At 39.3% G+C, this 240,104-nt stretch overlaps 7 protein-coding genes across 17 annotated transcripts; 3 read left to right on the top strand and 4 right to left on the bottom strand.

The window, feature by feature from the left end:
- Window positions 1-5,558: 5,558 nt before the first annotated feature.
- Window positions 5,559-40,540, bottom strand: TBC1D2B (TBC1 domain family member 2B). 2 transcript variants are annotated; one of them, XM_063346571.1, is made up of 13 exons: window positions 40,143-40,540; window positions 33,052-33,205; window positions 27,796-27,961; window positions 22,642-22,799; window positions 21,488-21,714; window positions 18,976-19,368; window positions 17,487-17,597; window positions 15,468-15,661; window positions 14,448-14,942; window positions 12,456-12,573; window positions 11,542-11,727; window positions 10,676-10,797; window positions 5,559-7,725 (listed from the first exon to the last, which is right to left on the bottom strand). In XM_063346571.1, the coding sequence occupies exons 1-13, from the start codon at window positions 40,503-40,505 to the stop codon at window positions 7,530-7,532; spliced, it is 2,883 nt and encodes a 960-aa protein (XP_063202641.1). In that variant the 5' UTR covers window positions 40,506-40,540; the 3' UTR covers window positions 5,559-7,529. The 2 variants fall into 2 exon arrangements, with proteins under 2 accessions (XP_063202641.1, XP_063202642.1); XM_063346572.1 differs by lacking the exons at window positions 5,559-7,725; window positions 10,676-10,797; window positions 11,542-11,727 and adding an exon at window positions 11,932-12,045.
- Window positions 40,541-63,293: 22,753 nt separating this feature from the next.
- On the bottom strand, window positions 63,294-113,202 carry CIB2 (calcium and integrin binding family member 2). 3 transcript variants are annotated; one of them, XM_063346184.1, is made up of 6 exons: window positions 112,828-113,202; window positions 94,831-94,865; window positions 78,809-78,920; window positions 71,055-71,202; window positions 70,762-70,957; window positions 63,294-65,083 (listed from the first exon to the last, which is right to left on the bottom strand). In XM_063346184.1, the coding sequence occupies exons 3-6, from the start codon at window positions 78,896-78,898 to the stop codon at window positions 65,062-65,064; spliced, it is 456 nt and encodes a 151-aa protein (XP_063202254.1). In that variant the 5' UTR covers window positions 78,899-78,920; window positions 94,831-94,865; window positions 112,828-113,202; the 3' UTR covers window positions 63,294-65,061. The 3 variants fall into 3 exon arrangements, with proteins under 3 accessions (XP_063202254.1, XP_063202252.1, XP_063202253.1); XM_063346182.1 differs by lacking the exon at window positions 112,828-113,202 and adding an exon at window positions 104,824-105,275; XM_063346183.1 differs by lacking the exons at window positions 78,809-78,920; window positions 94,831-94,865; window positions 112,828-113,202 and adding an exon at window positions 76,588-76,824.
- A 35-nt stretch (window positions 113,203-113,237) lies between these two features.
- IDH3A (isocitrate dehydrogenase (NAD(+)) 3 catalytic subunit alpha) lies at window positions 113,238-126,690 on the top strand. Its single transcript, XM_063346179.1, has 11 exons — window positions 113,238-113,392; window positions 115,598-115,660; window positions 117,375-117,458; window positions 118,874-118,988; window positions 119,560-119,747; window positions 119,990-120,123; window positions 120,706-120,808; window positions 120,887-120,951; window positions 122,331-122,415; window positions 122,908-123,060; window positions 125,030-126,690. The coding sequence occupies exons 1-11, from the start codon at window positions 113,366-113,368 to the stop codon at window positions 125,111-125,113; spliced, it is 1,101 nt and encodes a 366-aa protein (XP_063202249.1). The 5' UTR covers window positions 113,238-113,365; the 3' UTR covers window positions 125,114-126,690.
- Window positions 126,691-127,796: 1,106 nt separating this feature from the next.
- ACSBG1 (acyl-CoA synthetase bubblegum family member 1) lies at window positions 127,797-167,756 on the bottom strand. 5 transcript variants are annotated; one of them, XM_063346174.1, is made up of 14 exons: window positions 167,624-167,756; window positions 151,444-151,526; window positions 143,800-144,017; window positions 143,046-143,134; window positions 142,130-142,250; window positions 140,377-140,457; window positions 137,425-137,574; window positions 135,377-135,553; window positions 134,703-134,884; window positions 133,386-133,619; window positions 132,591-132,808; window positions 129,909-130,048; window positions 128,617-128,863; window positions 127,797-127,934 (listed from the first exon to the last, which is right to left on the bottom strand). In XM_063346174.1, exons 3-14 carry the CDS (start codon window positions 143,929-143,931, stop codon window positions 127,858-127,860), a joined length of 1,848 nt encoding a protein of 615 aa, XP_063202244.1. In that variant the 5' UTR covers window positions 143,932-144,017; window positions 151,444-151,526; window positions 167,624-167,756; the 3' UTR covers window positions 127,797-127,857. The 5 variants fall into 5 exon arrangements, with proteins under 5 accessions (XP_063202244.1, XP_063202241.1, XP_063202242.1 ...); XM_063346171.1 differs by lacking the exon at window positions 167,624-167,756 and adding an exon at window positions 167,171-167,395; XM_063346172.1 differs by lacking the exon at window positions 167,624-167,756 and adding an exon at window positions 160,409-160,557 and having other exon boundaries at window positions 133,386-133,616.
- On the top strand, window positions 167,645-173,418 carry DNAJA4 (DnaJ heat shock protein family (Hsp40) member A4). Of its 3 annotated transcripts, XM_063346176.1 has the most exons (8): window positions 167,645-167,782; window positions 167,885-168,022; window positions 169,593-169,773; window positions 170,717-170,821; window positions 171,552-171,779; window positions 171,859-172,089; window positions 172,622-172,722; window positions 172,808-173,418. In XM_063346176.1, the coding sequence occupies exons 2-8, from the start codon at window positions 167,891-167,893 to the stop codon at window positions 173,024-173,026; spliced, it is 1,197 nt and encodes a 398-aa protein (XP_063202246.1). In that variant the 5' UTR covers window positions 167,645-167,782; window positions 167,885-167,890; the 3' UTR covers window positions 173,027-173,418. The 3 variants fall into 3 exon arrangements, with proteins under 3 accessions (XP_063202246.1, XP_063202248.1, XP_063202247.1); XM_063346177.1 differs by lacking the exons at window positions 167,645-167,782; window positions 167,885-168,022 and adding an exon at window positions 168,054-168,592; XM_063346178.1 differs by lacking the exons at window positions 167,645-167,782; window positions 169,593-169,773 and having other exon boundaries at window positions 167,884-168,022.
- Window positions 173,419-174,343: 925 nt separating this feature from the next.
- On the bottom strand, window positions 174,344-181,819 carry SKIC8 (SKI8 subunit of superkiller complex). 2 transcript variants are annotated; one of them, XM_063346180.1, is made up of 11 exons: window positions 181,717-181,819; window positions 181,450-181,491; window positions 181,329-181,356; window positions 180,868-180,973; window positions 179,793-179,965; window positions 178,696-178,844; window positions 178,250-178,343; window positions 177,356-177,449; window positions 176,592-176,684; window positions 176,040-176,118; window positions 174,344-174,637 (listed from the first exon to the last, which is right to left on the bottom strand). In XM_063346180.1, exons 2-11 carry the CDS (start codon window positions 181,459-181,461, stop codon window positions 174,548-174,550), a joined length of 918 nt encoding a protein of 305 aa, XP_063202250.1. In that variant the 5' UTR covers window positions 181,462-181,491; window positions 181,717-181,819; the 3' UTR covers window positions 174,344-174,547. The 2 variants fall into 2 exon arrangements, with proteins under 2 accessions (XP_063202250.1, XP_063202251.1); XM_063346181.1 differs by having other exon boundaries at window positions 181,450-181,493; window positions 181,745-181,810.
- Window positions 181,820-206,400: 24,581 nt separating this feature from the next.
- On the top strand, window positions 206,401-220,306 carry CRABP1 (cellular retinoic acid binding protein 1). Its single transcript, XM_063346459.1, has 4 exons — window positions 206,401-206,530; window positions 207,027-207,205; window positions 209,872-209,985; window positions 219,978-220,306. The coding sequence occupies exons 1-4, from the start codon at window positions 206,461-206,463 to the stop codon at window positions 220,026-220,028; spliced, it is 414 nt and encodes a 137-aa protein (XP_063202529.1). The 5' UTR covers window positions 206,401-206,460; the 3' UTR covers window positions 220,029-220,306.
- The last annotated feature ends 19,798 nt before the right edge of the window (window positions 220,307-240,104 follow it).

The raw sequence follows: 240,104 nt of genomic DNA, 5'->3' as shown, positions 1-240,104 counted from the left end.
TTTATTCAGTTGTGCTCCATTTCATTGGTGGTCAAGCTGAGTTACTCTGCAACGAGAACAGAAAGTTTAATCCAGTCAAAGGTAATGGCTGCCTGATGTGGCATCAAATTTTGATATGAACATGCTGCCCCTGGGCAGCCCGGAGGGCAAGCAACCCTAAGAGAAGGGACAGCCCCACATGAACACATCTGAGATGTTCCAAAGCCTTCTGGACCATCGCAGCTCTCTGAGGCTGATTAGATAATACCTCAGACGTAGGACCCAATTTCTTCTGCTTTAGGAGGTTCAGGATATACGAAAACAATACCAAGGAAACAAGGCTGGGGAGGTGAATTAATTAGAAAGACACTTAATTTGCATAAGCCTTGTTCTATATCCTATACAAGCCTTAAATACAAGCCTGTATTGTTTATTCTGTGGTCTGAAACTCAAACATTACCCATTGAAATTCCCCGCTGTTTCGAGAAACCACTGTGACAGAATGAACAGCACATGTTTCCAGTCCTCACTGTGGATCTCAAAATGCATTAACATGCACTACTATAACAAACATTTGCCATACTGATTTCCAAGTTGCCCTAGACCAAACGTTGGCTACCAACAACGACATCCTTCATCTGTTTACTCTCCTATCCTGAAGACATTCCCAAAACCTGTAAAACTAGACTTTCTCCCTCTTAATTTGGCAGACTGTAATTGCAATAAATACTGTTTGGTCTCCTTAAATTTCTTCTGGGCAAGTTAATATCCAACATTTGTTAATGAGGAATGATGTGGGATCATCCACACCTTCAAAATCAAATATAAAAGCCAGGCTGCCTTCACTTTCAGTTCTGTATGTGGTTAAGATAACGCAAAGCTATGGCAAATTATCATACATAAATAGGCAGGCAGTTTCCATTGCAATAAGCTGCAAAGACAGATGAACTCAAAAGTAATTTTATACTAGGCAAGTGCCTAAAGGCAGTGTTTTTTATTATCATAGTTAAAAAGAAACTTGGCTTCAGCCCTGTTCCAAGGGAAGAGGACTGAACTGTGACCCTGCTCACCCACCCCGGGTGCGGTGTCCACAGCCCAGGAGTTCCACCCTGCCCTCCCAATTCCGAAAGGAAAGTGGCTGCATCTGATATTACACAGGGTGGAGGACAGGGAATGCGAGCAATAGTAAAGGTTTCAAAGGGCAGTGGAAGAACTCAGAACCATTTGAAAGGAAAATAAAGATGTTTCATTCCTCGCCTTTAGTTCTACAGCATGACATGATCACACGAAAGTCACAGCAATCCTCTTAGAGGAAAGGGCACACAAGGAAGGCCACCTCCTTCGTTTGCTCCTAGCTGCAAGGAAGGGGAAAAAACAGCATGGTTTGCCCTGAGAGGCCACAACCGCTTTTCAAATCAGGACAAGCTTTCCCTAGGCCCTGAATAACCCCAATTTGAATTTAGTATCTGCTGGCCAGCCCTGCAAGGTCCCCAAGAAGAGCAAGTGTAGATTGAATCTCATCCCTGATGCCACATCCATAGGGCTTGCAAGCCAAAATACAGGTTCTGCATGGTTCTTTAGTTGTTCTCCCTTAAAACACTAACTCAAATTTCTTTGTAACATCTTTGGCAATCAGGGCAAAAGCCTTTAGGTGCAGCACAGGACAAAGCTTGAGTAGCATTTGAAGCAGGCAGCACAAGCAAACACCGCAGCGTCTGCTAGCCATGCATTTACCAGTCTGCTTTAGGAAGTGGTAAAGAAGGAAGCCCATACTATGTGTTCTGAAGGGGGAGTCCCAGGCTTAAATACCAGAAAAATACCACCTGCATTAATAAAAACAGGTAAATAGTTTATTTCATAGTTTAATCGCCAATCACAATGCCTGAAGACACAACTGAGTCAGTTCACCAGCTCAAAGCCGAAGACTTAGAGGCAGCTTACTGCAAAAATGTAACTGTTTTGTACACACAAAAGGTACACCTCTTTTGAAACACATAGGCAGGATGCAGTCACTCAAGGCCAGGAGTATATTAATTAAGGCAAAAGTCATCATAATTAAGGCCAAAAGTCATCTTAATTTCCCAGGTATATTCTAGTGTTGAATGTTTTAATTATTTAATTTACAACACCCCAGACTAATTTAGGGTAGAGAATAGATAGTTTTCTTATTAAATAACTATTTAGTTTTTTAATATCACATTCAGTATATAGTCCTGAGTTTTGCTTTCTATCTAATCATCTGAAAAGCTAGCATTGAAGCTGGCTATAACTGTAAAGCATGGCTTCTACAGCATAGTATCATGATGAAAACACCACTCTGCTAACTTCCTTGTGGTTGAACCTTTTACCTTCTTTTCCAGGGGGAAACTTCCAAAGCAGAGCACACCCTTCCTTTGCATTATCTGAGTGAATGTACTTCATGTGTGGGAATTCTTAAAGCTTCTGCACTACATGGATTCCGCTTCCAGCAAGGTCAAGGAGCTGCAGATAAGGAAGCTATGTTTAGCACTTCTGAAAATCCCACGGAATGAACACCTGATATACTGGAATACCAGCAGACTGCAGCATGTTCTCTGCATCTCTGAGGCAGCAGAACAGAGTGAGACTCTGCAGGTATTTGGTCTCAGTTCAGAGTAGGCCAGCTGCTTTTATCACAGAATCACACACACACACCTTCCTCAGTTAATGCGTTTCTTAGGAATAAGGTATTTAACAACGTAATCCAGCCATATGCATCAGCCACACTCGCATCCGTGTTGCAATTCCACCAAGAACAGATGTCTCAGGCTCAGTCCCAAGGAGAAAACGGGACCCTCAGCTGTTCTTTAACAGGCCCCAGCAGCTGCTGGGGCAACACAACCTACTCAAGCTAAATATGCCAAGTGTCCAAGTGAGGACATTGCTCCCTATGTACTCTCTTCCCAGAATTTTCTGTTTATTCCTTTGAATTGAATTTTCAGTGTACAGCACAGGAGGTCCTTAGGCCACAGTCATGTTCTGCCTCAATTGCTGCTCTCTATCCCATTTTGCAACCCCTTTGAGCATATTTCCAACCATGCCAATATCTACTCTCAAGAGCTTGCCATCCTGTGGCAGAGCCAGAGGACAAGAACTGCGCACTACTCACCTCTACTATGAAAGATCTGCTTGGACACGCAATTAAAGTGATTTTTTCCCAACTCTTATTTTTCCTCCCTTTACAAACATGTAGCTGTTAAGTTTTCTATCTGAAGTAGCTGAGGTACTTGATAGCCGCTTTAAGGGAATCAAGGTAAAATCAAAATGCAAAAATTGTATCTGACAGACATTGAGATTTCCAAATTCATTCAGTACTGTCTTAAATTTTCACAGCATCTGCAATTATGCACTTGGCTACCAAAGGCTTTAGCAGAACATGAGTGCCCAAGCCTACTAAAGAGGCATTTGGTGTCAGGAGATACCATACAAACACATAGGTTTCTTAGGAAGCCCATTCCCTGTGAACGCTCATGCAAATTTAATCTCCCCTCCCCTTCCCTCCTCTCCCAGGAAACCAAGGACACCAATCGTGAATTTACCCAGTCAGCATCACCTGCAACATCTCTAAAAGTTCACATCTTCATGCTTCAAAGCCAAATTTGCATATATGTTCCTCTATAGAGGCTCTCAAATCACATTATCAGATGAACACACCAGCTTTACTACTGTTTGGTTCTGATGACACCTGCAGTTATTTCCATCTGTTATCACAAAAAAAAAAAGAACCAGAGCATGCTGTAAAGTAATAAACAATTTATATTTTATTTACATCCATCTTTATGAAAATAACATCATTTATGTTTTGTGATTCAAATTTCTTGTACCGCATATTGCTGATTCCTGTCATGGCACTTAGGGGAACATTCACTTAAACAGCTACACAATTTCATGAAATTGATTAATTTTCCATTTCCCAGTTAAGCATGACTGAACATACAACTCTGTCAAATTTAAGACCATTCACTCATTCCTGATGTCTTATGGAAGAAAAAAAAAATCTTTCCCTTTCTGCTGAAATATCTTACCATGTTTACAAAGACTGAGAGGAAAGAGAGAATCTCACAGAAGACATCTAAAGGGCAACAAAAAAAAAATCCTTTTTATTGATTACATAGTTGGTTAAAAAAAAAAACAAAAAACAAACCACCACCAAACAGTCTGATAACACTGGATGATAACACTACCTGTACACACGTACAGGTAAAGCTGAAATACTGTGCAGTTTTAAAATAGCTAGAGGTGTAGTGCACCAATTTTTTGCCTATTTAATAGAAGATAATAGAACATTTTAAACAAGTAACCAGAAGTTTCAATGGAAAGCCACGCATACATGTATGAAGATGGAGGGATATATTATGCAAGATGCAACTTAGTGGTTTGTTTTACATCACATATACTGGGAACCATACATAAGGAATTCTTTGCACATACGTGCATGACCTTGAAGTTAAAAAATAGTCTTAGTGGTCTTTATTTGGATTAGCAAGTTAATTTCCTACTAAGTGTCTGGCAGGAATATTAAATCCTCATGCACTGTTTCAGAAGTTTACCCCTAAATACAAACACTTGGTATCTATGCAGTTCAGCTTTTGCAGGCCACTGAGGCACACTGTATTTTGGCTTGATTTCATCGGGTTTAATACTGCCTGTGTATCTTGCATGTCCCCAACTAGTTACTGCTCTTCAAAGTTACCAGATTAAGTACCACTAGAAAACTAACAGTCGCCCAAAGACATTTACAGCAGCAAGGCAAGCTTCCCCTGATGTTGCTTCCTGCTATATGCATCTCATTTTTGTTCTATGTAGACTTCTAGTGGCCAGAGGTGAGATGCCTCTGCAATTTTTTTGACCTTTTCACTAAGGCATCAGTAACAATGCTTAATAAAACAAAGCCAACAGCTTGCTGGGAACTTAAGTATAACAGCATCAACTCATTTCATATTTGCAAGCTAACAAAATACCCAGAGACAAATGATTTCCATAAGCTTCCTAACATTAATGTATTAGATTCACGCAGTGGCATAAGAAACAGGGCTACATAGTTTTACCATACAATTAGGTAACAACTTACATAATGAAACACAACAACACACACACACACACACACACACAAATTGAACCATCAGCACAACTGTAAAAAAGAAATGGTCCTGTAACATTGCAGGTCATGTTTTGGCCGCTAGAGAACTTCCTGAACAGTTGCCCTAAAGTTAGTTTTATCTTCACAATCAGAAGACTTCAATGAAATCAGTTTGAAAACATCTCCTAAAGTCCTAGGACTAGTTCAGAGTGAAGACTCAAAACCCAGGAATAACAGACTTGTGGGAATAGAGTAGGTACATACTTCTAAATTCTTCACCTTAACATTTCAACTGTTGCCACTGGAAGGAAGATCTTCGGCTTAGAAAGATTTCATTTTACACTTGAAAACAAGATTACAACAAAAGAAGAAGCGGACATTACAGATTGATTTAGAGACCAGCTCTTTCTAAATCAAGACAGCATAACCAGAAAATTAGAAAACCTGGTCCCGTTTTTAGACTCTAACACTGATGTGTAAGTAAAAAAAAAAATACAGTACATGCAATAATATGAAAAACCTGCCTAATAAACTCAAGTACATGACCAAGAGTAACTAGGGAATAAAAAAACCCCCAAACTGCTGCTTACAACAGACAAGGTAGGGGACATTTAAGAAGACACTAACAGAACAAACCAAGATGATCATACCATGTGTCCCTCATGGGCAAGGATTTGTTGTCTAATTAAAAATTATATGTCATATACGAAGAAGCACACATTTTCTATCAAAAGTAGTCCTGTAAGTTACAATGTTCACCACTGATTAAATATTTCCCTTCCAGATAAATTGACTGATAATACACTTATTCAGAGAAGGCTACAAATACATTTTAAAAAAAAAAAAAAAAAAGTGCTGTGAAACAGAAGTAGGATTTCTCCCTGTACATGCTTAAGTTTTCTAAAACAATTACATGAGTATACCTGATAAAGAAGTCCTACTTTTTCTCAGAAAAAAAAAAAAACAGAAAGAAAATACACAAAGTAGAAGCTCAATGCACATGACAACTCCCGACCAAGTTTTTTGCCAATTAACCACTTCTCCAGAGCTGAGTGATTTGCTGCCTAGTATCTGAATGCTGGTTTTATCGTGACACATCCAGACACAACATTTAAGTCAATCCAACATTCTGAAGATCCGACAGCTCAAGAAAGAACACTGCAAAAGTCCAGAGAATAGCCTTCCTCATCCTCAGAACCGTTTGAGTATTCCTAGTAATCAAATGAGAAAGAACGGGCTCCAGTCACACTTCCATAGTCAGAAACACCACAGCCAAACACCCCACGTTTCCTTACAGCCATCTTGTAGGATGTGCATGCAACACTCGGAGCAAAGCTGAGCACATCAAGAGAATCTTGCATTTTTCTGCTGGAAAAGGATCTTGAATTCTGGCGTGCACACTGTGATCTTTAGGCCCCTTTGATTGATTGATAAATATCCGGTTTAGGAATCCTATCACTACTGCTATTGTACAATAGTTATACATTCATGCAAAAAGAATGCTATGTTTCTTCTTAAAGATCAAGACTTCATCTTATTGTAAGCCCTAAATAGGAACAAGCATTAAAATAATAATAATTAAAAAATGCCTTCAAAAGATACACAACTAATTACATACTAAAACATGGTACTCCTGTGGCATTCTTCTTCCATAATAGCTGGTTTTTGGTTGTGGCTTTTTAGAGACATTGCAATCAAAAAAGTGAACAGAAATAAAAGTGACTAAACAGAATTTGACCTATAAACCCCTTTGCATTAACAAAACTCTTTATCAACACAGCTGCCCAGAAAAGCATAAGTGATGTTTGATATTACTGTTTCAGTATACACTGAACATTTAGTGACAAATAGGTACTTATTTTACCTTTATTTTAAGTACATATATTCAAGTGTTCTGTCTGATGATTCCTTTCATGTCACTTCAGAAAAAGACAAAGGAATGTAAAAGTTCTTCCCGTGCTTCATCCCATACTTTCTAGTTTGTGACCTGGAGAATGGCTAGTTTATTCAAGAACAACATGATGAAAGCTATTTATTGGAACCAAAAAATGTGATGTCCTCCCACACTGAACCTGCACTACAAAAAAACATGATTACATCAAAAAATGCGGAATGGCAATGAATGTGGTAAACAGAGTATGGACTTTTCTTACTCCTGTTTCACATACAGGCACTAACAGCGCACTGCAGGAAACCAACTGGCAATTCAGCTGTTTGACTAAACTGAGACAGAAAGTAAGTGCTCTACATACAATTCCACAAACATAAATGTAAACAGAAGTGTTTGGCCTCCATACAAAGCAGTATTTCTGAAAGTGCTGGGGTTTGGAAATCTGTCCTGCATATTTCCAAAAGCAACTCATTTACATTCTGTTTGACAGGATTAATAAAGTGTTTTGGAGGTTAACTCACTTTGGTCACAATCCCAAAGAAAAGTTTATGTTGAGTAGTTTCAACTATCCTCCTCATCATCACTAATAAGGTCTCTTTTTTCTACACACGTGTCTCGTTCACGCAGGAAATCCTCACGAATGGCTTCTAGTTCAGTTAGTTCAAGACGCACTTTCTCCAGGTGATAGGTCCTCCGGTTCCTGATCTGACGTAATGGAAAAGGATTCAGGTCCCCGAAAGCAATACCAGTCAGTTTCCTGTAAGATTACACAACATTAGAAGACAAGCATTCACATCTGGTGGTTTTTTAAATCAGTTTTGAACTTCATCCATATCAATATTTAGTATAGGGCTGCTATCTCTGGTCTCCTTCACATACCTGACAGGTCTCAGATGTCATCAGTATTGCAAGAAAGGCCTATAAAGCACTCAGTTCCAAAGTTATTTCAAGTAATAAAGTGTTACCAAATGCTCAACAGTTCACAAAGCCACCTGCAAACTCTAAATAACACTATAGCAATTACAGCCTTGACAACACGGAACAGAAGATGCAAGCTTGGCTAATCAGAGCTTCATTGGCTAGACTGAATGCTTGGTACATCCAGTTCTCTGATTATAGATTGGAGAACTTCCTTCACGTAACTCACTGAAGCTGGTTATCCAAGATAATGAAGTGGTGTAAGAGACCACATAAAGCCTAGGATAATACAAATACAAACAAGGATAATACAAAACATGTATCATCCAAACTTTATAATACAGTGAGAAAGCTCAGGGATTCTGCTGGCTGAAGCACAGAGATCTCTGAGCCGGTGTCAACTCAAGCTTGTCAGATCACACAGCAGAGCACCACAAAAGTATCCATCACCATCATACTATCATTCAGTCACAGCAAAACTAGTAACTGATCTGTCTAATCAGTCCAAAGACAGAGTTAACTACACTGTTACTGTTGATCTATACCTTAAAAACATCTAATTATTTACTAAGTGAAAAAGGGGAACTGAAATTTAACTTATTCTAGTTTAATTATCAGATAAAACCAAATATTAAGAAAATTTATTTGGACAGTTTATTTAAGGCTAAGGTCTCCCTAGGTCTGTATTTTTGAGTGAACAAGAACAATTTTCTACTACTTATAAGCAGAATGTATTCCAACAGCTTCTCTACCTGTGTACAACATGCTATGGAACACAACTTCCAACTGTAGAAAAAAACAACTAACTATGACATCCTCTAACCTGGAGTATAATTACACATATGTCTGTAGAGACTTTTCTCCACTAGAGAGCTTACACTTCGAAAATCTGTGGACAATAATTTTCTAACCCATTCAGGATGTGCATGTATTCTACAAAAATAATCTTTCTGCGTTTTTCCTCTACAACAAGATGATTTTTTTCGTCCATATCAGGAAAGACATCATTCTACATCCTTTTGTATTGTTTTAAATTTTTATGCTGTAAAACTAGTACAAAAAACATAAAATAAGACACCAGGTGGTTTGAGTGATACCCTATCAGTTCTCACATGCGAAATTTATATCCCCTAGGTGGCACTACACCACTACTTTGACTGTGACTGAAAATCCTAAAAAACCCAGATATTTACAGACCACCACAGGATATATTTGTATTGTAAATATCTTTGACACACTGAATTCTGTCCTCACCCAAACTGACCTCACCGTCTCCCAAAGACAGCCGACTAGCTCATTTTGTTAATATCAAAATGAGATCTCTTCCAGCAATATTAGAATTCTCTAAAATAGGTTATTTCAGCACCAGAAAGTTTAGGCAGGAGAGCCAAGACATCATTTCTGTTACATAATTGGAAGAGGAAGGGAAAGACAAATCTGCAGCTCTGATTAAATATCAAAAAGATTTCATTTTTAAGTTGTTTTGGTTGTTTTTTTTTTTTTTTTTTCTTCCTCCCACCCCCCTTCTCTTTTGCAGTCTTTAGTTTCTGGCAATACTGCTGTGGTGCTACCTGTACTACACATTACACATTTGGTGATAAGCTATAAAATAGCCTATTTATCAATTATAAAATATCCATTCGTTTTATTCATTGTTTTCTGTTCAAAATATGTGCATCCTCTTCCCAAAATCAAGTACATACTTCTCATCAGCTCCAGATTTGGAATCAGAGTCAGCATTTATTTTGGTCACAAACAGCTGAGTACAACAACTGTCCAGCATTTTTCAAATCAAAGGAGGGAATGCTAAAATACAAAGCACCACGCAACTCCCCCTCAAGAGTTTTTGGAGAGATTTCAGCAGAGGAAGCAACGTTTGTTATCAAGACTTTTACCATTTAAATCTGTTGCAGAACATTCTCTCTGTATCAGTCCCAGCAATCCTTTTTAAGCACAGAGTAATATTATTCAGTTTTAACTTCTCTCCAGTCAAAACTGAAACACAGGAAGTAAAAATAACGAATAGCTCTTGCAGTAGGAGCCGAAGTACAAGCCTAAATTCATGCAGAATTTATTACGGTAAAACCAAACACCTCCAATTGCATTATATGATTTTGTACTAAATTCAAAATCAGCGAGTTATAATATCTGCGCAAAACATTTTCAGATGTTCAACCAATCCCAATATGGCTTTTCTTTAAGATTAATCTGCTGCTCTACAGTCTTGGAACTAGGAACCTAAAAACATTAGACCCTGATTTACAAACTGTAATTCCTATGTAAGGACTGAAAACAGATGAGTATCTAATTTGTATTTATTCTCTGCTTCAAAGTATGTGTTAATATCAGCTGGAGTTACGTGGCATTAGCCTATGCATTAATGATGCATAAGAGATCTAAACCTAGTGGGTCATAGCTCACGCTTTTAATATTTGTGCCAGGATATGTTTGTATTTATCATTAAACATTTTACAACATAAGTTGTATCCGCAATGCGGGGTGAGACTTCACCTATGATCCAAATTTTTAAGTGTCACTACCACAATACAACTGCTAAACAAACACAACCAACCTGGCAAAGTAATCTCACACATACCTAAAATTTTAAAATTATGCATTTATCACTTGTGCTTTTGTCTCTGCTAGATAAACTACTCATCAGAAATCTCAGTAGTTAGTTTCATCTCTAGTTGCTTTGCATCTAAATTAAGATCTAGATAAAACCACAACAGCTTTCTTTCATGCTCTGCTAAAAGCCTTGCAATTACACACAAGTTTGAGATACCCACCTGGCATCAAGTATAGTGCGTGTGAAATATCGAAGGTACTTGAAAATGGACATCGAATCTTGCAGTTTTAAGATTTCCTCTTCTTTGTATTTAAAAAGTGCCAGGGCAAATCGGAATATTACCTGATGAAAATACATACAGTGTTTGGTTCTTTATAAGAACAGAATACACTGATTCTCATTATCTATTATAAACTCAAAGTGTTACTCTTCCTGCAGGCTGCATTTCAGCTCCCTCACCACACCTCCCTCTATCTCCCTTCCCTGCCTTGTCCCCCATTTCCAAAAGCTGCCAAAACCAGCATGAAACACATGAAACTCCCACCCCTTAATTTATGAGGTAGGAGCCCAGATAGTCATTGTTTTGTCAGTTGCACTTTAAATGTTTGCAGGAATAAAACAAACAGTTACTGCAGAGACAAGCATTAGCGCTCGGTTACAGCTTATTTTTACACCTTTCCAATACTTCTTACTTCTGCCTCCTTCACTTAAGCTTTCTTCTTTATAAAAGTAGCTTTCATTTGGACATGATTACTTACATGATTGACAGTTGCATTTAGGAGTGAACAGTAGTGTCTATAGCTTTATTTTTCAAAGGTAAAAAAAAATAAATGGTGGCTGGTGAAAGTAAAATACTTGGCGTTTAGAACTCTTCCATATTAACTCAAGCTTTTAACTTGCAGAACACAGACAAAATGGAAAATGTTTTGACTGGTAATTTATACACATTCCCTCCCCTTTTTCCTACCAGCGATTTTAATTGACAGGGTTCTTGTGAAACAACCTTCCTCCACCCTGCACTCAATAACACCACAGTATTTTGTTACCAGGTTACAATTAAAAAAAAACTCAGCTCATTCAGTTCACCTTTGGTCCCTCATATAGGAAGGAGTCCCAGATTTTAAAAAGGATGTCGCTAACCACACTGTCCACAAATACCACGAGAAACCAGTTGAAAGTTATAAGAGTGTAGTCAACTTTGTATTGCTCAAAATGAGCATGCAGTCGTGGAAGCTTCTCACTCATTAAATCCTTGAATACTCGCTGATCAACCTAGAGAGATGACAAATAGGACATTATTGCTCCAATGCTTTCCAACATACGTATGGTACAAAGCAGGGCTATTGCCAATCCGTAAGTGCGAGTTTTTCAAGAGTTAACCAGGAAATCCAGGACTGCCTAGTTAACACTTTAAGATAGATCCACCCAAAACATCCGTGGCCACCCCAATGCACACCACCCTTGCTGACACCACCTTTTGCTTCTCAGTCCACCTCCAGTCTCAGAGGGCTCCTCACATGCAGATGTTGTGTTCCTACTACAGGTCATTCATGCTGCACTGGTGCAGCGGGGAACAAGCTGGGGAAAGACCTGGAGAGGAGGCAGCATGTACCAGAGCATCACTTGGAAGCAGGAGTGCTACAGCGTATACTGCCTGCAGTAGTGCAAAATGCATTCTCACCCCCACTCTCCCAGAGAGCCCATAAACCACACACCGCCCAACCCATAATTTTGAAGAAATAAATGATAAATCAGTTTGATCCATGTTGTAAAGCTAATAACCAGAAGAGGGGTTAAGGACTGGAGCTCCAAGCAGGTCACTGGACAGTTATTTCAGTCTTATACTCAAGAGTCCTTGTCCAATCAAGGGCCCCGGTGCCTGGAACTCACCTCTGGCTATCCACCACATCCCACGAAAAGGCCTATCAGACAGTTTTAGAGGAAAATTTTTGACTGGCTGTAATTTACAGGACCAGGATTTATTTTGGCAGAGCACATACCTGAGATCCTAACAGCGTCTTAGTATAATAGTCACGAGGCATGAAAACTTCCACTATTGTTACTAGACACCAAAAGGCATCTTCCTGTTCCAAGTACAGAAGTGCAATTGCTACCAATCTGAAAATTTGGAGAAAAATATTATTATAGTATCACAAAATATATTAATAACAATTTACAATAAAGCCTTTGTTACTGTCCAGCAGAGATAAATGTATTAACAGGAGAGCACTGAACAGCAAAGCTGTTAATGAAGTTTAAGATGGGGCAATGAGATGCCTTCTCAGCCACGCCAAGTATTTTCATGCAGTTAAATAAGAAAACAGTGATTTGCTAGAAGCCATTTTTCCAGGAACTAAGGCAAAATAATTAGAAGCTTCCAAGTCTTAATTTACTACTCTGATTCCCAGACTTTTGTCTTTCTTTATTGAAGAGGAGAAAGAACAGATGGTTCTTACATTTCATGCAGAACTGTTCTAAATTTAGAAAAATCCTTTTCTAGGAAGTTTACTTTATATCCATTAAGATAAATGGAAGTTAACACTTTTGTCTTTATCTACTATTGCCTTTTAAGGAAAAGAAAAAGCCCTAAAATTTTTGAAAGACTAAACTTGTTCTAAGAATTTCTTAAAGTAGAGAAGGAAAAAAAAAGAAAAAGATTAAATGGCAGCATTCCTGCTTTTCCTGTCCCCAATGAGTATTATGAAGAAAAAAAAAAAAAAAAAATCAGAGAACAACTTCATGTTGCTGATAGTTGTTTGAATATGAATGGTTATCTCCAATATTATATCTCCAATATCTCAAATATATTTCTCCACGTAAACTTGCTTTATTTCTGTACACAAAAGGAGCTGTAACAACACGAGCTGCTTCTGATGTTAATGGCTTAATGAGATGACCACAATTTAAAAGCTTAGGAGGACTAAAGCAAGGAATAAATATTTTATTTGCTTTTAACTTCGGCAAGTATACCCAAATGCAGAATTCTTCACAGTAAAAATAAAAAATAAAATGCCCAGGAGAAAAAAAGGTTGCACAGAAAGCTGACATTTAGCAAAAGCATTTCTAACACCTTCTGGTCACTGGAGACATGTTGCTGCAACAGCTCTGTTCTTCAGACATGTCTTGTGACATGCCAGTGACAATACTAATACTAAAAATGTATGATTTATCTACAGAACGTAACCACTACTAATGAATACTCCCAAAAAGAATACTTATTACTACATTAATCATTAACTCTACTACTGCTACCACCACCACCTCACTGCCCCTACTATATTATTCACTGCCTCTATTCTGTTGCTTCTTCAGTGCAGTTTCAAATGACGAAACTGCTCTTGTTCAAAAGTCTTCTACCCCATTCTAGTACATAAATTAGTGCACAAATGGACATCTATAGTATTATATCATGGGGTGTTCGACTAACATACCTACTTCCAATAACACCTTCTTGTACTACAGATGTACCAAAACTATTTTGACAAAGACCAATTGCAATGACTTAAAATTTTTCTTAGCCTTGTAACTTGAGAATCATCCTTAAATAGATTACTGCAATTCTGACTGAAGACATCCTGAGGGAAATGCTGAAATTTGTGGCCTTAGCAGTACAAAAAGCTTTCAAGCTCTTATTTCTGCTTGTTTGAAAAAAAAAAAAAAACCCTACCAAATTCTTGCACACAAAAGCAAGAAGATCCCCTACAACTGACACAAATAAAGACAATGTAAAGCTACATTTAAGTAGGCCACTTATGCGAGTTAATTCCACTTCTTTTGCCAAGCTGATTTTACAAGTCTCATGATCCAAGTCTTCTGAGTTTTTTTATTATTTTAAGAAGTGATAGTAATTTGTTTATTAAAACATTATAAATAACGAACATACAAGCCACAAGGCAAATTGCTGTCCAAAAGCATGTTGCTATAAGTGTGATTTGAAAGGCTCATTAAGTGTTTTGCTCCATAGTTATAACTCAAGATTTGCAAAATCTTACCTGTTGAGCCCTTGGCAATATCCTATGTCAGGATTTCTCCACGAAAATGCCAGCAGCACATTTCGCAGCTTCTGGATCCCTTCGGATGTTGGAGAGGAATAATGTTTGTTGTTTGGCAAAGTTCTCAAAAGATCCAACTCAATTTGTTTGGATGCAGGATTTTGTTTTTCCAGAGCATTCTGAAGCAAGGTTTGGAAGTACCCAGGAACAGTGCTGTCCTTGAATTTTTTAACATGGAGATTGACACACCATTTCCACATCTTGGAACGATGTTCATGTGGAATTCCCGATCGAATAAGATTCTTTAGTTCTACACAGCGCATCATCTCTCTATTCATTGTGCTTGCAAGATAGTTTTCCCATTTTACGCCTGTGGAGATCTCTCGATTTTCACTGAGAGAAAGCGATCTCAGGTCCAAAGCTCGTGATTTTGCTACTAGTTTCTCCTCATCATCATCCTCTGGGACTGTCTGAAAGCCATATATATCATATTCACTGAAATGGAGAGGAAACCAGAAAAAAGGCTTTTAAAAATGTTTTCAGTAGCCCTGAAACTCTCAAGTTCCCACCCTAAAGTTACTTCAAATATCCCACAAGCTACTCCCCATAGCTTCCAAGTTTTAACAATTATTATTTAAACATTTTCCTAAATTATATCCTTTATTTAATAATTAGTTTTACAATCCCATATACAAAAGATTTTGTTCCCATATTCCAATATATATTACTACACAGATTAAGCAATGTATTTAAGAACATGGTCAAGTTCAAATGCACCTCTCTCTCCTGTGGCTCACCTTCAGCAGCTAGATGGCAACATTCGAGTTTAAGGATCTCAAATAAAACAATAAGTGTATTTACATAGCCAAAAGGATTTCATGATGATACTGTTATTCATGAAGGGAAATACATTAAAATCCCCACATCCACCAAAGATGTCCTTACTGTCTGCTTTCCGGTGTTAGAATCGGGCCCGCTGACCAAGATCCACACACATTTATTTTAATAGGACTAAATTACCTCACCAGGTGCGGTTTGAAAAATGCTTGTTCTGGTTGTTCACTAGTTTCTGCTTTCAAGGCATCTTCCAGTAACTGTGTGATGACCTCACGAGCAGGACTCTGCTCCTCAGAACAAACAGGAGTTTTCATTTCTTGAAGCAAGATCAAGTATTTACTTTCTATCTGACAGAGTTTGGCTTCCAAGCTAATATACTACAGAAAACAATATATAATATCATAAGTCTCCAGAAAATTACTTTGTACTACACTTCTTTTAAAAATCTGGTTCAATATTATTCTATTAGTTTATGTTGCTTAGAAACCTGTAAGTCAAGAACAGTCAGCTTTACTTTCCCATTTTTATAGCACCAGAAAACATAAAGCAACACTTATGTTATATGCATTTTATTGCATTACTGTAAAATTCTGTATATAAAATACTTGGGGAAAAAAAGATACTTGTGGCTTTTTACAGAAAGTCTTTTCAGGAAGAATAGCAGACCAGAGACTTTCTACCACATATATTTTCACATGCGGGAAATCTGAGAAAGCTTTAATTATCATTACATTGTATGAAGGACAACTCAACCGTTTTGTGCTTTTGAAGTAGCAGATTTAGTCTGTGCACGTTTGAACAAAAAGAACTTAAATGGAATTTTAAAGACATGAGTTGGGTAATAACATGTAGGAACTGTAAACATGCACCTCTGTGCCAAAAATACAACATTTAGGCTTGGCCCCTGTGTGCATCGTTTCCAAAAACACAAAAGCAAACCCTACCAAACCACAGCTACCTGTATCTTGCCTTAGCTACAGATATGAGGAAAGGCTGAAAGAGCTGGGACTCTTTAGCCTGGAGAAGAGAAGGTTGAGGGGGGACCTGATTAATGTTTACAAGTATCTAAAGGGTGGGTTTAAGGAGGACGGAGCCAGGCTCTTTTCAATGGTTCCCAGTGACAGGACAAGGGGCAATGGGCACAAGTTGGAACATAGGAAGTTCCGTTCAAATACACGGAAAAACTTCTTTACAGTGAGGGTGACAGAGCACTGGAACAGGCTGCCCAGGGAGGTTGTGGAGTCCCCTTCTCTGGAGATTTTCAAGACTTGCCTGGATGCAGCCCTGAGGTATGTGCTTTAGGCAATCCTGCTCTAGCAGGGGAGTTGAACTAGATGATCTCTAGAGGTCCCTTCCAACTCTGAAGATTCCGTGATTCCGTGATATGTGCATGTTTTCCTAGCCCCAAGCAATGGAAATCTTCCTTATTTACCCACAACTTAGAATCACAGAATAGCTTGGGTTGGAAGGGACCTTTAAAGGTCATCTAGTGCACACACACACCCACCATGAGCAGGGACATCTTCAACTTGATCAGGCTGCTCAGAGCCCCATCCAACCTGACCTGGAATGTTTCCAGGGATGGGGCATCCACGACCTCTCTGGGCAACCTGGGCCAGTGTCTCACCACTCTCATAAAAAAATTCTTCCTTATATCTAGTCTAAATCTACCCTCTTTTTAGTTTAAAACCATTACGCCTTGTCCTATCACACTTCTCTATGCTCAAATTCATCTATACAGAAACGCATTGCCACAGTTACATTCACCACAGTTCCTTTGTGTAGTCATCCTTTGTGCTCAGAAGGTGAAAGCTCTACTCAGTAATATACCAAACGTTTATGTATCTTGTCTTTTGCGTACTTCAAGAAAATCATTACACCCTTGATTTTGAGGAAACAATGTTTTCAAAAAAAATATACATGCCTGTGTTCATAAGTTATGAAAAAGTTCCACTGGTTAACATGATTTTTAAAGTCAATTACTTCTTTCCAAAATCCTTTCAGAAAGATTAGTTTGTAAGAACTGGCTTTGGGGGGGATTTTTTAGTTTTGTTTTTTTTTCTTTTTTAAGATACCACATTTAATACATTTAAGTCATTCCATTTCCGTTCCACGGCTACATTCCCCGAGTAGATTTACAACTGAAATTTTGAAAACTACTTTGGACACTGCAAAAATGAGAACATGCTGTGTTATTCTGACCTTTGCCTGCCATTCTCTCTCTCTTGCTTCTGCATTTCTTCGTAGAGCAGAAAGTTCCAAAATCTCCTTATTTAAAAATTTATTCTGGGTCTTATAACCCTGAAGATTGTCCTGTTGATAAAAAAAAGCAAACTGGATTTTTAATAAATATATCTTACAACAGCAAACACCTACCAGAGAAAGTATACTTATCATTAAAAATATCAGTATCAAATCAAATATTATTTTTAGTCGTCACGTCCGTCAAACACACACACCAGGTACGAGCGGGGTGGTGTCACAGGGAGGTGCTGTGCCTCACTTGCATCCCTTCCAGTGCTGCACGCCCAGCAGAAAGCAGCTGGTGGCCGGGTGCTGTCATGAGGCAGGCCCAGCCCTGCCAGGCTGCACACCGGGGAGAGGGACAGAAACGCCGCACGCTGAACACACCAGAGAGACCATGGCGCTGTGCATCAGCCAGAAGTACTTGCCATGCAATGCAAGAAGTGGAGGCAAATGCACCTTGGGTTTTGGTTACCCTCACCAGTCCTTGTTTAAAGTACAAGTTTGATGTCTCCCTCCATACAAAAATATAAATCCTTAGTGATAAGCTTCCTTGCCTAATCCACTCGGCTCCAGGCTACAAATATCACCTCTGCAACCTGAGGTGTGGGATGAGGGCATGTTGGCACCCTCCCAACAATTACAATACTCCCACACTCCACAGCATCTACAAGCTTTGGTCTGCTTTCTGCCAAGACTTCTAGTTTCAGTTTTATTTTCTAACACTTCCCAGGCTCACATTTAGGAAAGAAAATTATGAACATTTATACATATTTTAAATTACTGACTTGTACTCCAAATCCCTTGGAATGTTAATCAGTTTGGAATACAACATTTACATGATCTGGAATACAATCAATTTGGAATACAACAAGAAAGCATGTTTAGAGCAAAGTGGATAACTTCAGCAACTCCATTAAGAGCTTGCAACACATTGACTGAGGTGGGTTAGAGGAAAAAAAAAAAAAGCATTGATAAGATCTGGAGCAGCATTAGAAAGACAGGTTCTTGCACTCCTCCTTTTTTCTCCTCCAACCACTCCCTTGCCATTCCACATGCTCTTTGTCACCTCACTTTAGATATTCAAAAAAATTAAAAAAAAAAAAGCAAGCTTTCTGGCTGTTTTCTTCCACGCTTATGTCTTCCTCTTACCCTTACTTTTTCCTGTTCCTTTGATTACTTCTCACATCACTCCACACCAATGATTAAATTACTGAAAGTATGGGACACTGTACTATGGATGTACAGACAAGCTCAAGGTATAAAGTCCTGTTTAGATTGCCATATACCAGTTCAAAGTGTAGATTCCAAGCAGAGAAAGCCTCAGTTGATGAGTATCTTGGAGAACTGCTGTAGTGATCTGCTCACAGAGTACAGCAGACTAGAAAGTAGTTTTTATAGGGAGCAGAGATTCCCCCATCCACCAAGACAGAGACATTACTCTTACTTTTAGTCTGTCCAGTTCCTGTAGTTCCTTATTCGTACAGGTGACCACGGAAGAATTTACTCCTCCACTTTGAGAGGATGTATTGCCCTCACATTCACTGAGTTGACGAGAGAGTTTCATGATCACTTCATCTTTAGCTTGAATAGTTTCCATCAACATACCCAGCTGCTCATTGAGTTCTCCAACTTTACATTTCAGATTCTTTACTTCCTGCTGGAGACTATCTTTTTCCAGATTTAACTTTTCAAGCTGGTTGTTGAGACCCAAAATCTGGTCATCTTTTTGGTGCAACAGCTCTAATTTGTCTTTGGGAACCCCCTCACAAAGACGGCTTGCAAAATATTTATCATATTGGGAAGATCGGACTGTTTGCTGCAGAAGTCGCACAAGTTCCTGAGAATTAAAAAAAAAAAAAAAAATTATTGTAGTGAAGTTTTAAGTTTCAAAGTTTTATAACTTAGAAATCTAACATCAAGCAAAAGAAAGCTTTGGAATGGGTTGGCATCATCAGCTTATAAAAGACTTCACAGTGGTGTTTTAAGGAAAAAAGGAAACACTTTGACATTTCTAGCGGGCTAACACCTTACAATGACTGGCCTATATGGATGGCTAAGTATCTTTCCCTGAGCTTAGGATCCTGTCTAGAAAGGCTACAATGGTTTTGGGAAGAGTAGTTGACAGCTGCAGCCCAGCAGTTACTTGGAAGCTAAAAAAGGCTTGCTTGTACGAAGCCCTGCGGTAAACAGCTAAATAGGAAGAGAGCTTAAGCCAAAAAAACTGAGGTGAACATTACAGAATGGAAAAGGGAAAGATAACTAATTGCTCTCTTTCCTAAATGATGCAGAGAAAATAAAAGAAGGAAAAAAAAAATACATGCTGCTTTGTTGAAATGGAAGCCTTTGGAGGGCTGTTTAGAAAATCTTGCCACAGAATCAGCCAAGTAATTACCTGACTCACCACAGGGCACAAACAGAGTTCTGTGGTCTTTGCAAAAAAAGCAGCATCGAAGGCGCTGAACTGGAACATTTTTGTTGTTTTGAAAACACATCTATCTAACAATTCTACCATTTTCATCTTCTATTCCCTCACACTAAAAAATGGACAAGTGTCTTTGCTCACAGGATTGCACAGATCCTGGACAATTACAGCATTTATCCACTTCCATGAAAGACAGATGGGTTTTGCTTGGGGAATCACGGGTACGCGTGCATTAAGAGAAGCTGATGTTTAAGGCAGTTACACTGAAAGTAAGACCCTACTTGATTCCTTGCTGGAATGAGATCCTACTATGGCCTCCACGAAGCGAAGGCTGTTACATGCAAATAAGTCAAAGTGAAATTTTTAAGAAAAGAAATACTGTAAAAGGAGTTTGCCCTAGCTACTAACAGAAGCTCTCCGAAAGCTGAACTATAAAAAAAAAAAAAAACCAAACAAACAAAAAAACAACAGAAACCAACTAACTAAACAAGCCAAAACACAAAAGCAAAAAACACACAAACACACACAGGAACATATTCCAGATGAACAATAAACACTAGGAAAACAAGAACAGACTGCTCACTTACAAATCTCACTAATCCGGATTATTACCTTTGCTGTTTCCCATGTTTAGTTAATAGTTTAACACTGGGGAACTGTGGGAAGGTAAATTTAACCCTAGAAGCATTTGCAATACTTACCAATGAAACTGGGATTTTTAGGTTTGTTTTTTTTATATTTTTTTGAAATAGTTCTCTGACACTAACTAAGAGTACAAGGACAGAAATAGGAATTTGTTTTATGGAATTCCTGAGAACTTGAGTGTTCAAGAATATATCTGGAAATTTACAAAGACTTGCAAAACCATAAAGATACACCTAGAATAAGCCACTGATTTTGAGAAATTCTTTTAGACAAAACCAATGTACTTAATAAATCTGAGCTATAAGGACATACAAGCAAGAACACTGTATAAGGGCAATACTACATACATAGATCTATGGTCAGGCCTACCATTTACAAAACTCTTTGTGATGATGCAGTTAATAAAAAAGAAAAAAAAAAAAAGAGAGGGAGGGAAGGGGTGGCAGAAGAGAAAGAAATAGAGAGATCAGTCCCCATTCCCCCACTATCTCCTCCAGAATTAAAAGAAGGAAACACCAAACTAAATAAAAAATTACTTGAAAGGAGAAGTTCCTCAGGATTACATGTACTAATGGTGACAGAAGCTGTGATAATCTGCCAGGATCCTGGCAGAAACTGAGAGAGCTAGCCTCAGATAATAAGATAGATATACACACCAAGTTAATGAACACTGTGCAAATGGAAGTTTCGTTCAGGGATCTAATCTTCACCCCATGTAAAATTCTGTCCTCCTTGTTTCAAGACTTCTTGTAAACAAAGGTTCATTTAGCAGCATTATTTTATGGCAAACAGCCAGCTTTTAATGCAGATAGATCGCCATGAAGGGTAAACTCACAATCACCTGCCAGATCTGTTTGCTTTTGCGCACTTTGCCTGAAGGCTTCATTACCTTTTGGCTCAAAAGATCTTTCTTTAGCTTTTCCAACTCTTCTTGCTGGCTTTGATACTTCAGTTGCAGTTCAGAGACTAGTTTGTTGCCATTACCAGAATACCACTCGGTTGGAGAAGATTCACTGCTGTTCCGGTTTTTGCTTGATCCAATCATGTCTTTTAACGGGCGCCTTGTTTTGTGTGGAATGCGGCCAAAATCGAATGGAAAAGCTGAACTAGTCAGTCCTGCATAAAACAATTTCTTCTAGTTCAGTTCACTTAGTAAAAAGGTGTTTCAAAGCATTCAGATTTCCTTTTAAAAATATGGTCATTAAAATTAGACTCTACGCAGCATTTAAACAGCCCTATACAATAGCGTTAACAGGCTTTATTTTCCAAGTGGCTTGCTTTGGTGGGAAAAGTATATAGCTCAAAGTCTTCTCCCCTCCCAGATAAAAGATCTAGCTCATAAATTAACACTTGTGAAATAAGACATGAAGAGAACTTTATAATTCATTACAGAAAATAAAAGGTACCCTAACCATGGCAAAGCAAACTTTGCTTCAAATAATGAATAGCTCATAACTGATCATAGTAAAACCATCACTGATGTCACAGCACACTCTTCTTTTAAGAGGCATTTAGTGTAAGGTTTCACCTCCATTTATGTAACTGCAGGAGTATTCTTAGAGAGAAGGATGTTTTCTAACAGATTAAATCACTTAAACGTCTGCAAAAGTGCTTTTAAGGAGTTGTAAAAGTGTCTTCACAAGGTTATTCCAGACACTGGTCAAATATGAGACCTGGTTACAATGCATAGATGAGCTGTCACTGCATAAGTATCCCTACTTTTTTCCCCCCATTTCAGAAGCAAGCCCATATAACATCTATATACATACTTCAGAGTCTAAAGGCAACTCTGCTTCAATGGGTGACGCTCAACTGAGTCATCATAAGCCTCAACATTTCCCTTCATCCTGTAACTTTGCAGCTCAAGTGACAAAACTAGACGGGGGACCTAAACCAGTGGATAAGAAGGGTTCATACTTATTCTATTTTATCTGAATGGGAGGCGGCTCCCAATTTATAAGGAAGTAATTTTTTTTAAATAATTTAGAGAGATATACTAAAGAAGGTAAGGCAGATGGTCCTCTTCCTTCCTCCCACTTCTACCTTTACTTCCTTCTCCCAGGTGTTTCCTCTTTTCTTCCAGAGCCATTGAGTCCTCCAAGTCTTTTGGGGTTGGATCCAGCAATTCCCACTCTTCGGTGGTATAAAATATGCTCTTGCGGTTTTCGTTATTTCCTTTTCTTAAAGAGGACATTGAATTTCTGTGAAAAAGACAGAAGGAAAAGTGACAAAGATTTCTCCATTTTGCATTCTTTTCAGAAAGGGGTTTTCAAGACAACCACTGCAGTTGAAACATTGAAAATTAAAAATAAGCTAAAACACAGACCAAACCAATACCAAATAAAAGCTCAAAGAAAACAAAGCATATCCTAGTAAATAGCATGTGCTATTAACAGTGCTATGTCTCAAGAACAGAAGAATTATTTCGCTCTGAAAGCGAGTTTCATCCTCTGCTTGTCCTTGTTTTGGCAGTGAGGAAAAACCAAACAAAACAAAATAAAGATTTAGAAGCAGCATCTCTTTATTGATCAGTTATTGTAGCTTAGACTTTTAGGATAACTGCCAAGCATGAAACAGAAGAGCATGCAGTCAAAACACATGTATGTTATAGTTTCATATTCTGGATTAATGTCAAACTTGGGATCATCCAAGAGACCTGCTGTAGCTGAATCGGTGATGAGAGACTCCTTAGCAGTTTTCCTCTCCTAAGGTAGAATGTTGCCAATTATCTGCAAGAACATTCCAGAGGCAACCTCTAAATTCCAGCCAGATAATTCTATTGAAGAACAATACATTTTACCAGCAGAACGAGATGACCCTACCCAGCTTCCCCCACAAGCATCACGCAATCAGAAATGTTTAACACCACACTTACGCCCATGAGTATTAATGTAGCTCAGTATTGTAAAGGCTTTGTTTAACTAGAGAAGGAGATTGTACATCAATCCATATGAATCAGTTTAATATTTTAGGTATAAAGTTGGAAACGCATTTAGTATCTCAGTATTTTCTACACGGTCCGTGTAACATGGAGGCCCACAAAGATGCTTTCACTCAGTCAGCCACATTCTCTCTTCTTACTCTTCAATCTTTAGGCAGAAAGTAACCCACATTACACCTTAAAGATCATTTGATGAGGGAAACCAGTCTTTCAGCTTCACAAGAGATTTAACATCTGATCAAAGTGAACTCTAGGCTAATCATCACATAGTGCAGAATTCCTACAGTCTGCTGAACTGATTAATAATCAAGTACAATTCAAAAATAATCTTCAAGGTTATTAATAAAACTATTTAAACAATCAATTTGCAAACTTGACAAAGACTGAATTATATTATACATTTAATCTTCTTCCAGAAAGAATCACTACTCCTGCTGGGGACAAGAAGCCTCATTTCGTTGTTCAGATCTTCCGTCCAAATTAAATAAATAGATCAAATTGGGTGATGATTGACATATTTCCTAGAGCGCTCAAAATTAGTAAGCATCACCTGGCATCTACAGCCATTCTCTGAATAGTGGCTGATCTCTTACCATGCAACTCCACAATCAACTGTTCTGCTCTTGATTAACTTCAGTATTTAAAGCCTGTCTGAACACCACCTTTTAAAGCCTGAAAATTCCCAAGGAACAAGAAGTTAAATGACTTCTGGAAAAGCTTCTTAAAAAACTGCTGTTAGGCCCATGAACAATCATGCTGAATTTTGTAAAGCTTTTGTGCAGGATTTTTAAGAGCACTGAAGCAGCATTGCTTCACTGCTTTCTATTAGACTAAAAGTAGGTAGTTGAATTTTAAAAAACAATATTTTTCCTAAGCACTGTATGGTAAGTACAATCAGACACACAATGCAAGACCTGATCATATGATCTAATGATTCTGTATTTTAAAATGTTTTGGGTTTAAGTTTTATTTTATGATTCTATAACTTGAGGTTACTATAATTCAGTATGTTTCCAGCTCTGTATTCCACAGAAGTAAGAGATACAAGAAAAAAAATTCAGGCCTAAATGTCTATATATGCCAATTAGTACTTGAAAATAGATTTTAAAAAGTGGAAAAGCATGCTTTGACTTTAGTTACTGTAAATATACATGTAGCTTAACTCCAAGACATATTCCTCACTTTTTCCCAACTATTATTTCACCACTGCTACCTCAGATGCAAATGTAGTTATTATAGCAATAGCTTTTCTGTCAAACGCGTCATACACATGTTCAGGAGGAAGGATAAGTATTTGATTAAGACATCTATTAGGTTCTTCAAGATACACGCTCCCAGCAATGTAGAGAAAACTCTCTGAAGTTTTAGAAACACCTTGATCCACCCTCTAATATAGGGGTTAAAACTAATCCCAATCCAAGAGCATATTGGATAGTGCACACATATTCTAAAGGTGATCAGATCCCACCCCTGCCCCAAATTGCACAGAATTGCAGAGAAGGGAGGAAAACAATCAGCCACGACAGTACTGCTGTTTGCACACGTTTAGTAGGATAGAGTTTCTAACACTTTAGCAGGGCGTTTTTTGCCACCAGCTTTTATAGTCACACTACTATGTCATTTTAATTTTCCAAGGTTGATAATTAGCTTTCACTGTTATGAAAATATTAACAATATTGTCCTGATTCCACAGAGGTCCGATACAACTAACTAGACCTTCTTGTGATACACACTCAAAGAATGCTGTTCAGCCCTGTAAAAGAAGATCACTCGTCTATCAAGAAGTGACAAATGAAACCGCACATGTTAAAATACAAGACTTACATGACCATTTCATGCTTTTTCACAGGGCTTCCATTCAAAGTGGTCTGAGCATAACAAAAGCTGTGTAATGAGAAAGGCTGTCATCTGAAGGACCCTCACACCATTACTGAATAGCTTTGTTTATAAATTGGGCATCGTTCATTGCAGGACTGAATGAACAAAAGATCATCTTTAATACTTACGCAAAATACATTCAAGTTAAGATCACAGATGCTGTACCGCTCTCTGGAGCAGCTGAGGATAGCCGTTAGAAGGAAAATCCACTTGTCCCTAACCAAACCTATGCCAAAGAAAATTCACCTTCCTTGTGAAAACTGCTCCAGACTCAAGCCTAGGAGCAAATTTATCTTACTAAATACAGGAACTTAAGCGCTCATGACCTGCTAGCACCGGTAATGGTAGTCCATAGCTTTTAAGACACGTCACTGGAAGGCCTATGCTAACGTAAATAAATTTGTCAGAGGTTCTAGCATATTACCACACAGCTAAATAGCTTGACAAGGTTGTCAGACTCTTATCCCAATGATAGAATACATGGACAGAGGTAGTGCACTACTGTCCACATCACACACACTTCAGATTTTAGCTGCTGGCTCAGTAAATCCTCTGCAAAATGATTTTTCGAAAGCACAGAAGAGGATGTTTGAGCATAACAAGCAATCCTGACAAAGACACCATTTCCCACTGGTATCAGCTCACAGGGGGGAATGTCTGCTTTAAAATCCAGAGCACACGGGGGCACTAGAGCGCTCTATATAAAAAAAACCAACCCACAGAATTAAAAAAATAAACTGTTAGTAGATACAATAAATGTTATTTTCCCAGGAACATTTTCAGACAGATGAACCTCTGCAGCTTAATATTTCCAGGAAGAGTGGAATGAGGGAGGTCAGCATTCAACCTCAAAGAGCTTCACAGTGTGACATTTTCTTACAGAGACCTGCAAGGACTCCGAGCCATTAGGATCACAGCTATACCGAGAAAGGCCAGCTCTTGAATACCATGCAACAATATCTGCCACTGCCACCAGAAACATTTCCCTCCAACCAAAGGGGTTTCCCAGCCACTACTCCACTGTTGCCTCTCTGCTCAGTTACAGAGAAACATCAACACACACCAACCAGTCCACGTTGAGCCACTTACCCTGACACTGAGCTTCTAGCTACACTTCCCCAAAGCATGTCACCCACAATTCAGAAAAAAAAAAAAACAACCCGAAAATCAACAAAAAAAGTTTTAAAAAGCCAGAAACATACATTTCAAGTATACAGGAATTCAGCTAACAGAAATCATTCATGTTATTTTCCTTCTATTATGACCAGATTTAAGTTCTGGTCACAAGTTTTGGTTCACCAAAGTAAAGTGGCTACACAAGCCCGAGAAACCATACAACACTACCAGTTTAAACAGGACATGTAGTAAGAGGATTAACATATTTCTTGATCCAGCAATAAGAAATCTTTCCTAAAACTTAAATGATGACCTACACAGTAGTCTTAAAAAAGTAATCTTTAAAAAAAGAGAAAAAACAACCAAAAAATGAACACGCTACCAAAAATAACCCCAAGCCAACAACACTTTGTAACCTCTCAGATCTCTGTGCCTAACAGGAAAGCTTTAAAAGGAATCTGTTTAACTCAGCACTGCTGATAAAACCAAGCAACAACATTTTACTTGCAGCTCAAGAGGGATGTGGTCTAGTTAACCAGTGCTACAGCTCTGCTTTGTGAACTGCTCTGTAATAAATAGCATTGTAATATCCTTTGAGTAGATGCGGAAGATCCATCTATGTGGGCAAAGTGTAAAAACATTTAGAAAGAAACCTTAACAGGAGAGCTGAAAACCAGTAGGACTGCTTTCCTGAAGGCAATTAATGCTAAAAAGTAAACTTACTGAGGGGATAAAATGTGGTTTTGCTGCTGTTCAGAAGGTGTCTGACATATTTCAAATGTGTGTCGTGCTTTTATTTTTTTTTAAAGAAGAAAATGAAGAATGATTTATATTGTTTTGATTTTCATCACAAGAAATATTTCATAAGCACTAAATACTATCACTACTACAATGCTAGCAATTAGCAGCTCCATTACACAATGAAGGATAAAAAGCAGTACTAGCTGAGAATACAACTCCTGGCTCCCTGCTTGGGTTCAGAGAGCAAAGCCATGTCTAGCAAGTGCTTTACAGGACTCGATCTTGATTCTTCCTTTCAGGTATCAGCAACGCTACACAATGATGTTCAGTACGCCCTTCAAACAAGTAAGTATAATAAAGAAACAGTTTACTTGAAGAGATATAGACTCTGATCCACCCCATCACCCCCGGTTCTTCTAAAAAGCTCTGCCTACCACGTACACACGTCTTTCAGTAGAGAATAGTCTCTGCCAGCAACTATCAATCTCATGGTAACTCACTCTCCCACATCCCCAACTTACTTGATTTCGGTACTCCATTGTTTAAGTGAGAAATTGATGGCACTTGGTTGGACCGGTGCAGGTTGGGAAGCTGCTTGTTCCCCCACCAGGTCTGTAGGAGAAGTCTCCACAGCTAGAATATTTCTAGCTCTCTCTGCTGAAGCATTTTGACTTAGGATACTCAAATCTATTAAAAAAAAAAAAAAGAGAGAGAAAAAGAAAAATAGGCAAAACTTCAGGTAAGTAAAATAATAGTGGCTATATAAAGTCATATACTACTAAGCCTGCTAGTACTGTAGTTAGGGTTTTAATTTAAATTGCAACATAACTTTATAAAACGCTCTGTTCAAATGAACTTTAAAAACAGCAAAGTTTTCCTGAGCGAGCTCTCACTGCAGCCATATACTTCTGATAACAGGACTTGTGTGATGCTCACAAAGCATTGTGCCACGAGTGACTGACAATCTCAATTAGTCAATATTGATTCATCTAGCTTAAACAGCTATAAAACCATAAAACGTAAGGTGAATTAGTTATATGAATCCACAAAACCACCTTGTAAAACAAGCTCAGGTCTATCAGAACTCTGAAGTCAGGAACAGTATCCCAAAAATACTGAGATGGTTTCAGGGTGTGCTTCATCCTATAAGTTATTCATCATAGAAGTGACACTGCTGCTGCAAGCCAGTGAGCTTTACAGACTTGAACCAGCTCCGTGCAAATCCAGCCTGGGCATGCCCAGAACCAAGAACATTAGCATGGGCACTGCAGACACATCACAGACCCGAAAGGATTTATTAGTTCTGGTTAAACTGAATGCAGCTATAGCTAATTCATCCAGCCAAACTCTCTTTGCACTTCGGCACATGTACGGATCGGGCGCAGGGCCACGCAGCTCAGTCCCTGCACTGCACACATGCCAGCAAACTCACGCGGGCTCTCAATGGCTCCAGAGGAACCAGCCAGGAACTAGTGCTAGCCCTGAGCCACAGCTAATCAAAGTCCAGAGGATCCAAGCTGATCCAACAGAGCTAGACAGGTCTCCACTGCCCAATACGTCCTGGAGAATCCATGGTATATATGTTACCTCAGTGCTTCCATTATCCTGGATAGCTTGCTTTCTCCTTCACCCCTCCTCCAGCAGGCAGAGGGAAAAGGAAACACATGGTGTGGAATATACTACGCAAAGCAAAAGCATTATAGAGAAACATAAAGTGGTTTATGGGCCTCTACAAACACTCTGAACAGGCGAGTTAAAAACAAGCTCAAATGTAATTTTCAGACGCTTTCAATATCACTCACAAAGTACTGAAGGGGATTAAAAAATTTGGAGAACACTCTCAGACTTGACTCAGCAGTTATATTAGAAAGCAACGCAGTGGACAGGCTTCTGATGTAAATGATTCTCTGCAGGAAGGGAAAAACCCTGGGAAATCACAAAACCCTGTTTTATCACTGCTGAGCCTTTCAGTCTTTGTTCTGACAATTACTTGGCACTAGCAGCAAGACCATCTTTAAGCAAGCTGTACCCTTCGATTACTCAGCAGATGGTTACTTTTATGTAGCCCATATTGAAGATTAGAAGTAGAAAGACGGAACATTTTGTGATAAAGAATATCGAATATAAGAGATCACTGAGACCACAAATCTCTCAAACCCTTGAAAAACGATATCTGAAATGGAAGTATACCGTGTCCCGTTTCAAATATAGGTACAAATTACACTGCCTTCACTTAATTTTATGAACAGTGCTGACCAAAACTTCTTCAGTGCTTTACCAGCCAAACTAAATTCTACATTCTTTTGGACACCTTGTCTGTTTGAGATGAACAAAATTCAGCAAGATAAGCTAGATAAAACTAACTTTTGATCATATTCACTGTCTGATAATATAATAGGGTTCAATTAAAAAAAAAAAAAACAAAAAACCAAACAAACGAAAAAAAAAACCAAAAAAAACACAGAACAACCAACCTAGCCCCCCCACCCCCCAAACAAAAAACATAACACTACACCAAAAATTTACAGGCACCCAAAACCAGGCGGGAATACTAACATTCTGCTTTCATACTTGCAGCTTGTTTCATCCTCTACCTGTATTACTTGATAGGAGTATAAAAACTCTTTATAGCATGGCCCAGGTACATGAATTGCTCAAGAGCTGAATTTCTAATAAATCCATCTCCTCTAACACACACGCTAATGAGCCTGGCTGAATCTTCTCTGACTTCCTGAGGTTGCTCATCGTACATGATCCCCCGCTTACACCAGCCAGCTGATTGCTTACAGATACGGACTACACAGCAGGTACAGCACAAAAACGTAATGAGGCTGCTAATGCAATCACCATGAAAAAGAATCATCTTGTTTTTAAACTTACTTCAAAACACAACAATCTTATAAATAGATAACATACCATTTTTTATTAATGTAAATTAAGAGTTAAGGAATAGCATAACTAAGAACTGAAATTATAAAAACTACGTTAACATTCAATCAACTCCAAGAAGAAAAGAATCCCATATCCTATGAAGAATCCCATATCCAAATCATTTATTTGACTTCCATGGTCTCCATGACAAATCCTACAGAATCATTTTTGTAACATTAGTTTTCCCATAGCCCACTTTGAAAAATATTTTCAGGTATTTTTCACTACCTTCAAAATTCTTAAAAATTTGTCAAGCCTGCTCCACAAAGCAGTACCTTAGCTTTACCTATATTCCAGTTAGTGCTGATTTCTAAACTGGGGGGGAGAAGGACAACAGGACAAAACAGGCCAGGCTACAGTGAGCAAATTTGTTTCTGGACTGATAGCATGTGTACTCAAGCACTAGCAAAACAAAACAATTTCTATGCTCCAGCATAAAGCATATCATCAAATGAACATTTGACTTTTTTTAAAAACAAACACACAAGACCCATATCTTAGTCATCAACATGGAATCAGAGCCTAAAGGAATCCCCCAATTCTATACGAAACCTTTGGAATTTGAGTTTAAACTTCTTTAAAAAGAAGAAACAATCATCAATCATTCAGGCTCTTTGCCCTTTCTGCAGAATAAATCCCTACTTAAACTCTCCAGTTGATGATAAAGTCATCATTGTGATTTGTCCTCAAAAATTACATATTCTAGATGCAGTTTCAAATTATACATAATGCAGTTTCACTGCAGGCTGTCCCTGAAAGCAATGGCTCTACATGGCCCATGCATTTCATCTTGACAATCCTTGCACTGGATTTAATAATAATAATTTAAAAAAATAAATAAAAAAAACACACAAATTGGTTCAGCTTGCTGATCCAGAAAAGCACCAACAAGTTACAAGAAAGGTGATCAGTGATCTGAAGTGACTGAATGATGATGACTGCTAGATCTGATGCAAAACAAGAGTGAGGAAACAGCACATCCACAGACTGCAGTGACAGCAGGTTATTTCACATTGTACCTAAGCTTTGAGGGAAGGAGCATAAACAAGAAAGAACAGAGATTTGGGGCCAAGTTACATATTACAGTTGATCTGATACAACAGTCTGCTGCCAAAAGAAGGCAGTCCTGCCTACTCCTGTACTCTGCCTTCCCGTATCTAGCCTTTTGTCCCCTCCCTTCCATCAGCTCTGGAAGTCACCTGATTGCATAGTAAATATAGTCCACTCATTAATCTAGCAGGGGAAAAAAAAAAATCTTCCTTTTTGGCTAACTTTTGAACTCAACCAACTCCGCACAGGGTCAGACAAACACCACAGAGGGCAAAAAGGGAGACTACAGAGCAGAGAACGAGAGGCTGACGGTAGAAAGGCAAAGGTTACAAAAAGTAAAAGCCTCTTACCCTTTCTAACACCTGCAAGCTGTTAGATCTTTGCACACCAATAGATGCGTCCTTGCAGCATATGATTTGACAAGCTGCTATCCAGACTGTCTGCTGCCAGAAAGGTGGTCTCAAGCCATCCCACTCTGCATTCCCAACAATTCCCTTGGCCTAATCCTGGCACTCATCTGTCCCTACAGTAAACCACTTCAGGAAACTACACTGGCCAAAAACTAACCCGGAGAAAAAGACGTTTCCTGCTAGTTGCACTCCCTGTGCTAGCATAAGGAAGCACGAGACGAGCACCAGTGCTGGATGAAGGCAGAGAGCCGGGCATTCCTTTAAACAGTGACTAGCTGTGGGATTGGTGTAGCTGGAACATCAAGCTGAGCCCCTACAAAAAACACATGCTCTCAAGCCAGCTGTGGTTGAGCAAGCAGCCGCAAGCAGACTGCTCTCAAATGAAACCAGTAAACTGGGTTAGAGGACAATACTGCAGCATGGGATCTGAACTGGGGGAGGGGAGAGACGGGCGGGGAAGAAGACAGCTCAACATTTCAGTTTTACAGGATGAGCAAATTGGAAATCAACAAAATACAAAATCTGTTGATGAAACACGTCTGACCTCGAGACTGTTTAAACCCACAAGAGCTTTACTAACATGTCTAACTTGGCATAGAACACGATTTTATTCTGTCTTATTTATGAATAACAGAAATCAGCAAGGAATCCATTTATGTAATGATTCAGGAATAAAACAATTCAGAAGTGCCTGAGCAATGTAGCCAAAAATGCAGAATAACTTTGCACAATACACTGATACATTTTTATAACTCTGACACTAATCTAGAATTACATTTTGCTTGGCTAAAGGTATTACAGCGACTGAATCTCACTTATGTAGCATCAGTGCAAACTGTCTTGTAGTTTTAAAAGGCAGAAAATTTTTTATCACAGTCAGATAGTTCCACGACACCATACTTTTTCAGGAACAAAGTATGGTTATTCAGAATGCAAAATATACCTGTTCCCATTAAAAAATGGAGTTTACCTCTTGGGATACTTAACACATTAAGCTTTTAAGATATTACAACCACTAAAAGACAACTTATCTAACTTAAACTGTACTTTGACACTTAATGAAACCTAGTCATAGGACTACTCCATTTTACTTCCAGTTCTAAAAATCTATTTTTGAAGAAATCAACAAGTTTCATAAGAGATATGAAGCCACACATAAAATTATGTGTTAAATAATTAATTTTTAATTTTAATAAATTATTATTAAAATTATTTATGTTAAATAATTTTAGGGTCATCAACATATTAGAAGTTTACATAGAGTTACTTGATAACAAGTTGTGTCAAAAAATTTCGTAACTGTTCTCTACGCCAGTCTATGCCTTGTACTGATTAACTGAGCCTGAATAGTAACGTGTTCTCTTTTCACTCAAATTTTCAACGTACCAGGGTTGTCTTTGGCAACAAGACCTTTGGAAAAGTCACTCGGTGTAGGGGAAGTTCGGCTGTCCCTTTTTGCTGCATCAAGGTTGTTACAATATTCCCACCTCTTCTGCTGAAGCTCCTGAAGCCAGTACGTCATATCCTGACGAGTTGCAGCCTACGACACAAAAAACCAGAGTGCTGGTGAGATCACTGCATGACTTTGGTATCTCAATACAGTAGTTCCAAGTGCAATAATAAACCTAACACAGATAATGAGCAGACCAGCAAGGTATCATCACCTAAACTCAACATGATTTAAAAGAAACAATGACTAATGTACTAGGTGCACCTTGTGCACGCATACGCATCCCTGACTTTCATGACAAATCCATCTTCTGCTAGAAGTAGTCACATGCCATTTTTTTCTTCACTTTTACACTCAAACGTTAGAAAACACAGCAGCAGCATTTTATATTTTACACACAAAGCATTATTTATAGAACTACAAATCTGTATTATGAAAAAAAAAGTCCCATACACACTCAGGAAGATTCCCATTTTCTTTTTTTAACTTGCTTTATTACCAGGAGAAACCTACAAATTAATAATGCATTGTAATGCCTCCTACTTTAATGACTAAATCTACATGCTGTATTACTTGACGATCCCATGAGCTAACTAACTTCTACCAAAACGTCATACTTAAATCAGAAAAAAACCCACAACGTGAATATTTAATCTACAAACCTACAGTCATTAACGTGAATAGGTAATAAGTGAGCAAGAATTCAAATGCATCTTCAAGCTTCAGTAAAATCAGAGCTGTAAGAGTCATCTCAAAGCATGTCAAATGACAACCTACAAATATCAACAAGAGACTAAGTGATGGTAACTGGCGCTGCAGGTGCTCACTTGGAAAACTCATTTTTATTCCAACATCCCTTGTCCGCAGGCAGTCTGGAACCAGCACCTGACACTAGTAGCAGGGTATGGTCAGGAACAACAAGTGAACACTTGTGAAGAGACACTCACCCAAGTCCTTCAGCTTGTAAGCACACAGAGTTAGCCAGTCTTACTCCTACCTTCTCCCAAAGCGTGCTTGGTGGCATTATCAATGAAAAACCCTCATTACTTGCGCAAATGACTGTGTTTACTCTTTAAACAACTAAATTTCAAATAGCTTCCTGTTTATCACAACTGCAGAGGGTACCTGTGCAGGGCACAGCTGCAAAAGAATGACAGATGACAAACAACATAGATTTCCCTGCAAAGGAAGCACACTAAGTGCTGCATATAGCACATAAATGGCACAGCTTTGTCTTCATTTTTGGTATGAGAACGCTTTTGGTCTAGTGAAACTGAAGATCCATTTACCATCATATTATGACCCTGAAAGCAGGTAATTACAAGGCAGAGCATAAGCACTCCAGCAAACAAGAATGATGCTTCCCCAGGGTGCTCTCTCTGTCTCAGCAATCTGCCATCTTAGTGTTTAGCAACTGTAGAGATAGATTTTTGTTTTACGATTTGGCTTTTTGTACCCGTATGAGCTTTAAAATCCACAACACCCTACAGCAAATGGCTCTGAAGCACCGTGCAAGGAAGTTCATCAGAAAACAGACACTCCTGGAGCTGCTGCTCCGGTTCCTCTCAGTACATCACACACATGAGAAGATATAAGATACATAAATCAAGTAAGCATTCGTAAATCAAATCAAGTAGCAAAATAAACCAAATAGCGATACAAGAGGACACTGCAGGTTCACTCTTCTCAGTTGGCAAGAAAGATATCTAAGCAAGATATTTCTTATCTGAAATGGAAATTAGTTTCATATATTTATTGTTGCTTGCTCACAGGAAACTGGAGGAAAACATTTCCCTCATAAAAAAAGGACATGGGAAAATAATAGTTTAGAAGTGTCTATGACAAAGCATCAAAGAACTGGATGCTGGGAAACACCAATCCACATAGCCATCGCTGCCAGTCTTGGGATGACACAGCAGCAGGCTTTAAGTCTACAGATTCCAGTCACTTTTTGCAAAGACTAAATATCTCCCCTTCCATTTCGAGCACAAAAGTATTTCCTTTGGAGTTTTATCCAGTGGCAAGTCTTCATTTCTGATAAATTTGAGGAGCCTATATTCCCTTTAGTCAGACTTGCAGACGGGCCTCGTAAAGCAATATTTTACTGTGCTCCAGCAGAAAACCACCAAGAATTTACAGCTTCCACAACCACAGGATGCAGTACTTGCGTGTTTCTCTCTGCTACCACAACATAGCTAATGAGGCAATTCACCTGGAGTCAATTTAAGTTGTACCTACAATTAACTTCTGCCCATACCAGAGTTGCCCACTCAACTTAATGAGCCTTTTTCACCATTTGTCCCATTAACCTCTACCCAACAGTCTTTAGAAAAACATTAATTGGTTTTATTCAAGATGCTCCTTGTTATTGCTTTTTAATTCCCTATTGCACGTGTTCTCTGCTGAGCAGCACATACGCATCCTCAGTTCAGAAGTGACATCATTGTTACACATTGGGTCTGTTTGCAGTTATGCTCCTTCACAGTGTAAAGCAGGACGGCAAAGCAGCAAAAGTTTCTCACTCCCCTTTTTAAATAGTTTTCCCAAGAAAAACTCAGTAACCCTGCTGCTGCACCCTGCCTGTTACTTTGCCTTCTTTCCTTCCCATACATGATTTTCCTTCTCTTATGGAGTTTTCCACACCCTTTGAGCAGTTTTTGCTGAGTTTATATAGGCATCTTAATTATCTACTTTACAAGTAAAAGAGTATCCTGAGAATCTCTCTTAAAATGAGTTTTGTTTAAACAAAATTAATCTTTGAAGCTTGTTGTTTGATATGGACTTTTTTAAAAAAAAAACAAAAACAAACCACACATAGAATATTTTAAGTCTCCCTCTTCCCCTACTCCTAAATTACAAATTTGCAAATTTTTTTTAATTCACTTTACCTGTCAGAGAAAGGAACACTTCCATGCTCGCCCCACTTCTCATGGCTTCTCTGCATATTCAGCTACTGCCCACCATGAGAGAGAACATTTAGCTATGCGTAGCATCGATCACAACTGACAAAAAATCCTTATTTGTACTAAACTATTGTGTGGCACTGCAGTAATAAAGAACCTTAGCTAGTCACATTTTAATGGAGGCATTTCTGTGAGAAGAAAAACCACCATAAATGTCGCCTGAACTGGTGCGAGGCACGGAATTACTATTGTAAACTTACAGGCAACAGTAGCAACAAAAGACACAGCGAAGAGACATAGTCCCATGTATTTTTCAACAGAAATGATGGAAAATTATTATTATTTGCTTAAAACCATTCCCCTATATTCTGCCACTGAGGATGCTGCAGGAACTGCCTTCTTCCGACACACACAAGACACAAACAGAACAATTTTGGGGAACGCAACTACCCAGCAGCATTCTCTACCTGGACCCACTGGTGGAACACATACTCCAATATTAAACCCTTTCAGGAAGAATCCAAAGAAATGCAACGAGCAGACCTGCCATTTTAAGGAAACTCATGAAAATTCTTTCCACAATCCTTTTCTGAACACAAACTCTCCCTCAAGCATTTTTGTAAAAGGGAACATCACCAGAAAGTTTGCATTTCTTAAGATTCACTAATCCTGCTATGCTCAAACAGCAAATTTATGAGTCAGAGGGCTTTTTCTGGAGGACAGCCCAATTTTTACTTAAAGCATTGTAACCACTAACCAGCAAAGTTAAAAAAAAAAAAAAAAAAAAAAAAAAAAAAAAAGATTATCTCCGAAAACAAATCACCTTCCCTGCTGAGGGAAGGTGATTTGTTAGATTACCTTCTAAGATGAGTTAGGCCCTAATGGTGTTAGGTTCTAAAACAACACTATTTAAGCTCGAGCACCCCATTATTAATCACTGCCACATCCTTAAAGATTACGGACAAATTTAAGTAAAAGCTCCTAAATAATTCCGATTTCAGCAAGTTTGGTATCCGATACTTTCGAGGATCTGGGCTTCAAAATCTGCAGTGTCTGGAATGCTGACTACTTGGCCAATAACCCAGGTAAGTTTTTTTTCCTTTAAGAAGCCTGCGCCATTTCTGTTCCCCTCCCCTCCCATTTCCCCACTGTTCACAAAGAAGTTATCTGCACATAATGAGTAGACACACAGTCTATCATCACTGGCCAGTGTCCCTTTGTTCCAAAAGCAAGTGAACTGTGTCACTACAAGACACTGCTTCAAAAACAAATCAGAAATGACCCTTTGTTCATTTATATATATTCACAATGCTAATTCTTTTCTCCCTTAACGACAGACCTCACTGTGCAAACACAGGCAAATACTCACTTGACTGTATTAGCAGCATTCTGTGTTACAGCAAGTATTCGCGCGATCAGGTCCTTTCCATGAAAATATTCTCAAATGTAATCTACCCGTAATTCATAAAGTACACAATTTTCTCTGTTTCTTTACCTAAAGTGATGGTAGCTGTTACGTATTTTAAATGGAAAAGTGTTTTACATGCACTCAGCTTCTTCTAATGTACTTTAACTGTTGAAAATATATGGAAAAGCTACAATCACGCAAGTGTCAGGTTGGTTATCTACATTTCTAAATTATGAACAATTTACTTTATTTGCTGCAAAGGCTACAGTATATTTTTTCCTGAAATTGTGAGAACCAAACCCCAATTATATCATACCGTCCTCAGCTCCCATTAAATGACAAAGACTGAGCAATCCAGATGATGAAATCATTACATTAACAAAAAACTGAGGCATTATGAAGAAATAATGCATTCCTCAGCAGCACGATCATTTCAATCTGGAATTCCAGTTGCTTATTTCTTATTGCTCTTCTCAGCTTATAATACTGAATGGGAAAAACCAGGTCACGAGATCTGGAAATTCTGAACAAGCAGCAAATTGAGGAAAATAAGGCATGTGAGTTAGACAGTGAAGACTACGTTTGACTTGACTTTATTCCTCGTGCTCTGTGTGTAATATTTTCTTGATAGACTAAATCACAGGGGCTGGATAAGTCAGTGTGGGGGTTTTTTAGTGGGTTGCTTTATTGCCTTTTTTTTTTTGTAATTTAACATCTTGAATGCATTCTTATTTGTATTTCTACCTAATTTATCTGAAAGATGTTTTCAAACGTCTTAAAGACCTATCATGTTGGGTAGAACATTAATTCCAGCTGCGAGAGCCTCATCCCTTGGTGAATCACACAGCCACAAAAGGCTAGTTGGTCCTTGCAATATCCCTCAAGATTTTCATCAATTCCTTATTTAATATATCAACACCTATAACATAACAGCATTTTTATGGACAATCACTTGGCCGCTTTAAGGCAAGCATCATAACAATACAAGAGGTAGAAGATACAAAATTATTTTTTCTGCTAAGTATAGAAATGACCTCGTCTTCCTTAACTGGCACCTTTTCTCAACCCCCATAAGGGAAACATGAAGAGAGCTCCAGTCCATGGAGGTTCTTTCCTAGAGAGTACAGGGGAAAAAATGAACACAAGAAGTATGGGCAGAGCAGTAACACCACAGACCAAAAGATACCAAGAAAAACATGAAAAAGAAAACCCTGTTCTTTATGCTTGTGCATTGGTGTCGAGTATGATTTGTATCTTCTTGACTGCAGAAGACATCGGAGACTGTTGCTCGAGTGCTGTTTGACAGACTAGTTACCTATTACACAGGTGGCATATACTATTTCCCACTATAATCCTAAGCATAAATGACATGTTTCTCAACAAAGGCCCTCCTGTTCAAAAAGAATCATCAAAACAAAATGTGCATTATGTATTTTCCTGGAGATTTTCACACAAAAATCACTAGATACTAATTAAAAAGAAACAAACTAAAACCTTCAAACTATCAAAAAAAAAAAAAAAAAAAATCAAAGCTCACACCAAGTCTGCAGTCTTAACTTTCATAACATAAACACCCAGGCTATAAAGGCAGATTCATGGAAAGCAATAAAAACTTTGGTTACGTCTGTGCAAAGAAAAAGGTAGTTTTTACACATGACTACGTGCAAAACTGCTGATTACACTGCTTTTCCTCAACCAAATATAGTTAAAATCATTATCGTGTTAGTTTTCCCATTAAATAACTTGCTTATTCTTTAGCAAAGTATGTTAATGATTAATTATTTTCAGAAACATTTGCATTTATCAAAACAGAATATTGAAGAGCTTTGTACAATCATGTTCTACAATCTCAGAATTTATTATCATTGCTCAAATCTCCACTGTTAAGGGTACAGATCTTCTCCAATATTCAATAGGAAGTTTTGCTGTTTAATAACTTTATGGATGATTTATACTCTAATATTAAGGATCTTGCTATAAGAGAACGCCGTTCACGTGAAAACTCACACTCAGAGCACATGAACATTCCTTGCGGGAAGTGTATGCCTTAATAGCAATTAAAAATAACGGATACTCAGGAAAATGTATTTCTTCTTTATTGAGTGGAAGTGGTTTCCTTGGTTGGTTGGTTTTTTTTTTCCTTTCCCCAGGCATGGCAATAAAGGAAAGACACGTAAAACAATCCTAACATTTACCTCTTGTCCTAGGAAAGCCTGAGTTCGTGCAAAGACAAAGCGATAAGAGCCTCTCCTACTATCAGGAAACTATTCTCCCTCCTCCTCTTCCTTCCTCCCAAAGCAGCCCAGATGAAGACTTCTGCCCTGCATCATCTTTTCAAAATAAACACCCCCAAAGCGATAACCAACCACTCCCTCGCGGCTCCCAAACCCACAACCCACCAGATTTCCTTGGAAGTTTTTTTTCCACCCAGACGTTTCCCCGGAACCCGCCGGGCCGCGCCAGCCAGCCCACCCTGCCCCGACAGCACCGGAGGCGTCGTCTTCCCCTTCAGAAAAGCACTTCAAAAACAAAATCATAAAGGAAGAAAAAAAAGAAACTAAGGCCAGGGAAAGCCTGTACTGCTGACCAACTCCGCCTTTGCGAAATGTTACTTTTCTTCCTCAGAACAGCCCCGCCGCGCCTGGCACGGCCGCACCCCGGCGCTGAGGGGACGGGACGGGGGAGAGTGGCCGGGCGCGGCCGCCCCCGGGCCTACCTTCAGCACGGCGACGGCGCCGTTGGGACTGTGCACTTCGAAGGCGGCCGCCTCGTCCCCCGCGGCGGCGGCGGCCTCGGGCTGGTGGTAGCTGAAGCAGGCGGAGGCGATGTCGAGGTGCCCGAGGGGCAGCGCCTCCTGCGGCCCCTTGAAGTAGTAGAGGTAGCAGCGGCGGGGGTCGAAGACGAACCAGCGGCTGCGGAACCCGCGCAGTGGCCCCTTGCCCGACAGCTTCTGCAGGTACCCGCAGAGCTTGGGGGTGCCGGGGCCGGCCTGCTCCCCCGCCGGGCCGCAGCCGGGCCCCGCGCCCTCCCCGCCGGCCGCCGCCGGGCCCTCCTCCCCCTCCGAGCCCGCCGCCGGCATCGCCGCGCCTGGCCCCGCCGCGGACGCGACAGCGCCCCGCCTCGCCTCGCCTCGCCGCGCCCGGCACCGCCGCGTAGGGAGCGGGCCCGACCCGTGCCGCGCCGCCTCACGGGACTTGTAGTGCGGCCGCCGCGGCGCGGCCCGGCCCGGCCCGCCCCGCCGCTCCCCCCAGGCGGAGGCCCAGGGCAGCCCCGCCCTGGCTGCCGGGCACGGCCCCGCCGGGACGGGACCCTGAGCGGGGCCTCGGCCTCCGCAGGGGCCCGCTCCGGGAAGCCGGCACGGCAGCGGCCGCTGCTGGGCTGGGAAACAGGGCTCTCCGGGCTCTTCCAGCCCACCGGCCAGAGACCCGCCGAGGGCACGGGTCGCACGACGCCTTCGCAACATCCCACCGCACCAGACCCTCGCTGCTCTGCCTGTGGGCAGGGGTTTAAAAATCACTCCCAAATCGTATTATTTATGGGGAAAAAATAGAGAACGTGCAGGCAGCAATGGGTAAAAAGCTGTAGCTTGCAGGATTTGGACTTGCAAACGGCTACAGGCCAAACTATCTGTGTTTCACTGAAATGTCTAGCACGTTTTGAACTTCTAGTGTCAATAATATTCTGTCAGTGAAGAGAACTTCACTGTGAAGAGGTCAAGCTGCCACAGGGAAGTACACACAATTCCACATAATTTCTCCTTGTTTTTGGAACACAGTATGTGCCCATATCCATGAAACACAGCTAACGCTCTGGGTACAAATAGGGAAAACAATGTGATGTGGCATAATCATCCAAAAATGGGAGGAGACAATTTCACTTCAATGACATTCAGCTTTTCATTCTCAAATACAGCACAAAAGGTTTGCTGTCAAAATAGTTGTTGCAATGGCTGGAGCTGCTGTTTGCAATTATTTTTTCATTAAGATTATGCTAGTTATGAACTACGTTTGTCTGACTGAATTCTGGCAATTTGGAAGTTCAAGTTATCCAGAAATCCTAAATTCCCCAGATCTTCTTACTCTGTACTCATTTTTAAATGCCTTGATTGATTTCTCAGTAAAAAGTAACTGTCTCACCTGCCAGACAACATTTCCATTCTATGCTAAAGGGTGTAAAGGATATAAAGCACCTGAACTTTCAGTGTGGTTGTCTGCTGCGGTTCCACTTTGATGTTGACATAAGGGATTGCGGAATTCTTTGAGTCCTCCCCTCCGAATGTCACCTACTGATAAGAAATGTGTCAAGTGAGGAAATAGCCAGTATTCTGTTAGCAGACAAACTTGAGCAATTTGTTATAGAAACTGAGGCCCACGTGGAAGTTATCTGCCCAGTCAACTCACATGACGTGAAGTGTGATCCACTGAAAGATTAAATGCTGCAAACCCAGGCTAGGGGGTTGTTTTTTCTGTCTTTTTTTTCTTTTTCCAGACTAGAATAAGTGATTCTGACATGTCAAAAGTTGAGGCTTTGTTAGTAAATGTGGAAATTAAGAAGGATTGATCCTGCTTAAACAACAGGCCAATAGTGTTTCTTCCATATATACTGCTTAGTATCTTCTTCCCCAAATCCAACGTATTCTTGGTCTTCTGGTAGCATCCGTACCCTTTCCTGGCAAGTGTCATGTTGCCAGAACATGAGTTACACAGGGAAAACACCAATTCTCTTTAGCAGCTGCCAGTTCCTTATCTCAGTCATGTAGACAAGTTAAAGTGCCCCAGCACTTATCTCCGATCTGTTACACTATCTATCTCATCAATTTAGTGAAGCATGGCCTTGTTCTTTGCGTGCTCAGCACCCGTGACTCCTCCTGGCTATCAATAATTACATCTCACAGCAAATCACAGATTCAATTCCTAAATCCTCAAAACTTTTGCTGTCAGTACTTCTCTTTTTTAATTTTCTGTTCAGCTTCCTTACAACACTCAAAGCAGGAGAATCCCCTAATTTCACAGCTGATGCGTGTAAACAGAAAGTTCCCCTTCTTGGGAAATAAGTTCCTTATTTCACGTATGCCCCTTTTTTCACAAACAGATCCAGATGTGGACTAGTAAATAACAACTTATTATTTCTAAGTTGCTGTGGTGAATATAAATGAAAACAATGCTCTTCCCTTTACCTGCTTCTTCCTTTCACGTTTTCATGTCCAGAATGCACAGATAATGTAGGCGACATTCTGTTGCTAACAAATGCCTAGAAAACAAATACAAATAGCCTCTCAAGATGAGATTTCCCTCCTGCCCAGAGGCGAGGGCCAATGAAGCTTTTGGTGTGCGTGTAACTCCTAACCTCATGGTGCAACAGTCAAGTACATTTTATATAGAGCGAAACAGCGGTTATACTCCCAAAAGAACCACAAAGCTTGTCAAACATGAAAATATTTGAAATTCCCTTTTTTTCTGGCGTGTTTTTCTCTCCTAAAAATTAACAAATAATTTAGTAATAGCACTTTGGGCTGAACAAGGCCTGCTACTACGCATAAAAAATAAAACTGTATTTACTCTGAAAAAGGAGAGTGTGGTCTAACTCACTACAATTGTAATGGTTTTATCTTATAATGAATATAAGCATTTGCAGTGCTTGAATAAGCTCACATCTTACTCTAAAAAAAAGGTAATTATGCAAGAAAAGGAGAGTCTATAATTAGATGTGGAGGCAGAGGGAGTACAGTTGGTGTATATGCCAGGCTCAGACTGTCATGTTTACAGAATTGCAGGAAACACCAATAAATTCCAAGCAGCACATCTGTACCGTGCTTTTGGTTCAAGTGAGATCCGAGCTCTAAAATTAGATTGGCTGAGTGCGTACCCTACTGCTTCCTTTCACAAAACAGAAAGCAAAAATGACTCCATCTCTTGTCTGGTATCTTCAGAGATACAGGGATTCAGTTAGAGACGAAATCCAGAATTTTTCAGAGCTCACACTAAACATCTACTGGGTTTTGTTTCCCAGAACAATGGAACTACAGACAGCTGTCTCCCTCAAGCCCCCTCCCACACAGCGTCAGTCCAAACCTGCATGCTGAGATATACTAAACAGTTACTTTTATTCCATTTTAACAAATATTTTGCAGGTTCTTGCAGAATGTTATCTGTGACTGTCGCTGCCAGGATAAATATTGTCACTCTGCTAGAGCCTGATTATGTATCGTACTTGCATACAGTATTGCACTACATTATTGTGAATGAGGATGAGTGAATGGTTTTGGCCTACTATTATTTAAATTCTTTGGAGGTCAGGAACCAAAAGCTAAGCTTTTTTTTTCCCCCAACGGAGACAAACAGGCAAAAAATTTTCTCCAAATTACTGTTTCTGATGCAGTCTGACATGTCATTCTACATTCCCCTGCCTCTCAGTCGCCTCAGCATCCACAAAGAACATCGTATCATTACATTCCCAGAAGAAATTCTTTCCTTATATGTAAACAAGTCAGCCAAAGAATTACATGGTCTATACATTTTAACTGATGGGCAATGTTTCATGTACCTTTCATTCTCCAGTATTATTCTTTAAACACTAGATGGTGCTCCTTTCCCGTTTCACATTTGCCATTTGTGTTACCCTCTTAAAATGGAAAAAAGATACAAACCGTGAATAAGTGGGGAAGCAGTTTCTGATTCAGTAGGAAAGACCTAATTTAACCTCAGTTAACTGCCTCATATAAAACCAGTTGAATATACAACAACATTAAATGCATTGTTTTTATTTTTTGTTGCACTGCATCAAGAACTCTTCACTATGAAAAAGCGACAATTATACAACCGAGTGAATGGCAGCATTGATTTCTAGTTACACATCTGTGATCTGACTTGTAAAGATATCCAGGCAAGTTGGTAGCTATGTAGAGGAGAAAGAGTCAAATTAGACCCCTTATGAATAGAAAAGCAGGAACTACTTAACTGTAGAAACAAACTGGGCAATCCATGTGCACATAATCGTTGGCTTGTCAGCATTCGTGTAGATCCAGACTGGCTAGAGAACTGCTATGGAGCTTGCTTGGAATGCTGAAGAGGGTAAGCAGAAGAATTTGGAGTACTGTTGTAGAGACAAAAAGATTAATGGGAAAGACATATAAACACAGATAATGACACAATTAATAAAACGCAATTATTTCAGCTGCTTACAGTGGAACTTATTTCCATGTGTATACTTGATTCCCAGTGGAGAACCTAAGAATACGAAGAGATAATGGGGACTTACAGAATTGTCCAGTAAAAAGAAAGATCAGAGGAAATCATAGAAAAGACTTTTAACAAAGATCTTCACATAATCATTTTTTGTGCAATTTTTTACATTACATGGAAGCATTAAATATAATAAGAATCAGGAAAGATACAGTGGGATAGAATGGATCATGAAAGTTTTATATCCAATATCTCACAGAGTGATAAATAACTTCGTGAAGGGATGCTTAGGGTTACCTTTATTGCCTGTACAGCAACTTAAGTGATGCTGTGCTGAAGAGCTTAAAGATGAACCCAGAACATTCACTGGAGGGATGCTCAAAATCACTTTTAATAATCAGGCAGATATTCTTAGAGCAGGAAAAAAGATGTTGAAGAGTCAGCCTGCAAAGTAAGAGCCAAGAGAGAAAGCAAAACAGCTCAGTACAATTAATTTTTGAGTCGATAATTCATAAATGTTCCTGTGGTCAGAAGTTTACCATTGAACTACCAGAATGGAGGAAGGGGATTTCTTTGGGATTAGGTGGCCAAATCAGAGAGCTGGATTAGTAAACAGGAAGACAAATTATCCTTGAGCTGCAGGGATTCCTTGCCTTGCTTTATGTAAATTGTAATATTCTCCCCAGGGTACAACTTCATAACAGAATTGCAAAGTGCCCAAGGCAGGTCCTCAGCCTACATACTTGGGTCATCAGATTAGCAAAATCTGTAGTACACAAGACCAGCCACCTCACATAAAACTAAAAAGAGGAAGAGATGTGACAGGAAAAAGTAGATCACTGCTGTACAAATATGCGGATGTTTGTGCTGGCATTTATCTGCAGCTTCTAGTGAGATAGTTTTCATGTTGTGTTTTTACCATTACTTGCTCTTATTTAGTTTAGAAGACCAGTTCTAAGGCGTAGAAACATACTACAAATCTACTGGGTTATATATTTGTCTGTCAGTCTCACCTTGCTGATAAGGCTTTTCTGAAAATCTAAAAATATATGGTATTATTTACATAGCAGTTCATCAGTGTTTTAAGACATCATATTTCATTAAGAGTTTTAATTTTTTCCTGTTAAGAGTGTACAAGCCCATTTTCCCAAAAGCAGTGGCTGATATGAACATTTGTGTGACCTGCCTCCACTAGCAGAGATAGCACAGAACTATTCTAACTCATGGTAACACTGTCAGGACCTCAAAGCTTTTAACTCTTCTCTAATCCAGGCCGTGCCAAAACGTTGTTCTTGCTTTCTGCACATTTCAGAGGCCCAGCCAGCTTTCTCACTGTCAATCACACTGTGGCCCTTTCCTTGACTTTCTAACTCATTTCTTAGTACATCACATCCTGGCTGACACCTCTTCATTGTATTAACTGCAGCCACGAAACTGCCTTTCTTCAGTAGCACCAGAACTTCCTTCATCCCGTGTATAGAAGCTGTGAATCACTTCCCTCCCTCCATTTAAATCCTAACAGAAACCTCTCCAGAGACAGACCAGTTCGTAGCCAAGGCTTGGTGCTGATGTGAGATAACAGCAGTCACGACTATAGCGAGAAACCTTCACTCTCTCGTTCCAGTGGACTTTCCTGGCCTCTGAGAAGCCTCTCATCTGTGTGCCCCAGTGGATGATTCAATATTACCTTGTAGCTACAACTTACACACAAACTCACGCGCCAACAGTACCCACTTTTGTAATTCTTACCCAGACATGCTTTTCTTATTTCTTACCATTTTATCTTCACTTCGATTGTCCATCTCATAGCAGTTCAGTATAACCCACACATGGAATGTATGTTGCAAGTGAAAGGTCTGTTCGCTCCGGCTTCCAGCCAGCATCAGTGGCAAAACAGCGGATATTGATGGAGAGCAAATCATTTCGGCATTTAGACTTCAGAGGGATGAATTCCAGCCTAAATGCTTTGGACAGGAACTTTTCTTTTGATGTGGACAATGAAGTGTTTAACATACTTATTAGTTAAAAGTTACAACAAACAGTCGCACCAGCTCTTTGCAAATATCTTTCTTCAAATCCTTTTAATTCCTAACTTTATCACAGGTCCATTCAGCCCTTTTCAAGAAATAAATCAAATATTCTAGTAAAGGGTAAATGTCTTTGTCAAAGATGAATGGGATTGAAAAAGCTACAGATGGCAAACTGAAAGGCACTTACATGTCTTTTAAATAAGAATCTGTAACTGGTACAATCTTATCTAAAAAGAGGCAGATTTAGGCAGACTATTTGGTCTAGAATCCAGGCTACGTTCGTCACAAGCAAATGATTTTGCAGGAAATCTCTCTTGCTATTTGTTTCTGCTCAAGACAAACATTACCCGAGCAGCTTTTCCTGTGGTTCTGTTTTAGAACTTCTGGCTTTGGCTTTGGCTTTGGATAAAGACAGGAAGCACATGGAAAACTGAGGAAATACAGATTCGAGAGTAAGTCACAGCATTCGAGTCTGGAGCCAAACTAACCCCAAGTCCTTTCTAACTAAGACAGACATCAAATAATTGTAATTATCTAGGAAAATGTGAGGGTAAAATTATTCCATCCCATCCAGACAGCTGCTCTCCTGTACCCAATTTTGCTAGCAATATATGCCAAATTTGCAATTACGTTAAACCACTGGCTTACCTGGCAGTAATAAGCACTTGTTTTGCCCCTGTTACATTAGAATGAATGGAAATTTTGCGTAAGTCTAGAGAAGGAGATCTGTGTCCTAGAAAAAGATATGAAGTATAGATGATTGAGCAGGGGGAAATGTTATTCCTTAAAGACTAAGTTATGTTTTCATGGCATGTGTTCAGAATTACTCCAAAACCACTTCAGTTTATTGAAGGCAAATGTTTTCCATTCTCCCCACCTCAAATCCTAACTGCCTCTTGCAGCATCACTTTTTATGAGTACCAACACTAGCAAATGTAAACAGTAAGTGCTTGTGCTTCATGGAATATACCGTAAATTGCATCTGTAGTTAGTCTAGGAACAGCCAGCTTACGCTAGTAATAATGCGTTCTTACTGCCCTTTGAGATACTTGTGAACTCCACAAAGGAATATATACCTTACTCAAAGCAGTTAATGGCTATAGCAATCATTTTTATTTGGAATCTTCTGAATGCTTCACTGAGTCAATCTTAAGCATTTACCAGATAGCTACCCCGTCACAGGACTGCTGTGTACTGACAGCTCAGTTATTTCCTACATGTGAGACCTACACATAGAAGCAACTCCCCCAAATGTTCTTTCATCAGTTTTCATTTAGAATTAATTTCTCCTGAGAAGTGACAGAATTTGGGGAAGTATATGCCAACATGAGATTTATTAAAACAAAGAACTTAGACTCTCTTTCCTGAAATTTCTGTCTTCAGAACCTATAATTAAAAAGGAATATCTCACGTAACGTATTCTGCAAATGCAGCAGAAAGATGAGAGGGCTAACAGATGGCTGTTGGGAGAAGGTTGATGAAAGAACTGAGAGTAAGTAAGGAGTAATGAGGACAACTAAGATGCCTTATTTACTGTAAGTGCACTAAGTGTTGATTCAGACTCTTCAGTCCCAAATGAGACACAATTATTGAAGAAATAAGTGACAACTTTACCCGAGGAAAGAGTAAAGGGGCAAGATATAGGGCAATAATTGTGGTGAGTTCTAGTATATTCAGATCATGAGACAAGAAACATCAGTTAAGAACAAAATTAAGGGATACACTGAATAATACAGGATGACACAGAACCAGAGCCAGCACTGGCCGTGTTGATACAGTGCTTTGGCCCGGTACTTGTATACTTAAATACAGTGTTGTGCTGATGACTATACTACTCCTGGGACTGAAGATACCCTCAGCACCCAAAACCACACTCTGCTCTCTGAGTGTTCATGACAATTCTGTGACAATGGAAATTGGATCCAATTAATGCTAACATGAATCTCAAGTTCTACCACTTATTATAAGAAATTCATGTCTTGTTTGCCAAATGTATTGGTATCTTCTTTGTAGGAAGAGTGTTTAAGTTACATGAGTTAAATTAGCACAGGAAAAAGCACTTACTGGAAACAAAAAGCATACTCAGACTGATGTTTATTAGCGTCATAGATAGTAATGTACAACAATGAGCTGGCAGCCACCTTAGAGCTGTGAATTACAGAAAACAATTACTACTTTTCAGTCTGAGCTCATTACCCTCGCTCTAGAATCCACCTTAGCAACAATTTTACATAAGCAAAAGGAAATAAAGCTTCATTTAATTACATCATGCGGGCATTTCCATTAATTTTGATACCCAGTACAGAAAAAAAGCAACTTGGCAAGGCCAAGCTGGTGCTTGTCTTTATCAATTCCATTTTTTCCTCAGTTTAACAACACTTAAGAGGTAAAAACAATAGATGATATCCTGTGATCTTTACTCTGGTCAAGGTTCTCTTAGAGGAAAAGGTTTAAACTGTAAAAATACTGTAAGTGATCTGCAAAGAAAATATTTTTTTAATCTCCCGTATTTCTTTATGACATACATCTACAGTGACCTCTGCTTTTGTTTACTTTCTCATTCTCTTCAGTTTTATGTTAGCTAAAATACTGTTTGTGGGGTTTTTCTGCAATATTGCTAGAAGATGCCTTGAATTAAGTAATTTTAGTTGCGATTGCAAGGATGTTAAATGTTTCAGAAGAGAACTCTTCTCTGATGGATTTGTTAGGAAACTTGAATTACAAAAAGGCAATGAAGGATAGGGAGCAGCTAGGTGCTTTGCACATGTACAGCAATGCCTACATAAAATAATGCATATGGACAGACAGGGTGTCCCAGTGATCTGAATGAAAGAAAATTTCTTCCCTTGCAGTCATCCAGGTTTCAGTCTTGAGGGATGACACAATTCAACTACCAATAGTTCTCTAAGCTTCTAAACAGTTGTCTAGTAAAATAAAAATTCAAGTTTCAATACCCTTCAGACCTGCAAAATAGTAAGGGAAAGTGGAAATTCACTTCTGATACTCAATAGCAAACTTTATTGACTATTAAAAATTCTCTAGTGGCGCTAACTTCATTATAACTTCCTCAAATAAGATCGCTCCTGTCTCAGTGTTTAGTTCCATATATGTCAAGAAGAATTTTAAAAACCATGTACATGCAGCAGAGTTGGTGGGGTTTTTTTCCCTAGAAGTCGATATGGGTTTATATTTGAAACCAACAAGATTTAATTCATACTGGATTTCAACCACAAAAGATGTAACTGTAAGAACATACATCTGCTAGACTTTACCTTTACAAACCTGGGGCTATGAAACGGGCTGTGGGTTTTTTATTAATTTCAGTGACAGCAAAAAGCAGACCACAGATCAGCAAATTATCATCTGAGGCTGGACTACGTCTTCTTGTAAATAATAGACATTGCCAGGGTATCTTAGTGGAACAGAATAACCCTGTGCCAAGGAAATATCTACATTAAAAAGTTTCACAAGAAACAAAACAAACAGGATTCGTATGTTTCAGTTTAGACTCCTGGGTTTGTGGTTTCAGAATGCAGAACACATGAGAAAAACTCAGCTTGATTTTGACTGCCATGAAGAACATGAAAAGCTGTACGTCACCATCTCAGCGTTAGCCTTGATTTAGACTTAATCTGTAATTCCAGATCTTGACACCTGAGAGCCTGAGACATAGAAGCTTTAATTACATAGAAAAACTGCCAGGGCTGGGTCCTTCTAAGCATGTAACTGCCAGGGATTAGATTTTTCCTCTAGAAATACTCTGCAGGACAGGAGCTAGAACTTTGATTTGTGACACAATGCAGAGCAGATGACATAGTGCACAGTCTGAAGGGATTAAACTAATCACTTTTCTATCTTCTCATATGTGAAACTCTCAGCCACAGCTCAAGCGGACTTAGGGATAACTTTCTTCTAGTGACAGGCAGCTTTGCTTGATTCATATCCTCCTCGGCTTCATTAGCAGCAAGAATGAACTGCATTAATCTTTTGCTAGACTGACTGGCAATTATAGTCCTGGCTCATGACCTACTCTTGCAGTGCTCAATAGTTGTACAAAATGGGTGTAAAATGCTCCTCATTCAGAAAGGTGTTTTTCGCACCTGGTTTGATGGTTTATAATGAGAAAACAAGATGTGTAACCAGAGAAAGTTCAACATGATGAGAGCATTTGTACAGAACATTCCTCCAGACTTGTTGGAGGGCTCACGTACACATCTCTGTAAAACCATCTCATTCCCAGCGGCACCGGATGAAGCACAGGCCAGATCTGGATTCCGCAGCTGCCTCCCTGTTCCCGCACATGGGCCAGGATTCAAGTGGGCAGAAACAAACTGTCTATCCCTGGCGCCCTCAAGTAAAATGTTATTTCAGAGTTGGATGTTGACAAAAAGATAGTATAAACACCGCATGGTTTTGCAAAGGACACAGAGTTTGGACCGAACAGGTGGGGAAGTCTCTGACCTAAGCTAGCCACTATGGGTCTTGTTTTCATAGAACACCATAAACCTCAAACTACTAGGCTAGTTGTGGATGCTTAAAATCTTTGAATAACCAAAAGGTAGAATAGGCATTTAGGAATTCAGTGACCACTTCTGATTACTTTGGCCAGGCCTTTTTTTTTTGCCTTTTTTTTTTTAAACCCCAATAAATCATTCAGTGATAAAAGATCTCACAAAAGTATCTCCGAAAGAGGAACCTGAATCATTTAAATTTTTTGTGAAATGGACACCACCACATATTTGTCATTCCTATTTATTTTAAATGATTTGCAAATGGAAGAACAAAAGCATTTGTCCTCTTATGAAAAAGTACTCATCTATGTGTCTATAAATAAGAGATCTATTCATCTATAAATAAGAGATTTGTTTTAAAGCAGCGTGCACCAAACAACCCTCCCATTACTTTCCCATGAGAATGGAAGGCTGCAGGACTAGAATGTTCAGTTTCTATGAGACCACAAGAACTTTGACTACAGCAGAGAGACACAGATACTTTAACCCCCTTCTCTGCTGACCTTTTGAAGGTATTCAATATTTTATGAAGAGTGTGATCAAAACGGCCTTCTGTGGTTAAGTGCAAAGGTGCTTTATGCTTCCTCTCGTGTTTTATGGAGGAGAAATTCCACTCCTTTTTTTTTATGCTGTAGTGTCATACTTGTGAATACAGATGATGGATATGTCATCTACTTATTTTGTAATAAAAGGAATTGTGGAAACAGATCATAGAAACTGATGTGTAACTTTCCTATAGGGAGGATGAAAAAGTACTGTCGGATGAATAAGAAAGAAAGAAGCTGTAGTCTCTTTACATAAAAGTTGTATCAAAAGTGGCATAGTTTGTAATCTCAGCATAGAGAAGATGACACAGACTTTTGGTTTTCATGCCTGGCAATATGCAGAAGTGGTGAAAAGTCTGCAGTAGCCAGTGGTTCACAGAGACTACAAAGACAATGTCAGAACAGCCACAGCCAGTGCGTGATATCTACAGCAATTCTGATCACAGTGAGAAACTCCTTAATTTCTTTTCAGAATCAAAGAAAACACTTGAAGATCATCAACAGAACAGGTAGATTTATGCAAAATGGAAATTTATTGAACTGAGGATCTACCTGAGAGACAGGCAGAAAGTAGTCTTCAGTGTCAGTAGCAGGATGATGTTTTAGTGCCACCACTATAACAAACTTGTGACGTTATAGAGTTGCAGAAAAGTGTTTCTGACTGCACAATACTGTCCTTCAAATTATTTTCTGCCAAAGGTGATTTTGAAGTCTCAAACAAAATCTTTTCCTGCAACATGCTGAAGTAACAATGCACCTTGTGCTGACTTCCACATTAGCTTTGGCAAAACTTGGCTTAACCAGCTGTCTCAAACCCCTCCACCTGTAGAGTGGGAATATCAACACTCCTAGTGGCCCTAATTGCCAGGGCTCCTGTGAGGGCAAGCTAATGTCTCTGAAGTGCTCTGTGAACTCAGCTTGCTGTCAGATATCCAGAGGTACATGGACTCTGCTGAGGAAGAAATTAAAACTTTGGGGACTGAAAAAGGACTAGCAATGATTGTGAACACAATGCCAATTGGTTTGCAACATGATATGTCACTGAAAAACTGTCCTTTGAAATCTTGTGCTGCTTAGATTTAGTCTTTCCAGAGGGTCTGGTGATTCCTAATCAGGGCTAGAATATTTTTTTTCTATAGTTGTATATAATGTATGTTTTTACTGGTTATATCCAAAATCCACTACAAATCTGCTGATAAAGCTCAGCACAAACCTAACTGTTTTCAAAGCATTTGTTCCATTTCAGATGTGGAGAACTGACTCTTTGCCATCAATCTTGTTATAGGCATTTTAAAAATAGAGCCAACAACTTCCCCAGCCATATTCTCTAATATGAATGAACTACCTAGCCTGAATTGTTTTGATAATCTCAGGTGCCCCCTTATCAATCAAACCACAAGCCCCAGAGACTTCAAGTGCATTTAAACTGAGAGGATGTAGCAAGCGTTGCAAGATTTAGAAGTTGATAACACTTTCATATTACAAGACTTACGAATGATACAACAGATCTTATGCTAATGAAAAATTTCAGCTAATGGAATATGTGAATTTGTATTCCTCCAAAAGTCTGACTGACCTTTTGTTGTTCTTCATATTCTTAGGATGTAAACTCCTTTGAGGTAGGAATTGGGATTTTGTTCTGTCTTCGTACAGGACATAACAAAATGAAATCCTGATGGGTGGCTTAGAATACCATCAGCATTTCTGTAATAACTTGTATACTTAGGTACTTATTTACATTAATTAAAGTAATTAGTACAGGTAAATTAGTATTTATATGTAGTGTGCAACACTGCTAGTTGATTATCATCAAGATATCAAATACCATATTTTTCACTGTAAGCAAAACATTTAGTTTGATTCCAATCTTTCTTAAAATGTGCATGGATAAACTCAACTAACTGGTTTTAATTCTCAAATAACTTTGTGAGCAATGAAGAAGAATCAGGCTCTTTGAACTTAACTTTTATTTAGATATTTATTTTAATCTTCATTTGAATGTCTGGAGAACAATGGTTCATAGTTTTGATCAGCTTAGTAACAAATGTATCATTTATATGAGAAATACATTCTAATACTATTTTTAATTGTTTTATGTATTCTCTTTCTTGTATAGATTCACAGATTGTTTTCTGCAAAAGATACAAATAGTAATATCCAGGATATTGTATGACTATTCCTACAGAATTTGTTCTTAGGTATTAAAATTGAACATGTTCCTTGTCTTTTATTTCACATACATGCCAATCACAATGAGTTTTTTTAAAAATGTTGTTTAGCTTTTATTTATTATATTGGTTAGAATTCATAAACTCCAAGCCCTCCCAACTGGTATTACTGGGGAAAGCGCAAGAATCAATGTTTTCTGAGAAGGTGTAATTGGCTTTGAATTGAAGCAGCAGGAATTTTTGCCAGCAGTGTTTTTTGGTTTTAATACATTCAGCCTTCCAAAGAGTTTTTCCAGCTGCGTATACTGCAGCATAAATTCTAACTCTTCACTGAGATTTTAAACTTTCCTGTTTAACATGACATTCATTCTTTCTCTAAGCTTATTGTCAAGCTTATTACATCAAGAAAAGTTTTATCAAGATCACTTGCAGAACTGTTTGTGGAAAACAAAGAGTAACCTCTACCTGTTCAATCTTAGCATTACAGAAACCAGAACAGGTGATCACAGAAAGATTTTTCCCAGTTAGAGACCTCAAATGGCAGAATTCCAGAGCAAGCACTGGTACTCAGCAACTCCACGTAGCCACTACCAGGCATGACCTGTAGAAAAAAGGTGTAGGTAGGTGTTAGTAAGTCTCACTGGTCTTCAGCGATAACATACAGATACTGGAAGTACAGGTTAAAGTAATTCTATGAGGTTGCTAATTTTTGCCAGAAGACCAGCTGACCTAACTTCATAAAGCTATAATATATTATAAAGACAGCTAAAAGTATCACGTCACGCATTCCTGCCTCTCTTCCAATTACATTATATGGAAATCCTAATGCACGCTATACAAGATAATCTCAACTTGCAAAATAAATCCAGAGCAATAAGGATTTATCTTCAGCATTTTCCGCTCTCGTATTTCCTGTGGTTTGAGTTTTGTTGGTAGGATTTCAATTCAAAACAGCAAGTCATGCATCTCCTTCAACACTTCAACTGGCCTTCTAGCTGTACCACAGCATACATTCGTGCATCTGTTTGATGGCAAATGTGAAATTTCGCACATGAAAACAGGCTGAGAACTTAGCTTATAAATTTAGTTTATAAGAAATGTAAACAGTCTCATTAAGTCTGCTTACCAGACTTATTTACCACCTGCCAGGTTCAGCAAGCAGATTCATTGGTCTTCTGAGAACATTATTCTAAAATTTAATCTTTACTTGTACTGGGTATTACTAATCTTGGAGTAAGTAACTGGTTAGGAGCAGCAGAACTGCTGATGTTCCTCAGCCTCCGGCCTTTCAAAAAGAGAGCCACAAATGAGAAAGGTGTACCTGGATTGCAGAGATGAATGTCCTGAGTGCAGTGACAGAACTCGGCTCAGCTGATTCTTCCTCTCTGTATGTGAGAAGCGGGCATGGCGCAGAGGTCATTTAAATGTGAGGTCCCAAGTGGGACCATGGGAATGTAAAACCACTAACCCATACCCCCTAGGTATATGTGTTTTTCTCGGTATGAAAGAGGATAGAAATTCTTAGAAGAGAAAGCAGAACTGAGAAACTCGCTGAGGCTTTTTGGTAGTATTTTACTCCAAGGTATGACTTGTTAATTGTTACTCCTCTGTTCAGACATCCTCAAGGTATTGTTAAAGATATTTGCAGTCAAAAGTGAATAAACAAGTTCAAGTAAAAGAATAAAGGCCTCAGGAACCTCATGCAGATTAAAAAAAAGTTGGTGACATAGGAGTTTGGGCTCATCTTCCGTAAGAATCTATCCAAAATTTTGACCAAAATATCTTCTATCTTCTTCTGAATCCTGGAAAAGCTGTATTAAAAAAATCAAATAGTGCTCTGTGCTTTTGCAGTGCAACTAGATTGAAGACAGAAATACAATGAAGAGGCATTTCTATTCTCCAGATCCCAAAGCAGTGGGAGTATTCCAAAAGTGCTTCTAGCTATTTCCATTCTGTTCAGTTTGCTTTCACTGACCATGTGCATTCAGAGAAGCATCAGGCCAAAATCCCATTCTCAGTGGTTATTAACATTTGACTACAACTTCTTCCATTTTTAAAAAAATTCTTTTTATCAGCTCATTATGCTTATAGATGAAAGATGCAAAACAGTCAAATCATAAATCCCTGCCATACATCACAGACGATTATAAATCACACAACAACAACAGCCAAAACTTCTATTGTGAGCCAACAAAAATCATTAAACTAAACCAAAAAAGGGATCTAAGTGATTTCATGAATTCAAGAATAAAAAGAAGAAACATGCAGCCAGCAACACTACCACAGTGTCACAATTGGGAGACCTATTAAAAAGGATGATAATAGATAGAAAGCAAATACCATTCACAAAAAAGAAATGAATCTTGATTAAAAATTATCGCCACAATTGTCTTTTCCTCCTGTCCCTATAATGGATTTCTAAGCTAAAAAAGAGTTTAGAAATTGGCTGCCTCAGCAGTCGTAGTGGTGATTGAAGGTCCTACTTAGGGGGAGAATAGATCAGGAGATGACCAGGGAAGTGTCCTTGACTCCCCTTCCTTCTGCATACATTTCTTCATTTTTCCCCTTTTTAGTGAGACATAATAAGGAGATTAATTAGGATGAAAGGCCATGAAGAATCACATTTATTTGTAAATTATTAGACTCAATAGCAGTATATTAGCTATCAATTCAAAAATTCTACCTGCTTTATATCTTAAGGTAAATAAGATAGGGAAAGGTAGGAGGGTTTTGTAGGTTTCAAACCCAGGTCACTGAATCAAGCTTCTTGGGTTTCATCACAGGATTCATAACCCCCCCAGTTTCATTTTACTAAGTCAATATTTTTTAAGGCTTAATTTTCCCTGCTCACCTTACCTTTTCTCTACACTATTCCTCAAAGTTAATACAAGAGATAAGCTGCAGAAATACTAAGTGTTCTCGCAGTTCTCTGCTGAAAATAAGCAAAAATTAATAATGAGAATATACCACAAATAGGTCACTAACTGGTATGCCTCTTTAACAAAGGTATACTTTTCCATGCAGTGAATGCAGTGAACTTTATTTCTGCAGCTGTGGGATCAGAATAAGCCCCAAACTTCGTGGCAAGCCTGAGAGACCTGAAGCCAAACTAGCACATAATACACCAGAGAGATTCCAGAGTGTACCTTCAGATGATACATGGACCTTTTCAAAGGTCAATGATACAAGAAATCTCCAGTTTCTTCCCAGGAGGATTTTGGTCAAAATATGAAGGTACTGCTGAAAATATTTACTCTGGCATTACCAGAATTTGTTTTATCAAATGCTTACTGATAATGCCAAGGGCAGCGGTATTTAGGGGTAAGCCTTGCAGCCTCTTCGTGTACAAAATGTACTCATTTCAAGCAAGCAAATGAGAGGGAATGTTATCTGAGTTCACTGCGCAGTTTCACAGGAAATAACAATACAGTGCAAACTCCAATGGCGGTGTTCTTTATAGGACCTCAAATATTCTCTTTTTAGATCAGAAAAGCGAGAATATTCAAACAAAATGTGTAAGGCACAGGTGAAATGGCTAAGGAAGATTTTATTTTTTTTGCATTTTTCAGTAGTCTCAGATTAACCGCTCATGTTTTAATAAACTCAACAAAATCAAAGGGACATACTAGAGATAATGGTGCTGTTGAGAAAGACAATGATTCAAAAATTCCCTTCACAACCTATTAAAATGATATGCTTGAATTCATACTTACACAAAGAATCAGAGGAGAATTTCGTAACAAAAGATAAATTTCTGCTCCAGAAGGGAGCACAATTAAGGCTGAACTGGTCAAAAATAAGACACTCGCATTAAATTTGAAATACCCACTACAGGGGTCCTGTAGAACACGGCGAGAGTGAAGCTTGGTTTCACAAGCTTCTCAGAAACTCTTCTCTTCCCACTTTTTATTTTACATCCTCACAAGATTTGCTTTGACTTTTTTCTTCCCCACCAAGGTGCCTTGTGTCAAAGCGAACTTGATTAGAAATTGCTGAGTACCATTTCAGCTGAACCTGAAAATCCCCGTCTGCAGGGGGGGAATCTGAGGCACAGAGGATTCAGCTTTGGCATTACCCAGACATGGCCTGACTTGGGAACTTTAACAGATTTTTTGAAACCATTAAAAATTTTGACAACTTGGAGAATGTTTGCTGATTATATGGTTTGTTACGTAGGTTTACTTTAGGTCTCCTGGCCGCTATTAGCAAACATTCCCCTTAACTTATCTGACATGAGACGCTACAATATTTTCTCTCATTTTACATATTGTCTCATAAAGAATGAGAGACTAAAAATACTTGCAGTAAATCTGTTTTCTATCTCTGACAGTGCCTGCTTATTAGTATTTCTTCAGAAATAAAATAATTTCTTATCTGTGGTCTTTGATTTGTTGTTTATGCATTCCATGTTTGAAGAAAGCAAAATACTATTTAAGGACCTGATCTGGATCTGCCTACTGAAGTGAGTAGGAGTCTTCCTGTTGTTGAGATCAGGCCCTCAAGGACATCTGGCTGCTACAGAATTATCACACTGAGAAAAAGAAACTCCTCTAAGCAAATCAGGCTGGACTTACTGCGTTAATCACCCAGTATTTAATTTTGTTAATTTCCTGGAAGGAAAAGACCTCAAAATACACAAACTTCTCTGGGTGCCAATTATTCCTTCTGCTTTTTCAGCCACAGGAGATAACTGGAATCAGAAAAATATTGAGAACGAGTCATGCGGGATTAAGTCATTCCGTCAGGAACATTTGGCAGCAAATTCTGCAGCAAGCCAAAGTTTAAAGATGTGTAGTAAGAGTGACTTGCGAAACTGAAAATTCTAGTGCTACTGTCATTATTAGGATGTGTGCAAATACAATAGAGAATTTATCTGTATTTCCTTATCAAATTTGGTTATATTATTATAAGAACAATAGTCACTAAATTCATCATAAAAGAGATGAAAAACTTTTAAACATATGAAAAGCCTCACTGAATTTCCCGGAATTTAATTTATTCCTGCAAATACACACCTTCATTAACCTATTTGTTCAGGCAGAATAAATGCACTTTTAAATTACTCCTAGGGGGAATTCCCTCTGAATCTACAATGTTTTTCACATGCAGAATCTTATATCTGCACCAAAAAAAAAAAAGTTGCGTGGCCATTTTCTGAAACCAAAAAGACCATTTTGGTTAAAATCCCAATATTCTTTTTCCTCTCCGGGTCTACCAGGCCATAATGACTTCCTAAACAGAAGACCATTTCCTCTTAACAGGGGGAAAAAATCTGGTGGGTATCAATTTATTTCTAAGTGCCATTGAAGTAACCCTGAATATTATATTGCTAAAAAAGCTATTAAAAAGCGGGGTCTGACTTCCCTGGCAGGAACTGGACAGAGGGATACTTTCTCAGAGCGAACTGGGAATCATTTCCATCAAGTAAACAGAGACACCTTGAGCCTGCTTTCTCACAGAGCTTTATAGGAGGGAAAGAGCAAAGTCTTCAGTTATCACCCTACCAACAACGAGCCGCCATCGCCTGCAGCTGCTCAGCACATGGAGCAGAGAGCAAGCTTCAGCCGGGGGGAATGGCCCAAGCTGCGATCAAGCCCACAGCCTGGCTCCTGGCCGGCTGCCACGTCCACTGATTTCACTTGAGAAAAGTTACAGTAAAAAATGAGGCTGGACTGGTGCCCATAACCCTCTTTGGCAGAGTTAAACCACTCTCGCCTACGTTTTCAGGCTCCTACAGCCTCAACCTGTATGTGCACAGAGAAGAGTGTACAAATCAGGGTTTGTACCGCAGGGCTCGTGAGCACGCATGCATGCCAGATTAATCATGTGTGTACAAAATAGATATAACAAGAGTCACGGGTTTATGTACAAAAATATTTGGATCTGAGCAAATCTTAACTGAGAAAGAACAGAAGGAACAAGTAATCTGCATTGCAACAGCAAGTACACAGCGCTGACGCACTGCACTTGAGAGACAGTCGAAAGAATAGGGCAGTAGGGAATTTCATTTGGAGTTCAGATTCTAAAAGGTCTTTTACAGACAAGAATAGCAGAACTTCCAGTTAAAGGCATTTTCATCTGTAATGCCAATGCCCTTTTAATTCTACCAAGAACAGTCTCTTCCTTTTCCCCACCAAAGAGAATTTGATAGTCACTCGGTCTCATTAACATCTCTACAAGACACCCATAACTGCAAAATGATACAGAGAAAAAAACAGAACATCTGTTCACTGCGTCCTTCACTTCTGTCTCAGACACCCATCTTTCTAAGGACACGAACAATTATAATTTTATTATCTGCAATGTCTTCCTCATCAAATTTCATTCCACTGTCTGTCCCAGCTGAGGTGTATTGGGCAGTAACATTATAAACTCTTTTTAATCCTGATGTTATTTCAGCTCAAATTGATTTATTATGAATTCTGAGCAGACAAGTATAATATTTCCCATTCCACAAATGTATTGTTACCAAAAACTCTGTCTCTAGCTTACTTTATTTTCTGTTATTTCAGAATATAATCTGAATCTATTCGGGTCTTTAGAACACGTATAGAAACTTTATAGTTTCTGCAACAAAATCCCTATTTGTTTTATTTTTAATGTACATTTCAATTTTCATGGATTTTAATAAGAAATATTTTATTAATATGCTGTTTTCATAAAAAACAACAAACACTGGAGCAGATTCCATCTGTGTAAGAAGAGAGGTAACGTCATATATGGTGCCTTACCTCAGTTTGACCTTAATTCAAAGAAACACTTCTACTCAGAACAGTACATTTGCCACGTGTTGAACATTAGGCATATACCTAAGTCCCATGGAAAATGAAGTACCTGGGTCATCTGAGATGGAGATTTTTCACAGCAATCAAATATAAAACTTGTTAACAGAAAACATTATGGGAGATAAACTTCAACGCATCAGATAACACACATCTAAAATAATAAAAGTTGAACTAATCCATTCTTGTGTTTTCTCATACCAAGCAAAAGATATAGATACCACAGAGCACCTATAAAGACTTCAAATTAGTGTTCATCACTGTTCTAAGGCAAAGAAGCTAGCGTAACTTAGACAGAAAATACATAAAAGTTCCTCTAAATCTACAGTTTGCTATTACCCATAACAACCGTGGCTGCCCTATTTCCAGAGAACAGGACAGATGATACGAAATAATGATTTTTACAAACAAAAAACCATGAGGTGCTCCTATTTCATAAAGGAGAAAAGAAAAAGACTATCCAATGATACTGGAAGACAGCAAAACTGAACAGAGGGAATTAAAAGCACATTAACTTATGAAAGGGAAAAAAATTAACCCATTATTCTGATCAGTATCAGAGACCAACATCAGAAAAAGGAAATGAATAATTGTATAGAAAATTACAATATCTACATTTGAGACAGAGCTGAAAATACTGTAAAGGAGCATTGTCATTATACTGGGTCAAAACCCAACTAGTACGTGTATAAAGAAAAAAAATTCTTATGTACACAAGTTATTCTATAAAATCATTAAGTTTTCATGTACCTGTTTCAAAAGTATTTAGTTTTGCCCCTTGTAAGATTCAACGTCATGAATTTGACCAAATATGAAACTTTCTGTGTTATTATCTACAGTTTTAAAATCAGTAATTAACCACAGTTTTCATCTTTTTGTTTCTGGCATCATAGATGCTACGTAGTATCCTATATTTCAGGGAAATTTAAACAGTTAAATGAAGTTAAATGGATAACCTGATATGATGTTATGGTGCCACCTTGTGATGTTGCCTCAGAAGTGCCTCTAACATGTACGAGGAGGCAAAAATTAGCCTTGGGTGGAAAAAGGAAGGAGACGGTTTCTATGGATTTGCGAGAAATTGCAAGAGATTCCAACACTGAGTCTGCTGAGAAAGAGGAGCATGTGGTTATCGACTAACAAAAGAACATTCAGCATTTTAAGATTACATTAAAAGGGCATGAGAGAGGACAAAGAACTGCTGAAAAAAACCCCGACTGCCTTCCTCAACGCTGATCCAATTACAGACATCTGAGTTAATTCCACTGAAGTCAGCAGAGTTACTGAAGATTAATATGGAAGTAATGAAGATCAGATTTTGGCCTGCAGGCTGTTATAAATCTCAGCTTACGGTATTCCCTTAAAACAATGATAAACTGAAGTGTGTTAATAAGTAACCTGGTTATTACTTGCTTTTTGACACTATTTTATTCACTTTCACTAGCTCCTTTTTGTCCCTAAGACACTTTGAGTGTGTATAAACTGGAGCAAACACACACACTTAGCTATTTTCATAGAGGCTTTAGGTAATAGTTTTCCTTTTTCTTTGTCCAATTTTGAAGGCAAATATAGAAATGTCCATTCATATCTAAGACCATTTTTGCAATACGAAATGTATGTCCTCTTGCTTTTAAGGCAGAATCCAAAATTGTTTTAAATCTAAATCTATTTTACTGCTTCAGCTTCTTTTAAAATTGCCTGGTAGTTCCTTTTAAATAAGTGAGCCTGGTTGAAGAAACACTTGCTAGTGAATTCGCAAGATTCTGCCAATAATGCTATTGCAGAAATACAGCTGGTTTTTTTACCTCATAGCATTAGTTAAGTCTGCAAGGCATCATGCTGCATTCCTGCTCGCTCAACACTCTTGCCAGAACAAAAGCTTCAGCGGCAAGACGTCCAGCTACAGACAACTAAGAACCTGCAAATCAAAGCTTCTTTAGAACTCTGCCCCTTACCTTTGCCATTAGGTGGTATAACAACTTACCCACTACCAGGTAGGATTATTTTGCTCCAGAAGCATTTAGAGGACACATCTCTCTCAAACTCCAGGAACATACTATGTTGCTCGGGTTTTTGTTACAAGAGATGAACATAAGTCAAAGAAATAAAGGGAGTTAGGCCAAGTGCATACTTCTGTATCTGCAGTACTCTCAGTTAACTGTGGACAGGAGTATTCCTTCACAGGGTGCTCCTGATTTCTTTTTCTCTCTGTTGCTCGGCTCATGTAGATGACTCCAGGGTTAAACATCTGGCTGTGGCTCTTCAACTGCTTTGTGACATTCAGGTCAGGGAGGAGGTAGGGAAACAACACACTGAGCACATTCCAAGGCAACTGAGGTCTTCCTTTAAGTGGGCAGGCTGATCTAATCATGGAATGGCACACAGTGTCAGGAAGGAAAGAATTTTAGCTAATAGAAATTTTGAAACATAGAAAAAGAACACTGATGTCAAAGGGAACTGACCTATGTCATCAGCACCAGATCCTTTTTGTCTGAATAATGTGACCCAGAACCATGCAACCTGGTATTTTACAATACGTACTAATCATGACAGAAAGACACATCACACAAGGGTTTCAAGATTAAATATGTATCTTGAAATAAATAAAAAACTGTAAGGCTGACATTTCAATGAATAGGACGTAATTTTAATATCTCTTAATACCAATGTCTTGCAAATTGTTTGAATCAACCAATATATCTAACAATCTGCTCAAAATGAAAAAGAATGAGGCTTGCATCTCTTCTTACTCAATCAGAACTGAGTATCAGGATTGATTTATGCTCATTTTAACTTAGGTAAATAAATCAAAGGGGATTCAGGCTCTAATTCCTTTATCTAAACAGAAACCAGTAGGAGGGAGTAATAAAATGCTATAAACGTCACTGAATGTGATCACTAAAATATATTTTAAAAATAAATGTTATTACTATCCTACAAGTTTTGTTTTCACTGTGCTGTCTTAGGCAAGTCTGTCCTGTATACCCTGAATATCCAAAATATCCATTGACATTTTTAATGTACAACCATAATGCTAAAGAAATATTTCTTCTTGATGCATACTGTGTAAATGTGAACAACAAGCTACATTGTGAGCTCACCATACATAAGAGGTTCCGGGGTAGATAAGCATCATCCCTACAGAAATGGTAAAAAGATTCATGACTTTACTTCAACAAACTTTTTCAATAAGAATAACACATTTAATCTTTTGAAAGATTTCACTTTACAGTAACTGGAATAATGACCAGAAAGGAAATTAGTATGTGCTTAGCCCAAAAATTCTCAAAGCATGACAGAATGCATCAAAAGTTTTAATTGTGATGACTTTGATACAGAAGCCATGTAAGTGACAGAGCCCTTCTATTGACTGTTAGAACAGTAATACACATATGATTGTCTTCAGGCCCCAGTACCTAAACAATACTGGAATTGGGGGAAAAAAAAAGATCTAGCTGAATTCCAGCTGGAGAGGAAAGAGAAATATAGAGCTGCATTCATGCATTTTATGGGAAAGATTGCATAGCTGGTTTAGAAAGAAAACGTCTTTTCATGTCCTTAGTAGTAGTTCTGTGCTTCTTTAACTTCTTCACGAGTTATAGATGATTATATTCTTCCATTCCATATTATCAGCCCATAGAATGAGTAAAATGCAAGACCCCCTTTGAGAATAAGGACACAGTTTTAACATTTGTCTTGGGAAGAAATGAATCATGTATGCAGTTACCATACATAAAAGGCAAATATTTCAAGTTTCATAAGGACATGACGATCCATAAAATATTGGTTGAAGGTAAGCACCAAACCCAGCAACTGCCATTTCGGTGACTGAAAGGCAAACCTGGGATGTGGTTGTCTTCAACACTGGGAGCTTGATCTTGACTGCAGTTCTTTCACCTAAGATCATTTCCATGCAAGATCCCCAGCTGCACAACACAGTGATAGAGGCATCTCATTATTTAAGGCCCATGCTTTCTTTCAAATACTCTTGGAAAAGTCACCAAAGCTAATCTCTCTGTCAATCTCTGGTTTGGTTTTTTTTTTTTTGCACTTTTAAGAGCAGTATTAAATATTCATAAATATAAAAACTATGTGGAAATACCTTTAATAATATTCTGATTCTGACTGTTTAAAAAAAGAGAAATAAAAGAAGAAAAAAAAAAAAGAAAACGCACAACCCACTAACCAACCCTCTTTGCCAGAATGCTTGGCCAGCAGTGAAGATAAAAATGCGACTGTTCCAAATATCTTGTAGATCACATGATGCTTCTGTCTCTTTGTGGACAAGAATTATTTCAGTACCTTCTGCTGAATTCTAAGAAGCCATAAGTAGAGGACGAAAGCCCCCAAAGTGCCTGAGATTCAGAAAGGCTGGACTGGCAAGTCATTTCTGATAACACTGGCTCACGGAAACATCTTCAGATTCTTATGTGGAAAGTACTGCAAAGGAAAGAAAAAAATTAAGAGATGTAAACACATCTGCCATTGTGCACAACATTTTCCTTAAAATACAAAAAGGAGGGTGCTGTGTAATCAGTCTGAATCTCTTCTCCCGTACTCTCAGGAAGATTTAAACATTCTGGGAAAAATTTCCATCTTCTAAAAACGTTAGCTCCGGGGGGGCAAGGTCAGCACTGGATTAAATCAAGTATAAATTGACCTACTTGGATATACAGCACAGTCAAATGTTTCCCAATTGCACTTTTTGCTGTGGCTCAGCATTTGGGTTCCTAAACAAGTCAAATTAGGCAGATAAATTTGTTGTTTCTCTTGCTACGACCAAGAGATTGTTATCTCCTTTCTATTTGTACTGTGATACAGCCAAGCAGCGTGCCTTACTACTGCTATCAGTTTTAAGAAAAACTCCTGGGCATCTTGGCAGGACAGTAAAAGATAATTTAGAGAGGGTGTGCTGAAAGCTCACTTTCACTAGGTAGTAATCTCTGTTCAATGTCATGACAGAATAAACCATATGTTTCGTTCTTTCTTGACTGAAAGCAGGAGAGAATTTTATGTATTTGTGTATGTAAATACTCTTAATTTTGATGCCTACACCAAAACAAAACTTTAAAGATTTGGAGTATTTGAAAGGCTGAAGAGTTCTGGATGTACAGGGTTTTCATTTTTGTTTTACAAAAACAATGCTCTAACTTAATTGCAGCTATTTGATTTGAATCAGGAATTCACCAAAGGATGCTCTGTGGTATGCATTTGGAGGAGATAAAATTTTATGTCCACAGTGGTCCCTAGGAACTTTATATCTAGGAATTTAGTCAATCTGAGTGACACTGAAAGATATGATGTATAGAAGTCTGGCATACTAGCCTAAGTATTGCGAAAGCAAGTGTACAGTGACGCAAAGAGCTTACCGGCACCATGTTTTTAGAAAAAAAGAATTATAAACACCTTGTTCACAACTCAAGAAATGTCTAGAGCCCCATATTAATCCAAGCTCTTGAAAATTTAAGTCCCACATAGGCAATCTCTAGGAACTAAAACATCCATCACATTGTACGTGAAAACATTTTAGGCGTGACTCCTTAAAACAATCCATCCAAATCCACTTCACTGGAAATCTGTTTATTGGAATTTTTTTGTATTTCCATCAGAGTGACATTTTAGTCTTTGGAGACTAAGCTTTTTACTAAGAAGCAGATGAAATATTCTGTGAAAAATACTAACAAAAATTATTCCCTTCTACTGTTTTCTTGCTAAGCATCTCCTGCCAACTTGTCACTAGCTCTAATTTTAGTCTTTAAAAACTAGATAATCTGCATGGCGGGACAAGTTTTATGAGATGTACATTTCCTATAAGAGAGCTTCTGTTAACTTCAGCTTTAGGTAGGACTGGAGTCAGGACGTCAACTATTATATGGGTAAAGGCCCACAAAGGTTTCAGAAATACTGCATTTCCAATGACATCTTTTTGTTTAATCTGTTGTTTCTCTGTCTAGTTCTGGCAGCTCCCAGGTGGTACTAATGCCATATTCTTCTCAAACTCCATTTCAAATTGTTATAGTATGTTTCACCCTCAGGCATTCAAATAAGCTTAAACTTCCAGGATGATTTATAAAACAATTTCCTGTGGAAAACGTAACCAGTCTTGTAGAACAGAACACTTAGCTAGTGCCAGTTCAGAGTGCTAATACTTCTATTAAACTACAAGCAGCTTCTTAATGATAGCAATTTTGAGTGAAATAAACCTACTGGGATCAAATTTTCTGAACTAGCAACTGTCATTATCATTTACAGCTTACTCAAACTTCCGGGATAACAGCCAAATATCCACATATCTTCTTCCTTGGCCAAAGATTAACAGTGTTTTCCTCTAGTCTTAAAAAAATTCCTCAACCACAGCAGTGCAAATCAAGCAACAGACTTTACTGCATCTTCATTTGCGTGACAGCAGTACAAAGCTTGCAAAGGCCGTCTGTAGGAGATTAAACCTACACAGGGTCATTAAGTAAAGGTTTGAGAAACGAGTGATGAGAAAAGGAAAATCAGTCAATGTACGGTGGATGAATTTTAGCTCATATCAGGTCATAAGCCTGGATCATGGTGCCAAAATTAATGCCTGCTGTACGTATTAAGTATGCACGATAATATGACAGCTTAAAAAAACCCAACAAATTGAGCTGTGTGAAAAAAAGTGCTTCAAAAACAGAGTGTACATTGTTACAGGAATCTGGCCTTCCAAGGTTTTCTACAAACAGGGTAAAGAAGGTATTCCCCCTCAGTAATTTCATACTTCATTTTAATGATGATGAGATTTTACAGTTGGATAGTTCCCATTATAATAGTTCTCAATGTTTGTCAGAAGTCAGGTAAGCACTGGTCCCATGCAACAGAGCAGAGAGAACAAAAATGTTCTATGGTTTGGCAGAGATCACCTGCTGAAGCAGTGTCAGAGCCAGGGATAAAACCTAACTGCCTTGCATCCTAGATTTCCTACTCCTACGATGTGAAGGAGTGGCTTTTGGTGGGGAGAAAAGGCAAAGAACAGAATAAGAAATCCTTTACTACAAATAAACATCATCTGGAGTCTGGTAAGTGAATGAACGTTTTCAAAAGGATCGCATACCAAGTGCCGGTATGGTATTCTAGGATCAGCTATTCAGAAATGCTGATTGCCCAAAGCTCTACAGCAAAGTCTCTGAAAGCTGCAGTTATCCAGCATGTCCAAGTGCTCGCTGGCAATCATTTTCAAAAGTGGCTATTGCTTTGTTTCCCACGTGTTTGATTTTCATAGCTGCTAAGCAGCTGAAAGCATAAATCAATAGGAATTCCTTGAATTTAAAGTCTGAAATGCATTCAATTGGGCACAAAAAGCAGAGATATGCAAAACCAAATTAAATTATGACTGTCTCTGGGCATTGATGGGTTGGTATTTCTTCCATGCACCTGCTGAGGATTTCAAAAGGGACAATTTTGTTTAGATGAAAACATGTTTTCATATTTTTTTACAATATTAAGAAGATAGTTCAGGCATAGGTTTACCACTGCCATACAGGGTTGTTGATCCACTATTAAGACACTTTCTGTGCTTTGCATGTCCTGTATTATATTACATGGAGAAACTGCACAACCCTGTCTTCAGTTTGGCTGCACACAATCTATGGTTATCACTTAGAAGGACCATTACAGCTGAGACACAGAAAAGAGGAAAATGAGAAGCCATGAATCGAGAGGGAGATAAATTCAGAAAGATAAAAGAAAGCATTGTTTCATTAAATGAGTAGGTAATGTGTCCAAAGCTGTTATGGTATAATTGAACTCAATGAATAGGAACTGGGTTTTATGTGGTGAGAGATCAGCTACAGGAATTGCGCTCTTGCCCCATGTCACACGTGCTGTCACACACTAGCATGCATGGGGTACTCTCGGAGAGCACTGGTTTAGTTTCAGTCCCCAGTCAGGCCTTGGTGTACCTGTGGTGGCACTAAAGTTCAGTGGATCCCATTCCAAAAGTCAAATCACTGTCTCCCTTTAGAAAGCAACAGTCGCACAGTATTTAAAAAATGACAGTCAGTGGCTCAGAACAGGAATTTCAATAACAACAAATATGTCAGTCTATGATGCACTGCATACAGCAAAAATATGACTAAGAATGTCGTCAAAAAATAAAACACCTTTACAGGCAAAAGGAACAGTAAAGGGCAATAAGGGAGAGGCATCAAGTCTTCCATACAGATTGGTTTGGATAAAAACAGTCTCATGACCTTGTCACTTTCTTTTCCTGCAGCTGCTAACTCTGGCTGAAACAGAAACCAAATCAGAGAAAATACACAATGTCTTCTCGGCTCTGAGAGGTTTTCCATTAACACCCTCATTTTGCAATATAATGACCCAGCTAATCTCCTGGACCCAAAAGGAGAGGGAAGTTACCATTTCCCTTGAAGCCAGGGATGGAAAAAATCTGCCTAAAACATACACATTGCTGCCTTGAATATCAAGGGGACATCTTGACAACACGCGTTCACCATGTCACAGACATGGATCAAAGTATGTGTGTTTAAACTAAGCAACTGGATGATCAGCCTTCCAATATTTGGTAGCCTGGTCCTTTGAGATTATCAAAGTTTTCAGTGATCCCTCCCTATTTGCTCTTTACCTAATCTATAACAAGCTCTGTACTTTTCACTTCATCCCTCTTTTTACTCATCCTTCTGTTGAGTACCCAGCACTCAGGTCTTTCCCCTCATTTCCTCAGCTTCCCAAAACATCACAAAATTGGAAAAGAAAAATAATTATGACAGTCATTCCAATAGCTACAGTGACAAATGTTCCCCTCTGCTACTTTCTCAGGAAATGACTGGATTGCACAGCATCCTCAGCTTGGAATTCCCAGTCAGCAGTTTGCAAGCCTCTACAACGCAGCAGTAAAGTCAGTCATGGCACAGGAAACTCCTGAAACTACAGCGTCTGCTGAGTCTTCAGATCTGCCTTCAATCCTTCACATTTGATCTCTGCTCTCTACCAGATCTGTAGGTACAGTACAGTCTTTTCATTGATTAAGGGAAACTCTACCTGACCCCAGCAGCTTCTATATGGATAATAGCGTAAAGAAAACATTTTCTTAGCTGGAAATATATGTAAATAAAATATTAGAATACCTACTCAGCTGAGCCTCACTATAATGATGATACGTATCACATTCTAAAAGAGTTTCTGCTGATACACTTGATTAGTCAAGGAATGCCTGATACGTCTCTAATGTATAAAAGACACCCACACTGACTTTGTAGCACATCCTCTCGAGATGCTGATGTTTCTCAGGGTTCATAGGAATCATGTCCTCACGCTTTATGGTAGAATCATTTTGTTATAACGTCTTTCCTTAGAAATTCCATTTATGAAAGAAATAACCTGTTCTGTGTTCTGTAGGACACCTAAGTTCTTAAACACCATTAGCATTATCAGTCCAAATTTTGATCCATCTTAATTCTATCCTAATGTTCATCCTTATTTCCTATGAAAATACAGTTTATTCAATCAGTCTGACTGTGAGCTTTGTTAATCCCCCCCCCGTAACTTCTGAATCCTTTGGCAATTCAACAGCATGTGACTGAATGATGATTAAGTTTCTGCCAATTTCCTGCAAACAGGCAGCTGTGTAACAAAGAGTCTGTAAGTGCTGCACCTCATAGAAAGATGCAAAATAATTCCGCACCTTTCCAGACATCAGAAAATCTACATAGGTGAACGAGTCTTTGCACATTAACTGCAGAAAAAAAATTGAAATTGTGCAGTATATTTGTAACAAGTACACAATATTTACACACATCCCTATTCAGAGAGGTTGGATCCTTGCTATAAGGCTTGAGAACAATATGAATTTGAGCTTATAATAGATCAAAATATTTTCCTCAAGAAACCAAAACAAACCGGAAAAAAAAAAAAAAAGGTTAATTAAAAGTCCTTGAGCTCTTACTCTTCAAGTTAAGAGAGACCTGGAATATGCCCTAGAAAAGTAAACTGAGTTAGGGCAAGAAGTCATTCTCTAGCCAGCTCTCTGGTAAAGTACTTATGTCTGACATTTCTTGTGTTACACTACACGGTGACAGCCTTAAAATATACCTGAAAATATGCATGAAACTATCTTTTTCTTAAAACAATACCTGAGAAAGTCTGGTGCTTTGGAAATCATATTTTCAAAATCTGCAAATCCTAGTTTCCCATCGCCATCCATGTCAGCTTCTTCTATCACTTTCTCGCAAACCAGAGTGATTTCTTCTGCTGTTAGCTCTTCTCGGGTCAGCTTATTGAGGGTTTTTTCCAAGTCTGATTTACAAATGAAGTTATCTGTGTTAAAATCTAAACAATAAAAGAACCAAAGATAAGATCACCAACAACTCTCATAGCTATTTACTCCAAACAAAAAAAGGGGTAGAGAAGCATCCCAATACAGTACCATAGATCTTAAAGGCATAGATTGCTTTAAGCTCTCTGGGAGCCATTTCACTGAGCACAGAGAACATATCCACAAAGTCATTGAAGCTGAGGCTCCCCTCTCCATCTTCTGAGAAAGATTCCACAATCCTTTCCCTGAAGGGATTCTCCTGTGCAAAACAACAGATAGATAGATAGATAGATAGATTTAATATTTGGAAGATCAAAAAACCTGCAGACGCCCTGTTAATAATTATCAGAATTTAATTCCACGGTTGGCTCTTCCAAAACACTTCTAAAAATTTACCTTTGCATGCTTCAGCAGAAAGTGTCAGCAGAACACGCTGCTGCATAGTACTGCTTCTCACCCAGATGTTCTCAGCTCCATTGCTATTCACTCTCTCTAAACTGGTGCTCACTTTGTTTCTCCTCTGTGGAACACGTGCTTTATAAATGTTACGGTAAAGGTACTAAGAGTGTGAGTTTTGCCCGTAAGAGGTTGCTGACAGGGTGCCAGACTGACAGGGTGAGGAGGGTTATGGCTCCTACGTTAAGAAGCTAGTACATAGGAACAGGGGATGGCAGGAGGGGAAGGGAACACAGAGACCAGCCTGGAAAGCCAATGAAACAACTAGGGACTTTATGCCTTCTGGTGGCACCTGACTGAAGGCTGGAAGAACAAATATTATTTATGAAACCACCTTAAAAAGTAAATATCTGCATTCCACACCTGATTGATGTGGAACCATCAATCAGCCATCAACCAAACTATGTCTGTTCACTAAGGATGCAATAGAAAAGTCTTTCATTTTCACTGTGATAGATGTCAGTGTCCAACCTGTGGTTGAACTGACTAGAAACTCCACAGTCTTAAATGAAATTTCGTCTCCACAGGAGATGATTCTAAGATCTGTTTCCAGCAGCCTACCAACCCAGCTCGTGACAAAGCTACTCCAAATAAGACAGTATTCTAAAACCACAAACACACAAGCAAGCATAAGAAAAGCTGCTTTAGTACTCTGAAGTCCAAAACAAATGCCTTTATAGTAACAAAACATCATCTTTCTCACAGCTATGTAAAAACTCAAGGTGAATTTGTAGCTATGTCTATAAAACCAGGAAAATCAATTCAATTGAATACGAATAAAACGCACAAACATCATTTGGGCTGTGAGCAGCATCTCATCAAAGCTGCTCTACAGATCTTATCTGAAGCCAAGACACTGATTAACATGTTGATCTCCTATAAATGTAAACAGCTTTGGTGGTGGCATATCATGTTCATTATTGTTAATATGCGTGCAGCGTTTTATTTGGCTTTAAAAGAAGGAGTATTATGAAAGCTCAGAGCTTAAACATATATCCATTTAATTTCTTTTTTTCTGCAAGTTCAATTAGCTAACAGGTATTCATAAACCATCCAATTATTTTAAATGAAGTTTCATAAAACAGCTATATTTGAGAGGTAAATTACAAGAAAATGTTATTTTTCAGTTTAATTCTTTTTTGATAATTCACCCAGAATATATGTATCTATAGAACACATTTTCTGCATGCCTGTGGAGACTAAAAAAATACAAGCAGCATGTACAAAGCAGAGTTACGTGAACAGATTGATATTTTATATTTATGTAGTATTCTTCATCTTAAAGGAACATAAAGTACCTTACAGGAATTGGGCTATGTACCACTAATACGCAGCTGCCTTTGAAGTGAAATTCAACAAGTGTTAAATGGTGTGCAGCAGCTTACAACAAGAGCTGAAGATAAAGGTGTTCAACTGAAATCACAGGGGGAACTTGGAAGCATAATGAAATTTGTCACCCACACAGAGATAACAATTAAGATACATTTAAAATAATGGAAAAGTTTTAAGGATTCCTGTTAAAAGACAAGCATAATATACAAAAGTTTCATTCCTCTAAGAGGAATGTGAGGTGTGACTGTGAACAGGGACATTTCAAGGCGTGAACTGATCTATACCACACCTACATACATTTGGCAAGTCATGTCACCTGGGAAATTTAAGAACAGATTTCAGTGGCCATGCCAGCTGGAACTTTAAGATACTTCTTCACAGAAGCTATACTGGCCATTCACATCCTCAGAGAGCATACCTGACTATCAGGAGGTTTCTATTTAATGATAACAAAGCACTCAGGATACATTAACCATCTAATGAGATGTCTTTGGGTCTTGCAGTGTGTTCTCCAGGACTTCTTCCATAGGAGAAATTAGTTGGAGTATGCCAAAAGGCAAATATCCATGTAATGACAAACCATATAAGCATGTGTGTCAATCTTCTGACGATGGGTGAGATCTGAGACACTGGAAGCATAATTCCCTGAGACAATCAAGATTCAAAATTCGAGAAGTAACCTTGACCAGAGATTTTAGCACCACTAAATGCCAAGATGTTTCCAGTCTTTCTGGCTGAGATAATGACCACGGCCACGGATAGGTGAAAGAGGGACCACAGAGCCATAGGCTCAAATAACAGCCCATTAAGGTAGTCAATACTAAATTCAAATTCTCCTGCAGGGTTTGATGATTGAAGTAATTCCACAATAGGCAGCACCCCTACAGATTTCAAAGGGTGGGAGATTAATGGGCTCACTGTGCTCTAAACTGAATATGTAAGGCTAAGCTCACTCCTCAGAAAAAGACAAAACCAGGCCAAATAAATAGAGTAGAAAAGAGGGATTCTTGAAAATAAAAAGACAACAGGCTCAAAAAAGCAGCAGGGTCACATCTCTCAAGAGTCTCAGGACGAAAAACAACACCACAGAATTAGCCAGATGGCTGAGAGAAAGTAATTGTAAAAGGATACGTAATGATCACTCGCATCGTGTGCACGGTGTGTAGAGGAGGTATAGCAGATGTGCATCTGTGGGTACTGCTAAGGCTAAAGTATCTGACCTGAGTGCTTGGAAATGTGCCTGTTTGTGGCACGAACATATGTACAGACACTCAGTGGAAAACAATTGATTCTATTATTTCAAATTCTCGGTTTGTTAATAAGCCAAAGTAACGTTCAGTTGGGCTGAAATATATGAAAAAGGCACACTTTCTTCCTAAAAAGCACATAACAAAATTAGTGTATCTGTTAAACGTTTAATATTAGAGAATGCTAAATATCAGAGCAGACGAGAAAACTTATTAGAAAAATTAACTTCTTTATTTCTAAAATACGATATTCCTTTCTTTGCAACAAGCCTCATCAGAACTAAGTGTCATGGTAACAGTTGTAAACTGACATCTTAGAGGCAGCATTGGGTAACAAAGAGGGAGTACACAGATGCAAATATCCCTATCAGCAGTGAATATCAAACCCGGGACTTTCTGCATTAGAAATGCTAGGCGTGATCTCTGTGACTAAGTATATCGCAGTTGCATAAAATGAATTATCTATTTGGCATATCAGAGCTCTTGAAAATACAGATGAATTAACAATGAATTAAATGGACCGAAGCATACTTCTTAAGTAACTCTTTGCCAAATGGAACTCTAAAACCTAAATGAAAAATAAAATCTTTCCTCATATTGATTTCTTTCCTTTAACTTTCTCATATTATGTGTCTTCAGGCAGTATATCTCTGGTTTACACAATGGAAAGTATTAGCTTACCTTCGCAGATACTTTTCACATCCTTTCTGTAATTTCATTACCTCTACTCTAAAGAGCACAGATTAGGACTCCATCATATTTAAAGGAAAAGCCATGGGGGAAGGGAGTAAAGGGGAAAATGATACTGTTCCTTCCTAGATTGTTTTCCCCTAAACACTAATTGTTTAAAGAAGAATCCTTTTAAAACTAGAGACTTACACTTGTCTTGTTAAAAAGCTTTTTCTGTCCTCTCACAACAAAAATGAGAGGGGAGACAGAAACAATAAAGAACTGTTACAGCTAAAACTCTGCTGCTTTGCAGATTGATGCTGCTGTAGTGTCTTGAGATAATCCACCTAAATGTGCCATCCATCTTTTTTAACGATCACTTTTGCTACTCAGATAATTGTGTTTCTACTCATTTTTGAATGTCATGTGGCATCTATTCCAACACACAGACCTAGAACACCATACAGTAAAACACAACCATTACTTTTCTAAGAAAATATTATAGGGTTTATTCCTGAGATTGCAGCTAAATCTTACCAAGTCACTTGTTATTTTCCCGTCCTCGACTTTCCAACACAGGCTCCAGGAAAGCACTGCATTGTCCTTTTGCCCTGTCTGTTTTGCAGCTTGATGAATTAATTTAAAGCACTGTATCCTATTTTCACAAGCTAATGGCATTTTGGAAATAAGAGGCTGCAAGTAAAGCTGTAAAATAGGTCAAGCTAACTAAGCTGGAGAGGATGGACAGTCATTACAAAATGCTCCTCAGTTTTATATACACAGAAGCTTGATGATAGTTTTCTCTTTCATATTTGGACATAAGTCACTGACATTAGGGAAGGTATTTAAATGCACAAAGCAGTCTGCTTTGCAGACTACTAAAAGCCAGAATCCCTTTGGATGATTTAATCAGGACTTGTTCAGAACTGATCAGAAGCAAGCCTTTCTCAAATTTCAGGAGTTAATCCTAAAAAAGTAGAAACGAACTTTTATCAGACAAACATTAATATAAAAATGGCTAAGTTGTTCATTACCAGATCTCCACAGGAGAGGCTGGTGCTTTGGAAGGGAAGCATAATAAGTGCAACAGCAAATTGTTCCTGGAGCAGATAAAAGCACATAACTTTGTTGGGTTTTTTTTTCCCTTTTCTTCTTCCTCAAAATCAATAACTTTTTTTTCATGTGTAGATGATCATGTTCATGTAATCAATGTTCTCTGCAGTGCCTACAGGGTACTGATTAATAAAACCCTGCACAAACCAAGGCTAAGATACAGCTAAGCTGATATGTTTACGTTTTAAGAAAATGATGGTGTCATTCTGTCAGAAAGCAGAAATGTCAGTCAGTTCAGCAACGGGCTCACCTCTTTACTGAAGGCTGTGTTGGTCACAACAGCCAGATAACCAAAGATTCTGGTTGCATATGGAGTTGATTAAATATTACAGAACACAACAGTATATCATGGGAATATAAGGCCTTTTAACAAAAACTGATTCACTAACTATAGTAGGAAACCGCTGGCAACACTGGTAAAGACCATCAGGCAGGTACAGATTTGGGGTTCAATGCAGAGAAAATGGCCCTCACTTACTCCACTTGGAGGGCATACAGTTCATTGAGACACACAGTTAAAAAGGGGTTTCAGAGAAGCAAGAAGAGTGGCCTGAAAGGGGTAAAACATTCCCTCATAACTAGAAAAAACTAACAGAATGCAGAGACAAGGAAGGTGGGATGAGCTGCAGGCGAAGATTGGCCAGAGCACGGCTGGAGGCTTGGGAAGAGTTTCAGCCTGCTTGCGGGTGTCATTGCCCATTACACGGGAAACTTTGAAACTAAGGACTCATGGAAATTAATTCTAAAATTCCATCTGCTTAAAATTGTAGGAAGTGTCTTCATTTTATTTTGAAGCAACTCGCATGCATTCACATGTTTAAACTTACCAAAAAAAAGGGTGCTAACACTGGTTCTGACAGGTGTGATGGATTCACTGTTCCCTGCGTGTCCTTTCTTTCTCCTGACTGATCCGTGTGCCTGCTGGTCATTCTGTTTCAGCAGTGTGCAGATTTATGAACTACCTTACTCACCACTGCAGCTAATGTCAAGGCCTGCGAGGATCAATGAAGTTACTGCGTGGGCCAAAAAAAGAAAGCAACAGACTGTAAAGTGAATGAAACAAAAATGGTTCCCCTCCAGGAAGTCCTTTTATGACCAACTCCTGACGGAAGGATCGCACTACGCTACAATAACCAGAGACAGGCCATGCACCAATTTGAAGATTCTGACAATTAGGGACGTATGTGTCACAAAGGTGGCCTCCCACGCACTTCTACACATCACACATGATCTCAGCCACCAGGTTACATTCCCACAGCTAGCGCTCTGGAGACGACAGGGATAATGTGAGTGAAATCAGTTTTGTTTTGAAACAAAATCACTTTCGCTTTCTACATGGTCTTATATCGAACAGCCCATGTCATTGCTACAATTAATCGCTGCAATCTCACAGGTGCCCATACACCCTAAAGTTAATTTATTAGACTGCTGCCTGTGTAACCAAGATTGTCAAAATTAGAGAGCAGAGACGCAATGAAACAGACGGAGCAAACTAGCTCTGTTAACTTTGGTGTAATGGTAGACCTAATCAACTTAAAGTATCTGCCCCTTCTTTATTTATTTATTTCTTGTCCTCACTTTCAACTTTTAGGAATCACAAGTTAGTGAATAATTCAGTACCAATTACAGTGAGTGACCATGAGCATTTTTTTTCCTTTGAAACACAAAAATCCTGACTCAAAACATTAATGCGGGAGGTAAAGATCTTTCTTTACAATAGCAGAATCTAATTGAGAAAAGTGCATTATTGATTGTGTCCATTTGTCAGAATCTGCAGTGGTATTGAGCTCAACATTGCCAGTAACTAGAAATGTAATGTGTATATGAAAAAAGCCAGGTACGTTGAAATTATCACTAATTTTATTAAAATTCAATAGAAATTTAGTTCATTTATTTCTATTTTAAGATTTAAATGCTGGCTTTGTCTTCACCTTGATGAAAATTTACTGAAGAAAGAAAACACCATAACGATTTATTTAGCTGTCTGGTCAAGTTGCAAAGGTTAAAGATATTTTTTTGTTAGTGTATGAGCTGGAGTTACCACCTAAATTGCTTGGAAAATGAACTCCAGGGGAAAGACCCTCCTCCCCTCCCCACCATCTGCACAGGAAATCGCAAAAGGCTCCATAACCAAGACTGACCCTAGTTTACAACTGAGATCCTAGGTAGTATTTTAATATCTTCTAGTGTCAATGTTTTGAAAGAGTTGTGGAGGAAAACCTAGCTCCCTCTAACTGATATTTGACTGGAAACAAGCTCACTAACTACTGAAAGCACTTTATCTATGAACTACTAGAATTCCTGAAATAAAATGAGTGGTTTGACAGCAGTATTTCTAAGGTTATTCCACAGTCTTATGAAACTTTGGAGAGAATTATTATAAAATTTTACATTCAATTTTACACTGCTAATTTCATAAAATCAAGTTCCATTACCCGGGAGACATCTTCTAAAGCAGGGTCAGAAAGCCTCACAGACTTGATGTGGTGCAAGAAGATAGATTATCATCCACTTTACTTACGTAAGTCTATTAGGAAGTCTATTATCATTACCACCTAAGTTTGCTAAGGTAGCAGGATGTGTTCCTGTATCTCAAAATCTAATCATGGCCCAATATAAAATTTCTGGTTTATATCTCAGCTTAAGTACCAGGCTGTCTTGTAAATATAGCTGTCTCCCATCCCTAAGATTTTCATAGAATGAGCTGCTCCTTAAGTGGTCAATCCTGTATCATTGAAGCTGAAAAGAATGTGGATGATTATCATTTCTCACTTGCTTTTCTGTACTTAGCCTTGATTTTTCACAAAGCAACTATCAGCCATCTGGCGGTTAAACTCTTCAGTCACATAACTGAGCCAGCAAAAAAGACATCATCTACCTAAATATTTTCCAGTTTCTGGAGCTGTTTTTGCCATTGAACAGTAACAGGAAGGGGAGGACCTCAGCATGCCACATTGCTTCAGGATATCAAACTCACTTGGCAAAACCTCTGGCAGATGAGCTACATAACTTCAGAAGATACAGTTTGTAAGCAGTCAGAAGCGATACCTTTAGCTCAGGCATGTTTATTATAAGCTGCATAGGTAGTTTAACATCTGGGTCCTTTGTATAGTCCATGGGCACAACGTTTGGTGCCATTTCATGGTATCGGCCATGCAACCTGTAAACAAGCAGAAAAAAACAGCCAATAACCAATTTTAAATAACCAATTCCATTCATACAGTAATCAGACACAAATTTGTTTTGCAGCTGTAATTATTATTTTTAGCGTACAAGTCTGAGCCCACCAAATTCCCATCTTTTTGAAAAAAAAAAAAAAAAAAAAAAAAAAAGAGGGCTTTGATGCAGTATCCAGCATAACTGCTACTAACAGCCACGAGTAACCTGAGGTGTGTAACTAAGTAGTGTTTCACACTACCTGTATATAGTATTTAAGCACTCTATAGGTACATGCACAGAAGAAGTGGGCCTGGACCAATGTACTAACACTGTGAGTATAACCCAGGGATCACATCTCAGCACAGATTATTGGTTGATCTGCACTACGCAAGAAAAAGTTGTTGTTTAACAGCTCAAAGAATTCAGAAGCCAAACAATATGCAACTATGATGCTACAGACAAGAGTATCCTTGGGAGAACTTCTGAATTCAAAAAGCCCTTTTCCTACCTGTGCCTCTGTAACACTGCAGATTTAATCTTATACAATTCTAGCACTGGCTGATACAAGCACACAGACCATTTCCACTTCATTCCATTTCACATAGTTTTGTTTCATTCTTGGCTCAGCTTAGTCATCAAACCAGTATATTTTAAAAGCAATAAACAAGCGTTTTTCCTGAGAGATGCAAGTCAAACATTCATAAACCTAGTTTCACTCTCTAAAGGCTTGCTTATTGTGCTAACAGCATTATGTTACAGTTTTAGTAAGGGAGATGGGAAAGAAGAGTCAAAGGCCATGAAACACATTGATGTTTCTAAAGGTTTAGAAGCTGAATACCAGTAAATTATAAAAACTTTCTCAGTCATCTCACACACAACCTGGGAAAAGACCGCACAAGAGTTTCTACAATGTTACTTCCAATTGTTACTTGAATTAATTTAACAAGTGTTAATCCCACCCTTTATTTGCTGTCTCCAAATATTCCAATGAATGAGTTCAAAAACATAGCCCAAAAGCCAAGCAAAACCAGCCATGTGTAAAGAAAACATCAAATTAAGCAGGATGCAAGTTTTAAAACTATCTTAGCACGTTTATTCTCACTGGGATGCTCACTCGAACTAGGAATAGAAGCATTTCAAGTAAAACGGGTATCCAATTCAAACTCACCAGTGGATCTCAAATGTTGAGCTCTCAAGTCACAGACAGAGATTGCCTGGCAAGTAAAATACTACCTGTCTAGAAGCAATTCATATATTAGAGAGATTAATTCTACTGATTTTCTGATTTTACTGATTCTAGTGATATTTCATGGTAGCAGACAAGTATCTAGAATCCAAGACTGTCAAATAACAGCACAAAAAGGCTGAAGAGGAAACACTTGTATCCTAGTGCTCAAACGTTAGTCAGAGATCAATATATTTAATATGAATGTGTGAACTGCCAGTTCTCTATGAAATACCACGTGTAAAAAGAATAGGAAGGAAGATCAGGTAGTTGTTGCTCACAGAAAACTCAGAAAATGTACTATAAAATGTAATTTTTATCATATGTGAAAATTTTGCTTAGACCTAATTCATAAACTGCTTAGGGCAGAAAGTGGTCATTTTGCCATGTCTTCTGTACTAACACAAGGTATTTTGGCCTCTGATTAGGTCACATGTACTATTTATTGAAAAGCTATATTTATTATACTGTGATTTATTTTCATTTTAACAAAAAAAATCCTGCCTGCTCACTAGGTATACTAACAATTACAAATAGAAATTAGTATTTTTTTTAAACAGCAGAACAGAAACAAACGAGTAAAACTGGAATTAATGCTTCGCCAACCCCTTCATCTTTCCAGCTTTAGCTGCAGCAACCCCTCAGTCAGTTCCACAAGCATCTGAGCTATTTCAGATTAATGCAGGTAATGGATTTCAAAAACTAGGAGAAAATAAGGTACAGGCATCTTTTTTCTCAGTACCTCTTTGGGCATGATTATGATATGTCACAAAGAACACATGAAATGGAACACAGAAACTTGTTTTGTCTGGATCTTAGGAAATTAATGTGTTTACACTGTGCAGCAACATATTGTGCCATACAGGAAATTAAATATCCACTGATCTAAGCATATTTCAGCTTCTTACCACAGTTCACCCTGTCATTTCATAAATACCATGTAATTCAAGATGCAATAGCCATTTCCCACTCCAGCAACTGATTTCTCTATTGTAAACAGCAGCTACAAAGATGTCCCTAAATACAACAGGAAAAACAGCTTAACAGCACTTAAAGGAAAGCAAACCTTTCAAATCAAATATCCATCAAAGGATTTTTATGTTTTTTAAAGCTAGACTACTGAAATAATGCTCTAGTCTTCACGAAAATAAAGTACTCATCACTGGAATGGCTTGACCATTGCAGGCAACATTTCAAAACACACTAGCTGGCAATGCCTGCTCATTTTCACTGCCAAGATTTTATTCTCTATTTTCTCTAGTATTAAGACTTTTCTGTCCCCTCCAACAGGACCATGAATGCAGACACTGCGTTGGGCATCTTAAAGGAGTTCTCCATAATGTCTTTCAGAAAACACAGAAGGGATTGGAACAAAAAGTGATTTGTGTTTCATAGTTTACTAAGCTTGTTATATTTATCTGAAATGCAAGGTACGGAATTTCTCTTAGCTTTCAATAAAAAACTCTGAACAAGCCTCTTGGTTGTAAAAAAATACAAAAAAAACCAACAACAAAACACCAAAAAAACCCAAGCACCCCAAAAAGCTGTGTCTATTTCTACTGGGAACAGTAGAATACAACAGAATCCTAAAAATGTTGTGGGTAAGTATCTATTACCAAAATACAATCATATCACAAGAATAAATAAACACCCGTTCATGGTAACAAAAAAAGCAGACACAACAGTGTGAATGTGAAGTTACTTTCGTACTGGGAATAATACAGTGCTACAACAGAGACTGAATACTCAGGTGCCAAATAAAAAGTACTTGTTACAGGTACATAAAGAAGCCCTTCATTGTCACCACTGTGACACACAGTGATCTGGTACTCTGTGCTATCTTGGTAGAAATTCTAAAGCTTCTTATGATGCTCACCAAATTAAATAACAAATTTTGAAACGATACCTACAGAGAAAGCAATGTTATTCTAACACGAGAAATACCCTTGTAAGGCACATGACAGGTTGCAATGTGGTGTCCCTGTTGCCATTTGCTGTGAAACAACAATTTTATTTCAATGATGGAGGCTTAGAGGGAGAGAGATCAAAGAGAGGGCACAGCCACAACTCCTACCAGCTGCTTACTGATACTCCTTTTCTCAGGACAAAGGTTTAGTCTCTTTATAACATGCAATATCAGTGAAAAGTAAACCCATCATTTCTGGCTGACAGAATCAACCATCTTGTCCACAGAAACTAACACAACCTATTTATACTGAAATTAATCCAAACTCTCCACTAGCTGAAAGAAGAATCCAATTTTTCAACTGGAAGATATTGTGTTGTTAATTGCAAAGCACTTAGCAGAGCAGTTCGGTTTTGTATTAGATCTTAGAACTGCCTTTCTGGTCCCGTGGGTATCAACTCATTTGTGTCTTCCAGTACACAGCCAACAAAAGCATTCCTATCTTACGGTGGACAAGGCACCTATATTAACTGTAAATAACAGAATGCGTCCACCTGATTGCTCCATGGTAAATACAATTACCCAAGACTGATGCATTCTCTCTGTTGTGCTTTTCCTACTACTTCAGACATTGAGTTTTTCCAGTTCCTTCAAGAAAAATTAAATTATCCTAGCACATTTATACCTACATAGAACGTAAATACACTAAATTCAGAAAGCACTTCTAAGAAAATATTCAAAGGATCCTTCTGAAGGGATTAGGTTTTAGCTAAAAACAACGTCAAAGGACACAGAATAAAACCACATTCCTTTAGTTTGCTGCCACCAATTATAATGAAACTCATTCCTCTTTCCACAACGACTTATGGCAGAAGCATGGAGTTGAACAACACATCTGCCAACAGAACTCAATTTTTAGAATCAGAAAGGGAAAGGCATGCCCAGGGATGAGACGTGGGGAAAAACAACCAAAGCAAGAAAAAACTCCCCCTGCCAAACAACTTCACTGTAACATATATATGTCCCTACCTAGACATGTTAACTCGTGCTGTTTCTACATCTGTGTTTTATTCAGAAATATCCACAACGCAGACAATATTTACTTTTACAGATATCTATTGAGATAGTATGTTCCCAGTTCGTCCATTTGAAGTTAAGTCTTTCTTTTATCTTCGAAGATGAGCAGAAAGGAGCTGCCAGGCACCACTCCGTAGACAACCTCCCAGCACGCTGCCTGGGGCTCAGCTGGACTCTGCTAGAATTAGCTGGAAGGCAGATGACGGACACAGAAATGTGCAAGTAATTAACAGTAGATTTGAGGGCGGCTCTGATATCCTGTTCTCCTCCCACTAACTCTTCCATTAATTCACCAAATGCCTCAAAGCTCTGTAGGTATAAGAGCTTTCCACCTGAGTGGATTTCACACTAAAGCATCCAAATGAGTCTGTAGGAAGTGGCTGTGATCCAACTCCTGCAAACTAAATTACAGCAATAAAATAGTCTTTCACATGCTTTTATCTGCAAGGATCCTACAACTCTATTTGTGACAGCCTTATTACACGGCATGAATAGCTAACATCACAATGAAAAAGCCCGTAAGATTTCTCTAGCTGTGGTTCCAAAACCAACATACAGAATGTTGCATGAGCTCCATTATCCTTTTTAATAAAACATACAAATGAAAAACCCAACCAACAACAAAAAAATCAGTCACATCTTTTCCCACTGAAAGTTCTTTATGCTGGGAAGTTCTTCAGGGACACCACGCACTCTTTTATGACAAACCAAGCACTGGATTGCCAGTCTCTCAAATGACCAGATTTTGTAGAAAACAAATGCAATACATCACTACCTGAATTTGTCATACCACTGCCATGCTTGGACTAAGTACTATGACCGATACTGTGAGTCAGACTCAGTAATCATCCCCCAAATGCTGCACCAATTGGCACTGTACAGTTTACTGACTGTTCTGACACATCTCCCAATAACATTAATTACTAACCATAAATAGAAAATAAAACCTCTGCGGTAAGGGCTCTAATATTTCTCATGTTCTTACAGGAGCAGAAGGCTTCTATAAGATGACTTGAACATCAGAAGCAGTTGTGACCTAGAGAGGAAAGGCTTTTTGTCCTTTTACTCAGCATGCCCCTCAACACGAAATATATCTGAAAATAACCTAAAGCTTCTTCAGCTACCTGTCCTAGTCACAGAAACATTTGTCTTGTCAGCCAAGACACAAGTCTACTTTTTGTTTATGCTAACTTTCGTTCTACCACTTGGGAGCATTTTACATGGTTAAAAAGGTGAGTCAGAGTCTGTCCCCACTTCTCAAGGGTGCAACAACCTGCGGGCACCAAGGGTGACACTTTGTGGGTATTTGCTGGACACAGCTTCACTGGGATGTCTCCAAACTCATAGCAGAGCCTCCAGCTATACCTGCGTAGCCATGGAAAAAAGATTTCCAAGCTTACACCCTGCAGCGATTGTTTTAATTTGTTATTGAGATTTGAGGGAAAGTCAGATTGTACCCAAGGTCACCAGCAGGTGTGTTAAAACACAGAGAATCTCTTCCTTGGCTTGACATACACAAATCACCACCACTAAATGTAGTGACAACACATTACAGCTGGCTGGGCTGCCTTTGTAATAAGAACTCTACACTAAAGGAGTACTGAAAACAAAGGAAAAAAGCTTGTAATGACTCACTGATTGGAAATAAGTAGAGGTGTTAAAGGGGCCTTTAGAACCTAATAAACATCTCACCAACTCTGGTCCTGCCTTCATAGTACCAGTCACCTGTTTTATGTTGCAAAGGGAAAACATTTTTATTCAGCAATATATATCCTATTTGTTCCTAAATAACAGGAATGCATCCAAATACTTTAACATTACAATCAGGACCATCCCAAAGAGTAAATTCTAGATTGCTCTACATATTCTCAGAAAATAAATAGCAAAATGGCTTAACTGGAAGAATGAATCAAAGCAGGAAGTGCTGATGGACCGTCCCACAAGGACTTCCTAGGAATTGTGGCATGATCTGACCAGAGACTGACTGTACCGAACGGAATAAACTATGTCAGCAGCATGTCCAGAGAAGCACTCGGTTGCTGTGCTGTTGCACTTTCAGTTATTCACCACAATCAGAGCTATAGGCTCTTGCCCAGATGCCAGAGTTGAACACGACAGCTGGAGAAGGACTTCTTGTAATATGCAGAGAAGAATTCACTGCTCCAGAGACCAGGAGGAGCACTGACTAGGCTATCCATATCTGGAAACAGACAGAGCTGAGCAATCGGCCCTTCTGAGCCCCCGGAGACATAGCTGACTGGAAGCAAAAGAAGCAACAGCATTCAAGATGGGATTGCACAGACCACAGGAAAGAATGCATCGTGCTGATGCAAAGCCACTGATGGGAACTGATTTACAGCTGATGCCACAGAGGCTGTAGCCCCCTAACAATGCAAATTTTTGAGGTGCACATACTCTCTTGTCATAGCGCTATTATTGCAAAGGACAAATATGTGATTGGAGAGCTGGGGAACAGGTTCAGACAGACCTATATCCATAAGTCTGCCACATGCAGAGAAATATTTGCTATAGCTCAAAGAGAAGGAAGTTCATTAATCTCGGGCTGCGAAACCGAGGAAGGAGGGGCCCCTCAGGGATGTCTGCAACTGGTAAGGAAAGTACTTTCAGGGTCTCAGATTTATGCCATACATCCACAAACTGCTTTTGCAATGACAGTTAAATGTTGCACATGGTAACTGAGGCATAAATCTCTGTGCTGCAGCAGCTCCTCAGTGAATTACTGCCTCCCAGGATTGCAAGAGTTTACAACGGTCTATTAGAGAAAGAGGTCTACTATATGAAGCTGGTACCAAAATGACAGGAAACTTGGTGCCACATCTGAAGGCACCAATCAGGAATGTCAGATAGAAACCAGAACCACAAGTCACTAAATTGCCACACTTTGACAAAAGAATAAAGAACAAAGAATAGTGAGAAACACAAGCAGGAAGGGTTGAAAGGTGAAGGAATATTGTTACATTTCTGTTACTGATATGTCTTGTCCATTCTATGCTTTCCAGTTGAAGTTATTTTCATTATATCAATAAAATACAATAACTGGACACAGAAATCAGATTTATAAAAAGGCAGCGTAAGAGGAAGACAAAAGGTGGATAGATGAGCCTTTTAGTTAACATGTCAAGTGTTCTTTCATCTCTGCAATGCAAAATGAAGCAATACAAATTAATTCAAGACAATACTAAATAAATATCCTCATAAACCATCTGCAGTAAAATTAAAAAGAAATTCTGCATGAGCAATGTTTTTGGCAGATAATTTACATTAATAAATTTGTTCTAAAAGATCTAGTCATCTTCAGGCTTTACATGTAACTCTGCTGTTCACAGAAATTCATGAGGTGTAATAACTATAGATAAAAGGAGTTTATAGTATTTTTCCTTCCTTGAAGCACCACTGAAAAAACTGCTCACAGGCCTCTTCCGCTGGTGACTCAAAGAATTGCAGAATGACTGAGGTTCCAAGGGACCTCCAGAGATCATCTGGTCTAGCCACCTGCCAAGCAGGGGCAGGTACCTAGAGCAGGTTGCCCAGGACCATGTCCAGATGGCTTTGGAATATTTCCAGTGATGGAGACTCCACAACCTCTGGGCATCCAGTTCCAGTGCTCTGTCACCCTCACAGGAAAAAAGAAATTTAAAAAAAAAAAAAGTGCTTCCTTATGTTCAGACAGAACCTCCTGCATTTCAGTTTGTACCCACTGCCCTTGCCCTGTCACTGGGCTCCGTCTTCTTCGCACCCTCCAGATCCCAGCTCTCTTGGCCTTTCCTCATATGACAGATTCTCCAGTCCCTTAACCATCTTAGTGGCCCTTTGCCAGACTGTTTCCAGTAGCTCCATATCTCTCCTGTACTGGGGAGCCCACAACTGGACACAGAACACCAGCACTCCAGATTCCATACAGATCAACACTGAGAATGGTTTTGTCTTCACCTGAGCCTAGCAAAACAGGCGCAGCCTGACTAAAATATAATAAAGGAAAGCTTTATGGTACAGGAGATGCAAGAATTGTCTAGAAGCCCTTTTTTTTACATTCATAGAGGATACAGAAACTTTATTACCAACAAGAACAGAAACATAATTAACAAGAAGATCAATAGCAGCTTCAGGATATACATTCTTCCTGTATGTAGTTTCTTGCACGAAATTCAGGAAGATTCCCAAGCATACAGAGTTCCCCTCAACTTTATTCTCTTGGCAGATACTTTTTTGCTCCAAAGCTGACAATATGGGAATTTCCCCCTTCTGCATACGAACCCCAAGCTTTTTGAAAGATGGGATGTGTTAGAAAAACAGGAGCTGTATTCTAACCGCTGCCTCCACCTGCATAGCAACTTGCTCCACAGGGAGATGCATCTCCAGCAGTTTGCTGCATTTGCTCCCTTATAAGGAAGGTTCTCCAGACACTTGGAGGACACCACTGCTTATCTCCCAACTTAAATCTCAGGCTGGTTTCAGATTTAAAACCCAGCATATAGCTGGATTGGCTAGGCGGCCTCCTCTGCACCTCACCTTTCACCCGTCAAAAACATGCCAAGAAACAGGCAGAGAAGAGAATGCAACAGAACTACTAATTTTCTTCTACAAAACGGTTCAAAGGTTTGTTGACTGTCCAGATGGTGGCCAGCTTGGTAATTTAGTGCCATATTCCCCCAGCAATTGTCTAGCTAGGTTAAGTCAGTCTCAAGCCATACAACTTTAATTTACAGATTTTGTGCTTTTTGGCTAGGACAGACAATGCAGGAACACCTGTGGTTGAATGCTTGGGTATTTGCCAAACTGCACTAGTCTACAGGGAGAAACAGAAACAGATGGGCTGGCTAGCAGATAAACATTATTACTGGAGTAAAAGCTTGTCCGCTAGAAAATCAGATTTACAAAACTGAGTATGAGAAATACTGCCTTATAAGAGACAACTCAGCCGTTTGTTCCCATTTACAATCAGAAGAGAGGCACGTTATATAAACACATTCATGCTATGAATAAAGTGTTTTTCCAACCTTTCTTCATGTGACATTTTTTCTCTTATTCTTGTTTCTCTCTACTGGATGTTTTCCAGTACAACAAATCTTCTTTGAATGGTGATGCCCAAAACTGGATAGTCTATTCCTACTGAGGTCCCAACAATGGTGACTGGAATGGAATTCTCCTATTTTATATACAATGCTGACGTTAATGCATCCTAGAACTACAGCTCCCTTTTCTGCAAGAGCATCAGGGGGTTTCGCAGGTTTTGTTTATTTGTTAAAATTATGCTCCCTTTACTTAGATCAACTAACCCCCTGCTCAATTTATTTTTGTTACATTGCATTCTGTGCTTGAAAATTTTTCTCAGTTCTTAGTATGTGCTTGTGAATTTCCTTTTGCTGATTTTGGATCCAATAATTTCTCTAATAGATTGAGCACTGTTGAAAAAACTAAATCTTAATGGTTCCTGCAACCCTCTTCACCTCAGTTTTTCTTACCATTCTCAGAAATTTTCTAAGTACATTCAATAGTACCTTAGCCAAGAGGTTAGTGCATTTACACAGGTAGACAAGGACTAACACATACAGGAATATATAAAAGGCTTTACCAAAATAAAGATATGTTGCATCTGTTTCTTTTCTCTTAGCCACAAGAGCAGCCACTCAAAGAAGGAGATTTGCTTTTAACAACTCCACAGGGGCTGCTTCCGAGCACATATTATGTTCTAGGCACTTACGAACTGATGGCCTACCAGGGTGTTCTGGCATCTTTCTGTACACCAAAGTCGTGTCCTGAACCTATACACACCTGTTTAATTTCCACATTCTCCTTTAGAAAAGTGGGGCAAGTTTTCAAAGCTCTAACACATACCTACTAATGAAATCAATAACAACTCTAAAAAAATTGTCAGCTGTCCTGTAAGTACTTTAGATGAGGTTTTGAGTCAGTGATAATATAAATATGCCTGTATTACCCAACATTCTTTAACACGTTCTTGCCCCGGGCCCATAAATGAATCCTCTTAGTTGTGTTAAGCACTTCTCAAAATTAACCATCTTCAACAAAGACTTAAGAGTGTATTTAGGTTTTCTGGTGATAAATAGCTATCAAACACAGATAATGAGCTGTGGTTTCTATTTTTCTCTTTCACTAGGCACGCTTGCCTCTGCTGCAGTCTAACTTTATTTTTTTTCCTAGACCCATTTTTATTATTCTGTGTTCTTTTCTTCTTCACCTTAAATTCGTCAATTCTACTATTTCCTGATAATTTGCAAACATAATGCCTTCCACACCCAGATTATCAATCAAGAGAATGTGTCCTCAACCCCTTTGGCCACAGCCTGTGTTTATGTTGAATTAAGTTGATGCTGGCACCAAAACTAAAGTTAGACTAAGCCAATCTAACACCTTACTGGTACTGAAATGCTAAGTCTTGCTCTCCTCTCCTTTCCTCATTTTCAGTTGCATTTGCTCGCTCTGGCTCTTGCACCAGCTTTAGCACTCATCCGATCCCTCGGAGAGCTGATTCAGCTCATTAAACCAGCAGAAAATAGATTTGTTGTTGTTTGGACTTTTTGATGGGCTACTTTTCCTGTAGGGACAGATAAAAGCACTTAGCCCATTTCACCTAATTGCAATCTCATGCTGGTTTACATCAGTTTAAATCGATCTCAATTGGAGCAGCCATATTCATCCCTTCATCCCCATGTACACAACTGCGCCCCTTCCCTTCTGTCCTTGCTAACACGCTGGATGGTGAGCCAGCCAGGGGGGCTGTCTTCAGCCGAAAAACTATTAACTTTTTCTTTTGGTAAGGTTACACCTTGCTGGGTTGTCTCACTGAACTTTGCAGATGCACAAGAAATTCCGTTCAGGCTAAACAGAACTGGACCTGCACTTCCTTCACATCACACCTGAGAGCATGCTGCAGTGCATAAAGACACGCACAATGGTACTTAATTCCCTCCTAACTGAGGTGGGGACATGCTAAATCAGTAAATGCTAATTAATGAGGGGATCATAACCCACTTTATTCCCACCCAGTGAAACTTCGCTTCAGATAGGCAGAAATACCTCTTGATTCTACTCTATTCCTTTGACAGCAATTTGTATTCGACAATTTATACGCAGTAAAAAAATGCTATTGATTGTATTTCTATGTGCCATATCACAAACTAGATTGTGTATAAAGGTTCCCAATAAGCAGAAACATCACACTGTGAGGATAAGGCAGAAGAGGAAATACAATTATTCCAAGTGACTATTTCCTTCTCCCATGATTTTAGGCCTTTACGGAACTACTCTCATGATTTTATTCTTCTAAGCATTTTACATCAAACATTAGTATTCAGCTTTGCATACTGTACTTTTCAAACAGAGCATCTACATTTCACCATCCATTAACCTAACCTCTTACCCCACAAATATCTATTTTTCACAATCATATTCTAATGTTGCACTGTTCCTCCTAAATATTATTGGGTTTGCTCTTTTTGATACAGGTAGCGTGCAAAGTCATGCAATGGCTCCCTTATCTCCCATACACAGTCCACAAGCATAAATAAAGTAATTAAGTCTAAGTGTATGCTTAGTTCTCTTCTCAGGAAATTGACTGTTTCCTTACAACTTCAGTTACAAAATACAAAATGTATTATTAGGTTTTCACAGTACTCAAGCTGAGGTCCATTAAATGTTATTGGAAGGAGCTACACTTCTATTTCACAAGAAATTATTACAAATTTGGGTGTTATCATTACCTTTATTCACGCTCTTTTATGCTACTGAAGAGAGAAAAGCAAATTATGACAAAATTCTTTGTTTACATTTCTATGCTTTTTAGAGAAACAGTCTTATTAAAAATCCATCAGGGTTGTTTTAACTTAAATACTATTTGCCACATTCAATGCTTCACTGTTCATTAGTCGTTCTATTTAAATGACCAGGTCTACCAAGTGACAATAACACCTCTCAGAGATACCATAAGCCTCAAAAAAATATTCAGAACAGCTTTTTCATGCCATAAAATGTAAAATCTACAACTAAGATCAATTTTAGCCCACTGCATGTAAAAATAGTTCAAATTACCCTTACCAGGCAGAGCTTGCAATCTAAACAGACAAGATGAAGGAAATATCCTCAACTTAAGAGGCACAAAAATATTAAGTGTAAGTAACACAGACAAATTACAGCGGCAATTTGTCAAAGGTGCTCAGTTACTTACATAGAATAGTGCCAGAGTAAGAAAATAAACAGGAGCTTCCAATTCCTCAGTCCCAATCCCACCCACAGTCCCCATGTCAAACTTTCTTAGATAGAAAAGCATCCTCTTGTTCTTGGACCCTTTTGTGTTCTTCTCCACAATTCGTTTCCTTTATCATAAAGTCCTATGAATTACAGTGACCTCCTCTACTCTATGTCACACTTGCCATGCAAGGGGAAAAAAAAAAATTACAAATCATCTCTCTGCAAATCTGGTTTCAAATGACACAGTTTTGAGAGAGATACATGTAGTGTTCTGTCCAGCAGCGTGGGATTTGTAGTACTGTGCAATCTACCTAAATCAAATGAGGAATAAAGATCCATTTCTACTCAGATATTCCTTTATGCTGCCAACGGTCCTGCAGGACAATGGAGTGCTCTTACTCGCTGAAATAAATTGTGACCTGTTTTTACCATTACCAAAGGTCCTGTGTGCAATACAGTCTCCTGTTTTGGATATGGCATACACCAAAAATCAACCCCAGAATACTGTTATATAAAAAATACTTGCAAATCCAGATCATTCATTATTGTGATTTTTAGAATTTTTTGAAACTTTGCCTTCAATGCCCTGATTATCAAGCTTCATCCTAAATTTTACCTGTCTCACATACCAAGAAAAATTGAAGAATGCATGTGAAAGTTTTATGATGATTCTGTACAGAAATATCTCTTTAATTCAGCTAGTTTTTGTTTGTCAAAGCTGTACATTGCAAACTCATTCTCTACAAGTATTTTTTTTATCCACTGCAACCGAAAAAAAGAGAACAGAACTTGCTGACTCCTCATTTCATAGGCAGATGTTGCAACACCGTAAATTCCTGTTTGCCTACCATTCAATGACATTTTTTAATTTGATTGCTTTATAATATCTTCTTGAAACGTGCAGTGTATTTTTCAAAGTACACTTTCTGTATTTTCTCAGCTGCACATGACGGTTCAAATTTACAGTTTGGAACCGTTGTTTTCTAGATTAAAAAAAAAGTCGGCCTGTTCAGATTAAGCACTTTCCTAATTACAACCTCTGTGGAGATGTTTGATTCCTTATTTCCTTACTTTCATCCACATTTTATAGTTCTGAGTCCATTCTCCCTCCACCAATGTTACAGTCTTGCTATAAAATTGGTCACATTTTATGTCATAATCTTCAAATTGGGCCTGTATTGTACATGTTTTAAGCTTCCTATTTGTCCACAAATTTTTCTCTAGATGTATTTTAGGTGTACAAGTACCAAAATCAGTCACTTTTCTTCTTGCCGTGGAAATCAATAATTCTTTCAGGCTAATTCCAATATTTCCTTAGAGATTATCCCAAAGGAGAAAAAGAAATTATTCCTAAGAGCAAGATGACACAGTATCACAGTTTACAAATCACTTCCCCTGAAAGGGTCCCAATTCTCTGATTGGACTGAGCATTCAGACGACAAAGAGAACCTTATGTATGTATGTAAAACAAAATCCTTAATTCATAATTATTTCCCTCATAGGAACACAGTACAAATACAAGTAATTCACTGTTTATAAAGCTTTTAACAATTTTGACTTCAAAGGGAATTTTAGAAATGTAAAGCAATTTTTTCAGTTTATCCAATCCAAACAAGTTTATTTCAGAAGTCATGTACCAAGGTAGCCCTGTGAAACAGAAGAACAGTATTTGTTGCTTTTTAAAAGATTTAGAACATGGCTAAAGATCTGTTTTATACAGGAAATTACACTAAGCCACTAGGGATTTTTATTTTTTTTTCCTGGATATATAATGTATGTACCTGAGATTTGGTGACTATACAGGGAGATCTTTTATTTTGTATCCAACTGCTGGGACTAATGACAGTACAGAAATACCACCGCATCAATTCTGATGTCTAAACCATAAAGTCTGTTATTTTGGACTCACGGCTGCTTTTCTGAACGAATTGTGATGACAAATTCTGTTATTGCCAAAGTCAGTGTTCTCAGGCAGAACTAACAACATTGCAGCCCTGACAGAACATACAATGACCATTTGTTTTTATTTACGCTGCACGACTTTTTGTAGCGTACCACAAACACAGAATGATACCTCTTTATAGCTAATGATTATGCGTCATTCCTAGAGGTTTGCAGCTAAGGAATGCTTTGCTAAAGAAGTTACATCCATGCCATGGTAATTCACTTTTGTGAAGCCCTGACTCGTTTTGAGGATACCAGTATTTCTGTTGGAGCCAGCCTGCATAAAGGTTAGTTTATCTTTGTGCCAGCTATCACCCACTCACTGCACACATGTTCTGACTTATTCCGTCACACCATCATGTATCATGAGAACGTACTTCAATAATCTGACTAAATTTTAAACCATAACACTTACATAAGAGGGACCTGGACCAAATTAAATCCTGGGTTAGGTGGTGGTATTGCAATGTTCTTTACTGCACAGCGGTCTCAGAGATGTTGTGCGCTGCTGAGGAGCGAGTGCCTCATTTCTCCGCGAGTAATGAGAACGAGGTATGCAAGAAATTAGCTGAAATACCACCTTTATGTTTCCAGCAAAAAATAAAGCACACCACTCAAAGCCATGCCATTAGGTTTTGCCTTGACAGAGTCACTGAACATCAGTCTGAGGTTTACAGCAACAGAGCAAAGGCATTTCTCTCAGAGACCATGTCTATTTTTGATCCCAGAGCACTTCCCAATGTTTATGAAAACAAAGGCTTCTTATGTCTGACAAGCCATTCACATTTGAGAATCCTGAAGCACTATGAGCTCCTAGGTCTAGATACCTACCACAGATTTATTCTCACTCCCTAATGGGGCAAAAATCCTCAGGAAAAACAACAACAGGTGTACTGACAGGACAGGATCTTCATCATGCTTTTACGGATCCTTAGTCTGAATGGTTAGAAGATCAAGAATCCATGGCAGGATTCAGGGCAAGAAGTCAGCATAGACACAGGCAGACATTAGTTCAGTTTGGCTCAATCTGTCACTACCAATAAAAACCAAGGCCCTTTTACTGCAAACAGCGAGACCTTCTATTATTGCTTAGTAGTGATCCTAATCTTCATGACTTTCTGTAGGGAAAGTTCGTACGGAAAAAAAAACCCAAAACAAAACCCCAAAACATGTTTAGCAGTCTGCAGTTTAAGTTCCAACAGTTTTCCCCACACTTAAGTCGGTATCAAAACCCGTACTGAATGATGTGCCCTCCTTGGGGCACAAAAGCAGCAAATTCCCTTCATAAAAAGTCACTGGCTCGCAACTGTTCAATGGCTTATCCCCAGAAAAGCCTATGATATTGACATCAAGCTATTTGCCATCTGTTTCCTTACACACATCTACATATAAGTGTATCTTGAGTCCAATCCTACACTCATTCATTCATGCAAAATAACTGGCTATCTTTGGTTCCCTCACAAGTCAGAAAAAAAGATTTAATCCTTTCCATTGGAATCATGAAGGAAAAATGTAATACAATTTACTTACCGAAGGATTTCTTTCCGAGTGAAGAATGTGCAATCCTGTTAAAAAACAAAATGTGTTACTGTACTATAAAAATATTGAAAACAACAGCAAAGAAGCTTTTTTCAACCTTTTGGAAGGAAACCCAGATCTGGCAGAAAAACATTAAAGATGCCATTTGTGTACCATCTGCTTTAGACTCGGAAAGTAATATAAGCTATAAAATAACTGAAATTTCCTAAGGACAGGACTATCAGGAAAAAAATATATTGTTAATGTGAAAGTTTAGGAGGAAAAAACCCAGCTTGCTGAAATACTTCTCCACTGTGGAATGACCAGACCAGAAACAAAATTAAGTCAAAAAAGTAAGGTATAGGCCAAAAACATTCAATAAATGGATCTAGAAAGCTGTAAATAACAAATAGATGAAGAAAACTATATTCTACCTTGGAGTATTCCTCTAATAAAGGCAAGCGATTTAATAATAAAAGTTATGTACTTATTTATTAGTTATTAACTCTTTACTAACAATTACTTTGCACTGCGGTCACTTTGGCGAAGGCTGCAAACTCCCATATGTTAGGAACACGGACAAGACAACAGCCCCTGCCCCAAACAGCACGCAAACCATTCTGCTTTCCCTGTGGTACCGCAGAATTTGAAATAACTTACTAGAATGCAAAGTGGAGCTGGCTGAACATGAAAGAGCAGCTTACAAGCATTCGCTTGCATTCTGAATGGCTCTGTGGTGGGACTGCATTTACACGGGTTTAATTCACTCTTTATGAACATCTGCATTTTGCCAGAAGAATTCACACACTTCACAAAAGAACCATAACATGAGCAGCGAAACACTTTGCACTTGATGTCATTCTATGTCAGTCAAAAATAAGTTATATTTTCAGGTCCTGTGAGGAACCATAATAATCAGTCCCATCCCATTAACAGAAATACCCACTAATCCCCACTATCTTATTTAATACATATTTAGGGCAACTTCTGCCCTCCATCCAAAACTAGGAACACTGGTGGCAATGAAAAATTGGATGATCAGTTCAGAACATTGTTCAGGTGATGAATGCAGAGAAGAGGCACCTTCTTGTGTTAGAGCTAGTGGCTGATGAGGGTGTATACATAAAGAAACAACCACTAAACCACAAAATTCTTCCCAGTTACCCACCTCTCCCACAGGCCCGTGTGATGTGGCAAGGCATTTGCCTAAGAATTCTGCTCTTAGTTGTTTTCCTCCTTTAATGTAAACATATTTAAAATAGATCATATTATTAAATCAGCTAGTGACAAGATAACACCATTGGACTTGGTAAGTCATACTTAAGAGTATACACAACTAGTATGACTCCCCCGGTCCTGCTCTTCAGTCAACTACTGAAAAAGCATTTCTCTCCTAAGCTGAGAACCATTCTGGCTAAATGCCTGCTTCTTCCAAGTAGGGGAAAAGCAAATGATCACAGCCTGCTGAAGCAGTCAAACAGCTCATCTTGGGTATCCAGGTATGCTCTCAGTCCTGCGTACTATCAATTATTGAGTTTGCTTGCTCTCCTCCGTATAAAGTGGCTGGAGAAGCAGCTCCTTCTTTAGTGTATTGTGTTACAAGGCACAACAGGAAGCACCTTGTGAGCTGCTGACACTGATGTCACATTGTCTGGAACTGCACAAAGTGAAATAGGAGCCAGCTGGTTAAGTCTTCATTAATTCCAGCACATTCGACGCTTACGGTCAAACTGTCACTTAAGGATGCTTCATTTACTAATGAAAGGCAGGTGCAATCTCACCAATAATTGTAATGCCCTCAGCAGCAATCATCCTGTAATTATACAGGCTTGAGAAAACAGCAGACACTGTTACTTAACTAGAAAGCTGACAGGGAATTGATATGCAAATGGTGATAAAGATGAAAAAGAAAAGGTACCCTTTACCTTCCAGAACTCATGCAAAAATGCCACTGGAAGACACGTTAAGAGGTCAGATGATAAACCCTTTTCACTGGAGGTCCACATAATTTATTTTTTTTTATTCTGAGTAACCTCACGTCTTTGACAACAAACCCTATTGTCTGGCCTTTTCTTTTTTAATAAAAAAAGATTTTTACTAATATAATCTAAAATTACTGATTTTGAAAAGCTTTATACCAAAAGTAGTTGCAAGTACCTGTCTGACCACTGTTACTGACTGCAGTATTCCAATTATGCCTGCCAATTACATGGAATTGTGCGTCAGGGATGAGGGGTGTCAAAAAAAATTACAGTGGTTTCACATACCACTTGCAGAGACCTTAAAGCTACTCAGGGTCAGAGCACCACAAATTAGTTATGACCTGGCCTACACTTCGATCCACAGCAAGATCATACACACCACTTAAGAAATGCTTTACCATTAAGAAGCCTGTCTGGTCTCAGATGACAAATGTAAAAGCCACGGCTCCAAGCTATCCCTGAAAGGGAAGACCAGCCATCCCTTGCTGCCCTCAGCTTCTTATTTCTGCCTCTTCCTTTACGTGGACTTCACGCCAATGAGTAGTGTAACTGCACCAGAGAACTCTGAAAGAAGGAAACTAACCTAGCAAAAAATGGATTAACTTCCAGCTTGGATCACTTCCTTTTAGTGGCTTAGAATATAGCGTCAGTAGTGCTCATACAAGAGATAAAGCTAAAACAAGTATCTATTGATGGCAGGAAAGAGGTGCATGATTGCCTTTTTTTTTTTTTTTTTTCCTTCTTTTTTGAAAGCACAGCCCTAAGTTGGATTAAAGTCACAATGGAACAAGGGTCTAAATAACATAATTACATTTTATAGTTGCTGGAAATCCAGCAATTTAATTCCAATTTAATTAAAGCCTTTTGGCTAAAGAAACGCGGAGGTGAATCATCCAATTTTCTTCTGGCTACTTCATTCATATAGACAATACACAATGATGGACGATAAATAGTAAACTAAAATGTTAAATGAACTCCCTCAATAAGGAAAGGTGAAGTGGGTCCTAGAAAACATTTGTCATTTATGCATATGATGACATTCATCTTCCTTCAAGTCCGAGATATCATGGAACACATTTGCTATTATATGGACTGTATTTGAGTTTATTATAAACTTAAAAAGCAACCTGCCTATTCTGTCTGGACACTAAAGCCACTGGGAGTCCAGCTAGAAAAGCACAAACTAAATACCGAACAAATACACGTCACCAGAGTTCTCAGAATTCTTATAAATTTAAAATTTCTGGCAGGAATTTATCCTGAGAATCGTTGCTTTTATTTCTAATGCTATACAACGCCCTGAAAAAGTTCTGCTAACAGGAGGCCCCTTGTGGGTTTTAGGTTATTTGGAATAGAGGCTTTGCCTCGAAAGGTCACCTACGCCAGCCCCTGAGAAAATACATGCTCCTTTTCCAAGATCAACTGTCCCACTCAGTCTGTCCTTGTGCCCTTAATAATCAAGCTAATTAGAAGTCTGACATAAAGGACCACTGCTGGTTTTTTGGAGGCAAGATATCACTGAAACAAATCTGCAATTATCCACTTAACTTCCCTATGTCTAGCAAAGTGAATAAAATAAAGCAAACAGAAAATTTCCCATTGATTTTAATGAGATCATTAGCTTGTATAATGGGACTTGGTTCTCAAATTTGGCATTTAGGTGGCTTAACTGGTTCTTAAAATATTTTGCAGATAATAGAGTCAGATAGCTGGTGTATCTATGGGTGGCCTTGCTCTTGGCTGGTAGCATGACTTTCTGCAAGTCACTTAACATTGCTTGTAAAGTAGAGTTAATAATGGTCTCTGCTCTTAACATTTACTTTATAAAAGAGCAAAATCTAGAGGCTGATAGAGCTTTATTTTTTGATTTCCTGTGTCTCAGGTGAATGTAAGTTTAGGACAAAACAGGAACAGACTGAAATATGGTAGTTTGCCTTTTCCACTAGTCTGTAAGACTTCACTGCAAACTCCTGGATCAGTTCTGCTTTATGTTTAGTTCTACAGTGATTTGAACCAAAAATAGGAATAGAGAGAACTGTGCTAAAAATGCTGATACTTAACTTTATGTAAAGTGTGCATACACAGCATAGCACGAGGTATGGCTCCAGAATCCAACCACATGTTATTCTGCTGGATCTATTGCCAATACCAGACTGCAGCGTGCAGTTTATGAATGGCAGCAGAGTCCACTGAATGAAAGATTGTCACTCACCACTTTTAGAGCATGAAGCACAGTTTTCAAATAAAACTAATTTCACATAGATAAGCAAAACACTGCAGAAAAGAAGGAAAGCTGGAGAATGGAACAACAGAATGAAAGAATAGCAATGCCCAAGTATGCAAAGTTACTGTGAAATAATATTTCTTAAACCCATTAGATGCATATTTCTCTCCTCTAAGACAATACATCTATAATTCTGCCTTTTATATGAATAGTTTCATAAGGGCAGGTTTAGTCTGATCATGCAACAGCTCCATTGGAAAGTTTTATAAATAAGGAAATAATATAAAACAGTCTTAGCAATATGAAATCACTCTGAATTAGAAAAACAGTCGCAAACAAAAGCCAGCAAGCCCCAGATAACGTAAACCAATGACTAACAGGAATGTTGACAATATCCTCAAGGCAAGACAGATTAGATCCAGACTTAGATCTTACTGAGCAGCTTTTAAGAAATGAGAAGTACTGAACCCTGCACTATTGTAAATGTTAATATTTCAAACAAATTCTTTCAGAGGCTTCATTTTTAAAACCACAAATGATGTTTTGTACTGTGCCAAAAGCACACAATGTGTAAGAACATTTAATCAAAACACCAGAAAAACAGCATCCTATGAAGTAATCAAAAAGGCGCTGAATAGAAGCAAATGAACTTTCATAGAGAATCTATTATTAACTCTATTCTGGTAACAATTTACAAATGCAATGCTTTTATTCTAGTTGCCATACAACTAAGATTGGTATAGAGTTGTGCATACTTAGTCAGCAGGATATTTATGTATTTTCATCACTGTAAACATACAAAGAGAATTCTTTGTATGGAATTCTGGAGACTGGAACTCAATGAGACTAGCACCGGTCTTCGTTGTGTACCTGTGCAAGTACTTTAGTGAATCGAGATTTAAACACTACAAAAATCCTGTCAGAGTTAGTTTCTGCATTAATAATAGTATTGGTATATGGACTTTTATCTTAAAAAATACTGGTTGAATCAGAATGTCAATGGAGGTTTTAACATCCAGCCTATCTTTATTTGTAATCATATATATTTTAGAACTACAGCCTGTGTAAGTAAAACACACACAGAGTTGATGTATTTATACTGCAACATGGGAGTAAAACCAGTCAGACATTAGCAAAAACTGAGGAAGAACCTGTCAACAAATGTCATTTTGCTCAATCTATATATGCACCAAATGGTAACACGAAACCAGAATCTGCCTAAAGCATAATTTCACAAAAACCCTGTTTCATTATTATGCTATCTAAAATTTGCACATCAACAGCAATACTCTATCAAACCGAAAAGTACTTTTTACGGAAGCTTGTGGAGAACCTGTGATGAATACACTTTTTGTATTCTTGCAAAGGGTTCATTTTCATCAGAGATCCTGATTAAGTCAGGCATAGCTTTTTAAATCAAAAGATAGCTTGATGACCTAGTTTCATTTTATAAATGGCATTTCCCAACAGATCATAACGTAACTTGTTTCTGCTGGTTTTGCATAATTCTCATGAAATATAGTTGAATCCCACTTTGACTAGAATTTTAATAAAAGGAAAAAAGTTAGCTCTGTAATAGACAAATGTTGTTGTAAAAGCAGCAAGTTATTATTTCATATTACAATCTTTTATTGCAATATTGCCTAGAAGACAGCCAGGATAAGCATCAGTCTGTTTTGAGGCAGCATTAAATAATAGAATAAATAATCCCATTAATGAACAAATACTAAAAGAAATGGCTTGCAATAAAACCTGTAATATCTGATATAAAATTTTTGTGCCCTATATTGTCTACATTCTGTCTACTAAGAAAAAAAACAGAATCAAATTAATATAAAATTCAGACCACTTATTTGAGTAACGCCAGAAAAGGGAATGAGATTGACTGAACAGTGCAGTAGTTTGTGCATACCCCAAGCACAGCTTCTATGCATTTCCTGCTCAATATAATTGTTTCTCAGTGAGAAACGCAGGGCACTGAGGCCAATATACAGCTCTGATGTCGCTTCATTGTATACCTTTATTTTCTATTTGCTCTGAGCATCTTCATACAGCATCACTCAACAAAACCCTAAAATTCTCGTTCATTTTCTTTTCTCATAATGAGACTTGACCTCTAGAACCTGTGGACAACTTTTGAAAGCTTAATTTTAAAACGTTCTTTGATTGCAATGAAATACGTGTTTCTTGCTGATTAATATTTACCTTTTCCCTAACCAGATCTTGGTTAGATTTTGCATTTTATGTAAAAAAACCAAAAACCCAACAAACAACCTAACAAGAAAACCCCACCTATCAAAACAAAACACACAAAAAAACCCCAAACAGCCAAGTACCCTAAGGGCAGAAGAAGCAGAAATCTCCAGTAGAATTCATTTTCTTACAAGGCTAACTTTTTAAATGAGGTGAATCTCAATGAGGAAACCAATGTTTGCAAACGCCTAATTTCCAAAACATTTCATGAAGCTTATGAAAATTTAAAGAGTTGCCAATTAGAACATTATCTTAATAACAGGTGATATGACAAGGTGTTAGATTTGCAGCTTTCCAGTACTTCTTTAGATAAACTGCCTTTACCTATTCCAAATAAATAAAAGCTATGAGAGATTTAATATTATCAAGTCCTATCACGCATCTCTTTTACAAACAGTTTCATCTGGCCACCCATCACCAGTCTTAAGGAAGATTATTTAAAACACTCATCTATTAAAAACATTGAGGTCATCTTGTGGGCGACCTGATTTACAATTATGTCATTTAAATGTAAAGGTTCTGCTAAGAAGCGATTCTTCAATATGACAGTTTATATGCAAAACCAAGGTTATATATGAGCATTTCAGAAAGTTTTAGACAAATCAAATGAGGTTATTTCATTTAATTAGTATCATGTTAATGATCTGAGATTTATGTATGCTAGCTCTTCAAGCATGTGATTTTTCTGCAGCTTAATCTTTATTTCAGAAAGCTAAAGCCACTTACATATGGTTTTACTATACTTTAAGCACATTAACGTCTCACTTTTCCATCTCCCTTTTACCTATCAGAAGTGCCTCCTATGCAACAAGCACTTAGGGAAAAAAAAATGCATTAAGAAAAAGATTTCACTCCTAAAGTAGCATTCAGGTACTAGAAGCTCAGAGCAATTTGTGTTCTTTCCAGCACTCAATGCCACAAAAATGGTGGAAGTTACAACCAGATAATACAATGGCCAGAAATATATTCAAATAGAGAAATTATAAGTCTAACCATGAGGGGAGTGAGGTTTTGAACAGTCTTCCAATAGGAACTGTGAGGAATTTAAAAAAATATGTCTATTTTACAAAAAGGATTAAGTTGATGCTTTTGTTTCTGCTATACTGATACTATGGACTCTATAAGTATTACTGTAAGGAGTACAGTACCAACTGTACTGACATACAAATTCACAAGAAGCTGCCTAGTTCTTATTTGGAAAAAAAAAAAAAAAAAAGAGAAAGAAGGAAAGGATTAATCAATGATCCATTTTCAAAGCCATTTATATGCAGATGCCTGGCTGTACACTGGGTTACAGATATGCACAAGAGATTCTTGCAAAGTGGACCCAGGTAAACAGTGGTTTACTTTGGTCCAGCGTACAGAGGACCTGGCAACCCAACTGCTGTTTCAAGAAATCAAAAACCTGCCTTTTAAAAATTTTGGAACCATTACCCCATTCTCCCCTTTTCTGTTCCGAAGAAATTCCACATATGAGAACAAGGCAGATAAGATGGCAAACTCCAAGTCAAACAGCTCCGTTTGTATTACAGCAAGTGCACGCTCCCCCAGAACGCAGCAGAGAGACAAGAGCTCTCTGTGTGGGTGGTACAGCAGTACGCCCAGGATTTCTATGTTTAAAAGATCCGAGAGGTATGCAGTAATTAATGGATCAGAGGGAAATAATCAGCAAAATAATGACTTTGCCTGATCGTTCACAGCATGAGGCTAATATTCCTTCCTGACAAATTCTGGACATTAGTTACTGTCCTGAAACTTGTTATTTTATTGTACTTACCTTTGTGTCAAGTACTATTACTACTCAAACAGCACTTATCAGGTGCTATTGCTAGTCAAAAATTATCTAGCACTATACTAATGAACTACAAGTCTGCCTGTAACAGAGAAATCCCATAGGTTGACTGAATCCACTGGCCTAACTGCTGCCAGGCTTGGAGAGCAATTACCCAGCATTATGCAAGGCAGGGGCTGCAAAAGCCATTAGAGAAAGGCAATTTCTACATGAAGAGTAGTGAATTAGGGATGACGTTTCAGCTCTTGCATTTGCCAGTTTATGTCAAGAAGATAACATTAATTACATTTGGATTTTGTTTTGTTTCACTGCAGTTGGGCTCTGTTCTGTGTTCACTTTTATTGTTAGTAGGAACACAGACATCAATGTTTTACAGATCTTTGTTCCCTCTTTCACTTTCAGCAGGGATGTAGAAAAGCCTTTTTGGATCTTACACTGCTAAAACTAAGGCCATTAACTTAGACTATTAGATTACAGTGACAGGCGGCTGGTGAGAGTGAGACGTGTGACAAAGTGGAAATTAAAGACGTTCCATTTTCACATTTATAGAATCATAGAATTGTTTAGATTGGAAAAGACCTTTAAGATCATCAAGTCTACAATGACAAGAAAAAGGCTAGGAATTTAATAAGAGCATTTAATTTATGCCTTATTTTCAGCATGGGATAACATTTTAAAGAATTTTAGCATATATCCCTAGCCTGACTGTGGCTAAATGAAAAGTCCACGTTAGCAGTAACTCCAAAGAAAATCAGTATTTAAAATCATGATTTCTACTTCAAGAGCTTGAGTCAAAGATTCTGAAGGTAAAAAGAAAGTTATTGGATCTGTCTCTTGGTTATCCTGAGATAAGGTAAATGCTGATTTCCTGCACTGTGAGTTCTGTATTTATCGTTTCATATAAGAGAACAGAGCAATGGAGCCAGCCCTATCTACACCTCATAATAAGTAGTCCGCTGCCTCCTTCTTCAGCACACTTCTATGCGATAGATTGCCTTGCTGTATTTTCAGAAACTTGTTCAAGATGCTCACTGTGCAGATAGATTCCTGCTATCCATTTCAGTAAGATTTGCGGTGTGATGAAACATGAGTGAAAACTGAGAATTATTATTTTTTTACCCTATTAAAAATTCAGCTGATGCAATGCGAAGTAAATAAAGAAAACCAATAAGCTATCCCCGGACATAGAATGCACACTACTTCTGTTAAGGTAAGAAACTGCAATCCAGGAGTGGATGCAAGCATAAGGTTACCGATTCTGGAATTACATTAAGCCTATTTCTATGACTTATCCTTAGGAGAAGAGAAATTAGAAAAGATCTAAAAAAAAAGAGAGAGGTTTTTTCCCTCTCACCTCTATTGACAGCAAAGGCATGAGGGAGAGAAAAAGAGGTTATTGCTACACTTTCTTCTTTACAAAACACTCAATAGGAAGATTCTACTAAGAACTCCCATTGTCAAACTAGTCACAGTCTTTATCCTGCTTCCTAGTCCAGTCATTGAGGATCTGACTCCTTTGCCTGTATACAGAGAAAGGAATTAAACTGAGTATATTCAGGATCCCATTCTTACAATACTATTACAACTGCTGGGAAGGAACAGTAGAATGTATGCATGCAGGCTACAAATGAAGTTTTTGTTTATATTTGTCAAAAACACTCCCCAAAACAACAAACATCACTCCTACCCCCCCACCCCCCAAACATATTAAGATTACGCCTTTCCTTCCCTTAATGCAAACTAAGATATCTTACCTGGTAGGCATCTAGCTGTTCATCAGTAAATATCGTTTGCTTATTACCCATCTTAAATGAGGAATTCTTCCTCTATGCAAATGCATCCCATTAGAAGTAGCTGGATTCCTCTGTGTTGTAGGCATTTAGAGCACGTATACTCCTTGAATGTGCTGAAAAAATCCCAAAGCCTGCATTGAACTGGTTTCGACTGTACCTGTCCAACGAGGAAGGACGCAGTACTGGGAAATCTTTGCTTGACTTGAGTGTGCCAGGAAGGAAAGCGTTAAAATCACAGGCAGGTGTTGCCCAGAAACAGTGATGCCATTCTCCCCCTTTCTCAGATGCTTTTCTAAGAGGCATACAGAGCTTTTACAACGTAAAACCCCAGTAGCCAGTGCTAGAAGAAATCAGCTCTCTGTTGCCTCAGTGCCTCACTCGCTTGTTCACTCTGCGACCTCAGGGCGCTCCTGCTCGGCACCTTCATGGTTATGAGCAGCTTTGCGTCACCCGATGGCGCTCGGTAGCGCAGTCGTATTACACACAGCAAATCTGGGAGCTAGAAAAATGGATTAGCAGAGTAAATGTTTCCGCAGCTGGTCTTGCCACAGATAAAAGTACATCCTAGTCGGTGCTGAGATCTGACCCGTGGCATGCTGCCAATGTTAGATACAGCTGGATGGAGGCTCAAAGTGTGCAGAGCACCCCCACAACATCACCAGGTGCCGCAGGGGCTCCCCAGTAAATGATTATGTCCACACTGTGGCTATAACCAGCCCTGGCTAGCAAGGATGTGAGTTCACTACTTGAGGTGCCAAATTCCCAGGTATGTTGGTGAATGCAAGTATTCCTTCTCACTTTCAATTAATAAAATAATTATTCAAAAAATCAGATTAAAGTAGTTTAAACAGACGTTAATCTGACTCCTTCAGCTCAAGCAGGCACAGCTGGAAAGAAAAAAATGTTACCACAGCCTAAAGCAAAGGTAGAAAGTACCACTAGAGGGCTCACAGTGTATTTTAAAGTAATACAACCCTATTTCCATGAAAATTAAGAAGGAAAAAAAAAAAAAAAAGGAAATAAAAGAGCATGTAAGAGACGCAGGCAGACAAAACGAATAAACTAAAACAAAATTGTATTATCTAACATCTGCAGAAGGTTAAGCTCTTATAACAACAGTACAAAGACAGCTGAGTGAGAAAGGATGGGAAAAGGGAGGACAGACTTGCCATGAGTAAGTTTCTTTGGACTGCTCACTTCCCATTCGTGCACACAGGAACAGGAAAAGGTTTATAAACATTTAATAAAATTCCTACCTTCTTTACCGACAGCTCTGCCAATGGTCATTATTTCCTCAGCAAGTTAGCATGTTTAATAAAAACACTGGGAGGATTATCTTCTGCTTTTTCCTACAGCTTCTAATGATCCTGATAACAGCATTGGTGTTGGATATGTAGTAAAAACATTCTATGATGTGCTGAACCACAGACTGTTGTAAGAGACAGCTTATTTAGGTTCTAATGTTTAGAAATGCAGATTTGATTAACTGCAAACCAGCACTACCTTGTGCTACAAAACCACAAGGTATTACCATATATACAAAACAAATAGCTTGTGATGCATTCAACAAGGCTTATTAGTGATAAGCAAACATCAGAATTTTAACAGTGAAATGAATGGATTCTACCAAAAGAACGTACTGCAGCACAGTTTCAAAATAAGAAGGAAGAAGCTACAGTAGTAAGGACAATACGAACTCTGAATGTCCTACCATCTGATCAAGAGTGCAGCAAGCATCTATTCAGATATCAGACAGTTGAATCGACTGTTTGTTACACAACCAAACTGGCCTCTGTTCTTCTAGCCACTGGTGCTGTGGGCTTTTCTCTTTTCCCCAGGGCACAGTGGCATTGGATTCTTGTCATGTGCAAAAAGATTCTTCACAAGCAAGTCAGAATGTAAAGAAAAAAAATCCAAACCTGCAAAAGACAGTATTTCTACTTACTAAAAGTGCTCTTTTAACACACTTTTTTGAATCAGAAAACAACAATCCATAAGAACCCCTTGAGATTAAGAACTTTCACAGTTCTGAAAGTTCTTACACCTCCTCAACTCTGAATGAGCTTCATTGTTGGCTTTACTGGTTATGCATATAATTAAGCATGTTTCATGTTATGATCCAGTGCTACTGAAATGCAAGAGCTAACAGCTCTTCTCACTCAGACCACACCAATACATAGCCAAGTGATTTGCATGAAATAACGGTCCTTTCACAGCCACCTAATGCCTGTTGCCTGCCTATGCAAATCAGATTAAATATAAATGGCCAAATTATCTTTAACATCATTATACAGAAGTGAATTGACACCAGAGGTGGAATGGGCTCCGTATCTTTTAGTCTTGTGATTCTGTATACTTAACAGTATTCTTACCATGAAAAGACTGACACCTCATTTCTTCATTTTTTACCTGCTTTTATATTCCTGGATGTCTGGTCCCACTGTACCCTAGATGACACACATATCACGTCTCTATCTTTAGAATCAAAATAATAATAATAAGCAAAAGGGCTAAAAGAAACGCACCAACAAGATAAGACTTACTTGTGGTTACAAAGGAGGCCAGAGGTAGAGTTCTTGAGGTTCACAGACATATTCCTGTTTATGCCTTTGAGCCCAGCTTTCCACTCTGCCCCCTCCACTTTTCTCTTGCATATTAGAAATGCTTTGGTTTCATGCTAACATAGAGAAATTCTGCAGGAAAATGGCATCCACTGAGTATGCGGACAGAAAATAAACTGTTTCTTCAATTCTTCTTTCCATACTCTGAAGAGTGTTTTCGATTAGTAAATAAAACTAAAATGCACAGACTTCTAAAAAGAGGGTTCAAACACTGAATGTTGAGGGTTCCACTATACAAGCTAGTTCTTCTCAAGCATGCTATAGTATTACCTATATTTCACTGCATAATTATCTTGCCATACTAACAGGGTGAAATTGGAAGATGGTATAACACCCAAACTCTTTTCCACTCTTCCTATTTGTTTGTATGTATCAAAGATCAGATAATTTTCCAGTTTGCTCTTTTTCAGTTTTGTTTGTATTTACGAAAGATTAGTTTAATTTGCCAGTTGAGTGTTAAGCAATACTTACTCCCAGCACAAGTTACTGCAACAAATCAATACTTTTCTATGTACACAGCAAGATCTGACCATAATGTTATCAGTACCAGCCTTTCATCACACTTTACTGTATTTCAATTTCTCTAAACTGCTTGCCAAAGTAAGTGATTTTAAGCTATCTAGCAACACATAGCATACATCTTGCAATCAGTTGAAAATAAAGTTTACTAAGTAGTGTATAGAGTGCACCCTCAGCAAATATGCTGTTGACACAAAGCTGGGGGGGGTGGCTGACACACCAGAAGGCTGCACTGCCTTCAGAGAGACCTGGACAGGTTGGAGAGTTGGGCAGAGAGGAACCTTATGAAATTCAATAAGGGCAAGCGTAGGGTGCTGCACCTGGGGAGGAATAACCCCATGCACCAGCACAGGTTGGGGGCTGACCTGCTGGAGAGCAGCTCTGTGGAAAGAGACCTGGGAGTCCTGGTGGACAACAGGATGACCATGGGCCAGCAATGTGCCCTTGTGGCCAAGAAGGCCAATGGCATCCTGGGGTGCATCAAGAAGAGTGTGGCCAGCAGGTCAAGAGAGGTCATCCTCCCCCTCTACTCTGCCCTGGGGAGGCCACACCTGGAGTACTGTGTCCAGTTCTGGGCTCCCCAGTTCAAGAAGGACAGGGAACTGCTGGAGAGGGTGCAGCAAAGGGCTACAAAGATGATGAGGGGACTGGAACACCTCTCTTGTGAAGAAAAGCTGAGGGATTTGGGTCTCTTCAGTCTGGAAAAAAGATGACTGAGGGGGGATCTTTTCAACACTTACAAATACTTAAAGGGTAGGTGTCAGGAGGATGGGGCCAGGCTCTTTTCAGTGGTGCCAGGCAACAGGACAAGAGGTAACGGGCACAAACTTGAGCATAGGAAGTTCCACCTAAACATGAGGAGGAACTTCTTTACTTTGAGGGTGGCAGAGTCCTGGCACAGGCTGCCCAGAGAGGTGGTGGAGTCTCTGTCTCTGGAGACATTCAAAACCCGCCTAGATGCATTCCTGTGCAGCCTGCTCTGGGTGACCCTGCTCTGGCAGGGGGTTGGACTAGATGATCTTCAGAGGTCCCTTCCAACCCCTGCCATTCAGTGATTTTCTATGTATATATCCAGTAGTCTTGCCATTCCACTGGCCATTATACCAGAGAACATGGTTAAATAGCCACTGTTCATCTGCTTTAAAAGTTTAATTCATAGAGCAGAAAATATACGATCAAGCATGTACAGCAGATTTAGTGTTTTAGAGCAAGATGGCTGTCAGCTGCAATAGCTTAATACCCAGCTAAGGCTGCCGGCTGCCATCTGACCCCAGCTGCAGGGACGGGTTGCCACAGCCGGAGCTCAGGGAGTGGGACAAATCATGCTAGCGCTCCTGATGGCCCTCAGTGCAAAGCCTCCTGCTTTGAACTGTCACTAGCCATGCCGGCCACACCAGATGACTTTGCTCTGACTTATTAGTAGAGGTGTAAGTGTAATAACCTCTAACAGAGAGGTCATACTACTTTAAATTGCCTCTGTAAATTATGCAGTGAGAATCTGACTGTGGTTTAAGTATGAAAGCTCTTATTCCTCAAAGGAAGATCACAATACTACGAACAGAGATCACTTTACCTGTTAACGAGAGGATCCACACAGAGTTTTAACAGTCGCATATCTATTGCCTTTTAAGTCATGTATATATTGCCTTCACTGCTCAAGTTGGTTTGCTACAACGTTTTTGAGTTTTCCTATATAGACATAATCAAAAGTTATCCTTTCAGTTGCGGAAAAAAGAACCTGCAAGATTTCATGCCCATTACACCAAATATTCCAACAATTTCTGTCCCACACAGATGTTTCCTCACAGATTAGCTCTTCATAAAGGTGCACTCTGTTAGCAAAAAGAACAGTTTTGATCTAGAAGGGCTGCCTTTACCTTTATTCTGTTGCTACTTTCTAGGCACTTACACTACTTGCAATCATTACAAGGGAAAAGTTCTATCTCCACTGATGCTGTTGAAATTCACGCCAAGTCTTTGGGGCTTGTGTTATTTACTTGAACCCTATTCAAAATTCTGTTTGCTAACAGGTAAATGAGGAATAATAACATTCACCTACAAAAGGTTCTATGGAGATAAAATAGTTAAAAAGCTTGTGAGTCCGTTAAATGAAAAATGCTACAGAGCTACAAACCATTACCATTGCAATATGCTTCACTAACTGTCACTTGCCTCTTATTTAATAGTTATTGCAAACTATAAATAAAAAATGAGCTGTAAATACACAGTTATAAAATACAAATCCTAAAATAAGTTAAAATGATGGTTTGACACTACTGCAGTAGATAGAAAAGTAGCTTTTCCAACACATGACCGATAGGATGCTCAGATTTCCCCCCCTTCCCCCCGCCAAATTTGTCTGGAAGTGCTAGCCTCATTCATGGGACTGAGCCCTGACTTATAAATGAATAAACAGAACTTGAGAAAGACACAAAACTCACAGCCCTCAAACTGATTAAAAGTGTTGACTATATGACTAAACACACTTGTTATGATGAGTGAGAACTTTCTGTAGAGAGCTTTTAATGCTAAAGAAAACAAACAGAAAGGAAAACCTTGTGCCAAATTTGTTGGGTTTATGATCTTATCTATCTAGCTTAATAAAATACACTATGTTGAAAGGTGGAGGTTTCTGACTGCATTTCATTAATCACAGAATGGTTTGGGTTGGAAGGGACCTTAAAGATCATCCATTCCAACCCCCCTGCCCTGGGCAGGGACACCTCCCACTAGACCAGGCTGCTCAAAGCCCCATCCAGCCTGGTTATGATAAATTAAGCGTAATTTATTCATAATAAATCAAGTAAAAATGATATTTTTTTATTAAATGTGTTTTACACAAGACAATGCTTTGCCTCAGGGACAAAATAATGATAAGAAAACTAATGGTTTCTTAAGCAGACTACATTTAATATCATAAATTTCCCCATAGGGAGTCTCAATACAGTGATTACCAGGCAAAAGAAACTACTGCTCTCTCTACATAGGCATCTTTTTTCTAGGCAAAATAACTACTGATGGTTTTATTACTGTGTTGTTTAGCCCTTCTCAGAACAGATCCAAACCAGTCACTATTAATGGCTTATTATTGTAGTCTTATTATGGTAGCACCTACAAGACACGGACCAAAAACCTGTTCCAATAGTTGTTGAAAATATATGTAAAAAATTATTTCTCCCCTCAATTTACAATCAAAGTGTAAACCCAGAAAGTACTTGCAGATACAGTCAGAAAACACAAGAAAACAACATCAATATACGATCAGCACATCATCAACATTTATGGAGTCCTTTGGTAAGCATAATGGCAAAAGAAACACCAAGTATAAAGGAAGGAGTAGAACAGATGTACACATCTCACGGGAAGCAGTACAGTAAAAACACTTAAAATTCAGCTAGTACATTCTAGAAACATCATAGGTCAATCTCAGATGGGAGTTACCCTCAACTTACAAAAGGGGAGGAAAAAGCAGTGAATAGGACACATGAGCTGTGGAAAGTAAAGATAGTAGAACAAAAGAGCCACTATGTGCAAAGTATGATCAAGCTTGGAACCCAAAAAAATTATGTTACAGAAACATTTAGAACAGGTATCGGCAGGGCCAGTTTGGATGTTAAAGACTGAAATGAAAAGCCAGCAGTAGTTACCAGGAGAACATCAGCATCAAGAGAATTCCTCATGCTTGTCATTACAGTGTCATTACAGACAACATCTGAGAGATTATTTTCAGTTCAAAGCATTATCAAAAATAAAATAAAACATACACACAGTCAGCTGTTTCAAAAATTGTGAGTACACTCTGGTGCCCTGTCATGGGGGTAGGGAGGGGAGAAGAGCAAACGACCCCCAGAAAATAGGGTCTGTCAGTGCTGTGCAACTCTGAGGATTTCTACTCACACTTTCAAGACAAGAGCAAACTGAACACAGCGTCTTAGTCATGGGTTTTCTGGCACATACAGGACAGAAGTAAATGGAAAGGCTGCAAGTATTTTGGTAACTCCATCACCAAAAAACCGGCACCAAATTATAGTGGGATAGAACCCAAACCTTTATGTTGCCAAAAAAGTAGAAGAAAACAAAGGCAGTTTTAGTTTTCCTTTAAATTGTCTTTTGAGTTTAAATTTTCGGGACATATTAGAGTCATATTTTGTATCAGTCTTTGCAACCACTGAGTTTAAAAATTTGGTCTTGATTTTAAATCAAAGCTGAGAGTCCTGTTTATTCCTATAACTAATTTTTTGAATTGACAACAAAAGAGTTGATGTAAACGGTGTGAACAAAATTGCAAGCCATGGCAACGCTGTTATTTAAGCAGCAGAGCCAACCACATCATAAGAGAAAGTCTCCGCACCGTTTGTCTGAGCAGATCAAGCAGAAGGTGGAAGAACCACCACCGCTTCACCAGTAGGAAAATCTTTTAAAAGTCAGATGTAGCATTTATTCCCAGAGGTCTGAGCTCAAACTGCCTTAGTTCTAGCTTGGTGCTTTACCTTCAAGAACATGCCAAGGCACCTTGTCACGCTCAAGCACAGAGGAGAATAAGCACTTCCTAGCCGCTTTAGGTGGGGCTTTAAGGCAGCTGTCTCAATTCTTATTTATTGTAACTGCAGCGTGCTGTCTCCCCTGCTGGGCAAGGGACACCCCACAGCTGGGGGCTCCCACACCGCAGCCCAAGCCACTCCTGCGACTGACACACGGCACCATCAGCGTTTTAAAAAATAATGGGACAAATGAAAAAAAAAAAATAATTAAGGCAAATACACATTTTAAATTGGCCCTATTTCAACAGCTTCGGGTTCTGACCATTTAAAGCGCATGTTTTTACCTCTGCTGCAACACACACCCGCCACTCTTCAACTGGTTTTGTCCTGTAAACGACCCAGTTACGGCAGCTGAGATTTTAGAAGAGCAACGAACGCTTCAAAACCGGAGGCCGCTCGGAAAACCGCTTTGGCCCGTGCGGCAACGTGCCACAGCGGCACCTCACGGGAGACCGCGCCCGGGGTCCCCCGCCGGTACCGAGCTGAGCCCACCCCGGCTCCTCACGCACGGCCGGGCCGGTACCTCAGCGCGGCGCAGCGAAGAGGGGGAACGCTCCCCGCCACACAGAGCCGGGCGGCGGGGGCGGGGGCATCCCCGCTGCCGGGGCGGGCTGAGGGAGGCAGCCCAGCCCAGGGTGGTGGCGGCAGGCGGCAGCCCAGGGCGCCCGCGGCCGCCGTCCCCTCAGCGCTGCCGCAGCGGCGGCGGCGGGGGCGGGGCCTGCGGGGGCAGGGCGGGGCGCGCTGCTCGCCGCGCGCCGGTTCCGGTCTGGAGGCGGGCGCGGGCGCTCTCGGGCCTGGGCGAGCAGCGGTGCCTGCGGTATCATGGCTGCGGCCGCGTGGATGCCGGCGGTAAGGCGGGGGGGACGAGCTCGGGGCGCGCCTCTCACTTTGGCCGCGGCGGCGGAGGCGGCCTCGCCGCGGAGGGTCGCCCGCCCGCGCTCAAGGTCGCGGTGCCGGCGGGCCCTGGCAGCGCCGCGGAGGGCCGCAGGGCTGGCGGCGAGGGGTGGCCCCGCGGCGGCGAGCTCTTTCCCCTGCCCTCGCCGGGCCCGGTCCCCGGGAACGGTACCGCGGCGGGCCGTTACTCAAGCGAGGAGGGCCGGGCCGGCGCCGGGCAGTGCCGCGCCATCCCATGCCGTTCCATCCCTCTGGGCGCGGCCGGGCGCGGAGGTCGCGCCGTAGAGGTCACCGCGTCGGCGGGCAGGCCGCGGAGGGGATCGGCCGCCGGGCGGCAACGGGGTGCGCCCACCGCGGTCCCCCCCGTGCGGGGCTCACCCTGCGCTGCTTGCAAACGGTAGAGGCTAAAAACGCCGCTGCTGACGGCAGCCTGCGGTACCGGTCATGACGGAGCCTTCTGGGGAAAAGAGAGCATTTCTGGGTTCTGGCCGGCGGCTTTCTGCCCGCGGCCCGGCCTCTGGGCCCGCCCTGAAGCGATCTGAGGCGGCCGGGGCCGTCACGGAGGCGCCGCTGCTTTTTGCCCTGGGTCAATGAAATGTCTGTGCCGCCGGTAAGTTACAGCCCGTTGGAGGGCAAGTCGCTGAGGAAGCCCCACTTCACGTATCTGCTGAAATACGGAAGAACTGTCAAGAGCCAATCACGACATGTGGCTTTAAGGTCAGAATGGACCAGTTTTGTTCAGCCCGATTCTCTGCTAGTGTTACGGATGTTGGACTCGAGTATAACGTGCCAGGCCCATGATTTCTAGCAAGACAGAATGTTCCTTTCCAGGGCTACTCTGGAATGTGAGTCCTGACACTACAGGCAAGCACTGCACCAGAACAGCACTTACACTTGTCTCGTTAGATTAACCTTTTCATTTAATTGCTCCAGCTGCTGCCTCAGATATATGGCTTGCCATGGTACACATTGCTTGCCTGTTGCAATGACTTTGTACCTCTCTTGAGTTGCAACAAAAAATAAATTCTAGCTTAAATTGCTTCTCCCACAGCATTCATTACAATATACATGAGAATTGTATTGTTTCTAGTTGTAGTGCCAACATAGTTTGTCCGTTTGCCATACAGCTCCGTTTAAGCATACATGTCAGTAAAGATTTGAGATAACAAATACGAATTGGACAGGAGAGGAATACCAATTGTCAAATATGTTCCTGCCTAGCCTGCTAGCTGCAGCCAGACTGCATATGTGAGTGTGGCGGAACTGAAGTGCTCTGAGTCCGTTTATACTTCGATGTCATCTGACACTTAAGTCACAGAGGCATGAAAAATCCTAGAGAGGAGGATAAGATCAGGAGGCTGTGATTTTTCTGCAGTGAAGTTAGCGGTACTGGTACAATAGGGGATTTTGTCCGTGGTGCTCAGCCAGGCAAGAGCTCAAGCTGAGATAGTATCCCAGCTTTAAAGCTTTATGCCAGTGCGGAATATTCAGATGTTAGAAAGTGTAATTCTTTCTGTGCTGTGTGGGCTTGTCGCTATGGTGAATTTTGTCTTTAATATGCATTTTGATTATGCTTTTTAAAAACTGTCAGGCATGGAGAAGACGACAGTACAAAACCTATGGATGTAAAAGGTGGAAGAACAAAATTCACCACAGTTTGAATGGAACAAGTGACACTAATGCAAAGTAGTTTTGGAAACATTACCTAAAATGTGTAAAGCTACCGTCCACCCAACTGTCAGTGACAGTGTTTGATTTCGCATTTTGCTTTCCATGAATTTTAATCCTTAGCATATCATCTATGTATTTAGAGTTACTGCAACCTTATTTTGAATGTGTAGTATGTAAGGACTCTGGTTATTGTGCAGTAACTTCCCTTCACCCCCAGGCAAGACAGGAGAGTACGGCGCGCTGCAAAGCCCGGCTGTCCTGGCTTCACCTCGTGGTAAGAATACCCACAGGAGGCATTACTGCACAGAATGTTAGAGAGCAACTTGGCAAAGGGTTAGGTGCTCTTGTTTCAGTTGGATTTTATCCTAGTTCGAGATAGGAAGTTTAAAGCAATATGATTTTAAAATGCAGATCTGCTGAAATATTGTTAACTTTTTCAAATCCCATTTGTGTAGTAAAACAGCATCTTTCTGTTTTATATTCTTGCAGGTTTCTCGATTGCTAGGTGCTTTGAAAAACCAAAAACAGGTGACCAGAAGTTTTAGTAGTGCTGTGAGTATAATAGTACCATTTTTTTCTTTAAAGAAGCTTCTCAAGAAAGGGGTTCAGAAACTTACTTTTAAAAGATTGCAGTTGTTATTTTTACTTTCTCAAAAAGTAAGGCCTAAGTAAGTGAACATACGGTCTTAATGCCATGCGGGATTTATACTGGTTAATTACTGGTTTTGGCAATTGTATATTAAAGCCTAAGTGATAATACAAAAAGCAAAATATGGAAGTGGCATGAAAACTTTTTGCAAAATGTGGACATAAGCCATTGTTTCATCTGGAAATGGGCAAATACTGGGCAAAGTAGAAAGACTGAGAAGCTTCTCATTTTCTTTATTTTGCAGGCTTTCCTCTAAGCACTAGATGTACTTTACTGCTGCTTCTAGAATACCTTGCATCTAAAGTTATGTCTTTTCAAGGCCCTCTTTACAGTGTTTTAGATGCTGATTGTGTATTTTCTTGTAGGATGTTTTACCTTCTTTATGTACATGTGTTTGAAGTGCCCATGGGCCTTTTTTTCAGTGAAGGTGGCCTTGAAAACTGCTCAGGCAGAAGCAGGTCTCAGCACCACTGCATGCACCCTTAAGCAGGACGATTTTAAAGAGGAACTGTGGCTTTTAATTATACGTATTGTAGAACAGCAGGTAGAACAGCTAGAAAAGAAAGTGAAGGGTTGCTCATATCTTATACATTATAAAAAGATTTAGAAGGTGAGACAGCACAAAACTAATTTTGAGGCATTCCGTCAGTTAACGTGCTTGCTCAACAGCAGTGTTCCTTTATCTGAAGCTTTGCTACTCTTGTTGTGCACAGTCAATTTCTTTAGCTCAAATTAGTTAAAAAACCACAGTCAATATTTATTGAAATTCTGACTATTTTGTGTGGAGAATGATGGAAACATCTTGTGAGCTGATTCTAATTGGGTTTTTGCAAATAATGCAGTATCTGAGCTGCCTTTTTTGTAGGTAATAATGAGCACTTACAGAACTGTTGGAAATCTTTAAATAAAAAGAGCTGGGACATGTACTATTAGAATAGTGATCATATTTTTTTTTTCTTTTTTATCAAAGCAGAGTACTTTCTTCCCCTGTTATTCAGTGAGCCTGGGCTGTGCAATTTATTTCATCTGTTTGATGATGATAAAAGAAACAAGACTGAGAACTTTATGGAAAGAGAATAACTTGGTATTGTTAAAAATGGGTCTGAGATTTTTAGGAAGTCACTTAAGAAGTTTAGATATGCATGAAACTTTTTTTTTGCCCCTAAGGTGAATGTAGGTTTTCATAAATTGAACCTTTTCTAGCATGTGTCAGTACTATGCAGCGTGTTCATAATATTGGAGACCTATTATGGGTAACAGAGCCATAACTAGGTAGTATCATCTCCTCAACAAATTTCAAGAAGAAAGTATGCTGAGATCATTCATTTCAAGGAGTGAGCAGGAACCTGCCTTTCAGCTTAAACCTCTGTGTTTTGAAATAGAAATAGATAGTAGGCAGATTTTTAAACCATTCTCCCAAAATGTTTGCACGCTCCTTTGGAAAGCAAGCTAGTCGTTCTCGCTTCTGTCCAACACTGCTATTCTTCATAGTGAGTACTTAGCAGCTGAAACTTTCTTTTCTTTTCTAGTAGTTATTGGTTCCTACAACACATGAAAATGTTTTCTATGTAGAAAACAAGCATTCATTTGTTGTACTACTGGTATTTCTTTACCTAGGTACAAACAGTAACTTTAATCCCAGGAGATGGCATAGGACCTGAGATCTCTGCTGCCGTCATGAAGATCTTTGATGCTGCCAAAGTAAGTCATATTTGTCTTGCTGTAAGCATTGTAAGTTTAACTACGACAACAGGTGTTAACTAGGCGTATTAAAAATGTTTTTTCTTTAACTTCCAAAAGATCAAGTCACGTTTAAGCTATTAAAACTTCTTCACAATAGAAAGAGCCTGAAGCTTCAGCTAATAAAAGACAGGATTGCAATATGAAGGCCAGGCTTGAAACCTTTAGCTGGCAGAGGAGTAGAGAGTGGAGAGCAAATGCTGCGTTCAATTTTTGGAAATACGAACTCAATATATCACGTGAAATCATCTTGTTGATGAAGCAATCCTGGGCAACTGATAGAGGATGTTCTTTCATTTGTTGGGACTTCCAGTGCTGACAAAAGGCTGTGTGAAAGGACTGGCTTATTCTTAGAAATCAAACTGCTCTGAAGCTTTTCTGCTTAGAAATCAAGTTACACTGCTGCACTGCCAAACACGTTCACTTAAGTGATACGAAAACTAAGTGTATGCAAGCATTGTTTTACCACCTATCTGAGGAACATCACCATAATTTGTCCAGTTTCTTTGAAAGGAAATACAGCTCTTCAGGAAAGATGCCAATTAAATTGTTCCACGTTAGTAATGACACCAAGGCATATTCCCGTTCTATCACAACTATCCGACTTCCATTTGGCAAAGGTCAAATTCTCTTCAATTATACATTAAAACCTTGTAATAGTTTTGGTTGTTTCTGGGGAGTCAAGCAGGAGGTGTGCAGCAGTGAAACCTAAATTTGTGTGTGAGTGCATATTTGCAATACTTAATCAGATGTCCTTGTTTTAAAGGGGATTTTCTGGTATATTATGTTTAGATTGGTTCTATTTGCTTATGAAAGCTCTTGTATCTCTTCCTTTACGGTCCTTCCTGATGAAATGAATGGGTGGCAGCCTGTCTCCACTTAGAAGATTCCCATGATGAATGCAAATTCAGAAAGCATTGTGGAACATTTGCAGATTTTCAGCTAGATAACAGATGCATATCTATGTTATGTACTGTCTTCCAGGCAGCATGGATGATGAGTTCTCAGTGAATTCAGTTTTCCAATGTCTTGTCTCTTGCATACAAGGAACTCAACAGCTCTAAGAGCCTAAAAGAAGTAGCATGTATATTGCAATTCTAATGATTTCTGTGTATGTGGCGCCTAGGAAGGCATCTTGTATTCAAGTTTATGATGATAATGTTGCTCATACTATTTCATTTTCACTTGCCTTATTACCTTTTTTTAAAAATTGTTTATTTTTGAGTTCAAACGTCTCACGCTTACTTTCACTCACCAGAGAAAAACTGTTTGGGAAGGCCTGGACAAACTTCCTTATGCGTCTTTTTGCGAAAGGGGAGTTAAAGCTTGAAGCAAAAGTCATGATATTTAAGTTAACATAGAGTAAATGTGTTTAGGCTCCTATTCAGTGGGAAGAGAGGAATGTTACAGCTATCCAAGGACCAGGAGGAAAGTGGATGATACCTCCAGATGCCAAAGAATCCATGGATAAAAACAAAATGGGATTAAAAGGTACTTAAGGAGTTAATTCAAAGATATTAAATACTGTTGTTTTTATCATGAGTCTGATTTGAAGCCAAAGACCTTCATCCGTAGCACAATAAAATGTCTAATTGTAGGCAACAGCCTGTCAGGTAGTCTTCTGTAGTCTTAGAACAGTCCTTCATTTCAAAGTCATAACTTCCATCGATCTTCTAGGAAATAAAGTCAGGTATTATTACATACCGACCTTTGGACTCTATGCAGAATGCATTTCTAATGCAGTTGATATACAATAGTATGTGATAACTATATTCCTAACGAATAGTATCTTTTTACGTGTACATGTTTTTCAGTAAAAACCTTTTGTAAAAACTCCTATTCCATTTAAGGGTTGCAATTTGGCCTTTAACCAGCTGATTAATATCACTGTGCAGTACTCTTGATAGCACAGAGAATTCCCATGGCATTTCAGCATAAGGGTTAAATAAGAATTTAGTGATGCTTTGTAATAGTACCGCTTCACTTAGAGGAGGGGTTTATCTTTATCGTGGAGGGGTTTATCTTCTCATTCATCCTTGTATTTTTTTCTTTTTTAATTCAGGGCCTTTAAAGACCCCAATTGCTGCAGGGCACCCGTCAATGAATCTGCTTCTGCGTAAAACCTTTGACCTTTATGCAAATGTTCGTCCCTGTGTCTCAATTGAAGGGTACAAAACCCCATATACAGATGTGAACATTGTCACGATTCGAGAGAACACAGAAGGCGAATACAGCGGCATTGAGCACGTGGTATGTTGCTGGAAGGGGTGTGTTTCTGATGGGTTTTCTGTGTTTCATAAATGATAACATTTGCCCATCACAGTGGCCTGTATTAAGAGGCTGGGTTGTGGTTTTTAAGTTTCCTACCCCAAAAAAAGTTGTTTTATTGTGGAATGCATTGTTGAGACTGCCTACTTTGTTGCAAACAGTCATACTAATGACTTGAAAAAATAGCTTACACTTTTACTATCAATGCAACTACTGTCTTTCAGATTGTTGAAGGTGTTGTGCAAAGTATCAAGCTGATCACGGAAGAAGCTAGCAAGCGCATTGCAGAATTTGCTTTTGAGTACGCCAGAAATAATCAGAGAAGCCATGTCACTGCTGTGCACAAGGCAAATATTATGTATGTTGACACTTCTTTCTGAGAACAACAAATAATAATATGCTTTTAATTATAAATAAGTATTTAAATCTTCCTTAACTTCTGTTGATGCTAGTGGGAGTAAGTAAAACGGGCGGTAATAATTACGTACTGTTTTTATTAGTAAGTTTGCAGTAATCCTGCGACTTTCCTTGAAAAGCTCTTATTTTAAAAATAGTCTTAAACTAGGAAAATTAATTTAAAAACTGAGAATGACAATGGCTAGTGTCTTTTACAGTTTCCAAGCCACTTTGTACTGAACTGAGTCATAACACGTGTGATATTACGTGACACCACCTTTACAAACTCAGTAAGCCTGTAGTAAATGAATGTAAGTCACTGTGAGAATTAATTTGTGCCTGTTAAACTACTGATACAAAAATATTTCAGGAGGAAGTTTAAATGTAATATATTTAAAATATTATTTAAACATGATAATTAGTCACAAATTAAGTTTCTGCACTCTAATATTTTTCTTTAATCCTCTGTTGCATGCAGTTCTCTTCATGGTCAGTATTGCTTGCTTACAATAACTGCAGTATTCTCTTGCTTATTTAATTGCAGGAGAATGTCCGATGGGCTTTTCTTGAGAAAATGCAGGGAGGCAGCAGAAAACTGTAAAGATATTAAATTTAATGAAATGTATCTGGATACTGTGTGTCTGAATGTGAGTATTTATATGTTTTAATTGTGGCTATTTTTTAGTGTAAATTCTTAACCTTAATGAAAATATACTTCTTTCCAGATGGTTCAGGATCCATCACAATTTGATGTGCTTGTTATGCCAAACTTGTATGGTGACATCCTCAGGTATGGAGATTTTAATTTAAACTAACCAACATGTACAGTACTGCTACTTTCCAGACAGTTGTGCAGATTGCACGTTATCCAGTTGGTTGATGATTTTATGCGTCCAGAGTTTAAAACTTTATAAATCAGACTGTAAATGGGAAGAAAGGATGGTATTATTATTACACTTCAAGTATTAATATATTGTTAGGAGGGGCTACATGATGAGAATGTGCTTCTTATTTAAAAAAAAGGTTCTGCTTGTTCAGATGGGGCAGAAGAGAAATTTCTCCACATGTGTGAAGAATTTAATGGCTTAAATTGTAATAAAGAAGGCTTAGTTAGATATTGTGGAAAAACTTCCTAATTTTAAGCACTAAAATAGATTGTGTAAGATGACTGTGGGACCACGATGTTTACAGCAAGATAGCCATACAGTTAAATGATTCTGCGTAATCATTGAAGAATGAAATGTGTGGCCTCTTAATATCCTACCAGCTCATTTTATATATTCTATTTTTTCTTTATCTTCAAATTAAATTTCATATTTGAATAACATTAATACGAGACGCACCTGATGTCTTGAAAGCAAAATCCATCAGCACACATTTTCCATTATGTAAATTTTTAGCTAGAACATAAATTCAATTAAATACTACATGTAAAATAAAGTCTCTTAATCTGAACTTTTAAGCAAAATTCTTCCCTATTATATAGAGGGACTTTACAAATGAAAAGTAGTTCTGTGGCCTCTTCAGAGGAAATAAGACTTCTGGATAAAGCTTTAAACTGAAAGAGAGTAAATTTAGATTAGGTATTAGGAAGAAATTCTTCACTGTGAGGGTGGTGTACCCCTGGCCCAGGTTGCCCAGAGAAGCTGTGGCTGCCCCATCCCTGGAGGTGTTCAAGGCCAGGCTGGATGGGGCTTTGAGCAGCCTGGTCTGGTGGGAGGTGTCCCTGCCCAGGGCAGGGGGTTGGAAGTAGATGATCTTTACGGTCCCTTCCGATCTAAACCATTCTATGATTCTATAATAGTTACAGGGAACTGTATGTTACAATTTTTGCTACTTTTTGAGACTTCTACAGGTATTCTATGCTTTGAGTACCTTTTGTTGTGCCTATTTCTTAATCAATCAGCTTTATTCTAGTATTTGAAATTTCCTTTTAAATTTCCTTTATGAAATTGTCTCCTGCTCATAGTTCTACAAATTTTCAAATGGTCCAATGGAGTACAAGTGGCTAACAGCATCTATTCTTTCCCGATATTATTCTCAGACTGTGTGGGTATATGAAAGAAGTTACTGTTGCAATAAAATGAGAAACAAAAATATTGTAATATGTTGCAGAGAGGCACATGGAAAAACATGTGGGTTTTCCTGTTTGTTTGTGGTTTTTTTCAGTGACTTGTGTGCTGGACTGATTGGGGGTCTTGGAGTCACACCAAGTGGAAATATTGGTGCTAATGGAGTTGCGATTTTTGAATCGGTAAGTCTTCTTATGCAAGGTAGAGTAGTAATAACTACTTTGTCTCAACTTGAGAATCTAAAACTTTTCCGTGACATACAATGTGACTGTCATTTAACTAAGTTCTCCGTAAAACTATTTTTTACTGTGAAGATGCTGAAACTTTACCCAGAGAGAGTTTAAGTACATATTACACAGTTTTTTGAATATCCTTTTACTGACACCTTTCTTTCCCTCTTTTTTGTAAGATAAATACACTCTGTGAAACAGAACTGGAAGGGCACAATTGGGAGGTATTAGGTGACCTAGTTTCCCCTTTCCGATGCCTTTGAACTGAATTGTCTGGTCTTTCCAATCTCCTTTCCACTAACTGTATCACAGTGAAGTAAGTCCTATTTTAACATGCTTGTTCACGAGGACTATGTTTCAGGTGGCTTGCATACGCTTGGATTGCCTAGGGTATTTTAATCAGCGTATCGACATCATAACAGATAGGTTCGTTTTTATTTCTAGGTTCATGGAACAGCACCAGACATTGCAGGAAAAGACTTGGCAAATCCGACTGCCCTTCTTCTGAGTGCTGTAATGATGTTGCGTCACATGGGACTACACCAGCATGCCACAAAAATTGAGACAGCTTGCTTTGATACAATTAAAGATGGAAAGGTAACATGAGAATGTGCAAATAAATGCAGTGAATTAAAATAATATTCTATCACAGCAAAAATTAACTTAGAACATTAACACCAGAACAGTGGATGACCTGCTGTGCTAGCCTGACGCAAAAGCAGTGCCGCTGTCCTTCTCCAATAGTAATTATATTATCTTTGGTGGTATTAAATCTGCCCAGCTCAGTAATAAGGACAGGCTGTAGCATTCCTTGTGTCTCAGTAACGCTCATCTTACATTTCCACGGCTTTGTGAACTCTAGAAGCTAGAACGGGATGTGTGTTTTTCATGAAGGGGATTAGAGGTTTAAGTAACTCGTCGTATTTCACTTGTGAAGTTTATAATGTGTACAAAGCATATATATTTAAATCTGGATCCTGAAGTGAAGGAGACTCATTTGCCTTTCACAGGTTTAATTATCTACTTTGTTTAAAGCATTTCAGTCCTGACTGTAATTGACCTGAAAAAATAGGAGCAGAAGTGTTATTTCTTCTTTTCCTATTACTGCTTTCACTCCTTTTTGGACTACAAAAGATCAGGTTTTATTTAGTATTTACATTTGCCATTAAGATTGTATGTAACTTCCTTGTAGCAATTAGTGTCTCCAGGTTTGAGACTCAAATGGGATATTCTGGTGGGGGCTTATGCTCTGAAACCTGACTTGAATTTGTGCTCTTAACGCTATTGGTGCACTCATCTACTTTGATGTCCACCTTTCCAAAACCAGGCTGGAAAGTTCCTGAAGATTGCAGTTAAAGAGGATTAGCAGTTAGCCATGCTGCTTCAATTATCATGGGCAGGAGCATAAGAAGCTGCTTTGTAATTAAAAATAATAAGTATGCTTAAACAAAAAGTCATCATCATTTCATAAGTGGTCTGTTTGCAGCTATCTTATTGTGTGTAGGAGCCAGTTAAAAAAAATAAAATCTAAACTTACAAGTGAATAAAGAGGTGCTCCTGTAAAGTTCCCATTTACTGCTCTGGAAATGAAATCCTCCATCTGCAGGTCAGTAATTCTACGGAAGATAACTTAGTGCAAGCTTTGTGACATGGCTACTTGTTTACTAGTTACTTACAATGTTATAGTTACATGCTCACAACGGAGAGAATCTTTTTCAATTGAAAAAAGCATAATGCAGTTAAAAAGACAAGATCCTAAAATAGTAACCTTTATTGCCTCTTGTGCTTGCTATTTCTCCCTTTCCTCCCTTCCACCCAGCCATTTAATTAAGATCTGTGTGTGTGTCCTGTAAGGGGAAAACTAATGATTTTAAATTATCTCCTGGACTGCTTTAATCTAGCTAGGTTGGACAAGCAACTTTGCCCCTTTTTTTTAATTTTTATTTTACTATCCTCATGCTGCCAGACAGGACTTGTACTTGATGAAAAAGTTTCTTTTAACTCTGCATTTTTCCATCTCTTAACTAAACTAAGCAAACTTAAAGAGCTGTTAACATGCAGCATTAAGAGCTATGTGTGCTTTTTTCTGTGTGGGTTTCCTTCAAAAAAAAACCAAAACAACCACAACCCAAACACCAAAACCTTACTCAATGACTCTCCATTAGCTGCCTTTGAGCTGAGCCTCCATATGTGAATTTTACTTCCAAAGGACAAACTTATTATTGAAAACTTAAATACTTAACAATTAATTACATTGTTATGTGGCCAAGGGACTTTGGAGAGCTTTGGCCAAACACACTTTCTTCCTGTAATTAAGATAAAATCATGTGGAAATCTGATAACATAATGCTTGATGTTCATACCCAAGTTTTCTCTGCCCACTTCAGTCTGCGTAGTCCTTATTGAGGAAGGCTGTACAGGATGCAGCAAAACTCAAACTCGATGTATTCCTTCTCACCCCTACTTAGTATCCATCCACAACATATAAGAACAACATATAGAACTGCTCAGAGAAAACCCTATCCCCATAAAACATTTTAGTAATACTATTTTTTCTTTCTTTCAGGTCTTGACAAAAGACTTGGGAGGTAGCGCCAAGTGTTCGGAATTCACAGAGGAGATCTGCCGCAGAGTGCGGGATACAGGCTAAACTTTTCTCATACTACTTATAATAACTCCGAAAGGACACATCACACAAAGTACATTATATGTAACCTGATATTCATATGCATATAGTTTGCTTGTCTCTTAAGAGAGCAAACTTTTTAGTTAGGGCCTCTCCATTAATAAACTTAGTCCAAATGGCTACAAATGACGCTTGTGCCTGCTTTCAGTGGACTTTTCCAAGTGCTTTGTCTTATTTATTTTTTTTTCTACCTGGTGAACATTTTTATGGAAGTGAATTCTTTTACTGCCACTGTAACTGTCTACCATTTTCCATGTCAACTGGATGTTTTTACTTTCCACAAAGAAAAGTTATGCAAATAAACCAGTAACAGAATTAGTGAAATGTAAAAGCACCTTAATGGTTAAAACCTACTTTATTGATCTTACTGAAAGTTAAAAGATAGGTTTTCAGCCTAACAATAGCACAAGATGACCTTCATAAACAGAAACGGGTATAAAATAACTTAAAATAGCAATCTCATGTTAAAAGCAATTTAAAAAAAACACTTTAGATACTCTGGTGATTCATGAAATACAGCTTTGCTCTCCAAGGGCATGAATAAAGAAATAGAAAATTCTAGAGATTTAATCTATTTGTGTATTTTAAAAAAGCCCACAACCATTAACCAGCAAGGGGTGAGAATTAATGTTGAAGTAAAATTATTTTTCAAATCTATATACCAAAATAATTCTTACAGGTTTTCCTCTCTGAAACACACTTTATTCTAATTAGAGTAAATTATAAAAAATTACTTCTTCCATATATTGTGAGGGGAAAGTATCAACTTTGCAAATTTATACTAAATATTTCATGACTTCTGCTAGAATGCTTTCTGTGTTGTACTTTTACGCATAGTCTGTTCAGTGTGTCTTACTGTATTGACTAGTAACGTTATTCTAGAAACTCTGAATGTAAGGGACTAGTGCTAAATGGATTAAGACAGATCAAAGGTTTGGCTCTGGTGCCTATGTTCCAGAAATACATTTCATCCCTATTCAAGGGGATCTGAGCCTATTTTTTTTCCCTGCTTTCTAAGCTTAATGGGTGTGCAAAAGCAACTCTTCACTCCCTTCTTCATTGCATACAGATCATCATGAGAGTCATTCTGATCTGTATATGTCTTGAGGTATGTTTTCATTAGTATACCCTACAAGAAAATGTGTATTTTAAAACTCATGACGATAGCACAGGATTACCCCTACTGCCAGAACCAGGCTTCTTAAAGCTTAATTCTATTAATAGATATTACTCCACAAAGTTACTTTCTATTTGGACTGTTGAAGCTGGTTGTTTCAGAAGTAAAATCAACATTAAGTAACAACATCTAGTGTCCTCTATAAAGTAAGCATCCCAGCTTGTTTTATACAGTCTGACATCATGTTGGAGGAGGGACAGTGAGCTTTATGCCTCATGCACTCTGCTTGTGGTAAATAGGGCAACGTTTCTTTCGGTGTTCTACAAGCTGCTGCTTCCTTGTTTCCTTTAGCTTAATATTGTTAAAGAACTTGTGAAATACCATTACGCACAAAATGGGGAAAAATAAACTTTTCAAAGTCCTATTGCTTGTTTTGTTTTTATAATCCTAGGCTGCTATCTTGTCTTACGTGTTGAGCTGATTATTGGTACTTGCAACAAATCTTAAGTCTGTAAGATGCATGACTGGTAATGAAACATGGAAACAATATCCCATTCTGCATGATTTTTTTGATCAAGAACAGTGGCTGTAGCCTGCCTGTGTTAGCCATTATAACCCTGCCAAAGATCACTTACTAACAGCAAACCCATTAGGCAGCTTTCTGTCAAGTATGTCCTTCACAGAATACTTCTTTTACAAGGGGAAGAAGAAATGCAGCTCACATTTGTCAGAATTAGTACAATGTGAATATTGAAACATGCAGGTACACGCTTACAAACATTGCTTCTAAACTCTTGCTTACAATAAAAAAAAAAAGTGCTGTAAACAATTTTAAAGAAGTTACTGTTCTAAATAGCACTTTAATGTGAGAGCAGCTGTATTTGCTATTTATGTCTTTCAGTCTTCGGGAGCTATTCCCTGAACTTTTTTGATTATTTGTTTTTAGGATAAATAGTAATGCTTATTTTAACATGGATTTAAGAAATTACGAGTTGCTGTTTTCACAAAAGTCTGAATTCTAGCCACTATAAAAATGGAAGAGGAGTGTCTTTAGGTTCTGAAATGTTGTGTTAGTGAACAAAAATAAACTCTTCTCTGGGAGGGAAAAAACCAGCCCTTTGGATTATTTTCTTTTTTAAAATAATCATCTTTATCACTGGAGTGGTACAACAGTTTCACTAAGCAGTACTACTAACTACTGATCTACCAAATTATATCATGAGTCACAGGCAACATCCTGTAGGGGGAAAAAAAAAAAAAAAAGGAAGATCACTGTATTAAAAAAAAATTGTGTTTCAGTCTAGGGGAATTATACCCACTTTATACAACACAAGAGGATGTTTTTAATCTTCAACATTTAGGGCATAAAGTAAAAACAGTATTAGAAAAAGGACACACTGTGTAGATGCTTTTGTAAAAAGAGGACAAATGATTAGGTATCAGGAACAACTAAATTAACACAGCAGTTTTCTTGTGGTTCAGTTCAATAGACTACAAAACCAAAACAAGCATAAATCTTCGTTAATGCCTTTGATTAGGAAATATTTTCTTAAGCTCACAGATCTTTCTCAATACTTGGATGAAAGACTTCTTATTCTTCATAGAAGGAGTCTACTTCATTTCTGTATTTCTCAAGCACGGTGAGCCGTTTTAACTTCATTGTTGGACCTTAAAAGAGGGAGTTAGTCACAATAGCAGAAATAGGAACAGAAATTCCTACTCAGTTTGAGCTTTGGTTCCTCAGATTTTCTATTGAAGATCCTGTTTGGAAGAACACCTCCCACTCTGTAAGTGTAAATAACTGCTAAAAGTGAGAAGCAAGCGTGGTGGTATGTAAGGTTGCCTCCACATAAGCATAAGGACTTCACAGGGAACTGCAGGTAAGAGGGTGATGACTGACCACTACTACTTTTTTCATTAAAAATAAATAAAAGGCTTTTAAACAGTAATTTGGAAGGCTTTTAAACAATTCCCAGTTTATTCTAAGAGCCTGTCAGGCTTTCACTGTCTTGCTTCTCTCTTTTCTTTAATGAGAAATTTTCAGTATTATTACTGGAAGCTATTAATACTGTAATGCACAAGGAATTAACCAGAATTTATTGTTTAATTGCCCAAAGCAATCTGAAATTTATCTATGGAGCTGTACTTGTAAATGAGCACAGACTGATATATATGTACACCGCAAAAACTCTGATTTTTGTATTCTTTAGCACATGCTGCATAATGGCTTTTTTTCTTTTCCCTCTAGTGGCTGTACCCAGAATTTGGCACAGAAAACTGTATTTGAATAATCCTAGATCAGCAGCCTCTTTACTGTGTGTATACCTCAATATAAATCAGTAAATCTTACCTAGTTCTCCCCCAGAAATGGAAAAATCTCTTGGCAGGACTATCCATTTTTGAATACAATGAACCCTATTAGTAGCGTTCATGTTAACTTTGTTGATTCCCTCCTGAATGGCCTGGTAGATCGCCTGGTCTCTTGTAGCTACAATCTCTGATACTTTAGTGGCTTTACTACCAATCTTCTGGCAGAAGTCTCTAGCTTGCTCAGTGAGAATGTCAGTGGGATCAGATGTATCTGGGTCCAGCACACTCTAAAATATCAAATGAAGTGAATCATCAAATGATCGCTCTTACAAGGCATTAAATGTTTCTCTAGCCAAGTCCTCCCTGACTAGTAAGAATCAAGAAGGCTCAGCATCAACACCTAAACATTCTGTAGGCCTTAGAAAGCAGAAACGCCTACAGATGATAGTGCTTTTCTTTCCACTTGGCTACCAAATGCAAATATTTTTGGCTTATATGCAGATGACATGAACAGACTTAAAATGTCTCAATGAATCGGGCAATAAAGTCCACCTACAGACCTTGAATTTCTACCATATTTTCAAAATTACTTGATTCTACAGGGGAAAATTTAGCTCATCATTAAATTTAATTACTATGGTGTAATATAAACAGCGTGAGATAGAAAAACATTCTTTGAAATAACACTTCTTAAATTAGTATTTCTATTGTAGATAGGGAGTATCAGTTGCAGAGAGGTAAACAACTTTAGAAAACTGAAGTCATTCACTATTGATGTACACAGAACGTGAAGGGCAAATATTTTAGAAAAAAGTGATTTCTCAATTGAAGAATATATCACAGCAAAGCTAGTAATTATTTTGTTCTACAGCCATCCTTCTTGTGTTATATGAGCAGAACAAATTGCAGAGAAATGTTTCTGTTGGAAAGTCTGCTTCTGTAGGGAAGTTTCTGTTAAAACTGGTTTTGCCCATAACAAACATTTGTTGTCTTTGCTCATCTGCAAGAATAAAAGCTATTATTGTGCTCTGTTACAGAGACTTCTCACTCTTTCAATATTTCTTAATTAAAAATTTGCATTTAAGTAAAAAAAAAAAAATAGGTCTTACATGTATAGGAGAAACAGCAGTAAACATGTAGCTGTTTAGCAGATCATCTAATCATAAGAAGTTTAGACCATCAGGATTTGGTTTGGAGTTACTATATATTTTTTTCCCCCACTAACATCCCCTATCTAATTTTGGGACTTTTTTACAAACAGTTCGAAATTATTCTTGTTTTCTTTGGTGCAGGTATGTAATTTCACTGAAATCAATATTAAAACTGGGGTACCTTTAAGGTCAGCAACATTGACAGAAACTTCTTTTTATCTCCAATCACCATAGCGTTACTAATAATCGGGAGTTCTTTTTTAACAGCATCTTCAATTGGAATCGGAGGCACGTTTTCACCTCCAGCTGTAATAATCAAATCTAGGCAAAAAAGAAAGGCTATTAGTTGAATTGAAATAAATTCCAAAAATCAGGTTAATCTCTGGATCGACACACTTTCCTTATTCTGACATAAAGAATAAGAGAAATTTTTTTCAAAGGTAATGTTTTCAAAGAGAACAAAGCCTATTAATTAATTATCTTCAAAATAGAAATGCTAGCATTTTTCAAATATACGCTCAAGTTCTCCGTTCTCCCTCAGTACAACATATTTGCTCCAGAAAATTTTGACATAATCCAGAAACAGGTCAGTTATTCTCAAGGCACTGTTGCATAATCTGGAATTTTTCTGTGAGCAATCATCTCTTCCAAATTAGCATAGGATTCACTCTCTATTTTACTGTTGCTATCTCAACAAAAAGCAAGTTCATTGTTATCATGATTAAAACTAATTCTTAAAGCCACCAAGAGGGGTCAGACAAAAACAAGTTACTACTGCAGGAAGGCTCCATAAAAGCAACACGGAAAGAAGGAAAAGGAGCGTGAGGAGGAAGTAAAGATCCAAGAGAGGAAGTCTGTAGTGGAAGTCGTGATTCCTGCCCTACTTCTGACAAGAGGGGAGTATAATGACAGACTGGAATTGTAATATTTTTAAGGATTTGTAAACAATGGCAGTGATACCTTATTCTGTTGATAAAGAAACGTGCACTATCATTTGAATGCATTTGTTCTGAAGTATAATACATATATTCATTGGAATTTGAGTAATATCTAAGTAAATTCCAACTCTTTGCTTTCATTACAGTGGTCACTTCTCACTGTCCTCAAATAATAGTCTTTGCGGCATTTCAGAACATGCTTCAACAAACAATGCAGACAAATGGAATATCACTCCTTTGCGTAATAATGCAGTTGATTGTGTGCACTAAGGATTGGGTTGGTACCTGATCCCTGTCAGCGATAAACTTGAAGAATTTAGATGCAGTCAAGGGAATATAGCATCCTTTTAGCAGTCACAGGTTTGGGTCCTACTGTCTCTACTGCTCCATGAGAACTATGATGAGAAATAACTTCCAGTCTATACCCAACATTCTGGTATGGAATAGGCATCGATCTCCTACCTATAAAAATTATTTCTCTTGCTAATCAACACACTGCACACATTTGAGGAAGCACAAGTAGGATTTACAGAACGAGAGACTTTTGTCAAACCACAGATACATACCAAAGTTAGCTGTGTATCCAAACTTGTCTAGGTCTATTTTTTCCTTTCATTCCACCATCCTTTTGCCTTAGTCCTGTCTTTGTCTTAGATCAATCTCCCCGGAACTTCGTTTTTCACTGTCTGAGATGTCAGCTTTTTCCCAGCTGATCCAGACAACTGTAATAATTGTAACAACTTTTTCCACACCTCTACCAATACTGCCCCTGTACAGACTTCCCTAGCTACATCTTTGTGCTTTGCAGCTAAGGAGTCCTAAAACTCACAAGACCCACAGAACCAAAGGAAGTCCTGTTTCAGTCAGTAGAATAAAAGCTTCTTTACTACCTTCTATTAGGTTTTACCTTATTTGGACTCGGTTTTAAAACTTCATTGAAACTAGACAGACAGTTATTTTATCCCAGATGGTGTACCTGTCTTGTAATTTATAGTAATTGCTATCAGTTCAGCAATCAAGGAAGATGTAAGCGAAACACAAGTGTTATGACAGAATGAGAGACTAGGAGTTGCTAACTGCTATGCTAAAGGAAAATGAATCAGGTAAGAAAGCAAGTTAAAAATCAAGATAGCTGCATTTGGTGGGGGCTATTAATAGTATTTACTTAAGTCCTGATTCCTAACAGGACACTATGTCATCCTATGACATAGTCACTCATCTGTGTTATCTCCCTAGTGATTCATCATATGTTCTAAGATGATAGTTACTCAACTATTAAATATTCCTCAGTTACATCTCAACTGTGACCAAGCCGCTCTGAATATGTATCATGAAAAAAAGCTTCTAAGTAAGCAAGTAACCAGTCTTACTCACATGAGACTTCAAGCTATGTCCTGTCGTAATACCTGCTTTAACTTTCCCTTCTGCTCTAAAGCTTCAACACTAGTCTCTGCAAACACGTCACCTAAGGCACCAGAGGAACCTAGCTCTGACCAACAGCAACAACTTTTATATAACAGAGGACTGTCTCTTGTCACTGTCTAAGCATTCTAATGTGCAATTAAGACAATTTAGTAAGATTCAAAGGGAGACCAGACAGCTTAATGAACCATCAGAATCAAAGACGACACATTAAACCTGCATTATTAGTTCATATTATTAACTGTAATACTGAATAAAGGTCTGAGAGATAAAAAGCCACACTGTAGGAACTGAATCAAGTCCACCTATTGCAGACCAGAGGGAAACCTTTCCCAAATAGGACACACCATGGTTTCCTCATAGGAAAGTTTATTTTACCTTCCTACTAGGCCAATGCTGCTGGCATTAGAGGAAAGACACTTAATTAGATGGGCCACATCTGACATGTGACTGAACAGTGCTGAACAGTTACCACAAACATGAAGCAAGATTTTGCTTATTACCTTTAATCCTTCCAGTGACATAGAGAAAGCCATCCTTGTCTAGTTTTCCTAAATCTCCAGAATGCAGCCACCCATCCTCATCAAAGGCTTCTTTTGTTTTGTCTTCCATATTTAAATACCCCATGAAAACAGTCCTTCCCCAGAAACAGATTTCTCCGTTGCCTTCTGTATCTTCGTCCACCAATTTCACTTTGCAGCCAGGTACTGGTTTACCACAGCTATTGGAAAACAGCAGGAAAAAAAACACCAGGAGCACGGAAATAGTAAACATAATACTGATAAGACATCTAACATGCTAAATCCCTGAACTATCAAAATATTAGTGACTGTAAACAACACCCTGCTGTAACTGTTCGAAAGCTATGGAATACAAATTCACCGAGGCAGATATGTTAGAGTATCTAAGCACTTTCCAGCTGTCTATCTTGCCCCGCACTTCCTGGTTTTTTCCCCCCTCTGTATCTTCAGGCATAAAACCACTTTTGTATTTGAGGTTTTGCATTTGGAATCTATCCCACCCTGGGCCAGGGCTAGGATATACATCAGATTTAGTAACCGTGTTCTACATATAATGCTGTAGATCACTTTCAGTGCTCTTGGCGTGGCATGCTATGGAGGCATGTGTTCAGCTTCTGATCTGGAAGTTATTTTGCCTCCCAAAGTCACAATAGATTGGCAAAGCATTGAGAGAAAATAAAATAAGCGATAAGATCTTTGCTGAACTTAGTAAAAACTATTCTCATAGATATAATGAAATATACCATTTAAAAAAAAAAAAAAAAGTAGTAAAGTTACCTGTGCTGCCTGTAAATATAGGGCCCAGATAGGCAATGTGGGCCTGTGGTCTCACTCATCCCATAGGCCTCATACAGGGTGATGTTCAGACCCAAGAAGAAATACAGTGTTTCTGTATTGAGAGGAGCAGCACCAGAAAAGTGCTTCTGACAGGAAGAAAAACCCAGTGCATTGCGTATTTTTGCAAGCACTAAGTAGTCTGCTAACCTTGTCCAGAATTGCTTTAAATCACTGCTGAGTACAAAAGACAGAAGAGAGGGAGACAGTAAGCCAGAGCAACCTATGAAACTTCCAAAACAAAAATCAGACACAAATTTTGTTCAGAGATGTATTTGCCATTTGGTTTTAGGTGTTGACAAAAGTTACATCAGTAAGAACAGGTTACATATTTGTCCTTTTTTCATTTATTCAGTGTCTTTCATTGCTAGTGAACTCCCAATTCCTGAGGCATGTGAATACTGACAATACATAAAGAATCTATAAAAACATGTTGTATAAAACAAAGCTCATGTATTCCTGATTCTGTAGGAGTTAAATGTGTCTCTGAGAACGTATACCACTAAAATCTGAAATTTGGAGGACCTATCTAAGAAGCTGAACGATCCGACGAGCAAAGCAGTATCACTGAACGATCTTTTGGAATACCATTTTCTATAAGCAATTTCACCCTTCATTGTGCCACGCTTTCAAGAACTTTGGAGCAGGAAAGAATTGTGAATTAGTTAATATTTGAATTTATACGACGTTCTTTATATGGGTAATCTTATGGAGGAAAACACCAATGTTATTCAGAACAGAGAGAATGTACTTAAAGCTCAGAGAACTCATGGGGGGTGTTGCTGAGCTTCTGTGTGCAGATGAGCTGTTATTACTCACATGGTGCATACCCCAAACTGTCATGAGCCAGCCTGTCTGGGCTGCCCCCTAAAATTCCCCTGCTCTCATACACCTCCTCTGAATTCATGCCCTTTCCTCACACCAGCAACTAGCGCTTGCACAGTCACATGGTGCACTGCATCAGGAACTCTCCCAGCTGCAAATTAACCAGTTCAATTCACGGAAGGCACAGAGCTGGAGGACGTGTTAGGGGGAGTATGTTCTCAGGGAGGATGGAGGGACACTTTTTTAACAGCCACCTGTGTTTAAAATCAGCCACTGTAATTGATAACTACACCCTCCCTCTTGCATTACATTTGTTGTAATGCCAGGCCAAATTTTACCCATTTATATTGAAGAGTCTCACTGATGCTTAATAGTTTATTACAAGCAGATACCTACTTTCAGGGTGATGGAAATCTCACTCATTATAATACATACCTGCTTGAGCAGTTTAGGTTTCTCTCTAAACTAAGTGACATAGCCCACGACAGGATTTTCTTCTTCATAAATCCTGACTGAGCAGAAGCATCCTTTAATTTCTCCATAATTTTCTCCCATACTCTGGGAACTCCCATGTGAGATGTTGGCTGCACTTCTTTTAGCGTGTCAATCAAGCTGCCCTGTTAAAATCATTACATCATTTCAAAACATTGCAAAGGGTCCAGAGCAGTGATAAAGAGGTTTGTTGATGAAGCCTGCATCTTGCAACGCTAACATGTAGAACATCACTAAACATGTAGGATATAAAGAAGGACTCCTGAACCTACTTCAGTCAGACACATGCACTAACACGTGCCAGCTCTGACACATCGGGGAAGGTATGTATACAAGAAGGAAAACACACCAGTGGTTTAGTTCCTTCTGCCTCCCTTTCCTCCAAAAATTGCTTATACTTCTTTTGCTTTGGATACATATTCTTCTGCTTTATTAGAATCTTATGGATCTGGATTATATATTTTAATTTAATTCTTACAATAATGGGGTCTCAATCTTCATCTTCTGCACCTCTTCAAAGAGGTGATATTCTCTCCTTCAGAGAGATATTCTCTCCTTAGGATGTGTTCTAAAAGGAAGAAGTGCAAGCTTAATTAGGTGCAATACAAGGCAGATACCTTCAGAGCATCTGGCTCAGCAAAGTAAACTTGCTCTCCCCATTTGATTCCAGTCCACAGGTCATATATCTGTGCAGCTATGTGGCTGAGTGGGAGATAACTGACTATAGACTCCTGCTGGACCTCCGCAGGTTGCATATCTCCTGCTCTGCTGCAATGTGCTGATGTCCAAGTTATCTGTTCAAATAAAAAATAAAACACATTAGGCATGGTGAGTTTTTAAGGATCCTCATGCTGTGCTAGTGTAACTATGAAAAATCTGTGCTCACAGAAATTGCTGAAGACATTGCAATCTTTGACAACATAGCAGACTGATCTCAGAAGATGCAGTTCAAGGATGCTAAATATGCATATCTTCATTATCAGAACACAGCATATGGAAGACTCACAAATATATGTGATGGTATGGGAGGGCAGAAGATATACGTGCACAGCAAAAAAAACCACCACCACAAAACAAAACATACAAAAAAGAAACAGCTCTTTCTCAGAGGAGTCTGTAATCTAAAATGGGTAGGGCTGGACACAGAAATGAGATTATTCAAGATGGTAGGGAAGAGATACAAATTACATACAATACTTCTTATCACAGTATGTTCCTGACAGCTCCTTTTCTTTTTAATAAACTAGAAGGTACGAGGACACATTTGGTCTAAGGAAATACAAATTCTCAAGAGAGGTTTTTAAGGAGCAGCATGCTGTCAAGGCTGGCCACTCTAAGTTTAGATGGCAGCATTAGATAAGCGGCTATGGGAGACTGTATTACACAGCAGGCAGAATGGGATGTCTTTGAGATGTGGCTACATTGATTGCTTATCCTCCTTATCCAAGCCTCACAGCACGCAGGCACACACAGCAGATCTGTGTGGGTGCATATATGACTGACTCAGCATTGGTTTTGCACATGGACAGTGGCAAACATCTTTTGACTAAAGAAGGTAGCAGCACGGTTACAGGCAAGGCATGTTTTCCACTGTTAGTCAACATAAAAATAGCCTGTTTGTGATCAGCAGCCAGGAATAGTTTGGCAGCTAACATGGAAATGACACCAGACTCCTTTGAGATGGAAGAGCATAGGATTTGCAATGTCAGATCCGTCTTTTTGTCTAACAAGTCCACTATGTTCTGCTTCCAGAGACTACTGTACCGATTCCCTGCATTTGGGTGAATTGCTCCTCACAACGTGCATGTCTGCAATAGCTTCTGCATTATTTTAAGAGGAGAGGCCACAACTTAGACCAGCCTTTTCACAAGTTGCCTATGTGTTCAGAAAGGCTCCTCACCACTTTCCACTCCCGCTCAGCCACCTTAAAAAAAAAATTAAATTTATAAACCCCCAAAACAACTACAGTCCAGATCTTTGCTAGCAGACCTCTGAGGAAAGTCCTTTTTTGCAAATGACTTTGCTTTTCTCTATCACTGGAAAAATTTCTGTTCTAAACAATGCAGGTAAGGCTATTTTAAGTACCAGGACTATGCACTAGAGTTGTATTATCCTCCAGTGACAGATGTAGGAACACAAGTCTAGGAATATAACAATGCCAAAGTAAAAAAAAAAAAAAAAAAAAAAAAAAACAAAAAAACAAAAACCAAAAAATACACACACGCACACACATCCACCCCTATTTTAATAAAATTTGCAAAAGTAGTCTATCAGGCAGTTTTGATAGTGGTTGGCTGATACATACGATTAATTTTTTTAAAATGACCTGTGACATCACCTGAGAGACTTTATGGCAATCTGTGAATTATTTTTATGAAAATATGCATTATATCTCACAAGAAAACCAGTGAATAAAAAAAAGAAATACTCATGAACTGTTCAACCTGGTGAAGTGCCTGTCTGAATGGAGTTTCATTCTCTACCGTGCTTATACTTACCAGAAACAACCGACTACATTTTGGATATTGCTTTCTAGTACACTACCCATGTTTCAAAAGCAAAAGGATTTCAAGGCTCCCGTACGTACCAGCCATTTCAAAACACAGGCATAAACATCCTCATACTTTGCTATTTCTATGCTAAAGGAGGAGCCTAAAGTACATACATTGTCATGACTCAGCATGGCTCCTTTTGGCTTCCCAGTTGTTCCGGATGTGTATATCAGTACACAGCACTGATTCGGCTTTTGGGAGTTAATAATGTAATCCAAAGTAGCATCAGGTATGTCATCTCCCAACTCCAGGAACTCTTCCATCTAGAACATGTAACAGAAAACACGGGACATCAAATGGCTTCTTACAAGTGGGAAAGATGCACTACAAAAACAGCAGAAGAATTCAGTGCCTTGCTCTGAACATGTTGCCAAGGCAAGTTTTGCCAGGTCTTGCCTGTGTAAGAAATAGGATAGGACTAGCTTAGAACTTTAAGTGTTAATTGCAAATAGGCTATCTAAAATTGTGCTGCCATGTGTCTTTTCAGGATCTAAGAAGGAAATGGTAACACTATTCCTCCTCCAAGACGGATACTACAGACAAGTCATAGAGGCTAAAATTCCGTTACTATGTCACGCTGTTAGAATGATTCTGAGTCTTATTTAAAGGAATCTGGATGTACTGTTTTTAAGTAAGAGTATACTTGTGCATTCTATCTATAATTCCGTCTCCTCTATACAAATATAAAGCAATTGGATGAAAGCTGCTTTGCAAAAGCATCATCATCTAGATGTGTGAATGTTTGCCCAAATTATCTGCTATTTTATAGCAAACAGAGCCTATGAGGCTGGTCACAACTTCCATTCAAATTTGGCTCAATCTAGAATGAGCTAAACCTTTGATGATGCTGGACTTTTGTGCCGCACAAATTGGCCCAGAAGAATGCTGAACCTGATCCTCTGTTATACTGGCTGCTCCCAGACACTTCTATTGCATGCACCTGATGTGCTGCTATGTGTACCATTGACTTTAATGCTAACTGAAGACTCAAGTATAACATTTTTTTTTTTTAAGAAAGTCAATAACCAAACTGTCAGTTTCCCATTGGAATCAGATGATTGATACTGTGCTACAGAATTGTGTTATTCAAATGCAAGATGCACCACCTCCATTCTTCAATGATTTCTTGGGGATATATCCAGGACCACATAGCAGTAAATGGGAGGATGCGAAGGACAGCAGAGGTAAAAAAGGAGAGTCTGTGCTTGAGGGGGAATTCAGTGTTTCCTTCAGACCAGTGTGCTACTAAGGTTACAGTAGTTATCCTCTGAGGCACCTAGATTTCCTCTTTTTTGGGTGGCAAGGCTGTTCTAAGGATTCTTCTAATTACCAATCACCAGTTTTATATTTTCTTCAAACAAACCACATCTCTGAAAAGAGAGGCAGTGCAATGCACAGCTCTGTAGCAAGCAGAGGATTTCTCACATCCCTTCCCACAGCATGTGGCTGCATCAGTTTCCCTAGCTCCTGGAAAGTCTGGAGGTGTCAAGGATGTAATTGTTTCTACGTGACTTAGCAGTTGTTCCTGTTTTCCTGACCTTAATGAATTCTCATACTAGAATGTGTTAACCACTGTGAATCTGTTGCCTAGGCTTTGTTTACTGAACAGTACCTGCAACAGACAGTGTTCCCGTTCCACAGAGTGTGAAAGGTACAAACAAACAGACACACACACTACTGACTTCACATTTGCCTTCTGGAAACAGGCACTGACCAACAAACTAGGGCTCTGCCCTTTCTGCAGCAACTGCTCATTACGTATTAGCTGTCAACTTGCAACACAATTCCCTTTTATCAAATGCCATGTGGTTTGGGCGGTTTGCTTTACATCAAACCTAATAAACAATCATTTCTGCCTTTGGTGGTTTGATCTCTGGTTTTTCCTTTAGACAACAAACTATGGCAGCTGTCAGACACTCTCGCAGCTACACTCCTCCATTGAGAAAACGTGTCCAACATGACACCTGAAAAGGGGTGTTTTCAAATATATCAATTCTCAGGCATTTAGGTTTCAGCAACTGAACGTTGTTCCAGAATTAATTGCCAGCACTTATTCCTTTTACTAAGAAATATAAATACGAAGACCATCTTTGTAATAATCTTTTTATTGTACTGAGATCCAAGGCATATGCTATATCAGTACATACAGTATTGTAACCGTAACTGCTTATTATTAACAGTAATGTTATTCAACACAGCAAAAGAAGCTATAATTAAAACAAGCACAGAAGATTTTCTCTTGTGTACCTAGTAACCCCTCAGATTATCAAAACTGCAAATATTTTAAAATATTTCTACACTGTTCACTCTTCATTAATATCTTTTTTTTTCCCCCCAAGTGGAAATTTTTCAGCCCAGAATCTGATAATCTGTAGCCCACTTAAAACTCTGCTTTTTGTATTCTTGTATTCTTCCAATTATATTTTTTAAATATATTGGAGTAACACATTTACAAAAATCTGTTCTGCTTACAGTCCTCATATTTCTTAAATTAAAGGCTGTACTTCTACCACTCAGAAATTTCTGATCCTGGCTTTGTCCCATTTTTACCATGCGATACAAAGATTCTACATATACTAAGCAAATGTGCTCCTCTGTGTAGTGCATAGTTATTTTTCTTCACCTGTTGCCTGTCACGAGAAGTATCTGGTGCAAACCAAACACAACTATAATCTGTAAAAGTACAGGCATTTTCATGTTCTTGGATCCAATGTAACTAACCACAACTGAAGTTTTCACTATCACCAGTGAAAGACTTTTATTTTTAACGGTTTGAGAGTACACATTCCCACCTGAAGCCTATAAGCATTTTGTTAATCCAGTCAAGTAAAAATCCAGGAAGACACAAGACAGGCAGTTCAGCAAGGCAGGTCTAATTTTAAATGTCAAGTATCAAACATCAAGTTATAGGTAAATTAAACAGAAAAGCTGATGAAGCTTTTGAACGTGTTTGCTGGAACACAGCAATGCATTCTAAATGGTAGACACTTCACAGATTAAACACAGTAGAAATTCATCAAATAAATAATACCTCGTGAATTATAACTGTTGTAGCATTCACATACCATATACAAATTCGGGTGTCTCTCTGGAATGGAGTCCTTATATAGCACAACAGCTTTCAAGTACGGCAAGCGATTCCAGATCTGTCGGATTTAAAAAAAAAAAATAAATCTATTATTCATATCTTGGGGGCGGGAGGGTGTTCCACTAAAATACTGCCAACACTGTAATGGCTTGACAGTCACAAGAAACCTCCTGTTTCCCTCCACCCTCAAATATTCTCCCCTAAACTCACAACGAACTGGCTCAAAAAAAGAAGAGGTGTGAAGGAGACACTACACCATGTGCTCTAGAAAATCCAGTTTCAGTCAAAAGATTAAAAAAAAAATACATATATACGTGTGCATATATATATATGTATATCAGAAATGGCTCCTCTGCATCCTTACTCATAATGCACCAAAGGGCCCATCAAGGAACAGTCCAAGTCAAGCTAGAAGCTGACCCTAGCCGCAGTGGTTACCAATAAAGACAGCAGAAGTCCCACAACAACAGCAAAAGCTGTTGTTAAACTGCTAAAAAAACGTTCTACCTCCTTAAAGAAAAAAAGGAAAGGAAGCTAATACACACATTTTTAAAGATAAATAAAAATACAAAGCTGCAGGCTTACAGGCAGACAGCAATGGCTGCTGCTTTCAGTAGTTCTTTCTCTGCTTTTCACGGCCTGCAGAGAGCATTCATGTCGCTGAACTTGGTGGGACCCAGTGTCTCATAGGTGCCTTTGAATTAATCACATTCTGAACTGACCTGATCAACCTGTGCTAACACAAAGGCAGCGGCTTGATGGTAGCCATTATGTATATACCATTAGAAGTAACTGAAATATTATTTCAGTTTAGGGTTCTTCCAGAAAAAAAGTTTCAAAAACCCCTCAGTTGGATAAAGCAGTTATGGCTAAAAAATTTGAAAAACATCCACGGATGTGTTCTCTCTGGCAGGTACATGTTTTTGGCAGAAAACTCCATATGGAGAGCCCCCCTGCATCAGCAAACAGTGCAGTCTGGTGCAAGTTTGATGACTCAGCTCCAGCCACAGGCCTCCCTCAACGTCTTACTGACAGACAAGCCCTTCTCAGGGAGCTCCCCTCTGCTCCTGTGCTCCTCCTCCCAGTCATGCAACAGGGATCTTTCCCTCAAGTTGGTTTTTCAATCTGTCACCCTTGCAGAAACCCACTCAAACCTGCCAAAGAGTTTTGTCAAAATTGTGGCTGTTCACTTAAAGAGCCTCCTCCTTTCTCACTGAAGTTTCTCATGTCAACCACCATGCTATCAAAGTGCAGTTAAACCAGTGACCTTAATCGTTAATGATAGAAGCAGGAAAAGATGACATTTTGAAAGAGGAAATTCTGAACACTACCATCCTTATTATTTATATGGAAGGCCTTTATAAACTTGCATCATCCTGATCTCTTCTATTCAATTGTTACGTGTTTTTCCAAACAGAATCATGCGGTGATGTTATAAATATGGGATTAAAATGTGGGGGTTTGATCCCATATAGGCAAGTCTGCAGTGAATCTGCCAGTGAACTCTGAGCTGGAGAGAATCAGAACTGCTTAGACACAAGCCACCGAGACTATAGAGAACAGAGTTGCAAGTTACCCAATAGCTTAAACACCAGATACCAAATTTCTGAATAAGAACACTCCTGTGAAAGGTTTCACAATACAGATAGTGCATATGGTATTTGGGACCAATTCAGCATTGAGAACTGGGAAAATTATGGTTTTTAAGTAACCATTCAGCCACCTGGTACCTGCATTATCTTCTCCAATTGTTTCTGATTTTCCACAACCATGATATTGGTTTTGCTGTCATGAGCAATGTAGTGGCAAGCCTCTGGAGAATTGGTTGTATATATTCCTGTGACAATTCCTCTGTATCAAAAATGTATATATATAAAAGAACATATATTTATATACATAGACACATTATATGCACTTAGTATCAAAAGAAAGAGAATAATAGAGATCAGATGAAAGCTGAAAGAGTATGAAGATGTGGAAGTAAACAGCAGCGCAGCTGTCACGTTTGTTCCAAGTATTCCGATATACATGAATATCTCTGATATATGCATATTGCAAAAACTAATCTCTGAACTCTATTCAGTAGAGGATGCCGCAGGCTAGGATTCAGCATTTTAACCCACTTGAGGCTACATGAGAGTTAGCTCAGGAAGTGGTAAAAAAACCCACTTATGTCCTTTTTCTGTTCAAGCTGCACACAGATACCAATTTGAATTTCACTGGCACAGAAACAGCTTAAGAGGCAAAATCTAAATTGTATAAACAGGTATCAGGACATAAGGAATCAGGCTAGTTAGTATTGATCTGTCATTTCGTCTACTTGAACATATCTCGCTGTAGACAAATATTATTAATATAAAACTGTGAGTCTCAGCTGTTTCCTACATCTTCCAGGGATAAGATACTGTACAACAGCTTCTACGTGACTGTCACAGTTAAGCCCACAGCAAACAGGGTCAATTTATGACTGTCTGGACTATTTCAGATGTACCGAAAGCTGTGAGACTCTAGTATGTTGCTGAACATGCTAATCAGCTGCAGCACAATTTTCAAGATAGGACACCAAATACTGATTTGCTACATTTCCAGACCTAGCAGAACAGAAATCCCCAAATCCCCCTTGAAACCAAACCAAAAAAATCTTACCCAGCAAAAACAGCTCCAACAGCTGAGATGAACCATTCTGGAGAATTAAATCCAAGGATTGCTACGCTGTGGAATCGTTCAAGACCAAGCTTAAAAATAATAAGCATAAGAATATTTAATATAGGCACAACGGAGGGCAACATATAGCATGAGACATACATACAAATATAAACCAGGGTTTGATTTACTTATTATTTCTGTATTGACAAGACATGCCCACACACATCTCTGTGTTGATATCTAGAGCAAAACCAGTATTTATCAACAATTAACATGATCTAAACTTTCCACTACCTTCTCCTGTCTGGCTGAGCTCTGCTGTCCAGAAAGGCCCAAAACCCAGAACTTTTCAGCGTGAACAAGTGCATAATGAGTACTAACCTTATGCTAAGTTTAGAACATTTTAAAATTTGTCTTTATCTCACCAAATTCATGACAGTGCTGCTTTCACCTATTTTTTTTTCCTAAATCTTAAGGCCTTATGCTGACCTTTGTACTCATGTCCCAGTGAGACACTGTAACACAGCCACTCTTCACTTGCAATCAAGTTCCCTTGAAAGCAATGTTATCTCTTTGACCAAAACCAATTTTCATCATTATTATTTCAATAAAAAATATGAGTGCTCACCTTCAATTAATGGGAGAGGCCTCTTATGTTGTGTTTTGGATTGGGTCTTTTTGTTTTGTTTGTTTTTCTTGTTGTTGAGGGTTTTTTTAAGGAGAAAAAGGAATTCGTATTGTTTCCTGTACCTACCTTCAAGAAGCTCTTAGCCGCTTTCCTGGAGAGGCAATAATACTCTGAAAAAGTTATCTTCTCCCACTTTCCATTCTTTTTGCTGGCCAAAGCATTAAGGGATCCATATTTTTCTAGGCTCTCCTTGAACATCTGATGAACTGTTATGGGAGTCTGTGGACATGAGTTATCTATTCTCAGTCTGACTCTGCCATCAGCAACGGAAGTCCACAGAGACTCTGGAAAGTAAAGCATTCTCATCAAGGTACTCTATCATTGAGAAATACCGTCTGACTGTGTACCAAAAGACAAGAGGATTGAGCAAAGACTGCAGGACTAAGCACAACTCTGGCACTTCCCACCTTTTCAGAGACAGGCATTCCAATTTTATAACTATCAAATATGTCATGTAGAAAGAGAAATCTTTATTTCCTAGACTTTGTTCTGCATCTTGAATATAAGTACCACCATACAGAATTATGCTGATCTTCTGTGTGTTACAGTCACACCACCAATTCCAGAAGAATCTGTTTGCCCATGCTCAGCCCTGCACAACCCACTGTCCCTTCAGCTAACGGAGTAGCTGGTGAAGGCTACAGAGATCTGAAAGATCAGAAACCTCTGTCCCTGTTCAGCATCCAAACTCCTTTTGCTTGTCATAGTTCTTTCCTCCCTCCTTCCCCTCCAGCTATTCTCCTTCATCCTGCCCCTGTTACCCACTACTTCCCACAATTTTTTTTTTCCTTGGTCATCCGCCCTGTGTTCTAGCATGTATATCCACTCCACTTACTCCTGTTTTGCTCTATTTCCACATCATCTTTCACCTTCTGCTCTTGCCTTCCTCACCCTGTCTTTCTATCATCCACTTTTCTTCCCCTGTATTTTTCCTCCCTTTCCCTGACAGGACACAAACACAGAGCACCAACTAATGTCCCCTGGCTCTCACCACTGGTGCCAAGGACTGGGGCAGTCCCTGGCATTCACAAGAAGTTACTGTCTCAAAAGATTCTACTTGGCTCTTGCAAACCCAGCAAGAAGCAGGCTGTGTACAAATACACTCCTGAGAGAATCTAGGGTTAGTAAGTTGGCAAAACTTTGGTGAATTCTCACAAGGAAGTAAAAAAAACAAAAAACACTTGTATCTCCCCTACCAAACAGTGAGTTCCCATATTTCTGAAGAAAATAGTACAAGAACATTTTAATAACGTTTTTTCCTTGGATTTACTTTCATAAATTAAGAAATATTTTTAGCATAAACATTACATATGTATATATATGTGTGTATATATATATATATATATTCCACAGAAAGGTGGTGGAAAATTTCAGACCAAAGGGCTTAGGTTTGTCAGAATTAAGAGTAACAGAAAATAGGACTTTTTGAAGTTTCTGAAACAAGTTAATAAGCACTTTTATTACACTTCTGGAAAATCAAACTGTAAAGAAAGCTCAGTTGGAATCTATACTGTTTCCTGGTACCTCAGTGGCTGAAAAAAGCAGTTCTAGAATGTTAAAAAGTACAATATGCTTCACATCCATCTCAAATGCTATTCCTCGAGTTGCTTCCCAGAGGGCCTGGAAACTATCTCTGAGCATTTCTGGCAATATATGAACACATCAACCATAGCTGGATCCACATGAGCGCTTTAGAATACATCTGCAGCCTCCCTCAAGTCAGGCTGGCAATCTGCACAGATAACCAGAGGTACAACAAGCTATTGGAAGCTCACAAATATATATAAAAAAAAAGCCAAAACCAACTTTCCTCTTGTGGCAAAAAAGTTTTATTACTTAGCTGTTTAGAAAAGCTCATTCATAATCAGCTGATAAAGTACAACTACTAAACTGAAAAGTATCAAAACCAGTCTAGTTGGCTGCCACTATTCTGTGAAACTATTTCTGAAGATGTTCCTGACTCACAGTCTTGCATCTGTTCTCTTGACAAACAGAAAGTAATAATGACAGCAATAAATACAAATAAAGCTGCTTAATCTCCATGTGCCTTCATTTTCTCAGGTGTAAACTGCATATAATGATTTTCAAAACATAGGTGTGGAGCTTTGCTTAGGTCAGTGGAGGAAGGGCGTCATAAATCCAGACAGTTTAGAAAACAGGTAGCTGTGAAGGTAGCTAGGTAATAGACAGACAGACTTTATCAAAGTGTAAATAGTGGCACCCAACAAATATTTTATGAGTAGCAAAGGTAAAACAGGTGTTTCTGCACTTAACCCCAATCCTGGAGTGACAAGGATGAGACATAAGACCTGTCAGAGACAGAAACTAGTGTTAATCCAAATGCTTATTTTCTGCAGTGACACACCAAAGTCCTGACAAAAAACTTCATATGATGTTCTGGTTTCTAAACAAAGACGGCATGGATTGCAGGTGTGACTGGGCACAGGTTGAAAACAAAATCATACCATACAGAGCTAAAATACAAAATTCTATTCCCTGTATTATAAAAAACACTCCTGAACACAGAGTATCTCTCCTCAAGGGAACTGGAAATATTAGCAACATTGCTACAATAACATTACAAAAGTTGCATAATGACTATATTTTCACTGCAAACATACAGAAGATAACAGAATAGTTTCCACAGAGAAGAGTGAAACGTCAATCAATCATTGCAATATCTACACACAGAAACAAAAAAATGTACTTTGAAACTGGGTCTCCTTTTGCTTTTCCTTATACAGTTTATTCTGGTGTCAAAAAGGCAACTTTGATTCATACCAAAGACTAAGAACAGAATCAGTTTCACAGGGACTCAGTGAATCACCTTAATAATACACAATATATATTGCAAAGGAATATAAACTTGAATGCCCATTCTGATGGACCTCTGGGATGTATGAAGGAGATTGCGTACTAGCTGAAAGGAAAAAAAAAAAAAAAAAGAAATACACTAATCCTACAGTTTAAAGCTAATGCATAAATACAACTTTCTCTCTATTCACTACCTGACCTGCAAGTATCCTGTGGCTGCCTGAATGGATTTGGGAATGTAAATGAATTCTGATGTTTATGGAATAACACGTCAGAGCCATATAAAATGCAAAAGAACCAAGGTCACCCTTCAGACACGTAAACAAACAGATAGGCTGATTGTGGAATGGCCCTGCTGCATGACCTGAGGAACTCCGAGTGATATTCTGTAGATGTGCCCTGAGAAGCAAGCACTAAGACAATTATTTAACTTCTGCTTGAAACTGATTCAAATTTAACTCACAAAACAGTATCTTGATTATATGCCAGTTCCTGCAAAACATCACTCTGCTCTAATGACGACAGAAGGTATTCAGCTCTTTGCTGGAGGCATTTCTGACGGACAGTAAACATCCCAAATTCCACAGCTATGATGCCATCCCATTCTGCTGACAACACAAATACATCATTCCTCCTCTCACCCATTATTTTTTAATTTTCTTCAAGATGTCTGTGGCCCTGAAAGCTTAACTTCTTTTTAGTAAGAGCTGGAGCTGAGTCCATACAGGTTGGGGTCTGAGAGCTTGGCATCTGTCTCAAACTTCCCCTTGTGCCGATGAACAGATTAAACAGAAGGACAGAACTACTGAATTTCAAATGAACCTGAATGTATCAGCCAGACTATATAAATAGTGATTCTTTTTAAAAAAATACACAAACCAACTTGCCACAGCTGGGGGAGGAGGAGTGTTTTCTGCTCTATTATCAGTTTTCCACGATAAACATGAAACTTTAAACTCTTAAACAGAAAAGACCAAATAAACAGCAGAAATCTTTTTAAATTGCCCAAAACACACACAAATATTTCAGTTCATGGAAATTCGTACCTTTTTCATTGGAGGAAAAGGGAACATTTATGAATTGCAACAAAATATACTGCTCTTCACATCAGTAAACTACTACCAATGTGGATCAGAGAAATAAGATAGCCTCCAAAGAATGCCTCTACAAACTGACATAGAGGGAGTGGTTCATCAGGACAAGTACAAAATAAGCTTCATAACAATACTGACGCTTCTAAAACTGATTACGATGCACCAAAATGGAAGCGTGTGGAGTGCGTAATCAGGAGGAAACATCACTACAGAAACATTGCCCAGGCATGCAGGAATGGAAAGTCTGAACTCAGTTGGAATTGAAATTAGTGAGTGATGTGAAGAGCCACAAGAAGGGCTTCCTCAGGTACGCTGGCAGCCAAATGGAGAACCAAGGATATCATGGGCAACTTACTGACATTGGACATGAGAAGGGCTGATGTACTCAGTGCCCTCTTCACCTTGGTCTTTACTGACAAGATCAGGCTTCCTAGTGGCAAGTGAGAAGTTTTACCTATAACAGCAGAGGAAGATCAAAGTAAGGACCACCACTCATGCAAACTAGACACATAGAAAAATGTTGATAGGCCCAGATGGAATGCTTCAGAATGTACACTGAGAGACCAGGCCAAAGTCATCGCAAGGCTGCTCTCCATCATCTTTGAAAAAGCATGGTTATCTAGTAAGGTCCTCATGACAGCAAAAAGGCAAATGTCGCACCTGTCTTCAAAGAGGGGAAGAAAGAGGATTCAATTACCTAAAGGCTGATCAGACACACCTCAGTCCATAGGAAGGCTATAGAACAAACTCTCCTAGAAATCATTTTGAGCTATAAAATGGTGACTGAGACGAGCCAGAATGGACAGACTCGATTCGGCCTTGGTAAATCCAACCCAACTGCCTTGCATGATGAGATGACTGGCTCTGAGATGGGGAGAGCAGTGATATGTTGTTTACTTTACCTTTAACAAGATTTTTAACAAGGTCTCCCCGAGCATCCTTGGAAGGTTTGGACCAGATGGAGTTGGATTAGCAAGTAGACAAAAAATTGGCAAGAATAGTCGCTGAGAACAGTGGTCAACATTTCTAAGTCTAGCCAGCAGTCAATTACAAGTGACATTCTTTGGGGGTTAGTCCTGAGAACGATACTGTTTAATAACTGCATTATTGTCTTGGACAATAGAATGCACCCTCACCAGCTTCAAAGATGACACGGAACTTGAGGAACTGGCCAACATGCCAAAAGGCAGGGTTGTCATTCAGACGGACCTCAGCAAACTGGAAGAATGGGCTGACATAAACCTCAAAGCTTGAAAAGGATGAACATAAGTCTTGCACTTGGGGTAGGGTAACCCCGTGGAACAGCACAGACTGGGTGCCAGCTGGCTCAGAAGAAAAAACCCTGCGGTTCCTGGTGGACAAGCTGACTGCAAGTCAGTAGTATGTCTCGGTGGAGATAAAGGCTGGCTAACTACATCCTGGGCTACATTAGCAAGATTATAGCCAGCAGATCAAAGTGATTATTTCCCCCTACTTGGTACTCATAAGGGTGCAGGGTGCAGCTTTGGAAGCCCCAGTGCAAGAGAGAGATCCCGACAAACTGAAGCAAGCCCAGAAGAGGGACTCCCAGACGGTCAGGGGCCTGGAGTGTCCCATATATGAGAAGACCCTAAAGGAGCCGGGTTTCTTCAATCTGGAGAAGATAAAAAATGAATATAACTGCAGTCTGCCACAGACTGAAATGCGGTGCTATAAAGAAGACAGATTCTTCTTGGAGGCACACAGCAGAAGAACAAGAGGCAATGGACATGAATTACAGCAAGGAAAATTCTTGCTGGATACAGAAAGATAATTTCACAATGCGGGTGACTCAGCCCAAGAAGAGGGACTGAGAAGCTGTGGAATCGCCATCCTTGAAGGTTTTCAAAACTCAGCTGAACAAAGTCATGAGCCCTCCTATGCGCAGAAACCTGGACTAGTTGCCCTCCAGTGGTCTTTTCCAACATATATTGTTATTCCATCAGTATAAAACCAGCATGAACAAGTTCTCTTTTAACTTTACGCTGGTTTTAAGCCAATGTAATGCTTGCTGCCAACAGTAAGGTTACTCTGGATTTACGTATACATTAGAAAAAAACCAAAATCTGGCCTGGTTCCACAGAAATGAGCTTCTATACATTGGTGGAAAAGAATGGGGGAAATTATTCCAGAACAACCTCTGGTCCTCATTAGATAAATTTACTCCTGAGGTTGCAGAACATATCAATTATAAAATGAGAAATACAGTTCTGCACAACTAGAAAACAGCAGAATCTCATTCTTTTCTCTTGATATACAAAGTAGACCCACCTCAACCAGACACTGAGCTTCCTTCTGAAAGATTTTTTTAGAAGCTTTTGACATTCAGTCCTCACTTTACCACTCAGCTTCTGCATAGCTGCATGATGTTTCCAAGTCAAACACTGCTTCTCATTTAAATGGATACCAAGTAGTGCCACAGATTCCCAAAGTCAAATGAAAGTCAAAAGCTAACTTAAATGGTAAGCTCCTGATTCATCAACTTAGAAACATATCTAAACACAAATAAGGGAAGTGCTTAATTAAAATGGATGGGGTGTGACATGTTTGCAGGAAAATTATGATGGAACAGCTGGAATGGCTTCTACCCTCAGTTGTTCACCTCACCTTTCTTCCAGAGGCTGTGGTCACCTCTGCAGGAGTGGCTGAATGGCATGTGCATTCCTTCCCGAGCACTGTGGTTTCCAGCCCAGCATATTACTCTAAACTGCAGCCAGCAGCAACCTCTGGGGGAGAAGCAGGGCTGATAGCTAACAGCATTAACCAGCGTCCCAGATGATAAATTCTTAGAAAAATAGGTCAGAGCCTTCAAGAGCACACAAGCAGGTATGCTGCAGAATCACAGCGTCAGGAATAATCTACGTATATAACGTGTGTCACAAATAGTTCAATAAAATACCATGAAAACTTGAAAACAGAAGTTAATTACCACCTTTATCAATCCAAATTTATTTCCTGTGTACTGAAAAACAAAAAGCAAATGGCTAGCAGTTAAATTCTTGGAAATAAACCTATTGTGTATCAAAGAATTGCCTTTTTAAAAATAAATTTATATGCATACAGGTATATATTTACACATATGTATAAAGTGTGCATGTGAGATTCCTACACAGATTTGTTATTTCTTCAAAATCCACTTGCAGTCATTGCTCTAATTGCCTCATAGAACAAATATTCCCCGTTTTAATGAGCAAATTTAGAGCTGAGCAGCAGCCTCACCAAGGCAACAGGGAGCTCCCTCAGGGCTGCAAACCTTCCAAAGAACCTCGGAAAGTTTTGCCAATAAACCTCTTTTAAGCCACATGGTAGCACAACTAGGTTAATTTACCCCTGAAATTGGTTTAAAATTACAGTAGTATGCATATGCTACAATGCAACACAGAACTGACCAAAGTATAGGTATTCCTTTACAGCCTCCAGTTATTACAGTATGCCAAATCCTCAACAGTTCACAGCTGGTAAGTAGGCTGTGATGCCAAAGGTAACCCAAGAATTGCTATGATTTTCCATGGGATCAGGCTATTTTTCACTTTTATCTAGTAATCATCTCAAATACAGACAAAACTGAGAGAAACTATTGAAATCATGCAAGTTTATAGAAAGCTCATGAAAATTTTTCAGTTGCCCCAATTCACTTCAGTTTAATTTTATTTTTGGATGCCTCTCCTTATTGTAGCCCTGAAAAAATGATCAGTCATAGCTTGCTAGAATAGACACACAAATTACATTAAAAAAAATTATAAAAAGAGCTCAAATCTCCAAGGATCATCTTTCACATGCTTACCTGCTGCCTCTATGCCTTCATCTTGGGTCTCCTCCAAATGAGGCAGCAAATCTCTGCAGACAGTCTGTGCATCTGTAAAGGTTCTAAAGGAAAATATACCTGTTAAAAACTTATGCAAGAGTAGGACCCACTATAATATATCTAATATATCCAATATATCCAAAACCACAGTTTGCAAACACTTAGAAATACAAACAGGAGAAAACAGAAAACTCAGAGGAACAAAGAACATTTTGCCTCTTTGTTGCAAACTCCACTACAATCAGGTTCAACAGGGAAATGCCTTCACTCTAAGGATGACATTCTTATTTCATACAGTGGACTTTTGGCTTCAAAATCATGGAATATACCAGATGGAGGCGCTAATTTTGCTTATCGACAGAGAGGCCGTGAACAGTGCAAGTATAAAGAATGAGTTACCAATCTTAATCTTGATCATACTGCCACTGTACTAATATCACAATACCTTGTAAATTATCACTGTTGATACCTGTCGAAGTCCTAAGGATAGGATTTTTTGTTGTTGGTTGTTTCAGTTTTTTTAAGGCTAGGAAAAGAACGAGATTCAGTTCCTAATAATAATAATAAAAGTTTCTCAAAAACTTCACCAAAGCAACAAATTATCATTACCACATGGACAAAATTAAGCTTTCTTGGCTTATATTAACCAGACGAAGTTTAAAGCACAGATAATACAAACTCAAAACCAAAGTCTGTAAGATAATAGACTATGAAGGATTATATGAGAAAAAAAATCTAAACAATAACTAAGCATTTAGAAATGACTGACTGCATAAAGCAATGCACTGCAGATTTTTTAATTTAGCTCACTTCATTTAATAGAACAAAGGGTGGGAATTGGCAGCGTTCAGAGGCCAAGAACAAGTCCGGATTACCTTCATTCCCTCTCAACAGGTACAACAGAAGAGTCCTCAGTGAAGCTCAGTAAGTCCTTCCCCTCCACAGTGTAATAAATTAACTCAAAATGTAGAAAAAGAAAGTCCAAACAATGCCCTTCCCAGCTTTCAAATAAATAACAAACAACTTAAAAGCAATTTTTTACCCAGCAGTGTCAGGTAGCAAACAGCAGGACCAAACACTACGTCAGACTTTATTTCCTGTCTCAAAACTATGTTTTGTAGAATACCGATGGGTGGGACACTCCTAAAATTTATTATTTTTATTCACAATGAAATCATACTTTAGGAATGCCTTAACCAAGCTGGATCCCTTTTACAAGAATTTAGCAGATTTTGTAATTCTTCCCCCATCAGAAGTGACAATCGCAGTTCATTTCCTCCCTTGCTACTACTGTGTTGCAGATCTTCGTGTCTTGGAGCAGAGGTGCAGGCTGCAAAAACAGCTGAAGGAAAATGAGGAGTCATCGCTTGCCTGCAAGGGTATTTCCTCTCTTGTTAATGGCATAATGGGACAAAACATGAAAGGGCTTGTCTGATAAGCAGAGAGTTAGGCTCTGAAAATAGCCACTGGCTTGGTGAAGGCGGATGTTGATGAGAAACTGAGTAATTTCAATATAGAGAGGGATTACACTGCATTTTGAGTGGTAAGCCTGTGTTCGATATATGGGAAAATGATGACCTTATTAAGTAAGATTGAAAGGACAGAATGACGGGACCAGGAAGATATATTTGGGAATAAAACCAAAACATCTGAAATACTTTAAAAACATGCGTTTATTTGCCATCTCAAAACACTTAATAGTTCCTGAAATTTTTCCTATTTTAAACTACATTTGATGTTTAGAAATCTGCATCTTTTTGCAATCTTTTCCTTTAAATATCTTTTGAATAGTAAAGCTTTTTATATTTTTATTATTTTACAAAACAAATAAAGTCTTAGTCAAAAGATAACTGAACATTACTCTTGCTGGAAATGAATAGCAGAAGAAAAATTTCAGAAGAAAACAGAACTGATTGGTAATATATCAGAAGAGCCTCCTGTGAGGCTACTCAAAACTTTTAATAATCATCATTAATGACGTTTCCCAGATGAAAATCTCTTTAGTTTGCTTTATTCTCATCTGACTGTTACAGGATACTGGTTCAGTTTATATTATATTCCCTTAATAGAAAAATAATCAACCAACAAGTCTGAACTTCTGGACTTGCTCTGGTAGTGTTTCAACATGCAAATGTCGTTTGAGGAGCTCTATGCATCTAGTATCTTCAGGAGTGTTGCAGTTAGTAATGCTGCGTGTAAGTAGTTATTACCTGTCTCTATGGACTAAGCAGTCAATTTGAGAGTTGGTGGTTTTTTGCCCTGAAAGTACAATTAAGAAATTTCCTCTTCCATCAACAATTTATGTGTATATTCAGAACCACCCCTCCTGAGTGAAAGAATATGTTTTTAATGTTGTTAGTTTTAGCTTTTGTTAGGAGTTATTCCTTCAAAAATCAAGTAAAGATCAAAGAACGGTTAATTGTTTGGAATTGTTCAAGTAAGACTGAACCGAGCAGGATTTGGTGGGACTGTTTCATGAAGAGCTTACTGAGCATACTGCAGCAAGCAGAAAACACACTGCAGAATTATGGTTGCGTGGTGAGATGTCCCAGCAAAACCAAAATGCTTTGGAAATCTGGACTTTGTCTGCTACATCTGTTATTAAGGCTGAGGTTCTGCATAAATTATTTGATGTTGTTAGTGCAGGGACAGCATGTTCCAAAATCCAGCTACCAGTTTAAAAGGGGGATTTTCTATACCCGACTTTTGCTTTAAAAAAAAAAGAAGTTTATGATTCTGAAGGTAAAACGCAAAGACTTCTACAAAACACACCTAGAGGATTTAACAGTACAGGTCACTTTAGCAAGCCAATTAGAACAATCTGAGTTCATGTTACACAACGTTGACCAACTAGAACTAAAGAAAGCATATTTCTGTATAACTCTATTAGCAGGAGTGGGTTTTGAATGACAACTTCCTGACATAATTTGGGATTTAATTTCAAGGTACCATTCTATCAAACATGATCTCATCTGCTGCCTCAATTCAACGCACACACACACACACCCTTCATCAGAGACGGAGGCACAGCATGCTCAGACTGACTTATCCACAGCTTTGGGGCAAATCCTAACGCAGCACAACTCGCTTGCAGCTACCACCACTACTCTGGGCCAGTTACACATGACATCAGACTGAAGCCGTTCTCACGCATCAGGCCAACCTAAGGAGCAAGAATTTGAACATTCTCTATATTGGATTAACAAAGGGGAAATTTCCTTTCCTTCTTTGTTTGCAAGATTGTAACAGCTCTAGGAGATTTATCTTTGCAAACCAGTGGAAGTAATGCATGTGCAACCGATACGATAATGGTAAAATAACTGATACAACTGACAGTCCTTACTGCTGGTGACAATTCACCAGAAGCAAAGCATCCAATCTGAATTTGCTGGCCTAGCAATAACTTTTTTAAACTAAGTGTATTTGATGGAAACAAATGAATACAGTACCATTTCTTGTCGTACTACAGAAATTAAATGTAACAGCTAAATCTCTCCACTTTTATCATTAGGAAATGGCAGCGTTCTTTTGCTGAAGTTACACATTAGAAAAACTGTTTTGTCTGTTACCATAATGATATCAAGTGCCTGATTAATGGCACTACTTATTGTGATACTAATGTCTGTAATTTTTTGTTTTGTTTTGTTTCAAGGGACTTTGGAATTGGCCTTTCCTTTCCACAGTCTCTATGTTTCCTTCTCTGGTAATTGGAATTTCTGTTTACATCTCATATTCTAGGTCAAATACAGTGAGATATTTGCTGTCCTCTAAACTCTCTCCTCACAGTAAAATCTTGTGAAAATACTAAGAATAAAATCAAAAGGAATCTATAAAGTCAGTCATTAATATGAAAATGAACCAATGATTTCTATCGGGAAAATGTTTTACAGAAATTCTTGCTTTAATAAGCCTCACAGAATACACTGATTGTCCCTTGTAACTAGGTGAGAATCTTTTCTCTCAAATTTAAAAACTATGAACTTTATGTTGTAGGGTTCAATATACTTTGGCCTTAATTCTGCAGAGTGATTTCTAAGATCACAAATTGTGACAATGGAATATGAACACTGTTCTGCAGCAGTCATACTATCATGAGATTTAAGGCAAAGCTATTTGTTAAACAGATTATGTATAGTGGCAAATAAAAAGACATCTCACATTCTATTCATATCCCTATTCCTTATCACTGTTATTCAACTCCTGTAGCTCTGTCAATGTTGAATTTTTACCAGATGGCTCTCTACAGGGGTTATTAGAATTTGAAAAAATAATCCATCTTTCTATAAACTTGCAAAAATAAGCACTTTATCAAATAACTACATGGGTATATTGCTAATACTTTATTCAGTACAAGGTATTCCTTTAGACTTCAGGATATTTACTCATAATCTTTTATATATATATATATATAGTGAGTTGAAGTACTTAAAGTCTGGAAATCACATTCACAACTGCTCACAAAAGAGACATTATTATATACTATCGCATGACTTTTGTTCTTTTATTCCCTCAAAATAAATTATCCTGCAGATTGTCTACAACAAAGAACACAGCCAATAATGAGGGAATGCTCGGGTACAGCGTCTGCTGAGTGCATGCTATTTCTCTGTCACTTACATGCTTTTTCTAAAAAGCAATCCGTTTAGCTTCTCCTGGAAGTACTGCCTCCAGACTCAATGGCTCTCAGGAAGGCTCACTCGTGTTTTGCCCACACTGTGATGATCCAAAGCAGTGCAGCTCCTTCATCTGCTTTGCTGTTCCTCTGAGCATATCATTTACAAGCTCACCCACTAGGCTACTTTCAAGTGGTAGTAAGCATGTTACTACATATTTCTTACAACATAGTCTCCACCTTATAATTAAACTCCTTTCTCTGCTCGCCTTGCCCACAGAAAGGTTTTGTAATATGCAAGTGTTAAATCTTAGGTAGCAAGGTGTGCAAATCCCCATTTGCACAAGTACTTTTTTCCTCAAACACTGTTGTTGAATTGGCTTTCCTAACTATTAAATATTAATCTTATATATTACATAAAAAATTGGCTGAATGGAAAATATGCATGTTTTCCAAGGCAGAACTTCTTCATAAATTTTATTTTAATCTTCCCCTGCTTGCTTCTCCTGAGGATGACTTGGTTAATTTCATCTCTAAACTCATACAGCTTGGTGGTTTGATTATTTAAGTAATCCACAATAAAGTAGATGAAAAAAAAATCCTCCTTCCAATTATAGTGTCCATCTTTTGCTGCTTCGTTCTTTGTGACAAGTGTCCTAAATATTTATCTCCGGTCTAACAATGGGAAATTATTTTTTTCCCACTTAAGCTTTTGTTACATGTTCTCTAGGACAACCCAGCTATACACATTCCACCAGCCCTAAGCGACATTAGAGCTGCTTTTGGTAGTATGTTTTTGGTCTACATCTGCACATTCCGAAGTACTTTTCATTGGGTGTCAGGCATTTTCAACAGCTCATTGGGGCATTCGAATTCAAGATGGAATCATTAAGTAATCATCTGACAATTCTTCTGGCAGCAAAAAGCGATGGCTTAAATTACCTACGAGTACCTCTGAAAACTTTAATGATTCTGGCACTTTGCCTAGAAACTTCAGCAACTAAATATCTTCATCTGGATCCCATTAGTGAGTAATCCTTTCCCGATTCCCCATGCATCCTGCAAGTGCTGAATCCAATATTTTAAGACAGAGCTCTGGGGAGAGGTTGTAGGAGGGAGTGCAAGACAATAAATTTAGAATCACGGATCTGTTCTACAGTTCTAGACAAAGACAATAAAGTCACTCTGACTTAAATCAACATAGAAACATAGTACCAAAGCTTTGATAGCTCAGCAGTTAAACGGAAATCTGTGACCAGCACATAAATAGCCAAGTAGCAAATACTACATTCTCCAGACTTTGAGGAGCTGTGAATTGTTACCCAAGACATTTTGAAGTTGTTTTCCCATTTTCTACAACATAAGGAAAAAAACCCACAGTAATGACACACAACATTAGTTCTTTAAACCCTAACTTTGCACTACATGTAAAATTCTTCCTATATTAAAGGGCAAACTAAAGAGTCACAGGAGGTCCTCATGGTCCTATACAGGGACACTGCTATCTATTATGACTGGTCGTCTTATTTACTAATTAATCCTCTATTCAAATTAGGGCAATATTATAATACATTCCTTTTTCATTCTATTTAAAAATTCCCTTTGTCCTCGAAGAACAGGTTAGATTTAGTTTTTAATTGGTTTTCATGCTCTCATGAGAGATTTAAAATGGGGCCACAAATCTGCCCAGATATGTTCCTACTCTTGCAAAAAGGGTCAGCTGATTCAACCATCAGTTTGCTTTTCATAGTGCACAAGAAACCAGTCTTTCTCAAATTACTCATATAACCTCTTCCCACACGAAGGTATATTTAAAAGCAACACAAATGCTTAATAAAGAACAAAGTACTAAAGATAAAGTTAACAGTTGAGACCTATTTCACCATATAACACAGTTGGCACAGATGATCTAGTAAAACCAACCTCTTTGCATGCAAAAGATAAAACGAAAGTATTTTTTTCCTTCATTAGGACTAAATATCCTCAAAAATCAGGCCATTTATTTTGGTGAGCAGACCAATTTTACAGATAGCTGAGAACTATGTGGGTGAATAGGAAGGAACAAACAATGTACCCAGCCTTTTTTTCATTCCCCCCCAAAAAGGCTCTATTCAGCAGCTGGGAGCGTACTACAACCCTTCACTGACCTTGGTACAGATTTTCTGCCTCTGTTCTCTCCTGCACTGCAAAAACCCAGACCTGAAGCTGAAATCTTCCAGTAGCTGGCTCTGTACGGCTCTGTATGCAGGGAGCGTAGCAAAGTTCAGTTACACAGAACTCATTATTTCATCTCTTCCTTATTTTTAGGTCACACTGATTCAATTTCAGCCTTACAAAAGGTCTTTTCTTCCTCTTTCCATTTTGCTAGAATTTTATTTTCTTTGTCTAGTACTTTCTACCTGGAATCCTACTTCCAGCATACAAAAAAGGTACATAAAGTTTGCTACCTAACTTCAAAACAGGTAAACACGCAGGACGACATGCACTGACTTCTTCAAAAAACTAAAAAAGAAGTATTTATGCAAAGGGCTTTGAATGCATTCAAAGTATTTGTAGTTCCAGTGTCTGTCTCATTCTTTTGCTAGAAATTCAGAAACAAACCAAACGCTAAGCATCTTTCTAATACAAGAAGCTTAAAATTCCTGTTTGCAGGTCTCATTGGCCAGTCCAGCCCAAACCACGACACGGTGGACACACTATATATTTTTAAATTCTCTTTCAGCTTTTTATTTTTTTAATAAAAAAAAAAAACATGGAAACTTTTTTTGCTTAAGCATGTCACAAATAAAAGCATGCATGGACTACAATAGAGGCATGCATTACTAATTTAGCAAAATCCTAACTTTCATGAGTCAGTGTGTACGTATACTGATCACAAGTCAAATACCATTTTATGTTCTTTGTACAGATTAAACAAAAAAATGACAATTCTAACATTGGGACTCCAGAAGCAACGACAACAATAACAAAACATTCAAAAGCTTTCAAAAAGTTCTTAAACTTTTTGCTTTTCCAAAAATGTTAAGTCTACAGGTTGCTCCTAATGATGCTTTTCCAGGATTACAAAGCCCAGAACAGAAGAAACCATTATGATAAAAATTATCCCAACCGTTTACCTGAAAGGGTCAAGCAAATCTTCCAAGTGACGTAACATACAAATTGTTACCTAAACAAATGTGAAGTTAGATTTAATTTAACAGAAAGTAAGTATCTACCTGATACAATAGTTCAGTCTCTGAGAACGGATAATTAGTATGCAGTAATAGTGACAAACTTATAATAATCAGAAGATAAAATACTTCCTGTGAGATGTGTTGTTCTATTTTTACATTAGGTATTCCCACAAACTCTAGAGATGGGGAGCTTTCTCTAACAGAAGCTACCAATCCAGTGACAGAGTAACAGGAAAAAGAAAGTATTTTCCCTTTTGTGCTGCCTAGGACAGAAAGAAGACAGCAGTCAGTGGCCAATTTTACCTGTAAAAAGGGAACATAGACCCTAAACCAAACTCTTCCAAAATGAAGCTTCCCAGCCCGTGCTCTAAGTTCTGTTGCCTTTGATGGGAAGAAGATGCTCAACGACATCTTATTATCAAATTATCACCTGAGGATTATTCCCTCAAATTCAGGAGGGAATAGAGACCTACTTCCATAGCTGCAGCTAGGGTATTTTTGAAAGTCCATTCAAAGTAGATTATATGCATTGTAATATGTGCAGAGCAACTAGTACTGAACTTCTAGAGCCTTCGGTGCCCCTTTTACCATCAGAAACACATGATGAAATGGTACAGAAGCATGAACTGTTTTTTTTTTTCTGAGCTATCTGAACTTTGCTATTTTCTGGTATTTAAGAATGCCTATGATCACACTACATGGTTGAAAAGCCATTAATCATTTCATTTACTGAAGCATAGGAGTCTAGTAGTTTACTAGTATTTTTGCAAGTATTCCATGGTTTTGCAAAGCTGTGAGCAGCTGAGCCACTGGAGCTAAGCACACCTTTTGTCAGAACTGCTGAGCCCACTTCTGGGGCTATAAAATGAACGCAATACAACTAGATATATGCATACAGGATACAAGCAACATAGTCCATACTGAACGATGCTATTAACGCTAAACTAGAAGTTAGCATAGGAGAATAAATCTATTTAGAATCTTCATTACAATTTTCTCTCATTCTAGCCTCAAAAGATACACCTTATTCTGCATTAGACAGTAAAGACACCATTAGGCAGACAAGGTTCTTGTGGATCTGCATGGTAGTAGAAGACAAACTTAAGCTGTGAAAAACTGGTAGATCAGTTTGTGAAAATAAATACTCAAGCTACTTTACCCATTTTCATAGCTTTCTGAAATATTCACTGCATTTTCATCTTGTAATTTTTTCGTAAGAGCCTCTCCACTGGTAGGCATGCTGACAAACCCTCTAAAGCTGGTCACAAATATGCTAAAGAACTGTGCGGGTCAGGGATAAATAAGCTACTTAGACAAGTGAAGAAACCAACAGTAACTGGTTATTTGTTAAAAAAAAAAACAACACGTAATACAAGAGGAGGAGACTACAGCTACAAAAGCTATTTCTTTCTGATTTTAACATGCTTGAAATGTCGCAGTCCCTGTGAGCCGCTTACTGTTAAAACTTTCCTTTTAATTCAGTTTTCTTTAAGTATCCGTGAGAAGAATTTTAATGAGTCTACAATGCTTTAAGATGCAAATCTTTTCTTTTGCCAAGATTTCCAACTAATTCGTTCACAGAAGTTGAAGCAATTCTAATTTTATTAACTCTAGTTTCAAAAAAAAGAACATTCAGTGAAGTTATTTTCTTAAAGAAAACGCAGATTAATTACATTAGGAAATGGCTTCAAGTCAATTACACCCAGTACGGCAACGACCGAGCACCTCCTCCAGCATCACAACTACACCAGCACTTCAGTGTAGAAGTTTCTCCACATGACTAAACAAATTACTTCCCAGGATGTAAGAAAGTCTAGTTTAGCTACTTAGGCTACTTCTATACTAGTAAACAAAAAAGATCCAGGGAATGACTCAAGCCATCCACAGTGAGCACCTTTTCTGGGGTGGTTTTGGTCTGTGCAAACTGAACTGCCATCTCCCTAAGCCAGGGGCTAACCCACACCAGGGGCTGTTACTGGGAGATGATGTTAATGACTGCCCTGTCTGAAGGAGGAAGAGAGGGACGCAAGCTGGGCCATGACATTTGCCTTCAGAGACAGAGAACATGATCTAGAATGGTTTATTTAGTGGTACAAAGACAGCCATAGCGATTAGGAAAATGTAAGGCTAGTAAACATCTACCTTTATAGAAAGATGTGAATTTTATTCCAGGGTATCTTGTGCCACATTCGAATGCCTAAGTGTAGATAATGCAATTTGAAATGAAAGGAAGACAAAGAAAACTCTGCAGTGGGATTCTGGGATTCCAAGGTGTCTATTCTCACACCAGAAACTTGCTTTGAAAATATCTGAACACAGAACAGGGGGTTATTTCAATGGTAAAAATGTGTCATCTTATGCAGCTAAAATTAATTTTTGTCAGGATTGATTTAGTTCCTTCATTTTGCAATAATTCTCCAAATTCCCACTTTATTCTAATGATTCTTTTCAGAAAGCCGACAGGTATCTTCCATGGGCTTGCAAGTAACTTTCCAGAAATATAATAAAGAAAAAACAGGATTAAACTCTGTTCTGAGAAATCTGGTTGTTTTTTCCTTCTTCTGGTCATTTAAAATGTTTTACATGCTACGTTATATGAAGAAATCCAATTAGACAATCACTAATTACCTCGCGTGGGTTGCATCTTGGATGTTGAGTGGCTAGGTAACAGGCTGGCCTCATGGAAGGAAAATGGCTGTTACTTCTCTAAAACTTGCACTTTCAGTGAATAAACAGAAAACTTCAAATTTACATCTCTTCTATACATACCGTGTTTAGAAAGGATTAATTTTGTTTGTTTTTCATATAATCTTCCTTAAACTAACTGATGGCTAGAAAATTGTTTTGACGCAATCAAGGATTTTCCTCTGCTAAATCACTCCCCCAGTAAGAAAAGCGGCTGCAGGGCAGCCAGGCTGTGAAGCAAGGGCAATTTATTGGGAGGGACTGGTGGAGAAGAGCTGCTTTTGGACTGTGTACTGTTGGACTGTAATAGCAAACTCACATGATTGTGCTAGACTAAGTTTCCTGCAATTGTCAGCTACAAACAGGCCTGTCATTTTAACAATAGACTTACGAACATCATGCTGTAAGAAATAGTTCTACATGGAATTTGCCTTTGTAGTTCTGGTACAAAATTTCTAGGTACTCCTCAAGTTTCAAGTAATAAATCCTAACAAATGAGGCGAGCTGTAGAGTTCAGTAAGGAATGATCGTCACCTTCAAATGATTTTTACATGCTGCAGTTTACATGATGCTATGGTCCTTTTCTTTTATGCCTATATCTACCTGCATTGCAACTTGCACAAGGCTGCACTAGACTCAGACTGAATTTTTGCAGTGGGATGGGCTGCTTTTACCAGCTACAGGTTAAGACGTTGGCAGGCTAACAAAGCTATGAGGGAAATTAAGAGGCAAATAAAGCTCACGTACTGTTCACATCCTTTGCTCTACAATTATGATTGGTATCTTTCGGGAATTAGTGACTGAAACTTAAGAGTTGAAGACACTGTCACTACAAACTTGCACTGTCACAAGATCCCAAACAGTAACATCACAGAGGCCAAAACAAAGCGATGTTGTTACTAAGGTCAGTAACCAACAGCACCGCAATGTGCAGATCAGCCTTAGCACGGGTGGAGCGTGTGGCACCCGTTCACGTTTGGGACAGGATGTTTCAGGTTTAATTCACAACGCCTCTATGGCAACATGAAACCGCCCATAGTTGTGTACCCCCTCCTTGCTTTACTTGTAAGGCAAAAGTGCTTGTTTTGCCATAAAACTTGTATTTATTTAAAATGAATAGAGGAGTGTACTAATTCTGGATGCTCCTTGCTGTTCATCCCAGTTAGTATAAGCAGGTTGTTGATTCGTGTAACAAAACAACTCTGTGTGATTAGCACTTTTTTTTTAAAAATCATGTAACTGGTAACAAACATGTAAAACAATGATTTTTGGTACAAGCATGATGTTAAGCTGATACTCCTATTGTTATTCTGCACCTCTAGCACTGAGTCTAAAATCAGTAAAAACCCACCCCACAACAACCACCAGCAAAACATCTAGTACTTTTACAGTTTCTATTTCAAAGGCTTTGTTGCATTTGTTTGCAAAAATGGCACTACTTCTACTCTTTTTTCATTACTTCAAATCAGTCTTCTAGCAGCCTGGCAGTTTTACAGCTTGCTACTAATTGCAGCCCTCTGTCTGCTCTGCTCGCGAATGGCTGTTAACTGCATTTACTGTGATTATGAACAGCTTCCACACAAGATACATTCATATAGCTTTTTTTTTTTTCCCCTCATAGAATTAAAGATGAATTCTGGCCTCTAAAAACTTTTGCTAAACTAAAAACAAAGCTAACTCCACAGTTACTCTTAAACAAGAGCAGGTTTCAGGGTTTAAGCAAAATTCTAAATCCAAACATGTCTTCAGACATTACTGTGGCTATGCCCCCATTAAGTCTTAGTAAACAAATGAGTCTCAAAGCATACCTTAAAGATCAACAAATTTATACTAGCTTGGGCCACAGAGAAGATGCTGAGGGCTGATTCCATAATGAAAAACCCCAGGCAGGCAACATCTTTTTAAACTGTCACACACTTTATACTAATTCATTTCCAATGAAGGAGTTCAGATGAGAAACAGGACAACATTTACGCCTAGCTGTGCCTCCCCATACTTGCAGAAATGAAGAGAATTTACCCATATTCAAATCAGCATTTCTAGGCAAAACCACCAAGACTGCCTCATGTACATGGGTCAGGTGAAGCAGAGTCTACCCCACAAAACACTTTGCTATCCATGAGCATAACCAGCTGCATGTATTAATATTTCGTTAAATTTCCAGTAGCAATCTCTCTGTAAAATTGTTTTCTCTCATTGACCATGCCGTAGCAACAGGAATTTCAGTCACATTTGGAGAAAGAGGCAGCTGTTTCCAAGCAACTGGAGAGAGGGAGAACATCCTGTCAGGTCAAAACAACAGTTGGTCTGAGGACCAGCACAGCTAGAAACAATTTTGCTGCTTCTTTCTGAGGAAAAGACTGTTTTAAACTCAAAGTAAGTAGCTTGCATTTTCACATTTACATACAGGTCTTCATTTATCCAGTCACATTTACAGTCAAATTTTCTACAGGCCCAAACCACTTAGAGATGCCCAGCCTTTAACCAATGAAAACTGTACTATGAAAATAGGTCTTAGTCTTTCTGTATTACTATATCATAAAATGAATTACTACAGATTGTTACACATTTTAATTAAAACTTGCCTCAGAAAAATCCTCTAAAGATGCTAGTCACTCACCATATGCTGCGCTAAATTAGCTCAAAACAAATGCCATCATTTACATTTTCTTGGAGATACAGATCTTTCACTTTCCATCACAGGCAAAAAGATTTTTTCCTAAGAGCTTGCTTCTGTACAAAACATCCTTTTCAGATATTAATTAGGGGGGAAAAGTTGCAGCACCATTAAAGGTCCATTACATGAAACTACTATACTTTAAATAGGCTTTTGAAAGTACATTTTAAATAAGACTAAAAATCATAGGTTAAAAATATTATTCAAAGGGTGTTTTCCTAAGTTTTGAAGAAATCACGATACTTGTTCAGGTTTAGATGCTGAAAGAATCCAGGTCAACACCAAGGAAAGCCTGTTGTGATTCTGATTTCACCTTCTGGAGGGGCTACTGAAGTTCTTTATGCAAATTTAATGTGATTGAAAACAGACACAAGTTTCAAGCCCTCCGATTCCTGACTTACTTTTTTATTTCAGGTGTTTGTAATGAAAGTTATTTTTGGAACTTTTTTTACAAAAATAAAGGGTGCTGCGAGAAACTACAGCTCCAATTCAGCAGATTGTGCTCTCACCTGTGTCTCTGGGATGCTGCTTCCAACAACAGCTTCACAGTTTAGAAGGCACAATTAATAAGAAACGGTAATATGGCCAGATAAAAGATGGAAATGCAAACAAGGAGATTCTATGAGTATTTCATATAGCAGAGATTAAAGGATAAATGCGTAGTTCTTGTGGCATATAAAGATGCTGTATGCTCCCAAGGCCAGGTGGGAAGGCAGTGTTTTGACTCTTGTTTTGTGCCAACAGTGGGAACGCCTATTTCAGAACCGAAGGCAGAGTCCTCTGGTGGTTAAATGAAACAGTAGGAGCTAATTATTCCCCACTCCCAGTCCAGTCCCTGCCTTCTTGCAGAGAATGGAAATTCTCTGCTTGTTTTCCTCTTTACACCTACAAGCAAATTTGATACTGTGCAAGTAAAAAGTGACAAGGCAATTCATAATATTACATACAGCAAGAGGGAAAGGAAGCGAAAGAATGGTAAGAGAGATCAGCTGTTCATCTGAGAAATGGGTGAGGAACTGCTGGTTAGGAACAGACTTAAGGAGGCAAGGCGTGTAGCAAAAGAAAAAGAATTGAGCGTATACACACTTGATCACCAGGTTGTTTAAGGAACCACTACTGTAATGGTTGAGAAATATGAAAATATTTTTCTAATCCAAAACACCAGCCCTTACTACTTTTCCCACTAATTCTTTGAATAAACAAGGAGTTTGGTTGTACCAACTGGAACGAAAGATGGAGAAAATAAATACTGCATATTAAAGATAAAGTAAATATAACCTGACAGCTCCCTCCAATAAAGTGAAAGGAAAGTAAACAAAGCAGGAGGCGCAATCCTCTTAAGCAAAGATCCATACCAGCAAAGTTTTTGGCTGTTACTGCTAGTAACAATTGTTACTAGTAAGAAACCACCCACGAGTCTGAGTTCGTAGTTTATTTACCTGTATCTACATATACCTACATGAGGGTTTCTACTCACCGAAGTTATATACTGTCTCTTTACAACATACCATAAATTGATCTTTGAAGTTCAATTCTCAGTGAAATTCATTATGTGCTTTGAAAGTCTCTCATCTGCTAAAGCATTCAGCTACTGCAAAGCTATTACCAGATTCGTCATTTCCTCTTAAACAGGAATATTATCTTCAGGACTATAGAACTGTAGCTAAGTTATCTTTAAGGTGAAGACCATTACTAGAATAACGAGGTTTTTTCCCCTCAAAAAAGGGACATATAGTTCTCAGCCTACAAGTTTACAGAGTAACTTACTATAGTTATCTTAGAAAATAATTTCTGTGTTTACTTGTCAATATCATTTCAGAATTGCAAAACACAGATTTACATGTTCAGCTGCTAGTAATTATGCTTAGAGAAAATAATAGTTACCAACACTGATTTCTTTGTTGTGGTTTTGAACACTTCCTTTCTTTGATATTTTGGGTTATTTTCTTGTCGATTAGCTCCCCCTCCTTTAGTAAGTCTACATGCGTGATATAAATAGGAGTACACAAAGAAGAGATCACATTAATTCAGTCTTCTAATAGTATTTACCTGAAATACACTATAAAGTTCCTTATAATGGTACTAGAGCTTTAAACCATGAAGATTTTTCATTCAGAACCCGCATTGCCTTTTTTTTCCTCCCCCTTTTATTTTTTCCATTTTCCACTGTTAGACAACGCAACAGGGTTCTTTTCTTCACGGTCATCTTAACTTTTTACCTGTACTGTGGTTGACAGAGTGCTGCAGCCTTTGGGTTACCATAACCACAGAACATGTTCTGGCTTTAGAAAACTGTTTCCAGGAATAAATAACTGCTTCCTGGAATAAAAACCAGCTTGTAAGCATTTCTACTCATTTTGAGTTTAAACAGAAACTGTTCTTATTTCATACAGCTTTTTTTTGTATTTTTTCGCTTGTGTTCTTCAGCCTTCATTTGCATTCTTCTATGACAATATGCCTTTCCTCAGCTCCCACACCAGTACTAGTTATCTCCTTTCACCTGAGCAGTAAATAATTAATTGGAGACCTCCGGCTGCCTGGAGAAAGATGGAAACGAACCTGTTTTTCCAGCCCACTCTCAGCAGGTCGGCTTGAGGAGAGAGCAAGTAGCAAATGTGTACAGAGTGGGGGCACACCATCACCTCAATTAATTCTAAAACGCCCAAAATACTGAGGAGGAAGGCACCAGAAATCCAATCTATTACGTAACAAGAGCAGCAGCCAGTACCCCAGAAGCGGGAAAATTTGTACGAGGGTGTTAATCACACTCCCAGAAGGTGAATTAACGAATTTTACAGAACAGGGAGGGAAAACTACCACCAATTACCACGGCTGCCGTAAAATTACGCTTTAGTGACCAAAAACCCGCGATACCTGACGGAAAGAAGCCGCCCGCTGAGAGCGCCTCTCCCCTCAGGAAGGGGCAAGGGGCAGCCGCCTGCACCCCGCTCAGGCGCCGCCGGGCTAGGCCGCCCCCCTCCGACGGAAGGCGGCTCCTCCCCCGGCACGTACCGGCGGTGACGCCACGCGCGGGAATTCTAGACCGTTCCAGGGCCGTGACGTAGGGCGGCGTCATTCCAGAAGATTCGGCCGGTGCCCGTATAAAGCCCGCGGAAGAGGCGGGGCGACGGCTCTCAGCGAGTGTGCGGCAGTGGCGGGGAGGCTGCGGCGGTGAGCGTGGCCCGGCTGGGCCTCTGTGGGGTGCTGGGGCGGCGGTGCAAGGTGGGGGGCGTGATGGTGTAGTGCGGCCTAACGCGGCGCGTCCTCCCGCAGGGCACCATGGTGAAGGAGACGGAGTACTACGACATCCTGCAGGTGAAGCCTAATGCCTCCTCCGAGGAGATCAAGCGCGCCTACCGCAAGCTGGCGCTGAAGTACCACCCCGACAAGAACCCCAGCGAGGGCGAGCGGGTACGCGGGGGGCCGGGGCCGGGGCCGGGGAGGCGGCTGCGCTCCCGGCGGCGGGCTGGGGCCGGGGCCCGCGCCGGGCGGGCCTCAAGATGGGTGACTGCGGCCTGGGCTGGCGTGGGGCACGTACCGGTGGCCGCTGCTATGCAAAGGCGGAAAAGCCCGGTTTTTGTTGTGTTTTAAAACTCTGTTTTGTCTGGAGGAGAGAGATAATGTCCTTTTTGCAGCCATTAAATAAAGGCTCCCGTTTGAAAGATGTGGGGGTGGTAGCGGGCCTGATGGCCTAGCTGTGGCAGGAGGGGGTGCCCTGGTTCCTCTTTTTGGAGGCCGTTCTTATCCGTCTCACCATAGTTCCCAACGAGAGCTCCTCCTTGTAGAGATGCTGGCTAAAACAGGCAAAGCTGAAGGGATTTCTGGTGTCCTGGTGGCCATCGTGCTGTGTCAGATGTTGTAAATGACAGTGGTGGATCCAGCTGCCAGCACGGCTGGGCGTGCTGGGGTTGCTGTGGATCCAGTTGTGCTCCTGAACAGGATGAGTTTTCTTCAGAGAAATTGCTAATGCAGATACATAAGGTAACTATCTGGAGGAAATCATTGGGCTGCACAGGGGTGGACTGTTGACAACAAAGCCATCTTACCTGCTGTTAGCAGAGCCCCACTCAACTCCCCATGTTGCCTAGGAACATAAATGAGCACCATAGTTGGAGAACTGCTGAAAACTTGATTGATAGGATTGTCTATCTAAAAGCTGCTCAGATAATACCTTAACATAAGAATAGAATATTTGTGTATGTAGTATGCTGATTTACGAAATTCAAGCTTGCTAAATAATAACAGAATCAAAGGTAACCTTTTCTGCCTTTATTTTTGGCCTGTTCTTTTACTTACACCACTTTACCTGGTCACAAATAAATCATGTTTAATTTGGAAGCAGTCATTTGAGTAACAGAAAATTGTGTTTTAAAATTTACTTAGTCATCTTAGTAACAGGGAATCCTTGATAGCTATTTTAAAATGCTTAATTTTTTGATAAAGTGGATGTTTTGATTTGTATCTTAAGTTCTTTTATTTGTGATGAGTAAGCAACACCAGTGTCTGGTCACTTAAATCTCCTTAGTTCTAGCTGGGTGTAGCAGCTCAGCAGGCATGAAGGATCCCTCCGTACCTCTAGAATGACTGGCGCTGCTGTGGCCATTGAATGTCTTGGGACCTCAAGGCCGTGGGGATAGTATCATATCCCTTTCTAAATGGATTTTTTAGAGGTGTATAATGGTTGCAACTACCACAGTCATCAAAGTGTAGTTTGCATATGCTTGTAACTTGGATGTGACTCTGAATTGAGCCCACTTGTAACGTGGGAGGAGGGGGGAGAGGGAGAAAAGGGGTGGCTTTCCTGGACGAAAGTGTACTATTATAGTCTATTACACATTTGCTTAGGGAGTTTACTCCTTTAGGAAAAACATAAATGCTACAAGAGAGTGTTACAGTGGCTAAATCTGAAGATGGAGTTGCATATGAGAGGGTTACTTTTCCTCTTGGTCATAGTTGTTCAGAGCTTCTTTTTTCTTTTTAGTTTAAGCTCATATCCCAGGCATATGAAGTTCTGTCGGACCCAAAGAAAAGGGACCTCTATGACCAGGGTGGGGAGCAGGCTATTAAAGAAGGAGGCCTGAGTGGCGGCAGCTTCTCTTCACCCATGGACATCTTTGACATGTTCTTTGGTGGTGGAGGCCGAATGAATAGAGAGAGAAGAGGTACACAGTTCTAAACAAGTTCTAGAAACTCTAACCATGCACTTAAGCATAAAACACCTGTGCTATGGTACTGCTGTTCTGCTAAGTGCACATAGTGTGGATATTACTCATTGCAACAATAGATCACGTAAACTATGATTATTTTTTTTTAGTTACTCTAGCATTAAGTTTCTAATAAAGTAGATGGCATGACATAATCATAGCAATCTTTCTGATGAGTTGTGTTTATTTTTTCTTAAAGTGGGTGTGGGTAATCTGTAGGGGAGGGGGAACCGTTGGTAGGTTAGAGAGAGCAGTTGAATTTAGACCTGGTTTAAGTTACCTTCTTTCCCAGATCTGTGCCTCACTTGCTCATATGCTTTGGGCAACTTGCTTCAAAGGACACCATCAACTTAAACTTAAGTAATGTTAAATATCACAAAAATATTTGGGAGGAATCATGTGAAACTGAGTACAGAGTGCTGCCAAAAGCACAGTCTGATTTTTGTCTTTTTCTGTGCCCAATGTCTTTTAAAGGAGCAAGTAGTAACTTGCTGTAAAATGTTTGAAATTATGCTATGAAGTGGCATGGAGCTTTATAGGTAGACATAATAGCAACCTCTAAATTGACTAGATCTGAAGCTGGTAGTGTCCTTGCATCTTGCTGTTTTAGTTAAACTTATAAAATTAGGGGTAGGAGCAGGGGTAGGGTGGCTTTAATGATGCTTTGCTTAATTACAGCTAAACCTTATGTTCTGACATAAGTGGGTGCAGCTCAGTGGAAGCTGATGGAACTGCACATGTTTTTAAGGGGGGTGAGCTGTGTTCAAAGTCTGGAATGAACTTTATATTTCTTCAGTGAGACTGCATGTATGAACAAGTTTAGAAGCTTCTAAATAAACATTTGTCCTTATAATAGCTGAATCGGAATCGGAATTAATCTTTCTCCCTTTTTTTTTTGAAGGTAAAAATGTTGTGCACCAGTTAGGTGTATCTCTAGAAGACTTATATAATGGTATTACAAGGAAACTGGCACTGCAAAAAAATGTTATTTGTGCAAAGTGTGAAGGTAAAAAAAGTAGTGGTTTCAAACCCCTTTTACTCCGAGCTTTTTCTTTTTCTCTTTTTCTTTTTTTAAAAGAACATTGGGAGGGGGCTGGGAATAAAGTGTAGGGAATTTTTAATTTTATTATTTATGCTTATCCAAGAATAAGACTCTATTAAACATAGTGGTATAAAGTTATTCTTCTAATGGCAGATTTAAACTCGCTGCGAATTGTAGTTAAGGGTACCTAAAGTAAAACTATCTTAATCTGGAACTCTAATAAGTGGCTGTTTTGTTAAACTTTTTTTTAATTGCCCTGGGTGGAAGTCTAGCTTGTATTACGTAACTCATTTTGCAGCTATTAAGTATCCATAATGACTGGTCTTCTTTGAGGTAGATCTTAAAGTACTAAGATACAAGACCTCATTATTAAATATTTAGCAAGCAGATTCTTTCCAAAGTATTAATGGAATGTCTAGGTATTGAAGTTGGTGTGCTGATAGTTCCTTGAAAACCAAGATGTATTGGGAGGTGAAGCAGAGGCTAATAAAATAAGCTGTGCATAGAAAACTTCACTTTCTTTTGCTTACAGAAACTTCTAACTTTTGGGGCATGTTTTGGGATGGAAAGTAAATTCCAGTTACATTGGAAATACATTACTGCCTGACTGATGTAGAGTAGCTTTTTTTTTTTCCTGTGTCTGAGATTAGATTTAATTCTTTTTTTTTTTTTCCTTTCTTTTTTTTTGTCAAAGGTTATGGCGGAAAGAAAGGGGCAATAGAAAAGTGCCCTGTGTGTAAAGGAAGAGGAATGCAAGTTATAGTTCAGCAGATTGGACCTGGCATGGTACAACAAATCCAAACTGTGTGTCCAGAATGCAAAGGCCAAGGTGAAAGGATAAATCCGAAGGACAGGTGTGACAACTGCAATGGCTGTAAGGTTGTGAGAGAGAAAAAGATCATAGAAGTTCATGTTGATAAAGGTAAGAACTGGATATTGGTTCTGTGTCCCTAATCATGGTCTATAGCTCTGCAGAGAATAAATGGGTTTCTTGTCTCCAGGTATGAAAGACGGTCAGAAGATAGTATTTCATGGAGAAGGTGACCAGGAACCTGATCTGGAACCTGGTGATGTTATAATTGTGCTTGATCAAAAGGATCACAGTGTCTTCCAGAGGCGAGGGCATGACTTAATCACAAAAATGAGAATTCAACTCTCGGAGGCTTTATGTGGTTTCAGAAAGACCATTGAAACTCTGGATAACAGAGTTCTTGTCATATCATCTAGGCCAGGTAGGTCTTAAGAGCTCTAATAGTGTATGTTAACTGCTTGCCTGTTTCATTGTGCTTGGACTGGGGGTCTTCTGGGGGTTTGGTTTGGGGTTTTTTTTAACCAGTTGATGCAACAGATTCGAACTACACTTGCAGTCATTTAATTTAGTTCGTTCTTTGTTGTTCCTGTAACCCCTTCTAAAACATTACATGCAGAATTATAGCTAAAGCTGCCAAATGTTTCTTAATAAATTTCAGCCTCGGGTGGATAGCCAGGAGAACATTCAGGAGGGCAGAAACTTCAGCTGTACTGGATTATGTGCTAGTTTCTGCCTGAAGGCTGTGCTAAGAGAAGCTGGTTGTCTTACAGTGGAGGAAATAACGGCCTTACTTCTGCATAGCTTTATTTTGGTACTTCTCAGTCTGCAGCATTTTCTATGAGCTGCTTAGTGCTCTCCCTCAGGTGCTGTGGGAACACTGTGTATAACCCTGATTTTCATGGTTATGAAATGTCTGTCCTGTAAGCTTACTTACAGCTCTTCTCTCTGTGTAGGTGAAGTGATAAAACACGGTGACCTGAAGTGTATCTACAATGAAGGGATGCCAATCTACAAATCTCCAATGGACAAAGGCAGCTTAATTATACAATTTTTGGTAAGTTGACTGCTTTTTTGTAGCAAAGAGATTCATGTTGGCATCAGGAGTAACTAATCATGAAAATAAAAATATAAAATTGCAGGTCCAGTTCCCAGAGCACTACTGGCTCCCAAGGGAGAAACTGTGTCTGCTGGAGGCTTTGCTTCCTCCACGAGAAGACGTTATGGTTACAGATGAGATGGATCAGGTAGACCTTGAAGAATTTGATCCAAATGAGCAAGCCTACCGTAACAGTGGTGGAGAAGCATATGAAGAAGATGATGAGGGTCCAAGAACAGGAGTACAATGTCAGACATCTTAAAGCAAGGTGGAATGGATGCCATCTAAAAATGTAAATTTTCACAATGAAAACTGCATGGCTGTAAGAGCCACTGCTTGTGGGTTTTGTGTTCAGCAAATTGAGTTGCTGCGCTGTCAGTATCACCTTTTTGTAACTAATTTATATTGTGTTCTTGTAGTCTTTATATATAAAGCAAATGTCACACAGCTGAGAACCAACTGAGTTGGTATACATTTTCCTTTGCTGTGAAGGTTCTCAATTTATTTCACCTATGCTATTTATATAAGACTTTGGCAATATTGATAGAGGTTAAGTGGAGTGTCTTATGTAAATACTTTCATACTGGAAAATTAATTTCATAGAATAAAACATAGCAGAAATAACTTCTAATAAATAGAACTCTTCACACTTTATCATGCTTCTCTTGTACTTTCTAAGCCACTCTAAAACTCCCTTTATTTTAAGTAAGTTTCTACTGTCTCATAGTCAAGGCTGTTCTCTACGTTTAACTTTGTGTTAGCTGCAACACTAGTACCTGTCCCACTTTGTATTTCAAAAGCATTTTGTGCATGCCCCCTTTCTTGCATAATAACACTCTTCCCCCTGCTCTTTTGTTGTATTAGAGTAGCATTCCTCCAGCTGCTTAGCTGTATTCTTCTGCTGGGTATAGAGGTATTCTTCTGCTGGGTATAGAGGTATTCTTCTGCTGGGTATAGAGGTATTCTTCTGCTGGGTATAGAGTGTAGCCTACCTCCTTCCAACTTACATATGGGTGAGTCCTTCCAAATAAAATTTAATCTTTCAGAAGCTCAAGCTCTGTATTTCAGCCTTCCCTGTAAAGGGCTTTTACTTTGTCCTAGATGTTGTGTACTTGAGCTTTAACTAAGATGAATAAACCAAAGCCACATGCATTAGGGCTACTGCTGCTGTTTTATACAGTGACAAGATACCAGAGCAAAGTGATCACATTAAAGCTTTTTTTCCTTTCACCTGTTTGTATTAAGTCAGGGTTGGAAACAGCTAGCACCCTTCAGTGAAATTAAACCATGATGAATGAGCTACATGTCACCCTACAATTGCCAGAACAGGTGTTCAACTTAAGTGACCCTATTGCATTCACTGGGACAATGCCAAGATGAGCACAGGCTCTCATTTCCCGTGCATACAACACCCAGCCTCAGTTGCTCTTCCTTTTCCCAAAATAAGCTGCTGTTAACCTTGGTCAACGCTTCCCAGCTCGTCTATTTCTGTATAAAGGCAGGGGCGATTAACTGAGCGGTTACTTCACCCATGACTCCATATTTCCAAAAATACATTCTTCCAAGGATTAGACACAAGTTACTTACATCTGTAGCTTTTATTTTAAAAAAAGTAAAGCTTTCTCTCATGCTAAACAAAATCAAAATTACATATAAACATATCTGATTTTGCAGATCAGCAATACTAAAATGCTTTTATCATATTAAAAAAAATTACATAGAAGGACAGTAATATTCCTCAAAACTGCCCCAAGAGTTAACCAAAGGATCTGAGTCAAGATGTTTAAACTGGACAGTCATAAATATGAATTTCTTGGTCATCTCCAACAGATACAATTTTGGACCCACTTCCATTGTATTTCACTCCCCAGACCTGCAATTAGAACATAGAAACGGTTATTATCAGCAGGAGACTAAGAAAAAATGCCTTCATAGCTGTTGTATTTATTGACTACAACAAGCAGAAGAGGGAGGATTACTTAAGATCACCTTATTAGAACTGGTCCAATTATGGCTCCTGCTTTAACAGCAGATGAGGCTGATGAACCAGAGAGACACTGCCATCTAGTAGCCCGACAAGTTCTTAATTCTTCTACTGACAATGAATTACACAATCTAAAGATACTTGAAAAAGGCTGGAAAGTACTTGCCCCAGTTTGGATAAATCAAATCTAATGTTTTCACTCTCATCCCTCCTGTCTTCCTTTCTGAGAAGACTATTTTACAGTGCTTTCAGGAAAGTAAGAGAAGTATTTCTCATGCAGATGGACACATCATGACAAACTGAAGAATGATCCAGTTTATCCTTGGGCTAGTCTAAGGCTCGGAGCCATTTACTTAGCAGTGCAAACCTTGAAAGAATGCAGGTCAGTCCTCTGACTTAAGCCTAGGACAGTTCTAAAAACTCTTCAGCAACCCCCATTTCCATCATTGGGATGACACCAGGAAAAGTGAAGGCTACCCAGTGCATTAGCATGGGATTGCAAAATGGCTAGATTGACAACAGCACCTTTTGGGGCATCCTATACATTGTTTTGCATTAATACCTAAAAACCAGCCTTCCAAAGAACTGATACATCTTCACCTTCCACAAACTTAGAAGATCATAGATGACAGCTAAAACAACACTGGAAATCCAATTCTGCTCAGTATTTCAATCCTAAAACCCCCATAGCTCTAGATAATTGAAAAGAAGGTTACCAGAAAAAATGTACTGTGTGAGAAAGAGCCCAAGTAAAATCTGAAAGAATTTCCTCTGTTAATTCTTCCTCTGTGATCCATTAAAAAATAGCATTGTTCTATTTAATACCTAACATGTGGAAAAAGAGTAACTTGGTAGACTTCCTCTTCCCTCAAGGGTAGCCATCATTCAGAAAAAAATAAAATTAAAAAATAGGGTTTCAAGGCTGCTTTCAAGCATCTTTTTAGATAATACCATCCTTTTAAAAAAGTATTTTCACTGCTTAACGCAGGCACATGCTGTGTAAGATACAGAAATAACTAACACCATAGACAAAGATAGAATATACAGCCTGGAAAGAATCCTTTTGGCCACTCAGGATTGCCCTTATTTGGACCTGAAAAAATTAATTACTTGGAAGAGATCAACTTACACGCTTGGAATATTAATTCAATATTAAGTGCCAAATAATTACGAACAACAGCAAGTCCAACCCCAAAGCTATAGCACCAACTTGAAGCACGAATGTGCACAACTACACAACTACAGTTCTCCTGTGAATGCAATGACCCAGGTAAAGCAATAATAGACATACCTGATCTTGGTGGTCAATGAAAGTATGAACACAGGTTCTCGTCCCAGCATCCCAGACTTTTACACTTTTATCAGATGAACTGAAAGAAAAATAGTATTCATCAATGTTTAAATTAACTATTTCAGCATCTGCAACATGAAAATTAGGACTCCTGTTTTAGCTAGAAAATTCTTTAAAGTTCCTTCGATTAAGAAACTCCTGTTACATATACTGGGTCCCCAACTGCCTGAGCTGCTTTAAGAGTGAACACTGAAGTTCAACTATATTAATGTACTATTACGCTAGGTTGTACTTCTTAATTCAACAGCAATTTTTCAGCTTTTTAGAATCAAATTGCCCTTCTCTTACATGTCCTTTACTTGTAGGGAACTACACTGCAGTGAGATGACTTACATTATAAAATACTATTCACTGCAACTGTCTGTAATTGCAATGTATGTTATTCCATTATAGATTCCATTGTAATTTGTACACATTTACCTTTTATGATTAATTTCCCTTTATAAATATGTATTTTTCAGTAAGCATAAACAAGTTAAAAATCCTCAATACCTGGAAACAAAATGGGTATCATCAGGACAAAATGCTACGTTTAATACCCAGGATCCATGACCACTTAATGTACCAGCCAAGTTTGCATGTTGCCTGTGGAAAGAACAAATTTTAGAAAACATAGAACTTCAACATTTCATTTGTGAATTCCATGGAAAAAGCAACAGGAATATTCTCTAGCTAGTGCAGTCAGGAATGCAAGGTGATGGAAGGTGACTGCTGGACATTTGTTCATCCAGGCTGAACTGCTGTTACAACAGATTCTGGTTTTCCATTTCAAATGGGTAACATACAAAAAAGTCACCAAGAAAATACATTGGTGGACAAAACAAGTTTCACCACAAAGAAGGCAAAGTAATGCAGGTTTAGGGGAGTGAAGATTAGTGAAGCCGAGCTTTTTCCTCCCCAGGGTCTTCCAGGTTTTTGCACAATGCAACAGAAATAGGTTATAAACATAATTTCTTGGGTACAGAACAGATGTTTAAGATGGGTAAACACGCAGGCCAGATATACAAAACAATTAGCCTGTTGCCTACAAGGCCAGATATGAGGAAAGTAATTTGTTTTCAAGCTAAAGCTGTCATCCATCTATGCACTTTTTAAAAACTATCTAAGGGTGTAGTATTTTAATATTTATTACATAAAGAAGTCACCAAAAGCTGAAGGGAATTATGGACAGCAGAGGGTTTGATACATTTTTTACAGTATCAGTCTCTCTGCATATTTATTTTCCTGTTAGCGTGTCTTGCAAAATAACGACTTACACATCGTAAATTTTGATATAGCCATCATCTGAAGCAGTTACAAGTAACTGAGAATCCGGAGAAAACGTCAGTGAACGAATAGGCATCGCGTGACCTGAAATTCAAAGTTATATATGGCTTAGAATGTAGCTAACTCCGCTTACTAATGACAGTGCTAAGAAGCTACACCAGAACAGAATTCCTGCATTCCCCGATAAAAGAAAGCAACCTCTGAAGAGGGTTTCTCTCCACGCCACTACAGGCTTCTTCGCATAACATAAACTGGAAACTGAGAGTGATTCTAAACTTTGAGTGTTAAGGCATGTCCACTGCAACAGAAAAGTATCTTATTTTTTCAGCTGTGGATCTTTATTAGAAATAATAAAGTATGTAATATTTTCTAATATGATTTCATATTGTTTTAAGTAGTTGAGTTTTTTAATTAACTATAAAACTGGACAGAAACTACGTGGACATTAAAAGCCCATTCATCTGTTAGAAAAATGCATGTCTTATAAAAAGTTCAGTTATTGTTTAAAACATGAATAAATTGCTATAAAACTAATACCACAGCAAAAAGAAGTGTCATACACATGGCAGGACACATTTGGCTTAGCTTCATTCCCTTGTACTGCACTGAATACAAGAACGAACTGCAAGTTCAGAATTTAGTTAAGCATTACTGATGATGTCCTTTGAGATAGGCATTTATGATGCAAGCCTGAGTTTACAGTTTGTCTCTAATATTTTAAGTGGTTTAAGTTACAGCACACTAACTAAATGCTGTCTAGTGGACAGAAACATCAACTCGTTTATGCCATGGCTGTTGCATCTTATTCTGACTTGCGTTAAATCCTTTAATTTTGTTGAGGAATGAAGCCAAAACTTGTGTATTGCAAATACACGAACCATTACCTTCTAGCGTATGCAGAAGTTTTCCAGTTGCAATATCAAAAATATTGATAATGCCATCTATCGCTCCACTGGCTAAGTATTTTCCATCTGGACTCTGTAATAAAACACAAAAAGTATGCATTTAACAACTATATGCATTTATGCCTGTACCTCCCTGATATTCTCTTGGCAAATTGTCACAAATGCGATCTATGCAAGATACCTGGGCTCCAAAAATACCAAAGACTTCCAGCTGACTTATTCAGAATGTGCGAATAAGCAAGATCAAAGAAAATTTTCCATATATGCAGGGGGAGAATGTCACTCAGTTTATATTTAGAACTATCACAGTATAGCTGTCATTTAGTATTATGTAGAGATAAACTGATAGATTGAAACAAAAATACCCCATTTACAACATATTACAGCAATACCAATTTCACATAAGAAATTATCGAGCTTCTTACATATGCAATGCTAAGGATGAACTTTCCTCTGGTGTCCAGAGAATATTCTTTCTTTCCGGTTTCAACACCAAAAATATTTACTTTTCCCACGTGACTTCCTGTTGCAAGGTACTGGGAATCAGGTGAAAAAGCCAGGGACCAAGCATCAACTGTATTAAAAAGAAAAAAAAAATCATAAAAGTTAACTTTCTTCTGTGTAATTAATGGAGCATAGCTTGAGCCATTTATTTCCACCTAGTGAAAGATTACATTTTCTAATAAAACCTTGAGTTTATTAGTCCCTCCTGTAACAATAAATTTAGAATTTAAGACTGCATGAGTTAGGTCTTAAATTTTTACTTTTCTCCTGGTACTGATAGATATTAAACCAGTAAAAGAAAGCAACACCAGTATCTAGCAAAGCATAGAAGATGCAGGAGAAACGCAGATATACGAATGTAACACAGCAACATTCGTTCAACAGAATTTAAAAAAAACATACCTTTTTATAGTAGTACAATGTATTTATCTGGCAAAATGTAATTAACAGGGTTTTTTTCCTATAAGCTTAATACTAATTACCTAAAACACTGCATGACTGTTCTTAAATTAGGGACTGCTGGTGGACCAATGAAATATTTGGAATTAGATTTTAGGCCCTGAATTCCAACTTGGAAGATGCAACATTGATCCAGGCTTCAGCTTTACTGTGCTTTGACTTGCTCCCTCAGGCTTGGATGTACTGCATAAATAAGCATCACATATACATCTCAAATTCAACGCAGTGCTTACAAAGAAAGCTCAGACCTTCTTTGTAAATCACTTTGAATAAGCATTTGAATTATTTTTTAAAATATCCTTTTATCAATACATCTGTAAGAGCAAGCTGGTTTCCATTCCATGTATCTGACAAAACCTATGTAGTGTGAAAAAATAAGTGTAAAATTGTCTGATACTACTTTATGTTGAGTTCATAAAAATCACTTAGATTTTTGCAAACGAACACCAAAACCCAACAAACTAGTCATTTCATATACCCTAATAATACACTATGCAGTATTTGCTATCCAGAGTGAGCAGACTTCTTATGCAGAGACAGATTAACACTGATACCTTACCAGGGCCAGCATCTATTGACTTGATCTGTTTGCCAGTTTCTAAATCCCAAAGGCGAATATGGGCATCGAGGGAGCTGGATGCTGCAATGGAGCCCGTGTGGCTGATATCCACAGACACCACGCCCAGCTGGTGACCCTCCAAAGTCCATTGTAGATCCAATTTTTCATCATTCCTTTTGTTCAAGGGAAAGGAAAGTCTAGTTATTAATAGCTAGGGGTACTTAACCAATCTCCAACCTCAGACAAAACAAAAAAGACAACCCACATTTCTCCATTTCATTCAGCAAAAGGGGAATCAAACTTCACCCATGAAACATGAAGATACCTATGCACAAACTGCTTTCTGTATGTAAGGGAAAGAACCAGCAAATCAATTGTTTACCATGATTCTGCAAAGCATGTACTTCATCTTAAGTTTTTAAGTAGTCCCACTGAAATGTTGATGGCAAATCAATACATGGGTAAGTAGACAGCAGACTGTTAATCTGTCAGCAAAGCATGAAATGCAATGAACAACACTTTTATAATTACAATAGCGCTACTCATGTCATTACAATGAAGCACATACTTAATACTGCTTTGGCTAAAAGATAAAACAATTTCTTTGCAAAAGCATACTTCAGTATCACCTGTAGGAGGATTATGAGAATTTTTTCTTCTTAAAATAAAACAGGAAGATGTCATTTCCTCTTTTACTCTATTCCCATTATTCCTTTCACAGTACACATACTTCCAGTGCATTGTTTCACAAAAAGTTATGTTTCTAATTCTTTGATTTAGAAATAACATGAAGTTGTATTATTCTCTGGCAGAGGACATGTAAAATTTGATGTATATTTTCAAAACGGTTCGTGTTCTTTGACAACTAAAGCACGTCAGAATGCTACCACTCCAAAAGAAAGCACTTTTGGAATGAAGATATGCTTGCTCGAGAGAACAGTTCTGTGTGCCAGGCTACCCCTTTCCTGATGCAAATTCTAAAATCCCTGCAGATTATGGAAATTCAAGACTGTTCTTTCTCCATACTGACTACTTCCAAGGCTTAAAACTGGTTAATACGGAGCACTTCACTTACCACTTCCACACCTTCACTAGATCATCCAAAGAACCAGAGATCACTGTTTCAGAACCATCTTTTTTATTTTTTCCCCAGGCAACTGACCAAATGGCATCATCGTGAGCTAAAAGAGAATATAAGCATAGAAATTAAAAATTAAGTTGTTTCTTTTGATGGAAGACAACTACCAGTTTTGATAATGCTAAAACTGCTGATTGTAATGTTGGCAATAGACTCTTTGCTCCTCAGGTCTCTCAGTGCTCTAAGAGCCTTATCACTGTTTTTATTGTTTCAAAACACATGATGTGTTTTGTTCACCAAGGTCACTGTTGAACAAACAGCATAGCTATTTTTGAGTTATTCAAACTTATACTTAATATAAACATAATCTAGATCACCTCACAAGTATATATGCCATTATCAACTTTACATCATCCACGGAAGCCGGTATTATTTAATACATGTTAGTGTTTTCTCACCTTGCTCTTGCTTGAAGAGAATACCGTACTGGAAAGAAAGAATAATTAATATTATGTATGAGCAGCCTAAAAAAAATACCAAGCTGGCAATTAGTTTAATTAACGCTGTGTTTTTACTTACCTGTGTGGTCATGTCTTTACGGACGCAATCTTAACAGGAATGCTGTGGAAGGAGAGAACCCATTAGGCTCGGAAATAAGACTCTCGCTCAGAAACACCGCTCTGGAAGGCGAAAACCCGGCAGACACCGAAACAAGGCCTGAGGGGAAACCCCGCCTTTTTATCACCCTTCCCTCGCACGGCGAGGAGCGTCCGCCCCGCAAGGGCCCAGCACCCCCGCCGCCGCCTCCCCTCAGCCCGCCGCCGCCTTCGCCCTCCATCGCGGTACCGAGCCGATCCGTGCCGGCCACCGAGCTTCCTGCCCGCCGCCACAGCACCCCGCCGCCGCCACAGCCGCCGTCGCACGGTAATGACGTCACCTACCAGCGAGAGCGCGGCACGAGCGCCTCTCCCCGCGGCCCTTCTCTCCGCCGCGGCGGGCGGGAAGCCGCCGGTCTCGCGCTCTATCCCGCCGCCGGTCTCGCGCTCTATCCCGCCACCGGTCTCGCGCTCTCTCCCGCCGCCGCGTGGCTGAGGGGGCTCCCGTCGCCTTAACGGCCGCAACCGCCCTAACAGCCTCCCCCGGCAGCGCCCTCAGGTGTGCCATAGGGCTGAAGGCAGCGGGGTTGATCCCCTCCAGCCTTCACGCGTCGCCCTTCTGGCAGCATTAGTTTTCGCTGTCCAGAAGCCTCTTTTGTCTATGTCTCTTTTTTGTCTAATAGTAATACCCTTGGGTGTTGAGATGGCAGTAATGATGTAAACCGTGGAAAACATGAGGGACTGCGGAGTGCCTTCGAGTCTCAGCAGTGCTGGAAGGGCCTGACTGAAACTTGGAGCTGGGCGCCTTTTGTCAAAGACATGGAGGAATGCCAACCCGCCGGGGGGACTGAGCACAAAATCCACTTCATGCGCTGGGCTGTTGGGTCACTTTATAAAACAGCCGGCTCCCAGGATCCTGGAGTTGCAGTAAAAGTTGAACAGTACTGCCCATTTCTAACCGCAGCACAGAAGGCTTCTTTAATTTCATTGGAGTGAGAGGAAGTTTACCTACTAATCATCTGTTTCAGAAAAAAAAAGGTATGAATTTTTCAGAAGCTGAGTTTTTTTCAAGTTGCTGCCTCTACTTGACTTAGAAATGGAAAAAATGTCAGAATTAAAGCTCAGGAGAATAAATCAGACTCCCTGAGGTTTAAAATTAAAGACAAAGGATCAGTGACCTTTCACAGTTTTTAATCAGTCTTTATGTGTACACAAAGCTCTTTGAGATTAAGTAGAGCTTGTCTGAGTGAGCAAAGTAACAACCAAAACAGGAATTCTGAATGTGTCTTAACACAGTTCTGCAGTCAAGAATGAAAATCTGGGTAAAACTCTTACATATAATTACGGAATCCTTAGTTCTGTGATTATTTAGATTGAGCTTTGAGAGGATTTTAAGGCACACTGCTTTAATATATTGAGTTTCAATAATGCTTGTTTTCTTGTTAGTAATGATGTAATGGTAAGCAGTTTCCAAAAGTAAGAGAAATTACTCTATTTCTTACCAGGATTTTCCTAAGAATGCTTCCATTTAAATTGGTGCTTTCACCTTACGTTCAAATGATCAGGTTTTGGTTTTGCAATTCTGTATAGAGTACTGCAGTACTGTAATATAATCTTTGACAGACAAAGTGTTGCTAATGCCTCCAGAATTTTCACATCATGCAAAGTTCTCCTACACACTAGTATTTAGTTTGTACATGGAACACCTTAGACCTTCATGGTTAAAGATTGTTATTGTTCTCTTGTGGGTGTGGAGTGAGATTGTGGGTTATTTCCTACATCACTTATGCCACAAATCTGTATTTGTTCAAGTGAAAAATGATTAGATGGTGCTTTGTTGCATCAAGAGGATAATCTGAAGAAAACTGACACATGTTTGACTTGTAGATAAACTGCCTCCTTGGAATGGTAACTGAGAGTGTGTTTCTATATGTTTGTTCTTGTTCTGGAACACTAGCATGCTTTGTATCTATGGATATTCCAACCGTAATCAGAATAATATTTTATGAGTGCATATGTGTTTAAATGTCAGTTTTTTAAACAATGTTACAAAGGAAAAACCTGATGTATTTAGAAACATTATGCTCACCCTGATACTGTGCTAACACAGAAGAGAATTAGGTCAAGACTTAGAGGTGCCATACAAACATCACATTTCCAGCCCAAAGCTCAGTCGCAGAGAATAAATTGAGAGTAAAACACTTAGTTTCAAAAATAATAGGCTGCGTGCCATTGTGGCCAGCTATTGCAATCACAATTCAGCTCAGCATTCACAGTTCAGCACCTGCCCAACTTTACATGGAAGACAAATGCCAAGTAAGCCTTGATTTATTAAGATCTTGAAGACGCGTGAACCTCCATAAAATAGCAAGGCTAGATAATTAACTGGGAGCTTCAGCTCTGCAGGGACATGAACACTACAGCATTCACATATTGTCAGACACGTCAACTCCTGTCCCCCCTCTACGCTAAGTAATTCATTTGCTAGTGAGCTTGAGGGGAATGATAGTGGTATTTGAAGTTGTGTGTCGTGTGTGCCAAAGTGGGTAATACATGGATATGTGTTCTTGTGGTTATCAAGGTGGAACGACCTTGTCAGTTTAGGAAAGGGACTGTGTAACATAACTGTACCTGCAGAGGGCTGGATTCAATTATGGGTCCCTTTCAGGGCTGATCCATCAATTTTGGGTTTGATTTTCCATCTTAGGATTCAGAAATCCACATGCACTGCAGAAACAAAGGGCAACTTTTCACAGAGCTTGGAGTCTGTGTGCAGATTTATACCATCTGCCCGTTGTGGGGCAGCAGCATCAAGATAATCTCCATCTCTTTCCAGTAGCAACGGGCTGGCATTCACAATGAAACATTAATCATTCCGTGTCCTGCTGTGTCTGGGGACTCTGAACAGTTGTGGCAGCAGCAAAGAATCCTCTGCTTGTGTAGCCTGATGTGCCTCTAGGAAACCATTAAGGGACTCTGTCTCTAGGAGTGAATTGGAATGGCATTTGCACTGTTTGCTCATTCATTTCAGGTATCTGTCCCCTCCGTCAAGTTCCAGGAAGACAGTTACACACAGTACATATACCTTTTTCTTGAAAGACAGTGTATAAGCATGTATAATGCATCCATCAGCATTGTAGAGCATTAGCATCAGGGTAGTTGAGGCAAAAGCAAGACCCACAGAAAATCGGATTCTAATGAAGTCTACAGTTCCACTTTTGAAACGAGTCCAGTTGCTTGCATGCAGATTTGATAAACTTTCATCTTTAGTTTGTTTTTTTCTGCTCACTTATTTCTTTTTCAGCTGCAGTCCCCTTTCTTTCCTTTTCTTGCAACTTCATATGCTTTTTCACTGATAGATTTGTCTTTGATGGTCCCAAGCAGCTAAACTGGGATGTGGAGTCAAGTATAAATTTTCCTGAAGTTCACAGAGGTTCAGATCAAGGCTTTGCTTTAGACCAATCCCTTGTCTTATTTTTCACAACATCTATTATAAAAGCACTGCATGTTCCAGGTGATGGCACCACACCCAGCCATCATATTTTATAGGATATAGAGTCAAAACTACACTCACATCTTTAGTCCAAGCGCTGGCCAAACCAGGCAAATGATATAATGGAAAAGCTCCTCTTCGAGAATCTGAAACCAAGTCCAAATATTAATGACATTCTTGCCCTGTGAGTTACGGAAGGATCATTATCCCATTTCACAGATGGGTGAAATCTGAAGCAAGGTGACGAATTTAGTCGGTGGTAGATTGAGGAATGGAACCCTTTTCTTAACCTCTTGGTATGTGCTCTAACTGAGTGTGTACCTACACATTGACATTGCTTTAAGCTTATACTTCAATATTAAGTTGCTTCTCCATCAAGAAAGCAAGCCTTTCCATATATTCAGTCAACAAGCAGTGAAAATTTCTTGGGTCAGACAAAAATGGAAAAGAAAATCAAAACTGCCTGAGACTGAGCCTAACAGGAATGAAAATAATACTTAGCACTTGCAGGAACAACTCTTTTTCTGACTGGCACCGTGCAGTTCCACCCCAAGGTGTCTTTGTGGGGTACTGGTCAGCGGAAAGCTTGGCCTGGAGAGCACTTTCAGAATGGATGAGGTGGCCAGTGAGATTGGAGTGAATGAACAGCTACTTCTAGGAAGAAAAGAAAACAGTTAATGAAGCAAATAAATCCTAAAAGCTAGACTCCCTCCTCTATGGAAGCAACCTCATCCCCACTGTCACCTGCAGAGAAGCCAGAATAGTTAGACATAATTACAGGCCTTTTAATCTGCTCCTTATGGCATTTATAGGTCAAATGGAACCTTTCAGAGCACAATTGTTTTGAAAGGAATAATAAAATAGAGAAAAAAACCCAAAAAGCATTGTTCTTTGTGAGAGATTTTCTAACAATAGGTCTGTCCTTAATGATAACTGAACCCAACCATTATTCTCACCCTATCTTCTCTTTCTCCTTGTGAAAAGACTTCAGTTCTTCATTCATTTATTTGCTGTATTTAATCAGAATTATTATATTTGGTTCTTGATTTTGTTCTGTCTTGCAGCTTCTCATATTTTATGGGGCAAGAGGTGGGTCAGAGAGAGTTTCTAAGACCTTAACATGAGCCTGAAATGTTGAATGACTGTATAAAATGCAAGTGCGATAAAAGAAACATCTGGTGCTCATTTGTCAGGATTGAAATAATGCCCTTTAAAACATCATGCATGTGGTTGAGACTTGCTTTCAGAAAGCACAAAGTTTCAACCCATACATCAAATCTAGCCGTAAAATTTTTCTCTCTAGTATGATGAATCTCACGTGTTTTACCCCAGTTGATGTATGTCCCTTGCTATTGTGGCTTAAGATATACATGACAGCTAGTGAGGACCTAATCTATGACCTTGTGTGCCAAAATTGAAGTACGTGAGCTCTAGGAAAACATTTTTGGTGGTCAGTTAATAATCGTCTGTTGTGAACAACTAAATAATGATCACATAATCTAAGCCACTATTTTAAGCCTGATTGTGTACTTTTTACTTTGCTGTCCATACATGATGCTAAAAGAATAAAATGCTGTAACACATGCATATTGGTAGGCTTTTCTATGCCAAACATCACCCACGTGATGTTCAATTCTCAAGTGTGAATGGATGTCTTACCATTACTGCCTGTAGAAAGCAAGATGCTATTCTCACAAAGCAAGAGTATGAAGGCATCAGGGATCCCACACACTTTTTTACCCAGAATGCTAGTTCTTCTACTTGTATCTGGGTCATGTGAAGTTATGATGGGTGGTGGCAAAGAAGACAAGAGAAAGCCTCTTTTTTTTTCTGATCCCTGCAGATGAATGATTGAATAGGTTGCTGAACTGGGAGGCAGGGAGAAGGGAGGGAGTTTCCTCCACCTGCTGTGGGACATTGTCTGCCTGACCAAGCTGCTCACAATTCACTAATGATGGAACGAAGGCACAATGGTTCCAGTCTCTGGATATGTTATTTGCTCCACTTTAAAAAGTTATTAATCTTACACTTCTTAGGGATTCTCTTTATAAATTGACAATCCACTTTGCTGCTTAAATTGGATTTGACCCTACTTTTGCTGGAGTGGGGAGCTGGAAACTGACCTGGTGATGTGGCATCTTTGTAACTTCAAGGGTCTTTTTGATATGAAAAACTCTTACAGGATCATATGTAGAGGGCGCAACTCTGGATTTTCAGAATAATTAGTAAGAAAACTCAGGAAGAAACCCCTTCATTCATTGACAGTAAATGCAAAGAAGGTTTGTAATAATTAGTTCAGATACTCAGAAGCCTCTAGCTCTATTTAGTAAGTGTTTGTTCTTATGTATTTTTGTGTTACCATCTAGAATATATTTACATAAATAGACACTTAGATCTTCAATGTGTAGTATCTGTTTGCATGGGTTGCTGGCAGGCGGACTATATGGATACACTTGGCTCAACCAGCCAATTACTTTGCCACTTATCTTCATGTCACTGCCCTGCTTTGTTATTGCAGCCTTCAATGCCACTTCTGTCTTCATCAACACTGTTTCATTCATGCTGTTTGCTTTGATGACTTTGCTGGGCAACCTCTTTCGTGTTCTTGTCTCCTTGTGAGAGAGGCTTATTCTTCTTCGGTTTGCCTGTCTGGCTCACAAACCCTTGTGAATCGAATTGACGGAATTAACCTTGCACAGAGGAGCTATGCTGGAGGATAAATGCTAGCCCCCTGCATGCTCTGGCTCCCATGGAAGTTTGTGGGAAGAGGACTAAGTATGGCACATCATGAAGCACTACATTTGTCTACCTCTGGATGAGATGCTTGAATCAAACCATATAAGTTTGTTAAATCATTGTGTCAGTTGGTGGCTGTGAAAGCCCATTTTACAGGGGTGATTCAACATACTATTTCTGCACAGCAAGAGCATGTGTTCATGTCTCATAGATTTTACTAGGTCCTGAGCACATGTTCAAGTGTCTGCTGAATCAGTTCCATAAATACCTTGTACAAGATGCTGTACGCTTTCCCCTGCTATTGTGAGTTCCCATCATAAGTACCTCATTCACATTTGACATTGTATCAGTGATGGGTGTTTCATATAATGAAAAAAATTCCTGACTCCTAATAAGATGATCGTTTGACTGTTTTGGGACGCCTTTGTTTAGCGATGTGTTACTGACATGAGCAGAGGCATGGCATGAGGAAATAACAGATTTTGCATGTGAGGTAATCATCATCTAGGTCTCAAGGTTTCTAAGTCAGATGTAGAACCAAAAAAAAAAAAAAAAGAGGAAAAACTCCTGATTTCAGTGAATTTCAGATCGATTGCTGTGACTGGAGGGTTGCTGCCATTAACACAAAATGCTATTAGAATTTGGACACTGTGATGCCAAGGAAAGCTTCAGTTCTGGGAGTTTTCCCTGACAAGAAAACCTATCCTCTGAGAATTGTAACATTTGAGTTAATTTATGAGGCGACACCTGGAACCCTGAGGTCTTGATAATAGATTCTTGCATTTTGGTGGCTTGGAAATGCAGTCTAAAATGCAAGCGTTCCTTCCAAATTGGACTTGCGAGTTCCCAAAACCGTGGTGGGAAACTCATGAGGAAAGGTTTTCTTGCAGAGATGGATGCATTGAAAATACTGAGAGTGCAATTTTCCCTGTGATGTCTTGGCCCTCAAGAGTGGACTTAGAGGTACTAAGGGTGAGGAGCCCCTAAAAGTGCTCATCATATGATGTCTGACAAGTGATAGTGAAGTGGCTTTTGCACTGCCCAGGAGTCAGTGCTTTCTATGTTCCTCTGAAAGAGAACTAGTTTATGCAGCTGTACTGAGCTGTATTTGCATCTGTGACCCAGTTCGCTACAGTTCATGATGCTGCCTAATGGAGGGAAGTCGTGCACAACATTTCTGTAATGACACCTAGGCCAGAGCAGATCCTGCATGAAAACAATTACCCACTGACCCCAAAACTCCTGAGGTCAGGAACAAAGGGAGTGATCTTTTAGGCCCTTGCAAATGCACCATCAGATTTCATGAAGTGCAGTCAGTAGCTCTCATTTACTCGTCTTAGTTCATATGTTGGTTACTGGCAGAGATTTAGCAGTTTATTGTTTGAAGTGCTAGAGTTACCATAAAAATGACTGTGATATTTAAAATTTGAGTGCCATCACTGGATATTACTGTGATATACAGCATATCGCTGTAATATGGAATTGGTACAAGTCTGAAACTGTCAATTTAACAGTAAAAACTGTGTTGTAGAAATTTTACCACCAAGCAAGGTAATAGTAAAAATCCATGAGTGTTGGTCAGGACAGTATTCTCCAGTCTAGTGCAAACAGACAAACACAGGTTCAGTTCTTGCCCACATGAACACAATCTTAGAAAGCAGAGAACTGCAGTTTTGGCCCAGTAGCTCGGTATTGAACAAGAGAAGGGACAGCAGTGGTCCTGTCTGGACTGCCATTATAAATGGGGATTTTATGAGAATGCTCAGAAAATAGAGGGGTTTGGCTCTTTTGCACTACTGAACTAAATACATACCAGTGTCCTCAGGTCCTGATCCAGCAGAGTATTTAAGTATACACTAAGTGTTTTAGCATTGAAGTAGAAGTATTTTGAAGCATGATGCGTAAGTATTTTGATGGTTCTGAGCTGTAATAACAGGAGATGAAGGTAATAAAAGCATTCTCCCATCTCCTCAGTGAAGATTGTTGCCCAAATCCTGAAGAATCAATTGTAAGGAGATACTTTAGGCTAGCATTTTTCCTGGGTCAGACTCTTCAGTTCCTGAATTAGGAATGCTCCTAGTAGAGTCTCCGTGCATTTTGATAAAACATGTGCGGGTTTTGGGGCCCTCTGTGAGAAGAGTCACTTTTCAATATAAAAGGTGCTCTATCAAACATCAGAAGAGAGAATGGGAAATTCAGCTTCATAGCTGGGTGGTCTAAATATTGGCACATGATCCTCTGCAGCAGTTTTAGATTTTGAAAAGCAGCTTTTCCAGCACGTGTTTAGAATTGGAATAATTTACAATGTGAAGAAAAAACAAATTACAGATTTCCAGTGTAAGTATCAAGGACCAGTCGTCTCCTGTTTCCGTATACTGCTTCTTGTGCCAGGTTTTGGCTTCTGAGGAACTGAGTAATGCCCAGGAGAAGGCCTTTGCTGGGAGAGTAATGCACAAAAGCTAAAGGAGACTTAGTAATGTGAGCTGCAGTCTGACATACTTTGGAGCCTTAAGTCCTGGATAGCTATATTCTAGTCATCCTCCTCCCAATACTGTAAATGGAAGAGTAGTAAACCTGGCTGGCTGTTTATCCTCAGTGCAATGTCAGCCATGGCCAGTTACGTTGCATGTGTATTCACCTCTCCTGTACAAATCACAGCAAGAACAGCTTCTTTTCCAGAGATGGGAAGTTCCTGACTTTATGGTAATAGAAATACGTTACAGCAACTGCTGATAAGGTGCTGATTTAAAGAGATGCAGACTGTAAGTTATGGGTTTCACTGGGCAGTTTTACCTTATAAAGACTGAATAAAAGCAGAAATGTTTTTGATTGTCTTCAGTGATTAATATCTTGAATTTGAGAGCTAGATTTCCTCCAAAACCAAGTGGACAAAATTCAATTGTTAACAGAGTGAGTTTGTCTGTGAGGATTTTACATTTTCTAGTTCCTTAAAGAAAATATCAACTTGCTGAGTAAGCACAATCCCCTTTGGTTTGCATTGGTGTCTGCAGAAATTCTTTTTGTTGTTGCTGGTCTGGGTTGTTGCTTTTTTTTTTTTTTTTAATATGAATTGGGTCACTTTCCAGTCTCCTTGCATTAGAGCATGGTAACAAAAGCATGGTAACAAAATCCTATGTGACAGTTCCCCAAATGTTCCAATGTTTTCAAGAGGGAGGTGTGAGGCAGCAAAGAAAGGCTCTGCCCTTGAAGGAACTAAATCTCTCGCAAAACACAATCTCAGGTCCTTCCAAGCGCTTCATTGACTGACTTTTCAGCAAACTGCTGAAAACCTAATTGGACTATGTTTTGATTGGTAAAACAGATCTGGGAGGCAGTCCATAAGTAAAGGGGAAGATGAGCAGGGAAATCTGAGATACACACTGAGTTAGTGTGGAAATGAGCATGCTGTCAGGCTGATCCAAACTTTCTCAGACTGCTACATTCTGCCAGAAAAAAGGAAACAGCCTCAGGCTACTGCTTCTTTCTTTACCTGCTTCTCTGTACTGAAGTCTTAGCTAGTGCAAGTCACATACATAGACCACTTTGCTAAGGCAAGAGGAGACAAGCTGGGCAGTACAGGCAGATACTGGGCTCCCAGTAACCAGAACTTCAACACGTTTAGTGTGGGAGAGGAGGGTTGGAGGGATAGGCAGAGGGTGTGCTCTCTGCTACCCATGATACTGCTGCAGATTGCGCTCCATGAATTGACGCTGCTGCATACACAGCGGCTGAGGATCATGATTACCCCTCGTTCCAGTTTCCTTCATCTCCTCCTCCTATTCTAGGTAACTGCCTAAAAAAGAAGATGAGAATTCCTAGGGTTTGCTAGATGGTCCTGCCCTAACACAATCCCATCAAGACAACAATTTTTTTTGACACCATGCCCAACTCCTTGCAAGAACAGCTATAACCTTTCCTTTTTGGAGTGGCTATATTTTGTTTTCACCTCTGAGGAAACCAAAATCCGTGACCCACGTTCTGAACCATACACCGTATGCTGAATTCTGATCAGTGACATGTTTATCTCAGGGTTAAGATGTTCAGAATGTTAATATATTTGCAGTGCATTCCACTGCAAACACACATGCTCAGATAAATTAATGCTGTAGGCATAATACTTGTGGTTTAGGTGCATATTTTCTTGCAAAATTGTTATAATTAAAAGCACTGATATCAGAGGCCCAGGAATGTAGAACTGGCATTCCTTTGCACCCTATATGAGACCTGTGTGTGATAAAGGATTCATGTGGAGTGTTAATAAAGTTTGCACCACAAGACAATGAGCATTGTGAAAATCAGGCTCTAAACATAGCTGAAATAGAGAAGGAAGAACAAACTTGAGGATTCAGACCAAATCCAAGGACTCCATTCTAGTAGGTGATTGCATACTTCTTTTGGAGATCCCCATCTCTGTGTAGAGGTGAATGTCCCTTTGATGTTTCTGACTCCCAGTTATTTCAAAGGAAATACATTTTATGTGTAGCTGAAGTTGTTCAGTTGTACTTGCAGGTAAAACCGACCTTGTAAAATGAGTGTAAAATAAGTAACAGCATATAATTATTGAAGCATATTTGTTGAAGTAAATCTCCTCTCTTTCTCGCTTATCTTACATTATCTCTGAATAATGTAATTTTCCCCTACAATTTGAATCCACTGTATTCGTATCTCCTACATCTACCTGTTTTCATTAAAGCCTCACAACCAGCTGAAGTTCAACATAGCCAAAAAGAGCTCATTATTTTCCCTGTACCCTGTCTCACTTCTTTCTGCCTTAAGTCCTTTTCTTTGTCTTTCCCAGACACAGAGGAAAACCTAATCATTCAGTGTATTTCTCAGGTCTTTTTCTCAGACTTGGACTTCACATTTGACTTGCCTTATTTCTGTGTTATATACCTGTCTCTAAAGCTTTTAGAGTCTTTCTCCATAATACCTCTACGATATTGACAGCCACAGGGCTAAACTTTCATCCTGGGACTTGAGTCTCTGCTGCTATAATATTCTTTTCTCTGTCTTGGTGATTTGGGTTGCTCTATCCAGAATGATTTTGCTATAAACATTCTGCCTCATTTGCACAGACTCACTTGTTCTCGTATCTTTATCATGCTAAACATAAATTACATGTCTTCACTCTCAAGAGCATTCATAGCTACGAACTCTGGCCCATTTGTCATCGGTCAGTCAGTATAATAGCTGCTGCAATAATCATGGTAACAACAGTTGTGGGCTGGAGTCTGCTTCTCTTTTTCACATGCAACAGTATATTACTCCTGGAGTAGCCTCTGTGGTTTCAATGGGCATACTTGAGAGATTGCATACAACCCATTCTGAGTAAGGGTAGGAGAATCTGTTCTGAATTGTTATTAAATAATATCCAGATGAAATCATTGGATTGATTTCAAAATCAGTATCCTTTGAAATAGTAAGTAACAAGAACAGATGTATCATCATGTTAACATGTTTTACAAATGAAGTAAATAGATGCCTGTACATGAATGCACTGCCTATTGTAACATCCATCAGCTCATGTTTTGTAATAATGGGTGTAAGAAAACTATTAATGATTATCATAATTTAATAAACTCGTATACAATGAGAACTATAGTACTGCACCATTAGCTCATTTAGAAAGCTTTCAGGGGCAGACATAGGTAGATTTAAAATTGCACTGCTGAAGCAATAAGCTAATTTATTAATCTTTGATCTCCCTGTGCCCAGGGCTACACTCTTTGCAGTTAATAGTAGTCATTCTTGGTAATGATGAAACTGTTTAAAAATGAGCATTAATGAGGACTTAATTAAATATCATTAAATAAATTAGAAGTAGCTCTTGTGGCCACAGAGAATCATGCAGTCATTGAAAGATTATTGGATTTAACAGTTTCACTGAACAAACCAGCTTCTTTCAAGTCCAAGAGGTAGGCTTTCGTAGAACAGCAGTTGAAATTCATTGCCATGATTACCATATCTGCTTGGTTTGTTTATTTGTGTAGTGGGTAAAGATCTGTTCCTGTGTGTATTACACTTTATCAGAAAGTTTATTTTTAAAATGGTGTAGGGTGAAAAACGGTGGCTTACGTAGAATCTAAGATGTAAAAAATACATCTTAAGCTCTGAAAGTGCCACAAATAAGTAATTAGCTGCTTTTCCTTATCTTTTCCCTTTGAGTGTATTCCCCCATTTTGAATTGCATTGAGTTCATTCATTTACGAATACCTTTCTAAGTTTGTGGGAAAATACTCTTTGTATGTGAATGTGACATATTTAATGAAAGTGATAGCAAATTGATCAATTTTCGTAATATTCCAGTTAAACACTGCCTTTTTATAAAAGCTTGCTTTGCTTAATAGTGAAATCAGTCTCATAGATCAAGTGTTATTGTTCTAGCTGTAGGATTGTGCCATTCTGTGTATTAGGGAAAATGGTGAGCAGGTGCTGTATACAAAAGTATATGTATGTGAAAGACATTAATTTGATTTTTTGGAAAGTGAAGTTCTTTGATATCAGTACAGTGACATCCATTCTGGTACAAGTTAATCTTCATAGAACTGGTCCAAGTGGTAGAGAAATAATGATTTCCTAAAGCAGCAGACCATATTAGCATCTGCAATGTAAGTGTTTGCCCCTGCGGTGCTTTATACCATGGGGGTTCCTCTAAAAGTGTGAAAGTGCAGTAGTCTCTTCTTTATTTTCTATTTTTGCCTGACCCAGAGGCTTTTTCTGTCAATGTGCTTTCCTGTGAGGATGGGGATATCACAAGGATTTTTAAATTTTGATTTCCAATTTTTTTTTCCTTATTAAATTCCAATTCTGGCATCTCATTTAGAAGCGGGAGTTTGCTTTCATGCTATTGCTGTAAATATCCACCCTGGTGAGATACAGCTGACAGAAAACCAGATCAATTTAAAGCAATGCATTTAAAACTGAAGTAGGTGCTCCATGGAGTCTTCCTGCAGGTCTGTGGCTTTGCTACCACTTCTCTTATTTTTTTAAATGCTTTTCTCTGTATCGTTTATTTGATAAAGATATAAAAGTTGTGGAACAACTGAATGCCATGACACTGGTACTGCATGCTCACGGATGGCCATAGTGACCATGCATAGTCCTGGTTAAGATTCACTGAATTTCCCCCCTCTCTCCAAACTGAAACTAACCTTATAGGGCAGAGCGGACTCCAAAGAGAAATTGAAGAAAACACTAGAATTTACTGGACCCTACCATTCACAGAGTAAATAAGCTGAAAAGAATACCGGAAGAATATTTTTTCTCCAATTCTTTACATCTACAAGAATTTGTAGGGAAATCACAGACAGATATGATTTGTTTTCTTAGTTTGTGGCACCATTAAATTATATCAGTTTTATGTAAATGTAATATTCAGATATTATTAAAACGTTAGATTCCTACAGTACCATTCTTTTAAGTTGCAGGCTAAGGCAAGTGATTTTTCTTTATATTCTTCTGATAAAATTACAAATATCAATTATTTCTTTTTGCCCACAAGTGAAACAATTAGCTGGTGGGAGATGCCAAGAGCTTAAAAACCGTTCCAATGTGTTGGCTTGTACGCCTGATGGCTTTGTAAAGTAAATGTTTCTAATATTCCAGTCATCTTTCTACATGTGCACTCAGTGCTATCCTAATATTCTCATCTGCTACAACATTACACGCTGTCTAGAAATTACAAAGAGTCAATTGAGCAGAGCTACTCCAAAACAAGCAGTGATATCATGAATAAATTACCTCCTCTTTTCTGTTGCTGTCAGTGCCCAAGGCCGAAATGAAAGGTTTTAATGTATTCTGAAACCAGAGTGTTGATGTGCTGCTATTGGGCTGTGACAAGCAGCAGTAAACAGTCTTCTAGATATAATATTCAGGACTGTCGTGCACTTAATTAGCTCTACTAGCTGGCTTTACATACTATTTACATTCCACTTTTGTTGCACATTTAGAATTGGAAGACCGTGGTGCAGATCTTTTTTTCCAGTTTACTAATGTGTTTGTTGGTAAGAGCTAAGGTCTGTACCAAAAAGTTACAGATCCTGTAAGGTACTGCAGGCTTTTAATTCTTGCTTCAGGAAACATACCACTGGTACTGCTTCAATTAGAGTCCCACTACCTATGTTCAGCTGTCTGTCTGTCTTTTCACTGTGTCACTTAACCCTTTCTGCTCCTGTCTCCCTTTTCATTGCCATTGTGAGTCTGCTTCATATTTAGAATGGTGGCCCACCTACTCTTCTTATCAGATGTAATTAATGTCACAGCATCCACAGGAAGGAATGACATTTGAGAGCTGGCTGCACAGACTGGTTCCCTCAGCACGATCATACAGTATGACTGATCAAATCCTTCTCCTGTTTTTTTGCCTAACCTTTTCCAAGGTTGGGAACTCCATCTGAAATGTCTGCCAGCTGAACTGGCTATATGGGTTATTTCAGATGCATGAGATATTGGCTTAAGCCATTATATATATATTACATATATTTATGGGGTTTCTTCCTACCCAAAGTGCCTAGTGGTGTGTAGCATACTATATATAGTCAGTGTCATACCATCACTGCATGTAAGCATGGTACACTGTGAGATAAAACAGAATTTGAAGCCTTTAGCCAGCAGCAAATGGCACTGTCACAGTCATTAGACTAAAAACATGGGAAGTGCATTAGGGATTGTTGTGAAAGTATATTCTGTCTAATCGCAGCTACAGGCAGTGTCTTTCTGAAGCAAGAAATAAATCATCAGAATGAAGGTCTGTTTTAACAGCAGAAAGACAGGAGGGGCTTATATGCTGTTTACCTTAAAAGGGATAGTGAACCTTGGGTTTTGTGTCTATAATTGTTCTAATGAGTTAATGTAAATGTTTCATTATTAAGTCTGTGATGCTTAGCCCATTTCCCAAAGGCAACTTTTGTTTCTGGAACTGGGATATCTCAAAATCATAAGCAGTAAGGTGTTGTTCTTTTGCAGAGACGTTTGCTGGTGTCACTGCAGAAAACCAGCAAACCTCTCACACCAATAACAGTGGACAAAGATAATTGTAGCTGATGTCACAATCTGTCCTTATACACCTCGCCAGGAGAGCACCATTCCGTTGTGACTGAACCAAAGTGCTGAATCCTGTCCAGTTCTTAGTCCCATCCATTGATCAATGCTCCTACCTCTCAGTTTCTCGCTTTGCAGGTACAGCTCACATATCTAGGACCTGAAAGCAGAAGTATTTGATATCCCATAGGTGATTGCCTAAGCATTATACCACACCTGTGCTACACCTATGCCACAGTCTACTGAAATACATAGTGTATCAAGTCCTTAATAGACAGTGAGTTCAGATTCCTGGAGCACAACAAGCTCCTGAGTTTAGTTGCCTTGATGTTTATCAATCTTTCCCTCTTGTTTTAGATCACAGACAGCCCTCCCAGTAATCTTGCTTCAGATAGAGGAACATCTCTTTGTTCAGGAAAGTAGCCCCCATTACTAAACTCTCTCTCTCTAAATGGGTTAGTCTAAGTCTTTTCTGTTCATTACTCCTACTCTGGCAGTAGCCCACAAAATTTCAGAAACAAAACAAAAAAGAAAATTAGAGAGAGTCCATTCAGAGTCAGTGGTATTATGGGCAGAACCCCTCTTGTTCCAGAAAGGAAGATGTATTCAGCTTAGTGGCTTCCTGTCATAGCTCATTGAATAAAATCAAAGTTAATCAATATACTACAATTTTTCATATCCAGCTGTGATAATCTGAACATATGGGCTTCACTTCTCTGTAGAAATTCTGTTTAGCTTGTAGCTTTCATTTGCGCAGAGATTCAACAGCCTGGGTCCCAGATATATACATTGATTTGTTTGTGCCAAGAAAATACCATTGACATTTATTTATGAATGAAAAAATGTAGACAGAATTACATGTATAGCATCTGGCATAATGGGGACTTTAATCTTGGGAGGTTCTTTTTAATGCAATATTGAAAAACAGTGCGTGTTGAAAAAGATTAGTCTTGTCTGTGTTCATAGGCCCTTTTATGATTTAGGTCTGTCTGTTTACGTGGAACTATTGAATTTTTCTTTTGGGTGTAGACTTAGTATTGCTTTTAAAATGTGCACATAATGACATTTCTCCTTTTATAAACTATCTGCCCAGACATAAACACTCTAAATGATAGAAAAAACAATGCCATTCTTTTTTCTTTTTTTTTTTTTCTCTTATAAAGGGAGAATCTTTTGTATGGGTTGGAATGCCATAGCCATCTGACATTCTGGTGGCAGAAACTGAGTTCAGATGAGGAGAGTGCTCTTTATTCAGTGACCTACAGCAATTAATGGTATAAAGGAAGACTTTAGCTTTTTGCTCTAAAATCTGTGGTTTGGGATTGGTGTTTAGATTTCTGAAATGGAAAGATGTTGATGGTCTTTTCAAAATAAACTGATATTACATTAAAATAAAAATTTAAATATCCCTGTAGCTTCACTGTGGCTCCTTTTTCTGTCACCTCGGTTCTGAGAAGTAGAGAGATTACATCAGCACAACCAAGTTTAAAATTTAGCAACTCCCCTTTAATAGCGTACCTATATAATAAACTTTCTATTGTTTGTATGTCAACTTCTACGAAAATACGCTCCTGAAATTCAGTTGTAGTATTTCGCCTACCCTTACTTTGAGAGTTGATATCTTAAATTTACTTGACATAATATCCTGTCCTTCTCCCATGTTTTTCCTTTTAACATTATTGATGTAAGATGCTCATAGGAAACTGCTCAAGGCTGAATGCATCTGGGATACAGATGGAAGAGCTACATGTGGGTGCAGTGACATGAAGCATGCTCTGCACTAGGTGGTGCTGATGGGAGAAATTAAAGCCTTCTTAGTAGTCCAGTAAATTTACTGCCATTATCTTTAAAATAAGAGGACTTCAAAGATATTTTAAGACATATAGAGTGTATTTCTTAGATATTGAATGGGCTCTTTTGAGGAAGGGGCTCTTGAGAGAAATGAGATGAATTATGTAGAAAGCAACTTATTTGTACTAATGTGTTGCATGAATGTAAAAATATAAGTCTGCTGTTTCTATGGAACTGAAGCGCCTAGTAGTATGCCCCCATATCTCGGCCAGAATTTCTGCTTTTCCAGGATGTATTACACGAAGATCCCTCAACCTGTACAGAACATCAGACTTTTTGTGTCTTGCCTAAAGTAAAGAGAAAGAATTTTCAAAAGTAGTTACTTCACTCATAAGCTCATGACTCTTGAAAATCACATGGATCCTAAACTAAAAATTCAGAAGCCTAAATACAGTATCTTCTTTTGAGAATTCTGTTCATACTTTCCAAATTTGATTGCTTTCAGCTCTTCATCTAAGCATATAGTGAGGCACGTAAGTAAAAATATTGCAATTCACAGAGGTGCTGAGTACCCTTTACTTTGCTGACATCAGTGGGAGTTCAAATTATTATTAATTCTGACAGCTGAGGTTCTTTTATTTAGATACCTCATCATATAGTTTGCTACAAATTTCAGCATCCCAGTTTGAAAACTATGGCAATAATCACTTAGGTCCCTAGGGATGACCCCTCAAATCTTAAATGACGAGGAAGTGGCTTGAGTTATCTTGATGCTTTCCAGATAATGTTTAGACAAAGAATGTCTGCATTATTCCTTTTCAGTCTGAAATCTGCAGATCTAGTACTAGGGAGGAAGCCTGGAAAACAATGACCTCCTTGTCAGAGACTCTGGTTTCAGTTGGGAACGGTCACTTGGCCTGTTTAGTTAATAAGCCCCAGAAACCTTCTGAATTAGAAAGAGCAAAGGATGTTAGTTTAGAAGGTCAGAGGGTTAACAATGGAAGGAGCAGTTGTACTCAAGGTCATTTTCTGAGCAAAGTTTAGCAGGACAAAACAAAAATGGGAGAAGGATTGATAGGAGTTAGAACACCTATGGCTTACGTATTTCTAGACCTCTTCTTCTGATAATATAAATTGTCATATCTTCACTGGACCTAGTAGAATTATAGTTGTTTATATTTGGAAGGACTAACTCCAACCCCTTATTATTGCTTTGAAATAGGCTGATGAAAAACCTTTCAAAAACATTTGGAATTTTAAATTGAATTAATGGATGAGATCCCTATTTCCTGGTTCTAATTTATGTGGAATGCTAAATACTCTGTTTTGTTAGGAAAGGGAAAATGAATTTTCTTCATCTTTTTGTCTGCCAGATGTAGTGGAAAGCTTTTGAATTCAGCATATACACAAAGGTCAGGGCACCAGAGTAAAACCTAGGATTGTGCAAATGGCATGGCCTCTATAGCTTCAGGACATGGCCCTGTTGGGAGTTCATCCAGACCTAAAAGAGAATATATTCCTTTGAATTCCCTCATTCTTCTTCTGGACATTTGGAAAAAATAACATGGTCCTCTATCCCTGGAGACGAAGATCCTTTAAGAGTCTCCAATATCTAAGGTAATCCATGCATCAGCTTGGTCCATCTGCCTGAGTAAGTAAATCTTAATAGACCTGTGTTGTCTTCAGAGAAGAGCTGACACCGTTTGATTACTTTTATATTGACAGCTACAGCTTTATTAATGCCTTTTATTCAAGCAAATGAGAATTGCAGAGTTCCTGAAAGCCTCTGTGAAAATCACTGATTTCTAATGCTATGATAGCCCCTTCCTGAAAAAGAAACAACTTTTCTGCATTAGTGATTATTTTCTGCATTAGTATTTTAACAACCAGACTTCAGCAATGTCACAACCTGAAGTATCAAACCAAGGCTGTGCAACATGCAAAGCATCGCTGTCACTTTTTTAGCATTCTTCAGTTATTTGTTGGGACCACAGAGGGAAACCAGCAGGCATAGCTCGAAGGAAATGTTGGGTTTTAGGAGGTGCTATATCAACATCTCTACCCCTTGCCTGACTCAAGCCCACATCTAGAGACATCTATTAAATACATCATGTGAGTTATTTGTTTAAAAGGCTCTGGCAGGGGAATAGTAACTTTGTTCCTGACTGTTGGACATATCTGTGAAAGCTTATTTGGCTTATAGATGGCTTGATTTTATTTCCTAGAGATTTATGTAGATCAGTGTGTCCCAACCTCAGGAGCGCAGGAAGCTCCTGCCTCAGATCCTCTGCTCCCCTAGCCTAGTCTTTGCCTTTGGTTGCCTGTGAGCAAGTGCAAGTGACTTTACTGCTTAAAGAGCTGTTCGTTATCTTGTCCAAAGTGAAGGTATTGGACTGAAGGGTAGCATCCCCAAAAGTACTTGAATCAGTCTCAATAGACTATTTCATTTAGCTTCCTTCAGTAAAGGGAACTTTACTGAAGTAAACTGCGAAAAGAGAAGAGGAATCTAAAATCTTATTTGCTAGTTTGTCAAAAATCTACTGGGATTCTCCAGGATCTTCTTCATTCAGGGAGCCATCCTTGATTCACAGATCCACAAAAAAATCCATTAAAACATGCATAAAGCTCTTTACAGAGGATAACTTTCACGCCCAGGCCATTCTCAACTGTCATGGATTCTGAAATTCAATAAATTATTTTTTTTTCTTTTTCTTTCTGAAGAAGAAAAAGAAAAGTACCCAATAAAACATAAAGCTATGTTTAATTTTGTGAATAGATTTTTCTCCTGTTCATAGAAGACTGTATTTTAAACTTGGCAGATTGTTAACGTTGCTTCAAAACTGTTACTTCCTGCCATGTTGCTTTATCTGAGCCAAAGGGGCTTGGGGATTGCTAACTCCCTTTCAGCTGCCAAGCCCCATGCAGAATATGACTTTTGGGAGACGGGAACTGTTCAAGGCAGCTGGGATGGCTGGAGAATTTGGACAGAAGGTAATGTCACTTGTGTTCCTAACACTCTCAGCCAGTGCTCAAATTCTGTGCTTGTAGGTTGAAAGGTCCAGCTACTAAAAATCTATATTGGATATCGGTTATTCAGTATGACCCTCCTGCACAACTATTTGGCAGTTTGCAAATGGTTTTCCAAAGTGGTGATCTAAACTAATTTATATTACAGACAGAATATTAGTCTGAGACTGAGTGATTTTGATTTTCCTCTCCACTGATATTTGTGGGTTTATTCTGGTACTGGCCCAGGAAAATACACCCATGAGTACCTCTAAAACACAGTTCATAGTTATTATGTTACTAGCGTTGCTACTATACATTGCTGGATCAGGATCAAGTTGCTTAGCAGTCTACAGAATTAATGACCAAGTGAAAAGGCAATCAAACTCCCTTGGTTTTCAGAGTAAGAGTGGCAAATTTTGCTTTGGTTAAGAAAACAATTCACTATTTTATTGTATTCTTGTAGCAGAGCAGGTGGCTACCTTAAAGCCTGACTGTGGAAGATAACACAGATCCATTTGTTCCCCTTGAAAGGAAATATTATAGGGAAGGAATTAAGATGATAATATTTATTTTTCTTAATAAACATAAAACTGGCAAACACTTTACTGTCCATCTCTAACAATGCAAGAATTCATTTACTTTCCTATTAGTTTGGTCTCAAAAACCAAAAGGATAACTCGGGACTGGAAAATCCCTCTAGCATTTTAGCTTGGCAATAGTGGGTATTCTTTCAACTTAATGAGAGTGCAGTAGAATATACAAGGCAACACTGCAGAAATGCTGTTTATTCTACATACATTTGTATCACATTTCACCTATTGTCATGCTAGAGGCCCACTGTAAATTAATTTGGCAGATAAATTTACGATGGCAATTTGCCTTCCAGTTGTATAATTTATTCATGTCAGAAATAATTTATTATATACTCCCTTACTCCCTTAAACCAATCTTTTTTTTTTTTTTCTAGGGTACCACCTTAGTAAATAAAATTTATTGTTTACACAGAGCCTTGTGTGACTTCACAGTGGTCAGTCAATAACCTCAAGGGGATAGTTTTGGTCACATTACTGGTCACTTGTTTGGCTGGATGATGGAGTGCCCCGGTCCCATCTGTACATATATTACTTTCTTTTGTCTTAGGGGCACTGTTGGAAAGATTAATTGGGTCCATCTGCAGGGAAGGATCAGCCTTAGGGGATTCAGGTAAATAAAATAAATGCCAAGGGGAAAAAATGCTGAGGGGGATGTTTTGAAAATCAAACTGTTTTCCATACCATTAATGGGGAAATTACATACAGAAGGAGACTGAAAAAAAAGTAAAACTGCCTTTTAGTCTGGGTTATTTCAGCATGACCTGATAAACATCTCCTATTGCTCCTGTGCTAGGATAAGGATCTATGAAGAGGCTTAAAGTCTGTGGGCAATATTCTCAGCTAATATAAATCAGTATAGCTTTCTGATCTCAGTGGAGCTACCCTCACTTTATAACAGTAGAAATTTGAGTCATATCTGCCATAGGGATATTATTTCTGTCCTTCATTTGAGTGATCCAAGACGTGCAGTAAACTGATGCTAATTCACATTCTGTCCCCTCTTCATTTTTTTTTTGTTATAACAGTACTATATTCTTCATGGCTTTTACATCCCACCTCTGTTTTCCTTTCCTTTAAGCTTCTTTCCATATTTTCTTTCTTATCTTTTTCTTCCCTTTCCCCTGAAAAGTTCAGCGTGTAAATGAATCTAATAGCATTGAGCTAACTGATATGATCACAGCTTGTAAAATGGAAACTCAGCTTTTACTGTCTTTCATATCCTTATTATTATATGCATAATTAATTGGTGTAACTAGTACATAAGCCATGTGAAATTTCTTGCCATTTAAGTTACATCTCACTCTGTTGCCTTATCCATCTAAGTGGGGATTTGTATTCCAGAATGCAATGGGATTACAATCCACAATATTTTCATAAAACACAAAATGGAATACTGTTTTTCTCACTGAGCTGTAGCTGTCTTGAGGGACTGGAATATAAGAATTGTTTTGCTTTTAAATTTTTGTTAGAGCGAAGTTAGATTCCTTATGAGTTTGGAGCTCAACTCCTGCTGACTTTTAAATTAATTAGTAAAGCCAGAGAAGGGCATGAGGGCATATTTTTGAGATAGAGAGGGAAACCGATTTAAAAGGAAAGGGAAGAAGCATGCAGAAAGGAACAAAGAAAAATGTAACTCAAAGGGCAAGGGGGGAATGGCTGTTGGTGATCACTACTGTGTATACAATGAAGAACTACTGGTGAGAGGGAAGGCATTGGCTCTGGAAATGCACATGCCTGTCTCCAGCCTGTGCTAGCAGCAGTGGCCCCTCAGTCTCAGAGAGGGACAATTCCTTCTGTGGTTGAACTTTGAGGTCTAATTCTAAATGGTTGGTGAGTTTGCAGTATGCGGTGCTTGAAGGAAACTGCCTCTGTGTATAAATGAGGTGTGAATATGTACACATAGCCAGACAGAGCCAATTAGACACCCTAGAGTTTATCTGGGGTTTTGTTTTGGAAACTGTACTGTATAGGTGGATTGTCACTTCACAGTCTTTAGATAAGATTATCATGTAAATAGAAATGTCATTTGATATCTGTGTATTTAGAGTGACTAGCTCAATGTACTGCCATGGCAGAATAGAGCTTTTTTGCCTGAAGGCACTTTGTTCCTTCTAGCTTTCCACACTTTCTAGGTGAAGAGTATTCTGAAGGCTCCCTCCTGGTCTTCAAGAAATAGGTCAGTGGCCACAGTCCAACACCTAGACAACAAGTCCTACATCTTAGAAACACTCTCACAGCTAGTATCCACTGGAATAGTTCTTGTTCATGTCAGTGGGGCAGCAAATGAAAGAATAGTTGTATACATTAAGTGGTCCTTTAAAGAATAAAGCGTCCCCCCGTAAAATCTTCTGGGCCAATTTATTTTCTCAGATAGAGAGTATACATATTCTGCAGGATTCTGGAAGCAAGCCTGAATCATGGCAGTATGTGTTCAGTCGTGCAACTGGGAAGTTGAAACTGAGGGACTGAGCAGGGCTTCATCGTTTCATAGCAATACACAGACTTGGTATGGGTTTGTTGGGCCTGCAGCCTTTCATTTGTAAGACTTGAACCTACCTGCAATAGGGAAATGATTTGTGTGTTTGGTTTTTTTTCCTCAAGTGTTTTGTTTGTTTGCTTGTTTTGGATTTCAGTGAGGTGATTGGAAATCTCTAAACAAAGTATTTCAGATGGGAATTAATTCTTTTCTCATTTACTAAAAACTGAAAAATGCTTTGTGCTCTGGTTTGGGTTTGGTTTGTTTTAGAGAAACCCTGTTATTGAAAACAGATATTCCTCATTGAAATTTTCATTTCCTGCAAAAAAACACATTTTCCATCAAAATATTCAGTTAGAGAACTATGCCAGGTCTCCAGGGTGTGCTTCTGAAAAGACAGAAAAAAAAGTCAGTAGAAAAAGACTATCAACAGACAAATATTTGGTTCTGCTCTATGGTTCTTACTCAGGTAAAATTCTTCCTGCAATAAGAAATGAGAGCAAATTTCAGCATATAGAAAGTAGAGAGTCATACCTAACAAGTGGCTAAGGTAACTCCCAGTTCTATACGTTTTCCAGGACTGAACACATTTTATACATACCTCAAGTAACCGACTTGTTCATTTTACAGAGTGAGTCTAACAAGTGAAGAATGGTTGTGAATGTACCATGAAGCTGGCTCAGCAAAGGTTTTCCTATAATTAAAATACATCTGGCTCTGTTCTGAGTGGGAAATCACAGACCTCTGAATGTTTTGAGTATTTCCTTATGCACAACAGCAGCAGAAAAACTCCATATGCCTTAACCCATCAAATTCTGTTCCCCTTAATCATGTGGATAAATCAGCTGCAATAAGGAACTTTAGTCTAGCATCTCTGACCTGAAACTGGGGGATTCAAAGCAAAGATGATGGAAATGGTAGTGGAAAGTCTGAGAGGCAGAGAGTGGTGCTCAAATCTTTTGCACACTGATGTTAATTTAAATAAGTGTGAAATAGCTTCATGTGCTTCTCCATAAAAACTTGTGACCGCCATGGGCACTGCTTCTTTGGATGCAGCAGGAATATCTTCCGGCTCCACAGCTATATCCTCCAACTGCCAAAAGCACCATAGAGCAACGCGGGACTGTGTGGCTGTGCCTGGGGAATGGTATAGACATTGTATATGTCTTTGTCCTTCACCCTTCTCAGAGGGAAGGCCTTGGATCGGGGGGCAGTGACAGCTTCCCTACAACAGTCTCCTGCCATGGGAAGGGCTGTGCTTGCTGGCACCTCTTTGGCTGGGTGGTCATCCAGATTAGCCTGGCTGGAGCAGGTTGGTTGGTGTGCAGCTCACCAGGCTGGGAGGCCTGTGTGTTGGGGAGCTGGGGGTGAGGGTGTCGCATATTACTGGGGGTGAGGGTGCCTCGGCCCCGCTGCGGTGGGGATCAATCCAGCGTGAGCCCAGACAGGCTGCTCTTATTTGGTTTGCCCTCTCCCTTCCCTGCCTGCCTCTGTGGCCTTTCCTCAAGTCCTCAATGTCCACCCTAGCTGTGGGACAAGTGACAATCAGGCTCTCCTTTCCGGGAAGCCCCAGGAGGCAGCTGGTAGGCTGCAAGGCAGGCCGGCAGGGATTGATGGATGAAGGACTGGAAGGACGGATGGACGGTTGGATGGACGGATGGACAGATGGATGGATGGCTGGGCCGGGGGGCGGCTGTCTGGCGGCGTGATGCTGGCCCCGGGGAAGGGGTGGGGGGCCGGGGGGTGTGACCCGCTCTCCCCGCCGCCGCGGCGGCCCGCCCAGCTCACAAGGTGCCGGAGCCTGAGAGAGAGCAGCAGCGCCGCGTCCCCGCCGCCGTCTGCAGCGCCCGCCCCGCCATGCCCAACTTCGCCGGCACTTGGAAGATGAGGAGCAGCGAGAATTTCGACGAGCTTCTCAAGGCGCTGGGTGAGGCGCGGGGGAGCCCGGCAGCGGGCAGCCCGGGGCTGTGTCCCGCGGGGAGGGGGACGGGACGCGGGGGAGCTGCAGCCGGAGCCGCGCTCCGGTACCCGGTGCCTGCCGGGGCAGGCACCCGGGAGAGCTCCGTGCCGGGGAAAGCCGAGAGCCCTGCCCGGGGAGGGGCGACGGCAGGCACGGCACGGTCAGAGCCTCACCTGCGGACGCTGGTGGTCCTGCCGCGGGGATCCGGGCTGCCGCCGGCCTGGCGGCTCCTGCCACGGGGGTTTGGTTCCTTGCCCCGCGTTTGCCTTCAGTGCAGCTCCCTGCCGCGCCGGGCAGCGCGGAGCCCCGGGGGCCGGAGGGCTGTGCGCCGTGCCCCGGGGCCGCGCCGCCGCTGCGGGCACCGCCGGCCTCTCGCCCCCGCTCCATCCGCGTGGTGCTGGACGAGCTCAGCCCCGGGCACGGCTGGCGACTTCAAGCTCTGCTTCCTCCCCGCTTCGCCCAGGTGTCAATGCCATGCTCAGGAAGGTGGCGGTGGCTGCCGCCTCCAAACCCCACGTGGAGATCCGCCAGGACGGGGACCAGTTCTACATCAAAACTTCCACCACTGTCCGCACCACTGAGATCAACTTCAAAATCGGGGAGAGCTTTGAGGAGGAGACGGTGGATGGACGAAAGTGCAGGGTAGGAGGAGAGCTGGGGCATGTGTGCATGTGTGTGTGCTATCAAGTCCTTTTTAGATTGAACAAACACATCTGCTGCCAGTGTCCCCAAATAGTGGCATTGCTGCCCTCCACCCTCTTCTTCCCAGAAACACTCTTTGGAGGTTCTCGGTCGTTGCCGTTCCTCTTCTCCCTCGTCCAACATTCTGCCTCTTGCAGGGTAAAACTGAAATCTGAAGGTAACGGAGCATGGCAGGTCCCAAAGGCAGAGTTCAAGTACCTGCTTGCCGGCTCCTCCGGTGGCAGGGTTTTGTTCAGCTCTTTTTGCTTCCCTCTCCCCTGGAGACCTCAGCTGCAGTGGAGGCTCTCCCCAGCCTTTGTCCCTGACGGGAACACGGGCAACCGTGGAGCAAGAGAGACCTCAAGAGTCAGGATTTAGTGCACAAACCTGACATAACTTTTGTCCTAAATTGAATCAGCTTGCAGCCTGTTGGTAGTTTGGGGCTGAAATCCTCTTTCATGCCTTTGCAAGTGCATGTCTCCAGTTTGCTGATCAGATAAGTCTTTAACAGTGTAAGACAGACCTTCAGCTAGTGTTATACCAGCCATAATTACACCATCTCCTTGAGCAGAAGTGCATTAGAGGGCGTTCACTGGAATGTTTTGGGCTTGATTCTGTCGAGCCCTTGCTCCTCTACTTTTGTAACCACTTTTATGGCTGTGGAGGGGGCTCTAAGTCAGCAGCATCTAACACCAGCTTCTCGCTGGTGTAGATATGTGGGATCTGGGGTATTGGAGAACTGGACTGTGATCATAGCTATCTTTTGAAAAAAGTTATCAAAGGCATGGCTTAGTTATCCTTTCCTCAGACACTTTACTTTCACACTTACAAGTATATATATAACAGTTATAAAAGAAGTATCAGAATGTAGTCCCAAATTAGAGTACAGTTTTAAAAGTAGCCTATGATGGTGACATAATCAGCTTTCCAAAATATGATCTCTGCTAATTCTTGGGCCAGCTTCTGAGGCTATTTGCACCACTAAAAATTCAGAACTTACTATCTCCAGTGCAATTACTGTGAATTTAAATTTATGAAAAAGGGAGGCAGATTCTGGGAGTCAGTGAACATTTAGAACATTCTCTTGATCTCTAGGATGAGTTATCGTATATTTAACAGTTTGCTCAGGAAATGTTGCTGGCTTTGTTAATTTATCTTGTTTGGCAAAAGCAGTATTTTAGTGTCTTCATGCATAATGCATATACAATAAATGTGACCCGCTTTCTAGAGAAGGATTTATTGCTGCAGATGGAAAAACCATAATTACGTCTGTAAGCTATGAAAGTTGGAAAAATCTGAAAGAAACGTGTTTTGTGAAGTAGTAAATTTTTTCCATGTGTTGTGAAATTATTTATAGTCCACTCTCAGGAATAAGTTGTACCGCTGTGTGTATATAACCAAGATGTGGCCACAGAGCAGAAACTGACAGATAATAAAATAATACTTCAGAATGTAATTTGCAATATCTGGCAAAATTGCTGACTGGTGATAGATTTTGATACACTTTATGGGGTGGAGGGTTTTGTTCTGCCAGCTAACTTGATCCATTGTTCATACAGACAAAGAGCGAGTCATATGTAGTGGAACTGCAAGGCATAGCTTCTATAACTGCTATTTAAGATGGCTTGTTGGCTTAAAAGACCTATTGTTTTGAAACAATATTTATAAAGTAAACAGCTAATTTTAAATCAAAGTAAAGTTTTTTTTTCCCTTGGAAAGTCTGGGAAGTATTAACTTGAATTTATGCATACATATGCACACACACACGTATATGTATATAATCACAGACTAATGAATGTCTCCCATGTGCTAGTTATAAAGCGATTACTTGCACATTCATTACAGGGCATCCTTCTGCACAGCTGTTCCATTGCAATGTAGAATAATAGTTCAGTGATAGAATGAAAAGCAACAGAGTCAGGGCTTGCCTGCTAGTGGAAGCTGAACAAAATCCTGGGGTTCTTTTATGTATTTTATTTTTCCGTGGTTTCATAGTCATTACTGAAGTGCTTTGAAAAATGCCCAAGGGTATTTCAATCTATCTCCAGACTCACAACCTTAAAACACTAGAGCTCTAACAAAGTTTCTTTAATTCAGTTGTGATTTATTCTAGTTTGTTCAGACAGTTAAGTGTTTAATATACAGTTAACTTGGCACAGTGCCATATAGCATGAAGGGTTGTAAGTGACAAATACTGCATTATTTATGACCACAAAATGATACATACGATTCTTGATGCTTTTACACTAAGGGGACTCTGTAGTGATAAATAACATGTCAGATCAAGCCACATGTGTACAAAGATGCTTGGGAATGTAGACACTACATTATCACATGTTTCTAAATTACACTTTTGAACATCAAGCATTTCATGAAAACTGGGTGGCTTTTTAATTTGGAAACAAATGAGGATTTACACTGAAAAGGCACATTTACAATTACTTTGTTGTTAATATAATTTTGATTTCACCACTTTCCATTGATGTCTTTTTCCCATTGCCTTTATCTGTCTATGTGTTGCTCCTTTACTGCAGCAATTATTCTCACTACTACTCATTGTTGTCTCTGTGCCTCATGCTGCTGGGGAATATAATTAATGTTATTCCTAATGGTTTTTTTGCCTGCAGAGTTTGGCCACTTGGGAGAATGAAAACAAGATCTATTGCAAACAAACTCTTATTGAGGGAGATGGCCCCAAAACATACTGGACTCGAGAATTAGCTAATGATGAGCTGATTTTGGTAAGAACCTTGAACCCACCCAATATATGCACCATATTAATAGGTTTTTGTTACCATGTAGTATGACTTACTATTTTTCCTTACTTAAATCCATCCGGAACTACCATTTTCATAATCCTCTACAGTACAATTCATACATCACTTTTTTTCTTTCTTTTTAAATGTTTGGGGGGGGGGTTAAGAACAAATGAAGATATATGCAGGTTCTTTGTTGCATTTTATTGCTATAACTTTTGCCATACTGTTACTGGTAGAATAATTACAAGTGGGCCACTTCTGCTCTGTAAATTCACACCACCACCAAAGAATTTGCTTGATTTATTGCAAATTTTCTCTGATGAAAGTGAGATCAAGGCATTTGACCTCATTTCTGGAGAACTTTCTTATTTAGGCATGTGCATAATACATTGCTTCTTATACATAATCACATGGTGTGTAGCAGGAGAGATGTGGCATGTTGTCAGCATGCTCTAATCTCGTTCTGTCTTTGAAGAACATATAATTCCTCCCCCATCTCTGCCACCTTCCCCAATTCCTTGATCATCTCTGAATCCACTTTCATGTGTTTCTCAGAAATACACTGATTTGCATGTTTGCTGTCAGCCAACATCCCCTCACTCCTGTGTGACCTTCCATATGGCAGCAGGGTTACTGTAGGCATTCTGACCAGCACTTCTGCAACTGCCTCACCATTTACACCATGAATCATGTGCAGTTTATTTATTTATATTGTACTTATTTCTATTAAAGTTGAGTTCTCTTCACTGAATCTTTCCTCAGTAGTCCCTCTATATTAATGAAACAATATCCAGAACTGGATAAAGACACAGTTTCTCTGAGTTACAAGCAGCACAGTTCAGCTTGAGTTCAGAATCATTTTATTGCACATGTTCTTACTAGTGAATTCTGGATAAATAGTTGATTGGACTGTTACGCCTCATCAGTTTGGGCACGGAAGACATGCTGCTGGAGTGACGGGTAAGAAAACATCAAAGCAGGGAGGTTTTATTTCAAATTATCACACTAACTAAACCTCTGCACTTTAAAAAACAAACAACTTCCCCAGTGTTTCTCTAAAGCAGTTGGAGCTCTGTTTTTAAGATTGCATCTGAAACAAAACCAGGACCCAAACCTAACCAAGTATAAACAAAAAGCCTTTAAGGTGTTAGTATTATTCCAGACATCTTGGAACTGTTCACCCACCCCTTACGAGGAGGTGTATGCTGCTAGTGAAATCACATTGGTTTCTATTGAATGAATACTGTGGTTCTGGATAATTTCTTTTGACTCAACCACTGAAATTCTTTATACTGTCAAAAAACTTTAGGAGGCAAAGTACTTTGATCTCTGCTTCACATCTTTATATATAATGCAGTGGACAAAATATATTCTCAACTATAATTTTTCCAACTTCCTAGCAATACATTTCTGTAGTTTATTATTTAAGCAACAAACAAATGAGGCAGCTGTTAAACAAAGTGAACTGTTCCAAGCAAAGCAAGAAAGCCAGTCATAATACAGTTGCCTCCTGCAATCAGCAATGTGAACTTACCCAGCTGGGAAAGAAGAATGAGGTTGGTTAGGAAACCAGAGTGATTCGAAGGTTATAAAGCCATCTAACCCTTTTTCTTGTGTAATACAGTCTGTTGAGCTTTTCTCAATTAATTATTTTTCAAATTAGGATAGAAATCAGAAAAACTTCTTGTTAAAATATTGACATTTGTAGGAACTCAATCACAACTTTTGGTAAGTTGTTTTACTGGTTAATTTCCTTGCCATTAAAATATACACATTATTTCTAATCTGTATATGTCTACATTCAACTTCCAGTCTTTACACACAGTGTATAAAAGAACCTAAATAATATGCCTAAAGTTTGTTATTGCAAATACTTCTCATAACAGCGCTGATCAAGCCACCTCTTGGAAGAACCTACTTGTTGTTAAGTTAAATCATTGGAAGACCTTGAGCCCTTCAATATAAAGCAAGCTTTCCTTGGATCATTCTTTCAGTGCTTCTATAACGCCATCCAATTTATCAATTTCCTTTCTAGACTATGAACACCAGAACTGCACGCACTGTTTTGCTAGCAAACACACTACCACCTGGTGTAGTGGTGACTTTATCTCCCTACTCTTATCTGAAATTACTCTGATTTATATGAAAAGACTTTGTTAACTCTTCTTTGGAACTCATGCTCAGCAGATCATGATCCCCAGTAATTTTCCTGGTTTCTGATTTCCCAGACTGATCCTCTTCCCTCTCCTGCAAGTTGGGACTGTGTTCATTTGTTGCAATGCACGATTTTACTGTAGCTATTATGAAAACATAGTGCTTGCTTCCAAGTGATCCAGATACATTCTCTCTCTCTTTTACTATTTAATATGATATGCAGTTCCATTCTCCTACCTCTTTTCTGGAGCATAATGGCCTCTTTTGCTTTATTAAATATTAGGACGCTACTTGGTCCTCAGGACAAAGATTTTCAAGCCCCTCATGACATTTGAGAGGACTGCATGTACAAATCTTTTAAATACATGGGTCAACATGTTCAGTGTCTTCTGTCACCCTAAAGCTCAGCAATTAGGTGTTTCTAAGAGTAATGGTGGTGAGCATGAGGCCTCTGGTCCTTTGGAGAAGTAAAGGTGGCCAAAATGAACCCTTTTGGGAGCCAAGCAGCAAAGGGTTATACTGTTTGGAGGAAGACAGAAGAGAGTAAGGGAAGCTACATTTTCTTGTCTGTGGTCCCTAATTTTAGAACCCAGAATATTCCCTCCAGACCATTATTTGGGGTTTAAAAGCCAAGCTACCTGAAGGGACTGGCTGAGGTGTGTTCCTCAACGATACGAGGGAGCAAAGTAGGCTCTTAGTGAGACGACCCTGTGATACCTTTTGATCTGTCTTTCCTCTCAACTGTGTTTAGGTTCTTCATCGTTCCAGTGAAGAAAGATTCAACTTTGATTATCTTATGCTTGGAAATTTTCCTTGGATCTGAGTCTGCGTACCCCCACTTACTTCTTCAAAACTAAGATCACAGTGAGAAGAAGAGATCTTTCTTTGTCTTATCCTTTCTTTCTTCTTCCATCCTTCCAGTTTTGTTAGGGTTCTTTAGGACCTGAAACTCATTCAGTTTTACTGCCCATGTAACTTCAAACATTTAACGATTCCCATCTTCACACTTCTCAAACCTCCCTACTTACCTAAGAAACATTTTGTCTTCCTTTACTCTTTCTGATGTGCTTTGGTAAGCTTTTCCTATTTCCACATTCTGGCAGAGCGCCTTAAAAAAGCAGAAGGAAACCACATTCTTGTGAACTTTTAGGTGTCTGCAGCTGGGAAGCTGTCTTTTATGGGGCAGAGCCTGTGATGTAGCAGTTTAGGAACTCTGTAAGGCTGATATTTTTACTCACAGTCTCTGCTCCTGTTTCTCTACCCAAAGAAATCTTTCCAGAAATCTTGAGTCTCTTTCTTAGCTATTACATGCATTTGCAGAAGAAATCAAGAAAACTCATACCCCATTTGGAAAAAGTTGCAAGAAGGAATGTAAACTGTTAGACTGAGGCATGAATGGAAAGAAGGCTTGGGGCAACAGGCAGGGGGTAAGGAATGAGTTCTATTCTGCTAATACTGGCTGCATACATGTTGGAGCTTTGCCACGTAATTTTGATCTAATATGCTGCATTGCTTAGGGGATCCATTAGATTATGACATTTTCCTAGTGGAAGGATATATTTTTCTCCCCAACACCGCATGTTAAATAAAATACATTTATTATCATATATAATAAAAAAAAATCAGTGTTGAATTGTCATGACTACCACAGAGCTAAAATAGAAACCATATTACTGTACAATTATCAATCTTTCTTGCATCCTGGCAGAAGAATTCCTTATGTTCTTCAAAGATATTCCCTTGGAGCAATATGATGGTCTTCCATGTCACATCATGTCCTCTGGTACACAGATGCTGGGAACAAACTATTTAGTTAGCAAAGGTTTTCTTTACCTTCAGGTACCAGTTAAGTTTGCCTTTAGTTCTCCTCAGCTCTTTGCAGCATGGAGAATGAGATTACCCTTATTATTACATAAATAATATTTGACTGGTACAATGGCAGATGTAGGTCTAAAGTCCTGTTAGAAAAAGAGTCCTTTTAGCTGAGTAAGGGAAGAAGGATAAGCTCTGCTTTATAAAAAAGGTGCTGTGAATGTGTTAGAACATTGCAACTACTTTAATCAGTGCTCTTTATTCTAATCTCACGTGATGCACTTGCTTGGGTTTTCAGTGCTGCATTTTTAGGAGTACTGGATGATGTAGATAAAAAAAATTACATGGAATATGCAAACAAGAGAGGGTGAAAAGGATAGATCACCAGCAAATTTCACATTTGTTTGTCTTGACTGTATCTTTAGATTATATTGTATTGTACTTTAAAACTGTAATGCATACAGAGAGTCAGAATATCTGTATTTACAGCTTTACATTCAATTAGCACTTGAACAATCAAGATTGGAATATAACACAAAAACATATATTTCCTTTACTTGTCTGAAAAGTAAGATCTGGGATTAAGTCTATTCTAATATGCTTTTTCTTCCCTTTTCTTTTATACTTTTTAATGTTTTTGCTGTCGTTGTGTGTTTGTGTCAGGGACATTAATGAGCTATCAATCACTTGTGTAAGTCAGAAGAACAAAAGGTCTGCTCTTACAAAGTTAAAGGATGCTTCTTCCAAATGTTAGCTATTCAAAGGAGAAACATTTCTATTCAAACTTTATCTGCATTGCTGCTTTCATAGCTGCTTACGCCTCTATAGATTTTAGTTTAATCTGTAACACACAAACATTTTAAAGTGGATGATTACTGAAGAGGGGCTTTAAAAACAGCCTCAGACCACATTTTACACAGTTCATGTATCACACAGGGGTTCTCAGAATCAATTATAGCAAGGGTCAAAGATCAGAACATTAAGGGGGGTTCAAGCATGGTTTCTATTCTACATTCCCTCCCCAGAAAAATCATGCCGTTGTTGATTAAAACTGGTGAACTGTGGAGCCTGGATGAATGAGTGAACATTTTTTAAATTATATTGCTGGCTTCTAAAATTAAACATGGTAGGTTAGAAGGGTCAGTGCAGATTTGGAGAGATACTTTGCAGCTGAATGCTGAGATTTGTGATGTGCCTAAGCCTTGTATTGAACAAAGTTAAACTACCAAAGTGTTTAACTTTTCTATAGTTTTTGGAGAGTGATCTTAAATAAAATCAGTTATCAAAAGGAGCGTCTACTCATACTGAGGTCGGTGGGGGGGTTGCCGCATACCTCATTAAAGCAGCATTGATAAAAGTTCAGGAGCCTGTAATAATGCGTACGTATGTGTTGCATGGACCTAATGCTTTAATTTAATATTTGCCACAAGCAGATTTACAAGGGGGCTTAGGGATCTGCAGACCCTGCTCACTAGTCTGGGTCACATCCCAAACATATAATCAGAGAAAGAAGCCAAAGCATTTGCATCTTGGATGTATCTGATTCTGTGATCCTGTTTATAGCCTCTTATAATATCAGTTGTAGCTTAGATGTTTGCTGTGTACTGGCTTTCAAGACTACTCCTGGGAGATACCATTTCCTCATGTTCTTACCTCTGTCATTCATTTGTGGCATGACTCCAAGGAAACTGTATAATATAGCAGTTCTCAAACACAAATACCAACATTTAGGTACCGCGATAAATTTTGCATGGTCCTGTCGATTGATATCCTGCAGAAAGTGAGGTTTTATATCGGGTGATTTGCTATTAATATCCAAGTTTGAAAGTGGGGGCTGCACATTCTGTGACTACAGCCCCATAATGATCAAGCTCTTTCATAAAACATTATGGGAGTCAGGAGGAGAAAGGAAATACGCAGTATGCCTTTATGGTGAAGATTTATGTATTTATTCTGGATAACGTGGAAGTTTGCATGTGCACAAAGCCTTTTCTGAGGATTCATTTAAGTAATATCTCCTCTTCTCCATTTGTTTGCTGATGTATTATGTCTTCCTTTTGCAAGTTGCGTCTCCAGGTTGGTCAGTCATGAGCAGATAACAGGGGACATTTGCATACATTGGCAGAAGTGATCTTTCCCAAGTGATTGTTTCAATGACAGTCTTCCTAATTATACTGTGTGCTTATTACAAGGCACTTATCACAAAGGCTCCTTGGCAAATGTTTATAAAGGCGGCCTTCAAAAAGCAGGTTTACTCATACAGTAATATATTACTGCCCTGTAATTGTCTTTTAATCTCTAATGATGTCAGTGGTCATCAGATTTTGAGTGAACCGAGAGAGGTCAATTTATTGGATTATCCCCCCGTGCAGGGCTTTGCTTGCAGTGTGCTTTTGGACTCTTAGCTACAGATTATGACAAGCTAAGTGAAGAAAACAATTCTGTAATTGGCAGTCATTGCACATTTAAAATCCTATTTTAGATTTAGACAGAAGCCCCGCCTTGTAGCATTTTGTAAGGTAAGTGGAACCTTTGCAAGTTGATGAGAAGGTGGTGTTTGAAAATCCTGCATCTTCTCCTTAGATTTGAATCACAGTTTAATAGTGTTGCACTTTTTTTTAGTTGCTCTGGTGAAACTTCACCACCAAATAGCCAGGATTGCTCACTGTCTTTCTTTTTATTAGGATGTTCTGCTCCTTTGGGTCATGGAAATCTTTAAAGTCTGCTTGTTCTGAGAGGAACTATCACTTCTTTCCAATCTTGAATTAGAACAATAGACACTAAGCTGCTTGATCCTACCCCTGGATACAAAGATTTAAGTGTGAAGGATAGAGGAGTAACAGCCTTTTGATTTGGACCTTTCCCTGAGCTTGGGCCTAGCTGTACATTAGATGTTTCTGTGAGTAACCACAAGAAAAGGAATGCAGCAAGTTTGAACACACTCCTCTCTGCTTTGTTTAGCAACATTTAGTGGAGTTTCATCAACAATGCTAGTAAGTTACAATAAGATAGGGAAATACCTTTTACATAAATCCACATTTAAACCATGTACATAACCATGAGAATCATCAAAGCCATTTATTTATGTGCTTCAGTATGGAATTAGGTCACTAATCATCTGAATGGGTATAAGGTATAAAATCTAAGGGCTAAAAAATGCATCTTATTCCTGAAACAGGTCAGAGGCCACATAACCTAAGCTGGGTTTCCTTGGATGAAGTCCATCTTCAAGGAAAGGATGCCTGGCTCTTTGAAAAGTGCCTGGTGGCTACATGGTACTCCAGAGTAATTGTAATTGGGCTTTGCATGAATTTTATCTCTTTACAATCTAGTTTTAAAGATACGATTGCGTTAAATTATAGTGGTTTTCCAGACTGCGAGACTGGTGTGTTGCAGAGAATGACAATCCTTGTGTATAGCAACAGACTAAGACTGCTCTTAGTATTTGGGTTTCCCGGGTACATCCATGTTTTCTGCACTTAATTTTTATCCTGACAGAGCAATTTGAATGCAGTCCTTTGCCTGAGATTTTTCAAGAGTCCAGAAATCCAGCTGGAGGTGGATGTTAGAAGTACAATACAAACAGCCAGTGCACTTTGTCTCAAGCGTGTCAAGTTGTGACTCTGTGAGTGCAGAACAGTCAGTCTGTGTGTACATACAGTGGAGTTTCTGCCTCTGCAGTGCATTCTGGATGCACCCATACTACTGAGCTTTCCCAGAAAGTTGCTATTTCTTTTTTCTTCCTCCACAAATTTGTATCTTTATTTTCACACTCCCTCCTGTGGGTCTGGCAAGTCTGGCCAATCAGACTACAATGATGTCTTAGGAGCAAGCTCTGCGCAAGAACACAGTCTCAGAACTGGACACTGGACAGAATTTTGAACACTCAGACATTCAGTGGCAACCTAGGACAGACATGCAGTATGAATCACACCTATTTCAATCTACTCTTCCCTGCAGTGTTCCCTCTCAATACAACTGCTGACCTGTTGTGAGAATAACTGCTGTTGCACAGCTTTAGGGGAAGGAGTTGGTCTCTTAATTTCATAGACATAATTTCATAGGCATAAATTTACTAGGGAGGTTACAAGACTTTTGGCAAACTTCTGCTGCAGCCTTTCTCATTAGAACTGGCTGATGTGGCACCCACTCACATCACAAGATGTGGCTGCATAGCTGTGCAGCTCCAACTGTCAGACTGGGGCTGTGCCAGCTCTTGAAGAACACTACACAAAGGCTGTTTTACTATTATTTATGATTTGTGTTGAAATAGCAGCGGGGGACGCAAACCTCACCGTGCTTAGCAATGCCTGAATGTACCATAGAAAGACAATCCTTGTCACAGTGACCTCCCAGTCTCCACAGACAACATCAAGCCTTGGATGGTCTTGACTCTGACTTGCTTTCTCTGGCAAAGCTCCTGCCGAAATAATTTTGCCTTTGTGTATAATTTTGGAAATGTTGAAGGAAGCCATAGTAAGGATATTTGCAGCTGGTGCTGTGGGCAATGAAGAACTATCTGTATCCTTTAAAATTAATTTTCAGACATTTTCATGTGTATGCTAAAAACGTATATAAAGATTAATATGATAAGCTCTTTATATGCAAAACAATGCCTATATCTCCAAAATACTAACAGACTTTCCTCCTCAATAAAGTGAACAAAATGTAAGACAGAGTCAGTTTTAAAGCCAAGTCCTTTCAAAGAGATGTTGGCCAAAACAGGCGTAGAAAGCATTAAAACAAATGAAGTCCAGCTGAATTTTCATAACACACTGGGGTAGGTCTTAACTGTATTTTTCAGTGAGACCTTGGCAGTTATTACAGCCAAACATCCCACCTCACAACTTGTTAGTGGTGAGCTCAAAACTGTCTGTCAGTGTAGCCGAACATGAAGTTTTCTGCAGTCAGTATTTCCTCACTCTCGGACCCATTATTTCCTTCATGTTTAATGGCTTGCTCAGATTTTAGCCTGCCAGACCTGAAATTACTTACAAACACTTTGGGGCTTAGGTGGCTTTCTCAGACAATCACTGTCCTGTGTAAATGTCCTGATAATCTGTACTGCAATATTGCTGTGGTAGTATTGCCTTTTAAATGCAGAACTACAGAGCGATTTAAAGCCCACAGGCTTTCAGATGCATATCTGAAACTCTGTTTCAGTCAATGGCATACCATTGTATAACAGCAACTCTAAGTATTTGGAAAATTAAGGTACTCTGAGGTACTGAATCTGGTATAAGAAATAGCATGATAATAGGACTAGTCCGTAGTCAGTCAGTGACTTTCAGATGTTTAGTGATCAAACGTTTGTGAGATCTCATAGGCGTTTAGTCATGTGAAATGAGTTCTCTCTCCACTACATTTTTCTCCATTATGTGTCCTCATTTCAGACCCTTCTCATAGTTAAGCAATTCACTGGTGAACATCACAGTATCCTGAAAGAAGGTTGTGGTTGACACTGCCCACATTACAGCTTGGGAGAGAAGGTTTTGGTATCCCAGCATGGTGTGTTAACATCTTGCAGCAGCATTATGTTTACAGGTTATAGGTATACATACTTCTGGTCTTCACACTGACTTCATTTGAACTCCTCTGTTTTATACCTGCAAATATCAAAGAATACCTTTTTGAACATGCCATCTGAATTCCCCCCTCAGCATTTCCAGTTCAAAGTGCTGCAAATGTTTCTAAATATAACAACAGTACATTCCAAATTCTCTTTCTTTTCTCATGTTTATTTATAAATGCATGCCAAGAAACTCTAGAAAAAGGGAATTTCTGCATCATGTATCATTCTGACAAAATTCATTGTGCCTTGGAAAGAAGGTCACTTACATTGCATTCGCCTTCCAAAATGACTCCTTTCTTTACTCTCATCTGTCAAAAGACATAGGAAAATGTATTTCTGCTGTAGAACTAGCTACTATAGTAAAAATAACATTAAAAAATGGTGTTAAATGTTTGCTGGTTCCATCTCTTCTGATTGATTTCTATTTCTTTTCCAGACCTTTGGTGCCGATGATGTTGTGTGCACAAGAATTTATGTAAGAGAGTAAAAACATCAATTTACTTGTCATCTGGGATGAAGTGGAGAACTGTGAAAATCCCCAGTATAATGAGTATCTGTGTGTGCTGTTACTAATGCGGTGTTGTATGTGACCGTGTGTGTTATATCTGAACCCATATCCTCTGTTAAGTGTGTTTTGCTTTCATTTTTCGTCGCAGACACTATTCCTTCCCACTTTTATGCCATCACTTTTCGTGTCTGCTTTGTATTTTGTAGTTGTCACTTGCTATGGTTTCATCAATGATTAAACTTATTGGGCATAACTCACAGCCGTTTGGGGGTGTTTTTAATAGAAAACCCAGCAGTGCTTTGGTTAGGACTGAAACACTTTTACCCTCTGTTGAAGTCAGGGTGGAATTTCACTGCTGTTGGCTAGCACTATGCTGTCAGGAAACACCTCCCAGGGCAACACAAAGCGCAGGAGAGCAACTGAATTGCAGGGCGGTTCACGGAGCTGCAGGCTGCTCTCTCAAACCCACAGCTCTGCTTCTTTCCTTCTTTCCGTCCTGTCTCCTTGGGAGTGTTGCTGAGGAACAATTCCTGTATTCTGGTGTTGCTGTGACTCTGATTCAGCAGAACCAGACAAGGAGAGATCTTTACCCTCTTTCCTGCTGCGTCTGTGAAGAATGCCCAAACTTTCCCTGTTGAGACACTCATTATCCAAGTACAAAACCCAGCTGTATCTACAGGACAAATAACATTGTGATCATGACTAATACTTGTTGTCATCACACCCGAGCACCTCAGGCCTGATCAGAGAGTCAGCAGAATCTGACAGACTTTACTTGTTTGGGCCATAAAAAGATAAAGCTGAGGAAAGCTGCCTTTCTCTTACCTTCTCACCTGCGACAGAGAGAACTTCTGATGGCTTCACTCCACCTCAGTGTTACAGCTTTCACTTATGGTGACTTAATATTTCATTCTTTGAATAGCTAATTTTTTCACAAACTAGGGCCATAGTTCAAGAATGAAAGAAACACCAAATGTAATGTATTTATTCTGGCTCAGAGTTCTGGCCACAGTGCTATCAAGTATTAGATTCACGCTGAACAGACATTCCTCTAATGAACCAGAAACTCTTCTGTTCTTCAGCCTTGAAAATATCTGGAGATTGAGACTAGAACGACTACTTATTTCAGTGCAATATCCAAGCTTATCTGGTCAACCTTCAGATTTGCAAGAATAATTTATCTGCTTCATGTCATCCAATCACAGAAGATTTTTAAGAGGTTCAGTGTTAGCAGAGTATATGCCCTGTTCACTGGACTGTGCTCAATATTAAGAATGGGAAAATAGGTAAAAATCTTAATCATCTTGGGACATCCGTGTGAAACAAATTACTGTTCTATACATTGCAGTGTGAGCTACAGCGCTACAATAGGAGAAAAACATACGATGTTTCCTGTCTCCTCTGCTCTGACACATTACACTTTCTTTCTCTGGCATCAGCATTCAAGATACAATATTGCAGTTGAAAAGGGGGATCTTTTCCTTCCACAGTCTAACCTTAAGCCAAACCCTGTTTCCAAGACCTTGGTTCAGTTGGTACCAATTAAATATGCTGCATGTTAGCTCACATTGAAGCATGGGCTGAAATGAGTTCATTGTAGTTTGGATGAAGCTGAAGCTACCCCCTGATAAGAATGAAACCACGAGGGGGAATGACAATGATCTAACTTTATTTTCTATCTTCTTTTAAGATTCAAATTAAAATAGTTGGGTGTTTTTTTCCAAACAAATTCCATTTCAGGAGTATCTGGACCTGCTTGTGCAATCAACTGTGCCAAAGGGACTCCATAAAAAGTGCCAGGCTGAGCTAACTCAAGCCTTCTCGGTGATGCAGACAAAACTGTGTCTTGCTACATCAAGGCTGAGAAGTAAATAGCACTGTGTTGCAGGACATGCTGGCACATGCCATTTCCCTACAGAACAGGAGCCCACCAACACTGTAGAGTGCTTTGTCTCCACCTCCCCAAAGGTGGATGTGGGGGCTGGTACAAGCTGATGAGGCAAGTAGTAGAGCCAAAGCCAGTAGGTAGTAGGGCTGTTTTGCCATTACAGAAAAATGCTACTCTTGGGAATTCCCTTTTCTGCCTGTGTCTAAAGCAGCCCTGATGCACTGTTTGTGAGGGTTCAGCAAGGTATTGGTATGAACCTCACATTGTCCACATCAAGTGAGTGTATTTAATGGAAGCAGTGATTTCTGTGTTTCATTTCTAGAAAGGCTCATGCTGAGCTGTTGCGCTGCTCAAGCAAATATCCTTCTGAAAGCTTTCCCATCAACTGGAAAATACCAACTCAGCTTTCCATCCAGTTGGCAGCTGCTATCCAAGTAGTAAAGCATGAGCTGTGTAACTGGGTTGTAGAGGTTATGATTAAAAACAGGCTCTTGAGATATGAGCTACCCTGCATAACTGCGAACTTTCTTCTTCCAGGACTGAAACTGTTCCCCTAAGCTTCATTTGCAGTCTGGCATGACGGAAGTTTCTTTCTTTAGTAATTTCAGAATGGAAGCTTCACCACTTGATTGACTTCCATGGAGTTACATTAGAGTTATTGGCGCATGGGTAAATTCATATGAACAGAGACTAGAATTGGTCCAGGGTGTTAGTTTTATGGCTCATTGTTGAAACAGTGCAAAGGCCAAATTGCATTTTGTGAGTCCTCCTGGATTTAAAAGCTCTTCAAATCTAGGCACACAAGGGTTTGGAATTATTTACTGGCCAAAAGCCTTGTAGTTGTCTCCTGCCTTTTCTTTGCTGAGATTAAGCTCCTTTGAGAACATGGAAGTTGAACAATGCCAGCATGGCCAACAGAGACAGTTTTATCCACTTTTTGTGCAAAAAATCACGAATTTGCCCCTCCCCAGATGAGGTGATGGAAGCAGAGTAGAGTAACTATAGTTGGCATCCACAAAAACTTAGTCTCACAGTGTCTGAGTGTTAAAACAGTTGCTTAGCAGAATAGGATCCTGAAAGCTTCAGGCAGCCACTCTGCATATAGGAGGGAGGGATATTTATAGACAAAGATGCCAGGACAATGGGGCACCTAAGGGTTACATAAATGGTTTGTTGATTACTTGATAGCATGTGGATATCTGAAAAGGGCCCCAGGGATTTTATGGATATTGCCTTCCAGATTCAAGTCAAAGAAATGCTCTCTGCATCGCTAGGTCTTTTAATCAGGCCTGTGATGGAACAAGGAGTGGAGCCAGGGACAGAGCCTGGCTGACAGTTATGTGTATCAGCGAGCAAGCAGAAACTTCCTTCCCCTCATGCTGCTGTGTTCTAATTGGCACTTTGTCACTTGACCTAGAAGCACTTAGTGGTTACAAGCATAGAATGGTGACAAACACAGCTCATGTCTGTCTGGACGGCAGCTGATTGACCACTGTATGCATAACCACCCACTGCATGTCTGCTGTCTTGTAAGTCTCTGTGCCCAAGGAGCTAGACTTCTGTGGTCTGCCAGTGCCAAATGACTTTCAGGCTTTGTCGCTAAGATCTTTCTGACCATGTAAGTGAATGCATTAGGGAACTCTTCCCAGTGAGTTTATTACATACTACTATTTATGTTTGAGAGTATTTCTCCACAAAAGGCTAGCAGGATACAGATAGCTAAGAAGGTGAGAATTCTTCCTCCCTGAAATCTAAAGGCTTTGTCTTGCAGTTGCCTAAACAGTCCTGCTGGTTGAATGGATACAGTACAAGTGAGTATTCAGTTGCCTAAACATAGGTGTCTACAGCTATTTTAGATGTCCCGTGTATCCAAGAGATCTGTACAAAGCTGGCATATAACACAGGCTCTGCATGAGATCTGTGCCTTTTTTTTTTTGAGAGGCAAAGCAGACCAGGGATAAAACCTGAGGGCACCGCAACATAGATGTCTGTGATTAGGCAACTGACTCCCAACCTATGTGTCTGCAGGCTCGGGACCATGCTGTGCACTGCATTGACCACACTGATAACTAACTGCTAGAGCAAGACAAAGAAAGGGTTATACAGATATCTGCAGCAACTTGGCACGTGCAACATTTCACAAAAACAAAACTTCCCCACATGAGTGGAACACTAGGATACAGCAGCCATATTCTCTGCCCTAGGGCAAGAAGAGTTCATTTTAGGATTTTCCTTTGATTTTCCATACTTTGTTCTTATGCTGCTTTCATAAAACATTAATTGTTTTTCTTTTCTCCAGGAAAAATAAACATCCTAACCAGTAAACAGATCAGGCAGTGAAGTTGGATTCAAAATAATCCACTGTGAGAAACCCAAAAATATGAAAAAAAAAGATCTCAGACAGAAATGTGATATTGCATTGAATTGTTCGGTTCACACATATCTGTACCACCAGCTACTTTTGTCTGGGAACAAAGCTGTCCCACTGCATGCTGTATGCCCTGGAGAGCTAGTGCTGCTTTAGCTCAAGTGATCACGTTTTGCACTCTGAGTGCAAAGAGATCTATTTCTGCTGACAGGAAGCTCCAAATCCCACATGGCTGCAGAATCCAGAGTCTTTGAATCCTGTAAAATATGTGCTGTCTGAATACTGCCATGTCAGAGGTGGAACAACCTAAGATGTTCTCTTTGATATCACAGATGGCTGGCTGGATAAGGAGCGTGGGGGAAAAAATGCTGTTATTAATAATGGAGGGATAGGTGGGAATAGATGTCATAGTGCTTTCTGCTAATTTCTTCACTTTCAACATTCCCCACATTGCCTCCCAGAACATGAGGCCAGTTTCAATCAGAAGCAAAAAAACCCCAGGATATATTAGTTCAGTCTTGACTCTTGATGCACTCTGCTAAATCAGAGCGAAGTTCTGAAACAGGGGATTTTGTCTTCAGTCTCTCATTCTGTTTCCATCTGAGGGCCTGCCAGTGATGCTCTGCTGACATGATCTGTGGCAGGCACTCATTTTTTTTGCCATGTTGTCAAAACAAAGAGGAATCTGACAGCTAATCTGTTTTACAAGCTTGAGTATGATTTGCTGTTAGAATTTGCTATATCGTCACACATTGCAACTAGAGAGGAAGGTGGTGAGGCTTGAAATGGTTTCTGTAGCAGGCAATACCACAGTCTTCTACTAGATACTGCTATCTCCAGCACAAACCAGCTGCTCACTGGGAGACGCAGTTCGGTTGCTCAAGCAGAAACGAGGCGACAGTCTAGGTGACTGAACTACAGATTTCTTAAAAGCCCTGTAGATATGTATCTCAATGTTAATCTTCACAAGATGTTCACATGGAGGTGGCAGACTGATTTCATTGTAGGTCTGATGAGTTCACAGAAAGTTTTCAAAGGGCTGAAGCTTTCGTGTCTAAGTAGCTGCCACTGCTGGGAGATAAAGGTGCAACTGGAAATCAAGTGATTTTACAGAATCTGCAGATAGGAATAGCTATAGTGGGTCAGTGCAAAGGTCCTCTCTCCTCCAGTATCTGGTGCATAAGACTCTTCTGCCTGAGACCCCTGTGAGCCTGCATATATATCCCTTTAGCAGGCTGAAAGACACACAGCTAATCTGCCTCCAAACCAGGCCTTGGAAATACCTCTATGTGCTTGTGTCCTATTCACTCCATTTCCTCACCTTTGTGTTCCACATACACAAAAAAAATGGCAGGACCTTTTTACTCCCATCAGAAAGACCAAGGGGCTTGTCACCTTTTCAAATACATCGAGAATTTCTGGCATCTTAGGTGAGGCTGAGTCAGACAGCATCGCTGAAATATACAGCAGTTGTGATGATCAAGGATTTAAGGGTTCTACTCACTGTGAGTAAAATAAAAAGGTTGCTATCCTTCTGTGTTTAGCTTCTATTCTGCCCTGTGACACAAACCCAGAAAATGCACCCACAAGATGTGAGTTTATCTTAGCACCGCTGGAGAGAGATCAGTGATTTAGAACAATCTGGGTGGAAAGCAGTGTTATCAGTATTACTCACAGAGACCTTTTGAGCACTAATCTATTGTCCATGTCAATGCTGAGGTTCTGATGCTATTAAGAGGTCTCTGATTGCTGAAGCTATTTCTTTCTATTTCTCTTGCTGCAGTTGGGAGATTTTTAAAATGTTCCATATGTGGAAGTTTATGTAAAATTCACACTCCGCCATAACGATGCACAGTGAGTCTGGAACATCTAAATAATTATATTAATTTGCATATGATCCTCCGTTGGGTGCGCCACGACATCAGCAATGACTGCAGTGAGAAGTCTGTGTCTGAAGTAAGCACCTAATAACTCTTTTTGCAGGAGTTTTTAACACTGAGCTTATGCAGTCTGTGGCAAGGCTAGAGACTGAGAACATATTGCAGTTATTACAGAGTTTGAAGTCCAAGTTCCTTTTAAGACACGTCACCAGCAATGTGTTTTAATCAGAAGTATTTTAGTGAAGTAAATTGGAATCATCTGGGCCTGACTGGCATCAAGTTCTCTCAAGTGTAATTTATTTCCTAATTCCTTTAATTAACTTGATATCAATACTTTGTGATGAACATGAAGAACAAAGAGTAAGGATCTGTAATGCTCTCCATTAGCACAGGTTATATGGAAATATTGCGGTTGTTGCCTTTGTTGCAGCAACAAAGAGAGTCTTCAAAATAGGTCATAGTGCAGCTATGGGAATGGTCAGAATGCTGTAAAAGGACCATTTTCAGGGACAGAGCTTTCTTCGTGGCTATTGTTTGAGTAATAGGAGAATGAATTAATTCTCTGATTTTTCGCCAACATTTCATCCTGCTGGAAAAATATCTAAGAAGATAGTCCATGACTTGGGGTAGGGAATATCGTGCAGTGTTTCTCCTGACTCCATAGACAGGGTCCCAAGCAGGATGGACACAAAATTACAGTTTCAAAAAAGGGAGGAAGAAAGGAAGAAAGGAAGAAAGGTGTAGTGTGTGTTTGTCTGAGTGTGAAATAGCCATCATGTCAGGGTACCTAGTTTTCACACAGCTCTAGTAGTCACAGCTAAAGATGAACACAGTACTCTCCTGCCCTTCTTTCAGTTTATTAGAAAGTGACCCATTTTGTTCAAAAGTTATTAACTTCTGTCTGACTGAAAGATAGACCAATGGCATGCCTGAAAGACCTCACTCCAATTTTGGGAAACCAGGCTAAAATACAATGAGAGATGTACAGCTGACACAGTTTCAGTGACAGAAGGGAATACTATACACTCCTGCTGGTAGGGTGAACAGTGCTATGAAATGTACCATTCCATTATTTTCCGAAAGCTTTTTTATTTTACCATGTGGATTGACACCACGGCACAGAAGATTTTCCATACAAAACTCAAACAGCTCCTTCCCTTCTCACCACAGACAGTATTCGGCATGTTATGAGTATGTCAATGGGGAACACTCTGCATTGTAGATAAAAGTTAAAAAAGTCTCAAGTATAATACTTGGAACCATAGAAGGATCTCAACATAAAGCCCTGAATCTGTTCCAAGGTAGGGAGGAGGAGAGAGAGGGAATTTATAACTTTTTTCTAACTTTTTTTTTTCTTCTTGATTTTGGCTAAGAACCAGAATTTAAGGAAGAGTTTGAATACTCTGCCATAATTAAAAGCCTGGGAAGAGCTTCTTTGTATGCTTTTTAATTTACATGCATTTGAACAAATTGCTGTGTAGCTCCCTAAACTATTTGACATTCGCTCTTGTTAGGGCAAATTGTGGTTACATGTACTTTTGACTCTGACATCTTGTGAAAGAGTAAGTTGCTCTCTACTAAGTTTAAACAATTGCATGTGCTAAATGCTTGTAATAAGTGCAGTGGCCTGTTAAATTAAGCTTGAATTTATTCAGGATATGTTAATTTTATGAATACTTTTGAATAAGTAATTATCATTTTGCCTGAAGCCTGTCATTTGGATGCTGCAATAATTAGGCTACCCGTTTGCCAGATTTTATCATCTAATAACACAAAGCAAATTCAGGAGGAAATTGCTGGGTGAGGAGAAAAAGTTTGTATCTTGAAGAAGATACTGGGATAAGAATTTAAAAGACATGTCTCTATAAGCAAGACAGCAGTTAAATAAGTTTTTGGAGCTGATTCAACAGTGACAGGGTTACAGAGTTCCTCTCACAGACCACAGCTGTCACAGCTGGGTGACAGGAGGCAGAAGCAGGCGATGGTCCATGGGGATGGCTGGCGTGACTGTTCTTTGCGTTGAGTAGAGCAGAAGAATCCGATGGCAGCCCACTAACCTGCATCTGGTAAAGACAGCAGTTCACATAAACTGGTCATAAACAGATGAGATCAGTCTCAAGGAAATGATGAGAACCTACAAACATCCTGGTGTTCACTGGCTGGGAATGGCATGAATCTCCCTCGCAGTTACCCAGTCCCGGGAGGTGTGTAATCATTCTGTTATACTGCAATCCAGGCAGCAATTTTTACCTCATTTCTAAGAAACTGCATTATTGCCTTGCAAGGATTTTACTACCATTGTTACCCACATATATGTAAAGTTGCTTTTTAAAATAAACTCTCCTCTGTGTAGTTTGGGCGTATGCTGCCAGTGGAGTCCGCTGAGTCTCTGCACTGTCCAGAGTTTAGTATTGCTGCACAGAAGATAGAAGGAACTAGCTGGCTTTGGAAGGTTATCCATGGAAATAAAATGTGAGAAGACCTATGCCTCACACAAATGTGAGACCTCGTGGAGCAACAGGGTAGAGAATGCTATACACAGAGCCAGTACCGATCAGCAGACCAAAACAACTTGCCTTCGGTCAAGGAAGCAGCTCTTGTTCCTCCTCTGCCCCTGCTTGGACAGGGTCAGGATGTGCCTTTCTGGGTGAGTCTAGGAATAAGGCACAAGAATGTAGGAAATGACAGGAAAGTGGATGGTCAGGGATTGCAGCCATGATTTTCTAAAATGGAAGATATTTGTGTGGGACACACAAACCTTGAAAATAGATGCAAGAATGTCCTTATATTTAAGGATGCCTTACATAGCTCTTTCGCTCCACCTAGTTAAAGCCTCAGTCCTGCAATCAGTATGTTGAATGCTGCTTGCTTGAAAGCAATATGGTTACTTGTTCAAAGGCTGCTTAGCACGTGTTGTCCACACACACACACACTTCTGTACTGGGAGATCTTAGCGTAAGGCTGTTGAGTGAAACTACTGGTGTGGGCATAAGAAATTTCTTTTAAGGTTCTTCTGTAAAGTGCCAGCTGCATTTCTGGCTATAAAAATAGCAACAGTGCCCTTTGTATATATGACTTCAAGGGCATAATTTGTCTTATATTGGTATAATAACTACTGTCTTCTCATGCTTAGTGTTGCAAGAATAGCCAGAAGGCATTCAGCCTGCATGAAGCCTGCACCAGAGATGTTGTATTCTCCATAACACGTGGTAAAGTCCTCTATTGTTTTGAGAAATCTTTGTAGTTTGAATGCATTATTCAGCTGTCTGATCATCTGTGTGCATGATAAACTGGGCGCTTTTTGCTATTGTTTTATAAAACTGTGGCTATGAAAATGAAATGGCCTTTTATTTTATTTGGGCAACAAAGTGATTTATGAAAAGACACAACCATTTCCCTGCTGGGAAGTTCGTGTGTGCTTTAAGCCCCAGAGCTGCCTGTGGGCTGAGACTGTGCCTTTGCCGTAGTTTTTCACCATTTATATTATTGGAGCGCAGAGGAGGACTGAGCCCCTCTACTGCCCCAGACTCTGCTGTGCTAGGTGCTGTACAAAGACGGTTTGAGGACCTCCCAAACTTCAGTCTCTGTAAATGCCCTGGGACAATAGTCCTGGGGACAGAAAGACACACTTCTCATCCTCACGGTGTTCAAATGGTCCACACACAGGTTGTCATCTCTTGTGTGTCAGTGGTGAGCTGGAGGGACAGGAGGAGGATTGGAGCAGCACAGAAAAATGATTCATGTAGCCTTGCTTCCGTGCCTGCCCTCTCAGCTCTCTCCACAGCAAGGCCTTCCTCCAGAGCCACACCATTTTCACTTCACTGGGTTCTTGGCTCAATCTGGACCTGGGAAACACTGCCCCATCTGTTGTGTGTGGGGGTGTGTGTCTCAGGACAACCCTCACTTGCATGAAATGATGCTGTGCTCAGCTTTAATCTGGAGTTACAGCTGAGTGCATCCAGCTTGGTTTGGGCAGCTATGATAGCTGGCTGAGCCCACTTGGCTTCATCTGGTGAAGGGAAAATGACTGAAAGGATGAAAACAGGGCTTTTTAATTGCCAAGCCACCTGAATCAATAGGGAACTCTGCATGCTACTACGTGTGGTCTCCATGGACCCCATATGAAAGATGAAGGCAGCTGTGACCTCGCTTCACCACCCTTGCCTCAATCAATAGCTACCAGCTTTTAAAGTCCCAAAAGGTGTGATTAAGCCTCTGCTGCGTGAAGTTAGCATTTCCTAGCATACAGCCCATTGTCCTGACTGAAAGGACCTAAAAGCCCTTATTCTGTGAGGGTTAATGACCAGATGTCCCTGGAAAGAAGCCCATCAGCCCTGGCCCTCAGTGCCAGGAATTATTTCATTCCCCTTTCCATCCGTGACTTAGCTTCAGTGGGCATCATGGAACACTCCACTCGAGTAAACGAGTGTATGTGTGCAGGAATAATCCCAATGATGTCCTGGGAGAGGACTGGAAAGAGAGCTGTGTTATTCATTACTGTTGTGCAGAGGATGCTCTTAGTCTGTGAGAGGAAGCATCAGAGGGATGCAAACTCAAACCCTTCCATACCTGAGAGTATGGTAGTGCATGTTTCAAGTCCATATATCCAGCACTTTCTCTGGAGCAGTCCCTCTTATGGAGTAAGAGCTTGCGTAACTGTGATAGTACCAGCAAGGCTTAAATCAGATTGTCCCCTTGTAGCAGCAAGGCTTTAATAATGCGTGAACAGGACGGTTGCATTGTCTGTGTGAAAACAGTAAGGACAGGTTTATGGTACGCAACAGCAGATGCTTCAGCACCTTTAACAGGAAGGGAATGGGCAGTAGAGTTTGGAGAAATAAATGAACAAAGCAAAAGTTGCCTCATGTATGATGTATGCAAGCTGCACATTTAGCAGTTCTAATATTGATACATCATTCTCTAAGGGCCATTTCAATGTCACCATTTTCATGCAGAAATCCAACAGTACATACATCAACTTAAAAGGGTTCTTTGAGCAGCTGGCTTTCTTACTTGCATTCTTCTTTCGCCCCATCTCATTATTGATCCCAGAGCTCAAAAGGCTGTGAGGATGTCTCACTCCAAGGAAAACGGTAATACTGGTATCTTGCTCTCCACATGGTGTGTTATTGACTGTATGTTACTCAACTCAGGCAGCACAATTGGATAGGGAATTTGGTTAGCACAGCATAACCGGGGTATGTGGTAATTACTGGGGTGTCATTATCAGTCTTATGACATGTTTTTGCAGTTGTTAATTAAAGCTTTTATTTTCCCTTGTATGTTCAAATTTTGAAAAACTTTGAACAGTATTTCTAAATCTCTAGTCCCTATAGCCAGCAGCAGCTTTGTTTTTGGAGAAAGAAAAGCCTGTAAGTCTTCTTTCCATGGGTTGTGCCTTGCATGTGAGTCTGTCTGTAAGGACAGGTCATTAAGGATTTGCTGCTAAAGGATGGAGGCAGAAATAAACTTACACATGCACCGAGTATGGAGCACAGATGAATCCACTCATAATTCAGTTCGAGTGCAAGATTAGTTTCCTCTGAAATGCCATCAGAAAGCATTTGCTCACAATCTAGGTCACAGCAACAAAGGCTATGGGAGGGATTGACTGAAAGCAAAAGGAGTGAAGCTGAATTACCTATGTTCAACAGCTGTCTAAGTCTAAACCAGATGTTTGCAATGTTAAATATTCTGTGGGAACTGAGGTCTGTACCCATGTAGACCCTGTAGTGGGAAGAAACTGAATTGTACATTTATGTAAGTCCACACAATGACCTCATAAGCATCTTACCTGTGCTATTACTAAAAATCTCTGCTTCTGTTCATGCTAAAAGTGCACTGAACACTCATTTTCACGGCTAGCTCATACTATGTTTTTTTTTTCTACTGCTTCACTTCCTTCCCCTGAATAAAATAATTGCTCTTTGAGCTTAATACCGTGAACAAAATAGTGATAGAGATTAAGATGAGCAGCAGATGATGGGAAACAGAAAATCCAGCTAGAGTCATTCAACATAAACAAATATTTTGAGGTGCATTGCTCAGGCAGTGATTAGTTTGCCAGCTGTAGGCAGAGCTACAGAGGAAATTAAAAAGATGGAGTATGCTGAAAACTGCAGAGGGAAAGAAACTACAGCAGGGTACACTGATTCATAATGCAGCAGGGAAAGAGTGGGGTTTAGACTAGGATCTGATGGATTTTAAGATTCTTGCCTCTTTGAGAGTCAGCCCATCTGTGAGATGCTTTCTATACTGTCACGCCAGCAGTGGAGCGGAAGCTTTTTTTTTTTTTTAATAGGCAGGAGGAGGAGGGGAAAGCCCTACATAAAACCCAGGCTTTCATAAGAAGAAAATATTGCATGTACCTTTTCAAAATCCTTCAGGATGCAGCTGCAGATAATGAAGACAAATGATTCCTTCAAAATGCCAATAAAGATAATAATGGAAACAAGCTATGCCTAAAATTCACCTCAGCTTCAGAGTCTGATGGCAACAAAGATAATAGCATAATGGAGCCTATTAATGCAGTAGGAGGCAGAAATAGACGAAAGCTAGAAGAATGAAGAGTTATTTAAAATCTCAAAGTGGTGTGTACGAAGGAGTGTGAGGCAGGAAATCATCACTGAGATCGTGGAAACATGAGCAGTACATGCTGAATGACAGAAGTATATTACGGCCTCACTACCTTTACTTGCAGATAGTACGAGTAGCATCTCTAGTGCCCTCTCCAAAATGACATAGCTCAGCAAACTACATTAAATGGAAAATAGTCAGAATGTTTTCAGAAACACAATTCTTTTTGTCAAGAAACATCAGCCAGCCCCCAAACCGCTCCTGTCAGCAGTGGAACATTAGCCAGGAAAAATCAGTAGGTTTAGGGCAGGATTTCTACTGAAAAAACAGTCACTTATAGAAAACATCCTAGTCATTTTGGCACTCAATGGTATTATGAGAGACATGGGAAAGCTAGTTCCAAGTTCCATTTCCTGTTTTAGACGATGCCGTGAGCTTCAGTCTGATGATACGGAAAATGCTTGCTTATGGTACGAGCTTTTTGACAGCCTGGAGATTCTCCTAATCCCTGGAAATGAAAAAAGATCTGAGAGAAAGAAATTGAAACTATATGCACTTCCAAAACAGAATACTAGTCACCTCATCACTTCACACCTCATGCTATCTGATAATGGGGCAAAGCTGCAGTGTCCTTTTCTGTCACTTCCTCTGATTTTTAAGAAATTTTGGAACATAAATTAAATGTAAAGGCATAGAAAAAACGTATTTTGAGATGGAAGTTCTGGAGAGGGGACTGAGAAGATTCAAGGATGAGACAAAACAAATGGGGAAGTAGAAAGCCTGGTTCATTTCTGTCAAACTCATCACAGGATTCCTGGATGATAACGCAGGCACTGCCTGAGCCCTCATGAACCCTGAGCAACAGGATAGGCTCTACGTACAACAAAATATGAAGTTGTTCACTAAGGGCTGTTGAGAACAAGCCTGTAAGTGTATGGGACACGCACACCATTGGAATAGCTGTACTTACAGATCAGTGCTAAAAGCACAGCTGGCAGCCTGTATTAATAAGGTTTAATCTGTTATCCAAGGAGACCATACATATATCATGGGACTCTGTGACCTCCCAGAGGGAGACTGACTACTAACTTCACTAGGATGGTTTAGAAATGATCTTGTAGCCCTTCAAGGCCTCTTCTCTACTGATTTATTATCTCTTATGCTTTTGAGAATCTATTTCACACCTGCCCTTGAAACCCCACCCTGCTCCTTTTTAAACTTGCCCTGGTAGCTCTCTTAGGCTTTCACACATTTGTAAAAATCCCCAGAACCACAGTGTTATCCCTCCTCAGAAAAGCCACCTGTGTCGAGGAGTCTCTGACACTCAGGACAGTGGTGTGGTAGCAGCAGGGCTGTGCCCCTGCTCCTGATGGTCACTGGTACTCTGGGCTTCCCCAGCCATCTGTCATCTCTCAGATACTAAAGCTATTGCAGCAGAAGCAGTCTCTGTACACACGCACAGTCCATATTACAGTGGGGCCTCTGATTGGAGGCAGCAGTATATTACCTTTAAATAGAAAAATACTGCTACTAAGAGAACAAAGACTTTCAGCTGAGATTAACATTTTATTGCCTGGGCGGTAGGTATCAAAAGGCTTTATGGCTCTTCTGGAGTCACTTCAGTCCAGTTGGATTAAAATCAGCACAGCTGTTCCCCAACTGGTTTTAAAAATGCTTCCAGCAAATGCCACTTCCTGCTGTTGCTGTCCTTCTTCTGGAAGCAGCGCCATCCTGCTCAGCTTAGCTCAGAGCCTTGCTCTTCCACTTCCTTCTCCTCCTCCTCCTCCTTTTCCTCCTTCTCCCCTCTGTGTTTGCTTCAGGCCTAGTAGTCTCCATCCTCTCTGCACTTCCCAGCAACAACCTTCAGCACAAAATTGATGAGTAGAGTGTGGTGAGGGGTTGCCAGTAAGGAAATGAAATTGCACACACAAACAAGTGAGGCTGTGAGTATGGGAGACACCAGGTTCCTCTTGCTCTACTCTCCCCTCTACACTGGGCTTGGGCACCAGGAGTGTATTGCTCTCACTGGTTCTTCCTGCTCTGATGGGACAAGGTGAGCTCTGCTGTAGCCAGCCAACCCCTCATCTGCTTGGGGCTGCTCAGCAGAGGCAGTAGGACAAGTATTTCCTTGTGCAGGTCTCGTGGAGTTGAAACTTTCAGATGGTGAGGACCACACAACCAGCAATAACAATTGTTTCTGCCTCTGCTGTGGCTGATGGGGTACAGAAACCCTTGGTAGCAATGCAGGGATGAAGAGGGGCTGGGAGACTCAGGCCTCTAACTGCACTTGGAAGTGAGCAATAGAGTGTGTACATTTAAAAGAAAATAGTTGAGAGTGCCTGTGCTGAAAAAGCCAGGAAAGCAGGACTGGAGCAGCTCCTCTTCTGCTGAAGAGCTGCAGCTGGGTGATGCTGGTGGGAAGCTGAACCGCAGAGTAACGAAGTAGGGTTCAGAGTTTGTCCAAGCTCCTTTGATTGCTTGCCGATGCACTGCATCGAACAAGACTCTTGCTCTGCTCTAGCCTAGATTCCACTCCATCCCTAGGATGCAGATGCCATCTGCAGGAGCCACTCGATCCAGCCTCTTGCAAGCTACAATAGCTGTGAAGGGGAGACTTAATCCTAGTAGTCGAAGAGATGTCAGAAAAGAGACTCTGCCTGCATCCCTGCCTGCTCCCTGAGAAGGAAGCACAACCCTTTTTTGTGGAGAGAGCTGCAATGGCAATTGGCAGCAAAACTGCCTCTCTCAGCTAGGGTCCAGGGGCGGGGGAGACTGGTTGGCTCAGGCACCCCTCCTATTTTAGGTTGTAGATTGAAGGTCTCTCCCTATAGAGCTGGGGGCTTCCCACCTCCAGCAAAAGTGTGTTTGACAGTATTTAGACAGAAAGACTAGAGTTGTCTGCTCCCACAGCTGGCTTCTTCCCTAATATGCTTCTTGGATTCTCCTAAATACACAGGTCTGTGTGACTCTTACCTAGTCCTGACTTAAGGACCATTTTCTAAGACAGATGATACAGTGTTATCTCAGACTGTTACTGGTTACTAAGAAGGATGTGTATGGTTTTGAATGGTCATTAGCTTCATGAGTTGGGTTATACCTTGCTAAAAGTTTCATTCATTGCAATATATGAAGAAGTCCTGAGCACACCCCCAATCTCTCTCTCTGTCCTTTGGGTCAGAGTGCAGGTAATGAATTATCAAGACTGAGCTGAACACAGAACTTGACATGAGCCAGGTCCCAACTCACCAGAAAACAAAACACAGAAAGTGGCTTGTCTTGCTGTGGAGGTTTCGATGGATGACTGAAGATTGTCAGGTGTGGTAAGCTGTCATCATATTAGAAGCATTTAATAGCAATAAGCAGCAAAAAAAGCTTTAATACCATCCATATCATCCTTGCACACTAGGGAATTGCAGTACCTGGTGCTGAAGGTCGTGATCTTCATCTGATCATGAATGATCATGACTTTATGATCATTCTTGCCAACTGTTTCACTAAACCCCACAAATTTCTTTCTTGTGGGTATATGGAATGTGTTCCCTGCTGCCATCCCTCTCTGAAGGGATAGAGGTCTGGGCTCTCTGCAGCTGGGATGTGCCCAACAGTGATGCCCAGCACACAGCTCTCCTTGCTTTCTTTCCTCCAGATGTGAGAAATGCACATAGTGGTACTTGCCAAATTAATGATTCTCCTGCAGTGAGTGAGCAGAGCAAGAAATTTGGCTCTCCAGAGTGTGTGTGAGCAGATGGCAGGTGAGCTATACCTTCCTGAGAGGGAAAATGCTTGTTCCCGGAGGTTTAGGGGTGAAAGCTCGGCCAGCAGTGCCTAGGCTTGCAAAAAATTCTGGGGTAAGAACGCTGAACTGTGCCTCCCCCCTCAGTTTCCAGCAGTGTTTAGGAAAGAAGGCAACAGATGCCATCCATTTAAAACAAGCATGTCAGTAACAACCACAGCCTGAACCAAAACAGATGTCATCTCTGTAGCTGTTAAGCCTGATATTTCACAGATTGCCGTAAGTGCTGGACAGTGTAGCTTGAAGTTCCCCAGTCGCTTGTTGTACTTCCTGAAATGAAGACCTCATGCTCAAACTCAGAATCCAGTTAATCTGCCATCAGCACAAAATAGTCCTCCTTCTTCCTGACATCTCTGGGAAAAGCCTTTGCATACACTTAGACTTTTCTGAATAACTAGAAAAGGCAATTTTCAAGCTCCCTAATGATACAGGAAGACCAACAGTACTATAACCTGAAAATAGCTGCCTGTTTTCAGAATAGTAAAAGTTCGCCACTCTATTCTTTTATTATATGAACTATTTGGAATGTCCTGGTTTGAGGACACGACATGGAAGTAAGCATGTTTACTCTACTGAATTTCCCTTTTGGTACTAATAAACTCTTCACAGCAAGGTTGTTCTCCCAAACACAATTTGTGCAGGATCCCATATACTGGCACTTCTCTCACAAGATCATCTTAAATACCTCTTTTCTTCATCTGGAGAAGTGAAATGTACTGAGCCCTGGAAGTAAGTTTTGAACAGCAGCTTCCATGGTACTTGAGCCTCTCCTTATACCCAACCTGAACTTTAGAACAGTTCATGTGCTATCTCTGGATGTTCACACGACAGCATTATCATCTGATTGACCAAGAGTCTGATGAATGCTTGGGAGGGACTTGTAGAGGGGTTTTAGAGTTGTGTAGATCTGTCTAAACAGCAGCTCTTGTAAGAGATTGGAAACAACTTTTTGACTTTCTGAGTGCCAGCATTTTAGAGGAAAAATTATCATAGCAACTTGAATTGCTATCAGTGAATCAAGTAACAAACATCAGTCTGAGGTAATTAACATCCCAGGGGATGAGAAATCTAGGGAATGTTATTTCTCAGTGGAGCCTTGGCATGGGTAAGGAACTTGCCTTTCAGTGTCTTTTGTGACGTTGGCTCACACAGCACAAACTCGTGTCCGTACAGCTAGTGTTAGGGATAAATGCTTTCTCCTCTGGCAGTTATTAATCTACTTATTTTGATTTTAGGGATTTTGTGTAGTGATTATAAGCAATATACAATCAAAAGTGAAGCTTAAATTCATATTCTTGAAGATTACATGGTGGCACTGAGGATACTGAATTGCCAAAAAAAGATTACAAAAGCAAAGACTGCATCACAAACCATGTGGTATCAAAACTAAATATTCAGTCATGTTCTTACTGAAATATTCAGCTTGCCATGTTCTTAGTTTACAGCTCGCCTAACTCCCATGGCGTTGCTGCTGTGGCACATAGGGGAAAGCGACTATTTGATTTTTTTTTCGTACAAATTATCCAACATTAATTTTACAAACTCTTTTTTTCAGTTGGTTACTGAAAATATGCAAATGTCAAAACGTCTTTGTGATCTTTTTTGTTAGGTGCCCCAATAAGCTCCAACTTTGACATAGTCTGTGCATAGATTACTATGTGTCTTACCCACCTCTGTAGATTCACTTGTGGATCTTGGACTGACCTAAATTTCTTAATATTCTACGGAGGTTTCCAAAGTGTTCATTCTTAGTGTCCTAAACTCACTCGTGGAAATAAAACTTCCATTCCTGTGTTACCTTTTTCATCTATAGCTAGGTAGGAAAACTAAGCTTTACTCTCCTCCTCTAAAGATCTCTCACCTGCTTAGGAGAACTGTGTAAGATTTACTGCATTCAAGCTCTAGATACAACAATCATATGGAAGTCTGTGTGTAGCCAGGATTAGAAAAGTGTTTTGCATTACATTGGGTTCTCTCTATCTTGGTGTGGTCTCTCTTTTATATGATATTGCTGTGGAACACAGACCTGAGAGCATTGTTTAGCTCAGCTTTTTCCACAACAGAAGTGCTTTCTCTGTTTGAAGGCTGAAATATGGTGAACAACAATACTGAAATTCTCTCTATTGAGAACATGCAGAAGTAGCAAAAAGTAATTCCTTCTATTCACATTCTCTTCTTCACTAAGACACTCCCATTTAGCCTGCTTCTGTCAGCTCTAATTACAAAGCAGCAACACCCATCACCAGTTTTCTTCTGGATAAGCTCTCCCTTGAATTTGACTTATTTCAGGATGTTGGATGCCAGCTGGGAAATGGACAAAACATTCTGGAAACTACAAAAACATCTTTCTTCCTAGACTGTTACACAACACCTTAAAGGAATCCATGATTCTAAATGAATCACAAAAAAAATAGTATGCAGAACAGTGCAGTAGCCCAGATACTAATAAGCAAAAAGCAAGAAAATTTTCAGTATAAATAATATTAAAAGCCAAACTTCAAATGGCCAAACATTGTGTTAAAACCAAATATATATGGGATTTGCTTTCCAAAAATCTGTCTGATAAGTAAGAAGGGCATAAAAAAGGAAACACTTGGTGCTAAACGATTTAGCATGTGAACAAGAAATACTCCATAATCACCAAAATTCCTTTCCCTGGAGGCACCTGACCCACCAAGTCAGCCTTCAGCCAACAGTGGAAGATAACCAGAAGCCAAATGTGGATTCAGCCCTGTAAGACGAGAGGTATCTTTCACAAAGGAAAACAAGTGGGTCAGTGATGGTGCAGAATGTCCCTGGAGAGGGATCTTATCTGAATTTGTCAAGAGACAAAGCTGCCATCATTTGTCTGCCAACACTTCATCTGCTCGTCACTGCACTGACCCCAGAAACTCCTGCCAAAGTCCTCTGGGAGCAAACGCGTGGCCAGCACGTGTGAGCCAGCCACGTGCGCTGGGGAGCAGAAGGTAAAACTGCCCTTTGTGCCGAGGTGTTAGGCTGCAGCCCTCACTGTTTGTCTGAGCTTCGTAATGAAACATGACTGCACCCATCCAACAAGGGTAAAAGCTATAAACAAGATGCCACACCTAAATAATCTGTTCAAACAAACAGACAGCTTTTGACATCCTGAACATGCTTTACACAACTGAACTGGGGGAGCTCCTCTAGACACGTCTCGGCCACATCTTCCACAGCTTCCTTCCCACCGATCTAGTTCCTTCCACCTGTGGTCTCACAAAGATATGCCAGACATCACTGCCATCTAGAACAAGTGAAAAAATGGCAGAATTCATAGAATCATAGAATGTTAGAGTTGGAAGGGACCTTAAAGATCATCCAGTTCCAACCCCTCATTGCCAACACCTCCCACTAGACCAGGTTCCTCAAAGCCCCATCCAGCCTGGCCTTGAACACCTCCAGGGATGGGGCATCCACAGCTTCCCTGGGCAACCTGGGCCAGGGGCTCACCAGCCCCAGAGTAAAGTATTTCTTCTTAATCTAAATCTCCCCTCTTTTAGTTCAAAACCGTTACCCCTCGTCCTTTGCTCCA

Source organism: Chroicocephalus ridibundus, chromosome 9 (assembly GCF_963924245.1).
Source record: "Chroicocephalus ridibundus chromosome 9, bChrRid1.1, whole genome shotgun sequence".
NCBI lineage: Eukaryota > Metazoa > Chordata > Aves > Charadriiformes > Laridae > Chroicocephalus > Chroicocephalus ridibundus.
Note: the sequence above shows the minus strand (reverse complement) of the source record. Positions and strands in the feature narration are given on the sequence as shown.

Excerpts from the sequence above, each read along its gene's own strand:
- TBC1D2B (XM_063346571.1), bottom strand. The coding sequence starts at position 40,505 with ATGCCGGCGGCGGGCTCGGAGGGGGAGGAGGGCCCGGCGGCGGCCGGC. Across the intron at positions 17,598-18,975 it reads AGGAACTGGACAGACTAAAA|GACAATCTTCAGGGTTATAA; the intron begins GTAAGAGTAATG and ends TTTTATCAACAG. Across the intron at positions 12,574-14,447 it reads TATTGCCAAGGGCTCAACAG|ATTGGTAGCAATTGCACTTC; the intron begins GTAAGATTTTGC and ends CCAAATTTTCAG.
- CIB2 (XM_063346182.1), bottom strand. The coding sequence starts at position 104,874 with ATGGGTAATAAGCAAACGATATTTACTGATGAACAGCTAGATGCCTAC. Across the intron at positions 78,921-94,830 it reads ACTCGGAAAGAAATCCTTCG|GTTGCATGGCCGATACCATG; the intron begins GTAAGTAAATTG and ends GCTTGTTTACAG. Across the intron at positions 70,958-71,054 it reads CTATGCCTTTAAGATCTATG|ATTTTAACACAGATAACTTC; the intron begins GTACTGTATTGG and ends TTTATTGTTTAG.
- IDH3A (XM_063346179.1), top strand. The coding sequence starts at position 113,366 with ATGGCTGCGGCCGCGTGGATGCCGGCG. Across the intron at positions 117,459-118,873 it reads AGATCTTTGATGCTGCCAAA|GCTCCTATTCAGTGGGAAGA; the intron begins GTAAGTCATATT and ends AAATGTGTTTAG. Across the intron at positions 122,416-122,907 it reads GAGTTGCGATTTTTGAATCG|GTTCATGGAACAGCACCAGA; the intron begins GTAAGTCTTCTT and ends TTTTATTTCTAG.
- ACSBG1 (XM_063346171.1), bottom strand. The coding sequence starts at position 167,250 with ATGGTGTGCCCCCACTCTGTACACATTTGCTACTTGCTCTCTCCTCAA. Across the intron at positions 143,135-143,799 it reads CGGCTAAGAGCTTCTTGAAG|CTTGGTCTTGAACGATTCCA; the intron begins GTAGGTACAGGA and ends ATTATTTTTAAG. Across the intron at positions 142,251-143,045 it reads GTTGGAGCTGTTTTTGCTGG|AGGAATTGTCACAGGAATAT; the intron begins GTAAGATTTTTT and ends TTTTTGATACAG.
- DNAJA4 (XM_063346176.1), top strand. The coding sequence starts at position 167,891 with ATGGTGAAGGAGACGGAGTACTACGACATCCTGCAGGTGAAGCCTAAT. Across the intron at positions 168,023-169,592 it reads ACCCCAGCGAGGGCGAGCGG|TTTAAGCTCATATCCCAGGC; the intron begins GTACGCGGGGGG and ends TTTTCTTTTTAG. Across the intron at positions 172,723-172,807 it reads GCTTAATTATACAATTTTTG|GTCCAGTTCCCAGAGCACTA; the intron begins GTAAGTTGACTG and ends ATAAAATTGCAG.
- SKIC8 (XM_063346180.1), bottom strand. Across the intron at positions 176,685-177,355 it reads TATATCAAAATTTACGATGT|GCAACATGCAAACTTGGCTG; the intron begins GTAAGTCGTTAT and ends TTCTTTCCACAG. Across the intron at positions 174,638-176,039 it reads TCATTGACCACCAAGATCAG|GTCTGGGGAGTGAAATACAA; the intron begins GTATGTCTATTA and ends TTCTAATTGCAG.
- CRABP1 (XM_063346459.1), top strand. The coding sequence starts at position 206,461 with ATGCCCAACTTCGCCGGCACTTGGAAGATGAGGAGCAGCGAGAATTTC. Across the intron at positions 207,206-209,871 it reads TGGATGGACGAAAGTGCAGG|AGTTTGGCCACTTGGGAGAA; the intron begins GTAGGAGGAGAG and ends TTTTGCCTGCAG. Across the intron at positions 209,986-219,977 it reads CTAATGATGAGCTGATTTTG|ACCTTTGGTGCCGATGATGT; the intron begins GTAAGAACCTTG and ends TTTCTTTTCCAG.